The 288,358-nt window shown below is 41.3% G+C and overlaps 1 protein-coding gene across 3 annotated transcripts; it reads left to right on the top strand.

Moving 5' to 3' along the window:
* The first annotated feature begins 3,942 nt into the window (after nt 1-3,942).
* BCAT1 (branched chain amino acid transaminase 1) lies at nt 3,943-130,701 on the top strand. Of its 3 annotated transcripts, none has more exons than XM_053557157.1 (11): nt 3,943-4,060; nt 55,375-55,449; nt 61,416-61,616; nt 71,771-71,881; nt 75,159-75,278; nt 92,335-92,498; nt 98,475-98,617; nt 104,481-104,566; nt 107,527-107,667; nt 115,653-115,727; nt 123,995-130,701. In XM_053557157.1, the coding sequence occupies exons 1-11, from the start codon at nt 4,055-4,057 to the stop codon at nt 124,034-124,036; spliced, it is 1,164 nt and encodes a 387-aa protein (XP_053413132.1). In that variant the 5' UTR covers nt 3,943-4,054; the 3' UTR covers nt 124,037-130,701. The 3 variants fall into 3 exon arrangements, with proteins under 3 accessions (XP_053413132.1, XP_053413131.1, XP_053413133.1); XM_053557156.1 differs by lacking the exon at nt 3,943-4,060 and adding an exon at nt 54,217-54,364; XM_053557158.1 differs by lacking the exon at nt 3,943-4,060 and adding an exon at nt 55,038-55,283.
* Nucleotides 130,702-288,358: the final 157,657 nt, after the last annotated feature.

A 288,358-nucleotide genomic window follows, 5' to 3' on the forward strand; every position in this document is an offset into this window, starting at 1 on the left:
GACAGGGTCTCACTATGTCACCCTGGGTAGAGTGACAGCCAGCAACCTCTAACTCTTGGGCTTAAGTGATTCTCTTGCCTCAGCCTCCCAAGTAGCTGGGTGTCCCGACCCGCGGGACAGCAACGGGGACGCAGGAACCACCTAAAGGAGAAAAACAAACAAGGGGCGCGAGAAAGGGAGACAAGACAGTTTTCTGATCAAGTCTCCAACTTTATTGAAAAAACTTGTGCCTTATAAGCATTACGGGGAAGGCGGGTGGGTCTTGTTGGGAGGTTCAGAGGAGTTGTTAACTGGGGATTGGCTAGAGTAAGTAAGATGGGGCATAAGGTGATTGGTTGGCTAGTTGTCAGGTAAAGTTACCGGGAAAAGGTAAAACTGTTTTTTACTTGAAGAGGAAGTAAGGCCGAGCTGTACCTTATATGGCTTCCGACAGCTGGGACTACAGGTGCCCACCACAACACTGGGCTAGTTTTTTGTTGCAGCTGTCATTGTTTAGCAGGCCCGGGCTGGGTTTGAACCCGCCAGCCTTGGTATATGTGGCTGGCACCATAACAACTGTGCTACAGGCACCGAGCCACTTTGTATGTTGTTAAGGTTCATCCGTGTTGTGACGTGTATCAGCATTTCAGTTTTTTGTATTGGTGAATAATATTCCATTGTATAAATTATACCACATTTTCTTTATCCTTACATCAACTGATGGATGTTTTGCTATCTGATTTAAGGTTGATTTTCTGTTTCCCACGCTAGAGCCTAAGCTGTATTTTTGTTATTGTTTTTGTTTTTTAACATTCTGTTACCAGCATTTTACCCAGTGCTTGGACTATACAAATAATATGTCAAAACAATAAATTCAATCATTCATTCGCTTAACCAACAGTTGTTAAGCACTGACACATTTGTATTTATCAAATCTCCAAGGTAGTGTAACCTTGGGACCAGCCCATACTGGGCCATTTTTTTGCAAACAACTGCAAACTCATGCAGCCTGGGCATGCATGATAAAAAAAGCTTTGGCCTCCGACAACACCTGAATACAACCATTCCTCCCCTCAGAACAGAGAAGACCAGGACAGATTCTTTAAGAAGCAAGGGATCCACTGGCCCAGCAGATAAGAGGCTAAAATCTGCCTCAATATTCCTGACCGAAAATGGTCACATTTTGTTGTCAAGAACACAAAGGGGTTTCGGTCTTGGGTCCAGTAGCTCATTGCACAAATACCCAATTATTGAGACGATGACGATTGCCAAGAAAGAAAGGAACAGGAGAAGCTGCCAGAAGTCCCTCACCTGAGTAAGACAGAGACTTTCACAGGAGGGGCCCCTGCACTGGGGGCGGGTTGTGGTTGTTGGAGATGGTGAGTCATTAAGAAGTCTGCCCAGGGCTTTCAGAATCTCGGCTCCTTCATCTTGCAGAAAATCCACCATTTCTGGGAAATATTTCAAAAGATCAAGTAGTTAGTTAGGGGAGAGGGGGTTAGATATAATTTGAAACTCTCCAATCAGATTCTGCCAAATCAACATTCCATAATTCTTTCCCTTGCCCTCTGAGCGCATAATCTCACCCCACACCCTAAATCAGAGAGACAGATTGGAGCTCAGCTCTTTTCTCTGTCTCGTCCTGCAATAAAGCCTGTGTTTCTGTCTTCTCAAAGCTGGTGCCATGGTACTGGCTTCTGGGAGCCCATTGCTCTTTAACAGTAGGGTATAGGAGATAAACATGACAAAGGATCTGTCCTCCAGAATGTCAGAATCCAATGAAGTGACATCTGTGAACAAAATAATTTTTCTTTTTTGAAACAAAGTCTCATTCTGTTGCCCTGGCTAGAGTGAGTGCAGTGGGATCAGCCTAGCTCACAGCAACCTCAAACTCTTGAGCTCAAGGGATCCTTCTGCCTCACTACAGGCAACAGCCACAAAGCCAGGCTATTTTTTCTATTTTTCTTTTTTTTTTTTTTGTAGAGACAGAGTCTCACTTTATGGCCCTCGGTAGAGTGCCGTGGCCTCACACAGCTCACAGCAACCTCCAACTCCTGGGCTTAAGCGATTCTCTTGCCTCAGCCTCCCGAGTAGCTGGGACCACAGGCGCCTGCCACAACGCCCAGCTATTTTTTGGTTGCAGTTTGGCCGGGGCTGGGTTTGAACCCGCCACCCTCGGTATATGGGGCCAGCGCCCTACCGACTGAGCCACAGGCGCCGCCCTATTTTTTCTATTTTTAATAGAGAGGAGGTCTCACTCTAGCTCAGGCTGGCCTCCAACTCCTGAGCTCAAGGGATCCTCCCACCTCAGCCTCCCAGAGTGCTAGGATTACAGGCATTAGCCACCGAGGCTGGCATCAAACAAATAATTAAAATAAAGAAAATCAATTTTAATAAGGGATATGGACAAAGTGCAGTGCATAGACGAAGGGCACAATTCCCTGTGAGGAATCAGTGGCAACTTCACTGATTGTGAAGTAAAAACTTCAGTTGAGATTCACAAAAATCAGAGTTTGCTGAATTGACAGAGAGGGTCATTAAGAAGCACATTTGAGGGCGGCTCCTGTGGCTCAGTTGGTAAGGCGCCGGCCCCATATACTGAGGGTGGCGGGTTCAAACCCCGCCCTGGCTGAACTGCAACCAAAAAATAGCTGGGCGTTGTGGCGGGCGCCTGTAGTCCCAGCTACTCGGGAGGCTGAGGCAAGAGAATCGCTTAAGCCCAGGAGTTGGAGGTTGCTGTGAGCTCTGTGATGCCACGGCACTCTACCGAGGGCCATAAAGTGAGACTCTGTCTCTACAAAAAAAAAAAAAAGAAGAAGCACATTTGAGCAAAGGCTTTGGGGCCTGACCTGGCAGCAGGACTCATGGAAAGTAGCAGCCTGGAGCTTTTGTGAAGAGGTGGGGAGGGAACTGACAGGGGACCAATGGAGCTGGCAGGAAACTTCAAATCAGAAAATATTCTGGCTCAGAGGCTGTAGCTCAGCAGCTAGGGTGCCAGCCACATATGCAGAGCTGGTGGGTTTGAATACGGCCTGGGCCTGCCAAACAGCAATGACAACTGCAACCAAAAAATAGCAGGGTGTTGTGGCAGGCGCCTGTAGTCTCAGCTGCTTGGGAGCCTGAGGCAAAAGAATGGCTTAAGCTCAAGAGTGAGAGGGTGCTGTGAGCTGTGACGCTACAGCACTCTACCGAGGGCAACAAAGTAAAACGCTGTCTCAAAAAAAAAAAAAAAAAGAAAAGAAAGAAAAGAAAAGAAAAGAAAATATTTTATACGCTCAAGTCTAAGGATGAATCCCACCCCACCCCCTCCCCCGGGACATAGGAAATTGCAAAATTGGTTGTATTTGAGGGTGAACTGGCCCAAGGTAGGAAGGGATGGGAGAAAAAGATGGGCAAACTTTGAACAACCAGCCACATGTATTTACTATTCACAGAACACATTTAACAGGCTCTGCTGAAGGCGACGGGGATCCGTTGTTTAATTTTGAGCAGGGTTATGCCGGGGTCCTATCAGCAAAGTTACTTTGGCGACAGAGGGTAGGGAGGCGGGCAGGAGCCAGGAGGCCCGCAGGAGCCAGGAGGCCCGCAGGCAGTGGGCAGGGAGGCCGGCAGGAGCCAGGAGGCCCGCAGGAGCCAGGAGGCCCGCAGGCGGTGGGCAGGGAAAGGCAATCCAGTCTGATCTATGATCTGTTTCTTTCCACCTCCTCGACGCCCTACATAAATGCAAGACGGTCTCCGCGTAACTCGGACGCAGGTTTGGGGTCCCTGGCTCGCAGCTCCGGCTCTCCGCAGGAGGGAACGGTGAGAGCAGCCGGGCTAGGTCTGGATTGTGGCGCAGGGAGAGACTAGGTCTGGGGGCGGGTAGGGGAAGCTCGGCGGCCTCGGAGCCTTCCTGCTGATGCAATCCGCCCAGACCCCGCATCCCCGCGGTCCCGCCCGCCACGTGGCCGCCCTCGCCGGAGCCCAGCCGCTGCCCTTGTCCAGCCGCCGCCCGCCCCGTGCCCCGCGCCGCGGGGCCGTCACCCCGGGATTCGCCCTCGGCTCGGCGCCAGCGTCCCTCACGAGCGACAGAGCAATGAAGGTAACTGCTTATGATTTTGTCTCTATTTTACAAAAACGTGTGTACAACTCGAGCCTGCAATTGCTCAGAGCAAAGCACGGTTGGCAGGAAGGGACGGAAGGTTTGTGTTTCTTGGCGATCGTTCGAGACACCTTGTCAACCTCACCGGGTCGGGACCTTCCGTTCGGGTCAGACTCGCGTTGAAGCTCCGCTCACGGGATGCGCCTCCTCGGGCTTTTGTTTCTGGGCCTTTGAGAACCGAGAGATAAGGCCGCTCGCAGCCCCCTGCCCCGCGTGCTTTGAAGTTGGGAAAGGAAGAGGAGGCTTTTCTCAATTTCTAAGATGTACTGCGAGGGAGGGGTGGTGGAGAGGAGGTCTGGGGGTGTCCGGGGCTGTGAACCCGGGGTTTCCGGGAGGGCGTGAGTGAGGCTGGACGCAGCGGCTGGACAGCGACCCGCGAAACTCTCACTTCGCTGGTTAGAGAAGGCGGCTGCGCTTACTTTGTTTCTTGTGGAATTTAAAGCTTTGGGGACTACAAATCGTATATGCCTAAGGGAATTGGCTTATTAAACCTCATCTTAATAAAGCTCGTGCTCTGATGCTAATCAAGGATAATTGGCCGAGCTGCCTGTTAACTTCTGGAGTTTGCAGGTGCAGAGACGTCTGCGCCCTGCCATGTTTTGCTTTCCTGGTCTCGCACAGTGAAAAACTGCTGTGACATTAAAACGCGAAGAGCAGCTTTTTCCAAGGGAAGTGAAGGATGAGCAGGTGGTCCTGCCACCTAACATCCTGGAATTAAAGAGTCCCATGATGCAATCAGAACTTTGGGGAGAAATGAAGCCAGCTTCAGAGTTCCGCAGGCGGGCGGTGGAGGGGGGTTCCCAACTGCCTTTATTCACAGCCCAGCCCCGACCACAGTTTCACTTCGTACAAATGATGTGTTGGGAGGCGCCTGCGGCGCTAGGAGTAGGGCGCCGGCCCCGTGTACCAGAGGTGGCGGGTTCAAACCCGGCCCCCGCCAAACACTGCAAAAAAAGAAAAGAAAAAAAAAAGATGTATAAATGGCGTCTTCTTCATCAAGTGAAAATTTCCACCACACGTAAGCAGTAAGTGAGTGGAAACCATGCGTTTTGTGTTAAGAGACGGTGCGAACGCACACAGGGAAACATTTAGCAACCTTTCTCCTATTGCTGATGTTGTTCTTGGCGTGCCCATGCCTGCTTAATTTTAGATGAAAAATCCACTTTGGCTGAGTATAGCATTAGTGAGTAAAGGGAGAAAATTATGAGAATAAGCAGCCTTGCTTTTGTAGCTCTTCCCCCGTCCGTGTGGAGTTGTGGTTGACTTTGAATTTTTGTAGGTTAGTGGGTGTTTTTACATGAGTCCACCAGCCACCCCCGTCCCTTTTACAGGGGATTTTTACAATGTGCAAAGCTAGATGTGTTTCAGTGGTCTTACTTCTGGTTTTGGTGTTTTCCAAGATGAAGAAATGATTGTATTCTAGGCATGAGCTCAGGAGTACAGGACTTTCCTTTATGTTCTTTTTAGTATTTCAAAAATCTTTCTGCTTCTATATATGTATTGCTGTCATAATCTTTATTTAAAAAAAAAATATCATTTGCACATGGCATCATGATTGCCTTTATCCTCAGCAAATTCTCCAGACTTGAGGCTGGGCTTGGAGCTTGTATTTTAAGATGAACACATACACAGTGAATAAGAAACAGCATATACTGTTGTGTGTTTGCAAATAGTAAATGCATATTATGCCTTAATGAATTAAGGTGGAAATTTAAAAGAGGCACATATCTGAAAGGGATGGAGGCCAGTGAACTCCACCTCGTGGGTGGTGGAGTGTGGTTAAGAGAAAGAAGGGTAGAGGGCTGTCTGTTTGTGTATGTGGGAGGCGGGGACCAGATGCCTGTCCTGAGAAAGGGTTTGCATTCCAGACACAGAGTGTGGCCTCCCAGCCTAGGCTCAGAGTGAGACCTGAATTTAGCCTAACAAAAGGGTGCTAGTGAGAAAAAAAGGGAAAAGGGGGAGGGGACAAGAATTTAATTTAGATCAACATTTCACTTGGTGAGTTTCAATAGTGAGTAAATTCATTTGAGTTTAGAACTACAGGGAGAAAGTAACTTTTCTGTTCTTATGTCTCTTGCTCGTCAGATCATTAGAACCTGGGTAGGTCTAAATATTTGAATGTGTTTAAAAACTTGCTATAAAAGGAAGTCGAAAACAATCATTTGATTATAACAGATTTATGCTAAGAATTAAAAACCAAGTTATGGTTTCCTTCAGTAACTGTGCAACTCCCAGTGAAAAGATAAGTGGGTCAGAGCAGTGTGAGCTCCGTGAGGTCTACAAAATTTATCAGCAGCCCAAAAAGATGTTGCTTTGGGACGTCAGTTGTCCCCACGCTCAATCTGGGGAGCAGTTGTTCAAAGGCATTTTGTTCCTGACTTGCTCCCTCATCCATTATCTTGCTGTCCTGTCATTTGTGATACAAAGAACAATATACAGCCAATCAATAGTTCATATTATTTTAATGTAAATTCTTTGTAAACAACTTAGGAACCATCTCTTTTGATGTTGAAGTAAAATGAGGGACGTGAACAGCCAGAAAGCTGATAATAGGGCTATTAACCTGAGAGGGCTGGGTTTAGGAGCAAATTATTGCTGTGCATAAATGAAAGATTGTTTCTAAACTGTGGCCATCCTGAGTGTTTGGATTGGTTATCTCTTTGGGGATTTCCATGGCTCACTTCCTTGAGTGCACCTCTTAATTGGTATAGGAAGTTGGAGAAGAACTTTCTCTATTGCCTTTCAGTGTTGGTAACCACAGTTACTTTAAATAACCCCAGGGAAACTGGTAGAATTGGTTCCCTGCCCAGGAAGTGACCACCAGAGGAGGGAACGGGCTCAGACTCACCTGGTGGTGGCCGTCAACCCTCTGGACACCGAAGGGTGGGTCGGTGGGAGGGGGGAGATCAGCCTGGGCGACATGAACCACTGAGCACTCCAGGGATGGCAGTCTTGCTTCCCTGTGTGGACACCTCGACTGGGCAGAGAAGAGACCCCCTTGGCCGGTCTTGGAAGAGCCAAACACTGGGAGGAAGTGGCACCTGCACTGGGAGAGTCTGAGGCAAGGTAGGACCCGTCAGGAGGTCCTGCTCAGGAAGAAGGGGAGCGCAATCAACTCCCAGCGCCTACTGAGTACCACTCGGGCAATTCCAGTGGGAAACTGAGGTTGGAAAATAGGTTGGAATTGTGGGCCTGTGAATGCTTGGAGACTGATGGAGACGGATAACAATTAGTGGGGCTCCAGCCCCCCTCCCTTTCACAGGGCAAATGGATTGTGTGTCTGCCCCCTGTCCATATCCCGTTTTTTTCCCCATCTGTGAGCCTGTTTTTAACCCATCTGTGACGTGTTTGTGGTTTGTCTGAGGGGAGGAAATGGGAAACACACAGGGGAAGCCCACCCTGTTTGGGAAGTGTGCTGAAGCATTTTAAGGAAGGTTTACTGGAGACTGTGGCGTCACTATGTCTCCTGGGAGACCGAGAGGGGAGACCGAGAACTTAGTGTGAGCAGGATGACTCAAATGCCTTGCTGTTCAGATGATTGTGGATTCCTTTGAGATAAAACTGGTTTTAAACCTGTTATTAAAGTTCAAATGTCCAAAGATTATAAATCTACCATCTCTGTAATATTTCTAAATCTGCTAGATTCGACTATGAGCTTATGTTCTTGATTTTGAGCCTCTAAATTCTGAGGTCTAGAGAAGCAGCTATGGGGAGGCCTAAGGGACATGTTCCCCATACTTAGGCCAGCAGCTACCGTCTAGCCCACATGGCCCCTATGTCCCTGCTCGAACTTTATCTCCTGGCTATTCTGAGAGAAACTGAATGTTCTAGTTGCCTGCTTTCTGTCTTGAACTATGCACCTGGTAAGATGAATTAAGGACATAGGTCTTGTCTTTTGCAGCCATCTTTGATGCAGCAGTGGCCATGTGACTTAGGGGGACAATGAAAAGACATCAGAAATGATGCCTATGTTGTGGTTTCAGAAGATTTTTCAGTAACTTAAAATCAAGCTTGAAGTCATATAATATTCTGTAAAATGTCTGTCATTTGTAAAACATAATAATTTGGTTGTTTAGATTGTTTGGGAAACTGAGTCTTTGTCAGAGAATAAAGTTTTTGCTTTTTAAACCTTCTAATTACCAGTTTAGCCAAAAGTATAATTAACTTCTTATTTATTTATTTGTTTTTGAGATGGAGTCTCACTATGTTGCCCTTGGTAGAGTGCTGTGGCATCACGGCTCACGGCAACCTCATACTCTTGGGCTTAAGTGATTCTCTTGCCTCAGTCTCCCAAGTAGCTGGGACTACAGGCACCCGCCACAATGCCTATTTTTTTGTTGCAGTTTGCCGGGGCAGGTTTGAACCTGCCACCCTTGGTATATTGGGTGGTCGCCCTACTCACTGAGCCACAGGTGCCACCCTAATTAACTTCTTAGTAAACTGTGATCCTGTTTTGTGAAAAGTGGTTTTTTGAGAGTAAGAAAAATTAGACAGAAAGGAAAATGGCATTGTAGAAGAAAGGATCTTATACAACGTGTGGTAAATTTTGTCCTGAAATAGAATAACTGGTTATTTAGAAAATGAAACAGAGGGCAAACCAGAAGGTTTAGGATGTTTGTAAATTGTGCAGGTTGAAGAAGGCTCATAAAAGGAAATTTGTGGAGGAATTTGCATGTGATCAGTTGGCTATGTATAGCCTTTAGAGTCTTTTGGTTTGTGATCCTATTTGAACAAATGTCTTAAGCCTTTGATATTTGACAAACCTTCCAAAATCAAAACTCTAAATTTGGTCTTTTTGAAATATTAAGACCTCTGAAAGTCTGAGAAAGACATATTAGGCTTATGTGGTATGTTGAAACTGTATAGGAAATATTGTTAAGTGTGAAATGGTGGTTAATTTTCTGTGGATTATGTTTATATATGTGTGCTCTAATATTATAAAATATTAGTCTGTCTTAGTTTATGTTGTCAGTAATAATGTTAATTCATCTCAGAGAGTGTTTTTGCAACTGGCTAAGTCCAAAGTTTGTCCTTTAAGGAAAGTAGTAGAAAAAGCTGGCAAGTTCTCTCAAATTCAAATTTCTGATGACTTAGGAAATTAAATACCATCAGACTAAGAAGCAGACTTCCAGGACTTTCATTAGAAAGCTAACATGGCCATGAGTATTGCTAACCTAACTTCGAATAAAACAGAAATCAGTTACATTGAACCTAGCAGATTTGTTATGGCTTTTTGTTTAAAACAGTGGTTCTCAACCTTCCTAATGCCATGACCCTTTAATATAGTTCCTCATATTGTGGTGACCCCCAACCATAAAATTATTTTCGTTGCTACTTCATAACTGTAATTTTGCTACTGTTGTGAATCGTAATATAAATATCTGATATGCAGGATGATGTTAGGCGACCCCTGTGAAAGGGTCATTCAACCCCCAAAGGGGTCATGACCCACCGGTTGAGAACCACTGGTTTAAAACATTGGTGATTCTTCCTGTGCTCTGTTTCCTAGTAGTCAAGAAAACCATTTTCTACCATTTAAGTTATTGGTAGCTTTCAGCAATGTGTGTACTTATGAGCAAAATTTGAAATATTTTTCTCTCTCCTTGTTTCTCTGAAATTTGAAAGCCAATTGTAAGTATTCTTAATTTCTGCTAATACAGTTATTTGCATAAGTTCAACAAGAATCTCTTTTGTTCTGTAGGACACAATGAAAGACACTGGTTATTTTACCAAGGCTTTGACTGGAATAGCATTTTCAGAGATGTCCAGATGGCATTAAGGAATAAGGTTAACTTTACAAGGCCAATAAAAAAGCCCTTTGGAAAGACTGGCCGGATACCTCATCAGTAACATTTTCTGAGCTGTGATTTTTGTTTGTTTGTTTAAGATAGAGTCTTACTTTATCGCCCTCAGTAGAGTGCTGTGGCATCACAGCTGACAGCAACCTCCAACTCCTCGGCTTAGGTGATTCTCTTGCCTCAGCCTCCTGAGTAGCAGGGACTACAGGCGCCCACCACAACACCTGGCTATTTTTAAATCGTTGTTGCAGTTTGGCGGAGGCCGGGTTCAAACCCACCACCCTCAGTATATGGGGCCAGTGCCTTACCCACTGAGCTACAGGCGCCGCCCCTTAACTGCGATTTTGATGTCATTCCCCAGCTCAAAATTCATGACTTCCCCTCTGTCTCCTGAATTTCTTGCATGAGACCTTTTTCTAGTATATTCCCCTACAATTCTTCTATATATTTGCATTCCTCTTGTCATATTGGAGAATTTATGCTTCTTCCAAATGAATTCTTACATTTGTGTTTATTGTTTCAGCTGCCTCCACCCTTTCTACGTTCTGCACTGCACTACTCACCCCACAGCTCACTCCCCAGGCACTTTCTGAGCACAGTGACTGTGTTTCTACAGTGGAATGAAATGTGGGTGGAATAGCACACAGGGTTATGTTTTGAAGTCAGGAAATAAAATACTGATTGATGCTCTAATTCCTCTGCACTTACCATTTCCTCTACTCTGGCATGAACCTTGCACCATCCTTGGTACTTTACAGATGTTAGTTGAGTTAGATCAAGTGCCTATTTTTAGACTTCCTTTTTTTTTTTGAGACAGAGTTTCACTATGTCGTCCTCAATAGAGTGCTGTGCGTCATAGTTCACAGCTCACAGCAACCTCCAACTCTTGGGCTTAAGCAATTCTCTTGCCTCAGCCTTCCGAGGAGCTGGGACTACAGGTGCCTGCCACAACATTTGGCTATTTTTTTTTTTTTTTTTTTTGCAGTTTGGGTTTAAACTGTGTTTAAACCCGACACCTCCAGTATATGGGGCCAGTGCCCTACTCCTTTGAGCCACAGGCACTGCCCTGGCTATTTTTTTTTTTTTTTTTTGGTTGTAGTTGTTATTGCTGTTTGGCAGGCCTGGGCTGGGTTCGAACCCTCCAGCTCCGGTATATGTGGCTGGCACCCTAGCTGCTGAGCTACAAGTGCCGAGGCCTATTTTTAGACTACTAAGATCCAGATTAATTGTGTCTGTTACATACTTCTCTGTTTTTTTGTTTTTTTGAGACAGAGTCTCAAGCTGTCACCCTGGGTAGAGTGCTCGGACGTCACAGCTCACAGCAACCTCAAACTCTTAGGCTTAAGCGATTCTCTTGCCTCAGCGTCCCAAGTAGCTGGGATTACAGGCATCCGCCACGGTGCCTGGCTATTTTTTTGTTGCAGTTGTCATTGTTGTTTTAGCAGGCCAGGGCTGGGTTCAAACCTGCTAGCCTCGGTGTAGGTGGCTGGTGCCCTGCCCACTGAGCTATGGGTGCCACCACATCTTTGGTTTTGAATAATACACTATATCTTTCTACATCTGGATTTCTTTAGAGTCAGTTTTAATTGAATCTCCAAAGACAGAGGATTATAAGAACGAAGAAAACTGTATTCACATATCTTCACGCCTGTTACCGAATTTATGGCTTTTATTTTCTGACTTTTTACAGTATGTTGATAGCAAAGCTGTATGTAGATTGTAAATAGGTTGTTAGAAAATTCATACACAAAGATGCTACGTAATGAGATAAACAGAACACCTCAAAAATCATAATGAACAAACCCAGCAATGCCCGTCTGTTCAATCACTGCTGTTTTCAGATTTAGGTAGCATCTAAATCTGAATTGAGTTAGAATATAGAAGAAAGTCATGTGTCTGGGAATGTTAACCAGTTCTGATACTGTTAACATGTTTTTCTTTGTTGCAAACAATGCAGTTTTTAAGCAAACCAATGAATGCATCCACAGGCAAGCACATCCAACAAAAGAGGCACTTAGATGTAGTGTTCAATGAATCCTAGAATTTGGAAAGAAAAAAATCTGTTAGGTCATTTGGGGCCTTTACTTCTTCCAAAGAAGGATTGTTCTTTTGAGTTTGTTTTTGTAGCTTTCAGTTCAATTCTACTTAACTACCTCAAGAAACAGGACTTCTCAAATGCCTTGTGCACAATTCTGCCACCTGCTATTTTCACTTACAAACGTCGACTGATAAATAACTTACTTCCCTTTTCTTTTGGTTATACACAGCAACCCTTCTTGCTTGCTGTGCTGATAGTTTGCTGTGAGACTTTACCCTTATTGGCTTACAGTATCATATATTATACATGCTTTCATTACCTGGTTATAACATATGATGTTACTACCTAAACTGGCATTTTAAAAATTCACTAACACTTAAGCAAATATTTTATTAGTGATGTCTTTAGTTCAGTCAATGTATAGATAGAGGGTGTCAATAGGATTTGTGCTCCTTTTGGGGGGGGGCGGTTATGCCCCTTAATAACTGAATGTTTATGTGTCTCATTAATGTATTTACTTGTTTCTGTCACCTTCCCTTCTCCTGACCAGTGTTGTTAGAACATTATGTACCATAGCACACCAATCTATCACTTGATGTTAAAGAACAGCATTTCAAATCTTGAAAGAAAGGATCATTTGCAACCCCAGGAAATTAACTGTGGTGTAGGATAGATTTACTGATTCAACATCATTGTTAATAATTAGTTTAGTTGGGTTTACTTGCACACATGTGAAATGAGGGATGAACAAGAGTCTTTCTTGCAGCATTGTTTGTAATAGCAAAGATCAGAAGCCACCTACCTAAGTCATCACCCAGGTGTAAAAAGAATGAGATGAGAAGTGTGTGTGGCCAGGGCTGGGTGGCTCACACCTGTGATCCTACACTGTGGGAGGCTGAGGCGTGTGGGTTGCCTGAGCTCAAGAGTTCAAGACTAGCTTAAGCAAGAGCAGGTTCCCATTTCTACTAAAAAAACTCTGAAGAATGAGCTGGGCATCTTCAAAGGCGCCTGTAGTCCCAGCTACTCAGGAATCTGAGGCATGAGGATCCCTTGAGCCCAAGAATTTGAGGTTGCTTCGAGCTATGACACATCTAAGCCACTCAACCCTAGGGCGACAAAGTGAGACTCTGTTTATTTATTTATTTATTTATTTTTTGTGAAGACAGAGTCTCACTTTATGGCCCTCGGTAGAGTGCCGTAGCCTCACCCAGCTCACAGCAACCTCCAACTCCTGGGCTTAAGCGATTCTCTTGCCTCAGCCTCCCAAGTAGCTGGGACTACAGGCGCCCGCCACAACACCCGGCTAAGAGACTCTGTTTAAACAAACAAACAAACAAGTTATGTCTAAAAAGTTAAAAAAAATAAAAAAATAAAATAAAAGAGTGTGGGCCAGGCGTAGTGGCTCATGCCTATAATCCTAGCACTCTGGGAAGTTGAAGTGGGAGGATCCCTTCAGCTCAGGAGTTCAAGACCAGCCTGGGCAACATTGAGACCCTTTCTCTACTAAAAATACAAAAATTATTCGAGTGTTGTGGGTACCCTTAGTCCCAGCTACTCGGGAGGCTGAGGCAGGAGGATCACTTGAACCCAGGAGTTTGAAGTTGTTGTGAGCTAGGCTGATGTGTGGCACTCTAGCTTGGAGAAACACAGTGAGACTCTGTCTCGGGAAAAAAAAAATAAGAAAAGAGGGAGAGAAAAGAAGAGAGGATGTAAGGGAAAGAACCAATAAGCCCTTTGGATACAAGCAAGGGTAAAGTCACCATGAGCCTTTTCACTGTATACATTGATACACTGTTTGATTTTTGACCTGTATGAGTTTATTATGATCAGAGTTGAGATTTTTTTTTTTTTTTAATTTGGCCGGGGCTGGGTTTGAACCCGCCACCTCCGGCATATGGGACCAGCGCCCTACCCGCTGAGCCACAGGCGCCGCCAGAGTTGAGATTTTAAACAAAATACTTTGTAGTGACATTAACCTGACCCTAGAGCCATTATCAAAAACCCCTGAAATACAGATAACCCAGCAAAGTTTAGTTAAGACCAGGGATGTATTTCTTGATGATATTTCCAAACCGTTGTATTTAAATATACCTAATTGAAAAGTATGTATTAAGAGAGTAAGTTGAATGTAATGTGTACACCCAACTTCACAGTGACAATTATATTGAGAATATATAATCTGTCGTTTATATAGTACAATCTGTCATATATATAGTATGATAATGATCAGCAAAAAGTCATTGATCTAAGTTTTATTTAATTAAACATGTATGTAGCTCCTACTAAGGCCGTCAGCCTTTGTGCTAGGTGATAGGAGAACAGAAAGAACCCAAGCATTGGGTGGCGCCTGTGGCTCAGTCAGTAAGGCGCCGGCCCCATATACCGAGGGTGGCGGGTTCAAACCCGGCCCCGGCCAAACTGCAACCAAAAAATAGCCGGGCGTTGTGGCGGGCGCCTGTAGTCCCAGCTGCTCGGGAGGCTGAGGCAGGAGAATCGCCTAAGCCTAGGAGTTGGAGGTTGCTGTGAGCTGTGTGAGGCCACGGCACTCTACCCGAGGGCCATAAAGTGAGACTCTGTCTCTACAAAAAAAAAAAAAAAGAACCCAAGCATTATTTTTACTCTTGAGAAACGAGTGTATTCCAGGAAAAAGACACATGGAAAGCAAATACAATAAAGTACACTTATTTGTGCACACACACGGGAGAAGTGTGCACAGGCCAGAGAGGGGCACGGAAAAGCCGAGTCGGAGCAATCAGGATGGGCTTTATGGGGAGATGAGGGTTGAGCAGAGCCATGAAAGATGGCCAGATGAACAAGGAGGCCCAGCTCCAGACTCCTGGACCCAGACTACATCACTCATCATCACGCCAGAGAAGACAGAGAATTTGCAGATGTGATGAAGTTGTGGATCTTGAGATGGGGAGACTGCCCTTGATGATCCGAATGGGCCCAATGCAATCACTGGGGTCTTTCTGAGAGGGCAGCTGGAGATCAGATCAGATCAGAATCAGAGGAGATGGGACAGTGGAGGCAGGTGTGTGTGTGTGAGAGCGAAACAGAGACTGACACTGCTTGCTCTGAAGATGAAGGTGCCTTGAGCCAAGGAATGCAGGCGCCTTTAGAAGCTGGAGCAGCAGCAGGCGGTGCCTGTGGCTCAGTCGGTAAGGCGCCGGCCCCATATACCGAGGGTGGCGGGTTCAAACGCAGCCCCGGCCAAACTGCAACCAAAAAAATAGCCGGGCGTTGTGGCGGGCGCCTGTGGTCCCAGCTGCTCGGGAGGCTGAGGCAGGAGAATCGCTTAAGCCCAGGAGTTGGAGGTTGCTGTGAGCTGTGTGAGGCCACGGCACTCTGCCAAGGGCCATCAAGTGGGACTCTGTCTCTACAAAAAAAAAAAAAAAAAAAAGATAGAAGCTGGAGCAGGCAAGGAAACAGATTCTCACTTCCAGATCCTCCAGAAGGAATGGAGACCTGCAGATACATTGATGTAGAACTTCTGACCAAGAACTGTATGATCATAAATCTCTGTGATATTTTATTACAAGAACCATGTAAACAAAAACAGATTTTGGTACCTAGAAGTGAGATGCTGCTGTAATAAATACCTAAAAAATACGGAACTGGCTTTGGAATTGAGCAGCGGGCAGTGTGGATGAAACACATTTTTTGGTTTAGTTTTGTTTTTGAGACAGAGTCTCCATGCCTGGATAGAGTGCTGTGGCATCATAGTTTACAGCAACCTCAAACCCCTGGGCTCGAGAGATCCTCTTGTCTCAGTCTCCCAACTAACTGGGACTACAGGCACTATTCTCTCTTCCCAGCATCCCAGCAATAGCTTCCTGAACTCACACCATAAGAAACTTACCTTTTACCACAACACCCGGCTGGTTTTTCTATTTTTATTAGAGATGGGGGTCTCACTCTTGGCTCAGGCTGGTCTTGAACTTGTGAGCTCGAGCAATCCACCTCGGCCTCCCAAAGTGCTAGGATTACAGGCGTGAGGCTCTGCGCCTGGCCTTGTGTGAAAGACTTTTGAGGAATGTGAGAGGAAAAGCCTAGTTTGCCTTAAAGAGGCTATTGGTAGAAATAGACCCTCCTGGTGAGAACTCAGAAGGAAGTGAGGAGTGTGGTAGAGCAAATATTTATCGTTATAGAGAGTATCTAAATCAGCATCGGAGGTTGGGAGGAGTGTGGGATTCACAGCCCTGCCCTGGTGAGGGCTGAGAAGGAAATGAGGAGCATGTTCGGGGAAACTGGAGGGAGAAGAAGCCTTGTTATGTGGTGGGACAAACTTAGTGGAATTGTGTCTTACAATTATGAATTGAATATTTAGCTAAGATTTCCAAGTACAGTGTCAGAGGTGCAGCTGGTCTCTGTATATAGTAAGGTGCCAGAGGAAAGAGAGAAATTGCGGGAGGAACTGTTAAGCATACGGGAACCAGTAGTTGATGATCTGAGAAATTCTCAAACTACCCAGATTGTAAAAGATGCTAAAATTAAACCATTCGCTGTCAGGAAAGTGTGCTGACAAGGGTAAGTTTCTTATGGCGTGAGTTTAGGAAGCTGTTGCTGGGCTGCTGGGAGGAGACGGTGGTGCCTTGAACTAGTGTGTGGCGCTGGGGGTTGGGAAAATGTTATAGAAGAAGGGGTTGATTTCAATGGGGCTTTGTACCAGGTTCCTTGATCCTGCAAATGGAAGCTTGTGGCTCCACCCTTGCAGAGCTCTCTTTCCTGCCCTCCTGAGCTTTCTGATCATCTCTCAGACTCTCTCTGTAATGCTCTGCCTTCTCCACTTGGGAACAAATCATCTTCTACCTGCTCTGGAGTCCTCTCTGGACTAGACCGGATGGGGTGTGGTCCTTCCCACCCCACTCTGTCAGTGCCTCTTCTTGGTTTTGGTCCATGGATCCATCACTGCCACCCATTTCACCTTGGCACAGACCAGAGGTGGGGTCATCGTGTCCTCCAGTCACTGGGGAGCATGCAGGTGTTAGTCCAGCAGTGACCTGACAAACGAGAGTTAGAGACAGAGAGGAAGAGAATGGTGCTGTGGAGCCAAAAAGTGACCCAAAGTCTACAGAGAAGGCAGAAATATCTTTTTTTTTTTTTTTTTGTAGAGACAGAGTCTCACTTTATGGCCCTCGGTAGAGTGCCGTGGCCTCACACAGCTCACAGCAACCTCCAACTCCTGGGCTTAAGCGATTCTCTTGCCTCAGCCTCCTGAGTAGCTGGGACTACAGGCGCCCACCACAACGCCCGGCTATTTTTTGGTTGCAGTTTGGCCGGGGCCGGGTTTGAACCCGCCACCCTCGGTATATGGGGCTGGCGCCCTACTCACTGAGCCACAGGCGCCGCCCCGAAGGCAGAAATATCTTGATCAAGGGATCCTAAAACTGGAAGAAGCAGAACAGCCCGTGCCAAAGGTGAACAAAAGTGAGCCGTGGCTAAAAAGGATTACAGGCTTGACCCATTGTGCCTGGCCTGCCCCGGTTTTCTTATTTATGAAAATGGTAGTAATCATAGCACCCACTTCTCGTGAATGGGGCAAGGATTAAATAAAATAACAAATGTGAAACATTTATAGCAGTGCCTGGTCCCCAGTAAGTAATATTAGGCAACCTTAGTACAATCTACTCTCACACAGTCACGCATAAAATAATTTCCTTGCAGTCAGTGACACAATATGAAGAAAATAAAACTGAGTGATGTGATAGTGAGAGTTGAGGGTAAGCTGGTACTAATTTATACTGGCTGGTCAGGGACAGCTTCACAGAGAAGGTGAGCTTTGAGCTGACACCTGAGTACAGTGAAAAACCCTTCGGGGGCTCTGGAGGTAAGGGTGTCCCATGCCTGTGGAGCAGGAAGCAGGACTTCCCCAGTGTGATGCGAGAGGGCAGCTTCATAAAGGTTCTTAAAGCGCAGGCAGAGTGTGGATTTTATTTTACCTGCAGTGCAATGCTCCTGGAGGGTTGTGAGTAGCAGATGGAATTGCATTTTTAAAAGTTGACTGGTGAGTTCAAGTAGCACTGTAATTACATTCCTTTCTTACGCAACACTTTGTTTTCCCTGTAGTTAATTACTGCATTATTTTCTTTCATTTGCTCACTTTACTCTGTACCTATCATGAATCCTTCCCAACTCTCCAGTAGTCTCTGAATGTAAAAATTTTGCATAGGTCAAATGTATCTGTTACCTTCCCCCCGCCTCACCAGGCCAGCTTCACAGCTGTCTAAAATTTCTCCTGTGTGTCTTTTACCTTCTCTTTGGGCTAGGTCCTCAGTCTGTCTTTCTTTCTCTTTCTCTCTCTCTTTCTTTCTTTTTTTTAGACAGTCTCACTTTGTCACCCTCAGTAGAGTGCTGTGACATTACAGGTCACAGCAACTTCAAATTCTTAGGCTCAAGAGATCCTCTTGCCTCAGCCTCCTAAGTAGCTGGGACTGACTACAGGCACCTGCCAAAGTCCTGGCTCATTTTCCTATTTTTAGTAGAGACAGGGTCTCGCTCTTGCTCAGGCTGGTCTTGAACTCCTAAGCTCAAGCGATCCTCCTGTCTCAGCCTCTCAGAGCATGAGCCACTGGGCTTGGCCTAGGTCCTGGTTTTCTGATTCTCTGTCTTCCTCTTTCTTAGTTTACTTCCTACATAGTTTTCAGATGAAGAGTGCATGAGAGGTTAATGTTTTGATTCCTTGCATGCCTGAAAATATTTTCCTTTCTACTATCACACTAGGTTAATATTTGATTGTGAATAACATCATAGGTTAGAAATGATTTTTTTGGCCGGGGCTGGGTTTGAACCTGCCTCCTCCAGCATATGGGGCCAGCGCCCTACTCCTTTGAGCCACAGGCACCGCCTGGTTAGAAATGATTTTTCATCACATATTTAAAAGAATTGCCTTACTGGGGGTGCTGACTCCTTTCTTGGACTCAGCTCTCTCACACCCGAGTGGAATAAAGGCCGTGTTACCCATGCAGAACCTGGACTCCCAATTCCTTTTGTTCACAGAGTAATTTCTCATTTTTGGTCCTTAACCTCTCATTTTGGTGCCGAGAACTGGGATGGGGAGAAGCCTCCTTGGGGGGCTGAGATACACCCCGTGGGACTCAACTAAACAAACTCTTATTCTGATGTGACTAAGGGAAACTGGGGGACTCCTCCAACCCCCGTCCCAAATTCATCTGTTTAATGATGAGGTGAGCATTTGTCCAGAACCCATTTCTGAACTTTTTAAACTTCTCTTCCCTTTCCCCACTCCAACTCCTCTCTCCTTTCCCTCCATTTCTGGGCCTCTCAAGCATTCGCATATGGCCCCTCTGAGGTTTTTAACTTCTCTTCCGTTTCCCTGTTTCCCTACTCCAGGCCGAATAAACCCCAGTGGTCTGTGCCTCCTAATTCTGTGCCTCCTAAATCGCGGCTGGTCACAGACTAACCCCAGTGAAGTCAGACTCGCCCATCCAGTGCCTTGTGTGTGAGGACGCCCTCCCATGGGCCTGGATCACTCTTTTTCCAGTTCATCCTCCTTGATTGATCCTTTAATTTTTTTTTTTTTTTTTTTTTTGTGGTTTCTGGCCAGGGCTGGGTTTGAACCTGCCACCTTCGGCATATGGGACCGGTGCCCTACTCCTTGAGCCACAGGCGCCGCCCGATCCTTTAATTTTTTAATTGTTTTTTCTTCTAGTATCCATTTTTTTTTTTGTAGAGACAGAGTTTCACTTTATTGCCCTCGGTAGGGTGCCGTGGCGTCACACAGCTCACAGCAACCTCCTATTCCTGGGCTTAGGCGATTCTCCTGCCTCAGCTTCCCAAGTAGCTGGGACTACAGGTGCCGCCACAACGCCCGGCTATATTTTCCTTGCAGTTTGGCCGGGGCTGGGCTTGAACCTGCCACCCTCGGTATATGGGGCCGGCACTCTGCTCACTGAGCCACAGGCGCCGCCCCTAGTATCCATTTTTTTTTTGAAACTTTTTTAATCATTGTTTCAGTTTAATTTGAGGATACAAAGAACTGGTATCCAATTATTTGAAAACGCTAATGTTTTCTTCCAGCTTTCTCTTGAATTTGAGAATTTTAGCCCTCATGTTCTAATTTACAAGAGCTTGTAAAATTCTCTGATTAACTCATTTGTTTATGTTTGTATTTTAGAGATGGAATCTTACTGTGTCACCTGGGCTAGACTGCAGTGACATGAACATAGTTCACTACATCCTCAGATTCTGGGGCTCAAGTGATCCTCCTGCCTCAGCCTTCTGAGTAGCTTGGACTATAGACACGCACCCACCATGCCTGGCTGACTTTTAAATTTTTTGTAGAGACAGGGTCTCATTATGTTGCCCAGGCTAGTCTCAAACTCTTGGCCTGAAAAGGATACTCCTGTTTTGGCCTCCCAAAGTGCTGGGATTATGAGCCACCAGGTCCAATCTGATTAATCCCCTTTAAAAAGAGTATCATGTTCTGGGCGGTACCTGTGGCTCAGTGGGTAGGCGCCTGCCCCATATATTGAGGGTGGTGGGTTCGAACCCACCCCGGCCAAACTGCAACAGAAAAATAGCCGGGCGTTCTGGCAGGCGCCTGTAGTCCCAGCTACTCCGGAGGCTGAGGCAAGAGAATCGCTTAAGCCCAGGAGTTGGAGGTTGCTGTGAGCTGTGATGCTACGGCACTCTACCAAGGGCGATATAGTGAAACTCTGTCTCTAAAAAAAAAAACAAAAACGAGTGTCATGTTCTTTTTCATGGATGAAATATCTTCCCTGTATTTCTAATTAAAAAAAAAAGAAAGAAAAGAAAAGTAGTTAGTCCCAGCTACTGGGGAAGCTGAGGCATGAAAATTGCTTAAGCCCAAGAGTTTGAAGTTGCTGTGAGCTGTGAAGCCATAAGTGTGACAAAGCAAAGCGAGACTTTGTCTCAAAAAAAAAGTTTCCGCTCCTTGCATTGCCCTGCCTTTTTTGTCTCTCTTTTTTTTGGGGGGGGAGGAGGTGGGGGTGAAAGTGAAGTCTTAGTTTTTCTTGATCCCCTAACATTTGGGGATCTATCTTGTGACCCGTGGCTATCTATTTACCATTTAAGAATGAGGCATTAAGAAACCTGTGGGAAGCTCTGTGCACTGTTTGTTGCTTTTCTGTTTGTTTCAGTTACACAAACAGTAACACCTGGGCGTGACTTGGCCAATTCCTGAATGTTATTGTCTCCAGGTCTTTTCTCAGGGTGTAATGCAGTTTCTCCAAGATGAATCCTGCAATCTCCTGCAATCTTAGTATTTCCTGTCAAAGTTCTGCAAACCCAGCAGGAGTGGGGGAATTTGAGGTCTCACTATTTGGTCTGTAGATTTCACTTAATCCCCTCTGAAAACAGGATTTAGATCTCCCAAGCCTGGGTCTTTTGCAGTTTGTTTCTGCAGTGAATAAACCTTCCATTTCCTGCTGGAAAAAGTAGTCACTGGGTTGCGCTTGGTATGTGTGGAAACAGGGTGTTAAATGGGACTGTGGTCTCCATTGAGGCTCCACATTCCAATTAGACGTGTTTGACACATCTAATAAAAAAATTCTTTTTTTGAGACAGAGTCTCACTCTGTCATTCTGGGTAGAGTTTAGTGGTGTCAGCCTAGTTTACAGCGATTTCAAACTCCCCAGGCCCAAGTGATCCTCCTGCTTCCCAGGTAGCTGGGACTGTAAGTGTGTGCCACAACACCTGCCAGTTTTTTCTATTTTTAGTAGAGACGTGGTCTCACTCTTCTTGCTCAGGTTGGTCTTGAACTCCTGAGCTCAAGGGATCCCCCGTTCCTTGACCTCCCAGAGTGCTGGGATTACAGGCATGAGCCCCGGAGCCTGGCCTAAACAACTTTTTTTTTTGGTAGAGACAGAGTCTCACTTTACAGCCCTGGGTAGAGTGCCGTGGCTCACACAGCTCACAACAACCTCCAACTCCTGGGCTTAAGCAATTCTCTTGCCTCAGCCTCCCGAGTAGCTGGGACTACAGATGCCCGCCACAACGCCCGGCTATTTTTTGGTTGCAGTTTGGCCGGGGCTGGGTTTGAACCCACCACCCTCGGTATATGGGGCCAGCGCCTTACCGACTGAGCCACAGGCGCCACCCCCTAAACAACTTTTTAAAGGATGATTAAACTGATTCTGCAGGCTTTACCTTACCACTCACCTCTAATTTATATTTAAGAGAAGGCTAAAGATTGAGCAGAAGGGAAGAAGGGATTATTTGGAAATGTAGGAGTGAGGGGGAAAACTTGCCTCCTCCCCCCCCCCCCGCAAAATTGCTGAAAGATCAATTTATAATCCAGGCAGATTAATAAGAGGAATGTTACTTCCAGATACCATGCACATGGGGAGAATCACAAGAGTAGTTACCCCATATTTCAAAGATGGTCAGATGCCTTTATACCTGCCTTTTAAGAGGGAGCAGGGAGGATGTGGAGTACAGGGGCTATAAGCAGGTGCTAGGGAAGGTGACTATATGGGGAAACAGATTGACTTGTTAATTAACCTGAGAGATAGAGGTCGTGTTTGAAATGATTTGGGCCAGGTCTGCTCATGTTCTCCGTCTTCTTTTCTGAAATATTTTGAGATTACTAGCAGGGAAAAAGGAAGTCCCTTGCCCCCTCTGCTCTTTTGATCAGTTCAGTCTGGTTTTATGTAGAGAGAAAACCCTTTCTAAAGACTTTCTGATCTCTAATGTCCATGAATTCAAAGTATTCTTTATACTGTTACCTCCCAAACAGGTTCATCTGCCCACTGCCCAGAAGGACACCCAACCCCAGAGACAGCAGGATTTACAGCCTTTATTCCACATAGCACTAAGCAGGGAGACAGAAGGCATGTCTCAAATCTGCCTCTCCAAGAACTGGAGAGACAGGGTTTTTAAAGACAGTTTGTTGAGCATAGGATTAGGCAACCAGGGTCTGCTAAATGGCTGGTTTCAAGGGGGAGCCCTCAGTCCTTTGGTTTGGCCTGCTGTCCAGGTGGGTCAGTTACTGGAATGTAGGACCTTGGGTCGGAGGTTCAAGACCAATTGGGTCAGTTCCGTGGACTGGGTGGGTCAGTTTCTGGAATGCAGGACCTGGAAGGTAACTCAAAAACTGTTCCGTGGTAAAGAAGAAACAAATGAGCAGCTGATGGCTGGTTATTCTCATTATTTCGGCTAAGCCTGCTCCTTTGCAGAGTTCCAGAGGCCCTGACTCTAGCTGTTGCCTCGCACCCCTTCATCAATTGGTAAGGGTGGTTTCAATACCGAGTAGTCATATTTTGTGATGAAATTTCCTTAGCTCTTGGGCGGCACCTGTGGCTCAGCGGGTAGGGCGCCGGTCCCATATGCTGGAGGTGGCAGGTTCAAACCCAGCCCCAGCCAAAAAGAAATTTCCTTAGCTCCTTCAGAAAGTAATTATTGGCCAAGCAGGGAGGGTTGATATTTCTGGGACCTTCTTTACCTTCGAGTAGGGAAGGAAGTGACTGTCCATTCCCCCAACACAATACTCATCAGAACCTATGTGAGAAGGCTGCTTTGCCTAAAGAGTGTCTGGAGCTTGGGAACACCTGTCCTGTGCTCTCTGGTGTATGCTTCTCCCTGGGACAGTCAGGGCTGGGGGGGTGCTGCCTGTGATGGGAGCCAAGAGAGGAGTCTGTAGTGGGTATAGTTTGCGATTCCAGAGTTGAGTGGGGCAAACATGCTACGAATGACGACTCTGAGAGAAAAAAAAAGTTTTATTAGAAACACCTGGAAAAGACCCATAGAACCAGTCTGATCATCTCCAGAGGGGGAAGGTGGATTTTAAGAAGAAAGTTTGTAGGATGGCATTGAGAGAAAAATAAACGTATTACTAGTTGTCCTCTGCCAAGTTAATGTCATTCAAGAAATGGTTATACAGGCTCAGTGCCTGTAGCATAGTGGTTAGGGCGCTGGCCACATATACCAATGCTCAGGTGGGTTCGAACCTGGCCCAGGCCAGCTAAACAACAATGACAACTGCAACAAAAAAATAGCCGGGCATTGTGGTGGGCGCCCGTAGTCCCAGCTACTTGGGAGGCTGAGGCAAGAGAATCGCTTAAGTCCAAGAGTTTGAGGTTGCTGTGAGCTGTGATGCTACAGCACTCTACCGAGGGTGACATGGTGAGACTCTATTTTTTTGAGACAAAAAATGGTTATACCAATTTTTCATCAAAAGTCCCCTGTCTTCAGCCTAACCTTTCATAGTCCCTGGTGCCTCTATTCTGAGCCTCTCCGAGAGTGCTAAAAAAATTGGCTTTTCAGCTCGCCGCCTGTGGCTCAAGTGGCGAAGGCACCAGCCACATACACCTGAGCTGGCAGATTCAAATCCATCCCAGGCCCACCAAACAACAATGACAGCTGCAACCAAAAAATAGCTGGGTATTGTGGCAGGTGCCTGTGGTCCCAGCTACTTGGGAGGTGGAGGCAGGAGAATCGCTTGAGCCCAGGAGTTGGAGATTGCTGTGAGCTGTGATGCCACAGCACTCTACCCAGGGTGACAGCTTGAGACTCTGTGTCCAAAAAAAAATAGGCTTCTCGTTAATATCTTCTTTGGGCAATACGGTTTGAGTTCCTTTTAGCCTAGAGAGTTAGTTGCGTCTCCACCGTTAGCCTTCCACCTTCCAAAATGGGAGGGCGCCACTTACTGTTACTGTCTTATCTCTGTCAACTAAAGAAAAATGTCAAGCTTTTAAAGAATTAAAGCTGCTTAGATTCAGAAGCCTTACTAAGGGCCACAGATGGAGGCTTCCAGCCCTGGAGCTGTCCTGTAGAGAGGCTCTGGGAGACGGCTGCGCCTCGGGGCTTCAGCCCACAGCTTACATACAGGGACAGGGGGACGTGCCAGATCACATCAGATTTGCTCCCAACCCACCTTAAAGCAGCATCACATTAAGGGTTGAGTGATGAGCACAGGTGGTTATAGATGAGAGAACCATAATCACCAACCCTGTCAGATGTTATCTTGTGTGTAGGAGACGGCAAGGCCTGGGCGGACTTATCTTTTAAGGACTATAATGACTCAGGCAGGAGATGTAGGGGAGAGGCAGGGGGCGCGTGCTCAGCCTGTTTTGTCTTCAAAGCATCTTTAAAGAGCTGCGGGTTGTTGCCACAGAGTCAGGCCTCTGTGACATTACGGTGGCCAGCAGAGATGAGCTTCTTAAGTTTGTTACTTTGTTCCACATCTCCCGTTCTCCTTTTCTTACGGATTTGGTTTTAAAAATAATCTTGCTTCAGAAAGTTCCTTAAACGATGCAGAGAAAGGTGCATGCGGTTAGCACACCTTTAGTTGGAGTCACTGGCAGACTTCTGAGGATAAACAGTAACATTCTTAGTTTTCCCCCCATTGTCTATCTAGATCACCTTGAATTCTCTTCTTTCTCATTACTGGATTTCCGGTCATTTCATTATCATAAAAGAGATGAAATTTAACTTCAAGGAAATGACTGTTTTTTTTTTTTGTTTGTTTGTTTGTTTCGGCCGGGGCTGGGTTTGAACCTGCCACCTCCAGCATACGTGGCCGGTGCCCTACCCCTTTGAGCCACAGATGCCTCCGGAAATGACTGTTATTAAAAGTAAAATTTTTTATTAGGGAGAGATGATTGTAACTTACAGTAGAAAGGGGGTTTCAAGATTGTGTGGGTTTTGATTATTCTAGCCCTTATTTAACAGACGGGTGAGACGTTTTACAATTTTTCCAAAACTATTTATTTAGTAATTTCCAAGTCTACTGAATTAGGAAGGGTTCACCAGAGAAACAGAACCAATAGGACATATATGGAGAGGGAGAGAGTGCTTGAGAGAGCATGCAAGGGCTAGTTATTTTGAAGAATTGGCTTGTGATTATTGGAACTGGGAATTCTGAAGTCCATAGGGCAAATTGGCTGAAAATACTGCTAAGAGTTGATACTGTAGTTCTGGGTCTGATATTTGCAGGTAGGCCAAAGCAGTGTTGTTTCTTTTGTTGTTGTTTTGTGTTTTTTTGTTGTTTTGAGTCTCACTTTGTCGCCCTCAGTAGAGTACTATGGCGTCATAGCTCACAGCAACCTCAAACTCTTGGGCTTGAGCAATCCTCTTGCCTCGCCTCCAGAGTAGCTGGGACTACAAATGTGTACTACCATATCTGGCTAGTTTTTCTATTTTTAGTAGTAGCGGGATCTTGCTCTTGGTCACGCTGGCCTTGAGCACCTGAGCTCAAGCAATCTACCCACCTTGGCCTCTCAGATTACGGGTATGAGTCACTGCACTGGTCCAGGCCAAGCAGTGTTTTTATATTGTAATCTTGAAACCACATTTCCCTTTCTTCTGGAAGCCTCAGTCTTTTTTTTTTTTTTTTGGGCCGGGGCTGGGTTTGAACCCGCCACTTCTGGCATATGGGACCGGCGCCCTACTCCTTGAGCCACAGGCGCCGCCCAGCCTCAGTCTTTTTTTTACCTCTTAAGACTGGATTGGATGAGGCCCACCCACAATGCAGAAGGTGATCTGTTTTGCTCACAATATACTGATTTAAATGGTAATCACGTCTAAAAAATACTTTGACAGCAACATCTAGTCTTGGGTTTGACTAAGCAATTGGGCATTGTTGCCTAACCAAGTTGATACATGAAATTAATCATCACCTCTACTGCAGAAATGAAAGAATATTTTAGAAAACATCCGTAGGTCTTTATCTGGGTTCATCAGTGTTTAAACTTTCTATACACTTTGTCTTTCTAGTGCTAAATCATATGAAAACCAGTGGTGGTGTGATGATACTTCTCATCCAAATATTTAATAGAAAAAGAGCAGGACGTCTGGCTTCCAACCAGGAACCTTCCTATGATCAGCAACCAAAGAGAGAATTAAATATGGGTGATGTTGAGAAAGGCGAGAAGATTTTTGTTCACAAGCGTGCCCAGTACCACACTGTGCAAAAAGGGAGACAAGCACCAGACTGGGCCAAATCTCCATGGTCTCTTTGGGGGGAAGACAAGTCACCACTGTGCTTCTCTTACACAGACGCCAATAAGAACAAGGGCATCAGCTGGGGAGAGGATACAATGATGGAGTATTTGGAGAATCCCAAGAAGTACATCCCTGAAATATTGCTGATTCTTTTTATTTTCCAGACTTAAGAAAATTTTTTCTTTTGAGTTATTTGTACCTTGCAGCAATTGGATAAAGTATATTTTTGTGAGCACAATTGGAATATTTACTTTTCTTTCTTTTTTTTTTGTAGAGACAGAGTCTCACTGTACCGCCCTCGGGTAGAGTGCCATGGCGTCACACGGCTCACAGCAACCTCTAACTCTTGGGCTTACGCGATTCTCTTGCCTCAGCCTCCCGAGCAGCTGGGACTACAGGCGCCCGCCACAATGCCTGGCTATTTTTTTGTTGCGGTTTGGCCGGGGCTGGGTTTGAACCCACCACCCTCGGCATATGGGGCCGGCGCCCTACTCACTGAGCCACAGGTGCTGCCCGATATTTACCCTTTCTTTATACCTGAATTCTCCAGAATTTGGAAACGATTCATTAGCATTCTTATTTTATGGCCATATAATAATTTGTTTTATTTCTGTAAGAACTGGCTTTCCTTGTATCAGGACACATTGGAAACAGTAGTTATTTTGCGAAGTCTTTGACTGGGATGTCATATTTCCAAATGTGACCAGGCCACTTCGAGGGATTGGGATTGACCCTAACTAGACTTGGGAAAAACTGGCTTGGGACTTGTCTATGTGGTTCCCTTACAACGTATTTGACCTTGCAAGTAAAGAATGTCACTTTCTCACAGGCCCAGGAACTTGAAGATATTCCTCAGATGAGAAGAATTCACTTACTTCACACTGTTACAGACACAGTCGGATGGCAAACCTTTGGGTTGGCTCACCATCCTTGAGAGGCTTTCAAAAACAGAATTTGAGATTCCTTATGAAAAAGTTTCAACAAAGCCAATTGAAAAAGAGCCTATGTCACCACTTACTGCACTTTACACCAATAATGATCCAAAGACTAAACTTACTTTGCAAACAAACTAGTCTTCCCATGATTATCTTTGGTGAAAACGGGGATGATAGTAGTGAGGGAAAAATTATATTTCAGAAGAAAACTCTGAAATTACTACAGTCTTAGCCAGGGTCATTTTTTAAAATAATTTTTATTAGTTACCTACAATTTGAACTGCATCTTGAATTCTTTCCTGGCTACAAGTCTTTAAGCTAGCATTTTCAAATTTTTCTTCCATTTTTCTGAAATTGAAACTTCTTTTTTCTTTTTTTTCTGAAATCCTGCATTCTGAAGGTAGGCAACCTCATAAAAGAGAGAAATCACGACAGCAACTTAATCTGCAAACAACCCTCATTCCTGTTGAAGTATAGACTCAGAAAGTTCCCTTGAACACCTAATTTGAACCATAATCCAAAAATCTATCAGATTATCACTGTCATCTGAAGATGCTATAAACTAGAAAAGCTAGTTTATAGACAACTCAAGATATTAACTTTTATTCTTCTGTTTCCTTAGAAATGCTTTATATTAAATACCTGATTGTTTAAATCAGGGGTCCTCAAACCTTTAAAATAGGGGGCCAGTTCACTGTCCCTCAGACCATTGGAGGGCTGGACTATAGTTAAAAAAAAAAACTATAAACAAATTCCTATGCACCCTGCACATATCTTATTTTGAAGTGAAAAAACAAAATGGGAAAAAATACAATCACACTGCCTCTTGTGACCCGTGGGCTGCAGTTTGAGGACCCCTCTACAGAGGCCTCACTTTGGTGGAAGTCCATCTGTAATAGCACTGCCTAAAATGAGACACAACTGTTAACTGGCCTGGCCTAGTGTCAGGACTGAGAAATTAGTTCAATTCTTATACAATAATCTACCAGCCCAGGTGCTTGACTGTGAAACTTCTTGGAGAAGTTTCAGATTATGGAATTTTGGGGTTCCTGCCCTCCTGTGTCTGGCCCTCCATTATCCCCTGAGTCATAGAAATTAGAATTCTCGGCGGCGCCTGTGGCTCAGTGAGTAGGGCGCCGGCCCCATATGCCGAGGGTGGTGGGTTCAAACCCAGCCCCGGCCAAATTGCAACAACAAAAAAAATAGCCGGGCGTTGTGGCGGGCGCCTGTAGTCCCAGCTGCTCGGGAGGCTGAGGCAAGAGAATCACATAAGCCCAAGAGTTAGAGGTTGCTGTGACACCACGGCACTCTACCTGAGGGCGGTACAGTGAGACTCTGTCTCTACAAAAAAAAAAGAAAAGAGGGCGGCGCCTGTGGCTCAAGGACTAGGGCGCGGGTCCCATATGCCGGAGGTGGCGGGTTCAAACCCAGCCCCGGCCAAAAAAAGAAAAGAAACTAGAATTCTCTTCCTCAAGGTGGATCATACTATAAAAACCAGGACTCCTTTTCCCCAAAGCCAGTCATAAGACTTAAAAATATTACTCTAACTGTCCCCCACCACACACATACCTTTCTGTGTAAAAATTGGCAATAAAGAAATTACCTGATTTACCTTGTTTGACTATAGGTCATAAGACCCCCATTTCAGAGAGGGTCCTACCCCACACCCAGAAAGAAGGAACTCATGCTTAGAGAGCCAAGAGTAATCTAGACAAAGAGGTCTTGCTCTCTTTCCCGGCTTCCTCTGTTAGCATTAGATTATACCCTTTTTGTCTAATCATATTTCTACATGGCTGCCCATACTTTGTTGAACCTAAGCATAAAAGTGACGATTTTTTCTGTATCTTTGAGATATCGTTCTGAAGGCTCCTGTGTCACATAAAACTGTGACCAAATAAATTTGCACCCCTTTTCTCCTATTAACCTGCCTTATATCAGTGCTTTTCAGCAAAACTTCAGAAGACAATGAAGAAGTTTTCCCATTAGCTCAGCAAGGGACACATCAGAAATCAGTTAATGATCACATTTTCTTTTTTTGGAGACAGAGACTTACTATGTTGCCCTGGGTAGAGTGCTGTTGGTTCACAGCTCACAGCAACCTCGAACTCTTGGGCTTAAGCGATTCTCTTGCCTCAGCCTCCCATGTAGCTAGGACTACAGGTGCCCACCACAACACCCGGCTATTTTTTGGTTGCAATTGGCATTGTTGTTTAGCAGGCCCAGTCTGGGTTCAAACCCACCAACCTCGATGTATGTGGCCGGCGCCATAACCACTATGCTACAGGCACTGAGCCATGATCGCATTTTCTTGAACACATGTCATGCTCAACAGGAAAAACATTTTTTTTTTGTAGAGACAGAGTCTCACTTTATGGCCCTCCGTAGAGTGCTGTGGCCTCACAGCTCACAGCAACCTCCAACTCCTAGGCTTAAGCGATTCTATTGCCTCAGCCTCCCGAGTAGCTGGGGAAAAACATCTTGATTAACTTTTTGCAAAGAGTTCTGTATTCCAGTATACCTTTTTATTCCTTTGGTGAATATATTATGTTCAGTGTCATTCATTGACTAATGATTTTCCCATTTTTCACATTTATCATGTACTTAATAGAATTAGTTTATTTTTGTGGTTGTCTCTTGTAGATTCTACTGTAAATAGGCATGTCATAAACATTAATAAAACTGAAATTATCTCTGCCTTGGGTAGGCTTTTCTTTTTGCAGTTAATTTCCACGGAGTAGATTGACCTGAACTCATAAAAGTGGAGCGTCTACTTACATACTGGTATAAAGCAGAATGTTCTCCGAAGCAATCCTGGATATAATATCTGGATTTTACAAACCAGCTTCATTTCATTAGGGTTAATTTACCCTTCTTAGAAGTTATATGATTCTGCTTCTGTAAAATTGAAACGCTTAATTGTTTCCAAACATTAATTGAAAAAACTAATCATAATTATCTAGGATCTTCAGGTGTCTGTTTTTTTTCTCCCTCTGTCCATCTGTCACTCCTTTTTAAGATACTCTGAGGTGACCTAGATGCTTGCTATGCTGGGGAGTTGGGATGGGTGCTGGGATGAGGCGTTTCTCTGTGTAGAGAGGCTATTGGGAAATGCAAATGAGGAGGAGGAGTAGGGAGAGAAGGGGGCTCAGAAGGTGAGATGCTCTCAGACTAAGCTCAGAAGTTTGCTCTTTGTCTTCAAGCACCATGTGTGTTTAAAAAGTTGAGTGTGGGGGTGGTGCCTGTGGCTCAAAGGAGTAGGGTGCTGGCCCCATATACCAGAGGTGGCGGGTTCAAACCCAACCCCGGCCAAAAACTGCAAAAAAAGAAAAAAAAAAAAAGTTGAGTGTGTACACCCCAGAATATGTAAGAGTCCACTGGGTACCAGAAGAACTTACTATATATACTTATTTTTCCTCTAACATGTGGGGGCAAAAATTGTACTTACACTTCACTCCCTTGGATTGGCATGTGCTCAGTCTGTGTCACACTGCCACACTGTCACAAACTTTGAGCAGTGTCCTTCCTGAAGGGAGAGGACGCCATGGCCACTGCCCCCAGGGGTTGTCCGTAGAGCCCTGGGCATTCGTTCTCTGCCTACAGTTTGTGATTTGTGGTGGTTTATGTGATCCTGGTTAAGGAGATTTACAGATTATGTCATCTGGTGTTAATTGCAAAGGGGACAAATGGCTATAAAAGATTACTCGAAAACAAAAGAAACACAAATAAAAATAAAGGGATGAAACCACAATAAAGAAAATCTTAGTAATATAAAAACAAGGAAACATTCATGTTCTTCATAACAGAGCTATTAATAATATTTTTCCGATTCTTCTTCTTCTTCTTCTTATTTTTTTTGTAGAGATAGAGTTTCTACTTTATGGCCCTAGGTAGAGTGCCATGGCATCACACAGCTCAGAGCAACCTCCAACTCCTGGGCCTAAGCGATTCTCTTGCCTCAGCCTCCCCAGTAGCTGGGACTACAGGTGCCCACCACAACGCCCGGCTATTTTTTTGTTGCAGTTCAGCCGGGGCCGGGTTTGAACCCGCCACCCTTGGTATATGGGGCCGGCGCCCTACCGACTGAACCACAGGTGCTGCCCTCGATTCTTATTATAAATCCTCCACTAACCATATTATGGCATAAAATGACAATGATTTAATCAGAATTGACAAGAAGTATGCCACAAAATTTTGATTCCATCCAGAAGACTGTTTAAAAATGGGATTTAGGGCGGCGCCTGTGGCTCAGTCCATAGGGCGCCAGCCCCATATACCGAGGGTGGCGGGTTCAAACCCGGCCCCGGCCAAACCGCAACCAAAAAAAAAAAAAAATAGCCAGGCGTTGTGGCGGGCGCCTGTAGTCCCAGCTACTCGGGAGGCTGAGGCAAGAGAATCGCTTAAGCCCAGGAGTTGGAGGTTGCTGTGAGCTGTGTGAGGCCACGGCACTCTACCGAGGGCCAGAAAGTGAGACTCTGTCTCTACAAAAAAAAAAAATAAATAAAAATGGGATTTAGGGTGGCGCCTATGGCTCAAGGGAGTAGGCTGCCAGCCCCATATGCCAGAGGTGGCGGGTTCAAACCTAGCCCCGGCCAAAAACTGCAAAAACAAACAAACAAACAAAAATGGGATTTATATCTACTTTTATTAATGATCACTTGACCCTGTGTATATTAGGCCTTTGGCCACAGATGGTACAAGAAAACAACTATAGGTAAAAAGGTATTTAAAATGGCTAAGTATTTCATGTTTATCTCATCTTTTTTATCCCATCTTTTTTATCCCATGCATGATTTATTAGGTTATTGTCATAAATAACTAAGTGAGCATGTATCAGGCCTGTATGCTGTTTTCGGTAACATTGCTATCTAGGGTGGTGCCTGTGGGTCAGTGGTAGGGTGCTGGCCCCATATACCAAGGGTGGGAGGTTCGAACCCGGCCCAGCCAAACTGCAGCAAAAAATAGCCGGGCATTGTGGTGGGCTCCTACAGTCCCAGCTACTCAGGAGGCTGAGGCAAGAGAATGGCCTAAGCCCAGGAGTTGGGGGTTGCTATGAGCTGTGACGCCATGGCACTCTACCGAGGGCAATAAAGTGAGACTCTGTCTCTGAAAAAAAAAAAAAGAAAACAAACATTGCTATCTAATCAACCACCCCCAGAACTCTGTGGCTTAAAGCAATTTACTACTATCTCTCATGGTTTCTAGATTGTCTGAGCTTAGCTGGGTAGTTTCTGCCTGGGATCTGTCATGTAGTTGCAATTAGTTCCTTGGGCTGCGATCACCTGGGCTGGATACTTCAGATGGCTCCCTCCCATTGCTGGTAGGTCATCTGGGGCTACTGGCTGGTGCCTCTCCATGTGATCGCGGCTTCTTGGTGATTGGATTCCAAGTGGAGTCCCAAGAGCTTTCCAAGAGGAAGTAAGCAGAAGCTGCCAGGCCAGTTAAAATGTATGTTTGGAATTAGCATAACGTTGCTTCTGTACTTCCCCATGTTCTGCTGGTCAAAACAGTCACAGGGCCCACCGGGATTCAGAAGACTGGGGAAAATCAGCTCTACTTGGTGATGGAGTTGAGTACAGATCAAATGCAATGGATGATAATGTTGTGGAAAGTACAGTTTGCCCCATATGCTCAAAAAAAAAGTTTTCAAAAAAAATTTTTGTAGAAATTGGGTTTCACTATGTTGCTCAGGTTCCCAAAGTGCTAGAATTATAGGCATGGGCTATCACTCCCGGCCTCAATATTTTTAAAATCATAAAAATTAAAGATCACGGGCGGCGCCTGTGGATCAGTGAGCAAGGCGCCGGCCCCATATGCCGAGGGTGGCAGGTTCAAACCCAGCCCCGGCCAAACTGCAACAAAAAAATAGCCGGGCGTTGTGGCGGGCGCCTGTAGTCCCAGCTACTTGGGAGGCTGAGGCAAGAGAATCGCCTAAGCCCAGGAGTTGGAGGTTGCTGTGAGCTGTGTGACGTCATGGCACTCTACCCAAGGCAATAAAGTGAGACTCCGTCTCTACAAAAAAAAAAAAAAAAAAATTAAAGATCACCACTACAGGGAGTTGGGAGTGATCAATGGCAGATTTATTATTATTTTTAGGGTGACAAGTTTAGAAGAAGCTTTTCAGAGCAAATGCTGATGATAGCGTGGATGATGTATTAGGAGAGAAGGTGAAAGATTAGGAATGGAGCCAGAGGGACCACTGGGGGGCTTGTGCCAAGTGGCCAGGAGAGGGAAGAGGATGGAGAAGAGGGACAGCGTAAAGTCAGTAGTCTCCAGGGGACTTGGTAACTTACTGGAATGGGGTGAGAAAGGGAAGGGAAGTATCTAGAGACTCACTCACTTTTGAGATGGATTTTTTTTTTTGAGACAGAGCCTCAAGCTGTCGCCCTGGGTAGGGTGCAGTGGCATCACAGCTCACAGCAACCACCAACTCCTGGGCTCAAGCAATTCTCCTGCCTCCCCCTCCCAAAGCTGGGATATAGGAGCCGCCCGGCTATTTTTTGATTGTAGTTGTCATTACTGTTTGGCAGGCCCAGGCTGGATTCGAACCCACCAGCTCTGGTGTATGTGGCTGGCGCCTTAGCCGCTTGAGCTACAGGCACCCAGCCAAGATGGATCTTTTGTAGGCTGTAAGTAAATTTTGTTAAGGACCTGTTCCCATATAAAGTCCTGATGGAAAGTTGTCATGAAAGTCACACATTTCATAAACCGATTCATTTTATCGGTTAAAAAAATGAACTTTTCAGGGCAGCGCCTGTGGCTCAGAGGAGTAGGGCCCTGGCCCCATATGCTGGAGGTGGCGGGTTCAAACTCAGCCCCAGCCAAAAACTGCAAAAAAAAAAACGATCTTTTTAAAGTCGGATATATGAAAGATGTCATGATCAAGACATTTCAAAGACATTGGTTCCTGTTGTGGGTTGAATTGTGTGTCCCTTCCCACAAAAGTGAGTCCTAGTGCCTGTGAATGCAATTTTATTTGGAAATAGGGTCTTTGCGATGAAATCAAGTTAGAATGAGGCCACGCTGGATTAGGGTGGGTGCCTGATCCCGTCTAACTGGTGTCCTTAATGAGGGAAACAGACAAAGGTAAAGGAAGGGAGAATACTGCCAGGCAAGAGAGGAGAGGCTGGGGAGCTGTAGCTGCAAGCCAAGGGGCATTTGGGTTACCAGGAGTGACCAGAGGCCGGCAGGATCCTCCCCCCAAGTTCCTTCCTCCTTCTTTCTTTTTTTTTTGAGACAAAGTCTTACTCCTTTGCCTCCCGACTAGAGTGGTGTGACATCCTAGGTCCCAGACACCTCAAACTCCTGGGCTCAAGCAATCCTCTTACCTCACCCTCCCAGTAGCTGGAACTATAGGCACCTGTATGCCTATTTTTAGAGACTGGCTCTCACTCTTGCTCAGGCTGATCTTGAACTTCTGAGCTTAAGCAGTGCACCTGCCTCAGCCTCCCAGAGTGCTAGGAGTACAGGTGTGAGCCGCTGCGCCCGGCCTCCCCTACAAGTTTCAAAGGAAAAATGGTTCCGGTGCTTACCGAGCCTCTGATACTATGAGACAATCAATTTCTCTCTGTGTTTCTTAAAAAAAAAGACTTAATTTTAAAATTTATTATTATTGTTATTAAGTCCCCTTATCTTCTAATTTCCTTGTGGTTTTATGCCACCCGGTTTGTGGTACTCTGTTAGGGCGGTCCTAGGAGACCGACATGGTAACTACACACAGAGATCACAGAATTGCTCATTACTTGGCTGGAGGGGACTTGGCATTAAATAAGCCCAAGAGAGAATTCCTTTGTCTAACTCTTGGGCTGAAGCGAATCTCTTGCCTCAGCCTTCCATGTAGCTAGGACTACAGGTGCCCGCCACAACACCCGGCTATTTTTTGGTTGCAATTGGCATTGTTGTTTAGCAGGCCCAGGCCGGGTTCAAACCCACCAACCTCGGTGTATGTGGCCGGCGCCATAACCACTATGCTACAGGCACTGAGCCATGATCGCATTTTCTTGAACATATGTCACGCTCAACAGGAAAAACATTTTGATTAACTTTTTGCAAAGAGTTCTGTATTCCAGTATACCTTTTTATTCCTTTGGTGAATATATTATGTTCAGTGTCATTCATTGACCAGTGATTTTCCCATTTTTCACATTTATCATGTACTTAATAGAATTAGTTTATTTTTGTGGTTGTCTCTTGTAGATTCTACTGTAAATAAGGCATGTCATAAACATTAATAAAACTGAAATTATCTCTGCCTTGGGTAGGCTTTTCTTTTTGCAGTTAATTTCCACGGAGTAGATTAACCTGAACTCATAAAAGCGGAGCGTCTACTTACATACTGGTATAAAGCAGAATGTTCTCCGAAGCAATCCTGGATATAATATCTGGATTTTACAAACCAGCTTCATTTCATTAGGGTTAATTTATCCTTCTTAGAAGTTATATGATTCTGCTTCTGTAAAATTGAAACGCTTAATTGTTTCCAAACATTAAATGAAAAAACTAATCATAATTATCTAGGATCTTCAGGTGTCTGTTTTTTTTCTCCCTCTGTCCATCTGTCACTCCTTTTTAAGATACTCTGAGGTGACCTAGATGCTTGCTATGCTGGGGGGTTGGGGTGGGTGCTGGGATGAGGCGTTTCTCTGTGTAGAGAGGCTATTGGGAAATGCAAATGAGGAGGAGGAGTAGGGAGAGAAGGGGGCTCAGGAGGTGAGATGCTCTCAGACTAAGCTCAGGAGTTTGCTCTTTGTCTTCAAGCACCATGTGTGTATAAAAAGTTGAGTGTGGGGGTGGTGCCTGTGGCTCAAAGGAGTAGGGCGCTAGCCCCATATACCAGAGGTGGCAGGTTCAAACCCAACCCCGGCCAAAAACTGCAAAAAAAAAATAAAAAATAATTTAGTGTGTACACTCCAGAATATGTAAGAGTCCACTGGGTACCAGAAGAACTTACTATATATACTTATTTTTCCTCTAACATGTGGAGAAAAAATTGTACTTACACTCCCTTGGATTGGCATGTGCTCAGTCTGTGTCACACTGCCACACTGTCACAAACTTTGAGCAGTGTCCTTCCTGAAGGGAGAGGACGCCATGGCCACTGCCCCCAGGGGTTGTCCGTAGAGCCCTGGGCATTTGTTCTCTGCCTACAGTTTGTGATTTGTGGTGGTTTATGTGATCCTGGTTAAGGAGATTTACAGATTATGTCATCTGGTGTTAATTGCAAAGGGGACAAATGGCTATAAAATGTTTCTCGAAAACAAGAAACACAAATAAAAATAAAGGGATAAAACCACAATAAAGAAAATATTAGTAGAGGTGGAGCAAGATGGTGGCCAAGTAATAGCTTCCTTGCATCTGGGAACCGTCGCCCCTGTGAGGATCCAGGGAGTCAGCGAGAGACTTCTGGACCCCAAGAGGAGGACTAAAACAGTGGAAAAATGGCAAGTGGTCGCGTGTGTTCAATCCCTCTAAACCTGCCCGCAACTGTAAGTTCAGTAGCAGCGAGACTGCAAACCAGAAAGGCCTTACCTGTGAACTGTTTTGGTGTCTTTGGACTTGGCACTCAGTTGAGCTGCCTTGGGGAGAGCCTGAGCGGGCATGCGGAGAACTTTGGCCATTGTCTGGGGCCCCAGTCAGCCGCTGAGCCAGATGGAGCTAATAGTGTTTGGCTGTGGGTCACAGGGAGCCATTGTGAGTGATCTGCCCTAGCAAGCTCCGCCCTCAGGGTCCCAGAGGTAGAATCGGGTGGGAGCTGGTAACCCAGTGACCAAGTAGCCTAAGGGTGGGGTCTGAGCCTCCTTGCAGCCCTAACCCTCAGGGGCAGAGTGAGACCGGTTTTGGCACACTGGGTAAGTGGATAGAAACTTCAGCAGTGATTCCAGCGACAAGCACTTTCCTGGGAAAGCTTCTGCTCAGCAAGTTTACAAGTTCACAGTGCCTTTTAAGTGGGCTTAAGAGAGAATTAGGGTGTCTACCTGCTGGGGTTTGAGAAATCAGCAGCCTCCAGTCGTATCAGAACTGTGATTAACATCTCATACCCCAGAAGACCATGTGTTGCCAAGACAATATTCAATAACATACACATACTGCTTTGTTTTTGGTTGTGTGTTTTTTTTTTTTTTTTTTTTTTTTGGTTCGGTTGTTTTTTTTGTTTATTTTGATGTTGTTGATGTTGTTTTCTTTTTAATTTCAACCTTTTCCATACAGATCCTTTTTCTTTCTCAATTTTTCTAGTTTAATTATAATTTCCCATTGCTGCCTTTTTCAATAACTAGAACTTCATTTTTGCTAGTGTTTCTACCGCTATTATTTGGTTTTGCACCCAATTTCATCCCGTAAAGTTTTCTGTTTGCTTGTTTTGGTTTGATTTATAGCATTTTTGTCTTTCCTCTCTACTTGGTGGAGGTGGGGTACTGTGTCTGATCAGGTTAGCGAAGAGCTGCGGACCTCAAGGGAACCACCCAACTGGGCACCCCCAGAAGGTGGGGTGTTTTAAGGTTGTGTCAAAGTACCCTACTGTACACCTGTATTGCTCTGTCTCCCTCTTTCTGTGCCTCTCTTCTTTTTGTCAATATTCCTTTTACCCACCCCCTCTCCTTTCTCTATTTTTCTTTTTTTTTTCTTATCACTCGGTCCTCCTTTCTTTCATCCCTTTTTTGCTCTTCAACCTTCTCATCCTTCTGGACCTGTAACCCTTAGTCCACAGGCACAAGAACTTAAAGAGCAAGAGGAAGTGAAAGGAAAATTAGGGCAAGGAAACAGATAAAAGAAATCACTCATGGGGAAGAATCAGCAGAAAACTCCAGGCAACATGAAGAACCAGTCCAGAACAACCCCACCAAGGGACCATGAGGTAGCTACTGCAGAGGATTCCACCTATAAAGAAATGTTAGGAATGACAGAAAGGGAATTTAGAATACACATATTGAAAACAATGAAAGAAATGATGGAAACAATGAAGGAAACTGCTAATAAAGTGGAAAATAACCAAAAGGAAATCCAAAAACAGAATCAAATCAGAGATGAACGATATGAAGAATATAAAAAGGATATAGCAGAGCTGAAAGAAATGAAACAGTCAATTGGGAACTTAAAGATGCAATGGAAAGTATGAGCAACAGGTTAGAGCATGCAGAAGAAAGAATTTCAGAGGTAGAAGACAGAGTTCTTGAGATAACTCAGATAATAAAAGAGGCAGAAAAGAAGAGAGAGAAAGCAGAACGTTCACTGTCAGAATTATGGGACTTTATGAAGCTTTCCAACATACAAGTTATAGGAATTCCAGAAGGGGAAGAAGAATGCCCCAGAGGAATGGAAGCCATACTAGAGAATATTATAAAAGAAAATTTCCCAAATATCACCAAAGATTCTGACACACTGCTTTCAGAGGGATATCAGAACCCAGGTCGCCTCAACTCTAACCGAGCTTCTCCAAGACACATTGTGATGAACCTGTCCAAAGTCAAGACAAAAGAAAAGATTCTTCAAGCTGCCAGGAGTAAACACCAGTTGACCTACAGGGGCAAATCCATCAGAGTGACCGCAGACTTCTGTAATGAAACTTTCCAAGCAAGAAGACAATGGTCATCTACCTTTAATCTACTTAAACAGAACAATTTCCAGCCCAGAATTCTGTACCCTGCTAAGCTAAGCTTAAAAATTGACGGAGAAATCAAATCATTTACGGATATACAAACATTGAGGAAATTCGCCACAACAAGACCAGCTCTACAGGAAATACTTCAACCTGTTCTGCACACTGACCACCACAATGGATCAGCAGCAAAGTAAGAACTCAGAAATTAAAGGACAGAACCTAACCTCCACACTGATGCAAAAGATAAAACTAAACAATGGACTCTCACAAAATAAGACGAATAGAATACTACCACACTTATCAATTATCTCCATAAATGTTAATGGCTTGAATTCCCCACTGAAGAGACATAGATTGGCTGACTGGATTAAAAAACACAAGCTTTCCATTTGCTGTCTGCAAGAAACACAGGATTAACGAGGAATATAAAAGTAAAATCTCTAGTAACCTTCAAAAGACAAATTAAAGCTCCGAGTCAAGGGTCGGAAGACAATTTTTCAGGCAAATGGAATTCAGAAGAAAAGAGGAGTTGCAATCTTATTTTCAGATACATGCGGATTTAAAGCAACTAAAGTCAAAAAAGACAAAGATGATCACTTTATATTGGTCAAGGGAAAAATACAACAAGAAGACATTTCAATTCTAAATATTTATGCACCCAATTTAAATGCTCCCAGGTTCTTGAAACAGACCTTACTCAGTCTGACCAATATGATATCTGATAATACCGTAATAACAGGGGACTTTAACCCTCCTCTTATAGAGCTGGACAGATCCTCTAAACAGAAATTAAACAAAGATATAAGAGATTTAAATGAGACCCTACAATAACTGTGCTTGATAGACGCATATAGAACACTCCATCCCCAAAATAAAGAGTATACATTCTTTTCATAACCCCATGGAACATTCTCCAAAATTGTTCATATCCTGGGACACAAAACAAATATCAACAGAATCAAAAGAATTGAAATTTTACCTTGTATCTTCTCAGACCATAAGGCACTAAAGATGGAACTCAATTCTACCAAAAACACTCGACCCCACCCAAAGGCATGGAAATTAAACAATCTTCTGTTGAATAACAGATGGGTGAAGGAAGAAATAAAACAGGAAATCATTAACTTCCTTGAGCATAACAACAATGAAGACACAAGCTACCAAAACCTGTGGGATACTGCAAAAGCAGTTTTGAGAGGAAAATTCATCGCTTTAGATGCCTACATTTGAAAAACAGAAAGAGAGCGCATCAACAATCTCACAAGAGATCTTATGGAATTGGAAAAAGAAGAACAATCTAAGCCTAAACTCAGTAGAAGAAAAGAAATATCCAAAATCAAATCAGAGATCAATGAAATTGAAAACAAAAGAATCATTCAGAAAACTAATGAAACAAGGAGTTGGTTTTTTGAAAAAATAAATAAAATAGATAAACCATTGGCCAGACTAACGAGGAATAGAAAAGTGAAATCTCTAGTAACCTCAATCAGAAATGATAAAGGGGAAATAACAACTGATCCCACAGAGATACAAGAGATCATCTCTGAATACTACCAGAAACCCTATGCCCAGAAATTTTACAATGTGAAGGAAATGGATCAATATTTGGAATCACACCCTCTCCCTAGACTCAGCCAGGAAGAAATAGAGCTCCTGAACAGACCAATTTCAAGCACTGAGATCAAAGAAACAATAAAAAATCTTCCAACCAAAAAATGCCCTGGGCCAGATGGCTTCACTCCAGAATTCTATCAAACCTTCAAGGAAGAGCTTATTCCTGTACTGCAGAAATTATTCCAAAAAATTGAGGAAGAAGGAATCTTCCCCAACACATTCTATGAAGCAAACATCACCCTGTTACCAAAACCAGGAAAAGACCCAAACAAAAAGGAGAATTTCACACCAATGCAGCATTTCAGACCAATCTCACTCATGAATATAGGTGGAAAAATTCTCAACAAAATCCTAGCCAATAGATTACAGCTTATCATCAAAAAAGTCATTCACCATGATCAAGTAGGCTTCATCACAGGGATGCGAGGCTGTTTTAACATACGCAAGTCCATAAACGTTATCCACCATATTAACAGAGGCAAAAATAAAGATCACATGATCCTCTCAATAGATGCAGAAAAGAATTTGATAAAATCCAGCATCCTTTTCTAATTAGAACACTGAAGAGTATAGGCATAGGTGGCACATTTCTAAAACTGATTGAAGCTATCTATGACAAACCCACAGTTAGTATTTTACTGAATGGAGTAAAACTGAAAGCTTTCCCTCTTAGAACTGGAACCAGACAAGGTTGTCCTCTGTCACCTTTACTATTCAACATGGTGCTGGAAGTTCTAGCCAATACAATTAGGCAAGACAAGGAAATAAAGGGAATCCAAATGGGAGCAGAGGAGGTCAAACTCTCCCTCTTTGCTGATGACATGATCTTATACTTAGAGAACCCCAAAGACTCAACCACAAGACTCTTAGAAGTCATCAAAAAATACAGTAATGTTTCAGGATATAAAATCAATGTCCACAAGTCAGTAGCCTTTGTGTACACCAATAACAGTCAAGATGAGAAGCTAATTAAGGACAAAACTCCCTTCACCACAGTGTCAAAGAAAATGAAATACCTAGGAATATACCTAACGAAGGAGGTGAAGGACCTCTATAAAGAAAACTATGAAATCCTCAGAAAGGAAATAGCAGAGGATATTAACAAATGGAAGAACATACCATGCTCATGGATGGGAAGAATCAACATTGTTAAAATGTCTATACTTCCCAAAGCAATCTACCTATTCAATGCCATTCCTATCAAAATACCAACATCGTACTTTCAAGATTTGGAAAAAATGATTCTGCGTTTGGTATGGAACCGGAAAAAACTCCGTATAGCTAAGGCAGTTCTTAGTAATAAAAATAAAGCTGGGGGCAGCAGCATACCAGATTTTAGTCTGTACTACAAAGCCATAGTGCTCAAGACAGCATGGTACTGGCACAAAAACAGAGACATAGACACTTGGAATCGAATTGAAAACCAAGAAATGAAACTAACATTTTACAACCACCTAATCTTTGATAAACCAAACAAGAACATACCTTGGGGGAAAGACTCCCTATTCAATAAATGGTGTTGGGAGAACTGGATGTCTACATGTAAAAGACTGAAACTGGACCCACACCTTTCCCCACTCACAAAAATTGATTCAAGATGGATAAAGGACTTAAATTTAAGGCATGAAACAATAAAAATCCTCAAAGAAAGCATAGGCAAAACACTGGAAGATATTGGCCTGGGGAAAGACTTCATGAAGAAGACTGCCATGGCAATTGCAACAACAACAAAAATAAACAAATGGGACTTCATTAAACTGAAAATCTTTTGTACAGCTAAGGAGACAATAACCAAAGCAAAGAGACAACCTACACAATGGGAAAGGATATTTGCATATTTTCAATCAGACAAAAGCTTGATAACTAGGATCTATAGAGAACTCAAATTAATCCACATGAAAAAAGCCAACAATCCCATATATCAATGGGCAAGAGACATGAATAGAACTTTCTCTAAAGACGACAGACGAATGGCTAACAAACACATGAAAAAATGTTCATCAACTCTATATATTAGAGAAATGCAAATCAAAACTACCCTGAGATATCATGTAACCCCAGTGAGAATGGCCCACATCACAAAATCTCAAAACTGCAGATGCTGACGTGGACGTGGAGAGAAGGGAACACTTTTACACTGCTGGTGGGACTGCAAACTAGTACAACCTTTCTGGAAGGAAGTATGGAGAAACCTCAAAGCACTCAAGCTAGACCTCCCATTTGATCCTGCAATCCCATTACTGGGCATCTACCCAGAAGGAAAAAAATCCTTTTATCATCAGGACACTTGTACTAGACTGTTTATTGCAGCTCAATTTACAATCGCCAAAATGTGGAAACAGCCTAAATGCCCACCAACCCAGGAATGGATTAACAAGCTGTGGTATATCTATACCATGGAATACTATTCAGCCATTAAAAAAAATGGAGACTTAACATCCTTCGTATTAACCTGGATGGAAGTGGAAGACATTATTCTTAGTAAAGCATCACAAGAATGCAGAAGCATGAATCCTATGTACTCAATTTTGATATGAGGACAAATAATGACAATTAAGGTTATGGGGGGGAAGCAGAATGAGGGACGGAGGGACGGGGATGGGGCCTTTGTGTGTGTCACACTTTATAGGGGCAAGACATGATTGCAAGAGGGACTTTATCTAACAATTGCAATCAGTGTAACCTGGTTTATTGTACCCTCAATGAATCCCCAACATTAAAAAATAAAAATAAAATATTAGTAATATAAAAACAAGAAAACATTCATGTTCTTCATAACAGTGCTAATAATAATATTTTTCCGATTCTTATTATATATCCTCCACTAACCATATTATGGCATAAAAATGGCAATGATTTAATCAGAATTGACAAGATGTATGTCACAAAATTTTGATTCCATCCAGAAGACTGTTTAAAAATGGGATTTAGGGTGGTACCTGTGGCTCAAGGGAGTAGGGCGCCAGCCCCATATGCCAGAGGTGGAGGTTTCAAACCCAGCCCTGGCCAAAAACTGCAAGAAGAAACAAACAAAGAAAAATGGGATTTATATCTACTTTTATTATTGATCACTTGGCCCTGTGTATATTAGGCCTTTGGCCACAGATGGTATAAGAAAACAACTATAGGTAAAAAGGTATTTAAAATGGCTAAGTATTTCATGTTTATCTCATCTTTTTTATCCCATGCATGATTTATTAGGTTATTGTCATAAATAACTAAGTGAGCATATATCAGGCCTGTATGCTGTTTTCGGTAACATTGCTATGTAGGGTGGTGCCTGTGGGTCAGTGGGTAGGGTGCCGGCCCCATATACTGAGGGTGGCAGGTTCGAACCCGGCCCAGAGAAACTGCAACAAAAAATAGCCGGGCATTGTGGTGGGCTCCTACAGTCCCAGCTACTCAGGAGGCTGAGGCAAGAGAATGGCCTAAGCCCAGGAGTTGGAGGTTGCTATGAGCTGTGACACCATGGCACTCTACTGAGGGTAATAAAGTGAGACTGTGTCTCTAAAAAACAAAACAAAACAAAACAAACATTGCTATCTAATCAACCACCCCCAGTTTCTAGATTGTCTGGGCTTAGCTGGGTAGTTTCTGCCTGGGATCTGTCATGTAGTTGCAATTAGTTGCTTGGGCTGCAGTCACCTGGGCCGGATACTTCAGATGGCTCCCTCCCATTGCTGGTAGGTCATCTGGGGCTACTGATTGGTGCCTCTCCATTTGATCTGGGCTTCTTGGTGATTGGATTCCAAGTGGAGTCGCAAGAGCTTTCCAAGAGGAAGTAAGCAGAAGCTGCCTGGTACTTCCCCATGTTCTGCTGGTCAAAACAGTCACAGGGCCCACCGGGATTTAGAAGACTGGGGAAAATCAGCTCTACTTGGTGATGGAGTTGAGTACAGATCAAATGCGATGGATTATAATGTTGTGGCCGTCTTTGGAAAGTACAGTTTGCCCCATATGCTCAAAAAAAGTTTTCAAAAAATTTTTTTGTAGAAATTGGGTTTCACTATGTTGCTCAGGTTCCCAAAGTGCTAGAATTATAGGCATGGGCTATCACACCTGGCCTCAATATTTTTAAAATCATAAAAATTAAAGATCACCACTACAGGGAGTTGGGAGTGATCAGTGGCAGATTTATTATTTTTAGGGTGACAAGTTTCGAAGAAGCTTTTCAGAGCAAATGCTAATGATAGCGTGGATGATGTATTAGGAGAGAAGGTGAAAGATTAGGAATGGAGCCAGAGGGACCACCGGGGGAGCTTGTGCCAAGTGGTCAGGAGAGGGAAGAGGATGGAGAAGAGGGACAGCATAAAGTCAGTAGTCTCCAGGGGACTTGGTAACTTTCTGGAATGGGGTGAGAAAGGGAAGGGAAGTATCTAGAGACTCACTCACTTTTGAGGTGTAATTTTTTTTTTTTTTTGAGACAGAGCCTTGAGCTGTCGCCCTGGGTAGAGTGCAGTGGCATCACAGCTCATAGCAACCTCCAACTCCTGGGCTTAAGTGATTCTCTTGCCTCAGTCTCCCAAGTAGCTGGGACTATAGGAGCCGCCTGGCTGTTTTTTGGTTGCAGCCCTCATTGTTGTTTGGCGGGCCCCGGGTGGATTGGAACCCACCAGCTCTGGTGTATGTGGCCGGCGCCTTAGCCGCTGGAGCTACAGGCGCCCAGCCAAGATGGATCTTTTGTAGGCTGTAAGTAAATTTTGTTAAGGACCTGTTCCCATATAAAGTCCTGATGGAAAGTTATCATGAACGTCACGCATTTCATAAACCAATTCATTTTATCGGTTAAAAAAATGAACTTTTCAAAGTCGGATATATGAAAGATGTCATGATCAAGACATTTCAAAGTTGGTTCCTGTTGTGGGTTGAATTGTGTGTCCCTTCCCACAAAAGTGAGTCCTAGTGCCTGTGAATGCAATTTTATTTGGAAATAGGGTCTTTGCGATGAAATCAAGTTAGAATGAGGCCACGCTGGATTAGGGTAGGTGCCTGATCCCGTCTAACTGGTGTCCTTAATGAGGGAAACGGACAAAGGTAAAGGAAGGGAGAATACTGCCAGGCAAGAGAGGAGAGGCTGGGGAGCTGTAGCTGCAAGCCAAGGGGCACTTGGGTTACCAGGAGTGACCAGAGGCCGGCAGGATCCTCCCCCCCAAGTTCCTTCCTTCCTTCTTTCTTTTTTTTTTGAGACAAAGTCTTACTCCTTTGCCTCCCGACTAGAGTGGTGTGACATCCTAGGTCCCAGACACCTCCAACTCCTGGGCTCAAGCAATCCTCTTACCTCACCCTCCCAGTAGCTGGGACTACAGGCACCTGTATGCCTATTTTTAGAGACTGGCTCTCACTCTTGCTCAGGCTGATCTTGAACTTCTGAGCTGAAGTACTGCACCTGCCTCAGCCTCCCAGAGTGCTAGGATTACAGGTGTGAGCCGCTGCGCCCGGCCTCCCCTACAAGTTTCAAAGGAAAAATGGTTCCGGTGCATACTGAGCCTCTGATACTATGAGACAACCAATTTCTCTTAAAAAAAAAAAAAAAAAAGTGATTTCAGGGCGGCGCCTGTGGCTCAGTCGGTAAGGCGCCGGCCCCATATACTGAGGGTTGCAGGTTCAAACCCGGCCCCGGCTTAACTGCAACCAAAAAATAGCCGGGCGTTGTGGCGGGCGCCTGTAGTCCCAGCTACTCGGGAGGCCGAGGCAAGAGAATCGCTTAAGCCCAGGAGTTGGAGGTTGCTGTGAGCTGTGTGATGCCATGGCACTCTACCGAGGGCCATAAAGTGAGACTCTGTCTCTATAAAAAAAAAAAAAGAGTAAAAACGAGTCACTGGTGAGACTAAAAAAAAAAAAAAAAAAAAATGATTTCATTTTAAAATTTATTATTATTGTTATTAAGTCCCCTTATCTTCTAATTTCCTTGTGGTTTTATGCCACCTGGTTTGTGGTACTCTGTTAGGGCGGTCCTAGGAGACAGACACGGTAACTACACACAGAGATCACAGAATTGCTCATTTTACTTGGCTGGAGGGGACTTGGCATTAAATAAGCCCAAGAGAGAATTCCTTGTCAAGAGTTCTCTATGACTGGCCTTTCCTGAGACATGAGGCTGGGGAGGGAGTGGAGGTTAGGGCAGGTGGGAACTCTACCTCATCCACCTGTGTCTTCCCAGTGCCAAGGAGGAAGTGTGTACTATGGACATAAAGAATAGCTGTGCAGGGCGGTGCCTGTGGCTCAAGGAGTAGGGCGCCGGTCCCATATGTCAGAGGTGGCGGGTTCAAACCCAGCCCCGGCCAAAAACCACACACACACAAAAAAAAGAATAGCTGTGCAGTTTGTCTTCTGAACCAAATAGAACCTAATCTTTTAAAACTTAAAAAATAAAAAACCTCTAGAAATACTAGATGTATTGTTTTCTCTCATATAAATTACATTATTTTAATCATCAGTGTATCCTAATGAAAGGCTACATAGGAATAATAACAATTGAGTTTTTTAAATAAAAAAACGAAAACATAATGATAGCTAATATTTATTGAATTCTAAGTGCCAAGTACTCCTTTATACATGTATTCATCTTGAGTTTCATCACTGCCTTATTACTTGTGTGGGAATGAGGGCAAACTCCGTTCATTGTAGAAAGTTTACTGTAAAATCAGTTCACAATAAGGAAAATTAATAAGAGAAAGAGATGTATTAACCGTGAGCATGGGTAGAATCACTGAGTGATTACTCAGCATCCCAGTGGGCACCAGAAATTTATATACTTTCATTTTAGAGCTGTGAGGGGGAATGAGAAATATAGGTAATTCTGCTTAGGGGCACTACGTGATTGCTAGGGAGGATGAGTAAATATTTGGGAGAATGGATGGGGAAACAGATTGATTTTGCAAATTAACTTGAGAGACATATATTATGCAGTAGAACCTCTGTAAGTTGACCGCTGAAGGGACTCTAACAAACTGGTCAGCATAAGGAACTAGGCTTACTGTACTGATACATACATGTGGTGCATGTACAATCTATGAAAATTAGGTCAACTTAAGGAGCTGGTCAATGTAGGGAGGTGGCCAACTGTGGAGGTTCTACCGTATTTAAAATGATTTGGGCCAGGTCTGGTTGCATTCTTGATCTCCTCTCCTGTAATATATTGAAACAACAAGGAAGGGAAGAGTTTTTTTTTTTTTTTTGCAGTTTTCGGCCAGGGCCAGGTTTGAACCCACCACCACTGGTATATGGGGCTGGCGCCCTACTCCTTTGAGCCACAGGCGCCGCCCCTTCTTTTTTTTTTTTAATGGGTCTGTTTTTTGTTTTTGGTTTTTTTTTTTATGAAGAAAGAGTTTAGAAAACACCTTCCAGGGTTTAGTGGATCTCAAAGGGTCTATAATTAAAAATTCTATTTATACCAAGGGGTCATATATTTTGGGGTGAAATTTCCTAAGCTCTTCACTTACTCTGAAAAGTTATAGTAAAAGTTTTAGGTTTTCTGACTGGCTTTGAGAGAAAGGGGTTCTGGTTTCTGTGACCTACCTTGGAAAAGAGGGATTCTAGAGTCTGTGGCTACTTTTGGGGGATCATGAGACTGAAAGACAGGAGGACAGGAAAAGTCAGAGAAAAACTTTTGCTTCTAAGACCTTCAATTTGGGGTACTGTTGTTACCAGAATCTCTGTGTCAGGTCTTTGGTGGTGGAAAATTGAAGAATGAATTCATGGACTGCCACGAGAAAGCAAAAGAACAGGTTTTATTGATAGAGAAAGAGGAGAGGAAGATAAATGCTCCAGCACAGTGGATGGGGGTTCTGAGTGGGTAGCACATTTGTGGTTTTTGTCAGGGGTTTATGTGTAGCTTTTCATACCCTGCAGGCAGGGGGTTTTGGGGAGAATGGAATATATGTCTAAAATGTGTCATAGCTCTTGGTACTAGGGCTGCCAGCAGAAGTTAACGTTAAAACTGCCCCAGTGTAGGGAAGCAGTCCCGCTGGGAGCATTCTGCCACTCACCAGCAGTCACAGCCTAGATGGAACATTGATCAAACCAGTTTAAGAGCCTGGTTGGGCCCAGAAGATGAGGTCTGTGTTTGGCCCTAAGTGAAGGGGACTTGCATCACTGTTTCCTGAGTCCCAACACTGTCTGCATGCCAGTGACTCATCATGTGTCTAGGTGTAATCCAGACCTCTGCTCTGAGCTTCAGGCAGGCATATTTAACACAGCCAGTCTTAAAGACACCTCAAAACTCATGCTTTCAACTAGACTTCTGCTTGTCTCCTCACACCACACCATCTTTCAGTATAACATTTCTCTTAGTTGTTAACTGAAGAAAAGGACAAGGTTCATAAATTTGGAAAGGAAAACTTTATTTTCTCATGAAGGGCTGCAGCCTGGAGGTGGCCATTTGGGCAGGCTGGAAAGCAGAGCCCTGGCCAGAAGCCAGGACAAGTGTTTCTAGTGAGAGAGGACAATGAGAACAGGAATTTATGCTTAATGGGGTGGTCAAATATACAAATTTAACAAGCTGTCGGAGGGGTCGTGAAAATTTATGAAAGGAGAAACGTGTGTGCTCAACGGAGCTTTATGCCCCTTTATGAGGTCCATGTTCAAAAAATGGTGGGTCTCTGATGCCAGAAAGGTGAAGCAAAGACAGAAAACTCTCCAAGCACATGTTCCATAAAGTGGCTAAAATTGGGGCAGCACCTGTGGCTCAAGGAGTAGGGCGCTGGCCCCATATACCGGAAGTGGCAGGTTTAAACCCAGCCCCAGCCAAAAACTACAAAACAAAACAAAACAAAACAAAACTGGTTAAAATCACTTCATGGTTGATGGTCCCCTGTAAGAAAGAATGCTGGTTAGTTGTAGGCCTGAGATTGTTAACAGGGAGGAGTAGATTACCAGTTTGGTTTCTGTTTAGCTTTCAAGGTGTGCCTGACCTCCCACCCCATCGTGGCTGGGAACTCAGTTTTAGGGTTTCTCTGTGGACTCTTTGGCCAAGACGGGTTCTCTGCAGTCGTTGGGGGGTGGGATGGGGAGACTTAGGTGGGGTTTTATTTTAGTTCACATAGTGAGTATCACCTGCTATATGAGCAGGTCGGAACCCAAGGTGCCCTCCTGGTGTTCTTCTCATCTAGTCCTTCCTCATCTCAGTTCTGTCTAGATGGCTGACCTCTGGCTTTTTAACTCCCTCTCTTTCACCAACCACCAGCCAAATTCAATTTAATAGGATCATTTCAGATGTGTGTCAGTATTTGCTTCTACAAAACTCCATTCTGTACTCCCAGATATTCTGGAGGCAGAGGCAGGAGGGTGGCTTGAGCCCAGGAGTTTGGGGCTGCAGTGAGCTATAAATGTGCCTATGAATAGCCACAGCACTGTAGCCAGGAATGCACAGAGACCCCATCTAAAAACAGAAAACAAAAAACCCATTCCTCTAGCCAGCTCCTCCTCCAATCTTCAAACTGTAGCCAATGCCCTTCAATCCTGTCACACCTCATCTTTAACCTTTCCGTGATTTTTTCTTGCCCGTGGGTTGAACTAAATTAAAAACTGCTAAAGACAGAGCTTCTTAATGTGGCAAGTAAATAGAGTGACTAATATGGCTGGCTTATTCCAGTTGTTGCTTATGAATAGTACTTGAATGAAGAAATCATATTTTCCCACTGCAGGGAAAATTATACTTCAGTTGGAAACCATGCATTGTTGAGAGCAAACCTTTAAGGTTATCTGATTCTCATTCCTTGTGCCTTTTCATTGTGTCTCCTTGGTTTCATTGCTTTTGAGTTATTTTATAGAAAACTGGTAGAAATGCAAAATAATTATGCAATGTAGACATGCAAATGAATTCTGAGGGTCAGGGTTCATTCAATTAACCCCTCTCCACTGTAGAAGCCCATTCATTTGCATATTCATTTCAACATTTCTGACTTATAAATGTGCCTGTTCTTTGAACCAATGTAAATATCTGCCTGGTAACTTCATTAAATGAGTGAAATAAACTCTATTATTTAGTTCATACCTTTATGACAGTCAAGACTTTTACTTTACATTGTTTTGGAGTCATAAGGCACTTACTACTGGGCTGCTGGAGCTCTCTTCCCTTCTGTCTGTCCAGTCCCTCTGCCTCTCTTTAGGTCCTTTGTAAGCATCGTGTTCCTTCCCACTTCAGAGACGGTCCTTTGACAAGAAACCACTTTCTTTCTTTCTTTTTTTTCCTTTTTGTTTTGATACAGAGTCTCTGTCACCTAGGCTAGAGTGCAACCTCAAACTCCTGAGCTCAAGGGATCTTCCTGCCTAGGCCTCCCAGAGTGCTAGGATTACAGGCTGAGCCACTGCACCTGGCCTTGGAACTCACTTTCATCTCAGATGCTCTTCATCCCTCCTTCCTTCACTAAATTTTTTTAATCCTCCAGATCTCTGCTCAAGGATCATTTGCTGAAAAGCCTTTCCAGGCTTTTCTAAGTGGGTTACAGTCTATTATTAGAGGCTCTCAGAGCACAGGCAGCACTTGTTACAGTTTTACATTTTGTTGATGGGATTAGTTAACACTCTGAGTAACATAATTAACACTTTTCTGTCTGGCTGGGGGCAATGCATGATAACAGCATAGGGGTATGCTCAAAACATCCCCAGGTCTCTAGCCCAGGGCTTGGCACCTGTAGTATTGGGAAAGAGGAAAATTTCCCTTTTGCCGTAGGAAGGTTTGCTGAAAAATCAGCTCCCTTAAAGCAGATTAATAAGAGAAAAGCTATACAAATTTTATTGTTACTGTGCCCACAGGGAGAATGACAGAATGATTGCCCAGTATCCCAATAAGACTCAAATACTTAGAGATCTTCATGGGGGGGGAGGGACGTGTGAAGGAGAGATGGGAAATACAGGTAATTCTGTTGAAAGGCAATAAATGGCTACTAGGTGGATGGGAATGGATACTTGGAGAATGAATGGATGGGGAGGCAGACAGATTGACGTGTAAGTGATTTTCCTTGGAAGTTAAATTTACCCGAGAGATAGGGATTATTTTGAAGATGGATTGGGTCAGGTCTGGTGGCATTCTTGATCCCCTTTCCTGCAACAGCTAATGTGGTAACAGGGAGGGGAAGGAAAGAAGACTATTCTTGTTGGCCCTCTAGCCTTAATGGAGATAAGAGGAATGCATCTTCCACTGCCTGTTGATCTCTGACAGCCTTAAGTCCAAATTGTTCTTTATACCAAGACGTTCTATCTCGGGCTGAAACTGCCTGCACCTGTTCAGTAGACACACAATTTATATTTTAAGACAGATTTTTGACTGCAATTGCTTAGGAGAAAGGTGGACTAAAAGATGACTGGGAGTCATCAGCCCAGAGGTGCAGCCCTGAAAAGGCACAGGAAACAAAGCCATTGGGTTAAATAAGATGATGGCTATTGGGGACCTTGTGAAGGCGGGGAATTGGACTGAAGGCAAGTGACAGTCACCTGAAGGGGGGAAGTAGAAACAATAGAGATGGCACTGCCACTAAGTTTTGCACAGTGAGGGAGAAGATGGGTGGCACCATGGTTAATTCTTTAACAACACAATTGTATTAGGTATGCTTTTTTGACTGACTGAAAAGCAAGGATTTACAGGTAGCACTGAAAATAGCAAGAACATGGGCATTGTGTAGTGCTTACCTTCGAAACCACAGGCCTTGAAGGAATGTGTGCTGTAGATGTTTATGCCAGTCTTTTGAATGCAAACAAGTTATTTGTAACTCTTCCTGAGGCTTTTTTTTTTTTCTTTTGAGAGTGCCTCGACTTTACCCTAGCTCACAGCAAACTTAATCTCCTGGGCTTCCTGCCTCAGCCTCAGGGTAGCTTGGAGTACTTGTAATGGCCACAGCCCCTGCTAATTTTTCTATTTTCTAGAAACAGGGTCTTGCTCTTGTTCAGGCTGGTCTCTTAACTCCGGAGCTCAAGGGATACTCCTGCCTTGGCCTCCCAGAGTGCTAGGACTACAGGTAATGCCACAGTATGGGACCTAGGCTTTCTTATTCTTAAGCCTTGATCTTGGGTGGCAAACTGGAGCTCTAGGGTTTACTTAGCCTGTACTTAATTTTTTTAAATTTTGGTTTACATTTCCTTAACAAGAGACTTCCAGCTTTCAGGAATACTCATCACTTTATGGCAGTAACATAACCTGCCTGGGTTGTGTGGCCTTAGGACCTTGGGACCCCACCCCAGCCTAAAAGTTTTCTATGCTTTGTGCAGTGGGAGGGAGGGAAGGAGAAATAAAGGTTGTTTTCTGAGCTGATAAGATTAGAGCTACAGTGTGTGATCTGTGAACTTGTTATGAAATCAATTCTAAAACCAGGCGGGATTTAGCCGCTTTCACCCAGAATAAATAGCCCTTGCTCACTTTCCAAGGTCAAGCCAGCCCCGTTTACCACTTTCTAGTCATTTAAAAACCAGGAAGGCTCATAATTTAGGCTGACATTGCCCGGGAGAGCACAGCAGAGAAGACATTAGCTGTTGCAATCTTTCTTTTCCTTTTTAAAACCAGTAGTATTTGCACCTCACTTTCTCATTCCTCATTCTAAATATCGTTATTACGTGCCTACATCAAAAAACTGTCAAAAAAGCGTGATCGGCCCCTCTCAATGGTCTGGTTAGCCTGTAAAGAATCATGCTGAGATCTTTGGGCAGAAACAGCTCTTAGGGGATGTGGAGCCTGGCAGCCCCTTAACCAGAGTTAACCATGAGGTGAAATCAGGTGGCGCAAGGAAATCTTAAAAAAAAAAAAAAAAAAAAAGGATTTACATTCTTTCTCTTCCCCAGTTTGCACCTGGGGGTCGGCGGCTGACAGGAGCGGACGCAAATATGTCAACCCCCTGCCAGCAAACTCTCCAGGCAGAAACTGCCTTTTGTCATTTTGATGTGGAGTCAGTGGGAAAGCTGCCGTGCTGCGATTTCCCCAAGGTTTCCTTCTCCAGGCCAGAGGACCGCGTGGCCGCTCGCCCAGCGTTTACCTGTTTAGTTAATAAGATGCTGGCTAAGCGTCCGCCCTCGGAAAGGCGCTCGCGCGCGGGGCGCACCGCACGAGACCGGGTAGCGGGGACCACGAGTTTGGTTTTTGCTACTGCAGCCTGACGGGGACCCGACTCCTTGGAAGCTCCTCCCCCAGGGATGCTGGGGGAGCTGCGCCGTTCCCTGCGTCTGGCCCTGGCGCGCGGCCCGGGGTCGTGGCACCCAGCGCCGCGCAGAGGGTGTGTCGGGGCTTGGCCGCGCCGCCCGTCTTCGCGTCCACTCGCGCGCACGGTGCCGCCAACGCAGCCCTCAGCAGCCACGCGCGCCTGCAGCCTGCCCATGGCCTGTCCACCCCGCGCCACGGCGGCCCCGGCGCTCCAGGTACCGCGCACACAAGCTTCTGCGGGAGGGGGGAAGATCGGAATCCCCGGCGGGGCGCATTGCTGCGGCTGCCCGCCCCATCCTCCTCCTCCTCCTCCGCCTCCACCCAGGCGTCCCCTTTTCTCCATCCCTGCCGGAGGATGGAGTCCCCGCCTGCGAACGCTCTTCTGCGAGGTTCCCGCCGGGCAGGTCTAAAACCCCGATGGGTGACCCGCGTCGGGTACCGCAGCGGGTACGTGTGGAGGGCCACGCAGGTCGCCTTGGGGAGGAGGCGGAGCGGAGTCTCTGTGCTGCCGGAACCCATGGCCACATCCTGCGAGCCTTCGCCACCCCAAAAGACTCGGGCCGCGGCCTCCTGCCTCTACGGATCCCTTTCTCCTCCTCCTAGTTATTTAGCAGATTAGGTTTTTTTTTTTTTAGGTCTGCTCGTTTTCCCAATTAGTCCCGCTTTCCGAGTCTTTATCTTTTAAATTCTTCCTTTTGATACCTCGAGGTTTTTTTATCCTTGAGGTGTGGCATCCGAGGACCCTGCCCGGGGAGGAAATGGTTTACCCGGGTCCCAATCCCTTCTGCAGGCGAGCTATTGTGCGCCGGTGATTGACAAGACCACGAGGCCCAGCGCGCCCCGGAGATTTTTTTTTTTTTATAAATGGCTTAAAACCCTCGTCTAGACTATTTTCTGGGGGCCTAAGGGAGACAATGGCTTCTTGTTCCTTGCTGGTTAACCCTGGCTCTGTAGGGCTGACCTGGAATTTCACCAGTCTTCCCTAAGCCGGCGGGGGAGGACAAACCAGCGGCCACCTCGGCGGGTGGGGATGGAGCGCGGCATCGCGGGCACTCCGGCCGAGGCGCGGGCAGCGCCGGGCTGCTGGCGGGTCGGATCCTCCCTTTGGGTTTAGTTTGAGTGCCGGCGGTCATGGTGAGCGTCGTGGTCCGTCGCATTGATTACCCCAGGCCCCCCGTGACCCACCTGGATTTACTTGTTGACGGTTTTTTAATTCTTTTTTAAGGACTGCGGTAACGGATGCTCTGCAGAATGTGCCGGAGGAGGAGGCGGCTCCAAAGAGGTGGTGGAGACGTTCAAGGTGAGTGCTTTGCCAGAGGTTGTCGGAGTACATCTGTTTCTTGTTGAGGTATGGGGACCTTTTCACTGTGTATGTTATATGGTACGTGGCGTGTGCTGCCATGAATTTTAAAATCCCACTTTTAGGGGGGTAAAAAGCCATTTGGGAGGCGACAGTATATTCATCACATCAGAAATTACCTAGCAGGTTACTTATTTCCTGAGTCCTAAAATTTTTCTTGGAAAACACTAAGTGAAAATTAACCTACGTGTTTTATTTGATTGTATAATAAGAATAATCTTTCACTCTACTTGTGGAAAAAATTAAACTGAATATGATTTTTCTCTAAGCAGCAGGTCATGCTTAAATAAAAGTGCTTCTTATTTTCTTTTCTGTTTGAATTATGGGATTTTGTATTCAACAGTCTCATGTTTCGTGGGAATAGTGAGGAGTAAATGAGATAGGAATCTCGTGGAAGTGCTTTGAAAATCATAAAAATGCAAGTGCATGATGTATTATTATTGTTGCTATAAATCACTGTCACCTCCCCAACAATGGAGGTTTGTGCTTCTCCTTAGACCTAGTTCTGCTGTTCTGCCTGCTTCAGTCACTGTCATTTGCCTGTCACAGCACAGAGTGTTCTAATGATCTCACATCCTGGCAGAGGTCAGACAGGGAGTGAAACTTGACTCATCAATTTCATAGGCACTCAGCTCTTACACAGTGTGCCAGGGATGGTGCTAGGCATGGGAAATCCAAAGATAAATTCAAGATATGCTCTTTGCTCACAAGGATTTTTTTTCAAATGAAAATAGAATAAGCAATTTCTTTACTAAAGTGATTTCTGATCCTTTAAAGATAATACCTGCTACAGCCCCATAGCAGATCTATGCTGTTAATCCACAAAGATTAAGCTCTAATACATTTGAGGATGTACATCCTGAGATATGGGTTCTTTTTTTTTTTTATTGTTGGGGATTCATTGAGGGTACAATAAGCCAGGTTACACTGATTGCAATTGTTAGGTAAAGTCCCTCTTGCAATCATGTCTTGCCCCCATAGGTGTGACACACACCAAGGCCCCATGAGATATGGGTTCTTAAAAGAGTGAAGTAAAAGGTTGAGGTGGCTCAGGTCTCTAATCCTAGCACTTTGGGGAGGCTGAGGTAGGAGGATTGCTGGAGGTCAGGAGTTTGAGACCAGCCTGAGCAACATAGCAAGACCCTATCTCTAAAAAAAAAAAAAAAAATTAGCTGAGTACACAACTGTCATCCCAGCCATTTGGGAGGCTGAGGCAAGATGATTGCTTGAGCCTATGTGTTGGAGGTTGCAGTGAGCTATGATGACACCACTGCACCCTAACCTGGGTGACAGATCAAGACCTGTCTCAAAAAAAAAAAAAAAAAAGACACACCCACTTGATCATCTCTAAGACCCATACAGTATTTACTTCCTCAAAGAGAATAGATAAATAAAAATTTTCCTGAAAGACCTTATGCTTTGATAGGTAGAATTATTTGCAAAGTAAAAAATTAATTCTTTATTAAATAATCTTTCTATTTAGATTTCTAAATTTACGTTTTAGTTAAAGGGAGATTGTATATTGACACTCTGTGTATGAGAACGTGATGAGGCAAATGTAAAATGATTTGATAATTCGGGGGAGGAAAATGGTGGCTTTTATAGACCACTTTTGTTTTTGACATTTATTCTTTATTTTTAATGGATACATAATATTTTTACATATTTCTCAGGTATATGTAATACATAAGTGCCAGCATAAACTGTGTAATGATCAAGTTTGGGCATTTGGGTATTTATTTGGGTGTTTATCATTTCTTAGTGTTGGGAACATTTCAAGTCCTTATAGCTACTTTGAAATATAGAATACCTTGTTTCTAATTAGAACTTTAGTTAGAACTTAATCTTCTATCTAACTATATGTTGTACCCATTAGTCAATCTTTCTTTATCCATACACCCTTCCCAGCCTCTCCTACTTATCATTCTATCCTCTACCTCCCCCAAATCAACTTTTTTAACTCCCACATAAGAGTGAGAACATGAGATATTTGTCTGTGCCTGGCTTACTTCACTTAACATAATGACCTCTACTTCTATGCATGTTGCTGCAAATGACATGATTTCATTCTCTTTTTATGGCTGAATAGTATGTCCATATAATATATGAAGCATTTTCTTTTTCCCTTTGTCCATTCTTTGATGAACAGTTAGGTTGATTCCATACCTTTGCTGTTAAGAGTAGTGCTGCAGTAAACATGGCAATGCAGTTCTCTCTTTTATATACTGATTTCTTTTCCTTTGAACAAATACCCAGTAGTGAGATTGCTGGATCATGGGATAGTTCTATTTTTAGTTTCTTTTTTGTTTTTTGAGAAATCTCCATTGTATCTTCCATAATGGCCATGCAAATTTACATTCCCACTAACGTATGTGAGAGTTCCCTTTTCTCTCCATCCTCAACCAGGATCTCTCATTTTTTGTCTTTTCAATGTAAGCCTGTTGTTTTCAACATAGGTTCTTTTGACTCACTGTGGCTACTACAGTGCTCAGATGTTCTCAACCAAATTGCGTTTCCCTACCATAGACTTCCTTGTTTCAGAACAAATTATTACCCAACCAGAAACCAGAAATTTTGCATTAGGAAGTTGTTGTTCGCATTGTTTTTGTCAGTATTTATTGTTATTTCACAATCAGTCATTGTGACGTTCCAAATTTTTCCACAAGCATATGATATGAAACATTATCAGAGAATGTGGAGTGTTGGAAAGAGATTAATTATGCAGGAGAGGGCGGCGCCTGTGGCTCAAAGGAGTAGGGCACTGGCCCCATATACCGGAGACGGTGGGTTCAAAGTCAGCCCTGGCCAAAAAAAAAATTATGGAGGAGAAAGTATCATTTTACAAATACTGTTATTTTTATCCACCTTTGGAAAGGAAATCCTGAAAAAATTATTTTTAAAGACTACCGATAAACATGTAATAAACAATTGTAGTCTGTTTTGTTTTGTGGCTCCCCCAGAGCTGCATTTTGTATCTACTAAAAAACAGTCATACACCTTCAGTTGATACTGTTCATTTACTTTGAATTCCATCCAACTGTATCCCCTAGTTATTTTGGTGTTCTTAAGTTGTTAAAAGCAGTGTGTTTAGTTTTCAGAGTTGCAGAACTTTTTTCTTTCTTTTTTTTTATTTTTGTAGAGACAGAGTCTCACTTTATGGCCCTCGGTAGAGTGCTGTGGCCTCACACAGCTCACAGCAACCTCCAACTCCTGGGCTTAAGCGATTCTCTTGCCTCAGCCTCCCGAGTAGCTGGGGCTACAGGGCGCCCGCCACAACGCCCGGCTATTTTTTGGTTGCAGTTTGGCCGGGGCCGGGTTTGAACTCGCCACCCTCGGTATATGGGGCTGGCGCCTTACCGACTGAGCCACAGGCGCCGCCCTGCAGCACTTTTTTCAAATAAAGGAGAGTTCTTGATGAAATTCTGAAGCCTTTCATTCAATCTTGCACTAGGAAAAACTGGATGTAGAGCATTCCTTAGGTGCGAATCAGAAAGTTAGAAGGTTATTGTTCATATCATTAAGAAATCACTTGTCTTACAAAGGAATGTAGTGGTTTACTAAAGTAGAACTCATACCTGGTGATTTAATCATTTATATTTAATTTTCTGAATTTCATTGGTATTATGAAATTATATTTACAGAAGAGTAAGTAGGTCATTGTGGGTGGTTCTAGAGAGGGTTCAGAAAACTGAAATCCATACATACTGAGCCGCAATCCTTCTTTTCACCTACTCTGATATTTCTGTATGTCTTGTGTCTTACTAACCCCCTCTTTTTACCAAGAAACCTTTACTAGTAGTTTGAGTAGAAGAAAATTCACATAAAATTTATCTTACGATAATGATGTGGCTCCAGATTTTTCTTAGCTCAGCATCCTCCCCATCCACTAAAAAAAGCTAACCAGAGCAAAATCACAAGTGCTTCATTGTGCAAGAATACTGTGAAACTATTCATGTAATAAAAAGTTGGTGCTAGAATTTCACTCCCTTTAAAACCATGCCATCTTCTGTGAATGAGTCTGTCATTCATTATGGGACATAACTGAAACAAGCTTGACATTTTCAGTATTTAAGAAACCCTTTACTGTGCAGGCTTTGGAGATAACTGTAAATGCTCCAGCCAGAGTTCTTGTCTAAACAGTCTAGAGCAGGGGCTGGCAAGCTTTGTAAAAGGGCCAGATAATAAATACTTTAGGTTTTAGGGCCATCAGGTTTCTGTCTCAACTAGTGGACTATACCACCACCTGAGGGAAAAGAACGGTGTCTCAGAGTTCCAGGCTTCATCCGCAGGTGAAGTTTGCCTGACCCTCACCTGGTCTAGAAGATAATGGGAGAGAACAGGATTCAGAGATCAGAACAATTTAGGTGGAATATTTCCTTTTAAATATATGTGTGACCCTTAGTAAAGGGTTTTAAGTTAATTTATTTACTTGGATTAAATGGTAGTGGTAGAAGAAACTCAATTTTCTATTGAAACCTGGCATTTTACCAGCATTACAAAGTAGCATTAGTAGATTAGCACAAACATTACACGAGTATCTTGTCCTTATTCCCTCCTGTTCATTGTGATGGGAGCTTTCTGGTTGTTTTAGAACGGTTTTTAGCCTGAATATGATTCTAAAAATAAACTGCTTATCATTCGTAATATGTCAAGTGACTAAGGCAGCTGTGAGGCAGTGAATTAAATAGAAGTAATTAGATCATTTAAAAAATGATGATAAAGGCAGGTGACATGGGTCATGCCTGTAATCCTAGCACTATGGGAGGCTGAGGCAGGGGGATCCCTTGATCCCAGGAGTTCAAGACCAGCCTGGACAACATAACAAGACCCTGACAATACAAAAAAACAAAAATAATAATTAGTCAGGCCTGGTGGCACCTGCCTTCCGGTAGTCTCAGCTACTTGGGAGGCTGAAGCAGGAGGATCGCTTGAGCCCAGGAGTTGGAGGTTACGGTGAGCTATGATTGTGCCATTATATTCCAGCCTGTAAGTGAGACCCTGTCTCATTAAAAGAGAAAGTTAAGAGTTGATGACATAAAGTGAAGTTCTGTGTTTAATTTGGGGGAAATGAATATTTCTATGTATTAGAAGAAGTAGAACTTAACATTCCTTAAACCTGCTAACAGGTTGAACTTGTCCCTGGTTTTTCATCTGATCAGAAAAACCTGTCCTTTCCCTGTGTTCTCTGTCAGCATCCTACAGCTGTCATAATATAAAACAGTGGCGCTTGTATTGTGCCTGACCAATTTGTTGCTTGCGTTTTTGGCCATTTGTAATAGGCAAACTGGGTATGCAGAGTTGTTTTCTGTTACTTCTGTAATTTATTTTTCTTTGAATAAGAGGTCCTTTGTTCACGATTTTCTCAACACAGAAGGGAGGTTTCATACGTTAGTGTTTGTTCTCTGCTTTTATCTTTTCAAAGAAAACATTTGCTTCACTCTGTTATTTCTATAGTGCGTGCAGAGGATTTTGAAGGCTTGTGCTGAGAACTCTTTGAGGAAAATGGAGCATAGCTATGGTCAACCGGAAGTTCGTTTCTTAGCAACATTAATAAATCCTTATGTGTGGTGCTGTTTTCATTACGGGAAACACCCCTTCTTTCCCAAGGGCTCCACACGAATCCTGTCATGAGAATGAAGAAGGGATGTATTCTTTTTCTGCATCATTTTACCTTATCTACAATTTTGTCTTTGTTTCTAAATAGCACTGAAATTCGGTTCTGATAATCTATCAGGCAGGGTTCATTAGCTGCGTTTTGAGTGCTGGCAGGATTTTGGGGGGCTCACCTAGTGTTAAATTTCTGTGTTAGTTTCCAACATTTAAAAGTCAAGTGATTTCACTTTTTGCCCTCCGTGTCATCTAGTCAGTGGGCATTTGCTGACTCCTCCTTAATGTTTCTTCCCCAGGCTAAAGATCTAATAATCACACCAGCCACCATTTTAAAGGAAAAACCAGACCCCGATACTTTGGTGTTCGGAACTGTGTTCACGGATCACATGTTGATGGTGGAGTGGTCCTCGGAGTTCGGGTGGGAGAAACCACATATCAAGCCTTTCCAGAACCTGTCCTTGCACCCTGGCTCATCATCTTTGCACTATGCAGTGGAGGTAAGTTCATGGGAATTCCTGGTACTGGCATGCTTGTATTTCACTGTGGGTACTCAGGAGCTCCCAACCTAAAATAGCTTTGGGTCTGTATGAGCTTTATCCTATTTACTATAGGAAGTTGAAAATGTCTCTTAGAATTTTTTTTTTTTGAGACAGAGTTTCACTATGTCGCCCTCGGTAGAGTGCGGTGGCCTCACAGCTCATAGCAATCTCAAACTTCTGGGCTTCAGTGATTCTCTTGCCTCAGCCTCCCAAGTAGCTGGGATTATAGGTGTCGGCCACAACGTCCGCTATTTTTTTTGGTTGCAGTTGTCGTTGTTTAGCAGGCCCAGGTCGGGCCTCTGTGTATGTGGCCAGCGCCCTACCCACTGAACTATCGGCGCTGAGCCAACAACCATCATTTCTAAAATTATCTTTCATCCTATTTCTGGGGGTTGACAGAGGCCAGTCTCCACTGTTACATTGGCCAGTTTCTTTTAATAAACCAGTTAATATTATACATTTCTCCTGCTGGTTCTTTTCTAGTTAAATCCTGACGGATAGACCAATGGATTTTTTTTTTTTTTTTTGTAGAGACAGAGTCTCACTGTACCGCCGTCGGGTAGAGTGCCGTGGCATCACACGGCTCACAGCAACCTCTAACTCTTGGGCTTAAGCGATTCTCCTGCCTCAGCCTCCCGAGCAGCTGGGACTACAGGCGCCCGCCACAACGCCTGGCTATTTTTTGGTTGCAGTTTGGCCGGGGCTGGGTTTGAACCCGCCACCCTCGGCATATGGGGCTGGCGCCCTACTCACTGAGCCACAGGCGCCGCCCAGACCAATGGATTTTTTAAAAACATATATAGAATATGGAAACTTCATTGAGTATGGTTTCAAATTCCACAGTGCCTTTAAAGAACTACGACTTGTTGGCTCGGCGCCTGTAGTTCAGTGGCTAGGGCGCCGGCCACATACACCAGAGCTGGCAGGTTCAAATCCAGCCCGGGCCTGCCAAAGAACAATGACAACTATAACCAAAAAATAGCCAGGCGTTGTGGCGGGCACCTGTAGTCCCAGCTACTTGGGAGGTGAGGCAAGAGAATCGCTTAAGCCCAAGAGTTGGAGGTTGCTGTGAGCTGTGATGCTACGGCACTCTACCCAGAGTGACAAAGTGAGACTCTGTCTCAAAAAACAAAAAAAAAATTACCACTTGTTCAGCTGGGACTATAGGTGCCCTCCACAATTCCGGGCTATTTTTAGAGATGAGGTCTCATGCTAGCTCTCGCTGGTCTCCAACTCATGAGCTCAGGTGATCTGCCCACCTCACCCTCCCAGAGTGCTAGGATTACAGGAGGGAGCCACCACCGCGCCCAGCCCATTTTACCAAATTTTTAGAACCACCATGCATGAATAAGTGTTTCTTTCATTCCTCAACTTTGTTAACTCTTACTATCATCAGATTTAAAAAATTTTACCCACTGTAGTGTAATGGTATTGTAACGTTATTTTCCACCTGAATACCTTTCTTGTATGTTCATTGGTCAGTTGGATATGTTCTCATTTGAAGTGCCTCTGCGTTCTAGTCTTTTATTCACTTGTCTATTTGTGCTGTATGTCTGTTATGCGTGCACACACACACGGTGACAAAAAATATACACACATTTTAAGCAATCTTGTTGGAAGCAAAACCAATCATTCCCCAAAATATACAAATTGCAGGTAAAGTGGATATGCTTCACATGTCTAGGTATGCTGGACCAGCGTAGTTGACCCAATTCAACTTCAAGAAGTAATGATCAGGCAGATAACATCCCTTAAAACGTGTATACGTTTCTTTTTTTTTTTTTTTGAGACAGAGCCTTAAGCTGTCGCCCTGGGTAGAGTGCTGTGGCGTCACAACTCACAGCAACCTCCAACTCTTTGGCTTAAGCAATTCTCTTGCCTCAGCCTCCTAAGTAGCTGGGACTACAGGCACTTACCACAGCGCCCGGCTGTTTTTTGGTTGCAGCCGTTGTTGTTTGGCGGGCCTGGGCTGTATTCGAACCTGCCATATACCTTCAGATGATTATTTAGTTATTTAGTTATTTATTATTTATTTATTTATTTATTTTTTTTTTTGTAAAGACAGAGTCTCATTTTATGGCCCTCGATAGAGTGCCATGGCCTCACACAGCTCACAGCAACCTCCAACTCCTGGGCTTAAGCGATTCTCTTGCCTCAGACTCCCGAGTAGCTGGGACTACAGGCGCCCGCCACAACGCCCGGCTATTTTTTGGTTGCAGTTCAGCCGGGGCCGGGTTTGATCCCGCCACCCTCGGTATATGGGGCCAGCGCCTTACCGACTGAGCCACAGGCGCCGCCCTTAGTTATTTATTTATTGAGACAGAGTCTCACTCTGTTGCCTAGGCTAGAGCGTTGTGGCATCAGCCTAGCAGCCTCGAACTCCTGGCCTCAGGTGGTCTTCCTTCTGAGTAACTGGGACCACGGGCATCCACAGGAACTCCTGGATAATTTTTGCATTTTTAGTAGAGACAGAGTCTCACTCTTGCTCAGGCTGGTCTCCACCTCCTGAGCTCAAAGGCTCCCCTGCCTCAGCCTCCCAGAGTGCTGGGATTATAGTGGCCCTGACTTATTATTCTTTCTTTCCCATTCTTTCTTTTAGCATTTCTTGTAGGACAGGTCTGGTGTTGATGAAATCCTATAGGTTTTGTTTGTCTGGGAGCGTCTTTATTTCTCTTTCATGTCTGAAGTATATTTTTGCAGGGCGTAGTATTCTAGATGAAGGCTTTTTTCCTTCAGCATTTTGAGTATGTCATGCTGTTACTCTCCTGGCCTGTAATCTTTCCACTGAGAAGGCTGCTGCAGACATACTGGAGCTCTTTTTTTGGTTATTTTTTCTGTTTTCTTCGTTTGGGACTTTATCTGGGACCTTTGGGAGCTTATTAAAGGCCTCGAGGTAGCCTTGTTTGGGTTAAATCTGCTTGGTGTTCTATGACCTTGTTTTTTTTTTTTTTTAGACAGAGTCTTACTGTGTGCCTTGGGCCGAGTGCCCCTGCATCACAGCTCACAGCAACGTCCAACTCCTAGGCTTAAGCGATTCTCTTGCCTCAGCTTCCCAAGTAGCCAAGACTACAGGTGCCTACCACAATGCCCAGCTATTTTTTTTTTTGGTTGTAGTTGTCAGTGTTGTTTGGCAGGCCTGGCCTGGATTCGAACCCGCCAGCTCTGGTGTATGTGGCTGGCGCCTTAGCCGCTTAAGCTACAGGTGCCGAGCCTCAAACTCTTGGACTCAAGCAACCCTCTTGCCTCAGCCTCCGGAGTAGCTGGGACTGCAGAAGATGCCTAACAACTAGCTAGTTTTTCTATTTTTAGTAGAGACTGCGTTTTGCTCTTGCTCAGGCTGGTCTCAAATTCCTGAGCTCAGGAAGTTCACCCGCCCCAGCCTCCCAGAGTGCTAAGATTACAGGTGTCTATGATCTTCTTGTACCTGAATATTTATCATTCTCTAGGTTCGGAAAGTTCTGTGATTATGTCTTTGAGTAAACTTTCCTTCTACCCTCGTCTCTCTCTCTACCTTTTCTTTAAGGCCAGTAACTCTAGATCTTGTAGGTGGCTTCATTCTTATTTATTCTCTTTTCTCTCTCTTCTGTGTATTTTCAAATAGCCTGACTTCAAGCTCACTAATTTTTTCTTCTGCTTGGTCGATTATGATACATTTTTCAATTTGTCAATTAAATTTTTTGTTTTTTTGAATGCTGAAACAGCAGAAATTGATTTTTTCATGGTTCTGGAGGCTGGAAGTCCAAGACCAAGGTGTTATTTGTTTGGTTTTTTTCTCAGGCCTCTTTTTTTTTTTTTTTTTTTGTAGAGACAGAGTTTCACTTTATGGCTCTTGGTAGAGTGCCATGGCATCATACAGCTCACAGCAACCTCCAACTCCTGGGCTTAAGCGATTCTCTTGCCTCAGCCTCCCGAGTAGCTGGGACTACAGGCGCCCGCCACAATGCCCGTCTATTTTTGGTGGCAGTTCAGCCGGGGCTGGGTTTGAACCCACCACCCTCAGTATATGGGGCCGGCGCCTTACCAACTGAGCCACAGGCACCGCCCATCAGGCCTCTTCTTGACTTGCACAGGACTGCCTTCCAGCTGTGTTCTCCCATGCTCTTTTTTTTGGAGACAGAGTTTCACTATGTTGCTCTTGGTAGAGTGCTGTAGCATCACAGCTCACAGCAACTTCAAACTCTTGGGGCTTAAGCGATTCTCTTGTGTCAGCCTCCCAAGTAACTGAGTCTACAGGCACCTGCCACAATACCTGGCTATTTTTCTGTTGCAGTTGTCATTGTTGTTTAGCTGGCCTGGACTAGGTTCAAACCCACCAGCCTTGGTGTATGTAGCTGGCGCTCTAACCACTGTGCTATGGCTGCCGAGCCTGTCAATTAAATTCTTAAGCTCTAGAATTTCTGCTTGATTGTTTTATTATTTCAATTTCTTTTTTAAGCTTCTCTGATAGGCTTCTGAATTCCTTCTTGTTTCTTCAGGACAGCTATTTTGAATTCTTTGTCATCTCCTCTTTGGGCTTGGTCACTAATGCCTTATTTAGTTTGATGAGGTTATATCTTCCTGGGTGGTCTTGGTGCTTGTGGATGATTGTTGATGTCTGAGCATTGAAGAGGAATTAGGTATTTTAATCTTTGCAGTCTGGGTTTGTCTGACTCTGCCCTTCCTGAGATGGCTTTCCAGATATGCGAATGGAGTGAGTGTTTTGTTCTGAGTTTCTGGTCACTGAAGTTGTATCAGCCCTGGGAGTGCCCCAAGCCCAGTAGTGCTGTGACTTTTACAGACTCCTGGTGGTACCCTTTGTGGACTGGGTAAGATATAAGAGAATTCTCTGGATTACTGGGCAAAGTCTCTATCTCTCTTCCCTCCTTCTTTGTGCTGGGAAGCTGGAGTTGGGAGAGGAGTGACATGGGCATTCTTTGTGGCCACCAACACCAGATCACACCTGAAGCCAGCCCAGTGTCACCCAAAGCCAGTGGTGACTGTTGCCTGGCTGCCTCTGATGTTCATTCAAAGCCCAAGGGCTCTTGAGTTAGCAGGTGGTGAATCTTGCCAGGACTGGGTTCTTTAAAGGCAGAATGTTTCCTTCTGGCCCCGGGTGGGTCCAGAAATAACTTCTAGGAACTAAGACCCAGAGTCAGGGACCTCAGGAGTCTGCATGGTACTTTATTTTTTACTGTAGCTGAGCTGGTACCAAGTTGCAAAAGAAGTCCTGAGCTCTTCGTGGTTTTTTGATTTGAGACTCTCACTTTGTCACCCTGGGTTGAGTACCATGGTGTCATAGCTCACAACAACCTCAAACTCCTGAGGTCAAGAGATTCTCTTCCCTTAGCCTCTGAGTAGTTGAGACTACAAGAACCTGTCACAATGCCTGACTAGTTTTTCTATTTTTAGTAGAGAGGAGGTCTCACTCTTGCTCAGGCTGGTCTCAAACTTTGAGTGCTAGGATTACAGGCATGAGACACTGCACTCTGCCTGAGCTTTTTCTCTTTTTTTTTTCCCCAAGTGGAAGAAGGCTCTCCCTGAGCCTGAGTTGTTTGAAATTGGGAGAGGGGTGACCTGGGCACTGGTCTGGCCACAGCTGTAGGTGTCTCACTGGGTCACATGGACTCCATGCCAGCCCAGTGGCAGGTATTGCCCGAGGGGCCAGGCTGTTCTTTTCACCCCCATTGGTGAACTACCTGGAACTTGGGGTTCAGGGTGGAGCATTTCTCCCTGGCCAGGCTGATCAAAAGGCTCCTCCTCCCTGAGCACTGGCAGAATTCTGCCCTGTGCTGTGTTCCCTTGTGCCAGGGTGGCCCTGAGTTCCAATGCCAAGTTCCACAATCACTTCACTCTCCCTCCCGGAGGCATATAGATTCTCTCTCCACCTGTGGCACTGGCCAGGTACTGCTGGGGAGAGGGGAGGGTGACGGGGGGAGGGGAGGGTGACGTAGGCTGTGCACAACTCTTTCCTGCCCTCTTCAGTGCCTCCTTCCTTGATTTAAAAATGTTAAAATCAGTAGCCTGGCGTTGTGGCGGGCGCCTGTAGTCCCAGCTACTTGGGAGGCTGAGGCAAGAGAATCGCTTAAGCCCAGGAGCTGGAGGTTGCTGTGAGCTGTGTGAGGCCACGGCACTCTACCGAGGGCCATAAAGTGAGACTCTGTCTCTACAAAAACAAACAAAAAAAAATGTTAAAATCAGTTATTGTGATCACTCACCTAACTTTTGGTTCTACTGAAGGTGCTTGCTGCTTGCCTGTGTGGACAGTTGTTGAATTAGGTGTTCATGCAAAGGGCGGGCCCTGGAGGTTTCTATTCGCCCCCAACACCGTTTAAAAAGACAATTCTTTCCTCTGTCAGGTACACAGGAGTGGGCCTCTGGATCTCCATTTTTTTCCATCCTTTTACTTGTCTATCTGCACAAATGCCCCACTGTCTGACTCTCTGTCTTTGGTGTCTGCTGGGACAAGGTCTTCTGCTTTCTTCTCCAGAGTGCTGTGGACGTTCTTGGTCATTTCGCCCACCCCTCCTACTATTTTTAGATCAGTGTATTGAGTCAGTGAGCTTTTGTCATTCATTTTATTGAAAGAAAGTAAAATGAGCTAATGTGATTTTTTTCCATTTGGATTACATTGAGTGTCTAAATCAATTTGGGGAAAATCAACGTCTTTATAACATTAAGGCTTTTAGTCCATGACCACGAGATTGCTTTCCACATTCCGTCCCCCTCCCCCACTTCGGCACCATTAAGATTTGTTAAGATTTTAATAACCTGGTGAAGTTTTATATTTTCCTTACGGGTCTTTCACTTCTCTTTTTAGATTTCTTTCCCACTTCAGTGTTCTATTTTTTAATTCTATTGCAAGTAGTGTTTACATTTCCTTTTTCTGTTACTTAGGAAGATAATTTTGCCTCTGGCCACCTTGCCTAAGAAAAGGCTTTCAAAAGACTTTCACATTTTCTGGGGTTTCTATGTATTCAGTCATCTGTGTTTCATGATCTGTGGCAGTTTTATTATTTCTTCTCCAAATTTATGTGTATGTATTTTATTATTCTTGTCTTATACTGGTTGTACAATAGTTAGTGAAAGTGGTTGCGGTAGGCTGCTTGTAATGTTCCCAGTCTGAAAAGGAAAGCGTTTACTATTCAGTTAAATGTCTGCTGCTCCCTTATTGTAGTTATTATGGAGTTCTTTTTTTTTTTTTCTTGGTTATGTAGGAAACTTTTTAAAACCATAAATGAATATTCAGTTTTACCAGATGCATCTACTATGTCTAATGAGATGATCATGAAGTTTTTTTCACATAGGCTGTTAATATAATGAATCATGTTAATTGATTTTTTTTGAAACAGAGTCTCACTTTCTTGCTCCCTGTAGAATGCTTTGGTGTCATAACTCAGAGTAACCTCAAACTCTTGGGCTCAAGTGATCCCCTTGTCTTAGCCTCTCTAGTAGCTGGGGCGACAGGCGTCCACCACAATGCCTGGCTGTTTTTTAGAGACAGGGTCTCGCCTTTGGTCAGGCTGGTCTCGAACTCATGAGCTCAGGCAATCCACTCACCTTGGTCTCCCAGAGTGCTGGGATTACAGATGTCAGCCCCTGCACCCAGCCCATTAATTGATTCCTTAATGTTAAACCAACCTCCATTCCTGGGATAAATCCAACTTAGTCATGTTGTGTTATCCATCCTTTTCTCTCTGTTTTGATCAATGAGATTGTCATAATCTTTACATATATTTGAAACCACATCATTCATTAAGTGCATACAATTTTATTCTTAAAAAGTTTTAATTCACATATAGTTATATACTTTTATGGGGTACAACGTGTTTTGCTTCAGGTATTCGTTGTAGAATGATTGTCAAGGTAATTAACATACCCATCATCTCACATACTCATCTTTTTTTTTCTTTGTGATGAGAACATTTGGAATTTACTTAGCAATTTTAAAATATATATTATCGTTAACTGTAGTCAACATGCTGTGCCACAGGTCTCAAAAACTTATTCCTTCTGTCCAGTGGAAACTTTGCACCCTTTGATGGACATCTGATCCCCTCACCCAGCCCCTGGCAACCACTATTGTCCTCTCTACTTCCGTGAGTTTGACTTTTTCAGATTGTGCATACAAGTGAGATCGTGCAGTGTCTGTCTTCCTATGGCTGGCTTGTTCCACTTAGCATAAGGTCCACCACGTTCTTCTATGTTGCAAATAACAGGAGTTCCTTGTTTTTCAAGGCTGAAAAATACTCTATTATGCATGAATCTTACATTTTTCTTTCTTTCTTTTTTTTTTTTTGAAACAGTCTCACTGTGTCACCCTCGGTAGAGTGCTGTGGCGTCACAGCTCACAGCAACCTCAAACTCGTGGGCTTAAGTGATTCTCATGGCCCAGCCTCCCGACTGGCTAGGACTGCAGGCACCCATCACTGACATTTTCTTTATTCATCTGTTGATAGACACTTAGGTTGCTTCCATACTTGGCTATTGTGAATTGTGCTACAGTGAAGACCAGAGTGCAGCTATCTCTTAGACCTATGATTTCAGTTCCTTTGGAGATACATATATAGAGAGAAATCTCTCTCTCTATATATCCAGAAGTGGGATTGTGGGGCTATGTGGCAGTTCTAGTCTTAGTTTGTTGAAGAACCCCAAAAAGTTTTCCATAAAGGCTGTACTAATTTACATTGCCACCTACAGTGAGTGTATAAGGGTTCCTTTTTCTCCATGTCCTTGCCAATACTTATCTTTCATCTTTTTTTTTTTTAAATAGCTATTCTGTGTGTACCATTTTTTTTTTGCAGTTTTTGGCCAGGGCTGGGTTTGAACCTGCCACCTCCGGCATATGGGGTCAGTGCCCTACTCCTTTGAGCCATAGGCACCGCCCATCTGTGTGTACAATTTTAAAACTGTAAAATAAATTGAACTTTAGGAAGTTACCTTTTTTATCATCAGTAATGGTTCTTGGCTTAATGTCTATTTTGTTTTATATTTAGCAACATGACTTCACCAGCTTTAATTTTGAAAGTATTTATATGATACATCTTTTTCTATATCTTTTTGTTTCAGTGTTGTCAGCTGAGCCCAATCCAACCAGCTTATCGTTTAACTGAAGCTTTAGTCCTGTTTCAATTAGTAAATTAATAATATATTTGCACTTAATGCCACACCTAATTGTGTACTTTTTAATTGTAATACATGATTTACATTTCTTTTTTTCTCATGCAAACTTTTAGGGTACAAATTTTTAAAGTCTCTGCTTTTCACTATCCCTCAGATCAGCAGATGGTCTAATTTCCATTCTTTTTCTCTTGCTCCATTGTTGATTTAGTAATGGATTTGTTTCCAAAATGTGGATATTTTTCTAGTTATATTTTTGGTGTTGTTTTCTGGCTTATCTTAGGGTTGGGAAATGTGTGAACTCTGCAGCTGGTGTGTGTGGGGTTCTGTATGTCAGTTAGGTATGTTTGTTATTCCTGTTTAAATCTTCCCTATCTTTAGCCTGTTGGTTCTACCGATTACTTGGAGAACCCATATTAACATTTTCCACAATGATTATTGATTTTCTATTTTTCTCTTGTTTTTATCAGTATGTATTTCAAAAATACTTTCAAATCCCTCCTCCGTGGTCGGTCTGGGGTGGTACTTTGTTCAAGGAAGCTGACTTGCCCTAACATTCGTGTGGTCTTGAGATGCCTGGTTTCTATGATAAAAGGGGCTGAATCAGCACTGGTGACATCTAGAGTATTCATTATCCAAGTTCGAATGAGGCAGATTAAATGAAGGAATGCAGGGGTACTCTTTGGGGGTGGGGGTGTCAGGGTGCCATGGGTCTTTGGCTTCCATCTCCATTGTCTAGGCAGTTGCATGCGTGGAGATATTTTCTTTCCATCTCCTTTAAATAGCACCTAGATGTTACTTAGCAGTGTGGCTACTGCTAAGCCACAGTTAAGTCTGGTGGACTTCTTTATCCTCCAATCAGTCGATTGTCAAGTGTTGGCCCTTCAGGTTTCATGATCTTAAGTTGAAGTCATTGTTAACACGTTTACACGATAAAATAGATAAGTGCCTAGGGGGAGGTCACGTCTCTTGAAGGGGATGTTTTCATTTTAAGATTTATTTTTCTTTATCTTCAGTTATTTGAAGGAATGAAGGCATTTCGAGGAGTAGATAATAAAATCCGACTGTTTCGTCCAAACCTCAACATGGATAGAATGTACCGATCTGCTTGGAGGACCACTCTGCCGGTATGTGAATGGAGGAGTTTCTTTCAAAGTAACGGTTCACTCTGTTAACCACCAAACATCCTTTCTGGATATTTAGATCAATATTCAGTATAAACCGTATGAACACTGAAGTTATTCCTGATCCACTTTAATTAGGAAGGTAAAAATACTAGGAAATAACCAACTGGCAATTCCACGTTTCTTTTTTTTTTGGCCGAGGCTGGCTTTGAACCCACCACCTCTGGCATATGGGCCAGCGCCCTACTCCTTTGAGCCACAGGTGCTGCCCAATTCCACGTTTCTTTTAAATGATGAGTCTTGTGTGAGGGGGGAGAATTAATGTGTATGTGAGGGACAAGAAGGATGGAAAATGTATCTCACACTACCATAAAATTGAATGACCTTACAAGATTATGATATTGAAAATGAAAAGTACAGTTTATAGTGCAGGCATTTGGGGGATATTTTGCCTACTTGTTTAAACACTAGCAAGTAGCTGGGGGAGATGGCTCAGGCCTATAATCCTAGCACTCTGGGAGGCCAAGGTGGGTGGATTGCTTGAGCTCACAAGTTTGAGACCAGCCTGAGCAAGAGCGAGACCCTGTCTCTGCTAACAATAGAAAAATTGAGGCGAGAGGATCTCATGAGCCCAAATGTTAGAGGTTGCTATGATGATGCCATGGCACTCTACCCAGGGCGACAGCTTGAGACTGTCTTAAAAAACAAATAGGGCAGTGCCTGTAGCTCAGTGGGTGCTGGCAACATACACTGAGGCTGGTGGGTTGGGTCTGCTAAACAAAGACAACAGCAATAAAAAAAATAGCCAGGCATTGTGGCAGTTGCCTGTAGTCCTAGCCGTTTGGGAGGCTGAGGCAAGAGGATAGATTAAGCTCAAGAGTCTGAAGTTGCTGTGAGCTGTGATGCTACAGCACTCTACCGAGGGCAACATAGTGATACTCTGCTCAAAAAAATAAATAAAATAAATAATTGGGGCAACACCTATGGCTCAAGGAGTAGGGCGCTGGCCCCATATGCCAAGGGTGGTGGGTTTAAACCCCCCCGGCCAAAAAAAAAAAAAAAAGAAAACCAAAACTGAAAAAATAAAAAGAAATGATTTAGTTATTTTGATAGTTGATTTCACCTTTTGAAATGAAAAAAGTATAGCAAAATGGTTTCTTATAGCCATTGGCTCTTGGCTATCATGTTGTTTGGCCTGCAGGAGCATTCATTATAAGGTGTGTTAGAGTTCCACCCCGTGGTTCACATCTAGAGAGAAGGTGGTGTGGATTGCTCTTACCCCAGGAGATATGACTGGGTTGCTGTTCTAGACTTCGAGGAGTCCGTGCCTTCTTTTACATATTCTGTAGACCTAACCTGTAGGAACTTAGCCCAAGCTGTGCATTGAAGAAGCCCAGGGATGGCTGAATCCAAGTTAACCACTCTTTTTTAGCTATGTTCTTCTTTCTGTGCTCTTCGTAACACAGGCTTCATCCACCTACTTTATAGGCAGTCCTGTGGTAGTAGAGGAATTAAGGTAAAGTCTTTGGAATAGGTTCAAGTTTCACCTTTCTACCCAGTGCAGATAAATCACTGGGAAAACCTTTAAAATGGGACCAGAAGGAACGGGAAATAGTATTTTCTTAGACATCAACTCTGCTATAACTTGTGTTGTGTGGTTTCACGTTCCTTATCTGCTTAGTCATAGTAGTGAGCCATTGTCAAGATGGTATTTATTGTGCAATTTAGTAGTGCCCTTGGACAGAGAAGAAAATTCCAGTCCAGAGAGATTAAGTGACTTGCCTGACATCACACAGGGTAAAGAGAAAGGGCATGAAATTAGGTCCAGGTTTTTGGATTTCTTCTCAGGTTCTCTGTTCACTGAATTCGGTCTCTGGATAGCAGTACCAGAGACCCAAGCAGGCCATAGTGGGTTCACATGTGATCGACAGTGCCAATTTCTAGAACATTGTGCTGTGATTGCAGTTATGGGTTAGAATTTAAATAGGCAAATCCTAATGTCATAAACTCTATTTCTATTGCTTGTTTTCAGACTTATTTCTACCTTGGATAACCAACCACACTTCTTTTTTATTTTTAATGTGTGGCTTTCTTTTTTTTTTGAGATAGTCTCACTCTGTTGCCCTGTCGCCATAGCTCACAGCAACCTCAAACTCGTGGGGTCAAGATATCCTCTTGCCTCAGCCTCCTGAGTAGCTGGGACTACAGGCGCCTGCCACAATGCCCTGGCTAGTTTTTCTATTTTTAGTGGAGATGGGATCTCATTTGTGCTCAGGCTGGTCGCCAACTCCTGAGCTCAAGGAATCCTCCTGCCTTGGCTTCCCAGGGTGCTAGGATTACAGGCATGAGCTACCGTGCACCACCAGCCCATCACATTTCTAAAAGTATGTTTCTCTGGCTTGAAAGTGAGGAGAGACTATTTAAATTAATTTTACAAATTATTACTGATCTAGTATATGAAAAACGTTTTCCTGAGAAATAAACTGCTCTTTGCTTTTGGCCATTTTCCTATGGAGTTTTTTGCCTCTTTCTTACTGACTTTTTTTTTTTTTTTTTGACATCTTAACATATACTGGCTACAATATTTTGTAGGTTATTTGCTACCAATAACTTCACCCAGTTTGTTGCTTTTTACATCTTTTGAAAAAAGAACAGACAACCTCGGGCGGTGCCTGTGGCTCAAGGAGTAGGGCGCCAGCCCCATACGCCAGAGGTGGCGGGTTCAAACCCGGCCCTAGCCAAAAACTGCAAAAAAAAAAGACGACCTTAAGTTTAAAAAAAAAATTCTCTTTTTTGTCTTTATGATTTTTGTTTTACATCTCTTATTTAAGAATCTTTTTCCACCTTAAGGTCACAGAGATATTTTGTATTTTTTTTCTCTAGAAGTCTTGATATTTTGTCTCATTCTAGGTACAGAATCCAGTTGTAATTGATTTGGGACTGTGGTAAGAGATAGGGCTCTAATATCTTTCCTGTATGGGTAGTTCATCATTGTACCACAAGTTTTTGGGAACAAAAATCACAGTAAAAAATTGTTTTGTTTGGCTTTGTTAATTAAAAAAAATTTAATCGCTATATCATTATACCTATTTATAAGGCACTTAGGATGTTTATATGTGTATAATGTGTAATGAGCCTATCCATCACCTCAAACATTTATCATTTCTATGTGTTCGGGTCATTACCACTTTTTTAACAGTAAAAGCTTCAGTAAAAAGCATTTGTTATTGCTACATTGGGAGAAAATTCAGTTATTTATTATACTTTTTTATTCTTTCAGGTATTTGACAAGGAGGAGCTTTTGGAGTGTATTCAGCAGCTTGTGACACTGGATGGAGAGTGGGTCCCGTACTCAACATCTGCCAGCCTGTATATCCGCCCCACGTTCATCGGAACTGAGGTGCTCACTCATGCCCTATTGGGGGGTACTTGGGTGGGCATGTTATCATCATTTATTCTTGTTTAAACTTTTAGTAGTAGTTTGAAATAGCACCCCAGTAACATCATGAATGATTTCTTTCTCCTGATTATCAAAACTAAGGGTAGCAAACATTTCCTGTGAAGGGCTACATAGTATTTTTGGCCTTGTGGGCCATGTAGTTACTGTCACCGTTACCCAACTCTGCCATTGTGGTACTGAGGTAGCCATAGATGGTACGTAAATGATAAATGCAGTGCCATTCGTCTTCCCTGGATCAAGACTATTGTTTTCTAAATTGACAAGCACAACAGCCTCCCCCCACCATTGTGGCAGAGCTCTTCTGAGTCAGAAGAGGTAATGGCTTTGAAATTTGGGGGAGGGAGAAGTGCTGCTTTTAATTTTCATTTTCCTGAAGTCTTGAGATGACTTGGCAAGGTGTTGGGAGCCAAAGAACCTTCCCACAGAGAAAAATGCTGAAAGTAAAGTTCACAAGATAAGTTAGGGAAGGAACTCTGAGAGCTGGAATGGCAGGCCCAGACACCATGGCCTTACTATCTCCTGGCAGGGCAGTTTCTTGGTGGGTGCCCTGGTATGTGAAGGAATGGCTTTGGGCATGCCCGCAGGGGCCAAGGCCACCTGAGTGCCTGCGTGTGTCATATGAATACTCTATTGCTTGTCTCTTGTATCTACTAGGCAGTGAGAGTGAGGATTAATGGATGGGAGGAGATGGAAGGTGGGGGTGGGGGGCATGTACATCTTTAGGAGTACTGTTAGTGGGATTGAGCTTTCTTGCTATCACCTAGCCATTCTGTTCTCTACTGAGTAATTGTGAGATTACCAGGTCTTCTATTAGATTGTATGAATGCAAAAAGTAGGAAAATACTAGGTATATAGGACCACAGAATAAATACCTTAGAGTTTTATTGGCCTTTCTGATGCCTTTTGAAAGACCCATTTAGGATCTAGGTAATGAATTTCATGAATTGCTTTCTCTGGTAAGTTTTAAAGAACTGGGAGAGTTTTAAGTCATCTACTTCCTTAAGATTTTTGGCATTTAAATATTATCGAATCTTTTAATCTTACTTTTTAACTTCATGATGGAAAGAAGCAATATATATATATATAATATATATATATATATTTTTTTTTTTTCCCCACCATACACTGGTTTTATAGACCATTTGACACATTTTCATCACACTGGTTAACATAGCCTTCCTGGCATTTTCTTAGTTATTGGGTTAAGACATTTACATTCTACATTTACTAAGTTTCACATACACCCTTGTAAGATGGACCGCAGGTGTAATCCCACTAATCACCCTCCCTCCGCCCACCTCCCCCCTCCCTCCCCTCCCTTTCCCCCTTCCCCCTATTCTTGGGTTATAACTGGGTTATAGCTTTCATGTGAAAGCCATAAATTACTTTCATAGGAGGGCTGAGTACATTGGATACTTTTTCTTCCATTCTTGAAAAGAAGCAATATTTAAGAAATTCATTCTCACTCCAAGTCCATTCTTCTTATTTTAAAATTTTGTTTGTTTTATTAATTAATTAATTAATAGACAGTCTCTGTCACCCTGAGTAGAGTGCCTTGACATCATAGCTCACAGCGACCTCAAACTCTTAGGTTCAAAAGTTCCTCTTGCCTCAGCTTCCCTAGTAGCTGGGACTATAGCCTTAGGCACAATGCCCAAGCTAATTTTTCTATTTTTAGTAGAGATGGGGGTCTCACGCTTGCTCCTGCTGGTCTTGAACTCCTGAACTCAAACTATCCACCTGCCTTGGCCTCCAAGAGTGCTGGGATTACAGGGGTGGGCTACCATACCTGGTGGAAAATTGACCGTTGTTGCATTTGGCAACTTGCAAGGAACTTGGTGATCTTGATAAGTGTATTTCATTGGGGTGATGGTGTTGAAATTTTGGGGCTGCAGGAGAGAACAAGAGGAGAGGAAGTTATGGTGAGTTTGTACAAATCCTGTGAGGAATTCTCTTGTACAGTAGAGCAGAACAATAGATGCCTACCCAAAGTAGGATGAGGTAAGGGCGTGTGTGTTTTGCATGGGAGATAGTATTGCATGTTTCTAAGCTTAAAGATTTCTTGGACTTGTGAGGGTGACTGTAGGTGGGCAGGGACGTGTGACTAAACGGAGGAACAGCCAACGCTTCTGTCCGGCTTGTAGTTCCACACACACCCTGTGTTACTGACACCACAGCATCTGTGTGCTCTTCACTACCTGACTCAGTGTTACCACTTCACCTTCTCAGCTGCCGTTGGACTTGCCTCTTGCTGGGTGCTTCTTCATTATAGATGTTACAGATGTCAGCAGCCTGCCTTGGTCTTGGTTGTCTTTCTGTTCCAGGCCTAGCATGATGCTTGGCCCAGTCAGTAGAACCAAACCAGATAGAATCACAAGGTCACTCCTGGTCCATTGAAAACCATCCCATAGCATTTTCCTGTCACCCACAGAAGCCACCAGCAAACTTTCTGTAATAGTCCTATAGTAAATACTTTTGGCTTTGTGAGCCATACAGCTGCTCAGCGCAGCCTTTGTCGTACAGACAATGCGTAAGTGAAAGAGCATGTTTCAATAAATCGGAGAAAACAGCAGGCTAAAGTTCACTCGCTCCAGCTCGGGAATCATTTCAGGAAGGGAAATGAGGCATGGCTACTCTAGGGGTGACCCATTCTAGCTCCTCCTAAGTACTTTCCATCAAGTATTCTTGACCATTTGTATAATAATCTATGCTGCAAGTTTTGTTTAGGATTGATTTCACATTTACTGAATTTACCTGTGTTTCCCAGATCCCTGGTGCAATACTTCTTGGTTTTTCCCTCAAATTCTCATTCTGCCCACTCCCACCCATGAATGTTGACTATAGTTCTGTGGTCATGTGTACAGTCATCTTCCGTGCTCTGTGTGTTGGTACATACGGAATTATTTACCACTATTACCATTACTGATTTATTTATTTATGTATTTATTTATTGGCAGAGTCTCTGTCACCCTGAGTAGAGAGCTCTGACATCATAGCTCACAGCAACCTCAAATTCTTGGGCTCAAAAGATCCTCTTGCGTCAGCCTCCCTAGTAGCTGGGACTGCAGACTTCAGCCTCAATGTCCAGCTAATTTTTCTTTTTTTTTTTTTTTTTTTTTGTAGAGACAGAGTCTCACTTTATGGCCCTCGGTAGAGTGCCGTGGCCTCACACAGCTCACAGCAACCTCCAACTCCTGGGCTTAAGCAATTCTCCTGCCTCAGCCTCCCGAGTAGCTGGGACTACAGGCGCCCGCCACAACGCCCAGCTATTTTTTTGTTGCAGTTTGGCCAGGGCCGGGTTTGAACCCGCCACCCTCGGTATATGGGGCCGGCGCCTTACCGACTGAGCCACAGGTGCCGCCCCAGCTAATTTTTCTATTTTTAGTAGAGATGGGGGTCTCACTCTTGCTCAGGCTGGTCTTGAACTTCTGAGCTCAGACTAACCACTTGCCTTGGCCTCCTTGCTGTGAAAATAGTAACAATTGCTATTTGTTAAGTGTGAAAAAGATCAGGCCAGGGCTTTTCATATATTACCTAATTTAATCCTTACATTAATGCTCTGAGTAGTCATTACCACTCCCTTCACTATAAAGATGTTAAACTAAATGTTCTTTTAGTCTTTTCCACTTTGTCTTTTGTTTCCTCTTAACTGTTCTTTTTACCTTTTTTTTGTTTTTTAAACCATCTCATTATGTCACCCTGGGTAGAGTACAGTGATGTCATCATAGCTCACTGCAACCTCAAATTCCTGGCTCAGCCTCCTGAGTAGCTGGAACTACAGTTGGGTGCCACGTTGCCCACCTAATTTTTCTATTTTTTATAGAGACAGGGCCTCACTTTTGCCCAGGCTGGTCTCAAGCTCCTGAGCTCAAGGGATCTTCTTGCCTCAGCTTCCCAGAGTGCTAGGATAACAGGCATGAGCCAGCATTCCTGGCCTTCTTAAATGTTCTTTTAAAATTTTTTTTTGTGTGTGTGACAGAGCCCCAAACTGTCGCCCTGGGTAGAGTGCTGTAGCATCACAGCTCACAGCAATTAAGCGATTCTTTTGCCTCAGCCTCTCAAGCAGCTGGGACTACAGGCACCCACCACAACGCACAGCTATTTTTTGGTTGTAGTTGTCATTGTTGTTCGGTAGACCTGGACTCGATTTGAACCTGCCAGCTCTGGTGTATGTGGCTGGATCCTTAGCTGCTTCAGCTATAGGCACCTGAGTCTCTTTTAAATTTTAACATCATTCTTATTTAAAAACTAAAAAGAATTAATCGCTCAGCAGTCTTTTTGCCAAGTGTTTAAATTATGTTATCTTTCTCTTTGAACAGGGCTAAGAAGCAAGCTTAGATTTACCCTTAAGTGTCTTACAGCAAGTCTCAGAAAATTCTGGATTTCAGCTTCCCCAGTGATAAATTTTCAGTGTCTACATGTGAAGTACCTATTAGGCCAGAGCAGTGTTTTTCAACCTTTTTTACCTCATGGCACACTTGAACCTATAGTTCAACTTCAGCAGCACTCTTAAATTATGTTGATCAAAAGAAAAGAGGAAAAACAGAATATACTTCCTGTGCTTTGATCTTCTTTCAAAACTATTTTAATTAATGATCTTTAAAAATTTTTGTGGAATACCTAAGCTCCTCTGGCACACCCGTGAGCCACAGCACGCTGGTTGAAACTCACTAATCCAGAGGCTAACACGGAAAGGTGTCAGCATAACACATTGAGATTAGCATCAGATTTTTTTTTTTTTTTTATTAAATCATAGCTGTGTACATTGATATGATCATGGGGCATCATTCACTAGCTTTACAGACCGTTTACCAAGTTTCACATATACCCTTGTAAGATGCACCGCTGGTGTAATCCCACCAATCCCCTTCCCTCTACCCACCTCCACTCTCCCTCCCCTCCCTTTCCTCCTTCCCCCTATTCTTAGGTTGTAGCTGAGTTATAGCTTTCATGTGAAAACCCTAAATTAGTTTCATAGTAGGGCTGAGTACATTGGGTACTTTTTCTTCCATTCTTGAGATACTTTACTAAGAAGAATATGTTCCAGCTCCATCCATGTAAACATGAAAGAGGTAAAGTGTCTCCATCTTCCTTTAAGGCTGCATAATATTCCATGGTGTACATGAACCACAATTTATTAATCCATTCATGGATCGATGAGCACTTGGGCTTCTTCCATGACTTAGCAATTATGGATTAAGCTGCAATAAACATTCTGGTATAAATATCTTTGTTATGATGTGATTTTTGGTCTTCTGGGTATATGCCCAGTGGAGGGATTACAGGATTGAATGGCAGATCTATTTTTAGATCTCTGAGTGTTCTCCATATATCTTTCCAAAAGGAATGTATTAATTTGCATTCCCACCAGCAGTGTAGAAGTGTTCCCTTTTCTTCACATCCGCACCAAAATCTCTGGTCTTGGGATTTTGTGATATAGGCTAGTCTCACTGGAGTTAGATGGTATCTCAAAGTAGTTTTGATTTGCATTTCTCTGATGATTAAAGATGATGAGCATTTTTTCATATGTCTGAAGGCCGCGTGCCTGTCTTCTTCAGAGAAGTTTCTCTTCAAATCCCTTGCCCAGCCTGCGATGGGATCCCTTGTTCTATTCTTGCTAATGCGTTTGAGTTCTCTGTGGATTCTGGTTATTAAACCTTTGTCAGAGACATAACCTGCAAATATCTTCTCCCATTCTGAGGGCTGTTTGCTTGCTTTACTTACTGTGTTCTTGGCTGTGCAGAAGCTTTTTAGTTTGATCAAGTCCCAGTAGTGTATTTTTGAAGCTGCTTCAATTGCCCAGAGGGGCCTCCTCATAAAATACTCGCCCAGCCCGATTTCTTCAAGGGTTTTCCCTGCACTTTCCTCTAGTACTTTTATAGTTTCATGTCTTAAGTTTAAATCTTTGATCCAGTGAGAGTCTATCTTAGATAATGGTGAAAGGTGTGGGTCTACTTTCAGTCTTCTACAGGTTGCCAGCCAGTTCACCCAGCACCATTTGTTAAATAGGGAATCTTTTCCCCACTGAGTGTTTTTAATTGGCTTGTCAAAGATTAAATAACGGTAAGCAGCTGGATTCATCTCTTGGTTCTCTATTCTGTTCCAGACATCTACTTCTCTGTTTTTGTGCCAATACCATGCTGTTTTGATCACTATTGATTTGTAGTACAGTCTGAGGTCTGGTAGCGTAATTCCTCCTGCTTTGTTTTTATTTCTGAGTAATGTCTTGGCTATCTGAGGTTTTTTCTCCTTCCATATAAAACGAAGTATTGTTTTTTCCAGATCTTTAAAGTATGACAGTGGAGCTTTAATAGGGATTGCATTGAAATTATATATTGCTTTGGGTAGTATAGACATTTTAACAATATTGATTCTTCCCAGCCATGAGCATGGTATGTTTTTCCATTTGTTAATATTTTCAGCTATTTCTTTTCTTAGAGTTTCATAGTTCTCTTTATAGAGATCTTTCATGTCCTTTGTTAGATAAATTCCCAAATATTTCATCTTCTTTGGCACTACTGTGAATGGGATAGAGTCCTTAACTGTTTTTTCAACGTGACTGTTGTTGGTATATATAAAGGTTACCGATTTATGAATGTTGATTATGTAACCTGAGACGCTGCTGTATTCCTTTATCACTTCTAAAAGTTTTGTAGTAGAGTCCCTAGTGTTTTCCAGATATACAATCATATCATCCGTGAAGAGCGAAAGTTTGATCTCTTCTGACCCTATATGGATACCCTTGATCGCCTTTTCTTCCCTAATTGCAGTGGCTAAAACTTCCATTACAATGTTAAAAAGCAATGGAAACAATGGGGCAGCCTTGTCTGGTTACTGATCTGAGTGGAAATGATTCCAATTTAACTCCATTCAATATGATATTGGCTGTGGGTTTGCTGTAGATGGTCTTTATCAGTTTGAGAAATGTTCCTTCTATACCAATTTTCTTAAGTGTTCTGATCATGAAGCGATGCTGGATATTATCAAAAGCTTTTTCTGCATCGATTGAGAGAATCATATGGTCTTTGTTTTTTAATTTGTTTATGTGCTGGATTACATTTATAGATTTACGTATATTGAACCAGCCTTGAGATCCTGGGATAAAACCGACTTGGTCATGATGTATAATTTGTTTGATGTGTTGCTGGATTCTGTTAGGATCTTGTTGAATATTTTTGCATCTATATTCATTAGTGATATCGGTCTATAATTTTCTTTTCTTGTTGGGTCTTTTCCTGGTTTGGGGATCAGGGTGATGTTTGCTTCATAGAACGTGTTGGGTAGTCTTCCTTCTTTTTGTACCTTTTGGAACAGGTTGAGTAATATAGGTACTAATTCCTCTTTAAAGGTTTGGTAGAGTTCAGACGTGAAACCATCTGGTCCCGAGCTTTTCTTTTTAGGGAGGTTTTCTATGGTTGATGCTATTTCCGAACTTGATATGGGCCTGTTCAACATTTCCACTTGATTCTGGCTAAGTCTTGGAAGGTGACGTGCTTCCAAGTATTGGTCAATTTCCTTCAGATTTTCATATTTCTGAGAATAAAGTTTCTTGTAATATTCATTAAGGATTTTTTTGATTTCTGAGGAGTCTGTTGTTATTTCGTCTTTGTTGTTTCTGATTGATGACATTAGAGATTTTACTCTTTTTTTCCTGATTAAGTTGGCCAAAGGTTTATCTATTTTATTGATCTTTTCGAAAAACCAGCTTTTTGATTTATTGAACTGTTATATTATTCTTTTGTTTTCAATTTCATTTAATTCTGCTCTAATTTTGGTTATTTCTTTTCTTCTACTGGGTTTGGGTTTGGAACGTTCTTCCTTTTCCAGCTGCTTGAGATGTCCCATTAAGTTGTTAACTTCCTCTCTTTCCGTTCTCTTGAGGAAGGCTTGCAGTGCAATAAATTTCCCTCTTAGAACTGCCTTTGCGGTGTCCCAGAGGTTCTGGTAGTTCGTGTCTTCATTGTTGATTTGTTCCAAAAAATTGGCAATTTCTTTCTTAATCTCATCTCTGACCCAGCTATCATTCAGCATAAGGTTATTTAACTTCCATGTCTTTGTATGAGTATGCAGATTCCTATTGTTACTCAGCTCAAGTTTTATTCCATGGTGGTCCGAGAAGATGCATGGAATAATTTCTATTCCTTTAAATTTACTGAGGTTAGACTTGTGACCTAAGATGTGATCGATTTTGGAGTAAGTTCCATGGGTTGATGAGAAGTATGTGTATTCAGTTTTGTTGGGATGAAATGTTCGGTAGATGTCTGCTAAATCCAAATGTTGGATGGTTAGGTTTAAATCTAAGGTTTCTTTGCTCAGCTTCTTGTTGGAGGATCGATCCAACACTGTCAAAGGAGTGTTGAAATCTCCGACTATTATGGAGCTGGAGGAAATCAAGTTGCTCATGTCTGTTAGAGTTTCTCTTATAAATTGAGGTGCATTCTGGTTGGGTGCATAGATATTAATAATTGAGATCTCATCATATTGAGTATTACCCTTAACAAATATGAAGTGACCATTTTTATCCTTCCTTACTTTTGTTGGTTTAAAGCCTATTGTATCTGCAAATAAAATTGCAACACCTGCTTTTTTCTGATTACCATTTGCCTGAAATATGGACGACCATCCTTTCACCCTGAGTCTGTATTTGTGTTTTAAGTTAAGATGTGACTCTTGTATGCAACAAATATCTGGCCTGAGTTTTTGTATCCAATCTGCTAACCTATGCCTCTTTAGAGGACAGTTTAAGCCGTTCACATTAATGGAGAATATTGATAAGTCTGGTGAAGTTTTCGGTATCGAGTTTTTCAAAAGTCCAGTGGGCATTTTTAATCCTTTCGCCAGTGTGGAAATTGGAGTTTGATCCGAAGTGTCTGAGTGAGTTTACTTTTGTGGTATAGGATTGGGTTGGTCATTATGGAGGATAGGTCTGAGAATATCCTGAAGAGCTGGGTTGGTTATGGCAAATTTCTTCAACATATGAATGTTATTAAAGTATTTAATTTCTCCATCATAAATGAAACTCAGTTTAGCTGGATACAAGATCTGGGGTTGAAAGTTATTTTGCTTTAGGAGATTAAAAGTCGGTGACCACCCTCTTCTGGCTTGAAAAGTTTTAGCAGAGAGATCTGCAGTCATTCTAATATTCTTCCCTTTGAAGGTAATGGTTTTCTTTCTCCTGGCAGCTTTGGGGATTTTTTCCTTCATATTAACTTTAGTGAATTTAATTATGATATGCCTGGGGATGTCTTATTGGGGTTGAGTCGTGCGGGGGTTCTGAAGCTGTCTGCTTTCTGAATTTCAGAATCTCTAGGCATGTCTGGAAAATTCTCTTTCATAATTTCATGCAGAAGGGCCTCTGTGCCCAGCAAGGCCACTTCATCTGTTTCTGGAACTCCTATGATTCGGATATTCGCCTTCTTCGAAGTATCCGAGAGCACTCTGAGAGAATGATCCGTTTTTGCTCTCCCTTTCTCTTCCTCTTTGAGAGTTTGGGAGCGTTCAAAGGCTTTATCTTCGATGTCAGAAATCCTTTCTTCTGTTTGCTCCATTCTGTTGCTGAGGGATTCTACTGTATTTTTCATATCTTTGAGGGCTGCAAATTCTTGCTTCAGTGTGTCTAAGTCTTTGGTGGTTTTGTCTTTAAATTCGTTAAATTCTTGAGACAACTTTTGAATTTCTCCTCGAATTCCTAATTCCACTTTATTAATCTTGTCTGCAATCCAAATTCTGCATTCTATTTCTGACATCTCAGCCAGTTGTTTATGAATGGGATCTTCAATTGCATCTGCCATATCTTTCCTTGGGGGGGGTTGATCTATTCTGGTTATTCATGTTACCAGAGTTTTTCCGCTGGTTCCGCAGTATGGTTGTTTTACTCCCTCTGATTTTTTCCCCTGGGGCTTTGTTGAGGACCCGTACAGTGTTGTGGCCTGAGAAACTGGGGCCCTGTCTGGTGTGGTGGGGCTAAGTGGTTCTCTCTTGTTTTCAGCTGGTTTCTGTTCCACCGTAGTGGAACAGATACTTTCGATTGAAGTCTCAGCTGTGGAGAAATATCAGCAATTAAGTCACCCTGCCCCCCACCGGCAAACAATTGGAAAAGTAAAATCAAACCTTCCTACCACCGTGCACCCAGGGCACCACCTGATTTGTCCTCAGGCGATTGGTTCAGTTCAAAAAGTCCAAATCAGTTGTCTCAGTCTGCACCTGTCTTGGGTGGGAGAGTTTAAGAGGTCTCTGGGAACTGGATCACAGGGGTCTGGTGACTACTCTGGTGTGGCTTGCTCCAGTGCTGCGTGGAGTCAGGAGAAGCCACCCAGCCAATAAATCAGTCTGGGAAGGTTGCTGCCTCCTTCCCCACCTTGCACCGCTTCACATCCAGTCACTGATAGCCCTGCAGTTGGCTTACCCATTTGCCTGTAGTGAATCGGTACTCTAGGAGTTTGTACCTGCCTGAATCTCAAGGAAGTCTGCCAGGCTGCTGCACTCTGCCTCTCTCCAGCAGGAGGAGGTGAGGCCTGACAAGCTCGGGCGCTTAATGAAGGTTGAGGGGTTTTCACTCAGGTCCAGTCTTGCCCCTGATTAATGTTACTGATAGACCAGAACAGAACAGAACGACTCTGCGGTTACCCTGCAGAAGAGAAGCTGAATTGAGCTCCAAATCAGCTTGTCTTTGCTCTTGTATTGTCTATAGGCTGACGATCCCCTGAGGGCCAGGTGCGTCTTAGGGTTAGTAAAGGGGACCTCTGGGTCAGCCCCGCCCTGGGAGTTTCCCTGGTTTGCAAGTTGGAGTTGCTTCAGGCAAACTCGGAGTCTCTGGTTGCCCAGGGAGACAGGGGGTGTGGCTTCAGAACATTAGGTAGTGAGCCCTATTGCTAGCAAAAGAGGGCTGCTGCTTTATAGCTCAGGCAACGGCTGCTCCGGTGTAGCTCCCCTCTGGCCAACCGTCCTCTCTCCGCTCCCGCACCCCAGAGTCCGCACCGACTGGCTGCAGCCCAGCACCGTCTATACCCTTCGACCAATTGCCCAAGAGTCCAGACCCCTGGGGGACAGGCCTCCAGACCTTGGAGGGAGAGCAGAGGGGAGCACGAGGAGCGCTGGGAGCCTGGAGTTGCAGGCAGAGAACACACACAGCTTTACACAGTTTTATGCCTGGCCGTATTGTCACCAAAAGATGGCTGTCGCACTGTGCCTCAGGGAACTGCCACTCCCGTGCGGTCCCCTCTCCGCTGACTGGGACTGGCCTCCAGACCCCAGTGTGAGCGAAGGGTAGCGCTGGGAGCTCAGAATTCCAGGTAGAGACTATATACAGTTTATACAGTTTTATGCCTGGCAGGAGGATGCCGTGGCACCCTAGTAGGGGAGGTAGGTCCAGTTTTTAGAGGGTCTCTCCTGTGGAGTGTAGTGGGAGGACCTTTGAACTCTGACCGGTTGTTTGTGGGGCACTCTGAGCCGTTCTCATGGGGGAGGGGACTCCCCTCCGCTTGGTGATGGATTTTGTACCTTTTGTTTGTATCCTTGTGGTCGCAGCTCGCCTCAGCGGGGTTGACGTGCGTTCTACGACCTTCTCTCTTAGTGCAGCTCAAATCCACCAGGTTACTTGCTGAATTTTTGTCCTTTAACTCTCCTTCTGGATGGGAGCCTCTGTGGAAAGCTGGCTTCAGTCAGCCATCTTGTCTCCTCCCCTGCCTGTTCTCCAGATTTTTTTTTTTTTTTGTCAGAATAAGTCAAATATGGTAGAGAACCATCTGGTTGATTTTATAGCCCTTTCCTGTAGATGGTATCTTATTAAGATGGACAGTTGTTGTATCCCAAGTTAGTAAACTGGTATAAACTATATAGGATGCTCTGTGTGGAGGACAGAGATGATCTTTCACTTGGCATTTTCAGGATAGCAAGAGATAGACAGGTAAGTAGATGTAACAAAAAAAAGTGTGATAGTTTTTTTGTTTGTTTGTTTTGAGACAGAGTGTCAAGCTGTTGCCCTCAGTAGACTGCTGTGGCATCATAGCTCACAGCAACCTCAAACTCAGCAGTTCTCCTGCCTGAGCCTCTCAAGTAGCTGGAACTACAGGCGCCCCCCTCAACACCTTGCAGTTGTCATTGTTGTTTAGCAGGCCAGCCAGCCTTGGTGTATGTGGTTGGTGCCCTACTCACTGAGCTACGGCACTGAGCCAAAAGTGTGATAATTTTAAACTTGAAATGCATATAGGATGCTATAGTAGCTTGCAGCATAAGTACCCAACCTGATCCAGAGAGCTCGTTCCCTGAAGTGACATTTTAGTAACATTTTAGTTGAGGACCAAGGGGTGATATTCCTTAGGAGAAAGGGCGTAATGTCTGAGTGGGCTCAGGAGCTTCATAACTGAATTCTGTAGACTGGGCAGCTTCAACAACAGGTGTTTATTTTCTTCATTGTTCTGGTGGCTGGAGGTCCAAGATCGAGACACTTGTGGAGCTGGTTTCTGGTAAGGCCACTTTTCCCAGCCCGTAGACAGTTACTTGCTTGCTGTGTCCTCACTGGGCCTCTGTTTGGGCAGAGTCTGGGCCTCTGTTTGGGCAGAGCTTTTCTTCTCATAAGGTTGGCAGTCCTCCTGGACGATGCCCCACATGACTTCATTTAACTTTAATTACCTGAAGGGTTCAGCGTGGTTGAGGATAGGGCAAGGGGTGCATAGAATGTGAGGTCTGCAGGTCAATGTTGGAAGGCAGCACAGGCTGGTGCCACTTAGAAACACTCTTCAGCTTACGAGATCACAGGTACTTTGTTAATCTTCTTTAAAGGTTTAGTATGGTATAAAATGACTCTGGATTAAGAGAAGAAAGAGCTCAATAACTATGAAACTATGCAAATTGTTTGCTTTGGAGCCTCAGTTTCTCCCCCTTAAAAACAGGAATTCTTACTCTTTCTGGATTGTTCTCTTATATGAGGTAATGATTATGAAATATCTTCAAAGCTCAAAAAGCAATGTATAATATTGAAGGTTATTATTATTATTATTTTGAAGGTTATTATCTTTTAAATCTTTCCTCAAACCATCCACAGTGGTTTTCCCTATACAAATGCCATATGAATTTGGCATTCCTCCCTTTGGGACCCTTACCACATTCAAGGCCCTATGTGGACGGCTGGATCTCTCCCTTCCTGAACTCCATTATTCTCTACAATTTTCCCTTTAAAAAATTTAAATCTTCTTTAAGAACCATCAGGATATATATATATATATATATATATATATATATTTTAAACTCAGACTCCTCTTTGAATTAAAAAAAAAAATTAGGCTGCCTTTTGAAAATATGTTCTCCTGTCGTTCCCCATGATTTTATTTCTCCTGTCTCAAATTCGCCTTGCCTAGGCAACATTATTCACAAGCCTTCACATGCCACTGTGCTTCTCTGCCTTCTAGGCTAAAACATACAGGAAGAGTTCTTTTCTCAGCTCACTGAGCTCTTCCCTGCCATCATGCTAATAACCTTTGAAATCCTGCCTTTAGATAAGTAATCTCCAGCTGACCCAGAAAGAAGTGGGCTTTTCTCTGTGAATGTGTCTTTATTTTCCATCACACCCAAGTGTCTTGTCCTTCTGGACAGAGCGTGCATGTTGAGTACCCTTATACATATATGTATTTGTCATTTGTGAGGAATAGCCTATGAGGTAAGAAGTCTTTTTTCCTTTCTTCCTCCCCCACAGTCCCCCGGGGCAGGGTCTGTTCCCCAGTCTGGAGTGCAACGGCCTCATTGTAGCTCGCTGCAGCCTGGAACTCCTAAAGTCAAGTCATCTTCCTGGCCTTAGCCACCCGAGTAGTTAGGACAATAGGCATGTGCCACTTAACCTGGATAATTTTTCTATTTTTTTGTGGAGATGGGTTCTTGCAATGTTGCTCAGGCTGTTCAGTGATCCTCCTGCCTCAGTCTCCCATAGTGCTGAGATTATAGGTAAGAGCCACCATGTCTGGCCCATATTTTCTCTTTAGTAGCCTGACCTTGTCATCCTAGAATTTTGTTAAGTCATTTGATTAATACTGTGTAATAAAGCACTCTTCACAGCAACATAGAATTTAATTGCTTTGCAGGATAGACGGGGAGAATTAAAACAAAGGAACTAATAATGGTTCTTGAAGATAGAAACAGACCCCTTCCTCAAGCTTCCTTCCTCATATCTAGAGTAACATTTTATTCTCAGTCTGGAAGCAGTGTGTGATCATTTTCAGTAAAGCCCACAGTGTTTTTCATGAAAGGACAATTGGCATAAATAATTTTTTAATTTGAGGATGAAGATGACCAGGCTGTGATTAACACTGGTACTGGTAAAACATGAGTTGATTGATTAAATTTCAGAAACGAAAATGTTAGTACACATAAACACATTTTGTCTGAGCAAATTCTAGTCTGTAATTTACCTGTTTGCTAACAATAAAAATATTGCTTATAGGTTTATTGATTTTTTGTTGTTGTTGTTGTTCTAGAAATAGATTTAGAGTATACAATCATTCATTCCCTGTTTCCCATCTGTGCCCTTTATACTGCCACCTAGTGGAATAAATGCATGTTTACTTGTCAATTAAAATCAGGAAAAGGAAGAGAACAAGGTGAAGTTTATCTCAGGAAAAAATTTCCATGATGAGTTTTTGTTACTCCTTTTGGTAACATGAAGGTTGCATAAAATACATGAGTTCTGAGTGGAAAAAGTCCCAGGCATTCACGTGATAGCTGATAAAATGCTGTTCACTTGTCCACAAATAAGCAATTCTGCTTATAAACTTAGAAGCTAGGTAAATCATTGAGACTATGCTGCCATATTATAGCTCTAAATTATATTAAGGCCTTCTCTTAAGTCCTTATTATGGGGGGTTCATAAAAAACTCTAAAATGCTAAGCTTCAAAGCATTCATGAAAAAGACATCATTGTACTTTCTTAACTGATAGGTAAGTAAAATAGATAAAATAGTCAATAGTTTTATCAAAACTAAAAGAAAAGCAGATGAGTACATGCATAAATAACTATGCTTACATTTTCCCTCCTAAACCAGGAAACCAAAAAAGAGCAAAGGAAGCTTTGTGCTCTTGATCCTTTATTGGTGGCCAGTCCTCCTTTTAATCTTAAGACCCTGTTAAAGAACAGACACAAGAAACCACAACCTGTTGTGGCTGCCTGATGAATTTCTCCCATGTGGCCATCCATCATCAGCTACTCTGTGGCCAGCCAAGCCCTTTGATACTCATATTCTGTGGAATGCTGATAGATTCAGCTTCCTGTTTTCTTTTCTTCCTTCTTTTTTTGAGACACAGTGTCGCTCTGTCACTTTGGGGAGAGGACCCTGGTGTCATAGCTCACACTCAAACTCCTGGGCTCACTTGCCTCAGCCTCCTGTGTAGCCGGGACTGCAGATGCCCACCGTGATGCCCGGCTAGTTTTCCTACTTTTAGTAGAGACAGGGTCTTGCTCTTACTCAGGCTGGTCTCGAACTCCTAAGTTCTAGCAGTCCATCCGTCTTGGCCTCCTAGGTGTGAGCCACCAGGCCTGGCCAGTTTCCCATTTTCTGAGGACAGCATGCCTTTCAGATAGCGTCAGTGTACACATGTGCAAACACTTTTTTTATGCTCGTGAATATTTTACCTACTACCTGAGTTTTGATGATGTGAGTGTTAAATAGTGGGCGAGGGACTTTGAGAAGGGGGAGGTATAATTGAAGTTCAGACAAAAAAATCCCTAAATTCACTTTTATTCAGTTTCAACAAACATTATAAAGCCATAAAATCAGCCAGAATTGAGTCTCCTATGGTTTTAATCTCATGCTTTGTGTGATGGACCCCCACCCCCGTCCAGGCAGACCAGGCTCCAGTGAAGATTAGACAAAAGTGGTTTGTTTATATCTTAAGACTCTTAACCTAATAGTCCTGCCTTGCTTCTTATTTCCTGAGGTCTGGAATTGCAGAGGATAACCTAGTGACCTTTTTTGCCTTTGTAATACATAACCCTCAAAACTTTTTGAGTCTCTCAATTTTCTTTCTTAATCATCAGTGGCCCCTAATTCCTTATCAACTGCTTTTGTGCTGGAGGAGTTTGTACAATTTTGCAATGTTGGATCCTTACTTTCTAGTGTTTGTGGGAAAGGCTGCCTTCTATCTTTGCGTTTGTGAGTGCTTTGTCCCCTACCCTTTGGACGGTATTTATCCTGTCTGATGTTTTTCCCTCTAGTGAAGGCACAGTCTTGCTACCTGCTGTGGGCAGGTGTGGGAGAGGCACACTCCCCTGTGTCCACCGCCTGCTGGAACCTACTGTAGCTTGAAGCAGTCACTTGGCTGTGAAAAAAAGGGCAAATTAGTGAATTCAATACAGTCGAACCTCCATAGTAGACCACTTCCTCAAGTTGACCTAATTTTCATAGACTAGTTAAGCACCACATGTACGTGTCAGTTCAGTAGGCCTAGTTCCTTATATTGACCTGTTTGTTACAGACCCTTGGGTGGTCAACTTACGGAGGTTCTACTGTATTATATTTCATCCCCATGTCTAAAGCCGCGTCTGGGTTCTCCATTCTCAACAATTCTCAATCCATGCAACCTTGAAAGGTGTTAGACAGCTAGTTACTAAAAATAGGCTTCTCATCTAAAATCCTCCTAATAGAAAAAAATGGGCAAAAATTTGCTTTCCCTCTAAAGTCATAACTCAGAAAGCTGCGTAAAGCAAAATGAAAATTAAGTGCTCCATTCTCAGTATTTTCTTCTTAGAACACATCAGGCTTTGTGTAACTCAACTGTGGAAGTCATAGCTCCTGTCATTCATCAGATCTCTGCTGGACCTTAAAGATTGGTGTCTCCCTACTTGGGAAGCTGAGGCAAGAGAATCGCTTAAGCCCAGGAGTTGGAGGTTGCTGTGAGCTGTGTGATGCCACGGCACTCTACCTAGGGCCATAAAGTGAGACTCTGTCTCTACAAAAAAAAAAAGATTGGTGTCTTCATTGGAAGTAACTGCTGTGCCTCTACTTGATTGCAGCCTTCTCTCGGAGTCAAGAAGCCTAGCAAAGCCCTGCTCTTTGTAATCATGAGCCCAGTGGGTCCTTACTTTTCAAGTGGAACCTTTAAACCAGTGTCCCTGTGGGCCAATCCGAAGTATGTTAGAGCCTGGAAAGGTGGAACTGGAGACTGCAAAATGGGAGGGTAAGTGATTCTGTGTTTATGTCTAAAAGAAAGAGCCCTTTGGGACTATTTTGTTATTACTGTTTTACTTAGATACAAAAGTAGTAATATTCACACTTTAATGCTCCTTTTGTTTCATGTTTAGTTGTTGGTGTTTTAAATGTGCTAGTTGTTTGAAGGATAGCTTTTGGCCCTTCATAAGAGAGAAAGATTAGATTAAAGTAAGGGACTAAATTAGGAATCACACCAGTGCTTTGAATGAACTGGCCCTGGGCATTGGTCTTCTGGCTGCGGGGTGAGGGTTGACATTAAAGACCATCTGGTCCTGGGACTCAGGCTCCCGTTGGCTCCAGGGAGTCCTGTCTGGGGAAGGTGCCCGCTTCATTGAAGTGCTGTCTTCATTGCCACAGATTGTAGCCACACCTGCTGCCAACTGGCCGAGGGACAGCCCTACTTTGGCTCTGTCAGGCTGGTCTCGTAGGCCATATGTAGCTGGCAAGAAATTAAAGAGCATTTGAAAAGTGTTGGACAATTGCAGGGGTGGATTTGGCCATGAACTGGGAAGGAAGGCCCCTATGGGTGAAGAAGAATAACTAGATCAAGCATCATATAGGCTTTTCCTTTGTCTCAAGCAGTGCTGTGTGCATCCAGGGGTGGCTCAGCGACAATCTTGTGGGCCCTTGTGCAACATGTAGATGGTGGGAGGAGTCAAAGGTCGTGCTGCTAGGATAGTAGAGAGACAGTGACAGCTGCCTTTGACCCTTCTGTAGTTGTATATTTCCTCCTGTCAACCTCCCCAAAAGAAGTAAAGAATAGTAACTGGGTGCAGTGGCACATGATGAATGTAGTCCCAGCTACTAAAGAGGCTGGGGCAGGAGGATCTCTTCAGCCCAGGAGTTCAAGTACAGCCTGAGCAATATAGCAACCCCATCTCTTATTAAAAAAAAAAAAAAAAAAAGTCATAAAATTTATTCTTGTTGGTAACTTTAGCAACTGTGTTTTCTCAGAGTATAGACATCCTAATGGGTCCATTAAATTAGGAAGTCTGTTTTCCTCCTGGCTTAGAGCATTCAATTCCTTTGTCCTCAGCTAGTGAGGTTGAAAACTCCTTTTGTTTACTCTCTTCTTTTCTTTTCTTGTTCACACTTCTTCACTCAGCTTCTGCATATGGGCCACAGCATACCATGTACACTACTTTGTTAAAACTTCTCTTAGGGTGCACATTACAATAAATTTACAAATATGAGAAGCCATAAGGAAAGTTTCCCCCTTTTCAATCTTGCTCTCTAGCTCCCCCTACCTGTCTAGGGAAACGATAACATGAGGATGCAGAAATTGCAAGGAAATCTTTATTACCTCATATCTGGGCAGGTTGTAATTTATTATGTAAACAATGGTAGGATGCAGTGTCACAGGATTCATAATACATGATCACTCTAGGTCAGTTAAAAATGAATGCTTTCACCAGCCTGAGCCAGACTGAAAGTCTGTACTAAAAATAGCAAACGTGGGGCGGCGCCTGTGGCTCAAAGGGGTAGGGCGCCGGGCCCATATGCTGGAGGTGGCAGGTTCAAACCCAGCCCTGGCCAAAAACTACAAAAAAAAAAAAAAAATAGCAAACGTAGCTGGGTCCAGGAGTTTGAGGTTACCATGAACTATGACACCATAACACTCAACCAGGGCGACAGAGTGAAACTCTGGCTCAAAAAAAAAAAAAAACATTCTCTCTGTATAACACAGAGCAAACCTTAGTAAACTATAGACTTGAGTGCCATAATTATACAAGATGATGATAATGTGAGACACTGGGATGGGAGTCAAGGGCTATAGCATGAGGATGCTCTATACTTTTTGCTCAATTTTTCTGTGAATATAAAGGCACTTTAAAAGTAAAGAATGATAATTTAAAAAATTCTTTGATTCATTAGGTGCAGGTGGACCGTGCATTGGTAGTTGACTAGAAATCTCTCAGGTGAGGAACAGACTGGAAAAGAGAACATTGGAGTCCATAAATTCAAATAAAGATTGCAAGAGGGAAGGCATAACCCCAAAGGTGGACATTTAGCCCACACTGCTGTTGTTTCTGAGAAGTTCTAAAACTTGTCTACTCCTATGCTCCCAACCTGGAGAAGTACAAGGAGAATCAATGATTCCATATTTGGTGTCATTCTATTTAGTTGGCAAACTCATGGGGAGTCAGCTTTAGACTTGTGGAAAAAATTTTTTTTGAGACAGAGCCTCAAGCTGTCACCCTGGGTAGAGTGCTGTGGCATCACAGCTCACAGCAACCTCCAACTCCTGGGCCCAAGAGAGTCTCCTGCCTCCGCCTCCCAAGTAGCCGGGACTACAGGCGCCAGTCACAACGCCTGGCTATTTTTTTTTGCAGTTGTCATCATTGTTTGACTTGCCTAGGCTGGGTTTGAACCCGCCATCCTCCGTGTATGTGGCTGGCACCATAACTGCTGTGCTACGTGTGCTGAGCCATCAATTGGTATTCTTAAATAACTTGATTCTCATCAGCTCAAGAACTTTCTACCATGGCCAGGTGTGGTGGCTTACACCTGTAATCCTAGCACTCTGGAAGGCCAAGGTGGGTGGATTGCCTGAGCTCAGGAGTTCTAGACCAGCCTGAGCAAGAGCGAGACTCCATCTATACTAAAAATAGAAAAACTAACCAGGCGTCTTGACAGTTGCCTATAGTCTCGGCTACCCAGGAAGGTGAGGCAGGAGGATTGCTTGAGCCCAGGAGTTCGAGGTTGCTGTGAGCAAGGCTGACACACTACACAAGGTGACAGAGACTGTCTCAAAAAAAAAAAAGAAAAAGAAAAAAAGAGCTTTCTGCCATTTCAGTGAATTTGGAGAAGGGAGAGAAGCTTTAAAAATCTAAGATTATTCCACGACTTTAAAGCCAGTTGAGATAACATTATTTCTAAATAACAGAGATAATTTTTATTTCTGAATATATGTGAGAAAAGTAATACAACTGTACACAGCTGAAGGAGAGTTCTAGCATAATGGGCCTCACCGTGGATACAAATTGAGATTACCCGATAGCATTACCAAACCGAAACCTGGCTGCCACCTCTGGAGACTGCTGTATTTGATCTGGGCCATAGACTAAGCATCAGGATCCTATTTTTTTCAAACATGCAACCAAACCAGGGAAGCACTGAGCTTAAGAGTGCAGGCTGTGGAGTTAGAAAGACCTGGCTTAGGACCATGGTTTCATAATGTTGGATGCACATCATTATGCATCTGTCTGACCTGATGCAGTGTCCAGTAGGAGGAGGGGACCACGATGTCAGCCTTGGACTTTGGGCGATAACGATGTGTCAGTGCAGGTTCTGCTGTGGGGCTTTGATAAGCTGGGGAGGCTGTGCATGTGCAGGGGAAACAGGTGTGAGGGAAATCTCTTGCATCCTCCTCTCAATTTTGCTAAGAACCTAAAACTGCTCTTAAAAAAAAATCCGTCAAACAAACCTAATTACCTTGGGCCTGTTACTTAACTGTTCTAAGTATCAATTTCCTCAGTTATAAAATCAAGGCAATAATACCTACTTTACTTATGCAGGTTAAAGGGCATAATGTAAAGTGCTTAGGACAACGCTTGGCGTATGTACAAAGCTCTCATCAAATGCACTGTTAAAACCTAGTGGTTAGGCGTGGCGCCTGTGGCTTAAGCGGCTAAGGCGCCAGCCACATACACCTGAGCTGGCAGGTTCGAATCCAGCCTGGGCCTCCCAAACAACAACGGCTGCAACCAAAAAATAGCCGGGCGTTGTGGTGGACACAGGAGAATCGCTTGAGCCCATGAGTTGGAGGTTGCTGGGAGCTGTGACGTCACAGCACTCTACCCTGGGTGATAGCTTGAGGCTCTGTCTCCAAAAAAAAAACCCTAGTGGCTAAAAGTTTGGGCTTGGAAGGCAGTGATATCTGGGAATCATGTGTATTTACTCTTTTTTTTTTGGAAGTGGAGTCTCATTCCATTGCCCAAGCCAGAGTGCGTATCAGTCTAGCTCACAGCATCCTCAAACTCCTGGGTGCAACAGGCATGCACCACCACGCCCCTCTAATTTTTCTATTTTTAGTAGAGATAGGGTCTCACTTTACTCAGGCTGGTCCTGAACTCCTGAACTCAAGCAGTTCACCCACCTTGGCCTCCCAGAGGGCTAGGATTACAGGCCTGAGCCACTGCGCTGGGCCTGGAATCACATGTATTTACTATCTGTGCAATATTATACACTTGAATCCTCTCTCCCTCCAAGTCTTCAAAAGTATCGTACCTTGGAGTTGATGTAAGATGATTCAATGAAATGATGTGCTTGAGCACTTAGTACCCTTTCTAGCAGATACAAGTTAAATATCCCTTATATGAAATACCTGGGGCCAGAATGTTTTGGGTTTCAGATCTTGGGGGAATATTTCCAGTTGAACATCCCTGAAATGCTTCAGTGAGCATTTAGAGCCACACGTTGGCGTTAATAAGTTTCAGATTGCAAAGCATTTTGAATTTTGATTCTCAGACTAGGGATTCTCCCCCTATAATAATGTCTTAAGCAGCAGTTGATATCATGAAGGTTTCTCACTTTCTCATTTCATCTTCTGGACTCTATCTTAAAAGAAATTTGGATTTCCCATAATAGAATTTATTCTTTTGGAGGGAGGTAGTTAGTGTCCCTATTCTCCCAGCTATTGATTCCATTTAAAACGATTTTGAGGGCGGCGCCTGTGGCTCAGTGAGTAGGGCGCCGCCCCATATGCCGAGGGTGGCGGGTTCAAACCCAGCCCCGGCCAAACTGCAACAAAAAATAGCCGGGCGTTATGGCGGGTGCCTGTAGTCCCAGCTGCTTGGGAGGCTGAGGCAAGAGAATCGCGTAAGCCCAAGATTTAGAGGTTGCTGTGAGCCCTGTGACGCCACGGCACTCTATCCGAGGGCGGTACAGTGAGACTCTGTCTCTACAAAAAAAAAGAAAAACGATTTTGAAATTTTTCTGTGTAAGCAGTTTTTCCACCTTTTCAGTGTTTTTTTTTTTTCTCCTTTTTTCTCCAACAACATGTATTTCTCTTCTGAATTCTGGCAGCACGTGGGAGGGAACCCACTGATTCCTGGGATATCAGTTATCCGATGGACATTACGGATACAGTTTGCTGTGAGAGATTTTTGAGAAAATTGATTTGGTGGAATAAAGACTGTCTGTAGCCTATAATAATATAGAAATCAACAGTTAAACACCATTGAAAGAGTTGAGGTCTTTACTTCTCTTTCCTTGCCCAGGTGCTTCCTGGCACTGAAGAACCATGGTTTTGATTCAGGCATACTCTCCATAATCATCCCATATAAGTTTAAATAAAAGATAAATTAAAAATATTAATAGGCTAAATTGTAATTCCAGGAAGATGGTACTGTGTTCCTTTCATTGTAGATAATCAAGGATGGATAGCACAGGCTGAGAAAAATGAAATTTTGAAATTTTTTTGTCCAACATAAGGATTTTTAACATTTATCCTACCTTTGGGAGGAATTTAGGCATTGGTCATCAGGTGTTCCCTGGGTATACCAGAAGGCCTTAGGTAAGGGCACAGACGTGGTGCTCTTCCACTTAAATTGCTGTAACTTTTCAGAGGTTACTTCTCTCAGCATCAGTTTCTCATTTGAACACTGGAAATAGTGCCCACCTGACACTGTTGGTGTGAGGTTAAAATGAAATAATTAATGTGAAATTGTTGGTGTATGGAAAGCTATTTAATAACTTTCATGGATAGCTGTTCTCGCTACCCTGGCTACCCGCGTCCTCACATTCGCAGTTTTCCAGTTAGGATTGCAGGGGTCCCCCTGTTCTCTGCAGTTAAATTACTTAGTTACTTTACTGTGACTCAGCTAGAGAGCCGTGTGTGTATTTCAAGAACAGAATAGGTCGACTACATCTACATGTGGTGAATGAAAGACTTGAGGCTGCGAAGTGTGTTCCTTATCAGTGTCTTTCCCCTTTCTTAAAGGAATTATGGAGCGTCTCTTTTTGCCCAGTGTGAAGGGATGGAGCACGGCTGTCAGCAGGTGCTGTGGCTCTACGGCAAGGACAACCAGCTAACTGAAATCGGAACTATGAATCTTTTTCTTTACTGGATAAATGAAGATGGAGGTAATCACTCAGATTTTCGACTCTGTGCCATTTCTAAGTCATTTCAGCGGGACTGGAAAGATAAGAATTAGAAACTTAGAACCAGGGAAGAGTAAGCAGCACAGTTCTGAAGGTGAAGGACAACTGTGCTAAGTAGAAGTGCGTTTCATTTGCTAAGTAGATTGTGAATTTCACTTTCAAGAAGTTGTAAGGTTTTGGTTTTTGTCTCTGAACGTACCAACTATTGAGATGTCAAATTGGGAGTGTTAAGTCTTCATAATGGGAAGATTTGCTGCCTTATCTCTTCTGCAGTTCCTTAAGGTTTTTCCCGTTTGAACACCTTGCGTGGAGAGATAGGTGTCAGAGCAGTTCCCGGGTCGTTCACCATAAACTGTGTGTAAAATTCTGTAGTATAAAGGCAGTCTGCTGATGCGACTGATGAGGAACTTAGTGTCCTTTGGTGCTGTCATTCTTTTAGCAGTTGTTTCCCCTTCTCTATATTTTGATGCTGTATCAGAGGCCCTTCAGGTTTATCCTGGAAATAAATTTTATTGAAGAACATCATTTTTAAAGATATGTGATTGAATCTTGAGATTGCATCTAGATTCTGGTTCATTTGAGACTATTGCTCTATGCCCATTATAGACATACCGTACTAGTAGGCATATCCTAAATTCTTAGTACCTTGCTTTGCATTTCTTTTGTTTGTTAATTGGCAGATTCGGTGAAGTGTTGGCAGTGTGTCTGGTATTGAATTAAATATGTTCCATTAGAATTTTGATAATCATGCCCAATTTAGAAATGCATTTTTAGGCATATTTATATGTTCTTAGGTTGTTCTTTTTATGGTAGTGAGTACGGGGACTAGAAATATAAAATGATGTTTTCAAATACTTGTGAAGTCTCAGTTTTAGTTTGGAAAAAAATTTTTTTAAAATTATTTTTTATTAAATCCTAACTTTGTACATTGATGCATTTATGGGGTTCAGGGTACTGCTTTGATATACAATGTGAAATGCTTACATCGAACTAAGTAACACATCCATCACAATTATACTCATTTCTTAATAGTTTTGAGATGTACCCTGGCATCATGCACGTTAGGTGAGGTCAGAGACCCTGCTTCCTCCCATATCCCCCCTCCCTCCCCTCTCTCTCCTCTTCCCTTCTACTTTCTGGACTGTAGTTATGTTTTGCCATGCGTATGAGTGTGTAGGTGGTTATACATTGATTTCATAGTATTGAGTACATCAGATACTTTTTTTCCCATTCTTGAGATACTTTACTAAGAAGAATATGTTCCAGCTCCATCCAGGCAAACATAAAAGATGTGAAGTCTCCGTCTTTTTTATGGCCACGTAGTATTCCCTGGTGTACATATACCACAATTTGTTAATCCATTCATGGGTCAATGGGCATTTTTTTTTTTTTTTTTCTTAAGGCAGAGTCTCACTTTTTCACCCTGGGTAGAGTGTCCTGGTGTCATAGCTCACAGCAACCTCAAACTCTTGTGCTCAAGACATCCTCTTGGCTCAGCCTTCTCAGTAGCTGGGACTATAGGTGCCCACCACAATGCCCAGCTATTTTTAGAGATGAGATCTGGCTCTGGCTCAGGCTGGTCTCCGTCCCCTCAGGCTCAGGTGATCCTCCCCCCCTCGGCCTCCCAGAGTGCTAGGATTACAGGCATAAATTGAATTTTTTTTTTTTTTTTTTTTGAGACAGAGTCTCACTATGTCACCCTTGTAGAGTGCCGTAGCGTCATCGCTCGCAGCAACCTCAAACTCTTGGGCTTAAGCCATTCTCTTGCCTCCGCCTCCCAAGAATCTGGGGCTATAGGCGCCTGCCACAACACCCAGTTATTTTTTGGTTATAGTTGTCATTGTTTGGCCAGCCTGATCTGGGTTTGAAACTGCCAGCTCCGGTGTATGTGGCCGGTGCCCTACCCACTGAGCTATAGGTGCCGCCATAAATTGAATTTCTTAACGTGAACATTTTATTTTAAAGCAGCTACAGCTGCCTCTGCTGTTCTAATGTCATTTGGCTACAAAATGAGGAAAATGGTGATTCAGAGCTATGTGCCTGTGTGTTAGTTGCGGAGACTAACAAGAGGAGCCTTGTATTCCAGTCAAGGGTAGAATCAACAGGAGGTGTGGTCAGTGTGCCTGGTCCTGAGCTTGGCCATTGGTAATCCTTGGCGTTTGAAAAGCCAGATGCAGATCCTGCTCATTCTTACTTAGCAATGTTTGAAAATAAAATTTATACTGGAATATTTGTGATTTCTAAGTTACTATGTATGGCATTAAAAAAAGCCATGCTAGGCAGGTGATAGCTGGTATTGAACTTTGCACTTGGAAGATAACGAAATTGATTAAACTCTCTCATCTGCTCTTTTCTACCTCTACTCCCAAACTCCCACCAAAACCCCCACACAACCCCAAACAAAAAACAATTACATCATTTAGAAGTAGTACCATCATTATTTTAGATGGGAGATGTTAAGATTTAAGCACAGACTGAGTCAGAACTACATGATTTAACTAGAAATGCCAGAAACTGTGTTGGTTAAAAAATTGTCCCTTGTCCAAAAACAGTAATCACAGAATATTTCCACCATGGCTTTTAAAAGGTCAAAATAGAAATGAATGAATTTGTCTTCTGCCTCTTGCAAAAGACCTTAAGAGTTACTATTCAGATTATGGTTGCCTAAGATAACTTCAGCTTGAATGTGCTCTTTCAACTAACACATCAAATAAAATTTTAAATAAGGAGAGAGGAAATGGAATAAATGTTTGAATAGTGTCATGAAGGAAGTAAATAGAATGTCAGAAATAACCGTTAGGCCAAAAAGAAAGCAACCTTGAAGCAACTCTGTAATAACTTCAATTTATACTGTGTGGCTTTAGGAAAATACAAAGGATGAGCTGAAAATCAGCAGAGTATTTATCTTTTACTAACTTTACTAATCAGAGGCACAGGCAGACTTTTTTCGGTCATCACCTGCCGTCTTTCCCTGAGCACCCACGGGCACTGCTCCTGTGGGACAGGTGGCTGGCCCAGGACCGTAGATCAAGCAGTGTGGGTTCAGAGCACAGTCTCTGTGTGGGACACTTGGCCTGTAATTCATGGAATTTTGATTCTAGAAACATACCCATTGTGGTCGGTTCCCTTCTTCACTTTGTTGTGGAGTCATTTAATACGTATACTTGCTATTCCCTATTTGAACAAAGAATTGTATGGTGTCCTGGACACTGGCGTTGCTCTGAAAAAATAGGACCCAGTCCTTGCAGTTGTGTTCACAGTGAGTTTGGGAGAAGGACCCTGGCTGTGAGTGTCAATGTTGCTCAGTCTACCCGGGCCCTGCTGGCCTTCTTGGACACATCAGGCATTTACACTGACTCCTCTTGGAGTAGTCTTCCTCAGACGTCTGCAGGTCTTACTCTTTCACATCCTCCAAGTCTTTGCTCCCAAATCCCATTCTCAGTATGGCTTGCCTTGAGCCCTTAATGAAATGGTAATCTTCTTCCTCCATTCCCCCCCAGCCTTGTTCATCCTTCTTTTTTCCCTCTTCCATAGTCTACATACCAAGTAGAACCTTCATAGTTGGCCACCTCCTTAGGTTGACCTAATTTTTGTAGAGTAGACATGCACCACATGTACTCAATGGAAGTTCTTTATGTTGACCACCTCCGTATATTGACCAGTTTGTTATAGTCCCTTGGGTGGTCAACTTACCCAGCGTCTACTATAATTAACGCAGTCATTGTATCTGCTTATTATTATAAAAGCTAAGCAGGGTGTTCTATCAATTTCATTCACTGATCTATTTATAGAGCTTACAACAGTAAACAGCAGTCAATAGTTTTTTGTTTGTTTGCTTGTTTTTTGAGATAGACTGTTACTTTGTCACCCTTGGTAGAGTGCCATGAACTCATAGCTCACAGGAACCTCAAACTCTTGGGCTCAAGTAATTCTTTTGCCTAAGCCTTCAGAGTAGCTGGGACTACAGGCGCCCACCACAGCACCCGGCTATTTTTAGAGATGGGGTCTTGCTCTTGCTCAGGCTGGTCTTGAACTCCTGAGCTCAAGTAATGTGTTTGATAGGTGTTTGTTTGAATAAATGAATAATTGTGCTGATGGTGTTGAGGGCACTTATGCAAACCTACATTCCTGGTTTCCATTAGCGCTTGTCTTTGGGAAACCACAGATGAATCCTGATGTTATTGCTTCTAAATTCCTCATCTCCTAAAAATGATTTCTCTGTCAAAAACAAGCTGCATTTGTAGGGTCTGTTTTCATCATGTTGGGCAATCTGGAGTTAGTTCTGGCGCTTCTAAGCATGTTTGTGGTTGCAGAGGAAAATGAATATTTCTCACCCAAATGTTGTCATGTCATCATCTCTGTCTGGCAACCAGAGAAGCAGATGTTCTGTTCCTTGACCTCAGGCTAGTGGTTACAGTTCTGGGTGTTAAATATATTTCACAAAGCAGCATTTGCTCATGAAGAGCTGCTGTTTTCATTTAACTTTATGTAGTCTTAGAGCTTAGCAAGCCTTCTGAAAGGTCCAATTTTAGGGCCCTGGAATTGTGTGCTTTGTGTGTGAGCATCCACACGCACGCACGCGCACACACACACGCACACACACATGCATAGAGCCATACATTTATGTATCTAGTTAGCTATTGCAAAACACATGTTTATTTTGAGATCATCAACACTTCAAAACATGACAAAAAGTAGCCCTAAGAACATTGCCAAGAACAAATTTTCTTTCCAGAAAGCAATTTTCAACAGACGATTTTCAGAAACTGAATTCCAAAGGAAAAAAAAATGCTGCTGTATCCTAGCAAAGAGGATTAATTCATTTATTTTTTTATTCAAACACATTTATTACAAACCACTCTGGGGCAGGCATGATGCAGAGTGAGTTTTGAGGATTGAGGATACAGGGATAAGTGTGGGGTTTTGGTCTTTCAGACAGACCGTGGTTATCGGGTACACCTCATGTAACCATAGGGAAGTGGGTAAGCCTATAGCTGTTATGGGCTGAGGGAAAGGGTGGTAGCCTCCGTGTCAGGACTCAACAGGATTCAGACTCCTGTGTGCCAGAGGTGGAGGGAAAGGAGATGTTGAGTACCACAGAGTGTGTAAGGAGAGCTTCGGTGGCCGCTGACCCCACATGGTGCCTGGGGACCGACCATTGTGCCAAGCTTGTGGTGGGGAGGGCCCCTGCAGTCATCTCCATGTAGACCAGTTCTCAGCATTGCAGTTTTGTTCTTTTTGGATTTTTAAAAAAAATTTATTAGGCATATACGTGCTTGAGTTTACCCTGAGCCCCTTACATTGGCATCTCAGAGGTGAAGCCAGCCTCTCTATCTACCGTGCTAACCCCCTGCCAGGTCTGCAAATCACTGAGGGCAGCGTGGAAGGAGCCTGTGGGGGCACACATGCTTCCTGCGGGGTAGGTTCCTCCTTGCTATTCTCAGAAGTTTTGATAATGACCTGTGTTCCTGAGTACTATGCTGTCTGTATTTAATCACAGACCAGCTTTTACCTGCTAAGGTAAATTTTCACTTCAATATGTTTCTCTTAAGATGATTTTATGACTCTTACTGTTAGTGAAACTCTCATTATTTTACTGGTTAAAGGTAAACTGGAGATAATGATTATTAGTAGATGAGTAGCTTTCTTTCTTTTTTCTAATTTTTTAAAGGAAGGGGCTACCTGAAGTCTGAATTGATGTGGGGAATTGAACCATGGAGAGCAGCGACCTTGGGTTTGTTACTAGCAAAGTTGGGAGAAATGATTTTGAAAAAGACTGTTAATAGAAGGCATGCTTGGTATATGTAGTTAAGGTCTAAAAATACTCCCAATTTCTCATCGACAGAAGAAGAACTGGCAACTCCTCCGCTAGATGGCATCATCCTCCCGGGAGTGACACGGCAGTGCATCCTGGACCTGGCATATGACTGGGTGGGTACTCTTGACGTCAGCAACTCTTATCAGCCAGAAATAAAAAGTAATCAAAATGAGCCCAGCTTAGTGTTGAAATAACATCCTGTGGGGTTCCAGCCAATGTTATCTAATCTTTAAATCCAAACGAGTGAAAAGAACTCTTCTAGAAGGACTGTCTTGGCAAGACTATCAAATAAGTATTGTTTATAGGGAGGGCAGAAAGAAACCAGTTTAGCAAGAAATCTTAAGGAAGAAGTACTCTAATACCAGTCTCCATCTACCGGGTATCTCCTCCCAATCTAGTTCATGCTTTGCTTTCATCCAGCCGGTCCCTAACTTTTCAAGTCTACAGTGTATAGTTTCCAAAAGGCAATGATACATACGTCTTCCTTTCCTGTATTTATGCCAGCGTAACCATGCTTGCCATAGAAATTAAAGAATTTCACTGACATATAAATGTTTACTCACGTAATAGGATTGGTTTGGCCGTCTTCTTTTTCCCTCCACCCCTGTTCCCTGGCCTCTGAAATTTATAGACACGCTTATTATAAAATCAGAACACTCAAACACACATAAAGTTACTTTCAGTAGTCTTTCAAATTCATGTGATACAGGCAAGCATATTAAAATATTTGGTGTTAGAAATAACATAATATATTGAAGATGAATATTGAATGAGTTGGTTGTCTGGCAAAAGTTCTTGGATAGAACTTTTGACTCATCTATTAAAATGGTCTCCAAAGAACATGAAAAGGCTTGGAGGATACCATGGTCAGTCAGTACTAATAGGACAAATGTTTAGAAACACACATCGTCTTGGAGAGTACCAGCACAGTTTCTCTGGAAAAGGCTTTGAAAATAGAGGAAATGTGCTATAAATAATTCTACAAAGCCCTGAAGTAGACAAGACCCGACTGCCACATGCTGGCTGGCACATTGGGCATGACATTTACAAACTGTTGGTACAATTTCAAACAGCTTGCCCTGTCCTAAATATGTTTTCAGTTGGAAAGATATATTTTCGAAGCTCAGTAATTTTTGTTTTATTAAAGCAAAAAAAAAAAAATCAACCAAGTACAGAAGGTTCGATGACAAGGTGCAAGTGGAATTGCTTTCTCTGACTAATGATTTGCTAGCATGAAAAATAGGTTATTATTGGAGGAAGTTTTTGCTAGACTCCTTAGCTATAATTCAGTTTAAAAGCTATTTCAAAACGGGAGACATAAAATGCCAAGAGGCCTGTGGGGGGTTACCCTTACTTGCCAGACCTGGGAAATTGTCCAAAGATAAGTAAGGGTGAACAGAGTTAAAAACAATTCTGTTTATTTACAAGAGAAGGATGGGGCTTTTTTGGTTTTTGTTTCTTTTCTTCTTCCTTTTCTAAGACTCAGAACTCAGCTTGTTTTTAATTAACTTGGCTGATCTGGGGGAATTTATTTATTTACTTTTGAACAACATAATTGCAATTACAGACCGAGAGAAACTGAAACTTAAAAGAGCCATATTTCTATTGCAGACACGTTTTCCTATTCTTAAAAATCTGTTTACAGCATAATGTATTCTTCTATTAATAATATTTTGAAAAGTGTCAAGGGCTTTTTTTTTTTTTTTTGAGACAGGGTCTTGCTCCATTGTCCCACCTGGGCTAAAGTGCAGTGGCCTCATCACAGCTGTCTGCAAACCCAAACTCCTTGGCTTGAGTGATCCTCTTGCCTTGGCTTCCCTGGTAGTTGGCACTATAGGCCCATACCACCATCCCTGGCTAATTTTCCTATTTTTTTAGAGGTGGAGTCTCACTCTTACTCAGGTTGGTCTTGTACTCCTGGCCTTAAATGATTTTCCTGCCTCAGCCTCCCAGAATGCTAGGATTACAGGTGTGAGCCACCACATCAGGCTGTCAAAGTCTTTTGATTTCCATTTTCTATCGACTGTGAGTTTGCAGATTAAAAGAAAATACTCTTTGCTTACTATGATTTGTTGCTTTTAATTCAAATAACCACACTTTGATAGACTTTGAACTTTAACCGCTAAAGTAAAAAGATGTGATGCAAACAGGGTAAAGAAAGAGTATTAAACAGGAGCTTTAAAAAAGAGGATTTTTTTTTTCCATTTCCCATCCTTGAGCAAAGAAGGTACTGAAATAATTCAGCAGAAGTAGTGGAGGGTATCCACCAATTCCCCAGTGAAATGCAACTGAATGTGATGCTGAAGGAGAAGGAAGCAGATCGTCACTGTAAAGTCAATCATCGGTGAATTTAAGAAGAAAAGAAAAAAAATATATATAATACACACATATAAAATGGAATTGCTCAGATAAACTCCAAATAGGCATTCCATTTTTAGAAATAATGAGTGTTTCAGATATTTGAACTCAATCTCCGTTTTTAATTCCATAAAAGACACAGTAGAAAGAGGGCCGGATTCAGAGCCACTCGTATCAAAGCAGGGTTCAAATCCATTTTCTGTCATTAGCCCCGTGGCCTCAACTACATTGAACCTTAGTTTCCTCATCTGTACAATGAGGAATTACCTACCTCTGGAACTATAGAACTTGGCATAATGATGGCTGCTTGATAAATGGTAGCTATGGTTATTGTATAATACAGTTATTCCCCTTTGTGATAAAATAGAGTTTCAGACGCTGTAAACGTGGAACATGTATCAGGTAGCATTTGGGATGATAGTTTGTGGGACTTTTCTTCATCACAACAAGTAAGAGGCAAAAAATGTGGGCATGTGTTAAAATACACATGTATCTTGTGATTTTTATAATCTCATAATCTCATTTGTAAATGCCGTGACCGTCAACTTGTGTTTACCCAGTAAAATAGGGAGCTGTTTCTAGCTTCCTCTCAAAGGATGATGATGACATTATCTGAGCTTAATTGAATATAAAGTAGAAAGATTAAGTATTACAGTTGTTTTGCACGCATGCCTTTTCCTTTAAAATACATTTTTTAAAAAAATATCCCCCTCAGGGTGAATTTAAGGTGTCAGAGAGATACCTCACCATGGACGACTTGACAACTGCCCTGGAGGAGAACAGAGTGAGGGAGATGTTTGGCTCTGGCACAGCCTGCGTCGTCTGCCCAGTTTCTGATATACTGCACAAGGGGGAGGTAAGACAAATATTTCTTCCTGCCATTTCCAAACATTTGCCTATAATTTCATTAGTTTTTAAAAAATGTGTGAATGAAATTCTTGTTGGATCCAGGATGAAAGGGTTTTTGTTTGTTTTTATGACTCGACATTATTTTAACTAGAACAATTGGCTAGATGAAGCCGTATTCACGCACCTGTTACCACCATTTTGATAGTGATTTTGTGTAAGCTCACAGAAGGGAGGGAGCCGCTGGTGTCCTGGGACAGGTGTCGCATCTGCCTCACCTCTCCAGACTTCCATTCTAGTCTCTTCCTAATGACAAGCTCATTAAGGAAGGCTCTACAGGGAGTAGAAATTTTAGTTTCTCGTCCCTGAACATACTTCCAAGCTCATGGATTAGGATGGCAGGTAGTTATAGAAAATGCATTTGAATGGTCAATGCCTACGTTTATTACTATTTCTGTTTTTATTATTAATAAGTAGACCACTTCATGAGAAGTTTTCATTTGGCAAATTTGGTGCATTTACTAAACTCTGACAAAAGGATTCAAGGATTTGGTGGGAATAGGTGTTCTCTTAGTAATTGAGTTCGATCTTTATGTGTGCCGCACTTTTATTATTAGTATATTTTTTTGTCAATTTTGTTGCTTTCCTCTCAATAGCAAAGCTCCAATACTTACCACTAACATCAGCCTCTAACTTTAGAACTTAAAGGCATTATAATACAAATTGGGCATTATAATACAAATTGCCTTAAATTACATATTACAGTCAATACCTGAGCCACAGTGGCTAGGGGTGCCAACTTCCTATGCAGTGCGAAAATCTACATATAATTTTTGACTCTGTAAAATTTTTTTTTTTTTTTTATTGTTGGGGATTCATTGAGGGTACAATAAGCCAGGTTACACTGATTGCAATTGTTAGGTAAAGTCCCTCTTGCAATCATGTCTTGCCCCCATAAAGTGTGACACACAACAAGGCCCCACCCAACTCCCTCCTTCCCTCTTTCTGTTCCCCACCCATAACCATAATTGTCATTAATTGTCCTCATATCAAAATTGAGTACATAGGGTTCATGCTTCTCCATTCTTGTGATGCTTTACTAAGAATAATGTCTTCCACGTCCATCCAGGTTAATACGAAGGATGTAAAGTCTCCATTTTTTTTAATGGCTGAATAGTATTCCATGGTATACATATACCACAGCTTGTTAATCCATTCCTGGGTTGGTGGGCATTTAGGCTGTTTCCACATTTTGGCGATTGTAAATTGAGCTGGAATAAACAGTCTAGTACAAGTGTCCTTATGATAAAAGGATTTTTTTCCTTCTGGGTAGATGCCCAGTAACGGGATTGCAGGATCAAATGGGAGGTCTAGCTTGAGTGCTTTGAGGTTTCTCCATACTTCCTTCCAGAAAGGTTGTACTAGTTTGCAGTCCCACCAGCAGTGTAAAAGTGTTCCCTTCTCTCCACATCCATGCCAGAATCTGCAGTTTTGAGATTTTGTGATGTGGGCCATTCTCACTGGGGTTAGATGAAATCTCAGGGTTGTTTTGATTTGCATTTCTCTAATATATAGAGATGATGAACATTTTTTCATGTGTTTGTTAGCCATTTTCGTCTGTCATCTTTGGAGAAAGTTCTATTCATGTCTCTTGCCCATTGATATAAGGGATTGTTGGCTTTTTTCATGTGGATTAATTTGAGTTCTCTATAGATCCTAGTTATCAAGCTTTTCTCTGATTGAAAATATGCAAATACAGTGTAACCTGGCTTATTGTACCCTCAATGAATCCCCAACAATAAAAAAAAAAAAAGAAAATATGCAAATACCCTTTCCCATTGTGTAGGTTGTCTCTTTGCTTTGGTTATTGTCTCCTTAGCTATACAAAAGCTTTTCAGTTTAATGAAGTCCCATTTGTTTATTTTTGTTGTTGCAATTGCCATGGCAGTCTTCTTCATGAAGTCTTTCCCCAGACCCCAATATCTTCCAGTGTTTTTCCTATGCTTTCTTGGAGGATTTTTATTGTTTCATGCCTTAAATTTAAGTCCTTTATCCATCTTGAATCAATTTTTGTGAGTGGGGAAAGGTGTGGGTCCAGTTTCAGTCTTTTACATGTAGACATCCAGTTCTCCCAACACCATTTATTGAATACGGAGTCTTTCCCCCAAGGTATGTTCTTGTTTGGTTTATCAAAGATTAGGTGGTTGTAAAATGTTAGTTTCATTTCTTGGTTTTCAATTCGATTCCAAGTGTCTATGTCTCTGTTTTTGTGCCAGTACCATGTTGTCTTGAGCACTATGGCTAGGTAGTACAGACTAAAATCTGGTATGCTGATGCCCCCAGCTTTATTTTTGTTACAGAGAACTGCCTTAGCTATACGGGGTTTTTTCCGGTTCCATACAAAACGCAGAATCATTTTTTCCAAATCTTGAAAGTACGATGTTGGTATTTTGATAGGAATGGCATTGAATAGGTAGATTCCTTTGGGAAGTATAGACATTTTAACAATGTTGATTCTTCCCATCCATGAGCATGGTATGTTCTTCCATTTGTTAATATCCTCTGCTATTTCCTTTCTGAGGATTTCATAGTTTTCTTTATAGAGGTCCTTCACCTCCTTCGTTAGGTATATTCCTAGGTATTTCATTTTCTTTGAAACTATGGTGAAGGGAGTTGTGTCCTTAATTAGCTTCTCATCTTGACTGTTATTGGTGTACACAAAGGCTACTGACTTGTGGACATTGATTTTCTATCCTGAAACATCACTGTATTTTTTGATGACTTCTAGGAGTCTTGTGGTTGAGTCTTTTGGGTTTTCTAAGTATAAGATCATGTCGTCAGCAAAGAGGGAGAGTTTGACCTCCTCTGCTCCCATTTGGATTCCCTTTATTTCCTTGTCTTGCCTAATTGTATTGGCTAGAACTTCCAGCACCATGTTGAATAGTAAAGGTGACAGAGGACAACCTTGTCTGGTTCCAGTTCTAAGAGGAAAAGCTTTCAGTTTTACTCCATTCAGTAAAATATTGGCTGTGGGTTTGTCATAGATAGCTTCAATCAGTTTCAGAAATGTGCCACCTATGCCTATACTCTTCAGATTTCTAATTAGAAAAGGATGCTGGATTTTATCAAATGCTTTTTCTGCATCTATTGAGAGGATCATGTGATCTTTATTTTTGCCTCTGTTAATATGGTGGATAATGTTTATAGACTTGCGTATGTTAAACCAGCCTTGCATCCCTGGGATGAAGCCTACTTGATCATGATGAATGACTTTTTTGATGATGAGCTGTAATCTATTGGCTAGGATTTTGTTGAGAATTTTTGTGTCTATATTCATGAGTGAGATTGGTCTGAAATTCTCCTTTTTGTTTGGGTCTTTTCCTGGTTTTGGTATCAGGGTGATGTTTGCTTCATAGAATGTGTTGGGGAAGATTCCTTCTTCCTCAATTTTTTGGAATAATTTCTGCAGTACAGGAATAAGCTCTTCCTTGAAGGTTTGATAGAATTCTGGAGTGAAGCCATCTGGCCCAGGGCATTTTTGGTTGGAAGCTTTTTTATTGTTTCTTTGATCTCAGTGCTTGAAATTGGTCTGTTCAGGAGCTCTATTTCTTCCTGGCTGAGTCTAGGGAGAGGGTGTGATTCCAAATATTGATCCATTTATATCACATTGTCAAATTTCTGGGCATAGAGTTTCTGGTAGTATTCAGAGATGATCTCTTGTATCTCTGTGGGATCAGTTGTTATTTCCCCTTTATCATTTCTGATTGAGCTTACTAGAGATTTTGCTTTTCTATTCCTCGTTAGTCTGGCCAATGGTTTATCTATTTTATTTATTATTTCAAAAAACCAACTCCTTGTTTCATTAATTTTCTGAATGATTCTTTTGTTTTCAATTTCATTGATCTCTGATTTGATTTTGGATATTTCTTTTCTTCTACTGAGTTTAGGCTTAGATTGTTCTTCTTTTTCCAATTCCATAAGATCTCTTGTGAGATTGTTGATGTGCTCTCTTTCTGTTTTTCGAATGTAGGCATCTAAAGCAATGAATTTTCCTCTCAAAACTGCTTTTGCAGTATCCCACAGGTTTTGGTAGCTTGTGTATTCATTGTTGTTATGCTCAAGGAAGTTAATGATTTCCTGTTTTATTTCTTCCTTCACCCATCTGTTATTCAACAGAAGATTGTTTAGTTTCCATGCCTTTGGGTGGGGTCGAGCATTTTAGTTAGAGTTGAGTTCCACCTTTAGTGCCTTATGGTCTGAGAAGATACAAGGTAAAATTTCAATTCTTTTGATTCTGTTGATATTTGTTTTGTGTCCCAGGATATGATCAATTTTGGAGAATGTTCCATGGGGTGATGAGAAGAATGTATATTCTTTATCTTTGGGATGGAGTGTTCTATATGCGTCTATCAAGCACAGTTGTTCTAGGCTCTCATTTAAATCTCTTATATCCTTGTTTAATTTCTGTTTAGAGGATCTGTCCAGCTCTGTAAGAGGAGTGTTAAGGTCCCCTGTTATTATGGTATTATCAGATATCATATTGCTCAGACTGAGTAAGGTCTGTTTCAAGAATCTGGGAGCATTTAAATTGGGTGCATAGATATTTAGAATTGAAATGTCTTCTTGTTGTATTTTTCCCTTGACCAATATAAAGTGACCATCTTTGTCTTTTTTGACTTTAGTTGCTTTAAATCCACATGTATCTGAAAATAAGATTGCAACTCCTCTTTTCTTCTGAATGCCATTTGCCTGAAAAATTGTCTTCCGACCCTTGACTCAGAGCTTTAATTTGTCTTTTGAAGCCAGGTGTGTTTCTTGCAGACAGCAAATGGATGGCTTGTGTTTTTTAATCCAGTCAACCAATCTATGTCTCTTCAGTGGGGAATTCAAGCCATTAACATTTATTGAGATAATTGATAAGTGTGGTAGTATTCTATTCATCTTATTTTGTGCGAGTCCATTGCTTAGTTTTATCTTTTGCATCAGTGTGGAGGTTAGGTTCTGTCCTTTAATTTCTGAGTTCTTACTTTGCTGCTGATCCATTGTGGTGGTCAGTGTGCAGAACAGGTTGAAGTATTTCTTGTAGAGTTGGTCTTGTTGTGGCGAATTTCCTCAATGTTTGTATATCCGTAAGTGATTTGATTTCTCCGTCAGTTTTGAAGCTTAGGTTAGCAGGGTACAGAATTCTGGGCTGGAAATTGTTCTGTTTAAGTAGATTAAAGGTAGATGACCATTGTCTTCTTGCTCGGAAAGTTTCATTAGAGAAGTCTGCGGTCACTCTGATGGATTTGCCCCTGTAGGTCAACTGGCGCTTACTCCTGGCAGCTTGAAGAATCTTTTCTTTTGTCTTGACTTTGGACAGGTTCATCACAATGTGTCTTGGAGAAGCTCAGTTAGAGTTGAGGCGACCTGGGGTCCGATAGCCCTCTGAAAGCAGTGTGTCAGAATCTTTGGTGATATTTGGGAAATTTTCTTTTATAATATTCTCTAGTATGGCTTCCATTCCTCTGGGGCATTCTTCTTCCCCTTCTGGAATTCCTATAACTCGTATGTTGGAACGCTTCATAAAGTCCCATAATTCTGACAGTGAACGTTCTGCTTTCGCTCTCTTCTTTTCTGCCTCTTTTACTATCTGAGTTATCTGAAAAACTTTGTCTTCTACCTCTGAAATTCTTTCTTCTGCATGGTCTAACCTGTTGCTGATACTTTCCATTGCATCTTTAAGTTCCCTGATTGACTGTTTCATTTCCTTCAGCTCTGCTATATCCTTTTTATATTCTTCATATCGTTCATCTCTTATTTGATTCTGTTTTTGAATTTCCTTTTGGTTAATTTCCACTTTATTAGCAGTTTCCTTCATTGTTTCCATCATTTCTTTCATTGTTTTCAACATGTGTATTCTAAATTCCCTTTCTGTCATTCCTATCATTTCTGTATAGGTGGAATCCTTTGCAGTAGGTACCTCATGGTCCCTTGGTGGGGTTGTTCTGGACTGGTTCTTTATGTTGCCTACAGTTTTCTGCTGATTCTTCCTCATGGGTGATTTCTTTTATCTGTTTCCTTGCCCTAATTTTCCTTTCACTTCCTCTTGCTCTTTAAATTCTCGTGCCTGTGGAAGTTGCGGGCGGGTTTAGACGGATTGAACACACGCGACCACTTGCTGGTTTTCCACTGTTTTAGTCCTCCTCTTGGGGTCCAGAAGTCTCTCGCTGACTCCCTGTATCCACTCAGGGGTGATGATTGGCAGATCCCACCAGCCAGAGATGCCTGGAGTCCTATCTCCGCAGACTCACGGTGCCCAGATGGAAGGAAGCTGTTACTCAGCTGCCATCTTGCTCCTTTTTTTTTTTTTTTTTTTGAGACAGAATCTCACTTAATGGCCCTCGATAGAGTGCCATGGTGTCACAGCTCACAGCAACCTCCAGCTCTTGGGCTTAAGTGATTCTCTTGCCTCAACCTCCCAAGTAGCTGGGACTACAGGCACTCACTGTAACACCCGGCTATTTTTTGGTTGCAGTTTGGCTGGGGCCGGGTTCAAACCCACCACTCTTGGTATATGGGGCCAGCGCCCTACTCACTGAGGCACAGGCACCACCCTCTGTAAAATCTTAACTGCTAATAGCTTACTGTTGACCAAAAGCCTTACCAATAACATAGTCAATTAACATGTATTTTGCATGTTATGTGTATTAATACTATGAATGTAATAAGCTATTAAGAAAATCATAGAGAAGAGAAAATATATTTACTTTTTGTTAAGTGGAAGTGGATTTTTATTTCCATTGTTCCTCATGTTGAGCAGCCTGAGGAAGAAGAGGAGGGGTTGGTCTTGCCATTTTAGGGGTGACAGCTGGAAGAAAAATCCATGTATAAGAGGACCAGTTCAAGTCCATGTTGTTCAGTGTCAACTGTAAATACAAATTCTACTGGTTTTATTATGTTTTATATTACGTTCTTTTTCCTCAGCTGATCTAACTTTATTGGTATCTCCCTTCATTGGTTGAGGTTGAAGGGATGGCTTTTCACAAAATTCCATCTACAGATGGATTGTTTCATAGATTATTCTGTTTGATATCTTTACTTCCACTGATTATAAAGCCACTGTTTTGTATTTTATTATGGTAGCATCAAGGTCATGTTACTGATCCACTTTATGAACTGAAGTTGTCATTAGGTCAGTTTTTTTTTAAGCCCAATTATTATTTTACCTCTAGAAATAAGAAGCTGATAAAATTTAACATATTTTAAATGGTCTTGCAAAATCATTTAGAGTCAAAGGTACATCTAATTATCTTTTATACTAAAGGGCAGGCATATTAGGAAAAATATTTGAGAGAGTAGGCTGTCTACTAAAATCAAACTATCCAAAGCCTTCAAGCCAGCAAGTCATGAATAGTCATGATTCTGATACAGATTAGGGGCATGAAATCTCTTTTGGGCATGAATTTTAATCATGCTATCCAATATGGTGGAGTTTGTGGCCCCTGAGGTTCAGCTTGGACCAGAGGCAAGTGTGGAAGCCTATTTTGTGAAGGAATAGACTTGCTTTAATTTATGCTTCCAAAATGACTTGCATTAATTCAAGTTCTTACTCCTTGCCAGAGGGTTAGAAGTAGAGGGCCATCATTCATTCTTATGGAGTCTTAGAGTCTTGGAAGAGGTCCTGCTATTTTAAGTTTACCTGCTATTTTAGGTAACCCCTCCTCTCATTGGTTCCATAGCTCAGCCTGGAGACTGACACGTAGAGCAGTTGTGCCCTAAAATGATTTGGAATGTAGTGAACAACCTTATCATTGGCTAGTTTGTTTTCATTCAAAGTCAGGATAAGAAGAGTCTTTGGCATAAGGAGCTAGCATGCATAGTCAGTAGGTTATATTGCTATTCCTTACTTCATTTCAATGGAATTGCCTTAATATAGTAAACAAGCAGTGTCTTACCTGTTACCACTATATGTGTGAATACCCTCAAATTATCCCGTTTCCCTTTCTTTTATAGTCAATACACATTCCAACCATGGAGAATGGTCCTAAGCTCGCAAGTCGTATCTTGAGCAAATTGACTGATATTCAGGTAAGAGCTTCTTTCTTTTTAAAAAGTCACCTTATTTCACTGGGAGCTCACAACAAAATCATATTTTAATGGAGAGAAGTGAGTAAATACAACAATTTGAGATCAGTAAGTTAAATTTAAAGAAAATATCCCCAATGTATGTGTGGGTATGAGCAAATCAGAAGTGGGTAGAAGGTAAATGATTTAAAAAAAAAAAAAGAAAGAAAATACTGTCAGGAGCTCCCAAGTTACTTAACATTTAAATAATGTAGATAAATTTTGAACTATAATATACCCTTATTTAAAAAAAGAAAAGAAGTAGGAGAAACCATAGGAAGGAAATTACATGAGCTATGCTTCCAACACAGATATGACCACTGTTAATTTTTGATGTCCTAAACTTTAATGTTCGGTAACTACTTATATACTTTTAGATATTTTTACCTGACAGTGGGGCCATGTTATTCATATGCATAACTTTGTTACCATCTTTTTTCATTTAATAAACTGTTTGCTTTTTCATATCAATAAATAGTTTTCTCAAACCATTTATAAAGTTTAATTGAATTCCATTATATCGATGTACTATTGTTCAGTTGTATTATTGAACAATTTCTTTATTGGCAATTTTTTCGCTATTATGAACAAAACATCCTTGATTATATTCCCTTAGAATACATCTGTGTGATAGTACTTACTGGGGACACCTTTTTTTTTGGACACTTACTTTTTCATACTGCTAATTTTATTTTACTTTTTTTTTTTTTTTTTGAGAGTAAGAGTCTCACTTGTTGCCTTGGGCAGAGTGCCCTAAGCTAACAACAACCTCAAACTCTTGGGCTCAAGCAATCCTCCTGACTCGGCCTCCCAAGTAGCTGGGACTATATAGGCTCCCACCAGGATGCCCAGCTAGTTTTTCTATTTGTAGTAGAAACAGGGCCTCACTCTTTTTTATGCTGGTCTCAAACTCCTGAGCTGAAGTAATCCACCCTCCTTGGCCTCTCAGAGTGCTAGGATTATAGGCGTGAACCCCATGCCTGGCCTATTTTACCTATTTTTTCCTGAGCAGCAACCTACGCTAATATCTCATCAGGCAATTAAGCAGGCCCATCAACTACCAGATAACACTAGGCCACCTAGAGAAAAGAATGTTCTGTAATTTGCAAACATTTTGCAAGTTGTTGGAGGATTTTGTTGAGCTGAGATACCATCATTGCCAGTTAGTGAAAATATCCAACTAAGGTGGACTGAAACTCACACAGGAAAGTAAAATAAAGTTTGATTGTTTGGATGATGTCACATGATACTGAATCAAATGACTGAGTGAAATTTTAAGTTGGTCAGGAAAGCAGAGGGCCTCTAGAGAGCAGTTGAGGGCCTTGGGTAGTGAGGAAAAGTGGTATTTGTCAAAACACTAACTCAGCAATGTTTGTGTGCAAAATTCATAGAAATAAACGAAGAGTATATTGTAGGCTTTGGATCAATGAGCTGCCATACTTACACTCTCCAATCAAGGCTTTCTGTAAGAATTTTTTGTAAAGGAAATAAAGGAATATCTTAATATTGGAAGAAATAAAATATACTCAGTTGTTTTTTAATTTTGTACACAGAAACAATTAGAAGTTATTTGAGGTAATACAAATTTCTGCATGGACTTTTAAGAGGGCAAGTGTGATCACAGTTAAAAGAAAGATCACTTTGGAAAGATTTTCAACAAATTATACAGAGTTTTCTTGGGTAGATTATATATTTCACAGCAGTTGATGCACAAAATGAGATTTCAGAGTTACCTCCAAGAGAGAAGTGAAACTGATTTGGTTGTAAAGAATTAACAGAAAAGGAAAAGGTCACCAGGCTGAGAGGAAAATCCAGCTCTATAAAATCGGGAGTAGAAAGATCTGAGTGGGGGGGTTCAATAGACATGATCGTGAAACATTGGCTGTGGAAGGGACCACACCAGGAGGCAAAAGAAGAAATACAACTCATCAAAATTGAGATGATGATGACAAAATGCGTGTATTAGAAAGTCTGAATAAGATGTTCTCAGAAAGAACGTTTTTAAAAGTAAGAGTGTGAAAGCCAAGATAAAGTGACTAAAATAAATGGTTTTGATCAATTCATTCAACACATGTTTGTATTGTGTGCAAACAGTACGGGCTGGCTATTCACTGTGCTGGTGATTAATAGTGAAAAGGGGAACAAAATTATCAAGGTGAAGCACACTGATATAGAAGGACCAAGCAAATATTCAGTGTAACTGCGAGACCCTGTGGAGAAGCCGAGAAAGGAAAGTACATGTGAAACAGAGTATGAGGAAAAAATACAGCTTTTCCCTGTGACTTCATTTATTATCTGTACCACTTAGTAAACCTGGCTTACTTTACTGTACCAGATAGTAAAGGATAATGGTAGTTACCACTGCAAAACTAATGATGTATTCAGAACTCCATACTGGATCAACAAAGGAATGTAATTACAGGACGTGTGAGGAAATAATGGCCGTGCTGAACCGCAGACCAGAAGCCCCAAATCAGATACGAATTGTTAAGTAACAAAGACCATCTATTCCCAGTTTTCAGAGCACATCTCAATTACTTTGTGCCTACGAACTTGGAACCTGAAGTCTCAAAATCATTCTCTTACACAATGGCAAATGGGTGCTGTCTGCCAAGCTAAGAGGTTGTCTGTCTGTTTCTTTCCAAGAAAAATAATGAACAGTCATTATTGAGGAAGAAAAGCATAGAATTGCATCATGTTGTACATTGGATTTCCTTTGGTGTTACATGGAAACTGGATGTTTCCTACCAAATGTTTCTGGTAAATTAAGAGAGGAGCAGCCACCACCAGAAAACCCATCAAGATTCTTGCCAGTATGGCCCCGGGGGAGAATTCCTGCTTAACCACAGACTTGACTTTCCTTCTAACTTCTGTGTGTGAGTAACCATCTCTGAGGCTGAGTGTGCTTCCTATTTAGCTAATTATCCACATAGCTCCCTCTGGGTCTTAGATTGCGTCTAAATACCTCCTGGTAGGGAAACATTTCAAACAAAAGTTTCTTCTTTCTTTTTTTAAGCAACAAAGCAGACCACATCTGTGTTTATATTTAACCACACTTGAACTTGGTGAAGTGTTGTCTGTGTTTTTTTTTTCTGTTTCCTGTTACTCTTCTACTGTTCCCATTACCTTCATACGCACCTTGCTCCCACCATCTGAGGTCCTCTCTCCCCTCCCAGGCTGTTCTGTTGTCCAAGGCCTCTTGTCTCTGCCCTCCTTCCACAGTTTGCTCACCTGGGAAGGCCTTGGTTATCTTTTATGGCTCAGATCCTTTAGGATCCTTTTAAATTTCTCCTGAAATAACCCTCTCCTCTGGTCCAAATACACATTCATCTACTTAAATACAGCTTCTTCCTCTGGTTTCCTAGTGCCAGGGATTATCCCAGAAGGCCACTAACTTACACTGTAATTAGTCACACACTAGTCTTCCCCTGAGGACTGTTTGGATGTCAGAATTGTTTATTCTCTTTTTATGCCCCCAGTGTTCTGCGCAGGGCCTAAGCCATGGTACATATGCAGTTGTGTGTTTCTTGAATGAGTAAAGGAATGCAAAGGAACGACCAGGCAAATACTACAGATTAAAAAAAGTATTGCTGTTGTATATCAACACATTCTGAGAAGAGATAGGAGGTCTTGCGTGATGTCAAGTTATTTTTCAGAAAACCTGATTTAAATCTTTTTTTTCCAAATGAGATATGCATTGAGACCGTTGTCTGCATCAGATAAAAGCTAGAGCCTGGGTCTTCGGTATCAGGGGAGCCTGTGTGAGTAACTAGCATTATTGCTATTTAGCTTCACTGAAGTGGGAAGTAGTGATTGCAAAGACTCAGGAGTAGGCAGGGTAAGCAGTGTCAGAAAAGAAAAGCCTGAATGAAACAGGAGCAGTTATCTGCATTATTCCTGGGTCACCAGGTAGGATTAAAAAGTCTGCTTTTATATTAGTGGCTACAGCTTTGTAAACATGAAGGACCATCAGTGATTGCTGCATTTTTTTCTTATTTTCGGTGGAGCAGCAAGATGACTTTTAGTTGTATCAAAATTAAAAGTCCAAAGTCCCCCCCCCCTTCCCTCCCTGTGTCCTGAGCTGTCCTCTGTCCACATACAGACTTTGTCTCTAGATTGCCCTGGTGTGACTCAGTCCTTTGATTAGCTTGCCAGCCCCTTTTGTTTCCAGCACAGGATTACAAAGCTCTGCATGGCCTTTAAATGGTGTTTAGAACAAGATTGACAAATTGCCACCCAGGGGGCGGCACTGACTGTATTTTTATTGGAGTTGTAGAAAGCGGGTACACGACTCACGGGTTATCCTTCTGTTTTGCTGAGAATTTTCTGCTGAATGTAAAAGGCATTTAGCAAAACCACATGAAATTGTTTGCCATATGTACCCCGAATGTGAAGTAATGAACTGGTCATGAGTTGTGTTTTGGTTTAGTGTTCTAAGTGGAATTTGCAAAAGATTAAAATCCTGCACATCATACTGATAGTCTTTCACGTGGGCTCTAAAACACCATTGCTCAGCCTCCACGTGATTTGTCACGTTGCTTTAGCACCATCTCTGATTCCAGTGAACAAGGCAGAGTAAGTATGACTTATGGAGGGCCTAATAGGTGTTGTCCCTGTGGGTCTGCTGCTGTCACTCCGTAATGACACTGACAGTAGTACATATAATGACATCCAGCCCATGCAGACACATCACATTTTCTCTTTGCCCTCCTTCTATGGACACCTATTCTTTTTTTTTTTTTTTTTTTTTTTTTTGCAGTTTCTGGCCGGGGCTGGGTTTGAACCCGCTGCCTCCAGCTTATGGGGCCAGTGCCCTACTCCTTTGAGCCACAGGTGCTGCCCTTTTTTTTTTTTTGAGACAGAGTTTCACTATGTCGATCTCAGTAGAGTGCTGTGGTGTCACAGTGCACAGCAACTTCCAACTCTTGGGCTTAAGCAATTCTCTTGCCTCAGCCTCCCAAGTAGCTGGGACTACAGGCACCCACCACAACTCCTAGCTATTTTTTTTGTTGTAATTGTCATTATTGTTCAACAGGCCTGGTCTAGGTTTGAACCTACCAGCCTCGATGTATATGTTTGGTGCCCTAACCGCTGAGCTATGGGTGCCGAGCCTGGACACCTACTCCTGAAGAAAGAATATAATTTCTATCTCTGCTAAAATCTGCCATCTCTAGTTAGAATTAGTTTCCCTGGAAAAATGAAATTGAATTATCCACCAGCCAAATGAAAAAATTGATTGCTCCATGAAATGCACAGGTCTAGATGTTATGAATTACTTGTAACATCACATTTCTTGGGTACATTTCAGAAGGCTATGATTTTACATAAAAGCATAAATTACACATGGAGGGGGTAAAACGTAAGACACAGTATGTAGGTTTGTAGGGTGATGATATATGGCCTATGACTGTCACTGTAACCAAAATTGATGTTCCATCATTTATAAAAGTAAAACAACTAATTGAAAGCAAATTTACTTTATCCGCTGACATTCAAGATGAAGTGGTAGTAGTCATGAATCACAATTCTGTTGATCTGCTAAAATGTCAATATACTAACACTCAGTTGTTATTAATGGCCAAAGTATCTGATATATTAATGGGAATCCAAGTAAGGGAAATAAAATACATGTTTGGTTTGTACTGTAAGTCATATTGATACACATATAAAGCAGGTAGAATTTGAAGATGTTACATCCGGCGTTCATCGTGGTGCAACCGAGTTGGCAGCAAAAGGCTACACTCCATAGGCAACTCTTTCTGGTGTGGATTAAGCAAGTCTCTTGACAGCCACTGGGCTTCCATCATTATCCCTTTCTTGCAAAGCACCAGGTGGTAGATAGACCCATTCCTGGCTCTGAGCATTTTTACCATTTAGACTCTCCTCTCAGCACACGTACAGTGTGACATATACAAGAAATGAACATCAGAGGCAGGAGAAACACCTTGTGATGAAGAGCCTCCCTAACCTCATGTAAAACGAGAGCCTTACTAACTTTATGTGTAAACGAGAAGCTTGGATTAAAATTTGTTGCTCTTCATACTTGATTTTTTTTTAGCAGGACTTTCTTCAAAAGAAATCTTTCCTGGCATCCCAGGATATGAAATGAGTAAAAGTGGGATTATTCTGAAGTAAAGAACTAGAATCCAGAGCCCTCCTTATTTGGGTCATCCCTGCATCTTAGATGGTCACAAAAGTTCTTTCAAATTGAAATTCTAATGTTTCGTATTAATTCAAACTAAAGTTATATCAGGGCTAAAAGAAAGCCAGGTCTTGGCGAAAATGGACGTAGTCTGATTCTGATAAACACAGGGTGACAAATTTAATGGTTCAATAAACTAGGTTGGGGAGGTCTGATACAAGTCAGTCTCTGCACACATGGCTCTGTGAACAGGTGGAGGGCAGTCCAGAGTCAAAAAGGTGGAATTGAATGTGAGAGGAACCTGGGCTGGTATCTGGGCTCTTGCATTTGCAAACGGCGACCTCAAGGATCACTTGAGTTCAGGAGTTCGAGACCAGCCTGAGCAAGAGTGAGACCCTCATCTCTACAGAAAATAGAAAAATTAGCTGGGCCTTGTAGATGCCTGTATTGCTCAGCTGCTTGAGAGGCTGAAATAGAAGGATCACTTGAGCCCAGGAGTCTGAGGTTGCTATAAGTTACAATGATGCCACAGCACTCCATCTAGGGTAGACAGTCTACTTAGTGAGACAGTCTCAAAAAAAAAAAAAGATTGACTTACCGATTGAATTGATAAATACAGAGTTAAGTTTCTGTATAAAATATCTTTGTTTCTTTTGATTCCATTTTAAATATTAAAATACAAGTTTGCTTTTAAAGCAAATTATTTGTTAATATAAATAATCACATTCTGGTTATGATCCAGTTTCATAACCTTTGAAGGAATGAGAAAAATTGGGATGCTTACCTAGCACAGACAACTTTGATTTAGAGAACAGTCTCTTTTAAGATCCACGGGGCTTGTCAATTTACTATTTTGTTCATGAACATAAAATGCTGTTTTTTTAATTTTTTTCTTTTTTTTTATTATTAAATCATAGCTGTGTACATTAATGTGATCATGGGGCACCATACACTGGTTTTATAGACCGTTTGACACATTTTCATCACACTGGTTAACATAGCCTTCCTGGCATTTTCTTAGTTATTGTGCTAAGACATTTATAGTCTACATTTAGTAAGTTTCACTTGTACCCTGGTAAGATGTACCGTCACCTATGGTGCATTTTTTTTTTTTTTTTTTTAGAGACAGAGTCTCACTTTACCGCCCTCGGTAGGGTGCCGTGACGTCACAGGACTCACAGCAACCTCCAGCTCTTGGGCTTTCGCGTTTCTCCTGCCTCAGCCTCCTGAGCAGCTGGGACTACAGGCACCCGGCACAACCCCGGCTATTTTTTGGTTGCCGTTTGGCCCAGGCTGGGTTTGAACCCACCACCCTCGGTATATGGGGCTGGTGCCCTACTCACTGAGCCACAGGCACCACCCCACCTTTTTTTTGAGACAGAATCTCATTTTGTCACCCTTGGTAGAGTGCCATGGTGTCATAGCTCATCGCAACCTCAAACTCTTGGGCTTGAACAATCCTGTGGCCTCCGCCTCCTGAGTAGCTGGGACTACAGGCTCTCACCACAAGGCCTGGCTATTATTTATTTATTTATTGCAGATGTGGTCTTGCTCTTGCGCAGGCTGGTCTTGACCTCCTGAGCTCAAGCAATCTACCTGTCTCGCCTTCCCAGTGTTAGGATTACGGTGTAAAATGCTCGTTATTGCACCTCAGCATCACTTGAACTGCTTGCTGAAACGCAGAGACCCATCCCCAGAGTCTCCCATTCAGTCTGAGGTGGGGCCTGAGAACGTCCATTTCTAGTTTGTTACCAGGCGATGCCAATACCAGTGGTCTGGGAATACACTGTGAGCATCACTTCTTTAGAGTAAAAGTAACAATAACAATTTAACTCAGTCACTTCATTTGGAGAACAGAAGCAAAACAGAGAAATGATAACGCAAAAGCATGTACCCAAGAGGCCCTACGCCTGCTATGAACTTGAGCTCAGCCATCCTCATAAAATCCATGATCCTTTTCAGGTATTTTTTTTAATGTCCCAAACAAAAACCTTTTATATAACCTTGGTGGTATTATTAAGTTTGTTTATAAGCTGTTCCTGCATTGTTCGCTTTTACACTGAAACCTGTTTTCTTGCTTTTGTTTTAGTATGGAAGAGAAGAAAGTGACTGGACAATCGTATTATCCTGAATGAAACATACAGGACTCTGACTGTCTGCTGTTGGGGTGGATTCTTGCTTTTGAATTTGTGGTAGATATTTTTAGGCTGCCTGTTAGAAGCTGTGCACAGTGTAGTTTGTGTTATTAGTGTGTTGCAAGCGTGATTGTTTTCCTCCTGCCAGAGAAGATGACGTGCAATCATCGAATAGTGTTTGAAAACTCAGAAGTAGCCGCTTCCCATCACCCTTCCCAGGCAAATGTTCTCGTAAGCCGTAGAACATGGAATTTTCCTCTGGGATTCAGTGCCTCCCCTAGACTTCACTCCCACGTTAAAGTGTTTGTTTATTCTTTGGTAAAAGTTATGGTCTGCTACTCAACCAAAAGTGATTGTGTGTGTGTGCTTGAAAGCTGATTTGAGTAAATTTCACAAGTAATGTTTCCCACGACAAGGGGAAACAAGTTTGGTTGTTGTTGTTTTTTAAAGACTCTGAAAAACTGGATTTCCTCCCATTACAGTGTTTCACAGGCCTCCCAGGTCCATCCTAAGATGAATATCTCCCCTCTTGCTGATGTCACACGTTCTACTTCGAGCTCACCTGGGGCATCAGTGACACCTGAGCACATTTCTACCAGTTGCCCTTTCACACGATATCGTGATGCTGTTAGTCAGGCTGCTACAAGACTGAGGGTCTTGTGCCTTATAGATCTTATAGACCCCCAAGGCCAGGCACATAGTAGGTGTTCAGTAAGTGTTTTGTATAATGAATGATGCACGTTCAGCTTCTATAGAAGGGCACTTCCTTTGTTTCTACAGTAAGAAACCTCTTTCTTTGAACTTATGATTGATTCTGATATAGTGTATGTTTACCTCATACGGGTCTTTATTTTCCATGGGCTACTAAGTAATTAGAGATACTATAGGCATAGTTATTTGGAGAAATCATTTCTTACTGAAGGCTGTCTTGGAAGTGAAGATAAAGCTCTACAGAGAGGTCATGATGTCATCACAACCAAATGGAAATGACCGATGTTGTATGTTATGGGTTAGATGCAAAATAAATCATCTTTTTTAGGGGGAGGGATAAAAAAGCAAAGAGGATATATGCTCTGGTTCTTTACTTTTTTTGTACGTGCCCTTTTCTGTTGAATGGAAAGCAGTTAAAGGTGATATTTTCCTCATTTGAGAGATATGAGTTACAATGGTATTCTTCTTGGTTTATCTGGGGGAAAGTCAAATCTTGATAGAAAACATTTAGCCTTAGAAGGTCAGCTCTCGGACATTGTATTTTGGTTTGCCTTGGTTCTAATAACTTTCATCTTGCTGATCATATTTTATTCTCTTTTCAAAGCAATGGTGAACAGAACATTTCTAAAAGTTTGATGCATTGGAAAAATTTCCTCAAGGCATTTAGCAACACATAGCAAATGGGCTTTGATTCTTTTTCAAAACTTTCAGCCATAGGATCTTTTATAGACAGAAATAGCAAAGTGAAAATTAGAAAAGTATGCGATGAAAAGGAAGGGTAAAAAAATATCTTTTAGGGGGCTTTTAATTGGTGATCTAAAATTTTGGGAGAGTGTTCTTTCTAAGTCCTAGGAGCTTTTGACTTTCTCCTCTACACATTCACCAAGTAGTATTCTAAGGATATACTTTTGCCTTGCCTAAATTCTTTGACTTCATCCTTTTTTTTTTTTTTTAGACAGAGCCTCATTCTGTCACTCTGGGCAGAGTGTCACCATAACTCACAGCAACCTCAGACTCTTGGGTTTGAGCAGTTCTCTTGCCTCAGCATCTCAAGTAGCCAGGACTATAGGCGTGTGCCACCCTGCTCTGCTAGTTTTCTTATGTTTAGTACAGATGGGGTCTCGCTCTGGCTCAGGCTGGTCTCGCACTCCTGAGCTCAGGTGATCTCCCCACCTGGGCCTCCCAGAGTGCCAGGATTATAGGCGTGAGCCACCGCACCCAGCCTGACCTCATCCTTAATATCGTAGTCTAGAAAAAACTTGTGGGTAATTTTAGTTGTCAGGTAGCACATAATATAACTAGACTTTGATTCCTATGAAATAGAAATTATTTATTTGCCATAATATATTTTATACTGCCCATCTCTAAATTTAGTGTGGCAAGACATGTCCATTGTGAAAGTTGGAAAACATCATATTGTATGGTTTCTATTATAAAATTTTAAGAGCATTTTAAGCCCTTTCTACCAGACCCGGTGACAGCTAAGGGTATACATTTTTTTTAAAACTGGAGGTCTCCTAATACAGAGAACACAGTCTGCCATTCTCACTTAAGTAATAAGACAGGAAATTGACCTTGACACTGTCTTGTTAAATAGATTTAAAAGGAACATCTGCACATCTTGTTTCCTTGTTCTCTGTTTGTTTAATTGCAATGGATTAATACAGCAAGAGTGCCACATTATAACCAGGCAATTATCCTTTCTTCAGGACTTAGTTATCCTCACGCTAATTGATCATTTAAGGCATAAGATAGTGTAGCATTAAGAACATGTGAAGCTAATCTGCTCAAAAAGATCAACAAATTAATATTGTTGCTGATATTTGCATAATTGGCTGCAATTATTTAGTGTTTAATTGGGTTGATCAAATGAGATTCAGCAATTCACATGTGCATGAATATAAACAGAACTGGTGGCACTTAAAATGATAATGATGAACTTATTCTGGTCGTTCTCATCCACATTTTCAGTTTTTACATTTCAGACCAAGTTTGTCAGCTTGTTTCCAAAGCACCATCAGTAGAGACCAAGATTTTAAAATGAAGTGTTAAGATACAAACAAAACCTGAGCATTGCCTAAAAGAGATTTGCTATTAGGACTTTTCTTTGTTACAGTCATTTATTAAGGATGCAACTCCTACCAAGAGACGAGTCAGTTTCAGGGACCATGTTTTCTAGTTCAAGGATGAATACATTCAGAACACCTGCTTTAGCCTTTGCTCCCAGGCACACAAAGGAAAAACAAAAGGGAAAGAAGTGACTGAAAAACCTTGTTAGGGAATCAAGTTTGTTTTTTTTTTTCCTACTCAGTAAACAGTATCCTCTATTTTTTCAAAAGATTTCTGTAAGAGGAGAAGCAAAAAAGATCAGAGGTAAGCAGCAGTAAGAAAGCCCAGAATAGCGTCAACTCTACGCTGATCCATGATGGCAGCAGTCCTGCAGATGGAGGCGTGCATCACACATTCTGTTAGTTTTGTTGCTCCATAAAATTGTACCTCGATGTATAGTCTTGCTTGCCTCAACTCCAGGCACCTCGGGCACTTGAAGGTATTAGTGAGTGTATTTTAGCAGTCAAAAGGATTTTAGGAGTACATTGTTAAGCTTCAGTTTCAGTTCTGCTTTTGGGTAATTGTGCTATGAAAACAGCTGTCAAAGTAAAAAACTAACTTACACTTACTTTTCCTCAGTCCCCCGCGGTGCTCAAATGCTATATTCTGTTTCATTTTTTTTTTCAGTTGTATTTTCTTATTTATCCTTATGATTGGAAAGAATTTATTTTGAGCAGAAAGCAATATTCACTTTCAATGATCGATAGTTTTCTAGAACATTTAGAGCAATACATATTCATCACTAAGGGTTAGAGAAACCCCTTATTTCATGTCCTGATTTTAAATATGATTGGAGATTATTCTTACTTGCAATGTGGATTTTGTCTTACATCGATATGCAAAAACTTTAGGTAAAAGTAGTAATGCTAGCAAGTACTTTTATTGGGCATTTTATGTCAGCTGTCTCTTTGTGTTACCATGAGAAGAATTTGTGCTGCTGTTTTTCAGATATCCTCCCCCAAAGGAAGCAAAGGGTGCCACCCTTTCAGTAAGCATCTCCTATTGACAGAGGGGGGTTATATTAGTAGTTAACTTGATAGATGTTGACTGAGCATCTACAAAGGTGCGTTTAGTCCAAACAGCAATAGGAAATTTGTTTTAGAAAGCAAATGGCATGTAGACATTACCCTCATGGGGGTTCATTGTCTATTTCCTGAACTGATTGTAGCCACAATAGCAGTCTGTTAGAAAATGAAGAGGGGAAAGCCAGAGCAAACTTCTGTTGTCAAGAAATCACATGAACATTTCATCTCATTTTTATTTTTTTTCCTTTAAAATTTACATTAATATGAGGGTACATATGATCATTTCGTTTTTAAAGGAAATTTATCCTTCTTTAATTCCTTTCTTTCCCCCAGTGCAAAACTTAGGAGAGTTAGCACTCAGGGTTGTTCAGCTCCTGCCTGTGTGGTGGGGATCACTGCCTTCTGGTTTACCACCAACTCCGTGTGTTTGTTGACTGCCTATCTTTTGATGTAAAACTAACACCAGAGATTACAGAGTCCTCGCTGATTTTCTCAAGTTCAAAGCCAGATTACATTGAAATAAATGATCCCGGAGTGAATTTTTCTAGAAAATATATTATGATTCACACTGTTTATTTTATTTTTTATTCTTTTTTGTTTTATTGTTGGGGATTCATTGAGGGTACAATAAATCAGGTTACACTGATTGCATTTGTTAGGCAAAGTCCCTCTTGCAATTGTGTCTTGCCCCCAAAAGGTGTGGCACACACCAAGCCCCCCCCCCGAAAAGTATTATTGTAATCTTCAGCAAAATTTCCTCATGGCTTTAGATGACTCATAGAAGATTCACACTGTTTAAACTGCTCACTTGAAAGGTGATATAGATCCAGCTACTCAAAAATCATATAACCATGATGTTTTCATAGTTTCAGGTTTTAAATAAGAAAGGCCATTTAAAAATATTATGAGGACATTAATTTTTGCCATTGCCAAAAAGCCTTCTTAAAAATGCAAAGAAAGGTAGTGATTTATTTTTCATCTTCAGGATACCATAATAAAAGACTTGTCAGATATTTAATTTGGGAAGGTTGATGATGAAACTTATCAACAGAGTTTTATATTTGTGGGTAAATTATTCCCTGGGGTCACGTATATGTAAACTTAGTGCTTTAATAAATGATGAAGGTATGGAGTTCAGTCTTGGCCTTTGAAGTGCTCTTTAAATTACACTCAATACAAGTATTGAAGTTTTAAGTCATCTTATTCAGGTAGAAAGTGTATTTTTCATACCACAATAAACTCAGAACTTACCAAGACCTAGAACTTGAGTTTCACAATGTCCAGTGTATGTGATCCACTTTGGGGGTGGTAAGAATTGTTGTAAGCTGTGGTGTAGGAATGAATTAAAATAGTTTCACTGACATTTCTCTACACATTGACTGTCACAGTGGGTAGATCTCTTACTGCTCACGATTGAATTATGGAGAAAAATGTAAAGAAATGAAAGAAAATGAAAAAATAGCAAAGGAAGAGCAAGCGGAGGTAGAAAAAGAAAGAAATGATAGAGGGGAGAAAAATTAAACTTCTGTGTTGTCCAAAGGAGATTTTTTCTTAACCGCCAGGCACTGGGATTTTCAGCTTTCAATGTAGGTGCCGAATACAAATAGTGCCCTTAGAAAGTGATTAAATAAACAAGCCATTCATCATTTTATTAGAATTAGGCCACAGGGTTGAGGTTCTAATCGAAGGCTTGCGTCACATGGAAAACATTTTAGATTGCTACCGATTTGGATGAGACTTTATGTTATATGTGCAGTTGCTTGGTCAGTGAGATCTGTTGTGCCATTTCTTCAACAGAAATGGCATTTTATTCTAAGACTTAGGAAGCTCCTTGAGGCCAAATAAAAGAATGAGTGACAAGGAGTAGATTGTGACTTTTTTCCTTAGCAGTACTATTTGCCACCATCCCCCAGTCCTTGCAGAGGCTTGATTTGGAAGTTGGTGGAGTATTAGGTTTTAACCAAAATGTGCGACAGCATAGTTGCAGGTTTCACGTGACTATTACAATCATTCTCAGGGTTAAGAAAGAAATGCAAATATCTGTCTCAGTTTGTACTTTACTGATAAGTTTTTGAAGAGTATAGGAATTCTCTCAAGAGTCTGGCTATCTGTAGGTTAGGAATCAGGTCTTAACAGGAAGCTCACTAATCTGTTAGGCATCTATAAATTCTGCAGATGTTTTCCTGGTGACTTAAAAATGAATGATCCCACATTACACACCCAGTTAGCTAACACTTAAGAGCTGGAGCCTGACTCACTGTTTCTTGTTTCTAAGAATTTGGGCCTCCTTGATATGGTGGCTGATGGAAAATATTTTGGGGAAGTGGTTTTTCAATTAGAGCCTATGGGAAGGACCTGATAAATTTACCGGTGAAATTTTCGGAACCTATTCTCTCATACCTGAATCTGATAGCAGTTACTGTTGTACGATCACTCTGGCCTTTCCAAATCTCAAATGTCTCTAGTTGTGCAGTGACTTAATTTGCAAATGAAACTTTGCTTTCATGAAAGATTATTTAAAGGTTATGTTAAAAAGATTTTAGCTCACTAGAAGTATCATAGCAGAAATGTGGAAACTACAGTAGGAAAAGGAAACTACCTCATTCTTTGAAGGTTTTGTAGAAGCACAATGAAACATTCTACTGGCTTTGTCGCATAAGAGCCATCTGGTATGAAAAACTATTATGTTTGTATGTGAGAAGGACCTGGAATAATTGTATTTTGCTGGCAATAGACACAGTCTTTATTATTTTCAGGTTCCTTATCAAATCTGTAATTATCCACAGTTTCTGTCATCAATAAAACAACTGAAAAGAATCCTGTTTGTGTGGTTTTGTGAAATCTGTATTGTTGGATGCTTGAAATAACAACACTTAATGAGTATTTTACGGTGTCCCAAGGTGTCTGGTCAGGGGTGTAAGTGGAGTGTAGTAATTTCTAAGCCAAACTGACATTGACAAAGAATTGAGCACGCTTCAAAGACTAAACCATAAACCCTGGGTAGCATCTAAATGGGGTTTATTTTCAAGCATTTGATTAAGGAATAAAATGAGCATTTAAAAATTGTCCTTTCCACTGGTTACGAATTTATCTTTAGTAAAATTTGGCCTTGTCTTTTTGAATTTTGTAAAGAATGACGTGAATACATAACCTCTTCTTATCCACTGTCATAATGGATTGGACTCACTGATACAACCACACACCCGTGTATGTGGTTCACAAGCTTTCAAATAAAAGGAACTTTATAAAATAAAAGGCATCAGTCAAAACTTAGAGAACATCAATGATGGGCTGCTTTTAGCCAAACCAGGCCTTGTATAAATAAACTGCCCTTAAAAGCACCAGGAGAGAATAAAGCCAAGAGGCGATCTATCTGAGGGTCACATTTTGCATTCTTTTTTTTTATATTTGGTCCACATGATTGCAAGCAGAGGAAAATCTCATTTTTACTTCAAAGGGTCAGAGTATTCAGAGACCCTCTTCTCCAGCCCTGTCAACCTGTGAAAAGATTGGCCTTTTTATCAAGATCTCCCAAGAAGTTATGTGCAGTTTGGAAGGTCCAGGCGAAGGTTAATAGTCAAGTTCTCTTACTGTGTCAGTGCTCAACTCCCACAAGCGTGACAAAGAGAGAGCTGTCATTCCTGAGGGTGATGACATGTATTTACTGGAGCTTATGTGATTTATCAGTTGAGACAGCGGTCTCCTTCAGGATAGAAAAGTGTCTTTTCTACATCGAGCTAATGAAAAGCATAAAAGAATAAAAGGGGCAGGATTTTAAATTTTCTAGTTATTTTCCTGCTAAGCTGATTCAGTGTGAACTTCAGCATATTTTTCAAATCAGGAATCTGCTTCCACATAATGTGATGCATCTTCTGTGCCTTACCCTATGATAATTTATTTTTAACTGAAATGTGCCCAACTTTGTGTGTAATGGTGACAACTTGCAGGATTGCATTCCTGTAACCAAACTATCCTGGCCCAGATGCAGGCTCTTCTGTCTTTGCAGAGTAATCCCTGGGCTTATTCTCTAGCTATATCTGTAGACAACAGGGATAGTGTTAAGAAAAACCCATGGCCATTGTCTACAGCAGTCCTTGTCACTAAGCCAAAATGGATTTTTGAAAATTTTATAATATGAAAAAGAAGTTGAAAGATTCATGCGATGTGTTTGTAATGCAAATGCAATCAATATACCAATTTTGAAAGCTGATCTGATCACATATAAAAGGCTATTAAAACTGCATTTGTTTTAAAAAGTTGTATAATCTAGTAAACATTTCTTCTCATCAAAGATTCATTCATCATAATAATAAATGAAGGTGGGTCCATACTTTAATCTCTGGCTTCTTCTAAGCCATGGCAGGATGTCACAAAACAGCTTTCTTAACATGCAGGGGGCCTAATAATTAAAAGAACAGTTAAGAGCCTTCAGCTGACCTTGTGATCTTGAATAAGTTTCTTAAATTGGTGATAAAAAGGAAGATCATAATAGTACCTATCTCATTGGATGTAAGGATTAGCGAGAATATTTATAAAGAACTTGCTACAACAGTTCATGTGTTAAATGTGAGCTGATGGGATTTTATTAAATGAATGAACCCCCAAACAAGGAGGGGATAATGCCTCAAAAAGTTATTTGTGAAGAAGCTGTGATGATTCTGTACCTAGTGAAGGTGGTGAAAGTTTCTAGGCTCAAAGCACAAATACTTGCTCCAGGGCAAGTAGCAAAATCTATCTTCCCCAAACTGTTCCGGGTGAGTCAGAAATGTGTGATCTACTCAAACTTTAGGTAAAAACCAGGGCTAGATTAAGCAATGATTAATAAAATAATTGGGAGATATTTGTAGGTTTTAGAAATGGGACAAGTTCCACTTGTCATGTGAATACAACTGTGATGACTAATTTCATGCATCAGTTTGACTAGGCTGGTGCCTAAATGTTGCTGTGAAGTTATCTTTCAGATGTGATTAATATTTAAATTAGTTAACTTTGAGAAAAGCAGATCACCCTTCATAATGTAGGCGGCATCATCCTGTGAGTTGAAGATCTTAAGAACAAAGATTTTCCAAAGAGAAAATTCAGCCTTAAAACTGCAACAGTGAAATTTTGCCTGAATTTCTAACCTGTCTGGTTTGGCTTGTAGATTTCAGACTCAAGACTGCAGTATCAGGGTGGGCACGGTGGCTCACACCTGTATACACCGGTACACTTTGGAAGGCCAAGGCATGTGGATCACCTGAGCTCAGGAATTGGAGACCAGCCTGAGCCAAGAGCAAGACCTTGTCTCTACTAAAGATAGAAAAACTAGCTGGGCATTGTGGCTAGCACATGTAGTCCCAGCTACTCAGGCAGCTGAGGCAAGAAGATTGCCTGAGCCCTAGAGTTTGAGGGAGATTGCTGTGAGCTAGGGCAACAGAATTACACTCTGGCTCAAAATGAATGAATGAATGAATGCAATTATCAACTCTTACCTGAACTTCCAACCCGTTGGCTTGCCCTACAGATTTTGGACTTGTCAGCCTCCACAATCACAAGGCATTTGAATTCCTTATAATAAATAATGATAAATCAATCTCTGTGTATGTGTATACGCACTCAGAGGTGCCAGAAAACGTATACACATTTTAAGGAAGGAATAGTTTCAATAGAAAGCTATTAAAATGATAATACTCACTCTAAACGGTAATGTTTGTCATCTTGTGTATTGTGTACACGGTAATGTTTGTCATCTTGTGTATTGTGTACACGGTAATGTTTGTCATCTTGTGTATTGTGTACACGGTAATGTTTGTCATCTTGTGTATTGTGTAGTCACGCATCTCTTGTACGTAGTCATTGCACATGTCAAGTGACTTGAGTATTACAATTTTGATAACAGTTTTTCTTTTTTTTTTTTTGTTGCTTGTCTATATGCCTGGTATGTTTTTTTTTTTATATTTATTTATTTTTATTAAACCATAGCTGTGTACATTAGTATGATCGTGGGGCACCATACACTTGGTTCATAGATTGTTTGACACATTTTCATCACACTAGTTAACATAGTTTTTGTAGCATTTTCTTAGTTGTTTTGCTAAGACCTTTACATTCCACATTTACTAGGATTCACATATACCCTTGTAAGATGCACCACAGGTGTAATCCCATTAATCCCCCTCCTTCCCCCTCCCTCCCAGTTTTTCTTTCCTAAAAAGTGCATACATTTTGGGGGGCACCCTCCGTATACGCATATTTGTATCTATATGTCCGTAGATAGATACAGCTCCCATTTGTTTTCTTTCTCTACAGATCCCCGACTATCCCTACTTACGCTTTCCTCTTGCAAGGAAGAAAATCATGTCCTGTATTATTTTCTTTTGACTCAGTTGTCTAATAGAAGGTATGTCGAGCAGTTGGTAAAATGTTCTTCAACCCCATCCTACTGGTGCTCCCACTACCAGGCTGGAGTTAGGAAGCATCTTCGAAGTCATTTGGACTTTCATTCTTTTGTTCCACGTGTATTAATGTTATATTTTGCAAGATGGTTTTTATAAACTCCTGAATAAAGAGAACAACTTGGTCTGCTTCTGCAATAAGTTTGGACAAGGCAATCGAAAAAACAGTAAGCACCTCTCCAGTTTGGTTGTTCTATGGAAGGAGAAGGTAAGCTCATATTTTTTGAGGGAAAGGAAGAGAATTTGGGATGGGAGGGTTGCTTTTATTATAATCACAAGGTGAATGTTTACATTTTCTGCAAGAGTATTTCCCCTCAGTTTAATGCAAACTTTCTTTGATAGCTACAGCAATATTGATAGCTCCTCCTGGTATTGTGGAACAGTTGTTCTTGTTGATTGCTGATTTAAATGGCTAGGATTCTTAGTCTAGTGTATGAAGGCTGCAGATAATTTTGTTTTTGTATTTCCTTTCCATTCACATTCATTCCATTTCCTCATAGTCATCCAGGTGACTATTAGAACTTGTAGTTATTTATGTCAACGTGTGCCTCTCTCACTAGTTTAATAATTCTTGAAAGGATTACATCGAACACATTTTCTTATCTTCCCAGAACAAAGTTCTTTAATCATATATAAGTATGCATTAAGCACTGAGCCTAGTGCCAAGCATCTAATAGGCACCAAGTATTTGGCAGCCCTACATCTTTTTTTTCTCTAAGCACCACTGAGCTCCAAGGATTGAAGATTTCTGGTTTGCAGGCTCAAACTCACTCAATTCACGAATGGATTGGAGATAGGCCTGATCGTGCATTAACAGCTGAGGTTCAGGGCATGAAATTGGCTTTGCAACCCTAATCCCAGCATCTGGTGTCTCTGGGTGAGCCTGTGGATTTCTCTGAGCTAGAGCTTTCTGCCTAACCCTTAAGCTGCGTGTCCATCCATCCTGATGGGCTGGATTTTTGCCCTGGTGTAGTTCTTATCTACAATAGGCACCAGCCTCAAGCCTGGATGTTATCTCTTTAGATATTGAACAGTGGCAATCTAGAATGGCATCTTTTGAAAAAAATCATTACCTCTTGCTCACCTATGGTTATTGCTGAACCCCATCAACCAATCTGTTGCTCATAGAGACTGAAAATGTCTTTCACTGGACCTGAGTTTGCCATAACCTGTTAGACACGGTGATTTGGCTGATCCTACCTCCTGCAGGCTTGCCTGACTCCGGTCTGCACTGCTTTGTCTACAAGCTTACTCATGAAGCCTCAACTTGCAAGAGCTCCCCCTTGGCCCCAAGAGTCAACCATTTTGCTCTGAAAATCATTTATTCCATTTAATTAAATCCTTTTGTTTTTAGAGATTGCAACCTAAAATTTGCACCCGCTAGACAAGCTTTGAAGTTATCTAAAACTTTGCTACTCAAAGTATTGTTATACCAGACCAGCAGCCTCAGCGAGCTTGGGGTGCTTTTTAGACATGCAGAATCTCAGGCCCTCCACAGAGCCACTGAATCAGAATCTACATCTTAATGAGACGATTCATCTGCATATTTTTGTTTTTTGAAACGGTGTCTACTGTGTTGTCCAGGCTGGAGTGCAGTGGCTATTCACAGGCGCAATCATAGCACACTATAGCCTCAAACTCCTGGATTCAAGTGATCCTCCTACCTCAGCCTCCTCAATAGCTGTGACTACAGGCCAGTACATTTAAATACAAAAGCACTGGTCTAAAAACTCCTCAGTATTATATTGAATGGTGGGGGAAGGGCTGAGACACTACAGTGAGGTTACAAACAAGATTCATTTTTGAAAAGCAGAATTAATTTTATAAATAAAGAAATCAGTTCTGAAGTCAAAGTGACTTTCAATTGCCACACTCAAGGTAGCCTTGGCTTTGCTCAGAACCCAACATGAGAAGGTTTGATTATGAAATGTTTTCCCTACTTTATTAATTCCTTCTGAATTTTCTCCTGCAACTGCCTTGCCATCTCAGGGTCACGTGACCGAAGTATCATGGTGGTCTACCAAAATTACCACACAGGAAAGAACAGGAGACTCTTAATTACTAAATTCCTACACACTATTTATTCTTTCTATTTAGAGCCTTTGTAGAGCCTCTGGGCATATATTCAAAATGAAAAAGATAAACAAGATTCCCAGCCAGGTTGCAGCTGTTCTTTAGTTCCTGGGAATACTAACCTAGATAAGTGCTTTCTTTTATCTTAAAGTTAAGTTCTCTGCCAAGGACAGTTGGTTGGCTGCTCACCGGCAGCACTTGGGGTACCACAGGTGCAGTGCTGGGTGGGTCCCGGTGATCCCGGCGAGTTACCTGGTTCCAGGTACAAGCACAGTAGGTCTCCTAAAACCTGAAATTGGAGTGCTGAGAGTCAAGCCGGTTGGACCTAGCTCTTATCAGAATCATAGCTCCATTGCAGACCAGAAGTCATTCTTCCACGGGGCTGGACTGCATCTACAGCAACACAGACGTGAAGAAGTGTTTCCTTTTTAACTATCACAAGAGCAAGAAATGTACTGGCCCTTCCAGGAAAGCATTCTAATATCTAAAGTGTTAACATTTTTTTCCTCTTAAGTCTAAATTCATTTTGATATCCAACAAAAACTAATGAAAATCTAATTTTCCCTACCTACATCACCTCTTTCCACCAATACTCCTTGCTTTTCTAGGTGACACTGCAACTTTCCTCTTTATGTCCGTCTCTTTCTTTTTTCACTGTTGTGCCTGTTCTTTTAAGCCTTGCAAAGCTCTCAGCTTCTCTCACCCTTCAGACTATGGACCCGAACAAGGCACTTTATTTATTTATTTTTGACGCAGAGTCTCACTTTGTCACCCTTGGTAGAGTGCTGTAGTGTCACAGCTCACAGCAACCTCAAACTCCCGGGTTCAAGTGATTCTCTTGCTTCAGCCTCCCAAGTAGCTGGGACTATGGCACCCACCACAATGCCTGGCTAGTTTTTTTAATTTTAGTAGAGACACGGTCTCCCTCTGGCTCAGGCTGGTCTCCAACTCTTGAACTCAAGCAATCCACCCGTGTTGGCCTCCCGGAGTGCTGGGATTATAGGCGTGAGCCAACACACCTGGCCTGAAGCGCTTCAGTAAAGTTCTGCTCACTAGAGGGAACTCGGTCCTCTTGAGGACATTCATTCCTTTTACACTTCCAGATGAGAAGCTCATTCTACCACGTGGCATTACTTCTCCTGTGTGATCAACTGCAGTGACTTCTCCAGCGTCTTTTGCTTTCCATTCACAGTGGTTGTCTCTATTGCTCCTAATCGCCATTTAAGAGACTTTCTCCAACTTGCCAGTAAATTTCATTTTGAGGTTCCTTTTGTCATAAAAATGAAATTTGGTGTAACCAGTGACTAAGCAAAAAGGAAACTTAAGGAGGCTACGTTCTAATGCTGAATGTAACTCCAGACTAGAGTTGGGAAGGAGTATGAATTTGCCTCTCTGTCCCTCCCCACTGCCCCTGCCAGCTCCATTAATTGGCTACATGACTTTGAGCATGTCAACTACAGGCACTCCCCAGGTTAGGAACAAGATAGGTCTGTAGATTTGTTCTTAAGTGGAATTTATTTATAAGTTAGAGCAGGTACATTTACCTGACAATTAAGTTTGCGAACTTACCCTAGAAAAAGTGTTACGTATGTATGCAATTGTTGAACATCACTAGGGTCACCTTTGAAGTACGCACCAACACCAGCACCTAGTCCACCCTTCAAAGAAATTTTGGAACTCTTTTTCTGGAATGGTCATCAAAGCTGTCATTGTATTACCCTTGATGTACTGAATGTCATCAAAATGTCTTTCCTTTCAACATTTCCTTTATCTTTGGGTAAAGAAAAGAGTCACTGGATGCCAGATCAGCTGAGTAGGGAGGGTGTTCCAATAGTTAGTTGTTTACTGGTTAAAAACTCCCTCACGGACAGTACTGTGTGAGCTGGTGCATTGTTGTGATGCAAGAGCCACTCTTTCTTTTTATTTTATTTATTTATTTATTTATTTTTTGTAGAGACAGAGTCTTACTTTATCGCCCTCGGTAGAGTGCTGTGGCATCACACAGCTCACAGCAACCTCCAACTCCTGGGCTTAGGCGATTCTCTTGCCTCAGCCTCCAGAGTAGCTGGGGCTACAGGTGCCTGCAACAACGCCTAGCTATTTTTTTGTTGCAATTTGGCTGGGGCTGGGTTTGAACCCACCACCCTTGGTATATGGGCTGGTGCCCTACTCACTGAGCCACAGGCACCGCCCAAGCCACATCTTTCTTATGCAAAGATTTTCAGTTAAGATTTTCCTAATTGGGGGCCAGGTGCAGTGGCTCATGCCTGTAATTCTAGCACTCTGATAGGCCAAAGTAGGTGGATCCCTTAAGTTCAAGAGTTTGAGACCAGCCTGAGCAAGAGCAAGACCTTCTCTCTACTACAAATAGAAAAACTAGCTGAGTGTCTTGGTGGTTTTCTGTAGTCCCACCTACTTGGGAGGCTGAGGCAGGAAAATCACTTGAAACCAAGAGTTTGAGGTATGATGATACTAAGGCACTCTAGTTAGGGGGACACAGTAAGACTCTATCTTAAGGAAAAAAAAAAGATTTTCTTAACTATTTCTCTATGGTGTTTACTTGGTTTTATTCTTTTCATAGTTAGCCAATAATTTTGATGCACAACTCAACCAACTTTTGCAATGTTTTCATCAGTTCTGCTTGTTACTGCCTGTCCTGATCCCTCTTCATCAGTGATGCTTTCTCTCCACTCAGAAGACTGTTTAATCCATTAGTACACGGCCGTTTTCTTTATGGCATTCTCCCCATAATTGCACTAACATGTCCCTGAGTTCACTTCCACTCTTGTCAAGTTTAACCAGAAATTTAATGTTTATTCGTTGCCCTAATTCAAGCTCTGACATTCTGGATACAGCACACAAATACACCCAACTATAATGAACACCATTCAGCAAGACACTGCTACACATCAACTAAGAGACCCTGATTCTCCAAGGTATGAAATCTTACTGTGTTGTTTGTATAGTGAAAGGTGGCAAGTTTGCAAACTTAATTGTCAGACCTGTAATAGTCTCCACTCCTAAGTGCAAGTTGTATATCAGTCAGATGTTTGTAACTTGAAGACTGCCTACAGTGTAGAAAGAAGGACCCCTAAATTCCTTTCTTATTCTAAATGTCCTTAGAGAAATCTGTCATTAATGGAGGTAGACTGTCTTTTCCATCCCTCCTTCCCTTCAAGGTTTTCCCACTTTAAAGAGCTCAGTGCTTAAAATTTACTCTTAGGAATCTAAGCTAATAATCTACTTTTAAAAAACAGACTATTTAGAAATATATACAACATCCAAAAGACCGTAAAGACCAATGCCTTCATCATCCATCCACCCACCTTACAACGTTAACAAATAACATGTTACCCTTAAAGATTTATCTTCTGTATATTCTCTCATCCATTGCATCCACCCTCTACCTCCAGGCGATAACCTCTCCCCAGGAGAGTTACCGAGTCTTTAACGCACACTTGAGGCATTGTATTACCCTTGCAAGAGATACTGTATTCAAGCCTCATCTCTAATACTAAAATAAATAGGTTATATATACTTTTAGTAGAATTTTTTTTTTCTTTTTTAATTTTTCTTTTTTGTTTTTTTTTTTTATTGTTGGGGATTCATTGAGGGTACAATGAGCCAGTTACACTGATTGCAATTGTTAGGTAAAGTCCCTCTTGCAATCATGTCTTGCCCCCATAAAGTGTGACACACACTAAGGCCCCACCCTCCTCCCTCCATCCCTCTTTCTGCTTCCCCCCCCCATAAACTTAATTGTCATTAATTGTCCTCATATCAAGATTGAGTACATAGGATTCATGCTTCTCCATTTTTGTGATGCTTTACTAAGAATAATGTCTTCCACTTCCATCCAGGTTAATACGAAGGATGTGAAGTCTCCATTTTTTTTAATAGCTGAATAGTATTCCATGGTATACATATACCACAGCTTGTTAATCCATTCCTGGGTTGGTGGGCATTTAGGCTGTTTCCACATTTTGGCAATGGTAAATTGAGCTGCCATAAATAGTCTAGTACAAGTATCCTTATGATAAAAGGATTTTTTTCCTTCTGGGTAGATGCCCAGTAATGGGATTGCAGGATCGAATGGGAGGTCTAGGTTGAGTGCTTTGAGGTTTCTCCATACTTCCTTCCAGAAAGGTTGTACTAGTTTGCAGTCCCACCAGCAGTGTAAAAGTGTTCCCTTCTCTCCACATCCACGCCAGCATCTGCAGTTTTGAGATTTTGTGATGTGGGCCATTCTCACTGGGGTTAGATGATATCTCAGGGTTGTTTTGATTTGCATTTCTCTAATATATAGAGATGATGAACATTTTTTCATGTGTTTGTTAGCCATTCGTCTGTCGTCTTTAGAGAAAGTTCTATTCATGTCTCTTGCCCATTGATATAAGGGATTGTTGGCTTTTTTCATGTGGATTAATTTGAGTTCTCTATAGATCGTGGTTATCAAGCTTTTGTCTGATTGAAAATATGCAAATATCCTTTCCCATTGTGTAGGTTGTCTCTTTGCTTTGGTTATTGTGTCCTTAGCTGTACAGAAGCTTTTCAGTTTAATGAAGTCCCATTTGTTTATTTTTGTTGTTGTTGCAATTGCCATGGCAGTCTTCTTCATGAAGTCTTCCCCCAGGCCAATATCTTCCAGTGTTTTTCCTATGCTTTCTTTGAGGATTTTTATTGTTTCATGCCTTAAATTTAAGGCCTTTATCCATCTTGAATCAATTTTTGTGAGTGGGGAAAGGTGTGGGTCCAGTTTCAGTCTTTTACATGTAGACATCCAGTTCTCCCAACACCATTTATTGAATAGGGAGTCTTTCCCCCAAGGTAAGTTCTTGTTTGGTTTATCAAAGATTAGGTGGTTGTAAGATGTTAGTTTCATTTCTTGGTGTTCAATTCGATTCCAAGTGTCTATGTCTCTGTTTTTGTGCCAGTACCATGCTGTTTTGACCACTATGGCTTTGTAGTACAGACTAAAATCTGGTATGCTGATGCCCCCAGCTTTATTTTTGTTACTAAGAACTGCCTTAGCTATACGGGGTTTTTTCCGGTTCCATACAAAACGCAGGATCATTTTTTCCAAATCTTGAAAGTACGATGTAGGTACTTTGATAGGAATGGCATTGAATAGGTAGATAGCTTTGGGAAGTATAGACATTTTAACAATGTTGATTCTTCCCATCCATGAGCATGGTATGTTCTTCCATTTGTTAATATCCTCTGCTATTTCCTTTCTGCGGATTTCATAGTTTTCTTTATAGAGGTCCTTCACCTCCTTCGTTAGGTATATTCCTAGGTATTTCATTTTCTTTGAAACTATGGTGAAGGAAGTTGTGTCCTTAATTAGCTTCTCATCTTGACTGTTATTGGTGTACACAAAGGCTACTGACTTGTGGACATTGATTTTATATCCTGAAACATTACTGTATTTTTTGATGACTTCTAGGAGTCTTGTGGTTGAGTCTTTGGGGTTCTCTAAGTATAAGATCATGTCGTCAGCAAAGAGGCAGAGTTTGACCTCCTCTGCTCCCATTTGGATTCCCTTTATTTCCTTCTCTTCCCTAATTGTATTGGCTAGAACTTCCAGCACTATGTTGAATAGTAAAGGTGACAGAGGACAACCTTGTCTGGTTCCAGTTCTAAGAGGAAAAGCTTTCAGTTTTACTCCATTCAGTAAAATATTGGCTGTGGGTTTGTCATAGATAGCTTCAATCAGTTTTAGAAATGTGCCACCTATGCCTATACTCTTCAGAGTTCTAATTAGAAAAGGATGCTGGATTTTATCAAATGCTTTTTCTGCATCTATTGAGAGGATCATGTGATCTTTATTTTTGCCTCTGTTAATATGGTGGATAACGTTTATAGACTTGGGTATGTTAAACCAGCCTTGCATCCCTGGGATGAAGCCTACTTGATCATGATGAATGACTTTTTTGATGATAAGCTGTAATCTATTGGCTAGGATTTTGTTGAGAATTTTTGCGTCTATGTTCATGAGTGAGATTGGTCTGAAATTCTCCTTTTTGTTTGGGTCTTTTCCTGGTTTTGGTATCAGGGTGATGTTTGCTTCATAGAATGTGTTGGGGAAGATTCCTTCTTCCTCAGTTTTTTGGAATAATTTCTGCAGTACAGGAATAAGCTCTTCCTTGAAGGTTTGATAGAATTCTGGAGTGAAGCCATCTGGACCAGGGCATTTTTTAGTTGGAAGCTTTTTTATTGTTTCTTTGATCTCAGTGCTTGAAATTGGTCTGTTCAGGAGGTCTATTTCATCCTGGCTAAGTCTAGGGATAGGGTGTGATTCCAAATATTGATCCATTTCCTTCACATTGTCAAATTTCTGGGCATAGAGTTTCTGGTAGTATTCAGAGATGATCTCTTGTATCTCTGTGGGATCAGTTGTTATTTCCCCTTTATCGTTTCTGATTTAGGTTATTAGAGATTTTACTTTTCTATTTCTAGTTAGTCTGGCTAATGGTTTATCTATTTTATTTATTTTTTCAAAAAACCAACTCCTTGTTTCATTAATTTTCTGAATGATTCTTTTGTTTTCAATTTCATTGATCTCTGATTTGATTTTGGATATTTCTTTTCTTCTACTGAGTTTAGGCTTAGATTGTTCTTCTTTTTCCAATTCCATAAGATCTCTTGTGAGATTGTTGATGTGCTCTCTTTCTGTTTTTCGAATGTAGGCATCTAAAGCGATGAATTTTCCTCTCAAAACTGCTTTTGCAGTATCCCACAGGTTTTGGTAGCTTGTGTCTTCATTGTTGTTATGCTCAAGGAAGTTAATGATTTCCTGTTTTATTTCTTCCTTCACCCATCTGTTATTCCACAGAAGATTGTTTAATTTCCATGCCTTTGGGTGGGCTTGAGCATTTTTGTTAGAGTTGAGTTCCACCTTTAGTGCCTTATGGTCTGAAAAGATACAAGGTAAAATTTCAATTCTTTTGATTCTGTTGATATTTGTTTTGTGTCCCAGGATATGATCAATTTTGGAGAATGTTCCATGGGGTGATGAGAAGAATGTATATTCTTTATCTTTGGGGTGGAGTGTTCTATATGCATCTATCAAGCATAGTTGTTCTAGGGTCTCATTTAAATCTCTTACATCTTTGTTTAATTTCTGTTTAGAGGATCTGTCCAGCTCTGTAAGAGGTGTGTTAAAGTCCCCTGTTATGATGGTATTATCAGATATCATATTGCTCAGACTGAGTAAGTTGTGCTTCAAGAATCTGGGAGCATTTAAATTGGGTGCATAAATATTTAGAATTGAAATGTCTTCTTGTTGTAGTTTTCCCTTGACCAATATAAAGTGACCATCTTTGTCTTTTTTGACTTTAGTTGCTTTAAATCCACATGTATCTGAAAATAAGATTGCAACTCCTCTTTTCTTCTGAATTCCGTTTGCCTGAAAAATTGTCTTCCAACCCTTGACTCGGAGCTTTAATTTGTCTTTTGAGGCCAGGTGTGTTTCTTGCAGACAGCAAATGGATGGCTTGTGTTTTTTAATCCAGTCAGCCAATCTATGTCTCTTCAGTGGGGAATTCAAGCCATTAACATTTATTGAGATAATTGATAAGTGTGGTAGTATTCTATTCGTCTTACTTGGTGAGAGTCCATTGCTTAGTTTTATCTTTTGCATCAGTGTGGAGGTTAGGTTTTGTCCTTTGATTTCTGAGTTCTTACTTTGCTGCTGATCCATTGTGGTGGTCAGTGTGCAGAACAGGTTGAAGTATTTCCTGTAGAGCTGGTCTTGTTGTGGCGAATTTCCTCAATGTTTGTATATCCGTAAATGATTTGATTTCTCCGTCAATTTTGAAGCTTAGCTTAGCAGGGTACAGAATTCTGGGCTGAAAATTGTTCTGTTTAAGTAGATTAAAGGTAGATGACCATTGTCTTCTTGCTTGGAAAGTTTCATTAGAGAAGTCTGCGGTAACTCTGATGGATTTGCCCCTGTAGGTCAATTGGCGCTTACTCCTGGCAGCTTGCAGAATCTTTTCTTTTGTCTTGACATTGGACAGGTTCATCACAATGTGTCTTGGAGAAGCTCATTTAGAGTTGAGGCGACCTGGGGTCCGATATCCCTCTGAAAGCAGTGTGTCAGACTCTTTGGTGATGTTTGGGAAATTTTCTTTTATAATATTCTCTAGTATGGCTTCCATTCCTCTGGGGCATTCTTCTTCCCCTTCTGGAATTCCTATAACTCGTATGTTGGAACACTTCATAAAGTCCCATAATTCTGACAGTGAACATTCTGCTTTCTCTCTCTTCTTTTCTGCCTCTTTTACTGTCTGAGTTATCTCAAGAACTTTGTCTTCTACCTCTGAAATTCTTTCTTCTGCATGGTCTAACCTGTTGCTGATACTTTCCATTGTATCTTTAAGTTCCCTAATTGACTGTTTCAGTTCCTTCAGGTCTGCTATATCCTTTTTATATTCTTCATATCATTCATCTCTTATTTGATTCTGTTTTTGGATTTCCTTTTGGTTATTTTCCACTTTATTAGCAATTTCCTTCATTGTTTCCATCATTTCTTTCATTGTTTTCAACATGTGTATTCTAAATTCCCTTTCTGTCATTCATAACATTTCTATACTGGTGGAATCATCTGCAGTAGCTACCTCATGGTCCCTTGGTGGGGTTGTTCTAGACTGGTTCTTCACATTGCCTGGAGTTTTCTGCTGATTCTTCCTCATGAGTGATTTCTTTTATCTGTTTCCTTGCCCTAATTTTCCTTTCACTTCCTCTTGCTCTTTAAGTTCTTGTGCCTATGGAAGTTGTGAGCGGGTTTAGACGGATTGAACACACGCGACCACTTGCCGGTTTTCCACTGTTTTAGTCCTCCTCTTGGGGTCCAGAAGTCTCTCGCTGACTCCCTGTATCTTCATAGGAGTGATGATAGGCAGTTCCCACCAGCCAGAGATGCCTGGAGTCCTATCTCCCCAGACTCACGGTGCCCAGATGCAAGGAAGCTGTTACTCGGCTGCCATGTTGCTCCGCCTCTCGACTCTCACGGGCTGCCGTGGTGACAACAGCTGCGGCTCCCCCGTTCTTCGGCTCCCCAGTTCTTCGCCGCCTTTGCCTCCAGCAGCCCCGCGTCCCGGCCCTTTTAGTAGAATTTTTGGCAAATGGAAAAGTTGTTGGGATCAGAGTCTTTCCCAGTGGTAATAGTTGGCTTTGAGACTCATAATAGACTCATGAAATAAACTTTATGTTTCATCCCATCTACGTCAACCAAATGGATTTTCCATTTTGCTGGTACTTTATTTACATAGGCAGGACTCTAACAATAGGCTCTAATTCTGACTTTTCTACTTTGTATCTGCTTAACCTCCTTGTTAAGCTTTCTCTTTGGAAATTGAATATGGAAGAACGTGAGAACAGTAATGATATCCTGTTTCCCCGAAAAATAAGACAGTGTCTTACTGTAAGGTGTGCTCCCAAAGATGCGCTAGGTTTTATTTTCAGGGGACGTCTTATCTTTCCTGTAAGTAGGTCTTATTTTCGGAGGATGTCTTATTTTCGGGGAAACAGGGTATGTACAGCAGAGAGACAAAGATGAAGAAACATCACACGTCATGTTAACCTTAGCTGACAGTCACCCCTAACGATACCCAGAGTTACCAAGCTGGATCTCTGCCCACCATGTTTCCTCGCTTGCCTTTTCCTTGCTAACCACCTACTACCAGCCATACTGGCCAACTTCCAGGTTCTCAAATATCCTCGAATCCATCTCCCTCCAAGGCCTTTTGCACATGGTGCTCCTTCTGTTTAAATGATCCCAGCCTTTCCCTCTCACCTCTAGTCAAGTCTCCTTTATCCCCCAGAGAGTTCTTCATGAACACTTCATTCCAGGTGGCCCCTTAGCCCCATTATTCTCATCTCAATTTTCTCCAAAGCATATATGACAATTCCGCTTGTTTTATTTGTTTATTTACCATCACCTCCATAAAAATGTATGTACCATATGGACAGACACCTTTTATGTCTTATTGCTTACCATAATCTTTAGCTATAGCAGGGCTTTAATATGTATTTTTTGAGAGAAAAGAAAGTAAGGGGGGAAGGAAGGAAGAAAAAGAAAGTAAAAGAAAAGCAAGCAAGCTGGCTGTCTGTATTTATCAGTCTTTTGCCATTTTTTTCACTAATCCGTAAAAACATAACGTGACCATGGTTCCAAGTTTTTGCCACAGTGATTTCTATTGTATGATAAAATGGAAATTTCTTCGTTAGATTATTGTTTTGAAAGAGACTCTTGCACTTTTCAAGTCTTTGAAAGAGATTTCTTCTAGCACCTCACTAGCAGTCAACCCTCTTTGGAGGGCTGTGATAGGTTTTTACAAAAACATTTTACTGTGAGATACTTACAGACTTACATGCCATTGTAAGAAATAACACACAGGGATGTTAACTATCCTTCACTAGTTCCCTTCATGGTACTATCTTGCGTTACTGTAGCACAGTGTCCCAACCTGGAAAACTAGTACTGTTTTGAACAAAGTGAGGCTCCTACCCTCACCCTACAATTCCAATTCTTTATTTGCTCTATATCTCTTCCATGAAAGGACTTGAGGTCATTTATAAAAAGGACAAATATAATACCACTATTTAAAAATTAATGACAAAGAAAAAATCAAGGTAAAAAGCAGGTAAGAAAATGTTAACTCTTGGGGCTAATTCAAAGTTTATAACCTGGTTCTCTGCAAAGGCAAGGGATTCTAATTAATTTACAGGTGGAAATATGCCAACTCTCCTTCAGAAGGAGAAAAAGACTCTTTTACTTCCTAAAACAATAAAAAATTCTCATGAGGGGCAACTAAGTATACTTTTTTACCACCTTCTTTGAGTTTCGGTGAATGTGACAAGCAGAGAACCCCGGTGCTAACTCGTGTCTGCCTCCCACATGACATGAGACGTGGGGCCACTCATGTAGAGTTGAAGCACTCAGTGCTAAATTCTCAAACTTTACCGAACTATATTCTATTACTAAACTCCCATCACAGGGAATAGACAGTGAATAGAACTATGTACAAATATTCTCATTCTCCTCCCTTTGGATTCCTTATAAGATTGCGATTTCCTGCCCCCTTGAATTTAAGGGTTGGCCATGACTTGCCTTGGACAATAAAACATGAGTGGAGATGGCATTTGTCACTTCCAAGTGGAAGCATTTAATTACTGGTGCTCAACTGCAAATGTCCTTCTCTCTACTTCATTGGTGATAGAATCATGAATTACAGCAAGCCTCTGTCATCCCCAGTCCCTGAGTGACTAAATTAGGCAGAGACCACCTGCTGATTTATGTTGGACATGTTGCATGAATGAAAACATGCAAAATGACAAAACCATGGCTGAAATCATTGAGATTTGAGGGTCGCTCACTATCATAGGTTAACAAGCCCAACTTGGTTGACATATAAAAAAACAAACAAAAAAAATCCCTAAAAATATATTTATTTGGTTATTCCATCAAGTCAAGTTCTATTTCTTGAGGCTTAGTACGCCCATTCCCTCCTCCTGATGTGTATGGAAAAGGCCTTTCACGGTGTATATACATGGCTCTCCCCACCAAATTAGCTGAAAGTAGTACTTGCTCCTTGATTGCTCTCAAAAATGATCCACCCATGACATTCAACATGCTCACAACTCTAGTAACGCACAGAAATTTTGGAAGCAACTCACAACTAGCCCAATACCAACCAGTGAACTAGTTGAAGGGGAATAGCAGATAGTTAAAACCCAAATCCGAAGGTACCCAGTGGTGGGTGCTCAGTGGGAGGGGAGGAAGTGGGCAGTGTTGGCCTTCCATGCTCCTGGACTAATTCTGGCACATCATCCTTACAGCACTGCGCATCCTTTGGTGGTAAAAGGAAGGGGGGGAAGGTACTCAGACATAGCATTTTAAATTATCTGTTAATTGGATGAAATGGCAATTAAAGCGCCTAAAGGCCATATGCATATTCATAGATTGTCTTCAAAGGGTACAGTTACCAAAGCCAATGAAAAAGATTAGGAGTTAATATTGGATTGTGATTTGGGGCAGAGGAGGCTGAGGCACGTTCAGATTATCTTCCCTCAATAGCTGTAAGATTAATTCACCTCTGTGGTTATAGAGGATGGTGTGTGGCAGGACGCTCTGCCCGGAAGCACACCGCATGTTTGTCAAAATAACAAGTTCCACAGTGGGTAGTCATGGGCAATTTTCCTGTTTGCTCTGGGCGTACAATACTCCTGAGGGGCAAGATGAATTTTTTACCCAATATTAAAAAGTTAGACAGTATTTTCCATGATATTTTCACGTCTAATATTATTTCCATCAGAAACAATTATTTCTGCTTGTGGTAAAAATTAAATACAATATTCTCTTTGTGACTGTCTGCAGCAACATGAAAACAATTTTATTTTTAAAGCAGTAGCAAATCTTTTTTTTTTTTTTTTGTCTAAGGCTTCCAAGAAGAGTATGGAAAAGAGATTTGGGGACACCATGTTGAAATTCTTTCTCTGCCTTGAAGAATATGTTGACATTTCAGATTTAATGTTCCAGTGACAATGCAGGAAGCATTAGGTTCAAATTCCACAGGGCCTAGGGTAGATGAGAATTACAGACACTTCCTCCGTCTGTCCTGATTCTGCTCGGCTGCTGAGGCCGGGGCAGGGAAGATGTGGAAGGAAGCAAAGCCGTACACATCCCCAGGGCACCCTCTAAGTGCCTGAGTTTTTGTCACTATTTCCCTGCCACGTCAGATGACACAAGACAACTGGCAAAATATAAATACTCGGTGACCGAAGTCAGGAGATTTCCAAGATGAAAAAACATTTTCACCTTGTTAGTTTCATTTTTGTTAGTTGGGTCAATCTGAAAGAGCCATTGATTTTAATTTTTTTAAATTAATAGACTTTCTTTTTTAGAGCTGTTTTAGGTTTACATAAAAATTGAGCAGAAGGTATAGAGAGTCTGCATCCACTTTTCTTTCATCCAACCCCTCCAGAGTCCCTAATTACTGACATATTGCCAAACTGTTGTACATGAGTTATAATTGATAAACTGACGTTCATACGTCATTATTAACCAAAGTCCATTAGTGACTTAGTTTACATTAGGGTTCAATTTTTGTGTGGTATTAGTTCCTAGGTTTTTACAAAGGTATAATGTCATGTATCCACCATTATAATTTGACATGAAATAATTTCCCCACCCTAAAAATCCTCCATTAGGGACATTGAATTTTACAGTTTTTCAGAAGTATGTTCCTAACCTCATTTTGGGGGGGACACAGTCTAGGTCCACAAGGCTGTGTCACATATTCTGAGTTGCTCTGAAATAACAAGAAATATGTGCCATGGCAGTGGCTGTTCAACAAACTGGCCTCGCAGAGGGCTTGTTCTGCCACTGCCAAGTCATTTAGCCTCTTTTCATCTGTAAAGTGGGTACACAAATATTACTTAATGCATGAGCTATTAAATGAAATGACACAGGCAAGGGACTTAGAATAGTGCGAGGGCGCATAGCAGGGATTCAATACATGTCAGCTGTAATTACTTTATAAAAAAAAATATAGGAACAGAATTAAGCACACACATACCCACAGAAGTAAAAGAGAAGCTGGGAAAATCTGAATAAGAAGGGTTGTTGCAACAATGTCCATATTCTGGTTATGAAACTTTGCTATCATTTTTGCAAAGTGTAACCATGGAGGGAAACTGGGTAAAGTTTCCCAGGATCTCTCTGTATTATTTCTTGCAATTGCATGTGAATCTACATTATTGCAATAAAAATGTCAATTACAATTAAAGCAGCAGTGCAGGCCAGATGAGGGAGGAACTAACTGCCTGAGCTTTAGAAGGGCGTTAGCAATGAGTAGTGGCAATTTGGAATCAACCATCACACTCTGGATAGGACCCAAAACTGCCTGTCAAGTTCTTTGGGAAAAGTTGAAGAAACTTGTATAGGGAATGAAAATTAACTGTTCTTGGGGAACTTTCTTCCTCCTACTGTTGGGAATGGTCCAGCAGTTAAAATTATAAAAGGGGGAAAAATTTCTAGAAGAGAGACTTGACAACCCAAGGGAAGGGTTATTTTGCCCAAGATCTAAGTCTTCAGATAGAGCAAACAAAATGTCTCTCTCTAAGAAGGTCATCAGCCCTACAGGACACATTCTCAACAAGGAATTAATTAATTATACATTATACACATGGCTTTCTCCTCAAATGAACAATCCAGACATAAAATGGAGCAAGAGGCTCTACTGAGGATTTGGATTCCTTGAATTAAATGCTATGGATGTATTTCCAGGAAGAAAAAAAAGAATGGGTAATTATTGCTCAGTACAATAGGTGCTTTAGATAGCATTCTATTGATTTACTTCAGCAGAGGCGTTTTAAATTTTTATTATTATTTTTTTTTATTTCAGGTTATTGTGAGGGTACAAACAACCAGGTCACAATTTTTGAATGTGTTAGGTAGGGTCCCTCTTGTAGTTTAGCAGAGATATTTAATGTCCCTGATTGTAAAATACTTTGTTCCCTAAACAGCTGCATCTTAGAATTTCCTTACTGTTCAACTTTCTAGTTTTTGCAAGTGATGAGTGCATTTCCAAGTAGGAAAGTATGGGGGAATGCCTTTTTACCTACTGAAAATACTTGGATTGCTTAGAAGTCTTATGCAAAGAATTGTTGTATCTCCACTTCAAAGAATTGTAATAACATAGGTTTTTTCCCCCTTTTGGTCTAAAGAGCTTTTGTCAGCTGGGCTCCTCTCCCCTTGATCGTTTCTGACAGAAATGTTACCAGCATGAACATGCTTGGGGTATTCCCAGATCTGTTATATTAAGCCAAACTTTTAAAGGTATTTTGAATTCAAATATGTTGAGAATAAGCTCTTGTAGGGAATTTTTATTGAGTATAAATAATACCTGCATTTCTATTTCTATTTCCAAAGTTATAAAGTTTGTTTTTAAATGTATGCGTCATAGATCAGGAATTTATGACATGTCCTATTTGCACCTCGCCACTGCAGTAGCTCTGAATGTTTGTGGAGTATTTCTGAGTATTTCTGATAGATTAAATTGAACAGTTACATCCCATATGTAGTCTGTAAGTAACCAAGGCCACTGAATTTAGTTTTTCTTCTGATTCATACTGTTTCTTTCAGTAACTTTACCCATATATTCTGGATTATGTCTCATTTTTTCTCAATAAAAATACTGTCTCATAACTTAGTTTTCTTTTTTTTTTTTCTGAAAAGAGAGAGACATTACTTAGCTAATGATTTAGCCATCACAATTTCCTCATTTGCAAAAAGAAAAAAAATGCCAGGTGGAGGCGAGTGATGGGATTTGTTAACAAATAATCTCTGAGTCACCTTCAGATTTCACATTGAATGAATCGATTCATTGTTAGTCCAAAAACTGCCCAGCAGAATGGTGGCATCTAATATCTATTTTTAAAACGACAATTTCTGTCCTTTCAACTACTCTTCTCAACTCGAAATGTCCCATTTGGTTTAGCTTGCCCAAGATGTAAATTTTCCCTGGCACAAAATTAAAGCTATTTTGGTAAATGTTAGCTACTTTTCCTTGAAACCCACTGAAGCTCCAAGGCAGTTATTTTCAGATAAATAAAATTATCATTTTGCCTGCGAGTAAGCAGACATGAAATATTACTCTGAAAGATGAAAGAGGTGGAACTCACAACGACATTAAGTAAAAAGCATTTGTGATAAATTCCCGAACAATATTAATGGCATGAGTTATGCCCACCCAAAATATGGCTCTTTGAGGTAAATCTCCCGTCTTCAAAAGTTGAAAGTAAGGAAGATAACTCTATCATTTTTTCATAGATCTGGTTACATAGGGCTTCTGTTTGAGTGCCTTCTCTAAACACACACACACAACCCCTTCTTACCCCGTTTCCCCGAAAATAAGACAGTGTCTTATTTTAAGGTGTGCTCCCAAAGATGTGCTAGGTCTTATTTTCAGGGGACGTCTTATCTTTCCTGTAAGTAGGCCTTATTTTCGGAGGAAAATAAGAGGTCTTATTTTCGGGGAAACAGGGTAGTAATTACTTAGAAACTAAATACCTGGATTAAAATGTATTACAAGAGAGATAGCGTGAGTTTAGTACAGTATCATTTGTACTTTTAAAACCATGGACCTGTGGCTCATGGAGAAGGGCACTGGCCTCATGTACTGGAGGTGGTGGGTTCAAACCCTGCACCTGCCAAAAACTGCAACAACAAAAAATATAAACCCTTTTATGGGTTTAGTTGAACTGCCTGCCTCATTTAACCTTTGTTTTTGTTTTTTTTTTACAACTATTTGACAGTCATACGTTAGCATCATTAGGTGGCATTTTTTCCCCTGCATGAAGTATCACTTTTACTAGATTAGTTTGAGCTGGGATGTAATCTCCTAAAAGTGGAGGTCTGTGTTTATCTACAGTAGTTTTATCTCACAGCCTAATACTTTGGACTTTTAAAAAGTAAAGCATTATTTCGTTCTTCTTCAAGAGAAAAATCTGTCCTCAGACAAAATCAGTCCTGTCGTAGAGAAACCTGCCTTCTTTAATGTGAAAAAGAGGAGGAACACTGGTATTTTCATGCAGTCTAGTTTCTGTACCTTCTTCCATAGAGTTGAAATTTATATTTTATTCTGCAGCCTTTCCGAGCAACCCCTGTTATTTTCAATTTTATAATGTCTTGTCCTAATTGTAGCTTTTCTAAAATAATCGAATTTTTGTTGCATCAGTAGCTGGGACGTACATTCCCAGATAATTCGTCCTCTTTAAGTCTTACTTGTTTTCACCAAACATCTAAAACTTGTCTTGCATCCAGTGAGGAGAGAGGTCCTCATCGATTTTGCCTGCCAAGGTCAATCCTGGTTATCCTTCACAGCAGACTTCACATGGCTTTTCTTTTTTTGAGGTGGACAAAATTGCTCCTTCCCCTCAAAACACGTGTAGGCCTCACCTTCCTATTTTAAATTAGCTTTGAGGTCTGGGTTTGCCTTGTTTCTACTCAAGACAAAGAACCATTGTTCCTGCTGTGTTTTCATGCCTTTTAATCAGTGACTGACTCCACGGCCTTTATTTTTTTTTTTTTCCTTTTGGAGACAGTCTTGCTCTGTGGCCTGGGCTGGAGTGCTGTGGCGCCATCCCAGCTCACAGCAGTCTCAAACTCCCAGCCTCAAGCTATCCTTCTGCCTCTGCCTCCCAAGTAGCTGGGACTACAGATGCCCGCCATTGCTGGCTGATTTTCCTATTTTTAGTAGCTGTAGGTCTCTCTCGTGCTTAGGCTGGTCTGTAACTCCTGGGCTCAAGGGATTCTCCATCCTCGGCCTCTGAGTGCTGGAATTCCAGGCGTGAACCACCCCACTGGCCCTTTTTTCTGTCTTCAAAGTTCTGGTCCTTGAAGAAAAATCAGTATTTTAAGACGAAGAGTCTGTCATTGATCCTCCTTTGCCTTCTTCTCAAAAACCCACTTGTATTTTCCGGTGCAGCCTGGCCAGCAAGTACGGAAGTTTCCATGAGGGAGCTGGCGTTCCCTGGTTGGGCCCATCAGCTTCCTGAGCAGCGGCACCTGCTGAAATCAGAGCCATGGTCTGCACTGGACCGAGCGGCTTCTTTTCAGGGAGGGAGAGTAGGGGCTGGTCCCAGCAGCTGCAGGGCATCTCCTGTCCTGCCTCCGAGAAGTAAACACAACCCAACCCACAACCTGAACTAACCTGAGCAGAAGGAAATGGATTTGGAAAAGGTCAGGATGCCAGGCTTTTTGTTGGGTAAGTTCCCCTGGGGTCCACCCCGAGGCCCCCTTTTCATCCATTTGGGATGCTCTGTGGCAGGGCATTTTGTTTGACTTTGTTTGGAGGGACCATCTGCGGTGGAATTCATGGGTCCAGGGGAGCTAGGGAGACTGGTTTGAACTGGGAGCTCATTTGTGATTCCAAAGAAGAACCAGTGACCAGACCTCCATTTGGGAAGGGTTTACCTTCCAGCCCTCAGGGCATTGGGAAAGTGTTTGTGAGTAGGCCACGGTTTGTGGGAGGCGTTTACCTTCCTGCCCTGTAAACAGTCTGAGGGGCCATTTGGGGCGGCATTTGTCCTCTTTGGGTTCCCATTCATTTGATCGGTCCTGGCATTTTATGTTGAGAATTCTCTGTAGTGTCTGTGTGTGTGTTGTTTGTGGGTTCTGTTGTAACATAGAAAAGTTCCATCTAAAGGTCTCCTGGGAGGAATTTTGTCTGAATGGTCAACTTAGAGTGGTGGACCTTTGTCTAAGAAGAAGGGCTTTATTGTAATTCAGTATATGGGATGGAGGGTGAAGAAAAGTGGCTGTTCAATGAAACCTCAAAGTGGGGCTTGACCTTGGAGACTATCAAGTGGCTCAAGGTCCAAAGTAAAATCTACTGGAACTTTGTGTGGACGTGTGTGAGTGCACCTGTTCAGAAGTGGTTTGTGTGTGTTTATGTCTGCATGATTAGTCTTTGGTCATCCAAAAGGTATTGTTAGTAAAGAAAAAAATAATATTTCATATTGTCCAAAACCAAAAAAAGTTCTGGGCCTTGATAGGTCTCTGAGAATCTTTGTTGTTTACCGAGCAGAAATTGTGCCCTTTCCTCAAGAATGTTATGAATTTCTGGGGCAGCACCTGTGGCTCAGTGAGTAGGGTGCCGGCCCCATATACAGAGGGTGGCGGGTTCAAACCCAGCCCCGGCCAAACTGCAACAAAAAATAGCCGGGCGTTGTGGCGGGCGCCTGTAGTCCCAGCTGCTCGGGAGGCTGAGGCAAGAGAATCGCGTAAGTCCAAGAGTTAGAGGTTGCTGTGAGCCGTGTGACGCCACGGCACTCTACCCAAGGGCGGTACAGTGAGACTCTGTCTCTACAAAAAAAAAAAAAAAAGAATGTTATGAATTTCTATAGGGAAAAATCAAGTATTGTCTTAATGTATTAAGAATGGGTACGTTAATCTAGAAAAGCTTTCTACATTATATGGATCTAAAGTTACAGTGTAGGAATTTCTGAACAGATAACTTCCCAGAGATTTTTGACTTCCTTAGTAACGTTAGAAAACTTGGTGAGTATATATTTCCTATATTTATCAATATTAAATTTACCTGGCTTGGTACCCATAGCACAGTGTTTATGGCACCAGCCACATATACCGAGGGTTGTTCAGTATTGAACAAGCTCATAAATATATAAACTCTATCCTCGAACAATCTTAACTTTGCTTAATTTTTCTGAATGAGTAATTAAAACATAAAGGAGTTTTAGGTATATTTCAACTCAATCTCAGCATTGATTAATTTCTAGAGACAGATAAATAGGACTCATTTGACTGTTGTTAAGGAAAAATTAGTGATTCCTCTTTGGTTATCAAGAAATGTTACTTGTTTTCATTGCTCTGTAATAGGCACTGCCCCAATTGATGCAGAAATAAGTAAGGATTCATTTAAAATTGAAATGTTGGCCAAGCACAGTGGCTCATACTTACCATCTCAGCACGTTGGAAGCCAAGGCAGAAGGATCATTTCAGCCCAGGAGTTTGAGATCAGCCTGGGTGACATAGTGAGACCCCCATCTCTACAAAAAATAAGAAAGGTTAGTCAGGCATGGTGACATGTGACTATTGTCCCAGCTACTCTGGAGGCTGAGATAGGAGGATCACTTGAGTCCAAGTGTTTGAAGCTGCAGTGAGCTATGATCATGATTATGCCTCTGTGTTCTAGCCTGGCTGATGGAGAAAGACCCTGTCCCAGAAAACAATAATAATAATAAAATTAAAATGTGTCATATATATGATTTTACTGATAAGAGTCAATATTTGATTATTTTTGAACCAAATATCAACTTGCATGACATCACTACGTTTGTAGAAAAAGGAGAACAAAGCAAATTCTAAAACCATGATTTGATGAGGCTTAAACCTTTGAGATGGAGCCAAGAACAACTTGACCAAAGCAAATGCCACCAACCAACTTCCTTGAGCAAGTGACGATTAAATGCAAAGTTGTAGGATTTCTCAAGTTAGACTGAAGGATGCTGCCATTTTTCTTTTTCTAAGAAGTTAGACGTTTACAGATGAACATGAGCAATAGTCTCTGTTGCTCACAGGTAAGAATTCTATCCTCTGACTCCTTCTCTCAGTAGCTGATTTTCTAGGTGTGTTCTGAGAACTCTTTTATTGTCTCATCATACAGCATTTAAGACATTTTAAAGTTGCTATTAAATCTTTTTAATTAGATGTAATGATTTGAGATGTGTAGTAGAACATTATAATTTTTGTTGATAGCTTTAGTGTCCAGACTTCATGTGCAACATTTTTCTAGAAGTGTCTTCTAGTTTTGAAAAACGTACTGAAAAAAGTTTAGAGAGAAATAGATCTTAGAAATGTTTTATGTAGACACTTTGTACAGTTAGATTCCTAAGTGTATGTGAAATTGTTTTTAATACTGACATGGTTTGTTTTACCTACTCTTATGATTTCATTATTTATGTCTACATGCTAAAATATCTACACAGAATTTGGCATTTCCTAAGAGGACTTAATTGCCAACTACCTCCCTAAGTAGAAATTTATCTTGTCTTTGTGAATTCCTGGATGTCTTGCTAAAATGTACTTAGTACTATGTATAAGTACAGCAGTCGTCTTCCAAATGGGATCAAATGTCAATTTAATCCTGACTCATTTGACTTTAGCATATGAACCCAGGGACAGGTAAGATCCAAACTTACTTTAAAAATCTTATGGAAGCCGGTTGTGGTGGCGTTCTCCTGTGGTCCCAGCCATTCAGGAGGCTGAAGTGGGAGGCTATAGTGTGTTATGATTGCACCTGTGAATAGCCGCTACACTTCAGCTTGGGCAGCATAGTGAATGAGACTGTGAGACCTGTCTCCACTATTCTGCCATAAAAACAGATGGTGAGGCTTGGCGCCTGCAGCACAGTGGTTACAATGCCAGCCACATGCACCGAACATGGTGAGTTCGAGCCTGGCCTGGGCCAGCTGAACAATAATGATAACTGCAACAAGAAAATAGCTGGGCGTTGTGGTAGGCGCCTGTGGTCCCAGCTACTTGGGAGGCTGAGGCAAGAGAATTGCTTAAGCCTAGGAGTTTGAGGTTGCTGTGAGCTGTGATGCCACCGTACCCTACTGTGACATAGTGAGACTCTGTCTCAAAAAACAAAACAAAACAAACAAACAACCAAAAAAACCGATGGTGACTTTACATTGTTTGTATTAGCCTGGATGGAGCTGAAACATATTCTTCTTAGTAAAGTATCACACGAATGGAAAAGCAAGTATCCAATGTACTTAACACCAATATGAAGCCAGTGGATGATCTAATTCATGTCCACAGAGGAGAAAAACTCATTTCAATTCAAGCTTGGGGGGACGGGAATGCATGAGGGGAGAGGGGGAGGGGTGGGATGCTTCCACTGAATGGCTACAATGTAGTGGTGTATGGCATATCTTTTGGGTATGGACACAACTACAAGAAGGACTCTACCGGGCGGCACCTGTGGCTCAACGGAGTAGGGCGCTGGCCCCATATGCTGGAGGTGGTGGGTTCAAACCCAGCCCCAGCCAAAAACTGCAAAAAAAAAAAAAAAGAAAGACTCTACCTAACAAACTCAAATATTGTGACCTGGTTGTTTATACCCTCACATTAACCTGAAATTAAAACAAACAAATGAACAAACAAAAACTTATAGAATAACAATGTCTCGCCTATTTCCAAAAATGACTGTTTAGTGTGTATTTGTGAAATGTGGGAGTGGGTAGGGAGGAGAGGAATTCAAGTGGCCCCAGGTAATATTGCTATAACATTTCTCAAAATGGGCTTTCTCTTAGCCCAAGGAGAATAGAATAATGTAGTGCAAGTCAGCAGAAGAAATTACTATTTGCCTATATGGGCTTGGAGAGAAATCAGGTCATCTTCATGGTAATCAGATAGTATGAAACTTAATACAATATTTCTTGCTCTCCAGTTACATTCTTGCCAGATTTTCGTGGTAGGCAAAGTGCAAATTTTCTATGGTGGCAACATGCAGGACTCTTTTTTATGTTTTTTGTTTGTTTTTTTTAATTGTTAAATCATAGCTGTGTACATTAGTGCAATCAAGGGGTACAATGTGCTGGTTTCATATACAATCTGAAATATTCTCATCAAACTGTTCAATGTAGCCTTCATGGCATTTCCTTAGTTATTTTATGTAGACATTTGTATTCAGCATTTAGTAAGTTTTGCCTGTACCCATTCTAAGATGCACCGTAGGTGTGGCCCCACCCATTACCCTCCCTCCACCCTAACCTCCCCCCTCTCTTCCCCTCCCTTAGCCCTTTCCCCATATTCTTGTGCATAGTTGGGTTATAGCCTTCATATGAAAGCTATAAATTAGTTTCCTAGTAGGGCTGAGTATATTGGATACTTTTTCTTCCATTCTTCAGATACTTTGCTAAGAAGAATATGTTCCAGCTCCATCCATGTAAACATGAAAGAGGTAAAGTCTCCATCTTTCTTTAAGGCTGCATAATATTCCATGGTATACATGTACCACAATTTGCTAGTCCATTCGTGGGTCGATGGGCACTTGGGTTTCTTCTATGACTTAGCAATTATGAATTGGGCTGCAATAAACATTCTGGTACAGATGTCTTTGTTATATTGTGATTTTTGGTCTTCCGGGTATATAACTAGAAAAGGAATAATAGGATCGAATGGCAGGTCTATTTTTAGATCTCTAAGTATTCTCCAAACATTCTTCCAGAAGGAACGTATTAGTGTGCATTTCCACCAGCAGTGTAGAAGTGTGCCCTTTTCTCCACATCCACGCCAACATCTCTGGTTTTGGGATTTTGTTATGTGGGCTACTCTTACTGGGGTTAGGTAATATCTCAAAGTAGTTTTGATTTGCATTTCTCTGATGATTAAGAATGATGAGATTTTTTTCATGTGTTTGTAGATCGTGCGTCTGTCTTCTTTAGAGAAGTTTCTCTTCAAGTCCCTTGCCCACCCTGAGATGGGATCACGTGTTCTTTTCTTGCTAAAGCCTTTGAGTTCTCTGTGGATTCTGGTTATTAAACCTTTATCGGAGGTGTAACCTGCAAATATTTTCTCCCATTCTGAGGGCTGTCTGCTTGCTTTACTTACTATGTTCTTGGCTGTGCAAAAGATTTTTACATTGATCAGGTCCCAGTAATGTATTTTTGATACTGCTTCAATTGCCTGGGGAGTCCTCCTCATAAAATATTCACCCAGGCTGATTCCTTCAAGAGTTTTCCCTGCACTTTCTTCAAGTATTTTTATAGTTTAATGTTGTAAGTTTAAATCCTTAATCCAGTGAGAGTCTATCTTAGTTAATGGTGAAAGGCATGGGTCCAGTTTCAGTCTTTTACAGATCGCCAGCCAGTTCACCTAGCACCATTTGTTAATTAGGGAAATCTTTTCCCCACTGAAAGTTTTTAATTGGCTTGTCAAAGATCAAATAACGGTAAGTAGCTGGATTCATCTCTTGGTTCTCTATTCTGTTCCAGACATCTACTTCTCTGCTTTTGTGCCAATACCATACTGTTTTGATCACTATGGATTTATAGTACAGTCTAAGGTCTGGTAGCGTGATTTCTTCTGCTTTGTTTTTATTTCTGAGTAATGTTTTGGCTATTCAAGGTTTTTTCTGATTCCATATAAAATGAAGTATTATTTTTTCAAGATCTTTAAAATATGACAATGGAGCTTTAATAGGAATTGATTAAAATTATATATTGCTTTGGGTAGTATAGACATTTTAACAATGTTGGTTTTTCCCAGCCATGAGCATGGTATGTTTTTCCGTTTGTTAACATCTTCAGCTATTTCTTTTCTTAAAGTTTCATAGTTCTCTTTGTAGAGATCTTTCACGTCCTTTGTTAGGTATACTCCCAAATATTTAATCTTTTTTTCCACTACTGTGAAAGGAATAGAGTCCTTGACTGTTTTTTCAGCTCGGCTATTGGTATATAAAAAGGCTACAGATTTATGGGTGTTGATTTTGTAGCCTGAGACATTGCTATATTCCTTGATCACTTCTAAAAGTTTTGTAGTAGAATCCCTAGTGTTTTCCAGATATACAATCATGTCATCTGCGAAGAGTGAAAGTTTGATCTCTTCTGACCCTATGTGGATACCCTTGATCGCCTTTTCTTCCCTAATTGCAATGGCTAAAACTTCCATTACAATGTTAAAGAGCAATGGAGACAATGGGCAACCTTGCCTGGTTCCTGATCTAAGTGGAAATGATTTCACTTAACTTCATTCAATATGATATTGGCTGTGGGTTTGCTGTAGATGGCCTCTATTAGTTTAAGAAATGTCCCTTCTATACCAATTTTCTTAAGTGTTCTGATCATGAGGGGATGCTGGATATTATCAAAAGCTTTTTCTGCATCAATTGAGAGAATCATATGGTCTTTATTTTTTAGTTTATGTGCTGAATTACATTCATAGATTTACGTATATTGAACCAGCCTTGAGAGCCCGGGATAAATCCCACTTGGTCATGGTGTATAATTTTTTTGATGTGTTGTTGGATTCTGTTTGTTAGGATCTTATTGAGTATTTTAGCATCAATATTCATTAGTGATATTGGTCTATAATTTTGTTTTCTTGTTGGGTCTTTTCCTGGTTTAGGGATCAAGGTGATGTGTGCTTCATAGAATGTGTTGGGTAGTATTCCTTCTTTTTCTATATTTTGGAAAAGGTTTAGTAATATAGGTACTAGTTCTTCTTTAAAGGTTTGGTAGAATTCTGATGGAAAGCCATCTGGTGTCCTGGGCTTTTCTTTTTAGAGAAATTTGTATAGTCGATGCTATTTCAGAACTCTTCAACATTTCCACTGTGTTCTGGCTAAGTCTTGGTAGGTGGCGTACTTCCAAGTATTGGTCGATTTCTTTCCGATTTTCATATTTCTGAGAGTAAAATTTCTTGTAATATTCGTTAAGGATTTTTTGAATTTCTGAGGGGTCTGTTGTTATTTCATCGTTACCATTTCTGATTGATGAAATTAGAGATTTTACTTTTTTTCCTGGTTCGGTTGGCCAAAGGTTTATCTATTTTACTGATCTTTTCAAAAACAACTTTTGGATTTATTGATCTGTTGTATAATTCTTTTGTTTTCAATTTCATTTAAGGCTGCTCTGATTTTAGGTATTTCTTTTCTTTTGCTGCATTTGTGGTTGAAATGTTCTTCCATCTCCAGTTGCTTGAGATGTCCCATTAAGTTATTAACTTCCTCTCTTTCCGTTTTCTTGAGGAAGGCTTGCAGTGCTATAAATTTCCCTCTTAGGACTGCCTTTGCAGTATCCCAGAGGTTCTGATAACTCATGTCTTCATTGTTCTTTTGTTCCAAAAATTTGGTGATTTCCTTTTTAATCTCATCTGTAACCCATGTATCCTTCAGCATAAGGTTGTTTAGCTTCCATGTTTTTGTTTGGGTATGCAGATTCCTGCTGTTATTGAGTTCACTTTTATTCCATGATGGTCTGAGAAGATGCAAGGAATAATTTCTATTTTTTTTAATTTGCTGAGGTTAGATTTGTGGCCTAGGATATGGTTGATTTTGGAGTATGTTCCGTGGGCTGATGAGAAGAATGTGTATTCAGTTTTGTTGGGATGAAATGTTCTGTAGATGTCTGTTAAGTCCAGATACATATGGACTTAACAGACATCTACAGAACATTTCTGGACTTAACTGGACTTAGGTTAGGTTTAAATCTAAGATTTCTTTGCTTAGCTTCTTTTTGGAGGATCTATCCAGCACTGCTAAAGGGGTGTTAAAATCTCCAGCTACTATGGAACTGGAGGAAATCAAGTTGCTCATGTCTGTTAGAGTTTGGGTGCATAAATATTAATAATTGAAATCTCATCATATTGAGTATTACCTTTAACAAATATGAAGTGTCCATCCTTATCCTTCCTTATTTCGGTTGGTTTAAAGCCTATTGGGTCTGCGAATAGGATTGCAACGCCTGCCTTTTTCTGCTTTCCATTTGCCTAGAGTATAGATGACCATCCCTTCACCTTGAGTCTATATTTGTCTTTTAATGTAAGATGAGATTCATGTATGCAGCAGATATCTGGCTTGAGTTTTTGTATCCAGTCAGCCAACCTGTGCCTCTTTAGAGGACAATTTAAACCATTCACATTAATTGAGAATATTGATAAGCCTTATGAGAGTCCAGTGGACATTTTTAATCCTTTTGTGACTGTGGAAGTTGGAATTTGATCAAAATTTTGTGGGTGGGTTTACTTTTGTGGGGGAGGATTACACTGGTCTTTATGGAGGATAGGTCTAAGAATGTCCTGGAGAGCTGGTTTAGTTGTGGCAAATTTCTTCAACATGTGAATGTCATTAAAGTATGTAATTTCTCCATCATAAATGAAACTCAGTTTAGTTGGGTACTGGATCCTGGGTTGAAAGTTATTTTGTTTTAGGAGATTAAAAGTCGATGACCATCCTCTTCTAGCTTGAAAGGTTTCAGCAGAGAGATCTGCCGTTATTCTAACATTCTTCCCTTTGTAGGTAATGGTTTTCTTTCATCTGGCTGCTTTCAGAATTTTCCCTTTCATATTAACTTTAGTGAAATTGATTATGATGTGTCTGGGGGATGTCTTATTCAGGTTGAGTCCTGCTGGAGTTCTGAAACTGGTATCTGAATTTCAGAATCTCTTGGCATGTCTGGAAAGTTCTCCTTCACAATCTCATGGAGAAGAGACTCTGTGCCTTGTGAAGCCACTTCATCACTTTTGGGGATCCCTATAAGATGAATATTGGTTTTCTTCAAATTATCCCAGAGCTCTCTGAGAGAGTGATCTGTTTTTGCCCTCCATTTTTCTTCATCTTTGAGAGTTTGGGAGCTTTCAAAAGCTTTGTCTTCAATGTCAGAAATCCTTTCTTCTGCTTGCTTCATTCTGTTACTGAGGGATTCTATTGTGTTTCTCAGATCTTTGAGGGCTGCAACTTCTTGTCTCAATGTGTCAAAATCTTTGGTCATTTGGTCTTTGAATTCGTTGAATTCTTGAGACATCTTTTGGGTTACTGCTTGGAATTCTATTCGATCTTATTTGCTATCCAGATTCTGAATTCGATTTCTGACATCTCATCTATTTGTTTGTTCATGGGATCTTGTGCTGTGTCTGCCCCATTGTTCCTTGGGGGAGTTGATCTACTCTGATTATTCATATTGCCAGAGTTTTTCCGTTGATTTCGCCTCATGATTGTTTTTCACTGTTGCCTCTGGCCATCCTCAGAGTTGGGGAGGTGTCTCTCCAAGATTAGACCCCAGCAGGATCACTCTATTGTTGCTGGATCTTTGTAGGGAGTGACCCTGTGTAGATCCTCTGGGGCTACGCCAGCCAGGGAGTTCTGGTTGTGGGAGCAGCTCCAGAGTGTGACACACCCGGACCCAGCAACAGGGCAGGGGGTGGTGCACATGGTTCTGGGGGTGCCTGGCACCTAGTGACTTTGGCACAGTGGGCCCAAGGCTCCAGCAGTCTCTGGCCAGGAGAAGGGCTCCGGTGCAGAGGCAGGGAGGGCTCCAGAGGGCACACAGCTACCAGAGTCCCTGTTCAGACAAGCGGCCTGGTGAGGAAGCAGGGAGGGTGCAGTAGGGAGGACATGGGTTGCCTGGCTCCCGGAGTTCCTGATCAGGGTGTGTGGGTCACGGGGATCTTGGCGCTGCTCATACAGAAGTCTGAGCAGGTGCGGATTGTGGGTCACAGCACAGCTCTTATGGAAATCTGGTCAGGTGCCGGTCTTGGGTCGTGGGTCGTGGCCAGAAATGAAGCCCTTTTCACACCCTCTCTGGAAGCCCCTGAGGAAGGTGCCCAGAGATGTGGGTTGAGGAATTTCCAACATGCAGGACTCTTAATGGCCTGACAAGTCCAGGGGCAGGAGAGAGCATGGTGGTAGGTGTGTTGGCATAGTGTTAGCAACTCGATATCATCTCTGTCCCCTATTTATCTCTTACGGGAGAAAACTCTGGAAACACAATTCTCTAAATCTCCTTCCAGTATGTTTGTGAGTTGGATTCTGCAGGAGGATAGACATTTACGTGATGCTTTTAAAGGTGCAGAAAGGGAGAGCTGTTACTTTCCGGTAGCAGCTGAGATCACCCATGGTGACTTCCTTTGGCTTCTGGGTCCTTCTGGGAGTTGCTCACCATGATACCTGTCTTGGGGGCTACTCATCACCGGTGGACACGTTCCTGTATCCCTGACCTTCCTCGTGTCCTGAACACTGCAGTCCTGACCTGTTCTCTCTCAGTCCTTCCAGGACTACTGTGAGCTTCTAACAGGCTGTGCCAGATGGATATCTTTCTGTTGGAAACAATGTAGAGTGACTTCTGTTTTCTTAGCTAAATCCTAATTTATATCAGCAGATAGATTAATTTTTATATCCACATTCTTTCCCACATCATGTGGCTACTTGTTCTGTTTGAATTCAAAGAAGCTGTGGGTCTTGATGAGCGAATCTATTCCAAGATACTTTATAAGATTCAGTGGTTGAAACAGGAACAGACGAAGCTGCCATAAATTTTACTTTGTGTCTGCAGACACAAACTGGGCACCTTCTACTCTGACATTTTACAACAGATTCTGAGGCTCTAATTTATACGTCAATTGTTATATATGCCTTAGCAGAGAAATAAGAAATTATCTGCATGGCAATCCATTCAAATTTTAAGGAAGGTAAATAATTACCCTGAATTGTTCCATTTCAGTTTTGCAAGTACTCAATTTGATAAATGGCACCTGTCCTGATTTCTGTCTGTTAATAAAGAAGAAGCCTCCAAAATGATGCACATGGGTTTTCCAGAAAGCAGCTGCTAAGGAGAATTTAGGAATAAAAGTACTTTATGAAGTGTAAGGCCTAGGAAAGGGATGGAAACTAGACAGGAGTACTACATAATCTGACAAAGCCTCAGCTGTCTCACTGGTGCTTTGGAGTTAAGGTTTCCCATGGCAGGGGGCTTGCACGGGGCCAGAATGATCAAACCCTAATAACCCAGATCTGCTCAGTCATTTTCTGGAGGTTGTCCAGGGAGAGGATGACTTAGGCTCAAAATCCGAGAGTGATCCTGAAGGTGTGGAGCTGGAGGCTGTTGGCTAAATGTGTTCTTTGTAGCTGAATGGCAAATTCTTTTTTTTTTTTAATTATTATTATTTTTTTATTTTCTCTATACATGTACATGTGTTTATTTGGTTTCCACTTTTTTTTTATTCGATCATAGCTGTGTACAATAATGCAATCATGAGGTACAATGTGCTGGTTCCATATACAGTCTGAAATATTTTCACTGAACTGGTTAACATAGCCTTCATGGCATTTTCTTAATTATTGTGTTCAAAATTATACTCTACACTCTATACTTATACTCTACACTCTATACTTATACTCTACACTTAGTAAACTTCACCTGCACCCTTCCAAGATGCACCATAGGTGCAGACCCACCAATTATCCTCCCTCCACCGTTCCTCCCCCTCCCTTCCCCTCTTCCCCATATTCTTGTACTGAGATTGGGTTATAGCCTTCGTATGAAAGCTATAAATTAGTTTCATAATTTATACATTGGATGAGGACTGAGTACGTTGGATGGAGATCCAAGCGGCATTCCCTTGTGGCTGCCTCTGTTCTCAAAAGCATTTTAAGCCTTCAACCAGCTAGTGGCCTTTTCCTCTTTATTCCTGTATTTTATTTTAATTTACTTATAGGTCCTTAAGGATATGGGGTGCAGCAATCCGGAACTAAATGATAAGATTTCCAGCCAGAACATTCTCTGTCATCCAATCGTGACCCATGTTAATTGAGAACATCAACAGTTGCTCCAATTTAACACAATGAAGACAAGTCTCTCTTTACCATCTAGAATCAGGATACTACTATTTATTCCTTTTCAGGAAGAAGCTGCAGAATCATCTTTGATTTCCCACTGTCTGCAACAGGAAGCATTTACTGAGGGAGGACTCTCCTTTAGGATTTTTTTGGGGAGTACTTGTATATTTACCTTATTTACTGATCACCCCATTTTATAGATGAAGAAACTGAAACAATGAAACCTTGAACTATATCCCAGTTTTTACAGCCTGTGAAGCAGAGTTGCTCAGATCCAAATTCAGACGTTCTGATTTGGGCCCTGTGAGTTTGTGGAGAGCTTTTTGTGTGCCTAGTAGCAATTTAACTCTCGTAATTCTCAAAACAATCTAACAAGGCAATTACTAGTATTTGCCTCCTTTTTTTTTTATTTTATTTTTTTGTAGAGACAGAGTCTCACTCCACTGTCCTCAGGTAGAGTGCCGTGGCGTCACACGGCTCACAGCAACCTCTAACACTTGGGCTTACGCGATTCTCTTGCCTCAGCCTCCCAAGCAGCTGGGACTACAGGTGCCCGCCACAACGCCTGGCTATTTTTTTGTTGCAGTTTGGCCGGGGCTGGGTTTGAACCCGCCACCCTCGGCATATGGGGCCGGCACCCTACTCACTGAGCCACAGGTGCCGCCCCAAGTATTTGCCTCCTTTTATAGAGGAAAGAAGAAGGGCTAAATCAGGCATCCTTCAAACTGCGGCCCACGGGCCACATGAAGCGGTGTGAATTGTATTTGTTCCCGTTTTGTTTTTTGACTTCAAAATAAGATATGTGCAGTGTGCATAGCTTTTTTTTTTAAACTATAGTCCAGTCCTCCAACGGTCTGAGGGACAGTGAATTGGCCCCCTGTTTAAAAGGTTTGAGGACGCCTGGGCTAAATGATTAAACAATTTAGTCAAGGTCAAATAGCCACAAGTAGGTGGAAGGGCATGATTTCAAGCTTAGGAATCTACCTCCAGAGCCTGTGCTTTCAGGACTGCGAGAGTCACAGTGACTGCTGTGTAGTGGAGAGGAAATGCCAGGCTGTTGTCTTTGGATGCACTTGTATTTTTTTTTTTTTTATTTTTGTCAAATTCTCAGGCCAAGCTTTCTTTCTTTTTTTTTCTTTTGAGACAGTTTCATCATGTCACCCTCAGTAGAGTGCCAGGGCATCACAGCTCATAGCAAACTCAAACTCTTGGGCTCAAGCCATCCTCTTGCCTCAGCCTCCCAAGTAGCTGGGATTACAGGCGCCCACCACAACGCCTGGCTATTTTGGGGTTGTAGTTGTCATTGCTGTTTAGCAGGCCTGGGCTGGGTTCAAACCCACCAAACCGTGCGTATGTGGCCAGTGCTCTAACCGCTGAGCTATGGGCACCAAGCCAGGCCAAGCTTTCTTAACCGTATAATTTTAACCATCTCCATTGCTTCCAGTATTCTGTTAAGGCTACGCAGAGGAACAAATCCATCTTTTTTTTTTTTAAATCAGCCACATCAAGCTCACACATGGCTTTTCCTTGTTAAATAACTGAAGAGGCACATTATCTATAGAATGTGTTCAGCCTCCTTATTTTAAAGCTTGTACTGAGAAGATTTATTAGCACTTCCCAAACCTCATTGTGCATCACAATCTCTAGCTGGGCATTTCAGTAATAAACATTCCCACATCTGACATCGGAGCTACAGAATCAGAATCTTTGGGGTTTGGGACCCAGATGCCTACATTTTTATCAAGCATCCTCCGGTCAACACTGATCTTTAAACTGTGGGCTGAGGAGACCCAGGTGTCAGCAGAGGAAAGGTGTGTTAGAAGGTCTCCATACTTTGAGCAGAGCAACTTTAGTTTTTGCTTGTTTATACATTGGAGTTCCACTAGATTTCATTTGACAATAGTTCCATCGCTTTTATTTCTTACACTGCTACCATTCTCTCACTATTCCCCTCAACTCTGCGTATTTTCTTATTTAATTTCTCAGCAGCATCACAAAATTCCAAATGCTTTTTTTTTTTCTGGCTTTCCCAGATACTTCCCACTGAGAAAATAATTTTTGTATTTCATCTCTTCCTGATTGTCATAGGCAACTGGAATTGAGCTGGAAATAACCCCAATTTGACATTCCATTCTTTAATTCTCTCTCAGCACTGAAATAAATTGCATGTATATAATTACAAAATGGGAACACTGGAAAAAACTCCTGAGTTTTGGACGAACTTGTTTATGTTTGTCATTTATGTGAATATGTTTTGGGAGAAAAAAAGTGTGCTTCATTTTTTTTTTTTTTTTAATTGTTGAGGATTCATCGAGGGTATAAGAAACCAAGTTACACTGATTGCATTTGTTAGGTAAAGTTCCTCTTACGATTGTGTCTTGCCCCCAGAAGAGTGCTTAATTTTTTTTAACATCATATTCAAAATCTGAGTCAGGTATTTTGAAGCAACTATCGCTATGCTAAAATGATGGTTTCTAATGTTTTATGGAACTATCCGGTTTTATTTTTCTGTGTTGAATGATCAGAGACTATACTGCTAGTACTCCATGTTGTTAGTCTAGGGAATTTACTAGGGAGTGTCCAGGGAATGAGAGTGGACAATTCTAAACACACATTTCTAGTGGCATAATACCTAGAGGTAGAATTCAAAGCACTCACCTAATATCACATCCACCTAGAAAGCACAGAAGGTTTCAGAATTTTGGCCTGGTGAAAAGAATATGAACACCGAGGGTGGCGGGTTCAAGCCCGGCCCCGGCCAAACTGCAACCAAAAAATGGCCGGGCGTTGTGGCGGGCACCTGTAGTCCCAGCTACTCGGGAGGCTGAGGCAAGAGAACCGCTTGAGCCTAGGAGTTGGAGGTTGCTGTGAGCTGTGTGAGGCCATGGCACTCTACCGAGGGCCATAAAGTAAAACTCTGTCTCTACAAAAAAAAAAAAAAAAAGAAAAGAATATGAACATATAATAAAAGGTATACTATTTTAAAACTGTACTTTGATATATATTTATGTCATTTTCATATCTGATAGTGTGTCTCCAAGAAAATTGCAAGTACCCTGAAGTGTTTTAAATTCTCAATTGGCTCTCGGCGCAAATAGCTCAGCAGCTAGGGTGCCAGTCACATGCACTGGAGCTGGCAAGTTCGAATCCAGCCTGGGCCTGCCAAACAACAATGACAACTACAACCAAAAAAAAAAAATAGCTGGGTGTTTTGGCGGGCACCTGTAGTCTCAGCTACTTGGGAGGCTGAGGCAAGAGAGTCGCTTAAACCCATGAGTTGGAGGTTGCTGTGAGCTGTGACGCCACAGCACTCTTCTGAGGGTGACATAGTGAGACTCTGTCTCAAAACAAACAAAAAAAATTCTCAATTGGGGCAAAAATTGCTACATTTCTCATTTTCTGTGCACAAAATGCTGTATCTTTTACTCACTCTCTGTAAGGTTCTGTGCAAAGTAAGTATGTGGATCGTCTCAAACCATCTTCAATATGACCACATGATGTAGCTATCATTTCTTATCCCATTGTACAGATAAGGAAGGTAAGGCCTAAAGATGTTAGGAAATTCTCATAAGGCTATACTTCTACCCTGTTTTCCCGAAAATAGGACATCCTCCGAAAATAAGACCTACTTACAGGAAAGATAAGACGTCCCCTGAAAATAAGACCTAGCGCATCTTTGGGAGCACACCTTAAAATAAGACACTGTCTTATTTTCAGGGAAACAGGATAGGAAGCGGAAGAAGTTGGATATAAACCTCAACCATCTAATTTTGGAAGACAAGTCCTTCCATGATGCCATTTTTCCCAGTCCTTGAAATGATTGCAGATGTCAGCTCACCAATCATTAGCCAAATCTCTCTGATCCTCTGTCTTTTCCTATTTTTTTTTATTTCAAGGTTCAGAAGGTGGCACGGTCTGGTAGGGTAGGCACTGCCTCTGTCGGTGGCAGGTTTGTGAACCTGGCAGATCCAGGAATCATTTCAACCCTCTGAACTAATGGGCATATCAACCTTACAGTGTTGTTGTGAAGATCTAAATGAAGTGATATGGTGGCTGTGTTCTGGCGGTTCCGAGTCAGTGGGCGTCCAGCCCACGTTCGCTTGTCTGCCTGCTTTCCTCTTTTTATCTTTGCTGTTAGCTTTGCAAATCAAATAGAGAGACACAGAAACCCTAAGAGGCTTCAGATTCTGTGTTTATCAAGTGCCCATGACTGAAGGTGTTCAAGGAAAGAAAAGATGACTCTTCGATTGAGTGATGTGGCTGGAATTCAAGCCATTCAGGTGACTGGCTTAACTAACCCTTAATTCATCTTAACTCTCCAATTCTATGATTCCACAGCAAATCACTAATCAGAATGTATTCTTTAATTTTTAATTTTTATTTGTTTATTTACTTATTTATTTTTGTAGTTTTTTGCTGGGGCTAGGTTTGAACCCGCCACCTCCGGCATATGGGGCTGGCACTCTACTCCTTTGAGCCACAGGACCACCATAATTTTTATTTTTTATTTATTTATTTTTGCAAAGTGTATGGTTACTTTATTCATTTTTCTTTTTGAAAAGTAAATTTATTTCAGGTTAATGTGAGGCTCTAAACATCCAGGTCAAAATGTTTGATTTTGTTAGGTAGAGTCTCTCTTGTGGTTAGGTCCCCCACACAAAAGGTGTGCCAGACACCCCCACCCTGTGCCTATTCAGTGCGACCGTCCCTCCTCCTGGTGGCCCCTCCGCCCTGATTTGAAATGAGTTTTCTCCCATGTGGACGTGCGTCAGATCGTCTACTGGCTTCCTATTAGCATTGAGTACATTGGGTGCTTGCTTTTCCCTTCTTGTGATACTTTACTAAAAAGAATGTGTTTCACCTCCATCCAGGATGTTAAAAGATGTGAAGTCACCATCTTTTTTTTTATGGCTGAATAGTATTCTCTGGTGAGTGTGCACCACACTTTGTTAACCGACGGGCATTTAGGTTGTTTCCATGTCTTGGTGATTGTAAATTGAGCTGTGATAAAGAATCTTGTGCAAATGTCCTTACGATAAAATGATTTTTGTTCTTTTATTTTTGAAATATTTAATTACAAATGAATTTCCTTTCTCTCTCTCTCCTGTCTCTTACAGTGTCAAAAATTAAAATGGGAAGTAGAACGACCCCACCAGAGTCACACAAAGGTTGTAGTAAATATAACAATAGCATGTTCATTTAGCAGCCCCGTGTAAAGTTGATGCTAATAAAGTAGAATGGAAATTACAGGTTTTTAATCTCTATTTTGACCTGGCTTCTTCCCAGACTGTGATTCGTGACTCATCCAAAGAAAGTTTCTTTTTCAAGAAATTGACTTATGTTTATTTGACTACTTTCTTTATCACTGGACATGTCAATTTTGTATTAGATTTGACTTTCACTGCTTTACTGGGTAAAGACTAAAATCTCAAGTGTTTTAATCCAGGAAAAGTTTCTCCCTTTTTCACACAAAGTGTAAAGTGTATGTTCCTGATCAGAAGTGGCCTTTCATGCAGTCAGTCATTCCACAGATGGACCCAGGTTCCTTTCAACCAGTAGTTTTGCCATTATCTAGGGCTTTGGGTTTTTATACCATGGCCAAGAGAACAAGGAGGATCACAGGAGAGGTATTTATGGAGTAGAGCTTGAAGCGGTTGTATCACTTCTGCCCACATTCCATCACCCAGAACACAGTCTCACAATCATTTCTATTAGCGGAAGAGTCTGGGAAGTGTAGCCTGATGGTGTGTGTAGGAGGCAGGGGAAACAGATTTTGCCGAATACCAGCAGTCTCTGTTATAGGTTGTTTCCAATTTACTGCTATTATAAACAAGTCTGAGATGAGAACACCACTTTATTTTAATCTATGTTCACATCCTTAAACTTTTCATTAGAATACATTACTTAAAGCAGAAATTTTAGGTCAAAGACTTACTTTAAGTGACTTTAAGTAACTTTAAGTAAGTCACTTACTTTAATGTTTTAGCATTTTGATATGGTCAAATGCCATGGCCGTTTGGTACTGCCCTTCTGAAAAGCTGAATCAATGTTTTTCTTCCACCAACATTATATAATAGTGACCATTTCTCCATATTTTTTTTTTTTTTTTACCAACAAGTATGTTCTTTCAGAATTCAAATCAATTAGATGAGCATTAGTTTCTTCACTTGTAAAGTAACTGTAACCCAACCCTGGGTGTCAGAGTCCCACTGAGTTGGTGTCATTATCAAGCCACATAGCCATGAATGTGATTTACGGATTGCAATCTATATAATTATTCTAGTTATTATTTGGGGAAAGAAGTTCAGATACACCTTGAATCACATATATTTAAAATCCTTAAAAAAAATTCAGCACCTTTGTTTTAGTACCAAATTCTAAAAGTTAGAAAAAGGAGCTGCTATTTTCCCAATAGTAAGAAATCATCAAACACATCCCAGAATGAACATGGCCTGAGAAAACTCTTCTTTATGGATTTCCTCTTCTCCAGAAATGTTAAAGGGATGGGCACAGGTTGTCAATCAGTGAGAACTCTGAGCGATGCTGCCAGCCAAAAGCTGCTTCTATTTCCAGTTGCCCCAGGGTCTCCTGGCCAGAGGAGGGAATGGGTTTAATGGGAAACAAGTCTGTTGGGCATTTCCCTACCACCTCTCTCTCCCTCCCTTCTTCGAGAGCAGTCATGATGTGCCCCAGCATCCCAGGAGTCCAGCAGCCACACCTCTGTATGACTGTTAGTCAGAGTCATCCGTTGGAAACATACAAATAGCATTGCTAGAAAATAAATAAGAATAAGCACAAATCGCATTTTAGTGTTGTAAGGAAGACGAGGTTATCTGCATGTCCTAAAAGAGATATTCAAAGCTGGACCCCTCAGTAGAACAGAAATGAACTATTAGAAGATAATGGCATTTGTTGAATGCGTGATTGTATAGAGATCGTGGTGGTAGCACACACATGAGGGAACAGGTTGAAGGGTGGGAGAGGGTGGGGCTCGGGGTTTGGGTGTCAGAAGAAATAAGGGCTGACCCATTCACTAAGGAAAAGTGAACTTAGCAGGGAGAGTCTTAAGAGATGGACATTTCAAGAATACTTACCTAGTATGCATTAGGGAGAGAAAATTAACAAATTTTAGCCTGTGTTTATAACAACTAAAATGACATGAATGACAGATCTTCCCATCTTCCACATAAACGATGATATAGCACTGCCAACAGACTGACTTCACCAAGAGTCAAGGGATTACATTTTGAATATGTGGATAATTAATGTTTGGAATAGATTTGGAAATTAATTGATTTTTAATTAATACTCTAACTCTCACATCCTGTGATAGGCACAATCATGCCCCTCTCCTCAAAGATGTCTGTGTCCTAATCGCTAGAACCTGTGAATGTAATCATGGACAAAGGGACTTTGCAGATATCATTAAGGTTAAAGACTTTGAGGTGGGGAGATTATCCTGGATAGGCTGTGTGAGTGGGCCCAACCTAATCACAGGAGTCCTTAAAGGCAGGGAATCTCCCCAACCTGGGGTCAGAATCAAAGTGAGCTATGACTTTGAATGAATACTCTGAGATAGGCAATATGACTGGCTTTGAAAATGAAGGGAGAGAGTTCTGAGCCCTAGGAAAGTCTGACAACGGCGGGAAACAGATTCTCCCCTAGGAAGGAATGCTGTCCTGCTGACACCTTGATTTTAGCCCAGTGAGACCCGTCATAGGCTTCTCCCCTACAAAACACAAAGATCATAAATTTGTGTTAGGTTCTGATACTTTGTTCCAGCAGCAATAGGAAATGAATACAAACTCTCTCTGTAAAAGTCCTACCTTGACTTGAGAACGACTCTCCCCTTATTTACCATACAGTTGTTTTGTTCTTGAACAATAGATGGTGCTAGGCATCTGTGTTTCTAGTGTTGTCAACTGGTTCCTCTAATTTAAAATAATTAGGACCATGTGACAACAGGTGAAACAGTTATTCACCGAAGTCTACAGGTCCCATTGTGACAGATTCAGAAAACCTGCATCATAGTACTGATGAAAGACAAGACATGGAAAATGTGTTGCTATAATGGAAAAGTATTCACTTACTAAAAACCCAAAGAACTGTTGAAACCGATTTTCTGTTTGAATTGCTTACATCTCTTAAAAATATTAAGCTGTGAACTACAACTCCCCTTCAAACACACTGAGCCCCTGGAGCCAGGCAGTGTATGAAAGTGAATTGGAGATTAGAGACGACTGGGAAAGCTGTCTTCAAGAGAAGCAAGGCTGGCTGCATTTGTTTTTTCATCTGTAGTACGTGCAACACTCTAGAAACAGCAACAAGAGACGGTGGGCATGCGTTTCCTTGCAAATTATTCACTATGTATTTTCTTATTAGTGTCAGCTTTCAACAAATGCAACGTTATTTATATTTAGCTCCTCATGGGCAACTTTATAGCAGTTTGACTATTTTCTTTGATAGCGTGAAGTATGTGTTTATTTTAAAATATTTGATTGTTACAACCTTTGAAAGAATGATCTGTGCTGTGATAGTATTATTTTCAACCACCACTGTATATTCAGTTATCTCCATTTAACTTAATAAACTCTTGGGTGTGATGGCTAGTGTTGTAGAATGTAGTATTTTGATGCTAAAACAAGCTTTTCATGGTAAAAAAAAAATAGGTGGCGAATTTGGGGTATCCAGAAAGTGATGATGTATTTGGAAAGATTTAGGAGCGCTCAATGATCTCAATATCAGGAACAATTGCTACTTTCATTTATTTCCTTTTTTAAACCATACATTTAAATCTACTCACTTTTCTGAATAAAAGGGAACACAGCCCTGACGGTGAGTATCTTTCAGCTGAGAGCGAAGTCAGGCAACACATATCCACGCAGAAAAATCACCAACTTACGGGAACTGAATGCTGAAGGCTTTGAAATTCTGAGACCATAGCCTGGAAACATAGATAATGACAGAAATTTCAAGGGGACAGCACATCATGTCAAGGAGACATCTTTCTGTGCAGGTAAATACTTTTTAATCTCCTTCAAGCTCAATTCAAGACTTTATGTGAAAGCTTCCTCTCACTCAAGGGTGGGTTCCAGGAAGACTTTCTTCCCACTTAGGTAAAAAGAAAGGACCAGGGGAAAGAGGCTACATTTGCACGGTGACCACCCTATGTCACTGTTCATCCTGAGTACTGCTGTTTTCTACTCTTGAATTAGGAAAATTAAAGGCGCATTTAAAGAGGAAGACTAAATCATGTGACTGAAAAGAAGGATAAGCCAGTCACGTGCATGAAGAAACATATTCTTTGAAAGTTAAAATTAATTTCTAAAATTTACTTAAGGAAAGCAGAAGCCAGAGCTATGAACTCCAATTGAGAAACCAGGCAACAGTTTTAATTTTCAGCAGTGTCATGACAGGTGAGAGCATTTTATTGCAAATCCAATGTCACAGGCAAAATGTTCCCACAACCAAATATCACGAATGCATAGAAATGATTCATATTGTATTTATCCACTTCATAGGAAGAGGGTGAGAGGGTGAAGAGTTGTGTGTGACAGGAAATGAGAATGGAATAGGGTGAGTGGGTGCAGAGAGAAGAGGGTGTTTGGGTGAGGCTGGTGGCGGAGGGATTATAGGAAATCAGTTTTGTCTAAAGCTGACTTCAGTGACCACCAGAGGGACTCCAAAGTTCACTCATTGATGCTACACTGCAGGCCAGAACTGTTTCAGAAGATTTGTTGGTGGTATCTGAGTACATTATAGTTACAATATAGATAAAATACAGCAATCGATTTTAGCCATCAATTCTGAGAAAGAAACTCGGTTGTTTAAAATTGAGAACTTTAAAAGATCAACTGTAGGGGTAAAACAGCCTGTAATAATGGTTAGGAGAGATTTCTTACATAGCCAGATTTAGCTGAGTTCCCTGCTGATTGAAGACACTGTCAGGCAGCCGATGTTTTCTCCAGGTTTTCAGTATCACCTTTCTGCCAGAAGGTGTTGCTCTAATATAGCTGGGTTTGTAGGCCAAAGTAGTGTGGTGTGAACTGTGGTCAGACTGGGTAAAACTGTAAACTGTGTAAGTATATAGATTCCAGGCACAAAGATGTCCATTATGCAGGGAAAAGAGGGCTTTACTGTAGTACACGTCCCCGCTATAAATAGTTCAGCAAAATGTAAACACGAAATATTTCCCTAGTGATATTTGCAGCCATATAAACAGTAGCCCTACTTTTCTTTTCATTAACTCTCATTTCTTAATAAAGGGACTTCTGTAGGGTAAAATTGGGGTAAAATAGAATGATCTGTAACTTTTTTATAACGGGGTGTAGTGTACAAGGAATAAAAACTGGAATTTAAAACCAGCAGTGCTTTTTTTTTTCTTTTTTACAAACACAGCCTTGCTTTAATGTATAAAATCCCATATGTTACAGAAACAAGCACAGTCAGTGTATTAAGGAAAACTAACAAAGGATCGAAGAAACCGGAATACATTCCCCTTTGTAAAAAAAGTTAGAATTTCTCCTGATTTTGGTAAATGAAATTTAAACTGAGTAGTTCTTTTAAAAATATCACATGGTCATTTAAAATTTTAAGCCGATTATTAAAAAGAGTATCTTTTCACTGAATTAAAATGTAATTTTACTCAGACTTAATCCAGAATATATTAATTTTACTTTTAAAATTCAGACCATGACAACTAATTTTTTTTCTTATGAAGACATTTACATCATAGGAAGGAAAATTAAACATTTTCAAAGTGAAATTTGTGAGTTAACTCAGCAAAAGTAAACAAAGAATAAATGGAGACAGTGATATCAACCTCTCTTCTTCAGTTTGCCTTTTTTTTCTTTTTTTTTTACTAAATTGGTAAAAATGGATCAATGGAATTTGAGAATGTCTTTTCCATGTAGTTTTGCCTAAATTACACTTCACTCTCACTTGTACTGAACATTTGGTCCAGGCATAATTTTTTTTGAGACAGTCTCACTCTGTCACCCTGGGTAGAGGGCTGTTGACATCAGCCTCACCCGTAACAATGTCAAATTCCTGAGTTAAAGTGATCCTTCTCCCTCACCCTCCCAAGTAGCTGAGACTACATGTGCCCACCATGATGCCTGGTTAATTTTTATATTTTTAGTAGAAAGCGGGTCTTGATCTTGCTGAGGCTAGTCTTGGACTCCTGAACTCAAGGGCTTCTTCCAGAGTGCTAGGGTTACAGGTGTGAGCCACCATGCCCGGCCACCAAGCATGATTTTGACCAGAACATTTTCTTTGACACCTAGGAGGAGCACCTACCTGTTTTGCACTAAGAGCACTGTATCTATTTCACCACTGCCCTTAATCTATCATAAGCAGGGCTATGTCTTATTTGCCTAATGCCTGGCACCACACCTACAAGATAGATATTGACTAAGTGTATGACTGAACTAACACAGAGCAAATTAAGACTAGACAATCCAAAAATGGGTCAATTAGTTCCTTGGAAGTTTGGGGTTTCTTCACTTTCAGTTGTAACAATCTCTAGGGAGATTTGTAGAACACTGAGAATCTTGCTCCTTAAAACAAAGCAAAATAAATTCTGTAGGGTTAGAGTAGATTAATGAAGCCTGTACCTAGCAGTGTTTGAATACTGTGCTGGGAATCAGCTGCAGAAGAGTTGAGCGGGAGTGTGTCAAGGGTTTGGAATCTCCTTGCTGATTTCTTCTTCAGGGGGCAGGGAAAGAGGAGAAACTTTCTGAGAGTTCCATGGAAGAACTTTAGAAGAGTATAAAATACATTCTGAGAATAAATGTATTTGATTTTATCTTAAATAGGCAAGTGACTGGAGATAGGAGGAAATACTTGTAAAAACCCCATAAAATTGCTCTAGCAGGTTTTAATTGTAGAATTGAAAAAACAGAGAAAGTAAGACTTCATTACAATATTTTTTTCAAATCTGTGCCAGAGATGTAATTTATTTTATTGTTTTAAATATTTTACTTTCTCTGTTTTTCATTTATCTAAGGGACATTGGCTTTTTCCTCTGTTCTGTGTGAGCACCCTTGTATCTGTCATCACCTCTGATGAGAATGGAGATTCTTGGTTAATCCAGATAAAGTTCTGGTCCAATTACTAAGTCACAGAGCATTTTAATTAATTAATTAGTTAATTTTGAGACAGGGTTTCATTCTGTTGCCTAGCTAGAATATAGTGGCATCATCATAGCTCACTGCAGCATCAGACTCCTGGAGCATCAGACTCCTGGACTCAAGTGATCTGCCTCAGCCTTGTTAGTAGCTGGGACTACAGGCACGTGCCACCAAGACTGGATAATTTAAAAAATATTTTGTAGGGATGGGGTCTCACTATGTTGCCCAGGCTGGTCTCAAACTGTTGGCCTCAAGTTATCCTCCCACCTGAGCCTCCCAAAGTGCAGATGCTAGGATGGCAGGCATGAGACCCTGTTCTTGGATACAAAGCATTTTATTTATTTATTTACTTTTGAGGCAGAGTCTCGCCTGGTTGCCCTCAGTAGAGTGCTGTGGCATCGTAGGTCACTGCAACCTCAAACTCTTGGGCTCAAATGATCCTCTTGCCTCCACCTCCTGAGCAGCTGGGATTCCGGGTGCCTGCCACAATGCCCAGCTACTTTTAGAGATAGGGTCTTGTTCTTGCTCAGGCTGGTCTCAAACTTGTGAGCTGAAGCAATCCCCCTGCCTTGACCTCCCAGAGTGCTAGGATTACAGGCATGAGCCACCACATCTGACCTCACAAAACTTTTTAAAAGGAAATATTTGTGTGTATGTCATAAGCACCCATTTTCTGTTTTATATGAACAAGTTAAAAGTTACTGTCTAATCTCATGACAGCTTTCCAAAAAGAAACTCAATAACAGATTTGATTCTGTTTGGAAAGAAGTAAATTGCTTATTTTAAGGTTATTTCCTGACTATTTCTAAGTAAATTGTAGTAAACCAATAACCTGTCAAGCAAGCAATATTTCTTCAGTGTGAAGGTTGGATCACTAAGCTGAGGCAGCAACCAGCAGAGCTTCCTTTCCAGAGATGAGAGGTGCTTATAAATAGCCATGTCTATTTAATACTCAGGGAAATGGCATTTTCCACTCCTTATTTTTATTTATTGAAGGAAGAACATTTTTAGTAAGAAAAATTGAGATGTGAGCTGCAGAGATTTTATATACTAATGAGTTGAAGTGAAAAGCAGAGGAGTCTGCGTTAACTTTGTTTTAGGTGGGCGTGGTCTATTCATCCAACAACGCCTCTAAGAGTGTCTTAGGTGGGCTGTGGTCTATTCATCCAACAATGCCTCTAAGAGTGTCTTAGGTGGGCTGTGGTCTATTCATCCAACAACGCCTCTAAGAGTGTCTTAGGTGGGCGTGGTCTATTCATCCAACACCTCCAAGAGTGTCTTAGGTGGGCATGGTCTATTCATCCAACAAGACCTCTAAGAGTGTCTTAGGTGGGCGTGGTCTATTCATCCAACAATGCCTCCAAGAGTGTCTTAGGTGGGCGTGGTCTATTCATCCAACAATGCCTCCAAGAGTGTCTTAGGTGGGCGTGGTCTATTCATCCAACAATGCCTCTAAGAGTGTCTTAGGTGGGCATGGTCTATTTATCCAACAACGCCTCCAAGAGTGTCTGAGGTGGGCGTGGTCTATTTATCCAACAATGCCTCCAAGAGTGTCTTAGGTGGGCATGGTCTATTCATCCAACAACGCCTCTAAGAGTGTCTTAGGTGGGCATGGTCTATTTATCCAACAACACCTCCAAGAGTGTCTGAGGTGGGCGTGGTCTATTTATCCAACAACGCCTCCAAGAGTGTCTTAGGTGGGCGTGGTCTATTCATCCAACAACACCTCTCGAGTGTCTTCCGTGTGCCAGGCACTGTTCCAGGTACAGTCGGTCTTGGTATCCCCAGGGGATTAAGGACCTCCCTCAGATACCAGAGTCCTCAGATGCTCAAGCCCCTTACACAGGGTGGCCATAAGTTTGTGTGCAATTTAAAATAGCTGTCTATTTTAAAACAGCTGTCAATTTAAAAAGTTGTCTTTATGAGGTAATGCAGTATTTCCCTATAACCTGCACACACCCTCCCATTTACTTTTTTTTTTTTTTTTTACTTTTTTTATTTATTTAAGACAGAGTCTCATTCTGCCACCCAGGCTGGAGTGCACTGGCATAGTCATAGCTCACAGCAACCTCAAATTCCTAGGCTCAAGCGATCCTCCTGCCTCAGCCCCCTAAGTAGCTGGGACTACAGGCCTGGCCCACCACCTTCAGCTAATTTTTCTTTCTTTCTTTTTTTTTTTTTTTTTTGTGGTTTTTGGTCGGGGCTGGGTTTGAACCTGCCACCTCCGGCATATGGGACCGGCGCCCTACTCCTTGAGTCACAGGTGCCGCCCAATTTTTCTATTTTGAGTAGAGATGGGCTCTTCCCCTTACTCAGTCTGGCTTCCAACTCCTTATCTCCTGCCTTAGCCTCCAAGCATGCTAGGGTTATAGTGAGCACTGTGCCCGTTCTCCCATTTACTTTAAATTATCTCTGTTACTTATAGAACCTAATATGATGTAATGCTATGTAAATAGTTGTTATCTGGTATTGATTAGAAAATAATGGCAAGAAAAAAATGTCTGTACATGTTCAGTATAGTTGCAATTTTTTCCCTCAAATATCTTCCATACACGATGGGTTGAATCCATGGATGTAAACCCCTGGATACAGAGGACGGTGTCTGAGATACACGGATGAACCAAATGATGAAGATTCCTGCCCTTGTGGAGCTTGTATTCCAGCAAAGATGCCACAGGACCAGCACTATGTAGCTAAGGACTTTTGATTTAACTGTCAGCAGGATCAGAGCCATAATCTGGCTCATGCTTGAAAAGAAGCCTTCTGGCTGCTGCACTGAGCATAGACTGCGCCAGCAGACAGAACTAGGAGGCTGTCGAGCAATCCAGACGAGCCATGATGGTAGTTTGGGCTAGAGTGGTGGATGTGAAGATGGTAAGAAATGCTCAGATTCTGGATACATCCAGAATGTGGAGGGTTTGGCTTTAATAGAGGACTGAGACTGGATGATTCATCTCTGATAACTGGCAGGAAGGTAGCCTACGTCACTGAGGCGGGACTAGAATTTAAAGAAAGTGCTTTTGGAGTCAGAACTCAGGCTTTATCCACTTTGCCAAGCCAGAGGAAGAAAAAAGTAGAGCTAGTCATGGCATTGGACCACCCACTACGATGCTTTACACACTCGCCGTAATCTGTGAAACACGGGGAAGCCTCATGTCTTGGAGAGCAGAGGCATGGAAGATGTCTTCTTATCCTATGTTGGGTGTGTGCTTTATCCTTTATAAAGTGAGACTGGAATTACAGTATACATGAAGGCACTTCGAGCTATACTGAACTGTACAAAACACACCCTACTATTACCAGAATATTCAAGAGTATTAACCGCCCCGAGTCCTTTGTACTGCAGATAATACCTCTCCCCTAGTCCATGGCACGGCTCTCTTCTTACCATTCCTGTCTGAGCTCAGGGAGGTCTTCTCTGAGCACCCTGAAGGAGCCCCCAGCCCCACTCTGACACAGTCATTCTTTAACCCACCACCCTGTGTTATTACCGTCTTAGCAGCATGGGTATTTGAAATAATCTTATATACTTACTTGCCTGTCTATACACTGATGATCTGTTTTCTCCTGCTGAAAAGTAGACGCGGAGCAGGGCAGGGACTTTGAAATGACTTCATCATTTTCTTCCCGTAGTCTAGGACAGCGCCTTGTGCGTAATGGGTCCTCACTAAATACCGATGGAGTGAAGGACTGACTGTCATTATTACCCTAAGTAGAGATAAGATTCCAGAATAGGGCGGCGCCTGTGGCTCAGTCGGTAAGGCGCCGGCCCCATATACCGAGGGTGACGGGTTCAAACCCGGCCCGGGCTGAACTGCAACCGAAAAATAGCCGGGCGTTGTGGCGGGAGCCTGTAGTCCCAGCTACTCGGGAGGCTGAGGCAAGAGAATCGCCTAAGCCCAGGAGTTGGAGGTTGCTGTGAGCTGTGTGAGGCCACGGCACTCTACCCAGGGCCATAAAGTGAAACTCTGTCTCTACAAAAAAAAAAAAAAAAAGATTCCAGAATAAAATGTCAGTTTAAAGAAAGTGACGAAGAATTGGTAACATGTTGAAATTTCATCATTTAACCCTGCACAGCACTAGTGAACGACTCCAATTCACTGTGAACTTCCAAAATAGTTTGCTAACAATTTTTCTCTTCTGAGATTTCCCTCCAGGAGAAAAATTTTATTTGATGTGCTTAACAACTGAATTAATTCATTACCATGACAAACACGAGAGACTTGTAGCAAATTGCATGTCTTAAGAAACATTCAATAAATATTAAGTAAAGAAAGGAGACTTGTCTCTTATTTTAATAGAGTTAGTGTCTTCCTTCTTAGAGAATGTTAATGCTCTTTTCTTCTTGGGCTTGATTACAGTAGAGAAATGCTATGATTTAAAAGGATGTCTGAGAAGGGAGATGTCCTCAGAGTCTGGGCTCAAGACAGTCAGCTGTTCTCTCTTCTGGAAGGGCTTTCAAGAGATGGTCTTTGCCCCTCCTTGGTCCTCACCTTCATCAGAGTTCATTGTGATTCTGTATGATTTCTGCCATTTCACGTGAACTGAGCTCTCCAAAATGGAAGAATTATGTGCAGTGGTCATTAGGCCTTTGCTTCTCGGGGTCCAGTGACTTCCAGTGAGGTTAGAAGGCTTCACACATGGGAATTTATCACAGAAAAATTAACACACAGCTTTTGCTAATGGGTAGATAGGCAGGCAAAGTGATTAGTGACCTGCTATGTTTAATGATAGAAGACTATGAAGTGATGAAATAGATTTATGGAAGGACGTAGGGTAGCTTCACAACATTTTTCTGCTTTTTATGTGAATAGATGTGACTTGTGGTTATTTTTTGCAGCAGAAGATAAAATTCTTCTTATTCCAAATACTTTAGCAATCTTGCTTGCCTGGCTTTCCCCCATCCCTCCCCCCCCCCTTCCTCCCTTTCTTCCCTCTTCCCTTTCATCCTATTCTTTCTCAAATGCTATCTTTTGGCATAATAAGGCCTTTCAGAGAGATTATAGTCAATTTTTCTTAGAATGTGCCAAAAAAGTAGAATAAATCTGAAGTAATAGAAAGTTTATCTTTCCTACATTTCTGTTAGAGATTTCCATCATCTGTTTGCCTCCCTGTGTGAGTGTTCAGAGTCCCGCGTGGAGCTGCAGAGATAAGAGCTGTGGGTTCTGACTCTGCTCATGCTGACGGTTCCTCAAACAGCCACATGAATGGAAATTTATCATTGTCCTTTTCTCCCCTACACTGGGGCATCAGAGTCTAAAAAATAGGAATTCTTATTGAATGCTCTTAATTGACTGTGAAGATATTTCCAAGGCCGTGTGGATCTTTTTGTAAGCAATGAAAACCAAGTTCATTTGCTCATGAAGTTCTAAAACACCACTGCCTCATCATTTACCATTCATATTTCTAGCCCCACCTATATCCTACCTACACCAGCCCTTATCTTCCTGATTATAACTATTTACCTGCCTTCTTTACTAGACTATGAGTTCTTAAGAGTAAGTCATCTTAGTTCCTTTGAATTCTCTGGGTTTACACAGTGTGGACCACATGATAAGAGAGTAAATATTTTGAAAATGAAGGAATCAATGAATGAGTTACATTAGAATATACTTCTTATTGAATTCTGTGTTAAGTTTACACCACACGATCTGTCACTGCGCTCAGGACTTGTGTGCCCTCTCTGCTTTTTCTGCGGATTGGCCTGGAAAACTCTGAACTGCCTTTTATCAGATGGTGATATGTGAAAGGTAAAAACTTCAGACCAATTTACATCAAGTAGGCTTGCAAGAAACTTTAAAGCATGACCACCAACAAGCAGTGAAAAATTCCAGAAACAAAATTAAAATTACATTTACATTACCATTTTCAAACTGCTTTCACTTACAAAGTATTGATATTTGGGTGCCTATTAATCTGAATGACATACAGTAGAACCTTCATTGTTAACCACCTCCCTACACGGACCACCTCCTTAAGTGGATCTCATTTTCATAGACCAGACATGCATCACACGTTCTCAATGGAAATTCCTTATGTTGGCCATTTCCATATGCTGACCAGTTTGTTACAGTCCCTTGGTGGTCAATTTACAGAATTGCTACTGTATTTCTGCATACATGTTAAGATTCTGACCTCTTCTTCATTTTAAAGAAGGAGAAGTACAGTTAAAACTATATATATAATTCTTTCTGCACCAATCAGTTGAAGTTGATACCAACTTACATATGGTGTCTGGTGATGGAGTCCCCAAATCAGGACAGGTGTGATTCAGCAGAGTTCACCGTGTCACCATTTCCATTCCATCCTCCAGGTTGGAAAAGAATCACTCCTTGAACACTTTGTGAAATCAAGGCATACTAGAAGAAATCGATGGATGATGTGCTTTTTCTTGTCATCAAATGGCATTTTTTGGAGTTCAGACCTTTTGTCTTATAAGAAGGGGGGACAAAAACAACCTAGCATTAACTTACAACAGACTCACAGAGCACACAAAGTTATGCTCCTAAACTGGTCCATTAGTTTGTTGCCTGACCTCAGCAACAGGGGGTCGATCTGATTTCACCACTCAGACCTCCACTTTCGGAAGATACAGGGGTGGACACATTGCTGGCCATATAAGGAATAAACTTAACGTTAAATTTTTAAAAGAGAATATATTGTAAACTGTTACTTCCTCATTGCTTTTGATAGAGGGCTTTGTTTATTTGCCACCCCTCTCCAAACAAAACAAAATCTAAGCCAGTGAGGATGAGGATGGAAGTCTTATATAAGCAGTACAGCTTCTCTTGGATCAAAGCAACCTAGATCTTCATGCCAAAGTCAGTACTTACGTCGGTCTTGTAAAACTTAGAGAAGGCTGTAATTTATTCAATGTGGATTTTAAGATTAATTGAAGGATGATGCATCAGTCAATCTGGCCTCCTGGAGAATAGCTTCATAGGTATAAATTAAAATTCTAACACATGGCTCAAAGTTTAAAGTTACAGTTAAATAGGAGAAATAACTTTAAGAGATCTATTGAACAACTTGGTGACTGTAGTTAATAATACATTGTATTCTTGAAAAATGCTAAGGGAGTGGATGTAAAGTGTTCTCACTATACAAATGATAACAACATGAAGTAATGCATATATTATTAATTAGCTAGATTTAGTCATTCCACAATTTATATATATACTTTAAAACATCATGTTGTACACAGTAAACACATATAATTTTATCTGACAATTTTTTTGGAAAAAAGCTAAAAATCAGTCATTACTTTCTTTTCCTTCACCACCTTTCTTCATTTTCACCTTGAAATAGTAGCAATGGTGTATAAAAACTGGGTATAAACCCTTCTTTCTCAAGGACAAATGATCAGTAATATGCATCCAAATATATATATTTATCTAATTTGGGTACAATGCGTAATTTTTATCTTTAGGAAGAAGCTTGCTTGTGATCATGGTTTTACTGCAGTAGCTTCTGAAATCCTGCAGAGTACAGTGGCAACCTATTCTTCTGTGTATGTGCAGTTTATTTTATCAGGTGTTTGAGGTCAAAACGATCCTCTGAAAGAAAGTTAATTTTGTATTAACGTGACTCATATACTCACAGTTATCCAGGTTGCTGAACCAGACTTCCGTTTTCTTTTGCCTAAGAAGTAGGGCAGACTCTCTCCTGCTAATATGATTCTCTTAGTAAGTGTAGCAACTAAGTGACCTATATGCTTAGACCTTCTCCAAGCCCCACCTGCTGGAATTTAGTTTTGTAGAACTTGGCCGTGGCATTCAGTTATAGTCAACTCCTGGTTGGTCATGTGAGTGGGGAATATTGATTATTAAGAATTATTATTATTTTTTTCCCTCAAGAGCCTTAATCAGAAGAACAGATTGGTGCTTAGAAGCATAGGCCAAATTAGTAACTGCAAGAGAGAAAATGTGGTATCTTTTTATTCTCAGCACGTGAAAATTGTGCTTTCAAGTCTATCACGTATCTGTGGGCAGTTGGGTGTCTTTAAACAGACAACCGGATTTCTTTGGTCTCATGTAAAGTGCTGTCAAACAGAGTTCAGGTCTATTCTTTCAATAAAATGGCTCCCCTACCCCACAAAGCAAAGCCTGAGACAAGGACTTGGGAGGTGAGAGTAGAGTGGGATGGGAATGAGGGAAATCCCACGAGGTGTGTGTTACTGAGCTGCTTATTGTTGTGGGCCAACAGCGCTCAACCTTCTGAAGAATCACGGATATTGCTTCTGAGGATGCTCCTGAGAATGGGGCTGCAGCACTCATGCCTCTCCCCAAGGGCATTACTCCTCTGCACTTCTGGGTTTTCCCTCTAGGCAGCCTGAGCAAGCTCCTGAGGCTTTGGGAAAGAGCTTGAGAGGGAAAAGTTGAGAGAAGATTGTAGGAGCACAGACTGCAAAGCTGCTGGCTTACACGAGAACTGTCCTTCATTGTTGTGGGTAAACTTGGAGGTGAGTTGCCAGGAGATACCACGGAAGACCAAAACATGTACTTCATCCCTTATGTAGACTTTCTCAGCCATATGTGAATACATTTTAATGTATTTTTCTTTTTTTTTTTTTTTTTTTTGGTTTTTAAGACAGAGTCTCCCTCTGCCCCTCTGGATAGAGTTCTGTGGCATCATCATAGCTCACAACAACCTCAAACTCTTAGGCTCAGGAGATCCTCTTGCCTCAGCCTCCCAAGTAGGTGGGACGACAGGTGCCTGCCCCGATTCCTGGCTAGTTTTTCCATTTTTAGTAGAGACTGGGTCTTGCTCTTGCTCAGGCTTGTCTCAAACTCCCAAGTTCATGCAATCTACCCAGAGTGCTAGGATTACAGAGGTGAGCCACCAGACCTGGCTTAGTATATTTTTCTTAATGAACATTTTGGTAAAATGGATGCTCCAGAAAGCAAGTTTATCCTGTGGTGTTGAGTAGTCTTGGTCTACCCATTTAGAAGTGGAGAAATAAATTTGGATTTGGAAATCATAGTGGGAGATATGCAACTTGCCTAGGAGCTGCCCAGCTATGGGGGGAATAGGCAGTGCTCCGAAGTGCCAGGAGAAGAGGAGGGAGATTCAAACATGTGTTTCATCTGTTCCTTTAAGCCTTCCCTTAGCTTCTCTGGGTTATTTTAACCTCCCTCTTTTAGCTCCTACAATAGAGCCTGGAGTATATTTGCTTTTATTGCTGAGAACCCCTCAGTGCTCGTGATATGACATAACTCATGAGAACATCCAAAGACTGACCTAGGCTCCCCCATTCTCAGACCAGGCATTTCATGCTAACTAAGGTTACCCCAGAGAAACAAACACTGGCTGAAAGATAAAAGACATGTCCGGATGAAGGTCGGTCTGTTTGATTAAATAGTGAGTTACATAGATAACAATTTGCCTCTGTCTGCGGAGCTATCTCAAGAATAAACAGCCCAGTGAAGGCTTCTGAAGAAAGCATTTGGGTTTGCTCTTTATCACATAAGGGCCAAGGAGAAAACATTTGTTGAGTACTTGCTGTAAGGTTGGCCTTAGCAGAAGGCATTTCTACCAAGTTGATTCTTGTTATTCACAATAGTTATGTTTATAAAGTTGTTGTGAACCTGGAATTAGCAAATGCTAAATGGTTGCTCCTAGGGGAGGTAGAGGATTAGGTTCCTGCAAGCCTTTGGTCACAGCATTGTTGTTATGACCCACACATACCCTGGTTTTTTGTGTGTTACTGTTTCAAGAGACCTTATTATTATATACTGTTGATTCCTTATATTGATCTCTTGGCCAGTAACACGCCAACTCATGCTTGAATGAAGTTTATCTAACACAAGTATTTTTTTCTGTAAGGCATATCACAGCCTCCTTGTGCTTAAGAACATGAGATAGCACTTTAGCACTGTTTATGGAGACATTATAAACAGTTAAATTACCAAAAGCCCCACAGAAATGCAAAAAAAAAAACCCCAAAACAAAAACAGCCTGAGTGGTAGTAAGTAGACCATTAAAGGACACTTGTTTACAAGATTAGAGCTAAAACAAGAGGCAGAATGTCACCCCACTCAACCTCAGTTTTGAACTTGTACGTCAGGTGACTCAATTCTTTGCTATTCTGTGCACGTCTACAAATAATCATAAAGGCCTCACAAGTATTAATTTGGGGGTTGCAAATAAATTTTAGCAACTAAGAAAATTTGCAAATCTTCGAAGGGAGCAAATCAGCTTTACATAACTCCTTTAATCTTCACAAAAATGTTGAGCAATAAAACTACTACTATGGGGACAACAGGAATGTTGTCTTTATTGTGGTTTTCTTTTTTTCAGTTTAACTGTAAATAATTCAAAATGTATCTAAGACAAGGTCTCTTTTAAAAGCACAGACACAATATCATTATCACACCTAAGGTAATTAGCAGTTTCTTAATATAAAGAAGGTCACTGTATGGCGTTCTCCAACATTCTCATGTCACTTTTTTACATTTGGTCTGTTTGCGTGAAGAGTGACGTGCTTGTTGCACTGAGATGGCGCGTCTCTCATTCTATTTTTTTTTTTTTTGCAGTTTTGGCCAGGGACGGGTTTGAACCCACCACCTCCAGTATATGGGGCCGGCGCCCTACTCCTTGAGCCACAGGTGCCGCCCCTCTTCATTCTCTTTTCATCCACACATTCTACTTCTCTCCCCCAACCTCCTTGCAATGTAGTCACTGAAAAACAATCATTATTTTTTCTGGGTTGCTGTTTTCTCCCCAGTATCCCCAAAACTCTTTTTTTTTCTTTTTCTTTTTCTTTTTTTATTATTGTTAAATCATAGCTGTGTACATTAGTGCAATCAAGGGGTACAATGTGCTGGTTTCATATACAATCTGAAATATTCTCATCAAACTGTTCAACATAGCCTTTGTGGCATTTTCTTAGTTATTGTATATAGACATTTGTATTCAGCATTTAGTAAGTTTTGCCTGTACCCATTCTAAGATACACTGTAGGTGAGGCCCCATCCATTACCCTTTCTCCACCCCAACCTCCCCCCTCCCTACCCCTCCCTTGGCCCTTTTCCCATATTCTTGTGCTATAGTTGGGTTATAGCCTTCATATGAAAGCTATAATTTAGCTTCATAGTAGGACTGAGTACACTGGATACTTTTTCTTCCATTCTTTTTTTTTTTTTTTTTGAAGTTTTTTTTGGCTGGGGTTGGGTTTGAACCCGCCACCTCCAGCATATGGGACCAGCGTCCTAACCCTTTGAGCTACAGGCGCCGCCCCTTCCATTCTTGAGATACTTTGCTAAGAAGAATGTTCCAGCTCCATCCATGTAAACATGAAAGAGGTAAAGTCTCCATCTTTCTGTAAGGCTGTATAATATTCCATGGTGTACATATACCACAATTTATTAATCCATTCGTGGGTTGATGGGCACGTGGGTTTCTTCCATGACTTAGCAATTATGAATTGGGCTGTTCTAAAACTTCTCAAATTTTAGAAACTGTGAAAGAGCTTCTTCACATAGGTAACATCCATACTTGTTTTCCTGCTTGTTACCTGCTTTCACCTTTCCATTCTATCCCTACTGTTTCTTCATTAAATTTCTTTTAATCTGATGATAGTTTTTACGTTATTTTATTGTATGTATTATTGTAAGCCATCTCAAGGAAATTTTCTTTGCATGTGCAAGCATATTGCTACGGATATACATTTATAGAAACTTGAGTCCACTTGGCTCTAATACCTTGTTTTTTCTACTCTGCTCATTGTCTGGGCTTTATTTTCCCAGCAACTTCATCTAGTAAATGGGTCTGCTAATGATGTTTTCTCTTAGAATTATATTCCGAAGAAAGAAGACGATGTATCATTATGATGCACATAATTAAATAACAAACGTTTGCTGAGTAAGAGACTAAATGAATGATTAAATGGGAATGCCTTCTAAACCATAACAATGCTCTATAAATGTTGCTTAAAATTATCAATGATTGGATAAAACAGTCTGAATAGAGAAAAAAAGAATTCTTTCTCAGGCTAAGATTTTTATGGCTCACTTGTAAAACTAACTTCATGAAAGAAGTGGGTTACTTAAGACTTGTGGTTATTTCCTTTCTCCTTCTATCTCTCTCTGGACATTTTCCTGTCCACTCATACTGCCAGGAGACCATGAGTAGAGGAAAGCACTGTAAGGTCAGTTTGCCCTTGCATTCATGGCAGTTGAAGATCTGGAAGGGATTTTTGTCAGGGAAAAGATATAAATGTATTGAGATGGTTGTTGCTCTCTTTGAATTTCAATTATTTATCTTTCTTTGGTTCTTCATACTAAAAGGTAAAACTCATGAGGGTATGAGTTTGTTTTTGATGTTTTTGAGACATATTCTCATTTTGTCACTCTTGGTAGAGTGCTGTGGCATCATAGCTCACAGCAACCTCAAACTCTTGGGCTCAAGTGATTCTCTTGCCTTAGCCTCCCAAGTAGCTGGGACTACAGGCGCCCACCACAACGCCTTGCTATTTTGTAGAGACGAGGTCTTGCTCTGGCTCAGGTTGGTCTCAAACCTGTGAGCTCAGGCAATCTATCTGCCTTGGCTTCCCAGAGTGCTAAGATTCTAAGCGTGAGCCATTGCGCCCAGCTGAGGGCATGAGTTTTTGTCACTTTGTTTACTGGTCTATTTCCTTACCTAAAGTAGAGCCTGACTAGTCGGAGCTCAACAAAGATTAGTTGAATGAATTCCCTGGTATCACTGATAGTCGATCATCATTAGATCTGGTTCATGAACGCAGTAAACAGACTAGCCATAGTGCTGGGGGCCACCTCCTTTTTCTGAGAGAAACTGTTATACCCACAGTTTGCTCTGCTAGGAAAGGTACCTTGAGCTTTTCCTTAAGCAGGGGTGGCCATATATTATACTCTAAATCTCCTTTATCTTCTATTTAGAGAGACCAAGGATAGGAACTGGAACCAAATTAGTCAAATCCACAGCATGGCCAGTGACACAAGAGATGGCTGGTGCAAAAACATTGGCTAAAGAAGATTAACAGTGAGCAGACCGAAGATTAACAGTGAGCAGACCACAAAGGGCTAAAAGAAAACTAAAGCTGCGAGGAAACTCAAGTTATGTGAACGGAGAAGCCACGAGACGGGAAGGAAAGGCTTTTGGTCAAAGGTGAAGGATTTGGGTTGGTAATGATAAGAGCAGGTGAACCAAAGTCACAGAAGGGCTGAGTGACTTATGGCAAGACTTTGATGAACTTCTGTCATGTTTTCTAGAAACAGAGTCTGACATGGAGATTTGCATGCAGGAGAGTCAGTGGGGACAGGTCTCTGGAAAATCAGCTGGAAAGGGGAAAGGGAAGCAGAATTCTGCAGAAGGAGAGACTGAATGATGGGAAGGCGCCCCATTGATTTCATGGGAGTTCCTGAGTTGGGACAGCTCATCCAATGTGTGCCTAAATGTGTCGAGGCGTAGACACTAGTCCTTGCCTGTAAGCTGCTTCCTAAGAAGGTATATAACTTAGGGCAAAGGTGGCTCAGGTTGGCCTAGAACAGCTTTTGGAGATGATCTTGATTATTAGTGGTCACTCACAGTGGAAGGGAGGGGAGATGAGAACCTCAGTCCTGACAGGGAAGTCTGTTGAAGCATTGAACGCTGGCATTCATAATATGAAGTGACCACTTGACTCAATTCCTAGCACTGTCTTATCTCACGATCTTCTCATTTTAAAATTATGCCTTCATCTCTGTGAAGCCCAGATGTATGGCAGTTCTGGGGTCCACCCAAAGATTCAGTTTTTATATATATATTTACTTTGCATGACCTATTGTCTTAAGCATGACCTTTGGAACTAGAAAGGCCCAGATGTGACATCTGCCCCTTCTGGCTTTGTAGTCATGTCACCCTGGGCAAGTCCCTAACTCATTCAGAATCTCTGTTTTTCATTTCTAAAATTGAGATAGCAATACTTTTATATATATATTTTATATATATATTTACAGTTTTTATATATATATTTACTCATATACTATAATAACCTTGTCTCCCATTTCTTAAGGTTGCTTGAGTCTTTTACCTAATATGAGAAGAGAATCCATTCCATTGAGCATTAGGAATAACATGAACATTTCAGGATGAATGCTGGCTGGAAGAATACGTTTAATACAATCAGCTTTAATATTAATAGATTCACTAACTTTAAATCAATATCGAACCCTTCTATTTATGAATGAATTTGCTGAAATCTATGAATCCCGTACCTACATAATGGTTATTGATTTTTTTCTTTATGAGAATTTTGGTGTGGAACAGCCATGAGGGCAAGGTTTGGATTAATTTTTGTGAGTAAAAGAGATAAATTCTAAAGGTATTGCCAAAGCCCTGAAGATACACAGTCTGAAGTGATAAAATAATTTTAGAGTAAATATGTTTTGCATGACCTATTGTCTTAAGCATGACCTTTGGAACTAGAAAGGCCCAGATGTGACATCTGCCCCTTCTGGCTTTGTAGTCATGTCACCCTGGGCAAGTCCCTAACTCATTCAGAATCTCTGTTTTTCATTTCTAAAATTGAGATAGCAATACTTTACCCAAAGGGTTGTTGTGAGAACTAAGTGAACTAAGTGAAATCATGTAAGTCTCCCATGGTAGTGCTCAGCATCCAGTAGCTGGTCTGCACAGTAGCCATCCTTTGATGTTACAGCTTGTCCTACGAACTGTCTGGACTCCCGACTGGTCTTGCCATAGAATGTGATAAATGCTCATGATGTGGTTCTTCCTTCTTCTTCAGTTAGTTTTCATGGGTCTTGGAGCTGCTCTGGGAATATACAAGATAGAAAAAAATCCCAGAAAATAAATAGACTCCTCAACTTAGCCAGAGCCCTCCCAATAAATTCTCATGCGCCCTGAGTATTTTCTTGCCTAGAGAAGTCTCTTACAAGTGGATCAGATGGAGGGCGTTTGCCAGTGGCTCGGCTCTATGAGGATCTGGTTAATGTAGCACCACTCCTGGCACGTGGTAGGTGCTCAAGGCCTGGTGGGTTTCCTTTCCTTCCTTTGGTCCAGGTGCATCTCTTGAATTCTTCAGAGTGCCAGGAAGATTCCTTGATATTTTACGAAACTCACGGAGAGTCTCTCAAGACACTGCATCAGCGATGGAGAGAAAATTCATAAATCGTCAGTTTCGGCTTCTACTTTCCTTGCTAAGCCCTTCAGGTGCTAAATTATCACAATGTCACCGTCAGAGCTGGCTCTCTAGGAGGGTGAACTTCTGTCCCAGTTTTAGCTCCAGGGAATAATATTTCTGGTTTTAGGTCAGTCCTGTAACAAAAACTGTAAACCCCCTTAGCAGAACGTGGTGGCAAGTGCCAGTGCTTTGGGGGCCATTAGAATGGCCTGCATTTGAGTCTGTAGTCTCCAGGCACAAAAAATAATCCTGAATTAGATGTGTTTTTATAACCTAGGGAAGTCCTTTAAAAAATGTTGGAACACATAGTGTCCCAAATCGGTTCCGTAATTAAGGTATGCAGAGCTTCGGCTTCAAAGATCCCTTACGTCTGTTTTAAGGGCTGCTGTTAGTGAGCAGATAATTGTATATAGTAGCTGCAGGGCCATTAGAGGAGCTTAATCTATACAGAAAGCTTTGGATATTAGGTGCTGCTGGGACATCGCTTCCATGGTAATGTCTCATCTGCAGCTATTACCCCAAATGTGCACTTTTCCCCCATTATGTTTTATTTTTTAAAGCTGGAGAGTTTGCATTTGGGTACAGTTTTGTAAGAGGATGAATAGGTACCCAAAAGATACTTTGATAGCTATGAAAGGTAAAAACATAATGAGAAAACTAATAAAGATCTCACAGATACAATTCTCATGACCTATTAAACTTGTCTGTGGGGTAGAGAAGGAGCAGCAAGACGGCCCCAGTGAGGGAACATGATATTTTGTTTAACGTCAACCATGTGCCAGGTGCCGTTTTAGGCACTTTTATCTTATCCTGATCAGGTCAGGATAGTAGGCAGTTCATTCAAAAATAAGTCTGGGAGTTTCGCTGTATCCCCTACCGGTTTTGTTGGAAAAAGAGATTAAACACAAAAACATGACTAGGAGAAAAATACTGACTGTCCTTCTGGAGAGTCAGCCTCTAGTCCGTATCGATTAAAGATCGTTCTCTCTGTTTTGTAACATATATGCTCTTGTTAAGTAATAATTCTCAAGCAAATGAAGAGTAAAACCAAATCACCTCAAGATGTGAGAGGGTTAATGAGTGAAAAGAATCCAAATTCCTTGTTCAGCCACTAACTGTGGTAAAGGGATTATTATTGTTATTGTTTTAGCGTCTACTCAGGCTCAAGTCCACCCCTCCACCACCCACACGCACACTTTTAACTTTTATCGTCTAATCGCTTGGACAACGGACCACATACAAAGACTCAGTTAAAAAACCTCCTCCCCGCCTGTTGGAATATTTATAAAGCCTTTGCTTTTTTTAACACACTGCGAGAAGGGCTTAATAAAACAAGGGGCGTCATAATTCATTGTTTTAAGATTATTGATTCAATAAATTAACAATCATTTCCAGGGAGGGTAGGAACCCTGGTGCCAGGAAAGTTTATTTATTCGTACTTTAACTAGCATTGATTAGAGTATTCAAATTGCCCCAGTACTCTGTAATCACTCTTTAGAGGTGCAGTGCTCTCCACGGCACGGGAGACAGTCAAATAAACATTCAACCAGAAGTGACAGGGGCTCCTTTAAAAACAAGAAACGCTTTTTTCATGTGGATTAATTTGAGTTCTCTATAGATCCTAGTTATCAAGCTTTTGTCTGATTGAAAATATGCAAATATCCTTTCCCATTGTGTAGGTTGTCTCTTTGCTTTGGTTATTGTCTCCTTAGCTGTACAGAAGCTTTTTAGTTTAATGAAGTCCCATTTGTTTATTTTTGTTGTTGTTGCAATTGCCATGGCAGTCTTCTTCATGAAGTCTTTCCCCAGGCCAATATCTTCCAGTGTTTTTCCTATGCTTTCTTGGAGGGTTTTTATTGTTTCATGCCTTTTATCATAAGGACACTTGTACTAGACTGTTTATTGCAGCTCAGTTTACAATCGCCAAAACGTGGAAACAGCCTAAATGCCCACCAACCCAGGAATGGATTAACAAGCTGTGGTATATGTATACCATGGAATACTATTCAGCCATTAAAAAAAATGGAGACTTTACATCCTTCGTATTAACCTGGATGGACGTGGAAGATATTATTCTTAGTAAAGCATCACAAGAATGGAGAAGCATGAATCCTATGTACTCAATTTTGATATGAGGACAATTAATGACAATTATGGTTATGGGGGGGGAACAGAAAGAGGGAAGGAGGGAGGTGGGTGGGGCCTTGGTGTGTGTCACACTTTATGGGGGCAAGACATGATTGCAAGAGGGACTTTACCTAACAATTGCAATCAGTGTAACCTGGCTTATTGTACCCTCAATGTATCCCCAACAATAAAAAAAAAAAAAAAGAAAAAAGAAAAAAAAAAAAAAAAAAAAAAGAACTTGGAAACTAAAAAAAAAAAAAAAACAAGAAACGCTAGACTTTTTTTTTTTTTTCTTCAAACGGGAAGGAACAGTTCAGATAGTACTTTCCATATATGCTGTATGCATTTTGGACCCTGCTCCCTGGTATTGTGCAAGGACAAAGTTTAAGAGGCGATTGCGATTGTTAGCAAGCAGGTAGACATGGTGATATTTGTATTCCATACCTCAAACAAAGAGATCTTTTTGCTGCGGTTGTTTGGTTTTAAAGTATCATTATATACTGCATTTAAGAATGAGGTGAATATTTCTTCTCCCCCATGGTTCCTTCCAGTGCTTTTGTTCTTTACTGAACCTTCCAAGTGATGTGGGGAGGGCCTTGTAAAACTGTTCATAACTTGAACAGACAGGGACTGTTTCTTATTCCACAGACACAGGGCAGATTAGTTGGAAGTAACTCCTGAAGGGATAAGAGCAGGGAACGCTGCAGACCTGCACTCGGCTTTCTGCTGTCCTCAGGTTCAGTCCTTCCTGTGCCACAAACTAATAACACAGGGCCATCTTTTCCTTTCGTATGCTGACCCACCCTGTTTCCCTTTTCTCTTTAACATCTGGATAAATATGTCTGATGTTTGAGCTGTTCAGGCTGTATTTTCCAACATGATTTCTTTTCTTTTCCACCGACAAGAAATCTCCGTGCTGAAATATGCTTTAGAGCCAGGCATTTGTGGTGATTAATAAAATGAAATGAAAAGCAAAATACAATAAACCTCTTAGTAACCAAAGGCTTATGATTTACATAGCCTTTAAACGATTGTTGGTGTTAAATTGTTTCTCAGAATGCAACTCAGGAATTTGAAGTTGTCAGATTAACTGCTGTATTTATTGGTCTGTTTGATTAGGTGAGCATAGTTTATATTCCCTCTTGGAGACCTAAATAGCAACCATTTCCTACCAAAACAGCGCGGAGAACAAAGGCCCCATTCACAGGGCAGTGGGCATTGCTCTATAGGCCTTTGTATCTGAAACAACGTGGTTACTAAGCACCTCTAAAAGGAAAAAGATGCAACTAATTTTTTAAACGTACACGTAACAGGCAGAAAAAGAATCTCATTGCATACCAAACAAATATATTCCATGAAAAATAAAAGGAGTGGGTTTTTTGTTTGTACTGCTGGCCTTCTTTCCAAGGCTATCATTAAAAAAAAAACATGACAGTGGTCACTTTTGAAGGACAATAGAGAGCAAGAATTGGCAGGAGTCATAGGTTCTCGTCTTTTTATTAACAACTTGCAAATACTCTCAGGATTGATTAACATTTTTTTTTTTTTTTTGTCAATGATCATCTTTTTTGAGACCCTACCCTAGGCCAGGTTCTGTCCTGGGGATTGGGACATAGAAGCCACAAAGCCTTGTCCTTAGTCCCATAGCCTGGACGATGTCAGGACATTGATGATTTCAGTGACAAAGATGGAGTGCAGAGTAGGGACGGCTGGCTGAAGAGGGTGACCCCCAAGCAGAGTCCTAAAGGCAAGGGCGGGGGCAGGAATTTTCAGTAGAGAGATTATTACATGGGGAAAGATTGGGAAATGTTAGAGTCTGTCCATGAAGCTTCAAGGGCCCCTGCAGCTGAATCATGAAGTAGAGGTTAGGACTGAAGGAAGATTGGAGGGCAGGGGGTGGGACAGCTGGATCCTTGGGGCCCCTCCTGTGCCACGTTAAGTGGTTTGGACTTGATCCTATAGGAGACGAGCAGCCTTTGAAGGGTTTTAAGAGGCAGGGAGGCAGATCAAGCTGGCAGGTGTCTGCAATTCCGGCTCCTCCAAAGTGGCTGGCTGGTCAGCTGTGTGCTTAGGGTCCCCATCGCATCTCATCGCCCTGGTCATGCACATTTTCTTGCTCTGCCTTTGCTCACTTCATTGTCTTTGCTGTTCACATTCATCAGATAGCTACTCGGTATCTCATTTTTCTTGGAAAGCTAATGTATCATTTGTTGAGAAGACATTGGTTACTCACCAAGACACATACCCCCTATATTACTGAAAGATTTTCAAAAGGATAATGCGTGTTCCCTCGGAGTCTTTAGAGTCAGGAGAGTAGGAGCCTTACCAGTTTCAAGGAAACTCAAAAGCATTACCTGGGGGCAATGAAGATAATGAAAAATTATGCAACGATTTTTTTTTTTTTTTTTTTAACTAGTTAAACACACACGAGATGGCCTCTCTCCCATCAGCTGCTACTTTCTGGTGGTTGTTTTCTCTTTAAAATGCAGCAAGAGGATGGGGAAGCAAATGCTTTTACAGTTCTATGTATATGGGAAAGACACATTTACTTTACATATCTGGGATGTCATTCACAAGTCAAACAGTGGACTTTTGATTCCAAACTGATCACTTCACCTGGTCTAGTGGAGTGGCTAGACATCTGAGTACATTTGCCAAGCCTCTAAGTTTTTTAACCCTCCCTTATAAAGGGGAGACCTCTATAAGGGAAACTGGAATATTAATTGAGTCTGGACTCAAGTTCCCTTTCTCCCAGTTGTTTTCATTACTTCTATGAGGAGAAGAATCATGCCGGGTTTGTAAATTTCAGTGGATCTGTTTTGGGGCCCAGGAATCTGTTTTTGCCAAGCACTCCAGGTATTCCTGATCTTCAGGGAACTTTGGGAAACATTGAGTGAAACAGCTTTCTTCAACTCACCATATATTCTTAAGCTTTAAATGGAGTACTATAATATAGAGCTTACTGAGCATCAAAATAATGAGGAAATAGTTGGAGTTACACGTTCTGTAATTTTGCAAGCCACTTTAGTAGAAGGAATGATGGCAATATAAAAGCAACAGTGCCAATTTTTTTTTTTATTGGGTTTCCAGATCATTTTACTAAGGTAAGTAGTGCCAATTAGGTTGGGGTAAAAAAAATGTGGATCAGGCTATAATATTTTCCTTTCATTACAAAGCAAAGTAAATTTGTTATTGGTGCTTTAGTTAAGAAAAATAAATCCTTTGCTTTTTTCTGAAGACACTGTACTGTCTGTTTTTGATAATAAAAGTCACTGTTTAGGTCTATCGTGCCTGCTATTTAATCTTCCTCACTGGCACCGTCTCTCCATATAAGCCATTAAAAAATGAAATGCATTTAAGTCACAAAAACATGCTTTCCAGCCATTGTTTGTTTGTTTTTGAGACAGAGTCTCTTTCACCCTGGGTAGAGTGCCATGGTCATCATAGATCACCGCAACCTCCAAGTCCTGGGCTCAAGCGATCATCCTGCCTCAATTTTTCTAAGTAGAGACAAGGTCTCTCACTCTTGCTCAGCCTGGTCTTGACCTCCTGAGCTCTAGAAATCTACCCACCGCACCCTCCCAGAGCTAGAATTACAGGTGTGAGCCATTGTGCCTGCCAGCCATATTTTTTTAAACTGTTTTTGTAGCAGCTGAACATTTTTTCCAGGATCTCAACATAGAACAAGTTAGCAGAGGCTAGGAACTGCGGGAAAGATCATCTACAAAGTCTTCCCAGCTCTGACCAGACCCATCTCAGCACCTTCCCAATTCACCAGCCTCACTGTGGTAGAAGAGGAGAATTCAAGGCATTAGGGCACCCAGGGCTTGATGCTATGTGACAGACAATGTTTTGGTGAGTCCTAGAACCCCTCCACAGCATGGGTAAGGCAAAGTTTGGAAACTTTTGCTCAAAGATGATAGCCCTGATTCATTCAGTCAACATAGTGCCTACCACATGTTTGATAGCAATGAAAGGCTTATTATAGGTATTTTCATAGTTATGCTATTGTAGAATTTTTCAGGGTTTCTATTCTTTTGCAAAGAATGATTATGATTTTAATAAACCCCAGAGGATCTGTAGACAGAAATGGAAGAGCATGTTTTTGCTCAACTGATAAAGCGTGCATGCACTTTCAGAATAATGTCCCACTAGTAACAATGATGTCCTAACTTGGTGTGCGGGCAGCCTCTGGTATGCAGGAAGATGGGCTGCAATTAGAAGGCATGACTGTTGCTATTTAACTTGCATGGCACAGTGCGGTCTGCAGGTGGGCACTCAACAAAAGCTGCCAGTCCTAGCATTCAGAGATGCGGTTGTGATCAGTCATCATACTATTAAATTATTCATCTCATATTAAGTGACCACAATTTCAACATTGGCTTCTCTTGACAGATGTACAATTCATATAGACGACTGGAACTATATTTGGTGCGTGCTGTGATTTCATTTGCCATGCCACTCATAGTGGAAAAAATATGCCACACTTTTTTAAGCAAACAGGCTTCTTTTCACAGTGGACAGAGAATACTGTTAAACAGAGGAAACACAATATCCCTTTTCATAGCAAGAGATCAAATGTCTGCAGAAGAGTTTAATTTATACTCCTCCGTGTGCCAGAGTCGAGTCTGAGACATAGCAGCATTTCAGTACGTTCAATCAGGGCACAGTTTCCACCCTGGATGACTTCATCCCTTTAAAAATAGAATAAATGGAATTCCACATTATACTATGGGTAGGGATTATAGGAAATTAAAAGACATATAGTGCTCGACACACTACCTAATTGTGACATTGAGCTGGGAACCTAACACTTGTGTAGCAAGTTCTTCTTGGGTGTTATTTGTTAAAAAGATTTTGCTCCAGCTTTCCAGGAGAGTGGAAGAGAAGTGCTGCAGATTGGACCAGGAAGTAAATTTTACACCACCTTTGCTCAAAGTTTTCCCTTTTGAAAACATATGTAACCATTGTTAGATCAGAGGAGTGAGTTGCGTTTATGTAGCTTTCTTTGGTTTATTTATTTTTGTATTTTATTTTATTTTATTACTTATTTTTCTTATTTGAGATAAAGTCTCACTCTGTTGCCCAGGCTAGAGTGCCGTGGCATCAGCCTAGCTCACAGAAACCTCAAACTCCTGGATTCAAGTGATCCTCCTGCCTTAGCCTCTTGAGTAGCTAGGACTATTGGCACCTGCCATAACACCCAGCTAAGTTTTCTATTTTAGTAGAGATGGGATATCACTTTGCTCAGGCCAGTCTCAGACACCTGAGCTCCCATCAGGATCCTCCCATCTCAGCCTCCCAAAATGCTGGGATTATAGGCATGAGCCACCATGCCTGGACTCTCACTGGGTTTAGTTCTTTAGTTTTGATGTGTTGGCGACGGAGACTATCCTAAAATAGAGCCGCCTAGAGATTATGCCCATTTCAAATTTGGACTGAGAGGTTGGGAGGAACCTTGTTGAGTTAAAGGAAGACCCTGAATTTAAAATATGATAGTATTCTCTGTGATTGCCCTAAAATATAAGCATCTGATGTGGATAGAGATTTCACTATAAAAACTAGAGTTTGTTGGTTGGTTTATTTAGAAATTAGAAGAGGCAAAGCTATGATGATCCAAAGTAAAGGGGAGGTAGATGGTTCTCCAGAGGAACTTTTCTTCACAGTTTACTTTCTGGCTGACTTGCTCTTATCGATATGGTTTGGAATATGAAGTAATGAGATGTGTTTTTTTAACAAATGAATATAAACACCAGAACCTTTTGCAAAGGGTATATTATGCATCAGCCTTCTGTTGATGAATGATGAAAATACAAGATTTTCATTCTGTTGTGCTCTCTTTACAATCATGTTTGCGGCATTAAATGGTTGCGATGTTGAGATTTGCTTACCTTTTAAGAAGAGCCCAGTGAGCAGGCCTTCCCTTTGGGAAGATTACTGCAGGAGAAATGGGAGCTCTGAGAGAGAGTGAGTGCAAATCCATTGCAGGTGAGCCAGCACAATTTAATCCCATAATATATATTATAATATATCCCTAGGAATTCATGTTTGCTTTGAATCTGCCTGTGCGATAGGCTGTAGGGAGATAGAAACGGCTTACAGCGGTTTCCAGTGCCTAGAGCTGAGTGTGTGCTACATTCCTGTTCACACATAATCAGCAAAGAACGGGGAGGAAAGCTGCTCAAAAGAGTTCTCCGGAGAGAGATGTATAGTGGGAGTTTTAAAATCATGACATCCAGATAAGATTTCAGCATGGCTTCAAAGCTTGTTCAAAAAAAAAGGACCTACATTGCCAGTATTTGGAAATCCTAATCAGTTGCTAAAACAGAGCAAACTCAGTTCTCTTTTGTCAACTGAGTAAACACATTCTTCATCACCATCATGTGGCAAGAAGCAGGAAGGACTTGCTTTTGTGATTCAAGAGTGCTTGATGAGTATTCTGTGCATATTTGTGGGCACAGTCCTATCTCTCAGAGAACAACCCAAACCAAATACTTCTGGTAATCTTCAGGCTTTTCAAAGCCCAGTACTGGGTTCAGGCATGTTAATCAGAGCCTTTCTGTGAGGGCAGAACCAGATCAATAGCCACACTTGCTCTTCTGGGGCGCCTGCTTATGGAAGGAGTTCAGAATATCGGAGAAACGAGCATTACACAAACAGATGGGGAAACTAAAGCAATGAAAAGCTCTTGACCTGGCCAAAGTCAATAAGACCGGTCAATAGCAGAGCGGGAGCAGAGAACTCGCCCCCTGTTATGCTATCACTTACAGAATCAGATGCCTTTGAGTTGGTGAAAAGGGTGAGGAGGGTGGGTCTTGAGGTCATAGAGTCTAATGTGCTCCACCACGGAGAACAGAGGCCTCCCATTAACCCAAATTACAGTTATTCTTACTCCCTGTGAATGTTTCAAGTAGGAAAAATGAGACTTGGTCTTGTTAGTGGCTCTACTGCTCTTAAAAATGGGAAGCGAGATGAGAATTGGTTGGTGATGGAAACTGTATTAGTCAGAGTTCCCCAGAGAAGCAGAACCAATAGGATGCACATATACAAATAGAGAGATTTATTTTAAGAAGTTGGCTCACACTGTTGTGGAGGGTTGGCAAAATCTGCAGATCGTCAGGCTGGAGACTCGGGGAAGAACCCAAGCTGTGGTTTAAGTACAAAGGCATTCTGTTGGTTGAATGGTCCTCTTCTTCAAGAGAGGTCAGTTTTTTTCTATTAAGGCTCTCAGCTGATTGGACCAGGCCTCCTCACACAATGGAGGATCATCTGCTCTACTTAAAGTCTACTGATTTAGATGTTAATGTCCTGTAAAAAAAAATACTTTCACAGAAACATCTAGAATAATGTTTGACCCAATACCAGGGTGCTGTTGTCCAGTAAAATTGACATATGAAATTAACCATCACAGAAATTGAACAGGATGAGTACTGAGAGGGGAGGCTCGTTATCAGGTCCTGATTAGTTATTCCTTCTGATAAGGTTGGCAAGGGTTTAAGCACTTTTTCAGTGTTATAGAGAAAAAGACAAAATTTGGAGATCATTCCTTCCACAAATCCCACATGTAGGTAAGTGAGGGTATCTCTGAATGTATGTTCTATCGCTATGTTATTTTTACCTTTCTGCCACAGTCCCCATCCTGTTGGGTGGGAATGTGGATAATTACCTGTTGATGTGCTTTTCTCTTCCTCCTTTACATGTACATTCAGGCAGTCTCTGAGTTACAAATACCTGACTTACATACTCTTAGCACTTATGAATGGAGGTGATTATAGGTATTAGGCAATGTACCTGTTACAACTTACATACACATTCAACTTAAGAACTAACCTACAGAACTTATCTCGTTTGTAACCCAAGGACTGTATATGTACACATGTAGAAATGCATGGAGATATGGACTTGACTTCTACTGTGATAATAATGATCAATCAATGGATATTTTTGAGTGCCTACTCTGTGCTCGGCCCTATGCTAGTCTCCGGGAATATAATAGTGAATATGATGTTCATGACTTATCCTGTACACAAATTGGAGTTTATATTCTGATGAAGAGACACAAATACCAAAGATAAATAGCTGGGCATGGTGGCTCACATCTGAAATCCCAGCACTCTGGGAGGCTGAGGTGGGTGGATTGCTTGAGCCCAGGAGTTCTAGACTAGCCTGAACAAGACCTTGTCTCCACCGGGCATTGTGGTGGGCACCTATAATCCCAGCTACTCATGAGGCTGAGGCAAGAGGATCACGTCAGCCCAGGAGTTTGAGGTTGCTGTAAGCTTATAAGGCCATGGCACTATCCGGGGCAACAGAGTGAGCCTCTGTCTCCCAAAATAAAAAAAAGTAAACAGACAAGTAAAATAGTTGCAGTTAGTATAAGTAATATAAAGTTAAGGAATGGAAGCTTAAGATAGAAAATAAAGAGACCTACTTTAAATAGAGAAGTAGGGAAGGAAATCTCCAAAAAGTTGATATTTAGCCTGAAGCCCAGAGGATGAGCACATTCCAGGCATAAAAACAGTCATCTGAAGCATCTGCAGGAAGAAGACTTGGTACATTAAAAAAAAAAAAAAAACAACAACCTGGAAAACCAACTGAGATGTTAGAGTGGTTGGTGCAGGCTGAGCCAGCCCAGGGGTAGTATGAGTTGAGACTGGGAAGGTGAATAGGACCTCACAGAGCCTGGTAAGAGCTTACAGACTGTGATAAGGGAAGACATAGGAAGACAGTGAATCAGTGGAGTGACATCAAACAAAATTTATATCCCATGAAGGACGTGGATACCAAAGGTAAACAGGCCGGGCATGGTGGCTCACACCTGTAATCCTAGTGCTCTGGGAGGCCGAGGTGGGTGGATTGCTTGAGCTCAGGAGTTGGAGGGGCAGTATAAATGAAATCATCTTTAATATGATGATTATTGCTGATGTGTTGAGCATGGTTTGATAAGGGGTGGGGATGGAAGAGGTGAGAGAAATTGAACTGAAATTAGTCCATGCAATGAGATGAAGGTGAACTAGACCAGGATGGAGGCAGAAGGAATGTAGAAAAATAAACAACCTGATTAAGGTATATTTGGAGATAGATTTGAGAAGACTTGCTTCTATATGTGAATATGGATCGTGAGGGAGCCAAAAGGCATGAAATAAAAGCCCCAGATGGCACTTGCATCTCTCACTGGAGCACTGAAGGGGTTGGTGGTGCCTTTTACTGAGGAGATGAGGAGTATGGCGGAGAAACAGGTTGGAGGAGGAAATCAAGAATTCCACTTTGGATTCGGTAGGTTCGAAACGTCTGTTGTAAGGTATCATATGCGCAATGCCATGTGTGACTATGGAGCTCAGAAGCAAGTTCTAGATTGGAGAGAAACATTGTGCAACAAGTCATCAGAATTATAATGGTATTTAAGCCCATGGAAATGATTGGTGTAGGGGTAGGCTATTTAGAGAAGGTAAGAGGTTTCCTGTTTCAGCCCTGACTTTGACTTAGGATGAGTCATAGGAGAAGGAACCAGAAAAAGAGAATTGGAAAGAACAGCCAATGAAGTTAAAGGAAAATCAAACCCGTGTCTCACATGCTGAGAAGAGAGATGATTTCAAGATGGAGGCAGGGTTTACCCATAATAAATATGGCTGCAAGATTGCATATATTGAAGAAAGAGAACTGTCCATGGATTTGGGAATAATGAAGGTCACTGGTGATGTTTCCAAGTAGTTATGCCCCTCCCTTGAAACTGCTTGGAACAGAAATTGGATTGCAGAAAATTAAAGTATCCATGGGAGGTGAGGAAGGGGACAGCAAAGTGCATACATCATTCCTCTGGGAGATGAAGGTATGAAGGAGAGCAGGAAAATGGGGTAATTGTAGAAAAGAGATGTTCTTTCATTTGTAATGGTAGATACCAAGCATGTATGTTTTCTGATAACGTCAAGCTCCAATGCATTAGAAAGTACATCTGAAGGAAGCCACTCTCCAGAGAAGGCAGAATAAGAGCACACCTGGGTAGATCAGATGGCAGTTTGTAATAGGACTCACGTGGGAAAAACCTATAACAAACATTCCAGCATCCTTTTCCCTTTCCTCTGTTTTCTTTTCTTTTCTTTTTTTGAGACAGAGTCTCATTATGTCACCCTCAGTGGAGTGCTATGGTGTCAGTGTCGCAGGGCCGCTGACCAGCAGGGACGAGGACACCAACGGAAGGATCAAGGGCACTTTATTGTAGAAATGATACAGCTCGGAAAAAAGCAAGCTCTCCTCTTCCTTCCTCTTCTTTCTCCTGAAATGGAATCTGTACTGCCAGGGTTTGAGGCAGGAAGGTCCACACGGGATTCGGACAGACCCGTGGGGCGCCCTGCAGGCAGCTTGTGGAGGACAGGTGAGCAAGCGCCGCAGCGTCCCCCCGTGGAAAGCCTTAAGTAGTGGCCAGAACAACAGTGGCTCTGAATCACGCCTAATGACCATTACTTAAGAAAGCACGGACACCTGCCTGACTAATCATCCTTACTCAAAATAATCTGGCTCCTCGTGGCCCTCAGGCGAGAAAGCCTAATTGTCTCATCTTCCCTACAGAGTCTGAAACCCTCCTGGAGGGACGCCTCTGCACTGAGTCTCACCGGCTGAGGAGGGGGCCCCCGGGCTTAGGGAAGGGGCTCCGTTATAGGTTGCCTAATGTAGTACAAGCAGTTAGCGCGTCATCTGTTTCTGGGGAGCAGCTATCTCTACAGGTTAGGTTTTTCCCATCCCTCCGCCATTTTAGCCCAGCGGCCGTCGTCGTCTTACAGGTCTCCACACTATGGCATCATAGCTCACAGCAACCTCAAGCTCCTGGGCTCAAGTGATCCTTTTTCCTCAGCCTCCTGAGTAGCTGGGACAACAGGTGCCTATCACTACACTCGACTATTTTTAGAGACAGAGGTCCTGTTCTTGCTTATGCTGGTCTCAAACTCCTGAGCTCAAGCAATCCATTCACCTCAGCCTCCCAGAGTGCTAGGATTACAGGCATGAGCCACCGTGCCGGGTCCTTCTTTTCCTTTTCTAACTCAAAGCCATTCTAAAGAGACAGGTTACATCACAGTGTAACCTTTCAGGAAGGAGAGATCATTATTGAGAAACTAATTCCAGCTATAGTATTTCTTAGAAAGAAAGTATAAACATCTGTTTAATGTCCCGAGGCTTCCCTTCTAAACCTGGAATGTCCAGTTGATTTGCCACAGAGCCATGGGTGGCAAAATCAAAACAAAACAAACCTTTCTCCATCCTCTATAAAAAGCAGTCACTATAGTTTGTAGCTTTCAGGACCTCAGCCTCTCATGATTTCCTGTGCTGATTTTAAAATAACTCTACATTAGATAAAATGTCACTCTCTAAACTCATAAGCAATGTCATTTTCTTCGTTTGTTTAAAGCTGAATTTGAGTCCTCATTTGAACAAAAGACAGAGACGTACTCTCAGTCACTCCAGAACCTCCTTTACTGACCCTGGGTTTGTTGCTAAGATCTGCAGGGGCTGTGTAGTGCTAAGCAGCAGCGATGGTGCTGGTGTTTGCTCTGCTTCTTTGTAATTTCTCTCTGTGGTTGTCTACTGAGATGCCCTCGTTGTCACCTGATCTCCTGTCATTAGTCCACATAGATTACTGCTATCAATTCTTTTCCCCTGATAGTTCTTGGCCTTTCTGGGCCATGTGTGAGATTCTCTTGGATAACCGGGAAACATTACACTGATATCTTCCAACTCTGGGCTGTAGCAAACTCGGGGAGGCCGTTTCAGAAACAAATGCCCTGGACACCTGCACAGGCCTTTTCTGCTCTGGGGTCTTGGGCTACAGGAAAGCAGAGGCCAATTTCCTTTGGTTCTCACCTCTCAGAATTTCTACCCTATGCCTCCTAAGAGTCGGCCCGTGGTCAGGGAGGTGTGTAAACCAGGGAACCCTTTCTTCCCGCGATCTGCCAGTGCAAGCCCTGTTCGGATTCCTCTCTTTCTGGAATCAAAGAGTATTTATTTAGTTTGAGCACTGGGTAGCCTGGTACTTCATCTTCCAAATGTGTGTTTTATGTTCTAACCTAAACTTTGTAACTTTCTAAACACAACTTTATTGAGATATAACTCTGCTATGCAGCTCACCCATTTTCAGGGTACAATTCAAAAAATTTTAGTATGTTTATAGAGTTAACACAACCATCAACACAATTTCTTAAACTTTCAAAACTGTTCAAAGCCAAGGGTTTGATTATTATTTTTTTCTTTGTATTACCTTTGCAGAGGCATCAGAAAGGTGGGGGAAGGACATGCATGTGGGGAAACCCTGACTGTATGGTATATAAATATTCACCTGCTATAATGTGCCATTCCCAGCGGCCCCCAACCAGACCTTGACCTTGTGGTGTTCTTCATTGTGGTCGAAATACCTGCGTAACGTGGATCTGAACTGCTGCATAAAGGCATGGTTTGGCTTGTTTGCGGAGATCTTCATCTTTCTTTAGTTTTCCTCATTTTTTCTTGGTTAAATTTATGGACTTGCTTTTACACGATTCATCTAATTTCAGAGAATAAAGCTGCCTTGTGGAGCTTCATTAGCTAGTTATTCTACCTGCATATTTGTTTAGTGTTAGTCTCAATTTCATGTCACGTGGAATTTGGTCCCAATTCAAATTTTGTTTTCTTTCTTTTTCCGAGACAGGGTCTCTCTCTGACTAGAGTGCTGTGGCATCATCATAGCTCACTGTAGCCCCGAAGTCCTGGGTTCAAATGATCCTTCCTGCCTCAGCTACAGGCACATGCAACCATGCCCAGCCAAATTTTACATTTTTTTGGTAGAGACGAGGTTTCATCCAGACTCCAAATTTAACCTTTAATCTGCATTTTCTTGTACATCCAAGTGTGCCATCATATTGGAAGAGCCATTTGGCTTAGGGTATGTTTCACCTCTGTGGCCAGGATTTGTGATGGTCCCATTGGGTCATGACATGCCCCATAAGGCTGCGACGGTAGTGGCCATGGCCTTTTGTTGAGGGCTTGTGAAGTGTTGGGCACAGTCAAGTTCATAATGTGCAGTAGCTCACTCACTTTGAGATTTCAGGAGCCCAACTCACCACAAGCTTGTGGAAGATCTGCCTAAAAACGCAGTGTGCTGCTGTTTAGCTTAATAATTTCATGCTGTGGCTCAGTCCTGACAAGTCACACAAGGAAATCTTAGCCCTTCCTCTGGAATTTGTTAATTTTCATAGATCTGAGCAAATCTGAATATGGATCAATACTATCTAGATTTTTTTAAATTTTAGATTAATGTGAAGGTACAAACCACTAGGTTTGGCATTGTTCAGTGCTGGCATTTGTTCAGTAGAGTCCCTCTTGTAGTTGTATCCTGCACCCAAAAGGTGTGTCATACACCCACACTGTGTCCATTAAGTGGGAGCACCCAATCCCCCCTTTCTCGTGACTCCTCCCCCCAATTTGAATTGAATTGGGTTTTTCTCTTATGTGGACATGTATTACATTGTCTACTGGCTTCATATAAGTATTGAGTACATCAGATGTTTGCTTTTCCATTCTTATGATACTTTATTAAAAATAATTGTGTTTTAACTCCATCCAGGTTAATACAAAAAAGCTAAAGTCTCCATCTTTTTATGGCTGAAATAGTATTTCAGGGTATACCTACACCACAGCTTGTTAATCCATTCCTGGGTTGATGGGCATTTAGGTTAGGTTGTTTCTACATCTTGGCGATTGTAAATTGAGCTGCGATAAACAATCTAGTGTGAATGTCTTTATGATAAAAAGAGCAAACAATCTCATATATCCCCGGGCATGAGACATGAATAGAATCTTCCCTGAGGAAGACAGATGAATGGCTAACACATGAAAAAATGCTCATTGTTCCTAATCATCAGACAAATGCAAATCAAACCACCCAAGATATCACCTAACCCCATTGAGAATGGCCCACATCACAAAGTCTCAAAGCTGCAGATGCTGATGCAGTTGTGGAGAGAAGGGAACACTTTTACACAATTGGTGGGATTGCAAACCAATACAACCTCTTTGGAAAGAAATGTGGAGAATCCTCAAAGAACTCAGATTAGACCTTCTATTTGATCCTACAATCCCATTACTGGGCATCTACCCAGAAGAAAAACAGATCTAGGTTTCTTGATGATATAAAACCAGAGAACCCACATCTTGTTCACCTGGCTTCACCTTACTCCCTCCTGCCCAATGTGTGGCCAAAGGGCAAAAAGAAGTAAATAAAATGAAAGAAAGAAAGGGGTTTTGGCATTTCTCTTTCTCATTTTGCTTGAGAAAAGGAAATGGAGGAAGAAGTGAAAAGAAATATTAGAAAAACTGTCAGCTCAGTGATTAGCATTTTCTTGGATCCTAAGAACCTCCTGGCCATATTCAATGTTTTGTTTTTGTTTGTTTTTCTTTTGTCAGAGGTGAAGGCCAAAGTTGCAGGTAAAATATTTTATTCTTTGTTTTGCCAATATTTATTCCTTATGCCTGTTGTGCCTCTCTGCCATCTCTCAGGGTAGAAATTCCCTTATGAGCTACGTGATTAGAAATGCAATGAGGACTATTAAATGCATTTGAATACGGCAGTAGCACTGCCCTGCAGCCCATCTCAGGAGACCATCCGAAAGTATGATGTGTGCGCACACGGATGAATCCTGCTGATCACAGTCCTTTCACTTAGTGCCCGATTTCATTCTTCCTTTCTCCGTGAACGTCTTTAGTTTAGGCTTAGCCTCTTAGCCCCCAGCAACCTGACTTCTAGACTTCTGCTAATGTCCAGAAGCCAGCACGGAGGTGAAAACGGAAAGGGTGAGGGCAGAAGAATGGATGAGACTAAAATTAGGAACAGAATTAGAAACGAAGGGAGAGCTGAGGTTTGCAGTTCTTCTTTCCTGTGGTCTTTCTGGAGACAGGCCTCCCACACACACAACTGTTCCAGCACAGAGGTTCTGGGGCTGAGTGTTCAACTTTCACCACCCAAAATAATTGTCAGAGTACCTGCGGTTATCTGAAGATTATGCATGATGTTTGGCAACCTTCTACTACGGGCAGCCAGGATTCCATTCTTTTTACAAATCTCATGCATTAGAAAAATCCAGATATGAAGTTGCAAATGTCTCAAGAGTAAAAATTCAATAGCAACAATAGCTAACATTTTATTTTTTTAAAACAGAGTCTCACTCTGTTGCCCTGGGTAGTGTGCCATGGCATCATCATAGCTCACAGCAACCCCAAAGTCTTGGGCTCAAAAGATCCTCTCGCCTCAGTTTTTCTCTTTCTAATAGAGATGGAATCTCACTCTTGCTCAGGCTGGTCTTGAACTCCTGGGCTCACACGATCCACCTGTCTCAGCCTCCCAGAGTGTTAGGATTACAGGTGTGAGCCACCACGCCCGGCAGCTGACATTTATTGAGAGTCTACCATACTTATGCAGTGACCTGTGGACTCTACTGTTATCTGATTTTACCTTCACTAGGTGAGGACGGCTGTATTGCCAGCTCCATTTCACAGCTAAGAAGCTAAGGCTTCCAGAGATACCGTGTTGTGCCTGAGGTCACAGCATCTTTTTTTTTTAGAGACAGAGTTTCACTTTGTCGCCCTTGATAGAGTGCCGTGGTGCCACAGCTCACAGCAACCTCCAGCTTTTGGGCTTAGGCGATTCTCTTGCCTCAGCCTCCCAAGTAGCTGGGACTACAGGTGCCCGCCACAATGCCCAGCTATTTTTTGTTGCAGTTTGACTGGGGCTGAGTTTGAACCCGCCACCCTCAGTATATGGGGCCTGCACCCTACTCACTGAGCCACAAGCCCCATCCCACACCATCTCTTGGAGGTAGAGGCTCTGGTGTCTGCACTCTTTACTGAAGTTTCCTTTCTGCCTGCTCTTCTCATTTGGAAGCCTTTTTTTGTTTTATTTAAAAAAGGATTATTCCTCTCCATCAGAAAAAAACCTTACAGAATGATCAGTGTAAACTCCTAGAATGGACTGTTTTGTGAAGTTCCCACTTGATTTTCCATTGACCAGACATTTGAGTGGCACGTGAAGTCTGAAGTCTTCTGTCAGGGGACCCGGGGAGCCTACTGTTCCCCTCCGCCTGCCAATCCCTCAGAGCCCAGCGTGGTCCCCTGGAGCCCGTGGGCACCTCAGGCAGCCTTGCTGAGGTCCAAGTGCTCTCTCCTGCCTGTATTTGACCCTCTCATGAGATGTTAACACAAACATCATGCAGTCCAGAATAGCTTAAGGAAAAGCAGAGAGAGGGAAGGAGGGAGGGGAGCGGGGCCTTGGTGTCTGCCACACCTTCTGGGGGCAAGACATGATTGCAAGAGGGACTTTACCTAACAAATGCAATCAGTGTAACTTGGCTTATTGTACCCTCAATGAATCTCCAACAATTAAAAAAAAAAATCACTTTTTCTTTTTTTCCCCAAAAGTCCCAGACTTTGGTGGCCTTTGGACAGCTGAACAACTGAATTATGTGTCTCCAAAGATATAAACCTATGGGTGAAAGGGTGGGCACCTGCACACACAGACTTTGCTTTATGAAAGTCATCTCTTATGAGTGCCAACTGTTTGCTGGCCAAGAGAAACAGACATGAGGCGGTATCTAGGACAGATATGTAAAACTGAGCTGAGTACAACAGAAACATATATACATGTCTGTTGAAAAACTGCTCAGACCACCTAAAAGTTATATTTTTCCTATGTATTAAAGTATGACGTACATGTTTAGAAAGTACGTAGAGCACGAATGAACAAGCTTAGCACATTTTTGCGAGGTGAACACATCACTGTAACTGGTACCCAGATTAAAAAAGAAAACATCACCAGGGCCCCAGGGAGCTCTGTTGTTCCCTTCTGTAAGCCACTGCCTCACTCCAAGTAATCACTCTCTTGACGGCTTACCCATAGATTAGTTTTGTCCATTCTTGAACTCCATATACATAGAAGCATACACTCTGTTCTTTCTTTGTGTACCTGCTTTCTTTGACGACGTTATGTCTGTGGATTTGCATATAGCAATAATCGATTCATTCTCTTTTATAGTATTTCATTTCATAAATACACCTCATCTTGTTTATGTCATGTGCTTTTAGTAGACTCTTGGTAGCTTCTGATTTGAAGTTATTCTGAAGAGGGCTGCTATAAGTACCTGGTTTTCTTTTTTTAAGTGAAAATGTGTTTCTATTTGTGTCAGGATAGCTGTAAATATTAAAAACAGATTTCTTACCTGTCTTATACTATCTTACGGCTGACATATACCCATGCATTTTTGGCTCTGTTATTAAAGCAATACAGTTGTATTCTTTTCTCTCTAATCTTGCCTCTTCTGAACTTGGTTTTTCCTCCTCTTGAATTTGACTTTCTTCCTAAAACAAAACTGACCTCAGACACTGGGAAAATCTAAAATGCATAGCTCCAAGCTCATCATCTGAGGATGTAATAATGAGTGTGTTGTTGTAAATTACTTTTCATCATGGTCCATGCTGCTTTCAAAGGTCAGGCCTTTATCCCTTGTATGTTCCATGGGAGTCCATGGTGCATGTGACCAAAAGTAGAATTGTTTCCAACAAAATTCAATAAAATATCTGGTCTTCTCACAGAAGTATTTTATTTTATTTTTTTCTTAAGGTAAAAGAATCAACATTTGATTCCCTGATCTAGCTCGTGAACCATTTTTGTATGCAAAGGAGTGCTGACACTAGCAAGTTTTATAGTACTGATTACTATGGAAACATTTATCTATAAATATAAAATCCTTTAAAGCTTAGCCTTTTATCTTTATAGAAAAAGGCCTGTTTATGTCACTTCTAAGATTCCAGCTTTAATGTAGACATGAGCTATTCTAATGCCAAACAAGATAACCTCAGCATTGGAGCCGTGTGAGCTTTGAAAAGCGGAATTTGTGCTAAAACTATTATTTTTTGATAAAATATTAACAATGAAATAAAAATATTTAAGGAAGCTCACTTAAGCCTGAAGTTCTGGCTTGTTGAAGTCCTTTTATTGAATTTAATGTTGTGAATATGTCTCACGTATTTTCCCCTTTAATGCATGGTTTTCCCCCATTCCCTGTGCGTGGATGTATGTGGCTTGTGCGCATGTGTGGAAGGTGTGATGATGGCCCAAGGGGAAGGGATTGGTTCATTAACCCTTTCCTTTGGCACATTATGGATTCTTCTTCTTAATGTCCATGTAAAATCAGATATGATGATGTAATATCTTTGTATTATTACCCCTTCTTTTCTTTTTTCTCTTTTGCTAAAACACATGACTTTATTTTTTAGATTTTTTTTTATTTTATTGATATATATTAGGTATGGATATTTTCAGACACATGTGATTTTCAAACACACGTACTCTGATACGTTCCTATAATCAAATCAGGGTAACTGGAGTATTCATTACCTTAAATATTTACCTTTTATTTAGAAACCTTCAGATTATTCTCTTTCAGCTATTTTTAAAAGTACAATTGGTTAATGTTAACTGTAATCACCCTGCTGATCTTTTTAACACAGATCTTAAATAACTAGAGGTTTATAAGAGGAAAATATGGCAAAATAAAAGGGGAGCTGTTGCCAGTTGGCAGAGCATTTGACGCTTTCCTGCTTCTCAGTGGTGATGGGCAGAGGAATTTTCATTAAACACATGGGTCTCTTCCAGGCATATCTTCACCTGAATAAGCTAACGTTTGTCCTCACATCATTTTCATTCAAATCGGAAATTTCAGGAGTAACACGTGATGCCCAAAGAGAATATCCCCACCTCCACACAACTACCAACATTTACCACTATTATTCTACAGATGTCTCCATACCTCAACTATATTTCTAATCCAACAATTTCAAGTTCCGCCAAACTAAGGATAGTCCTCTCAGTTAAAACTGTCTGAGATTCTTCTAAATCTCCACTCCCTACCAGCAACCTTTTCTTAAGAAGTTATAATACAAAAAATATATATAATGGCAAAGCTCTAGAACAGTGCCTTGTCAATGCAGCTTCATAGAACCCCAGAAATGACAGCAATAAAGACAAGTCGAGGAGGGAGATGCCTCAGTCCAGGAGGAAGGCGTGTTCTGCAATCTCGTGTGCATACCAGTTGTCAGGGACGAGTTGAAGTGCTACGTGACAAACTCCAGAGGACCCGCTTCCCGTCATTGCTTTAAGGATGGGAAGACAACATCAAAAAGAAGTGCGGCTGTCACAATAGACCAAATTAACTTTTTAATTGCCAAATCCCTGCTTATGTGTCTTGGTGGGATATAAATAGGGGTTAAAAAAAATCTTTGAGATACTATCCATTTAGGCATTTGAGATATTGTTAGGATCAACTTCAGTTGGCAAATAAATCTTCAGTATAAAGGGAAGAAAGCCCTGTTGACAGAATATGGTGGAAACATACAATTGTAGAATCACAGAATTGAATGGGGGCCAGAGACATATCTATTCTGACCACCCAGGTCGTAGCCCCAAGTTTATAGATGCAGAGAGAAAGAAGAGATTTAATAGAAGTTAAACCGTAAAGGACCACAAAGTCAAATCTCTTTTCAGCATACTTCTTTGATCTGCTATTTTCTTTTTCCTTTGAGGACCAGGAAAAGGGATTCAACTATGGAACACATGTCTAACGCTGCAGACAGCAGCAGCACATATAATATATGTATCGCTCTTCTGTGGCCTGGACAAGGCTGAGTCTGGGTGATATTGACACAGAAATGTTCACTGGCACACTCCCACCTTCACTGTCTCTTTTCACTTTTCTCTCTGCACTCCTCACCAACCTCCTTTTTCCTCCCGCATGCCAAGATGAACTTCACCCCTAAGCTTAATCCAGCCCTGATGTCTTCACCAATAACATAGATATAATCATTTTACACAATTCACAATGTTGAGAAGATGCCAAGAAATAATGTCAATGATGTTTTCGATCCCATGTCCAGCATGTATGAAGGCCACAGTTAAGGATAGCTTTCATCATTTCTGCTAATTGCTAAAGATATAACCTGTCCAAGGATATTTGGAACATAAAATGGGACTCGAAGATGGGAAGAGCAATTAACAGATGAGACTGATATTTGCAAGCAGAGAGCTGCCTATTCCAAAATTATTTTTTTCACATTTACCAAATCCCAACATTATGCTTAGGGGCTAGGAATAGAGGATTTTTAAAAACTCATTTTTCTTAGCCTCATGGAATGAACAGTGCCTAGTGGAGGAAACTAACCATGCACAACAACTGCACAGATGTCTGTATAACTGTAATGAAAAATACAGGCAGATAGGAATATGTGTAATATGGGGATCTACTTTCAAAAGAGAGGGTCAGGGGAGCCTGTCTGACAAGTGACATTGAACTTGAGGTAGGTAAGGAAGAGGTGAGATAGGAGACTGGTCTTGGGTAAAGTAGGAAGAGTTGTAAAGAGAAGAAACTGGCCTGTGTGAAAGACTATCTTTGCTTTTTCCCTACCCAGCCCCCATGGTCCATTGGTTCCACTGCCAGGAACTCAGGTTTCAGGTGGAGAGGGGAGGCCACACTGCGCTGACTTCTCGGTTGAGTTGCTGGGGACGGGGGCACTTCCTTCACTCCCCACAGAGAAGGTGGCAGCTCCTCTCTTCATTCTTTGCTTAAAAGGCACTGCACAAAAGCCTGTCTTCTCTTACTCAGCATCTGCCTCCCCTAGTGAAACCGTCCGGCCTCTGATGCCAAGATTCAGCCTGAACACACCTTTCAGTCACAAACAAGGAGAAACTTCAAGGTTTGCTAAACCTGACACAAACCTGACTTTATTGTTATTTTTAACTCAACTATGAACTGAACTTAAACTCTTTCTTAATAAAGAACTGGGGACGTGTTCAAGTCAGACATAGCTTGTATGGTATTTTTTTTCTTTTTCTTGGTAAAAAACAAATAAACCAAAACTGAATCAGCACATTTGAAATATTTACAACTTGAACCTCAACAATTATTTCATTTAGTTGGAGCATCTCTCTTGAAGAAAAATATTAATTTTAGGGGTAATTGAAAGATTTTTATGTTTTGATTCATTGCAATCAGAATTAAACTAGTAGACATTGGGGAAATTACAAAATTGGTTTTCCCTTTTTTGAAGAAATTTTTAGCAAGGAGCATGAACTTCTAATTGTCAGCCTAGGAATTTTACCTTTCCCCCCTGCAATTTTTAAGAACCTCTAATCCCTGCAAGAACAGGAAAATTAAGATTTATGTGAAAGTTAAAAAGTAAAAATGGGGCAGCGTCTGTGGCTCAGTGAGCAGTGTGCCGGCCCCATATACCGAGGGTGGCGGGTTCAAACCCAGCCCCGGCCAAACTGCAACAAAAAAATAGCCGGGCGTTGTGGCGGGCGCCTGTAGTCCCAGCTACTCGGGAGGCTGAGGCAGGAGAATTGCCTAAGCCCAGGAGTTGGAGGTTGCTGTGAGCTGTGTGACGCCACGGCACTCTATCGAGGGCAATAAAGTGAAACTCTGTCTCAAAAAAATAAATAAATAAATAAAAATGAAAGGTTTGATGCTTTCTTGGTGCTCCTCCTTGCTTTCCCGTCATAATTGTGTTTTATTTTTGTTCTGGTAAAGGAAAAAGAAATTTGGCAGTGTTCTATGTCTAGTCAAAAGTCACATTCTTTTAAGTGAGGAGACATGGAGAAACCAGATGAGATGAGGCAGTGTCATGATAGGCAAAAAAAAAAAAAAAAATAGGTTTTTGTTTCTTTTTTTTTTTTTTTTATTGTTTGGGATTTATTAAGGGCACAAAGAATTAGGTTACATTGATTGCATCTGTTAGGTAAATCCCTCTTTTAATTGTGTCCCATGTGTCATACACCATGACCCCCACCCCCTCCTGCCTCCCATCTCCCCTGCTCCATCATCCCCCTGCCCACTACCTTGAATTGATTTGAGTTTTCCTCTTATGTGGGCATATATTAGATCATCTTCTGCCTTCATATTAGAATGGAGTACATTGGATTCTTGCTTCTCCATTCCTGTGATGCTTTACTAAGAAGAATGTGTTCCAACTCAACCCAGGTTAATACAAAAGAGGTAAAGTCTCCATCTTTTTAAATGGCTGAATAGTATTCCATGGTATACATACACCACCGCTTGTTAATCCATTCCTGGGTTGGTGAGCATTAAAGTTGTTATTTTAAAAGGTTTTTTTGACTGAAGACAGAAGAGTCCACTTGAGAAAGCCCTTTTTGCTCTAGACACCACAGTGGGTTTTGTCTTTGCCAATAACAGCTAGTCCTACAGAGCCAGTGATTTCCCCTTCATGTTTTGTGGCTGGTGATACATTTCATAACTTGACTTTGGGTTCTAGACTCTGATTCTTGCGTCATTGCTCACCATTTCCCCTTCATTTGAGTTCCAGTTGAATGGAGCCATACTGTTCAACAATAACCTTTCCATTAGTAATGCTGATAAGGAAGGTTTCCAGGTCAGCTTCTAGTGACTTGAGCTAATCTTTGACTGGAATTTAAGCAGAATTCTGTATAGGATTCATTGCAGAAAATTTGAATTCAATTGCAAGCAACCCATTGAATTACATAGCCTTTCAACCTTCACCCTTCCCCCGCTCTGCCCACAGAAAGGTCTATTTGGGCAAGGAAAGTAACATTTTTGAGTCCATTACATTCTGAACAATTTTTATGTTTTACGATTTAATCCTCATAATAAAGTAGTGACATAGGTTTTATTATCCCAATTTTCAGATAAGGGAATTCAACCTGTTTTGGGTGCAGTGACTCTTTTCCATATCACACGGCTAGCAGGGAGCAGAGCAAAGATTTGGTGTGTTTTTCTGACTCTGCAGTTCATTTTTCAGAATGTTACTTATGCCAACAACTCTAGTACAAAACAAAGAACATAGAAAGTCTTTTTTTCTAAAGCTTGCCGCCATCACAATTGGTTCGCCATCACAATTGGTTCCCCGTCTCTGAGGAGTTCGACCAGGCAGTTTCATAGCACTTTGCATTCAGTTGGCCAAGAATGCTGGTGAGGTTGGAAATAGATTTCCTCTGTCATCTCCTGCAGTAGAAATTACCAGAACTGGCAAGAACTAGTTCCAAAAAAGTGTCTTCCTTACTCTTTTACTGCATTATGCTTTTTTTTTTGCACCATGTGAATTTACTATTTATTTATTTATTTTTTATCTTTTTTTTTTTATTAAATCATAGCTGTGTACATTGATATGATCATGGGGCATCATTCACTAGCTTCATAGACCATTTGACATACTTTCATCACACTGGTTAATATAGCCTTCCTGGCATTCTCTCAGTTACTGTGCCAAGACACTTACATTCCACCTTTACCAAGTTTCACATATACCCTTGTAAGACGTACCGCTGCTGTAATCCCACCAATTCCCTTCCCTCTACCCACTTCCCCCCTCCCTCCCATCCCTTCCCCCCTTCCCCCTATTCTTAGGTTGTAACTGGGTTATAGCTTTCATGTGAAAACCCTAAATTAGTTTCATACTAGGGCTGAGTACATTGGGTACTTTTTCTTCCATTCTTGAGATACTTTACTAAGAAGAATATGTTCCAGCTCCATCCATGTTAACAAGAAAGAGGTAAAGTCTCCATCTTTCTTTAAGGCTGCATAGTATTCCGTGGTGTACATATACCACAGTTTATTAATCCATGCGTGGATTGATGGACACTTGGGCTTTTTCCATGACTTAGCAATTATGAATTGGGCTGCAATAAACATTCTGGTACAAATATCTTTGTTATGGTGTGATTTTTGGTCTTCTGGGTATATGCCCAGTGGAGGGATTACAGGATTGAATGGCAGATCTATTTTTAGATCTCTAAGTGTTCTCCATATCTCTTTCCAAAAGGAATGTATTAATTTGCATTCCCACCAGCAGTGCAAAAGTGTTCCCTTTTCTCCACATCTGCGCCAACATCTCTGGTCTTGGGATTTTGTGATATAAGCTAGTCTCACTGGAGTTAGATGATATCTCAAAGTAGTTTTGATTTGCATTTCTCTGATGATTAAAGATGATGAGCATTTTTTCATATGTCTGAAGGCCGCGCGCCTGTCTTCTTCAGAGAAGTTTCTCTTCAAATCCCTTGTGATGGGATCCCTTGTTCTTTTTTTTTTTTTTTTTTTTTCTGGTTGCAGTTCAGCCGGGGCCAGGTTTGAACCCACCACCCTTGGTATATGGGACTGGCGCCTTACTGACTGAGCCACAGGCGCCACCTGGGATCCCTTGTTCTATTCTTGCTAATGCGTTTGAGTTCTCTGTGGATTCTGGTTATTAAACCTTTGTCGGAGACATAACCTGCAAATATCATTCTGAGGGCTGTTTGCTTGCTTTACTTACTGTGTTCTTGGCTGTGCAGAAGCTTTTTAGTTTGATCAAGTCCCAGTAGTGTATTTTTGAAGCTGCTTCAATTGCATGGGGGGGTCCTCCTCATAAAATACTCGCCCAGACCGATTTCTTCAAGGGTTTTCCCTGCACTCTCTTCTAGTATTTTTATAGTTTCATGTCTTAAGTTTAAATCTTTAATCCAGTGAGAGTCTATCTTAGATAATGGTGAAAGGTGTGGATCCAGTTTCAGTCTTCTGCAGGTTGCCAGCCAGTTCACCCAGCACCATTTGTTAAATAGGGAATCTTTTCCCCACTGAATGTTTTTAATTGGCTTGTCAAAGATTAAATAACGGTGAGTAGCTGGATTCATCTCTTGGTTCTCTATTCTGTTCCAGACATCTACTTCTCTGTTTTTGTGCCAATACCATGCTGTTTTGATCACTATCGATTTGTAGTATAGTCTGAGGTCTGGTAGCGTAATTCCTCCTGCTTTGTTTTTTTTGTTGTTGTTTGTTTTTTTTTTTGTAGAGACAGAGTCTCACTTTATGGCCCTTGGTAGAGTGCCGTGGCCTCACACAGCTCACAGCAACCTCCAACTCCTGGGATTAAGCGATTCTCTTGCCTCAGCCTCCCGAGTAGCTGGGACTACAGACGCCCACCACAACGCCCAGCTATTTTTTGGTTGCAGTTCAGCCGGGGCTGGGTTTGAACCCGCCACCCTCGGTATATGGGGCCGGTGCCTTACCGACTGAGCCACAGGCACCGCCCCCTCCTGCTTTGTTTTTATTTCTGAGTAATGTCTTGGCTATTCGAGTTTTTTTCTGATTCCATATAAAATGAAGTATTTTTTTTTCAAGATCTTTAAAGTATGACAGTGGAGCTTTAATAGGGATTGCATTGAAATTATATATTGCTTTGGGTAGTATGGACATTTTAACAATGTTGATTCTTCCCAGCCATGAGCATGGTATGTTTTTCCATTTGTTAATATTTTCAGCTATTTCTTTTCTTAGAGTTTCATAGTTCTCTTTATAGAGATCTTTCACATCCTTTGTTAGATAAATTCCCAAATATTTCATCTTCTTTGGCACTACTGTGAATGGGATGGAGTCCTTAACTATTTTTTCAACTTGACTATTGTATATATAAAGGTTACCGATTTATGAATGTTGATTTTGTAACCTGAGACGCTGCTGTATTCCTTGATCACTTCTAAGAGTTTTGTAGAAGAGTCCCTAATGTTTTCCAGATATACTATCATATCATCTGCGAAGAGCAAAAGTTTGATCTCTTCTGACCCTATATGGATACCCTTGATCACCTTTTCTTCCCTAATTGCGGTGGCTAAAACTTCCATTACGATGTTAAAAAGCAATGGAGACAATGGGCAGCCTTGTCTGGTTCCTGATCTTAGTGGAAATGATTCCAATTTAACTCCATTCAATATGATACTGGCTGTGGGTTTGCTGTAGATGGTCTCTATCAGTTTAAGAAATGTCCCTTCTATGCCAATTTTCTTAAGTGTTCTGATCATGAAGGGATGCTGGATATTATCAAAAGCTTTTTCTGCATCGATTGAGAGAATCATATGGTCTTTGTTTTTTAATTTGTTTATGTGCTGGATTACATTTATAGATTTACATATATTGAACCAGCCTTGAGACCCTGGGATAAAACCGACTTGGTCATGATGTATAATTTGTTTGATATGTTGCTGGATTCTGTTTGTTGGGATCTTGTTGAATATTTTTGCATCTATATTCATTAGTGATATCGGTCTATAATTTTCTTTTCCTGGTTTGGGGATCAGGGTGATGTTTGCTTCATAGAACGTGTTGGGTAGTCTTCCTTCTTTTTCTACCTTTTGGAACAGGTTGAGTAATATAGGTACTAATTCCTCTTTAAAAGTTTGGTGGATTTCTGACGTGAAACCATCTGGTCCTGGGCTTTTCTTTTTAGGGAGGTTTTGTATGGTTGATGCTATTTCCGAACTTGATATGGGCCTGTTCAACATTTCCACTTGATTCTGGCTAAGTCTTGGAAGGTGACGTGCCTCCAAGTATGGGTCAATTTCCTTCAGATTTTCATATTTCTGAGAATAAAGTTTCTTGTAATATTCATTAAGGATTTTTTTGATTTCTGAGGAGTCTGTTGTTATTTCGTCTTTGTTGTTTCTGATTGATGACATTAGAGATTTTACTCTTTTTTTCCTGATTAGGTTGGCCAAAGGTTTATCTATTTTATTGACCTTTTTGAAAAACCAGCTTTTTGATTTATTGATGTGTTGTATAATTCTTTTGTTTTCAATTTCATTTAATTCTGCTCTAATTTTGGTTATTTCTTTTCTTCTACTGGGTTTGGGGTTGGAATATTCTTCCTTTTCCAGTTGCTTGCGATGTCCCATTAGGTTGTTAACTTCCTCTCTTTTCATTCTCTTGAGGAAGGCTTGCAGTGCTATAAATTTCCCTCTTAGAATTGCCTTTGCGGTGTCCCAGAGGTTCTGGTAGTTCGTGTCTTCATTGTTGTTTTGTTCCAAAAAATTGGCGATTTCTTTCTTAATCTCATCTCTAACCCAGCTATCATTCAGCATAAGGTTATTTAACTTCCATGTTTTTGTATGAGTATGCAGATTCCTGTTGTTACTCAGCTCAAGTTTTATTCCATCTTCTCGATGGTCCGAGAAGATGCATGGAATAATTTCTATTCCTTTAAATTTACTGAGGTTAGACTTGTGACCTAAGATGTGATAGATTTTGGAGTAAGTTTCGTGGGCTGATGAGAAGTATGTGTATTCAGTTTTGTTGGGGTGAAATGTTCTGTAGATGTCTGCTAAATCCAATTGTTGGATGGTTAGGTTTAAATCTAAGATTTCTTTGCTCAGCTTCTTGTTGGAGGATTTATCCAACACTGCCAAAGGAGTGTTGAAATCTCCGACTATTATGGAGCTGGAGGAAATCAAGTTGCTCATGTCTGTTAGAGTTTCTGTTATAAATTGAGGTGCATTCTGGTTGGGTGCATAGATATTAATAATTGAAATCTCATCATATTGAGTATTACCCTTAACAAATATGAAGTGACCATTCTTGTCCTTCCTTACTTTTGTTGGTTTAAAGCCCATTGTATCTGCAAATAAAATTGCAACACCTGCTATTCTCTGATTACCATTTGCCTGAAATATGGATGACCATCCTTTCACCCTGAGTCTGTATTTGTCTTTTAAGTTAAGATGTGACTCTTGTATGCAAAAAATATCTGGCCTGAGTTTTTGTATCCAGTCAGCTAACCTATGCCTATTTAGAGGACAGTTTAAGCCATTCACATTAATGGAGAATATTGATAAGTCTGGTGAAGTTTTGGGTATCGAGTTTTTCAAAAGTCCAGTGGGCATTTTTAATCCTTTCACCAGTGTGGAAATTGGAGTTTGATCTGAAGTTTCTGAGTGAGTTTACTTTTGTGATGTAGGATTGGATTGGTCATTATGGAGGATAGGTCTGAGAATATCCTGAAGAGCTGGTTTGGTTATGGCAAATTTCTTCAACATATGAATGTCATTAAAGTATTTAATTTCTCCATCATAAATGAAACTCAGTTTAGCTGGATACAAGATCTGGGGTTGAAAGTTATTTTGCTTTAGGAGATTAAAAGTTGGTGACCACCCTCTTCTGGCTTGAAAAGTTTCAGCAGAGAGATCTGCAGTCATTCTAATATTCTTCCCTTTGAAGGTAATGGTTTTCATTCTCCTGGCAGCTTTGAGGATTTTTTCCTTCATATTAACTTTAGTGAAGTTAATTATTATATGCCTGGGGGATGTCTTATTGGGGTTGAGTTGTGCTGGGGTTCTGAAACTGTCTGCTATCTGAATTTCAGAATCTCTAGGCATGTCTGGAAAATTCTCTTTCATAATTTCATGCAGAAGGGCCTCTGTGCCCAGTGAGGCCACTTCATCTGTTCTGGAACTCCAATGATTCGGATATTTGCCTTCTTCGAATTATCCCAGAGCTCTCTGAGAGAATGATCCGTTTTTGCTCTCCATTTCTCTTCCTCTTTGAGAGTTTGGGAGCATTCAAAGGCTTTACCTTCAATGTCAGAAATCCTTTCTTCTGCTTGCTCCATTCTGTTGCTGAGGGATTCTACTGTATTTTTCATATCTTTGAGTGCTGCAAATTCTTGCTTCAGTGTATCTAAGTCTTTGGTGGTTTTTTCTTTAAATTCTTGAGACAACTTTTGAATTTCTCCTTGAATTCCTGATTCCACTTTGTTAATCTTGTCTGCAATCCAAATTCTGAATTCGATTTCTGACATCTCAGCCAGTTGTTTATGAATGAGATCTTCAATTACATCTGCCATATCTTTCCTTGGGGGGGTTGATCTATTCTGGTTATTCATGTTACCAGAGTTTTTCCACTGATTCCACCCCATGGTTGTTTTACTCCCTTTGATTTTTTCCCCTGGGGCTTTGTCGAGGGCCTGTACAGTGTTGTGGCCTGAGAAACAGGGGCCCTGTCTGGTGTGGTGGGGCTAAGTGGTTCTGTCTTGTTTTCAGCTGGTTTCTGTTTGACCCTAGTGAAACAGATACTCTGGATTGAAGTCTCAGCTGTGGAGAAATATCAGCAATTAAGTCACCCCACCTCCCACTGGCAAACAATTGGAAAAGAAAAATCAAACCTTCCTACCACCATGCACCCAGGGCACCACCTGATTTGTCCTCAGGTGATTGGTTCAGTTCAAAAGGTCCAAATCAATTGTCTCAGTCTGCACCTGTCTTGGGTGAGAGAGTTTATGAGGTCTTTGGGAACTGGATCATAGGGGTCTGGTGACTACTCTGGTGTGGCTTGCTCCAGTGCTGCGTGGAGGAGCCACCCAGCCAATAGATCAGTCTGGGAAGGTTGATGCCTTCTTCCCCATCTTGCACCGCTGTCAAACCCAGTCACTGATAGCCCTGCAGTTGGCTTACCCAGTTCCCTGTAGTGAACTGGTACTCCAGGAGTTTGCACCTGCCTGAATCATAAGGAAGTCTACCAGGCCGCTGCGCTCTGCCTCTCTCCAGCAGGAGGAGGTGGGGCCTGCCAACCTCAGGTGCTTAATGAAGGTTGGGGGGTTTTCACTCAGGTCCAGTCTCGCCCCTGATTAATGTTACTGACAGAACAGAACAGAACAACTTTGCAGTTCCCCTGCAGAAGAGAAGCTTAATTGAGTTCCAAATCAGCTTGTCTTTGCTCTTGTATTGTCTATAGGCTGATGATCCCGAGGGCCAGGTGCGTCTTAGGTTCAGTAAAGCGGACCTCTGGGTCAGCCCCGCCTTGGGAGTTTCACCGGTTTGCAAGTTGGAGTTGCCTCAGGCAAATCCTATACTCACAGTCTCTGGTTGCCCAGGGAGACAGGGGGTGTGGCTTTGGAATATTCGGTAGAGAGCCGTATTGCTAGCAAAAGAGGGCTGCTGTTTTATGCCTCAGGCAACCGTTGCTCTGGTGCAGCTCCCTTCCGGCCAACCGTCCTCACTCTGCTCTCGTGCCCCAGAGTCCGCACCGACCAGCTGCAGCCCAGCACTGTCCACACCCCTCGAGCAATCACCCAAGAGGCTAGACTCCTGGGGGACAGGCCTCCAGACCCTGGAGCGAGAGCAGAGGGGAGCGTGTGGAGCACTGGGAGCCTGGGGTTGTGGGCAGAGAACACACACAGTCTTACATAGTCTTACACAGTCTTATGCCTGGCCGTATTGTCACCAAAAGATGGCTGTTGCACTGTGCCCTAGGGAACCGCTGCACTGGTGTGGTCTCCTCTCCGCCGACCATCCTGTCCTCACTCCTGTGCCCCGGAGCTGGCGCTGACCAGCTGCAGTCAAGGCCCCCCGTCCACACCCCTTGAGAAATCACCCAAGACTCTGAACTCCCGGGGGACTGGCCTCCAGACCCCAGTGTGAGTGGAGAGGAGTGCTGGGAGCTCAAAATTCCAGGTAGAGACTATATACAGTTTATACAATTTTATGCCTGGCAGGAGGACATTGTGGCACCCTAGTAGGGGAGGTAGGTCCAGTTTTTAGAGGGTCTCTCCCGTGGAGTGTAGTGGGAGGACCTTTGAACTCTGCCCAATTGTTTGTGGGGCACTCTGAGCCGTTCTCATGGGGGAGGGGATTCCCGTCCACTTGGTGATGGATTTTGTACCTTTTGTTTGTATCCTTGTGGTCACAGCTCACCTCAGCAGGGTTGATGTGTGTTCTTCAACCTTCTCTCTTAGTGCAGCTCAAATCCACCAGGTTACTTGCTGAATTTTTGTCCTTTAACTCTCCTACTGGACGGGAGCCTCTGTGGAAAGCTGGCTTCAGTTAGCCATCTTGTCCTCCAATCCCAAATTTACTATTTAGTAAGAAGAAATGTTAGCCTAGGGATGAAGAGAAATACTGCTTCCCTGAGAAGTCAAGGCTGATGAAAACAATGGAACAAGCACAATGCTGCTCTTCAGGAACCTCTTTTACTGCATTATGAACTCTTGAACCTGTGTTAATGACTCAGGGGCAGATACTTGGATTGGGATACCAGTATTCTGGGGCAAGAAACTCCATGGTTTCTACCCCTTTGGTCCCAGGCTTCTCAGAAATATGCCATCTGCTATTGTCAGACCTGATGAATCATCCTTCAGTTCTCCCTCTCTCCATCTTTATATTTCCCTCCATCTTTTAAATGACAGCCATACTCTCTATGTCTCCTTGGGCCTTATTAATGTGGTGAGCTTTCATTAGGTAATAACTGTAATGTCTTTGAACATCTTAGGGGTAACAAAGCACTAAGTAAATGCAATGTTTTATATAAATATTGTTAGTTCTCTAGGGAAGTCAACAATTAAATGGAAAACTCTAGTACTGATACAATAATCTCAAGAATCTTTGCTCTTCTGTATGAATGAATAAAAAATTTGTTTAGACTGCTGGCATAAATTTTGCAAACTTAGAAAGAAGTAAAAGAAATTTACTACCTGCATTCCTGGTCTTTGTGTTTGTAAATCCAAAGTCACAACAATTGGAATGTCCAGTTCCCAGTCTCAGTAATGTTTGCGATAAAACTTTCTTTAGAGACTTTGAAGCTACTACTTGCTGGAGATGAGCATACTGGGAAGATGAGGTGGTATTTCTGCTATTATAAAACTGGGACTTTTCCATTAAACCATCTTAAAGGATTGTCCTGCATATGTTAGTCTGAAGTGGTTATAATAGCTTTCATTTAAATAATTTACATGGAGATTTGGAACGGTAGCTCTGTGGCAGCCAGGAGGGTGGGCCATCCCCTACCCACACACATACATATTAGTCCCACTGGAACATCGACAAGGTGGAGGTGGGGCCCCTTAACTCAATAAAATGTACACAATGCTATATAAGTAATAGCGTTGCCTTTCATTGGATGGATCTGGCAATATCAAATGAGAACCCATGCTATTACTTTCATATTCCCATTAGAAACTAGCCAGAAAACTCATTAAGAAATTAGAAAGATTTTAATTTTTAAAGGCCAAATACAATCCTGAACTCTCATTTACACTCTCTGTCACTTCCCGTTCGACAACCTTCTGAAGTTCAGAGACATATACATGGTCACGAGATGAGAAAATACAAAAGATAGTGCCTTACATGCATCACATAGTAAAAGTTTGTCGAGTTAAATTAAATTGAATTAAACAGTGACCAAACTAATCCAGATTAAGACATTCCATCCTTTAGCAGTTTCATTTTTGTTGTTGATTTTGGACTCACTTCAGAGACAAAGAACAAAGTATCCTTTCAGGAACTTACTTTTGAAAGTCCATTTTGGTTTCTTTTAAATCAAATGTGGAGCCTAGGGGAGTCTGAAACAATGCTTCCATTGCCCTCTGCTCAACAAATGACTAATCACCTGATGAGAAATTTATCAAAACACCAAGAAAATTCCCCTCTCCTTATCACGCCTCTTCTTTCCACATCTTTCTCCCTCTCTGTAATATGTCATTTCTAGTCTTTTATGGAAAAACCTTTTTTCTTTTGAGATAATTTGGGTGCTTTTGTCTCTAATCTTAAGTAAAAGAAACAGCAGATAATGTTTTTCGGGAAATTATAGAGATGAAAATATAGTAGCCAACATCACTGAAATAGGTGCTGGTGAAGGGTCAGAAATGAGGCCACTAGCCTCAGTTTCCCCATCTGTAAAATGAAAAAGTTACACGAAGGTCTGTGTGAGCCTTAGCCTTCTCTGAGATTAATTCAAGATTGTGAAACTCTACAAAGCTGACGTTCAAAGTCCTCCCCCGGGAAAAGAATCCACAGGAAATGCCACTGGGTATCCATGGTCACTGTACTCCTTAGAAGGGAATTTGATGGGGTATTGTTTATTATTAAGAAGACTGTGGGACTTGAGAGATCTTAGGTCATATCTGCACACACAGTTTTTTGTTTTGTTTTTCTAATTGCAGAACAGAGTTTTTTTTTGGTTAGGATGAATTTTTGTATTGCTGTTGGTCTACACTATAATAGCAAATCTGTGATTTGGCTGAAATGTTCACTTTTCAACTGATTAGGTGACATTATATGGACATAACCTTCGATCTGGCTAATTTAGATTTGCTTTCTGCAAACAACAGAACTTTTTAGTTTATTCTTCCAACATTGCCATGTAAAAAGCTTAGGCTGCAGGAGTCGGACTGTACCTTACAGATGTATGTGTACCAATCTCATCATTGTCTACTTGAAGAAACAGTCAAGAAAGAGAAATAAAACTTAAGCTTTTCCCACACCTATTTTATACTTGATTTTGTAAGTGATTCTGGCAATGCCTTAGGTTTATATGGCTATAATAGTGGGAAATTGGCCCGTAGTACAGTGGTTATGGCAGCAGCCACATACACCGAGGCTGGCGGGTTGGAACCCAGCCTGGGCCAGCTAAACAATGACAACTACAACAAAAAATAGCTTGGCATTGCAGCGGGCACCTCTGGTCCCAGCTAGTGGGGAGACTGAGGCAAGAGAATCACTTAAGCCCAAGAGTTTGAGGTTGCTGTGAGCTGTGAGGCCACAGCACTCTACCCACGGCAACACAGTGAGACTCTGTCTCAAAAAAAAAAAAAAAAGTGGGAAATGTTTAAATACTCAAAACTGTCATATTAAAAAAAAAAATCCTTGCTTTGAAAAAATTAAAGTCAGCAATGTAGCCTGGTTCTTTGTACCCTCAATGATTCCCCAACAATAATTGGGGAATACATTCCTTTTCTGAATGTATTTATGTTTGTTCGTTCTTTATGAGATTTTTGTTACTAGTCCTTATTTTAAACATTGTTATTTTTTATTTTATTTTTATTGTTAAATCATAGCTGTGTACATTAGTGCAATCACCTGTACCCATTCTAAGATGCACCATAGATGTGGCCCCACTCATTACCCTCCCTCCACCAAAACCTCCCCCCTCCCTTCCCCTTCCTTGGCCCTTTCCCCATAGTCTTGTGCTATAGTTGGGTTATAGTCTTCATGTGAAAGCTATAATTTAGCTTCATAGTAGGGCTGAGTACATTGGATACTTTTTCTTCCATTCCTGAGATACTTTGCTAAGAAGAATATGTTCCAGCTCCATCCATGTAAACATGAAAGAGGTAAAGTCTCCATCTTTCTTTAAGGCTGCATAATATTCCATGGTATACATGTAGCACAATTTGCTAGTCCATTCGTGGGTCGATGGGCACTTGGGCTTCTTCCATGACTTAGCTATTATGAATTGGGCTGCAATAAACATTCTGGTACAGATGTCTTTGTTATATTGTGACTTTTGGTCTTCTGGATATAAACCGAGTAAAGGAATTATAGGATCGAATGGCAGATCTATTTTTAGGTCTCTAAGTATTCTCCAAATATCCTTCCAGAAGGAACATGTTACTGTGCATTCCCACCAGCAGTGTAGAAGTGTTCCCTTTCCTCCACATCCACGCCAACATTTCTGGTTTTGGGATTTTGTTATGTGGGCTACTCTTACTGGGGTTAGGTGATATCTCAAAAAAGTTTTGATTTGCATTTCTCTGATGATTAAGGATGATGAGCTTTTTTTCATGTGTTTGTAGATTTTTGTGTCGGTCTTCTTTAGAGAAGTTTCTCTTTAAGTCCCTTGCCCACCCTGAGATGGGGTCATGTGTTCTTTTCTTGCTAATAAATTTGAGTTCTCTGTGGATTCTGGTTATTAGACCTTTATTGGAGGTATAACCTGCAAATATTTTCTCCCATTCTGAGGGCTGTCTGCTTGCTTTACTCACTATGTTCTTGGCTGTGCAGAAGCTCTTTAGTTTGATCAGGTCCCAGTAGTGTATTTTTGATACTGCTTCAATTGCCTGGGGAGTCCTCCTCATAAAATATTCACCCAGGCCGATTTCTGCAAGAGTTTTCCCTGCACTTTCTTCAAGTATTTTTATAGTTTCATGTCTTAAGTTTCAATCTTTTATCCAGTGAGAGTCTATCTTAGTTAATGGTGAAAGGTGTGGGTACAGTTTCAATCTTCTACAGGTTGCCAGCCAGTTTACCCAGCACCATTTGTTAAATAGGTAATCTTTTCCCCACTGAATGTTTTTAATTGGCTTGTCAAAGATCAAATAACGCTAGGTAGCTGGATCCATCTTTTGGTTCTCTATTCTGTTCCAGACATCTACTTCTCTGCTTTTGTGCCAGTACCATGCTGTTTGATCACTATGGATTTATAGTACAGTCTCAGGTCTGGTAGCGTGATTCCTCCTGCTTTGTTTTTATTGCTCAGTAATGTTTTGGCTATTCGAGGTTTTTTTCTGATTCCATATAAAACTAAGTATTATTTTTTCAAGATCTTTAAAGTATGACAATGGAGCTTTAATAGGAATTGCATTAAAATTATATATTGCTTTGGGCAGTATGGACATTTTAACAATGTTGATTCTTCCAGCCATGAGCATGGCATGTTTTTCCATCTGTTAACATCTTTGGCTATTTCTTTTCTTAGAGTTTCATAGTTCTCTTTGTAGAGATCTTTCACGTCGTTTGTTAGGTATACTCCCAAATATTTCATCTTCTTTGGCACTACTGTGAAAGGAATAGAGTCCTTGACTGTTTGTTCAGCTTGGTTACTGTTGGTATATATAAAGGCTACAGATTTATTGGTTTTGATTTTTTAGCCTGAGACATTGCTATATTCCTTGATCACTTCTAAAAGTTTTGTAGTAGAATCCCTAGTGTTTTCCAGATATATGATCATATCATCTGCGAAGAGTGAAAGTTTGATCTCTTCTGACCCTATGTGGATACCCTTGATCGCCTATTCTTCCCTAATTGCAATGGCTAGAACTTTCATTACAATGTTAAAGAGCAATGGAGACAATGGGCCATTGCTTGGTTCAGACAACCTTGCCTGGTTCCTGATCTAAGTGGAAATGATTTCAATTTCACTCCATTCAATATGATATTGGCTGTGGGTTTGCTGTAGATGGCCTCTATTAGTTTAAGAAATGTCCCTCCTATACCAATTTTCTTAAGTGCTCTGATCATGAAGGGATGCTAGATATTATCGAAAGCTTTTTCTGCATCAATTGAAAGAATCATATGGTCTTTATTTTTAAGTTTGTTTATGTGTTGAATTACATTTATAGATTTATGTATATTGAACCAGCTTTGAGACCCTGGGATAAATCCGACTTGGTCATGGTGTATAATTTTTTTGATGTGTTGTTGGATTCTGTTTGTTAGGATCTTATTGAGTATTTTAGCATCTATAGTCATTAGTGATATTGGTCTATAATTTTCTTTTCTTGTTGGGTCTTTCCCTGGTTTGGGGATCAAGGTGATGTTTGCTTCGTAGAATGTGCTGTGTAATATTCCTTCTTTTTCTATATTTTGGAAGAGGTTAGATTGAAAATATGCAAATATCCTTTCCCATTGTGTAGGTTGTCTCTTTCCTTTGGTTATTGTCTCCTTAGCTGTACAGAAGCTTTTCAGTTTAATGAAGTCTCATTTGTTTATTTTTGTTGTTGTTGCAATTGCCATGGCAGTCTTCTTCATGAAGTCTTTCCCCAGGCCAATATCTTCCAGTGTTGTTCCTATGCTTTCTTGGAGGATTTTTATTGTTTCATGCCTTAAATTTAAGTCCTTTATCCATCTTGAATCAATTTTTGTGAGTGGGGAAAGGTGTGGGTCCAGTTTCAGTCTTTTACATGTAGACATCCAGTTCTCCCAACACCATTTATTGAATAGGGAGTCTTTCCCTCAAGGTATGTTCTTGTTTGGTTTATCAAAGATTAGGTGGTTGTAAAATGTTAGTTTCATTTTTTGGTTTTCAATTCGATTCCAAATGTCTATGTCTCTGTTTTTGTGCCAGTACCATGCTGTCTTGAGCACTATGGCTTTGTAGTACAGACTAAAATCTGGTATGCTGATGCCCCCAGCTTTATTTTTGTTACAGAGTACTGCCTTAGCTATACGGGGTTTTTTCCGGTTCCATACAAAATGCAGAATCATTTTTTCCAAATCTTCAAAGTACGATGTTGGTATTTTGATAGGAATGGCATTGAATAGGTAGATTGCTTTGGGAAGTATAGACATTTTAACAATGTTGATTCTTCCCATCCATGAGCATGGTATGTTCTTCCATTTGTTAATATCCTCTGCTATTTCCTTTCTGAGGATTTCATAGTTTTCTTTATAGAGGTCCTTCACCTCCTTCGTTAGGTATACTCCTAGGTATTTCATTTTCTTTGAAACTATAGTGAAGGGAGTTGTGTCCTTAATTAGCTTCTCATCTTGACTGTTATTGGTGTACACAAAGGCTACTGACTTGTGGACATTGATTTTAGATCCTGAAACATTACTGTATTTTTTGATGACTTCTAGGAGTCTTGTGGTTGAGTCTTTGGGGTTCTCTAAGTATAAGATCATGTTGTCAGCAAAGAGGGAGAGTTTGACCTCCTCTGCTCCCATTTGGATTCCCTTTATTTCCTTGTCTTGCCTAATTGTATTGGCTAGAACTTCCAGCACTACGTTGAATAGTAAAGGTGACAGAGGACAACCTTGTCTGGTTCCAGTTCTAAGAGGAAAAGCTTTCAGTTTTACTCCATTCAGTAAAATATTGGCTGTGGGTTTGTCATAGATAGCTTCAATCAGTTTTAGAAATGTGCCACCTATGCCTATACTCTTCAGAGTTCTAATTAGAAAAGGATGCTGGATTTTATCAAATGCTTTTTCTGCATCTATTGAGAGGATCATGTGATCTTTATTTTTGCCTCTGTTAATATGGTGGATAACGTTTATAGACTTGCATATGTTAAACCAGCCTTGCATCCCTGGGATGAAGCCTACTTGATCATGATGAATGACTTTTTTGATGATAAGCTGTAATCTATTGGCTAGGATTTTGTTGAGAATTTTTGCATCTATATTCATGAGTGAGATTGGTCTGAAATTCTCCTTTTTGTTTGGGTCTTTTCCTGGTTTTGGTATCAGGGTGATGTTTGCTTCATAGAATGTGTTGGGGAAGATTCCTTCTTCCTCAATTTTTTGGAATAATTTCTTCAGTACAGGAATAAGCTCTTCCTTGAAGGTTTGATAGAATTCTGGAGTGAAGCCATCTGGACCAGGGCATTTTTTGGTTGGAAGATTTTTTATTGTTTCTGTGATCTCAGTGCTTGAAATTGGTCTGTTCAGGAGGTCTATTTCTTCCAGGCTGAGTCTAGGGAGAGGGTGTGATTCCAAATATTGATCCATTTCTTTCACATTGTCAAATTTCTGGGCATAGAGTTTCTGGTAGTATTCAGAGATGATCTCTTGTATCTCTGTGGGATCAGTTGTTATTTCCCCTTTATCGTTTCTGATGGAGGTTACTAGAGATTTTACATTTCTATTCTTCGTTAGTTGGCCAATGGTTTATCTATTTTATTTATTTTTTCAAAAAACCAACTCCTTGTTTCATTAATTTTCTGAATGATTCTTTTGTTTTCAATTTCATTGATCTCTGATTTGATTTTGGATATTTCTTTTCTTCTACTGAGTTTAGGCTTCGATTGTTCTTCTTTTTCCAATTCCATAAGATCTCTTGTGAGATTGTTGATGTGCTCTTTCTGTTTTTCGAATGTAGGCATCTAAAGCGATGAATTTTCCTCTCAAAACTGCTTTTGCAGTATCCCACAGGTTTTGGTAGCTTGTGTCTTCATTGTTGTTATGCTCAAGGAAGTTAATGATTTCCTGTTTTATTTCTTCCTGTACCCATCTGTTATTCAACAGAAGATTGTTTAATTTCCATGCCTTTGGGTGGGGTCGAGCATTTTTGTTAGAGTTGAGTTCCACCTTTAGTGCCTTATGGTCTGAGAAGATACAAGGTAAAATTTCAATTCTTTTGATTCTGTTGATATTATTTTGTGTCCCAAGATATGATCAATTTTCGATGATGTTCCATAGGGTGATGAGAGGAATGTATATTCTTTAATCTTTGAGATGGAGTGTTCTATATGCATCTATCAAGCACAGTTGTTCTAGGCTCTGATTTAAATCTCTTATATCCTTGCTTAATTTCTGTTTAGAGGATCTGTCCAGCTCTGTAAGAGGAGTGTTAAGGTCCCCTGTTATTATGGTATTATCAGATATCATATTGCTCAGACTGAGTAAGGTCTGTTTCAAGAATCTGGGAGCATTTAAATTGGGTGCATAGATATTTAGAATTGAAATGTCTTCTTGTTGTATTTTTCCCTTGACCAATATAAAGTGACCATCTTTGTCTTTTTTGACTTTAGTTGCTTTAAATCCACATGTATCTGAAAATAAGATTGCAACTCCTCTTTTCTTCTGAATTCCATTTGCCTGAAAAATTGTCTTCCAACCCTTGACTCGGAGCTTTAATTTGTCTTTTGAAGCCAGGTGTGTTTCTCGCAGACAGCAAATGGATGGCTTGTGTTTTTGAATCCAGTCAACCAATCTATGTCTCTTCAGTGGGGAATTCAAGCCATTAACATTTATTGAGATAATTGATAAGTGTGGTAGTATTCTATTCGTCTTATTTGGTGAGAGTCCATTGCTTAGTTTTATCTTTTGCATCAGTGTGGAGGTTAGGTTCTGTCCTTTGATTTCTGAGTTCTTACTTTGCTGCTGATCCATTGTGGTGGTCAGTGTGCAGAACAGGTTGAAGTATTTCCTGTAGAGCTGGTCTTGTTGTGGCGAATTTCCTCAATGTTTGTATATCCGTAAATGATTTGATTTCTCCGTCAATTTTGAAGCTTAGCTTAGCAGGGTACAGAATTCTGGCCTGAAAATTGTTCTGTTTAAGTAGATTAAAGGTAGATGATCATTGTCTTCTTGCTTGGAAAGTTTCATTAGAGAAGTCTGCTGTCACTCTGATGGATTTGCCCCTGTAGGTCAACTGGCGCTTACTCCTGGCAGCTTGCAGAATCTTTTCTTTTGTCTTGATTTTGGACAGGTTCATCACAATGTGACTTGGAGAAGCTCGGTTAGAGTTGAGGCGACCTGGGGTCCGATATCCCTCTGAAAGCAGTGTGTCAGAATCTTTGGTGATATTTGGGAAATTTTCTTTTATAATATTCTCTAGTATGGCTTCCATTCCTCTGGGGCATTCTTCTTCCCCTTCTGGAATTCCTATAACTCGTATGTTGGAACGCTTCATAAAGTCCCATAATTCTGACAGTGAACGTTCTGCTTTCTCTCTCTTCTTTTCTGCCTCTTTTACTATCTGAGTTATCTCAAAAACTTTGTCTTCTACCTCTGAAATTCTTTCTTCTGCATGGTCTAACCTGTTGCTGATACTTTCCATTGCGTCTTTAAGTTCCCTGATTGACTGTTTCATTTCCTTCAGCTCTGCTATATCCTTTTTATATTCTTCATATCGTTCATCTCTTATTTGATTCTGTTTTTGAATTTCCTTTTGGTTAATTTCCACTTTATTAGCAGTTTCCTTCATTGTTTCCATCATTTCTTTCATTGTTTTCAACATGTGTATTCTGAATTCCCTTTCTGTCATTCCTATCATTTTTGTATAGGTGGAATCCTCTGCAGTAGCTACCTCATGGTCCCTTGGCGGGGTTGTTCTGGACTGGTTCTTCATGTTGCCTGGAGTTTTCTGCTGATTCTTCCTCATGGGTGATTTCTTTTATCTGTTTCCTAGCCCTAATTTTCCTTTCACTTCCTCTTGCTCTTTAAGTTCTCGTGCCTGTGGACTAAGGGTTACAGGACCAGAAGGGTGAGAAGGTTGAAGAACAAGAAAGGGATGAAAGAAAGGAGGACCGAGTGATAAGAAAAAAAAAAGAAAAATAGAGAAAGGAGAGGGGGTGGGTAAAAGGAATATTGACAAAAAGAAGAGCGGCACAGAAAGAGGGAGACAGAGCAATATAGGTGTACAGTAGGGTACTTTGATACAACCTTAAAAAAAAAAAACACCTTCTGGGGGTGCCCAGTTGGGTGGTTCCCTTGAGGTCAGCAGCTCTTTGACACAGTATCCCACCTCTACCAAGTAGAGAGGAAAGACAAAAATGCTATAAATCAAACCAAAACAAGCAAACAGAAAACTTTACGGGATAAAATTGGCTGGAAAAACCAAATAATAGCGGTAGAAGCACTAACAAAAATGAAGTTCTAATTATTGGAATAGGCAGCAATGGGAAATTATAATTAAACTAGAAAAATTGAGAAAGAAAAAGGATCTGTATGGAAAAGGTTGAACTTAAAAAACAAAACAACAATCAACAACATCAAAATAAACAAAAAAAACAACCAAATCAAAAAAAAAAAAGAGAAAAACACAACCAAAAACAGAGCAGTATTTATATGTTATTGAATATTGTCTGGGCAACACGTGGTCTTCTGGGGTATGAGATGTTAATTACAGTTCTGATACGACTGGAGGCTGCTAGTTTCTCAAACCCCAGCAGGTAGACACCCTAAATCTCTCTTCAGCCCACTTAAAAGGCACTTTGAACTTGTTCACTTGCTGAGCAGAAGCTTTCCCAGGGGAAGTGCTTGTCGCTGGAATCACTGCTGAAGTGGCTATCCACTTAGCCTGTGTGCCAAAACTGGTCTCCCTTTTCCCCCGAGCGTTAGGGCTGCAAGGCGGCTCAGACCCCGCCCTTAGGGTACTTGGTCGCTGGCTTACCAGCTCCCACCCAATTCTAGCTCTGCGACCCTGAGGGCGGAGCTTTCCGGGGCAGATTGCTCACAATGGCTGCCTGTGACCCAGAGCCAAACACTATTAGCTCTGTCTGGCTCAGTGGCTCAGACTGGGGCCCCAGACAACGGCCAAAGTTCTCCGCACTCCCGCTCAGGCTCTCCCCAAGGCAGTTCAGCTGAGAGCCAAGTCCAAAGACACCAAAACAGTTCACAGGTAAGGCCTTTCTGGTTTGCAGTCTCGCTGCTACTGAACTTACAGTTGTGGGCGGGTTTAGACGGATTGAATACACGCGACCACTTGCCGGTTTTCCACTGTTTTAGTCCTCCTCTTGGGGTCCAGAAGTCTCTCGCTGACTCCCTGTATCCTCTCAGGGGTGATGATAGGCAGATCCCACCAGCCAGAGATGCCTGGAGTCCTATCTCCCCAGACTCACGGTGCCCAGATGCGGTGATTTCCTTCTTAGTCTCATCTATAATCCATGTAGCCTTCAGCATAAGGTTGTTTAGCTTCCATGTTTTTGTATGGGTATGCAGGTTCCTGTTGTTATTTAGTTCAACTTTTATTCCATGATGGTCTGAGAAGATTCAAGGAATAATTTCTATTTTTTAAAATTTGCTGAGGTTAGATTTGTGGCCTAGGATATGGTCGATTTTACAGTATGTTCCGTGGGCTGATGAGAACAATGTGTTCAGTTTTTTGGGGATGAAATGTTCTGTAGATGTCTGTTAAGTCCAGATGTTGAATGGTTGAGTTTAAATCTAAAATTTCTTTGATTAGCTTCTTTTTGGAGGATCTATCCAGGACTGCTAAAGGGGTGTTAAAATCTCCAACTACTATGAAGTGGAGGAAATTGAGTTGCTCATGTCTGTTAGAGTTTCTCTTATAAATTGGGGTGCGTTGTTGTGTGCATAAATATTAATAATTGAGATTTCATCAAATTGAGTGTTACCTTTAAGAAATATGAAGTGTCCATCCTTATCCTTAATTATTTTCATTGGTTTAAAGCCTATTGTGTCTGCGAAGAGGATTGTAGTGCCTGCTTTTTTCTGCTTTCCATTTGCCTGGAATATAGATGACCATCCCTTCACCTTGAATCTACATCTGTCTTTTAATGTAAGATGTGATTCTTGGGTGCGGCAGATATCTGGCTTGAGTTTTTGTATCTAGTCCGCCAACCTGTGCCTCTTTAGAGGACAATTTAAACCATTCACATTACTTGAGAGTATTGATAAGCCTTTTGAGAGACCGGTGGACATTTTTAATTCTTTTGCGACTGTGGAAGTTGGAATTTGATCAAAAATTTTTGGGGTGGGTTTTCTTTTGTGGTGGAGAATTACACTGGTCTTTATGGAGGATAGGTCTGAGAATGTCCTGGAGAGCTCGTTTAGTTGTGGTAAATTTCTTCAACATGTGAATGTCGTTGAAGTGTTTAATTTCTCCATCATAAATGAAGCTCAGTTTAACTGGGTACAGGATCCTGGGTTGGAAGTTATTTTGTTTTAGGAGATTAAAAGTTGATGACCATCCTCCTCTAGCTTGAAAGGTTTCAGCAGAGAGATCTGCAGTTATTCTGATATTCTTCCCCTTGTAGGTAATGGTTTTCTTTCATCTGGCTGCTTTCAGAATTTTCTCCTTCATACTAACTTTAGTGAAATTGATTATGATGTGTCTGGGGGATGTCTTATTTGGGTTGAATCGTGCTGGAGTTCTGAAACTGTCTGCTATCTGAATTTCGGAATCTCTTGGCATGTCTGGAAGGTTCTCCTTCATAATCTCATGGAGAAGAGACTCTGTGCCTTGTGAAGCCACTTCGTCATTTTCGGGGATCCCTATAAGATGAATATTGGTTTTCTTGAAATTATCCGAGAGCTCTCTGAGAGAGTGGTCTGTTTTTGCTCTCCATTTCTCTTCTTCTTTGAGGGTTTGGGAGCCTTCAAAAGCTTTGTCTTCAATGTCAGAAATCTTTTCTTCTGCTTGCTCCATTCTGTTACTGAGGGATTCTACTGTGTTTCTCAGATCTTTGAGGGATGCAACTTCTAGTCTCAATGTGTCGAAATCTTTGGTCATTTGGTCTTTGAATCCATTGAATTCTTGAAATAACTTTTGGAATTCTAATTTGATCTTATTTGCTATCCAGATACTGAATTCAATTTCTGACATCTCAGCTATTTGTTTGTGCATGGGATCTTGTGCTGCTTCTGCCCCATTGATCCTTGGGGAGTTGATCTACTCTGATTATTCATATTGCCAGAGTTTTTCTGTTGATTTCACTTCGTGATTGTTTTTCACCGTTGCCTCTAGCTGTCCTCAGAGTTGGGGAGGTGTCTCTCCAAGATTAGACCCCAGCGGGATCACTCTATTGTTGCTGGACCTTTGTAGGGAGTGACCCTGTGTAGTTCCTCTGGGGCTGCTGTAGCTAGGGAGTTCTGGTTGTGGAAGCAGCTCTGGTTTGTGACACACCCAGATCCAGCAACAGGGCTGGGGGTGGTGCGCACGGTTCTGGGAGTGTCAGGCACCCAGTGACTTTGGCACAGACAGCGCCAGGCTCCAGCAGTCTCTGGCCAGGAGAGGAGCTCTGTGCAGAGGCAGGGAGGGCTCCAAAGGGCACGCAGCTACCAGAGTCCCTGTCCAGATGAACGGGCTATTGTGGAAGCTGGGAGGACACAGGAGGGAGGACGCAGGGTTGCGTGGCTCCTGCACTTCATGGTCAGGGAATGCGGAGGCCCGGTGGGTGTGGGTCACTGGTTGGGGGTCGCTGCACAGCTCTTATGGAGGTCTGGGTGGCACTAAGCCCAGGAGTTTGAGGTTGCTATGAGCTGTGACGTCACGGCACTCTACCAGGGCAAAAGCCCAAGGCTCCAGTGTGCCAAAACCGTCTCACTCTGCCCCTAAGGATTAAGGCTGTAAGGCAGCTCAGTCCCCGCCTTTAGGCTGCTCAGTCAGTAGGTTACTTTGACCCACCCAATCCTTGCTCTGAGACCCTGAGGGCGGAGCTTGCCAGGGCAATTCTTTCACAATGGCTTCCTGCGCCCAGCTCAGTGGCTCAGTCTGGGCCCCAGACAATGCCCAAAGTTCTCCACACTCCTGCTCAAGCTCTCCCCAAGGCAGTTCAACTGAGTGCCAAGTCCAAGAACACCGAAACAGTTCATAGGTAAGGCCTTTCCGGTTTGCAGTCTCACTGCTGCTTGTACTTACGGTTGCCGGCATGATTAGGTCGATCAAACACATGCAACCACTTGCCAATTTTCCACTGTTTTTGTCCTCCTCTTGGGGTCCAGAAGTCCCTTGCTGGCTCCCTGTATCCTCAAAGGGATGATTATAGGCAGATCCCACTGGCCAGAGATGCCGGGAGTCTTGTCTCCCCAGACTCGCTGTTGCCAGTTGCAGGGAAGCTGCAAAAAATGTTCATCATCCCTATCTATTAGAGAAATGCAAATCAAAACTACCCTGAGATACCATCTAACCCCAGCAAGAATGGCCCACATCACAAAATCTTCAAACTGCAGATGCTGGCGTGAATGTGGAGAGAAAGGAACACTTTTACACTGCTGGTGGGACTGCAAACTAGTACAACCCTTTTGGAAGGAAGTATGGAGAAATCTCAAAGCACTCAAGCTAGACCTCCCATTTGATCCTGCAATCCCATTACTGGGCATCTACCCAGAAGGAAAAAAATCCTTTTATCATAAGGACACCTGTACTAGACTGTTTATTGCAGCTCAATTTACAATCACCAAAATGTGGAAACAGCCTGAATGCCCACCAACCCAGGAATGGATTAACAAGCTGTGGTATATGTATACCATGGAATACTATTCAGCCATTAAAAAAAATGGAGACTTTACATCCTTCGTATTAACCTGGATGGACATGGAAGACATTATTCTTAGTAAAGCATCACAAGAATGGAGAAGCATGAATACTATGTACTCAATTTTGTTATGAGGAGAATTAATGACAATTAAGGTCACGGTGGGGGTGGGGGAAGGGGAGAGCAGAGAGAGAAAGAAGGAGGGAGGGGCGGGGGAAGGAAGAGCAAAGAGAGGGAAGGAGGGAGGGGGTGGGGCCTTGGTGTGTGCCACACCTTTTGGGGACAAGACAGGATTGCAAGAGGGACTCTCCCTAACAAATGCAATCAGTGTAACCTGGCTTATTGTACCCTCAATGAATCCCCAACAATTAAAAAAAAAAAACACAAAAAAACAGGTATTATGAAGCCTGCCCTTCATCTCCTAAGCTCGTCAGACAGGTTTTATCGACATACCTGTTTTCTACCTATGTGATTTCCCTCCTTTTATGCAGGTTGTGTCTCTGTAGCTCTTGTCTGAAAGGGCACACATCCAGGACGAATCTTGGTATTATGTTTTCCCATGTGGAGGACTCGATGCTGACATAGAGGTTGGAAAGGAAGTCTCCTGGTCTGGGGAAGTGTTTGCAATAACTAGAGAAGCATTGGGCAGCTTTTTTGGACCTACTTTCTGATATTTAGCTGCAACCATCTTCCAAATGCTTCCTCATCAGTAGACAATAAAGAGGAGAAATATTTATTGCCTGGTACATTATACAGTTTGGCCAAAATATTCACCACCAGTTGGTATGAGTTTCCCTCTCAAGGCCCTTTAATAGGCTTGCAAGGCCTCCATTCTTCCTCTTCCCATAGAGCTGCATTTCTGTCAGCATCCCATTCACATCTGTAAAACTCTCAAGCAGTGTAATTAGTCTGAAATTTTACTCTACTTGGAAACTAACAAGTTGGTGTGCTACAGTTTCATATGTGCTGGTAGAAGACACAAGACTACCGGATCAAAGACAAAGAACAATTTATTATCCACAGCAATAGAAATAGTGTCAACATTTTTGTTCAGCTCCTTGAGCTCTTCTCATACATATAGGGTGATGTGAAGGATGCCAGATTATGGTTGCAAACAAGTGGGTTGTGTTACAGGAGAGGAATTCTGAGCTTAGGGCATTCAAATATTATATAATGATTAGTAAGTATATTTGCTCTTTGATCCAGAGGGAGACACTATTTCCAGCTTCCAAAACCATAGGCAAATTTGCTTCTAGGTCTGGAGAGAGATACTGCCTCTATATTCAAAAGCTGTTTGTGATACAAATGTCCTTGAAAAGGTGGTCTAGAACAAAAGTCAACAATTATCTTTCAAGGTGTGCTGAAATATAATAGGCCTGTGAAGAATTATTTCCCTATACTTGGAGTTTCAGGCAGCCCTTTTTCATGATTTTAAGGCCCAATTGAAAACAATAACGCAGGAAAACTAGCTTAGAAAACATTAATGAGAATTTTGGTTTCTTTTTTGAGGTTGTATGGTACATTTCAGTGACCTATACATTTAGCAGTTTATCAAATATTATATTGAAATTACAGGTTAAGAAAATATATACTGGGCGGCGCCTGTGGCTCAGTCGGTAGGGCGCCAGCCCCATATACCGAGGGTGGCGGATTCAAACCCGGCCCCGGCCAAACTGCAACCAAAAAAAATAGCCGGGCGTTGTGGCGGGCGCCTGTAGTCCCAGCTACTCGGGAGGCTGAGGCAGGAGAATCGCTTAAGCCCAGGAGTTGGAGGTTGCTGTGAGCTGTGTGAGGCCACGGCACTCTACCGAGGGCCATAAAGTGAGACTCTGCCTCTACAAAAAAAAAAAAAAAAAAGAAAATATATACTGATGTTTCTCCTGAAAGTTCTCATATGATAATTCTTCTGAACTTTCATTCTTCCTAATAAGGAAGATACGACTATAGTATTTTAGTGAATGGGCCTGGACTCAACTCATTTCACCGTGTTTCTTAGATTGTAAATAGTCATTGAACTATATGATAAAAGGGGAATCAATTGATGTTTTGCCTTGGAACTAGTGAATTGGGTCTGCAGGGCAGTGTTGTCAATCTGACAGTTTTATTTTTCTACATAGAAACATGATAGGACCTTATCTTACTAATCAAAAGAAACAATACCTTTTCCCTCCTCCTAAGACCTCAAATATATATACACACAGTTCCATTCAGATGTGTTTTCCCAACAGTGAAAAAATTTGGACAAGATTTAGATAATGGCTGAAAGGAAAGCAATCATTTGTTGCTGAATAGGCACATTTCATGTTCACTAGAGTTACATTGATTATGGAGAATTCTTCATTGCTAGGGTAAACTGTGTTAGTCTTACAATACTAAGTGGCTTTGGGCCTCTCTTCTTCTGGCACCCCTAGTTACTGGGTTAATTTGAGCAAAGTTTTATTTTTTTTTTTTTGTTAGATTTCTCTTTATTTGTTTGTAAGAATGGTTGTCATGTTTATTTTTTATTTTTTTTAAATTAAATCATAGCTGTGTACAACAATGCAATCATGAGGTACAATGTGCTGATTTTTGAGCAAAGTTTTTAACCCCTGAGCTTTAGTTTTTTACTCTATAAAAAAACGGGCTAAAAAATCCACTTCTGAGCAAACTTATGAGAACTACTGGGATAAAATTAAAGTGTCTAAAAAAAAAACTCATACAATATACAGTACACAATTAGGCCTCTGTAAAGTCTGTCTCCTGCTTTCCTATGTGGTTCGATTACATCTTGATAGAAAATCCTTATTCTTCATGGTCATGTTTTCATTGGTGTACAGATTCCTCACTAATCCAGGAGCCAAAATTAATCCTCCCTAAAGGACCTTGCCTTCTCATACCAAAGGACAAACTTCCCTGTCCCCTTATTTAATATTCTGTTGTTGACTGTGACTCCCAGGATTGCATCCATGTTAAATAATGAGGGACTCACCATATAAACACCAGACAAGACCCGGGCTGCGATTCCCTGTGAGAGCTCCTGACAGAGGGGTAGTGTGTTAAAAAGCGAAAGAACAGATTTGCAAAGCCTAAAATCCTTAGAATCTCAGCTTCAAATCCTGGCAGGATTGAATTAGCTTTTTTTTTTTCTTTCTCTGGAGTAGTTAAACTTAGTTTCATGTGTTTTGTCTGAGGACTGCGTGTGGGAGTGGGAATCTATATCATTCAGATGGAAGCTTTCATCTGTTTCAAGCCTGTATGTATATTAAAACAGCCATGAAATTTTATATGTGCTCAAAGCCTAAAAATATCAGCAGAGACCTTAAGAGAATCAGACAGTGGGTTGAAGAGAGATTTAATATTCACTATTTTTCCTTTCTACGTTTTTATATTATTTTTATAAAAAGTTGGGTTAACAGGAGCTTGAAAAATGTACTTTGAAAACAGCAATTGTCCAGTTCATGTATTCTATTAAGATGACAATTGCAAACACTTTAAAATAAAACAAAATCATAACTTTATTTCTCAACAGCAGGGTTTGGGGGCCCAAGTTGTTTAAATGAGACTCTCAAATTTCATTTTTAGTTTGCTTTAAAAAAGCAGCTCTGGTAGTATTGCCAACATCATCTTGAGGTCCCTTAGTTAAAACATCCAGGGAACAAGAGGAGATGTCGAGGATGTCACAGAGGGACAAGTGGATGGGGCGTATCCTGAAAATGGGTGTGCTTGGGGCTTACATTGAGGTCCTAGTTCTAGTTCTAAGGATTTTGTATCACTGCTTCTTTAATAATTCATCAAGTTCAGCATGCCTTGTTGGCTAAAGAGGGACGTGTCTGTTAACCTTTGAAAGCAATAAAGGTTATTTTATGAAGTAGAGCTGAGCATGACTATAACAGAACAGGGATCTTGAATGCTGAGGAGTTACTTTTTTCCCCATCCAAGACATTCTGGAGGCACCTGTAGTTTACTCTTGGGTTTCCAGGCCAAAGCCCCGATGACCAAGGAACTGTAAATGCATCATTGAACTCAAACACAGCTTCACTCCATGTCCCTGAGAACAATGTGCTGTGTCTGTTTCCCAGGCCATGGCTCCCTATTTTCCCCCTACCCACCCTTGCACTTGAAAGTTAGAGATAGAGCCTATATGTGAGTGCCTATTTTTGGTAAATGCCATGGTTTTTCACATCACTGAGTGAATATGAAAATTTCTCTCTAAATATTTGAATCACTTCATTTATAGGCAAAGATACTTTCTCAAAATGAACATTGCAAAGCCAACCAATTTGACTACACATCTGGGTTTGAACCCAAGAGAAGCAGAAACACCATAGTTAATAATACTAATTTGTATTGCTATTCTTAGCGAGTGGTCTCATCTTCAGGAAACCACAAAGATGTCCTCTGGGAAGTCTCAGTTTTAGGAATGGGGCTGAGCAGAGCTATTGGGTCTTTAGGAGGGAGGCTGAGGCAGGGAGGTCAACAATTGTATAGAACACAACATGAAATTGTGATAAAAGGCTTTCAGTAAACTTTTTTCCCCTTCATATATCACTTTTCAGAGCAGTGACTTGGAATTATAACAATTTGGAAAGAATGAATGCAGTGTGACATCATGCATAATAAGTCACTGAATTTAGGAATTAGGAAAAACCAAAACTTAGTCCTGCATATGCTGTTATTTAATTTTGTATTTGGGGGGCAAGCTACACCTCAATATGGTGTCCAATCCTACTTTATAAAATAAGAAATCGGTTTAGATCAGAATTCCCAAAATGTGTACTTAAGACATGTGAAATTGCCCGCAAAGGTAGAATTAATTATGCGATAAAATAAATTGGGAAATGTTAAATACTGTGCCCTCTAAAAGCACATTGAACAGTGAAGGCTGTGAAAGGCTCTGCAGTTAACCTTTATTTATTTTCTAAAAACTTCTTTTCTAGTGATGCATCTTAGTATCTCTTAAGCATAAAGTATTACAAATATCTCTTGAAAACTCTAGGTTTAATGACCTCTAAAACCATTTCCAGTTACTATTCAATTATACTAGTTCCTCTGTTTTTATTATGTGTTGTATTTTCTCAACAAGAGAGGTTTTCTTTGTTGATTTTTGGTAATTTCTCAGATAAAGAATAACGAAAGATGCCCAAAGATTCATGAGAATGAGTCACTGGTCCCTTTGCCTCACTTAAGGTGCTTTCCAGTATTAAAGTTTATGATTCTAATTTGAGATCAGGGACAAAAACTCTTATAAGAAAAATTAATTGTACTTTTTACCTTCTAGATAATCTTATGTTGCTTTAATAGTCTACTAGCCTGCAAAAAATGGTTGTTCCCCCCCCCCGAAATTCTCATTTTAACACAATAATAGTTTTCTCTGTAAGCAACAGAAATATTTTCCAGCCTCATGGCTAGTACTTCTAATGTTTCTGAAAAATCATATTTCTCTTCATGTAATACCTTTAAGTAAATTTTAAGCTATGGGTTGGTACAAGTTTACACAGGCATTAAAATTTCTGATGATTTCTTAGGACATTATGTCAGAGTATACAGGCTGTATACTATTTTAGAACTATTTTAAATTGCACATGAACTTTATGGTCAGCCGGTATGTGCTGTTGATTTTATTTATCGTTAAAATGCATTCTAGAAAGTTGCCTTCTATGTCTTTCATCAGATCAATGAAAAGGAAAATGTACAGGACTGCATCTTTCATTTCAAGTTCATTTACAAAGCAAGTAATTTTTATTTAAAACATAGCAGCCTTATTACTGACAATGTATTTCTTTTCTCAAAGTTATTAAAAATGTATTTTGATTAAAAAAAAAAGCTTCTAGGAGTTCCAACATCAAAAAATAAATATTAGCGTTTTATGCACCAAAAACAGTACTAAAAATTTCCCCAATTACTCTGTAATTGGCTACTCTTTCTCCGGAGTTAGATATTGAGGATGGTAAAATACTCCCAGTACCCACAAGGTGGCATGGCCTTCTTGTTTAATTCAGTTTCACTTATTATTTCTGCTTTATCTGCTACTATATTTTAGAATCTACTCTTTTATTAAAGTTTTGAATTTCACTTTATGGTTTCATTTTTCCTCACTTGTAGCCAGTGGAGAGGGCTGGAATTTCAAGAGGGAGAGAGCGATTTTTCACAGAGATATTCAAGTAGAACTCTTGAGCCTTTTCTATTGTTTTAGTCCTCTTTGGAGCTGAATTTAATTTATTTGACTTTGTTTGAAACCTAGTGATTATCACAATGCTTGATTAATAGCAGTCACTCCATAAATATTTTCCATGGTATTTCACGAATTGTCCTATTGAAAAAAATATTCAAATACTCAGCACTGTACGGTGGGAACAATTTTTGAATACTTTATATCGTTCTACTTGCTAATGAAAAATCTCCGCCTCCACTGTTTAGGAAGTACTGTTATTTTATGGTGTTATAAAAATATGTCATGGGTTAAGGCAACATCTCTGTCCTTTCTCAATTGTAAGAAAGGCATGATTGTAATCTGGTTGTTTGTACCCTCACATTAACCTGAACTAAAAATCAAAAAGAAAGGCATGCTTAATTCAGGTCAGCCCTTTTCTTTTTCCGTTGGTAAAAATCGATAGATCCTTTCTCTAGAATGTAGGTAGAAGAGGATGAGTAGGATGTGGATAAGTGAATAAGTGTATAATCGCAACGGCATAATAGCCACTCACCCAGTCAGTCATTCACAACAACAAATATTTATTGAATGTTTACTGTGTGTTGGGTATTAGAGATGGTAAACAGTGGATAAAATAGCCAAACATCTTACACCGGAGCAGACAGGCAATGATCTACATAAATACATCGGATGAGTGAAGTACACGGTATGCTCAATAATGACAGTGCTCAGGAGAAAAGGTAAAGCAGAGGAAAAAGACACTTGGGCTAATAGGAGGGAGAAGGCTTCTGGAAGAATGTACATTTTGCAAAAGGACTGGGAAAAGTGCAGAGATGAATCGTGTGCAAAAAAAAAGAAATGAATTGTGTGGTTGTCTGGGGGAAGAATATTCCAGGCAGCAGAGACAGAGGTACAAGGGCCCAAGTGGGAGTGGGTCACTATTTGTCTTAGTTTCGTCAAGCTCTTGTAACACAGTACCATGTAAAAGCAACGTTGGACACAACAGAACTTTATTTCTCACAGGCCTTCAGGGTATCAAGTCCAAGAGCAAGGCAGACTCTGTGTCTGGTGAGGGCCCTCTTTCTGGGTCATAGATGACACCTTCTCACTGTGTCCTCACATGGTGGAAGGGACAAGGCTGTCTCTGGGGGTCTCTTCCATAAGGTCACCAATCTTGTTGGTGAGGTCCTACCCTTATGACCCAAGAGCTCAAGGGCTCCACCTCTGCCTTAGGGCTTAGAATTTTAACTATGATTTTGGGTGGGAAAGAAATATTCAGACCACAGCGCCAATTTTGCGAGTCCTACCACAGAGTCTTACATAAAATGAGATAGGAACAAAGGAAACCGAGGGACTCCTGGGGGGAGCGGAAAAGGATCTTGCTGAGGAAGAGAAGTTTATTTCAGACCAAGTGAGGACAAAGGCTCTCCTCTTGGAGAGAACAGGGTAAGCAAAGCCATAGAGTTATGAAAGCCAAGGTTATGCGGGGAGCAAGAAGAAAGTGAGGCTGTGAACAGAACTATAGACAATAGCCTTGTCTCAACAGCTCTACCTTATATCCACCTGGGAGGAAAAGTGGTGATTTTTATCAGACTAATTTTGAGTCAAAAAAAAAGCTCAGGGTTTTAATTGAGGGAAATTACAAAATAAAGTGAAAAGACAATATATATGCAGGGTAACTAACTTTTACAGTTTGGATCTGTTTTCCTTTTCAAAAAAAAAATGTATGTATGTTCCTTCTCAATGGGATTATGAAATTTTGACTTGGGGATGCATGAGAGGACAGACGGTAAAAGCTTTGAGCCTCCTGTATTTTCTAGATACCAGCCCCGCTTTTGAGATAAGGCCCCCAGGATGCAGTGTCTCCCTCGGAATGCAGTAAATTTTAGATATCTGAGATCTCTACCATGGATAGCATTAAGTCTCTTTTATGAGAGGTTTCACCAGAGGGAGAGCTCAAGTGATTCTATCTGATGGCTTTTTCTAAGATTTAAACCTTTAGGAGGGGTCAGATAAGGGGATGGGAAAATCTCCCTTGATTGTTTTGGAGTCCACAGACTCCAGCACTTTAAATGTGAACTACTAAGCTTCTAAATGAATGTGTACACCTGCTGGTGCAGTAAAGTAGCTTCAGGTTTTTTTTTGTTTTCTTTTTTAAGGCAATATGGTGCATTTAAATTTCAGACTACAACTTCAGGTGCGCAAGCTACCACTTATTTTTCTAAAATTCAACTTAATGTCTATTTTCAGATTTCATGGCACTCGCATGACAGAAAGGCTCATTTCAGGACTTTTAGCAGCACCCTTCCTGGGAGCTGTGGGGTTTGAGGGGTGTCGTGAAGGCCAAGGCAGCGAGAGGGGGTGGGATCTGCTCCACACTGACTGTCACAGAGAAACTGTCAACCGTCTGTCCAGAGGGCCCCTGCAGGCCCATGGCTCCCTTGCTAGGAGTGACACGGTGGAGAACAGGAACTTGCTGCAGCTTTTCTGGCACACTGGTTGCCAGGGACAACATCTCTGGCTCTTGGACACCAGGCATATAAAAATCAGAGGGCGTTTTCTGATCCCACGTAGCCTTGCTGAGCCCAGGGCTGGAGAGTGGATTCTTTGCCTTAATGACGGAAGGCAGGAGAGAAGCACCAAGAAGAGGGAAAACATTATTATTGTACAAATATCATCCGACACGCCTCACATATAGACTGTGTTCATATATATGAGGCCTGGCAATTAAGTTCACAAACTCATTCTAGAAAAGGAACTACCTACCTGCTTACTGAATATCACCCTAGTTGCCTTTGAAGCACTCCCGTTGGGAAGCTCTGCACCAAGGCCACTGCCTAGTCCACCCTTCAAAGCAATTTTGGAACTCTTTCTGTGGAATGGCCATCAGAGCTGTTGTCCTATGGTACGCAAAACACTCAACAACTGTGAACACCCCTCAGAAAGATACCACCACACGTCAACAAAAACCCAGCTATGAGACCCTGAGATATCAGGCTTATAAACCCTTCCTGACTTGTTCACTCAGTGCTGCCAGCATAAGTGCATGGCGGCAAGTTCTCAAACTTAATTGTCAGACCTCGTATGACAATAGCGCTGATGGTCATTCCATAAAAAGAATGGATTTTTTTTTTTTTTTGAGGCAAGTTCTCACTATGTCACCGTCGGTAGAGTGCTGTGATATCACAGCTCACAGCAACCTCGAACTCTTGGGCTTAAGTGATCCTCTTGCCTCAGCCTCCCAAGTAGCTGGGACTACAGACACCTGCCACAACGCCTGGCTATTTTTAGAGATGGGATCTCGCTTTTGCTCAGGCTGGTCTCAAATCCATGAGCTCAGGCAATCCACCTGCCTCGGTCTCCCAGAGTGGTAGGATTACAGGCGTGAGCCACTGTGCCTGGCTCTTTTCTTTTTTCTTTTCTTTTCCTTTCATTTATTTATTTTGAGACAGAGTCTCACTACATCACCCTCAGTGCAGTGTCATGGCATCACAGCTCACAGCAACCTCCAACTCTTGGGCTTAAGTGATTCTCTTGCCTCAGCCTCCCAAGTAAATGGGACTACAGATGCCCGCCACAACCCCTACCTATTTTTCTGTTGTGGTTGTCATGGTTGTTTAGCTGGTCCGGGCCGGGTTCGAACCCGCCAGCCTCAGTGTATGTGGCTGATGCCATAACACTATGCTACAGGTGCCAAACCAAAAGAATGGATTTTTTAGTCATTCCCAAATTGCTTTGAAGGGTGGAATAGGGGCTGGCATCAGTGCACAGCTTCCCCAGGGGAGCACCTTGAAGGTGACTGTAGTGAGTTTCAGCAATGAGGTTTGTAGCACTTTTTCTAGAATGAGTTTGCAAACTTAATTGTCAGACCTCTTACATGTATGTTCTTCTATTGTGTTCACAGGTATGTGCATGTTTTCTGTGGGAAGACAAGGTTACTGATTACGGTTGGGCAATGTTAGGCAACTCTTTCAGCATCTTAGAGTGTTTGTTTCTTAATATACAGGGAATGTCCAAGTTCGTGTGCAATTTTAATTTGCACACTGTTTTAAATTACACATGAACTTGATGGGCACCCTGTATAAAGGTGGATGCTAAGTGTGCAAGGACTATCTGAAAGATTGTTATGAGGATTACATGAGCTAACTGTATGATGAGAGCACGGCTGACCATTATGCACGTGTACCCACACCTACAGCACTAAGAACACATTTCTGTTTTTAGTTCAAATGCTGTTTTAAATTTCAAAAGATCTGTGTTTTCAAAGCAAAATTATTAGACTTATTAGACAGAATATTAGTTCATATCCTCCCCAGGAAGAGCAGGCCATCTCACAATTGTTCTAGTCTAGAGCTTCCTCTTTGCCTCAAGCCCTCAGGCTTGTTGGCCACTCTGCCTGTTTCCTTTTTACCACAGTGGCAGCCTCACAGGGCACGAATGGTCCATATTTCTGAGAATGTTGTGGCATGGTCAGGGCTAACATAGGGGAAGAGGTGTGGAGGTTTCTGCACCAACTTAGGTGGAGTAGAGAAGGATCCAGGGGTTGCATTCGCCTTGGGACTCAGCACAGCACTGAGTTCCAAGCCAGTTTCTGGAGCTGTTTCTCAAATGACAGGACAGTGGGAGGCAAGGCCCTGGACATATGAGTGGATGGCTTCAGCCATAGAGGGCTGGCATCCCAGGCACGGGGTTGCTACTCCGCTTCCTGGGTTTCCCCCTGTCTACGCTGCACCCATCCTCCAGCAGGTCTTTGCACACATACCTCAGATGACCCATCCTTCAGCGGGTCTTTGCACACACACATCAGCTGATCCATCCTCCAGCGGGTCTTTGCACATGCACATCAGCTGACCCATCTTCCAGCGGGTCTTTGCACACGCACATCAGCTGACCCATCTTCCAGCAGGTCTTTGCATGCACACATTGGCTGACTCTTGTGGCCTGAGACACATGGTTGAGTGTTTCCAGATAGCACTACCCCCCATAATTAGGAACATGGAGCATCTCAATTCTAGTCCTTCCCTTTTATTGCCAACCTACTTAGTTATTTTTTTCCCTTACCCCATTTTTCTGAGAAAGATAGGCATCAGGGATTTTTTTTTTTTTTTAACATAGAAAACTACTATCATTCATTGAGCACCTGCTGTGGACTTAGCACTGGGCTGAGAACTTTACATTCAATTATATCTTCACTACAAACCTGTGGTAAGAATTCCTTATGTTACTCACAGAGGAAGAGACTGAAGCTTAGCAGTGTTAAGTGGTGCGCCCCTAGGACACGTGGGTAGGTGGCAAAAGTGAGATTGAGACCCAGGAAGTCTGACTCTAGAGCTCATGCTTTAAACCAGTGGTTTTCAACCAGTGTGCTGTGGTGTGCCCTGAGAGGATCTTAGGCGTGCTACGAAAATTTTTAAAGATCATGAATTAAATTATATTTGAAAGAAGTTCAAAGCACAGTAAGTAAATTCTTTTCTTTGTACCCTTTTTAAAAATCAACATAATTTAAGTGTGCCATGGAAGTTTAACTATAGGCCAAGTGGGTGATGAGATAAAAAATGGTTGAAAACACTGCTTTAAACACTACAGTATATGGATAAGGAAACTGAGGCAGAGATAGATTCCAGGAACTCATTCAAAGTTCCAAAGTGAAGATCTAATCACGAAAAGTATTTTCTTCCCTGGTGTTCAATCCAGTATTCTACCCTACTGTGTTTGGTCAAGTCCAAATGCAAAGTGAACAGGAAAGAATCAGCTTCCCTGATTCTGTGCCCAATCGCAGCCCATTCAGTGTCCCAGCTCCGGTTTCTCAGTGGTGAAGTGGAGTGTGCTGCAATCTTGTCCCAATCATGTACCCCTTCTCTTATTTCTACTTACTGCCCTACAGAGGTGGATCCGGCTTCCCTAGAACCTAAAACTCAAGTATTTCTGAGAAACCACTTTGAGAAATATATAATTATGGATACAGAATTAGATTTATTTACTTAGAGAAATGAAATCATATCCAATGACAAACGTCAGAAAGCTAACAAGTACCACGAACATTCCAAACTTTACAGAAATAATATTTGTCTTGATGAACTGCCTGATAGCTTCTATAATACCATTCCTCCCTGTAGTTTTTTCCCTGCATAATTTTGGATGCCTTTTCCTATAAAAAATGCCTGCCCTAATCAACCCTAGGACTGATTCTTATGGAATTGATAATTGAGATGCAGAAGACATCAGCTACTTTGCCCATAGACATCCTTGATTTGGGGAGGGTTCTTATAGGTTTTTGCCCTACAAATGCAGGAATTCTGATAAATTCCATTTCATGAAATTTATATCAACCAAGAAAAATATGTAGGTCATTTCTCGTTGTCTGTATAGCATTATCAATTTCTGACAGGAGAGAACTTCTGTTAAGGCTAAGTATTAAGGAGAACACAATTCTCTACTAATAAAATTAGACATCACAGAAGAATTATTCACAGACTAACTTCTAGTTCTATTCATTTCAAGCCATCTCTGCCCTTAACTACTCACATCTTTTCACGGTGGGCTGTGTTCATATCACAGTAGAACCTCTGACACTGTACCCTCATGGCGCAACACCAGAAGACTCAACACCCTGGGAAGGAATTGAAACTCCATACTATGCTGAGATGGCTAGCAGTATCCCCACTCCACGTGAATGTGGCTTTGAACCACATCAATATATCCTGCTGAGCCAAAAAAATGTGTATCCTCAACCCAACATCCCCTTAGCCAGATTGGAGAAACACCTATGTTCACACCAACATCATCTGAATGGAGGAAAATGAAACAGAAAGTTGGAGTAAAGAGAGATAGCTAATGGAACCAGAATATTTTTGCTTAATATCTTATTTTTTCAAAATTAAAAAGAAAAAAACTCACGGCCATGTACACACAGCTCTAGAGCCTCTCCCAGAATTTTGGGTGGAAGCTGTGTGAGTAAGGAACACTGAGGCTTACATTTCATGAGCCATGTTGGGCGAAGAAAGGCTTTCCATCCATTGTAATGTGGTCTTTTTCTGCATAGGAAAAGGATATGAATATACTTCTCTTTTGGACATATTTAAGGATCATTTGTCTCCAACTTCTTTGTAACAAAAACTTGACTTCTCAAGATTTATTTGTACTTAGTCTATCAAGAGCTACAGAGTTATATTTATCATAGATAATAGCTTCATAAGAACTCAATCATGGCAAAACCTTTAGTACTTCAGATCAATTTCTCTGACCCTCTCTTTCAAGGATAGCAATAGAAGAATTGGAGGTTGGTTAGAAAATGACCACAGTTACAATTGAAATACAGTTAAATTATGACATAAAAACATGATAAGTGACAGGGGGGCACCAACCTAACTTGTTAATAGTAAAAAAATATTGTTTAACCAGTTGTTTTACTTTTTTACATAAACAACTGGTTTAATTTTGGATTATTAAAATTGGATAAACCCACAGGTTTTCTTAAATGTAAGATGAACTGAATCCTACCTCCTCCTAAATTGTAAATCTACAGGAACAGAAACCCTGTTTCTTAGCTTACTCTTGTATCCCTATAATCCCCAGAGTATTAGCAAACGTGGTGGCTAACATGTAAGTATGTGCCTAATAAAAAAATCAAAAGGTATCAATTACTCAACTTGAATTATTTTCTATGGTACATACTAATACAAAGTTCCTATCGCTGTTATAATAAATTATCAAAACCTCGTGGCTTAAATAATATAAATTGATCATCTTACAATCCTGAGAGTCAGAAGTTTAAAATGGGTCTTATGAGGCTAAAATTAAGGTGTTTGCTTGGAGGCTCCAAGGAGGAATCCATTTCCTTGAGCATTCCAGCTCCCAGAGGCCTCCTGCTTTCCATGGCTTGTGGCCCCTTCCTGTGTCTTCAGAGCCCATCTCTCCACCCTCAGGTTCCCTTGTCTCATCTCCTTTTGTCTGACTTCTGATAGGGAGATGGGACAAGGGAATAATCCTGCCTCCCTCTCGTGAGGACCCTTGTTATTACACTGGGCCCACCTGAATAATTCAGAATAATCTCCCATGTCAAAAACCCTTAACCTAATCCCATCTTCAAAGTCTCTTCTGCTTCATAAAGTGAGATGTTCACCGGTTCTGGGGCTGAGGAGGTAGATATCTCTGGGGGGAGATATTCTATCTACCACACAAACCAAGAAATCACTCCTGGGATATTTCTTTTTTGAGACAATTACAGGAACTGTAGAGTTTAGACCTTTTGACTTCCAGGCTAGTGTTTCTCCACTGCAACAATACTTTTACTAAAGTAGAAGTTTTTCAAATGCATTTTAATATATGGAAAGATTTACTGGACATAAAGACCACAGAGAGTTGTATATTCATATTGAGAAGTAGTGTAGATGTTGGGGAAATCAGCTTTCTTTATTTTAGCTGTTTATAATCTGGATTACTGGACATAACATAGATATTTGACTCTCCCCAGCCCTCCCCTCTCAGTTCTGGGATACACTCCATACGTCTCTCTTCTCCTAATTTCACTTTTTCTAGAGACTTTGAACATGTCAGGAAAAGTAAGAGCAAGGACTTACTTTCACTTTTCTCTGTTGCCTCTCTTTTCTCTCTGAGTTACGTGAAACTAACTTGGCTCAAGTGACAAGATATGTGTTCAATGATGCTTCTCAGAGTGCTGACAACAACTTAATTATGGAGGGTATATGATAATAACTAAAAATATTTTCAGAAGAATATGGGTGGCAGATTGCCTCAACATAAATTAATAAGCAGCAGAATTCCTGACAGATCCTAGGTGCTCAATAAATATTTGTGGAGCTCATTACACATTTATAGACAATCAGTGTAGTATGAGGATTACTTCATTTTCATGGAGCATTTCACTTCCATAAATATATGGACTGGGATGTAACCGTGACTCTAAAGGTACAAATTCTACAATTAAAGGACAAAAAGACAGAAACAAGAAGCAAGAGGTCCCCAGATGTCATGATCAGCCTGTGGACGAGAGGCATGAGAAACCTTTTTGAAACTTGGTGTCTACCATTGCACATTGAAACGTCCCAGGACCAGTTTTTAGGGCTGACTCAACAAAGTGCCACCAGTGAATCATCCGACCACTTCCTGGGTTTTCCCCCTGAAGCTTTCACACCCTGGGTCTGCTTGCACCCCACCCTGCCAGGGGATGATCTCAACAGGGCTCATTCACTAATGCCTTGACAGATACTCGCTGAAGTCATGTCCCTGTGGAAAGCAGCATCCCAACTCTGGAGGCAGAGGGAAGAGGGTTGAAACGATGACAATTAGTTGGGAATTTCCTCCTACGTGTCATCTGTAAGAACCATCTGACCTCCCAGGCAAGACTGTCTGTGGGGCGAGAAAGGGTGGTGCATGCCTTACAGGAAGCTCGAAAATGACTTCAGGGCATTACATGGGGGATTAGCAAAAGGGTGAAGTGCACCGCTGGAATCTTGTTTCTGATTTTTAGAGTAGAAAGAAAACTGGGCTAGAGTTGGGGGGGACAAGAGGTTCCTGCGGAAGGGTGGGCTTGGCTCTGCGGCCTGAAGGGGAAAGGCTCCCTAAGCCTTCCTTGTGCATTCACATGTATTTACTGAGCATTTGCTTTGGGGCAGGCCGCTGCCCCGCCCTTCTTCCTCCTCCTCCTCCCTTCTGCCAGCTTTCTTTTTTGTTGTTCCCAGTTTGAATATTTTTTTATACTCAGAGCTGTATAAACTTCTCTTCATCACCAGATTCTTTGATCTATGAACAATAGCAGCGCTTTGACTAGCAGAATAGGAATATCTGTTTCCTAATTTCACTTTTTCTAGAGACTTTGAACATGTCAGGAAAATTTAAAGTGTTCCCAGGGTTTGACCACACGCCGACCTCCTTTTGGTTTTCTTATTTCCTTTTCGTAGTGTTTTTATTTTTTACCCAATTTGGTCACACTCTTTTGAGGCTAATTATATACTGGCCTTGCAATCTTCACAAGATTTGCACATGACAAGTTCTGATTTGCTTGTTAGTCAGTGAAGGCAATCTTCAAAATGAAGCTTCATAAATAACCAAAAGGAAGATTTTATACTTAACAGTAAAGCTAATTTATACTTACAAGGATTTTTCCATGATGCATTATACAGTGTTAGGCATAATATTTTAATCTCCTACACTTTAACACACATTTCAGCCATCTTGACTTTGATTGACCTATGGCGTCTGGATGCTTCATAATATATTGTGGAACGTATAACACTACACCATATTCTGGGCTGGGGCATGTTAGTATGCAATTTCATAAGACACTCTCTCTCACTTTCTTACACATACAGACACACATATGCACACATGTGCATGCACACGCATGCTTGCACACATACACACATGAAAATGCTTATATTCAATGGCACCCAAACTTAAATGATATTTCTTCCTCTTCTGTTACCCATTAGCTTTTTCTGTTAGCTGAACAGAAGCAACTCTCTTTATTTCTAAGAGATTCTGAGGCTATGTTTATGTAGATAGCAATGCGTGCCAACAACCTAAATATAGAATAATTTTTCTTAGGGTTCTCTCAGCACTCATCATAAAATACCATCAGTGATATGACCAAAAAATAACCTATCAGTGTTGTGATAAACAAGATGAAAAGAGATCTGGGTTCTAGAAATAGTTTGACTACTAATTAGCCTTGTGACTTTCGGGAAATCATTTCACCTTTCTGAACCTCTTACGACTATTACCTTTCCTACTGACTTTGTAGGTTAGGAAGACAAAATAGGGTAATGTTTCTGAAGGCAGCTTGAACAAGTTAATCTTTTGCACAGACAACTTTTAAAGTCAAGTACATTTAAGTTTGCAGAGTTGATGTAGAATGAAAAATATTTCTCTGTGCCTTAAGAACATCTGTTTTGAAACTGTTTTGAAAAATGGGGATTGATTAACTTTTCAGACAACCATATTTACCAAAAGAAACTGTATGAGCCACATGATCTTAGACCCTAGAAAATCCTACTATGCTTACACTTCAAGATTAAATTCAAGCCCCTTCTTCAAAATTCAAGCCCCTTCTGCGATGCTCAAATTCTGCACCTTTGTACCTAAGTACACTTCACAAAATACAACTTCCGACAGCTGTTAAGTATAGTTATCCTTCTAAATCCAGGTGGACAGAGACTTTGCTTTTCCTATGATTTCTTACATTCCCAACCAATTAAGAGATTAAAAGGATGTACTGGTTTTCAAATGTGTTATTCACTGACTGGCAGTGTGTTGGCACTGTGTTTTGACTGCTCTGACAGGAGTATATTTATAGGGAAGAATTCCACCTACATTCTTTTGTTCAGCTCATTACAATTGATTTGTTACTGGTGTAAACTCAGGGTTATTATAATAATTAGTGCAGTCATTAATGTAACGAAATAGTGTTTCCCAGCTATAGTAACAAGCAAGTGCAAGCCTGGTTTCCCTCCGCTGCTAAGTGGCCTCCTCCCAACATTCTGAGACTGAGGAGATTGTTGATGCTCCATGTGAAGCTGAGGTTCCTCTACTTTTATTCTTTTTTGGTTTCTCGGTTGAATGTTTTTCAGGTTGCAATTACACCTAGTTTGTATAATGCAGTGCCAATGAAGTGACAAACGCCATCACATAAGTCAAAGGCAGGATTTGAAGAGTGCAGGTGCATGGGAGATTGCACGCCATGTGGTGTTTGACTGGGGGACTCATTATGTCTTATGGGAAGAGAGCAGCCCTTGAAGGCCTCCAACCACAGAAGCACATTTGCAAGCTCACTGCCAAGCCACACAGATGTGGAGGGAATGTTTAAAATCATCTAATAGAGACATGTTCAAGACCACCTGAGCCACCTCTGCAGCTTCTGCTCCTGGTTCGTTAGAGCCACAGGCTCATACACCTGCCAAGAAGTGTGAACACCCCTCTAGGTCTTTGTAAAATGTATCTGTGTGTTAACTTTTGATAGCTTTTACAAAACATGCAATTACTGTTCAGAGTCCGTTCCTTTCAGCTGCTTTCTACTCCAGGGAAGTAAGGTGTAAACATTTCTCAGTGGGCTCAAATTCCAAATACCACTTGGATCCTGGCCTTGGGGTCTTTTTTAAATTATCTATGTGTGTATTTCAGGCATAGTCAAGCTGAGAGGTTTAGGTTCAAGGGGCAGGTAATCTGGAAAAAACTGCCCATTTGTGTTAAAAAATTCACCTTTGTAATAAATTGGGGAGTGGCGATTTGAAGTAAACAATAATAAATCCTTCAATTGTAGTGGTTCTGATGTGGCAATCTGCTCTGACATTCATATCTAGCAATATCAATTGCTGTTTTATGTATAAAAGTCATGAATAAGGACATTTGTGGGGGAGTTGGAATGATTTGTTGAGTTGCAAGCTCATTAACACTTGGCTTTTGAAATGGAAGAAAATGGTGTTGAAGTGGTTGCAGCAGTCTTTGGGGTAAAGAGAATGACAAGGCTTAACGCAAACTTTCTCCCATTGCCTGAGGCCTGAGACCCCATCACCCTTTCCAGGACAATCTCCTGAGAAGGAGGCAGGGGTGACTCTGAGCCAGGGGACTCTGGGGTCTCATAGCTTCAGAGGATTTGGAGTAGCAAATCAATTTTTTCTCATGTAGTCATCTTCTTCAGAAAAACTGAGCAGGAACAATGGCCACTCTTTTACATGGATTTATTTTGGTCTGTGGTTAAATAATTCTCTATCAGCTTCCCTTAGCACTGGCGTCGTTTAGTACCACCCATCCGTTTCAGGAACCCTTCCCCCACTTCACCCACTGAGTCTGTTTCTTTGCCCTTTTCTCAGAAGTTCCCACGTGGGCCCTTCTTTTCCGCAGGAGCTGCCCTGGGGTGGCACCTGAATTATATTTCCACTCAGGCCAGAGGGTGTGAAGTTCTTTCTTAAGGTCGTGACCTTCCCCTTTCTCCTCTGCCCCTCCTTCTAGGAAGTCCAGGCTTGCAGCATCCTGGGGGGGTAGTTTCTCACAAACCACGCTGTGAGAGCCAGTAAAGAATACAGAAGACCTGGCCCTGGCAAGGCTTCCGTGTAACTTGGTCCCCACACGCACCCCTGGACTCTTCCCCAATGTCAATGAATCACTCACTTCTGCTTTCCCGACTCCCCCATGCTCTATCTCTTCAGTATCCGGACTTCTCAGTCTGGGGCTTTGCCAGAGCCTTAGCAGGACCCGAACTATTTCTCTAGGTACGCTTTACAGTAACTATTAACAAAATTGTTTTTAATAGCCAAATGTATAGAAGCCAAATGCAAGAGAGCTACTGTATGATTCCATTTGTATGAGATTTAAGATCGGGCAAAACTAAGCTATGTCGACAAAGGTTAGGTTTCCTATAAGGGTGAGGATTTTTTTTAAAAAGAGCCACTTTGTGGGTGATAGAAGTGTTTTCTATGTTGACTGGGCTGCTGGTTATGCTGGTAAATACACAGGGTGTTCATGAAGTTCGTGTCCAATCTAGAATTTAAAACTATTTTAAGTTGAACACGAACTTTATAGATAGCTTTATTTGTCAAAACTTATTTAACTGAATACTTACTGAGTTTTATCTCAGTAAAAATGTAAGCTACGTCGTAGGGGGAAAGAAGAACAATGACAGTACCAACTACATATAATAAACAATAACAAAGAGAAAATGTACATAGAGAATTGACTTCAGGCAATATAGTAGAACCTCTGTAAGTTGCCACCCAAGGGACTGTAACAAACTGGTTGATATATAGAGATGGTCAACACAAGGAACTAGACCTACTGTACTGATATGCACATGTGGTGCATGTTGGTCTAAGAATATTAGGTCAAGTTAAGGAGGTGGCCAGTGTAGAGAGGTGGTCAACCATGGTAGCTCTGTTATGCTTTACTAGAGGTGTTTCCTTCCTTCTTTCCTTCCTTCTTTCTTTCCTTCTCAAATGTCTATCAGTTTACATCCATGTGCTGCTATGTCAGCACATTTAATTGAAGAAGTGGATTTGTATAGAATTTAATAAGGGGGCAATTTGCAAAGGTCTGGGCTGGGTTAGGGACATTAACAAGGTGTAGTGCAAACCCTGGGGCTCAGTAGCAGTGGGGAGCCATTGCCAGTCCTAGGCCCGAGAGAGAGGAATAGTTGGAAGGGTTACTACGACCCCGAGAGGGAAGCTATGTGGAAAAGGCCTACTGAGAAGACCCATGGCCTTAAAGAGGGACATGGCCAATTTCTGGCAACTTGGCTCATGTCTGGCTGGATCTTATTCTCTTCTCCCCTCCCAGTCTCCAGTAGGAGCCGCCCTGGGCCTACCCAGCTGGAAGTCAAATACAGCTTCCCAAGGTGAAGAGCTAGGAGAGGGGTGAAAAGTGGTTGCCGGGGACATGCTGAGGACATGCCACCCTACAGTTGTTGGAGTGCACCTGGTGCTACAGATGTGACAAAGGCAGAACCCTGCTGCTGAAGAGTCTTGCATCCTTGGTAGGGGCAACAGAAAACAAACTGGAGGGTCACCATATGTGGGCAAGGAGAAGTCTAAACCAGACAGAAAACTGAGATGGGGCGAGGATGAACTTGGGAGAACGCAAAGCACAGCCACAGTTGTTCCATAGAGGATGCAGATGGAAGAGAGTGCATTAGAGAGGATGCAACAGCCTGTGGAAAGGCCAGGCAGTAAGAGGCTGATTACACGTTGCCAAAACTGGACCCCAGAATGGAAAGGACAAGACACTAGGGATGAAGCTGGAAAGGAGGATGAGGGCTGGGCCCTGGGCAGACATGCTAGGGAGCTTTACTCTATAGACAACAAATGTCTCTGAGATATTTTCAGTAGGCAGGAGACACGGCCCAGGATCGCTTACAAAGATATCATGATGAGCAGTACTTGTGCTGAGTTGAGGTGAGGTAAGATTGGGGCCCAGAGAGGAGCTAAGAGTCTAACAGTGAAACAGAGCACTGGCTGGGCACAGTGGCTCAAACCTGTGATCCTAGCACTCATGGCAGCTGGGGCAGGAAGATGGCTTGAAGCTAAGAGTTTGAGACCAGCCTGAGCAAGAGCAAGACCTTGTCTCTACAAAAAATGGAAAAATCAGCTGGGCGTTGTAGGGGGCACCTGTAGTCCCAGCTACTCAGGAGGCTGAGGTAGGAGGATCGCGTAAACCGAAGAGTTTGAAGATACACACTGAGCTATGATGATACCACTGTATGCTAGGTTGAGTAACAGTGAGACCTTATCTCAAAAATAAAACAAGCAATGGGGTGCAAAGGGAGGAACAAACAGAACTCTGCTGTCTAAGGCTCAAGTCCTAGCACACCCGTCTGGCTTCTCTTCCTGCCTCCCATTTAAGCTGCTCCTATTTCTGACTCATGTTAGGAAAGAACTTGACTCCCGTCAACACACTCTTCTAAACTAACTTCTCTTTGAGCTTCGCTCCATTATGTCTCCTGCTTTAAGTCTGGGATAAATACTCCCCTCCAGGCTCCCAACGGACTCAGTCAACACCTCTGTTCTAACATTTATTGGATTACAGTGAAATAACCTGTTTGTTTCTCTATCTCGCTCTCAGAAGAGTTAGGTTCTCAGAGGTTGGGATCCCATCCACCTTTGTATCTGCAAATCCTGGCCAATATTAGATTTTCAATATGTATTCAGTGAATTGATTTGGCCTGAGGTTCTGACCTTCTCCTTGTCGAAGCTCTCAGCTTTTGGAAGGATAGAGCTGGAGAGAGAAGGAACATTATCCTGACTGGTCGGATTCACTGAATCGACAATTAAGTTTACAAGGGGAATAGCATAATCACATCACCAGTACCTCTGAATTCCCACCCAGATGTCTGGGTTCCCTAAAATTCCCTTATTCCAGAGGTAGCTTCTTATATGTATTAATTGCCAGTTTAATTAGCTGTATTAATTACCAGTTAATTTCTTATATATCTAGTAATAGTCATTTTATGTATGAACACAGGAAATACTAAAAAATATATACTCATGTGGCTCTTTCCAGCTTAGTGGTGGGCTTCTCCTATTTTGTTTTTGAGACAGGGTCCCACTCTGTCACCCAGGCTAGCATGCAGTGGCATCATCCAAGCTCAGTGGATCCTCAAACTCCTGGGTGTAAGCGATTCTCCTGCCTCAGCCTCCTGGGTAGCTGGGACTATGAGGGCCGCAAGACTGGGGGCAAGGGAAAGCCCCACCCCAAAATCAGAAGTAGGAGTGGGAGGCCCGCTGCCAGTGCTGCATATATGCAGTCTGTGTGGGGGGAGGTGGCTAGAAATACTGTGCCCAAGGCTGAACATGGGGAACTTCTCCCAAAGCCCAGAGTATTCCTGAGGAAGAAGAGATTTTAAACATAAAAAAAAAAAAAATTTTTTTTTGCAGAAGAAATATGATAAAAGGAAGAAGAATGCCCAAATCAGCTGTCTTTTGGAGGAGCAGTTCCAGCAGGGCAAGCTTCTTGCGTGGATGGCATGGAGACCAGGCCAGTGTGGCCAGCAGATGGCTAGGTGCCAGAGGGCAAGAGCTTGGCAAGTTCTATGTGAGGAAAACCAAGCCCAGAAAGACAAATAATTCCCCCTCCCTCCAGTCAGCTCATGTAATCAAGGCATTTATTACACACACACACGCACACACACACTACTGAGATCAGGTAAAGTCTCCAGCAAAGCCTGAAGTGTGGGGGGTTCAAATCTGCCACATGTGCTGTTCTATCCTAAGCATCTTTAAGCATATAGGAAAGAATCCAAATAACAGGACAATGCTGCTGGCTCGGCTCTCCCAAGGGGGACACAGTGGTAGAAGGATGTGTCACAAGGAGACGAGCTAGGAGGGTGAAGGGAAATCATAATAGTTGCAATTTGTAGAGCACGTATTCTGGGGGCCAGAGGCCAGATAGGTTATCTTTACTGCCCATGATAATTGGGCAAGGTAGATGTCATTTTTGTCCCCGATTTATAGAAAGCTTCCCTGCGGTTCCAATCAGTTCTCTGATTTACCAAACACTTACTGGGTCCCTACCAGTTATCAGGCACCATGCTGGTTTATGACCTTTTCCAAAGTCCCTGAGCAGAATTGGATGCTGAGTCCTCATCCATCTGGGTCTTTTCTCTGATCTTTTCACTACACAGTTTTCTTTTCCAGCCAGTTCAGTTGTAGCTGTGGAGCAACATTTGACTTGAATCCATCACATAGGCATGATGGTGACTTTGGGGGACACTGTGTGGCTGCAGTGCCTTCAGACTGACAGGGTTCAGGCGGTATCTCACTGAAGCTCCCAGCACTGTAACCACACCTGTTGAAGCTGCACTCAGTCTGCGCCGGTCTTGAGCATAGATCTCTGTATTCGTGGGCAAAATGCATCTACAGGAGCTTCCAGTGGAGAGATTTTATTCCACACACTTTGTTATGTTGTTAGTGGGAATTTAAGATGTCATGAGTTTTGATAGAATGATTTATAAAATTCATGTTAGTTATTTCTGTGACAAATAGAGGCTCAACAGATACCTGAATAGACTTTGCTCTTCTTCATCCTATGGTAAACCCAACTCTCCCCTTCACAGCTCCCTGGGGCCTACTTCAGGGCAATTAATAAGAAAAATGCCATCCCTTTTCACACCTTCCAGATATTTTTACTTGAATGGGACTTCCGTGGCTGGTGGCCACCAGCTTTGACATCACTTCAGACTATTTTCAAATATCGTTGAGGGAGGTGTGGCCACAGGGTGACAGTTCCCACAATTGGAGGCTTCGTAGCTTATGTGGCTAGGCCAGGTACAAGCCATACTCCAAATAACATTCAAAAACCAAGCTCCCTGACAGCAGAGCACGGGTTTGATGGCATCAAAGATAGATCCTTCTTCACTTACGGTTCTTCATTCTCCCTCTGTACCTTTCCCACCATCAAGGGTATCTTTCTATGAACCAAGTAAAGTCTTTCTTGATGTCATCGCTGGCAAATTCAATTAATTTATTTGTGTTTATTTAGAAAGTACTGGGAGATTAATGGTAAAAATAAAACTTAAAATTTATTGAGTTCCAAATATTTAACAAATGATAATTCCAACTATCATTTATCATTTGTTAAATATTTGGTAGAACTTGTCCTTTAATAATTGTTTTAACATGTTAAGGAGTGTTAAATTTTATCTGATGTTGTTTACTTACATCTATTAAGATTAACATATAATTTTTCTCTTTACAATGTTAGCATTATAAGTTATTTTAATAGGTTATATTATTTTGAATGTTGAAGCATTCACTATTTTTGTTTTTGTATGTTGTTGGATTTGATTTGCAAATATTTTATGAAATCATGATCCTAACTATAATTGACCTGCTATTTATTTTGTATTGCTCTTATTTTGTTATCAAAATTATATTACATGTATAAATAATTATTTTCTGTTTTTCTATAGTACTTTCATATAAAGATTATGTTTCAAAAAAAAATTTATTGAGTTCCTATCAAGTCTTTTTGAATTCTTACTATGCACCAGATAGCATGCTAAGCAATTTACCTACATCGTCTCATTTAATTCTTAATGCAGCCTTTCATTCATTCTACAATCATTTAATAAGTCTTTAGAGTCTGCTATTCATGAAAAACTATGCTAGGCACTAGAAATGCAATGTTGAATAAGACAGGTCTGACTGAGTTTCAAATCTAGCCAAGGAAACAGAAAACAAACAATAAAGTAAAGATCACTTCAGGTAGCAGTAAGTGGCATAAAGAAGACAAATTAGGATAGTGCAACAAAGATGAACATTATACAGAGAAATCAGGGAAGGCTTCTTTGGGGCTGTGATAGGACAAACGTGATAGCAAAAAGTCAGACATACCAATACGAAGAAGAAAAACAATCTAAACAGAGGGGGGGAACATGAGTGTAAAGAGGTCTAGAATTGTAAATAAATTAAGAGAAACAGGAAGAAGCCAATATGGCTGAACCATAGTTGGCAAGGGGATAATATTAGATTAGTGGGTGAGATTATAGGTGGGTGTCAGTCCCCATAGGGCCTTGTAGGTAATAGAAGGGGTTGGATTATATTCTGTTGACCACAACAGAAGAACGGTATGGTCTGATACATTATTTTAAAAGATCACCACAGAGAATGAATTACAGGCATCCAAGATTATAAACAGAGAGACAAATTATAGGATTATTAAACAGTCTGGAGAAAGATCATGGTGGCTTAGACTAGAGTGGTAAAAGTGGAAATAAATCTATATTCAGGACAGAAACAGAAGTTTCAGAGGTGGAGCTGTTAGATATTAGGATGAACATGGGTGAGGGTGATGAGAAAAAAATAAAGGGTGACTCATAGTTTGAGCAGTTAGATTGTGCCATAATTGACAGGGTAATGAATAGGGAAAGAGTGGGGGGTTTCATGGTATTTTTGGTGGGGATTGGGTTGAGACAAATCTAGAGCTTTCTTTGACATGCATTTTAGGTATCTAATAAAGATGCCAAGTTGGAAGGATGAGTCTAACACCCAGGAAAGTAGTCAGGAATGGATATCCTCCTATACATTTGGGGGTTCTTAGCCTTTTAATTTATAAGGGTATTTAAAGTCTTGGAACTGAATGAGATATCCTAGCAACAAGGCAGAGAAAGAAGAAAAGAGAGTTCAGGCCTGAGATCTAAGTTACCTTACGATTTAAAGGTTAGGTAGAGAGAGATGGCCTGGCAGAGAAAATTATTAATAAAAGGGAGAGACCAGTAAAGTAGGTTAGAAAATTTGGAGAGGGTGGAGTTTAAGGAAGCCAAGAAATGGCAATGTTTTAAGAAGGAAAACGTGACTTCTTCTGTCAGTTGTTGCCAGGGGTTGAACAAGGTAACAATGGAGAGTGACCATGGAATGGCCTGGAAGCCAAGGAAACCAAGCTTAATGAGAGAGCTGTAAGAAGCAAGGAGAGTGGAACTGGATGAGAAATCAAGGCTTAGAGAGACAGAATAACCTGCTCAGGGTTTCAAACTCATTCAAGATTTGAACCCAGGGAGTTTAACTTCAAAGCTAGACTCAGAAACTTCTATCTGTGCTGGGGAGAAAGATAAAGGAGATACCAAGTCCCCTCTACCCCCTCTTTTATGAGTAACCAGGGCTCAGTGGCATCAGCAAGCGGATGAGCTATGGCTGTTCTCTGATCCAGAGAAGGGCTGGGAAACTCTGACCAGAGAGGCAGTGCGGGGCAGAGTGTGCCAGGAAAGGCAATATGGTAAGAGATATTTTGAGAGAGCATCTTTCAAATTAGATAGTTTAATTATTTACATATGTATAGCTCTTTACATTTCATAAAGCATTATATTATACATTCTCTCATTTGATTTCCACAGCAACCCAGTAAGTTAGAAATAGTTCGAACATGTCAAGAAGACACATACCTGCATGGCAGTTTGTGAGGAAGGCAGGGCAAGGATTCCAGCTACAAGTGAATCCTTTGAGAGATTAAATCACTTTTGTTTGGCTTTTCAGCCAGCAGAGCTAGTTTGACTTCTGTCTTCATTTAAATGCTGGAACCCCCTGCATTTAAAACCCCCCGTCATACCATGCACTCATGTACCCAACCACCTCTCCATCCACCCATCTATCAGAACTACCTGAGCACCCGGCTTTGGCCTTTGCATAATAACTTAGTCATTCAATCATCGTTCTTATCATTGAGATACTTTTGTGTGTTAAGATAAAAAAGTCGCAAGAGTCTATATGAGGGCAGCATTTGCTAGGATAAACATGCAGATGCAATTGTGACTTACAGTGCCAGAGTCAATGCATTCTGAGGTTTGCCAGTTGGAAGAAGCGTTCTAGGATCTAAAGATTAGGAATTGGTCAATTTGCTCCGACGGAGGTAAAATGACTTCACAGAAGTGTTGCCAGATTGGGTTGATAGATTCTAAAGCACAGGTGTAGGAGAAAGGACAGGGGAGGGTTTTAAGAGCCATAGGACTAATTTTCCAGGCAGCAAGAGTGACGTGAATGAGCACATGAGGGTAGAACAATGTTGGTGTGTGCTTGTGCAACTGCAGTTAAGTTAGCACAGCTGAGCACAGGCTGGAGCTAGAGGGTGGGTAAAGTGATAAATAAGATTATCTAGGGCCAGGCAAGGTAATCCTAGTACTTTGGAGGCTAAGGCAGGAGGATTGTTTGAGGCCAGGAGTTTGAGTTTGCATTGAACTCTGATGACACTACTGCACTCCATGGGCAAGAGACCAAGATCTTGTCTCCATGGGTAAAAGAAAATATTACAGAAGTATTAGGAATAGCTACATTATTACACTTTAGAATTATTACATTGAAACTTCAGACAAGCCCAATGAGATATATACTATTATTACTCTCATTTTACATATGTGGGAACTGAAGTATTGACAATATAAGTAATTCACTGTAGATCACAAAACTGTAGGTGGCCAAATGGGATTTGAACCCAGGCAAACTGCCTACAGTAAGGACCTACAGTGCAATTCTAAAAAGCATGGGCTTTTATCTACAGGAAATGAAGATCTGGGGAAACGTCATATGCTATCACTTCCGTACAATCTCATGGCTCTTTGGATAGAATTCAGAATTTGGATTAGAATTTCCATCTATGAGCTTGGATGGAAAAAAATTTACATCTCTATTTATACAAATATCCAACTGTATTATAGCATTTCCTTAAGATATACACTTAGGTAATAAATGTTAGTAGGCGGCACAAATACTGTGACTGAGATATTTTCAGATCAGATCAGATTTGGTTTAGGTATCTTGAAATAGCATTTATAACCATTGCTACTAAAAAGTATAATAGTTACTAGACCTGCTAGATCTTACTACTAAATGCATTAATTAAGACATATATATGCCATAAAATTGTTTTTAGAATTTTGATAATTTTCTAATCATTCTTACAAGTGATCCATAGGCTTCCATAGATCACCAAAACTACCAAGGTACACACGTGTACAATAGGGTGGCAACCCTGATATTGTTCACATTCTCGTGTGATATAAAAATCCCCTTGGTTCCACTACTCAGAGGCGACCATGTAGAATTAATGTTTCCATTGACATTGGGGAGTTCACTATCTCATAAATGAATACTTTTTTAAAGTTCAAAGTTAAAAAGTTTTTTTTACGTGGCGGGTTATAACAGCACAGTTCAACTTTCTCTTCTCTTCTCCCTTTAAAAAAATATCATTCCCCTTGAGCTGCATTCCTTTAAAAAAATGTGAACAATTTCTGTCTGGTTTCTTTGCAATCGGTTTTCCTGAACACCAAGACATCTTTCTGACTCTTCTCTGGATTCCCGCCCCTCACTCTTACAAATCTCCAAAAGACAGGGGTAATCTTCTCACAAGTTTCCTGTACCTGACACATCAGCTTCTAGTCCTTCCCTGAAATTTGTAATGAAGTCACGGTTCCCCTTACTGCTTCCTCAAACATCTGAAAGATGAAACTATTAGCGAGCCGAGAATTGACCAGATGCATGCCTTTAGCAGAATGAAACTCTCAGCAGCTGGCCTGGCCCCCATCGCTCCTGGATCCAGTATCTGTGTCCATGCTATTGGCTGGGTTCAGAAAACATGCCTCTCCTCTCTCTGGCCATTTAGTCTAAAGCTTTCCTTCACTACCACCTCCATTCTGTTTCTCCCTCCTTCCAGCAGCATCACCCGAAGGGCCACCGTATTTCTACACTTTGCTCCATGAATTTTCATACAGGTGAACGTCTTCCTGACACATTAGCTCTATTTCTTTTGAGAAAGTTGATCTTTCTTCTAGTTGGCAATCACCTCCTTCTTCCCATCAAGTCATAGTGACTTCTGTTTTCCTTGGCTGCCACTGTACATTTGCTGCAAGGAAAGGATTTACGGTTCCTGGGGACTATCAGTGCTGCCTTGGGTGTAACCCCAGAGGGAGAAGGACTGCTACCAGCATCCCTCAAAGGGACCTTGGCAACAAAACCCCACTTCCCATCGCCTTGCCACAGCTGTGAATGCCATTGTCAGGCACTTTATATCGAACTTTTAAAAAGTGTTTCAAGACCGAAAACTCTTGTGGGAGCTGGTACAGGCACTCCTGTTTTTATACTTTGCCTTTGTTCCATGATGTCTAAGATATATAAGTTCATTTTTTAAAAAAGAAACTAGTTTTACTCCAAATGCCAAAAAAAAAACAGCACTCTTAGCTATATTCTGACTCTGGAGAACTAGAATATTGTATAGAAGGAATACTACTTTCTTTTCCCCAGATGTTTTGTTTCTATTTTTAGGTCTAAGATCAAATCTTTCAGGAAAAAGTAAGAAAAATAAAGGGTGAAAAAGCAAAGTGCCCAGTTATGAGTCCCCACTTTTTTCACAGTATTAATAGTATTCCATAGTATTTTTGAAGTCATAGTTACAGAGAACAATGAACCATGTTCATTTATAACATGGTTTTCTTTCATTTATGCTTTTTTTTTTTTTTTGAGATTGGGATAAAACCAATACAACTTTTAGAAGTTAGAGGCCCAAAGCAGCTTATGGTTGATAATGCCCAGATGGCCAAGGTGGTAGAGGGTGGAAGACAGCAATGCTTACTGTCTGTCACTACTGGGTAAAATTTTGTGAGAGTGTTTTGGAAAGACAGGAGGAAGTGGAAGCCCCGTAATGATCATAGAATGAATGTTGAATAAGCTATTTACTGATTTAGGGATCTCAGGCATTTTCTTGCAAACAAGAAGCATGAACATTCAAAGGATGAGAACTGGCAGGTCCTGGAACTAGATGGCAGAGGCAACAGCTCCCAAGACCAGTCTTCTGCTCAGCTTCTCGCCTTGAAGAGATTGCTGGGCTTGACCATGTTGACCACCCTACTCTTCACCCTCGCTTCCCCGACACCACTGCTTTTCCTCCACCGCTGCTTTTCCATCTAACAGTTCCCTCCAAATGTCAAGTCATCGTTCCTTCAACTATGTGCTCTGTTCACATATCCAAGTTTGCACTTGAGATCTCTTCTCCTTTCAAGGGACTTTCTCCTTGAGCAAACTTGTCCACCACCATTACTTCAGTTCCCAAGGGAGAAGGTGAGTGTGAACAGCTGTGTCAAATACAGCAGAAGGATTCACTCAACATGGCAATCGCCCACAAAGTTTGGCAGAAACAGTGTTATTTATGGCTAAGTGTCAGTAAAGCGGTGGGTCAGGAGGTGCAGAGATTAAGGAGAAAGAGGGTAGGGATGGGAACATGGGCTACTTTTAATTCAGAAAAAATTGCAAGACTATGGCAGTCAATTGAAAGAGAGTTTTGGTTTTATTTTTAGGGTGGGAGATATTTAAGCATGTTGATTAGCTGAACAGAGAGGCAGATTATAAGGGAAGCTGAAGATGAGAGGGTGGGAGGATCAGTGGAGTGAAATCCCAGGGGAGTTACAGGAAGCCAGGACCAAAGGGACAGGTAGAGAGGTGGCCTTCAACAGCAGGGGCGCCTCATCCTGTGGAAGAGGAGAAAGGAGGTAAGGAAGTGAATGCAGGTATTTTAATATGTGTATGTGTGTGTGGGGGGGGATGACCCACAGTTGGAACAATTTATACTAGATGTTTTCATCTTATTTGTAAGTAATGAGGCAAAATATTCTGCTGAAAGTGAGAACTCTCACGAGTATCAGCCCCCATATTTGAAATGGAAAGGACTGATTCGACTTGAAGAGACCCTAACTAAGAACCTGAGAATTCCCACAGGGCACTGAAGAACCAGTTGAAGCTGGGGAGAATACATTTGCAATGGTTTGAAACAGCATGGTGATCCCCCTGCCCCTAGTGGTGCTTATTTGACTTGGTAGAGGAGAAAATAAATTTCAAATTATTGATCTGGCATTTTCCTGAGAATTTGGTGCATGGAAAATGCACGAGAAAAGACAGAAATTTAAATACTCTCACACCTGAGAAGTAAAAACACCTGAGGACTTGGGAAGCTCTTACACACAATACATCCATTTAAGTACCTACTTTACCGTTTGATAACTTTTTTTTTTTTTTTTTTTTGCAGTTTTTGGCCGGGGCTGGGTTTGAACCCGTCACCTCCGGCATATGGGGCTGGCGCCCTACTCCTTGAGCCACAGGTGCCACCCACATTTGATAACTTTTACCACATGTTTACACTCATATAACTTTCATCACCATCAAGGCACAGAACAATTCTATCACTACAAAAAAGTTTTTTTTTAACATTTATCCACCTGGTCTTTACTGATAGCATTCTTCTTTTCTTTGTATAGGTAGGTTTCCAGGTGATATTATTTTTCTTCCCTTAAAATACTATGTTTAACATTTCTTGTAGTGCAGGTCTTTGATGACAAATTATCTCAAGTCTTGCTTTTCTGATAAAGAAATGTTTTTATATTGCCTTCATTTTTAGAAGAATATTTTTACTGCATGTAGATTTTTAATGGAGAAGTCTTTTTTGTTATTGTTTTCAACAACTTTAGAGATGTTATTTCATTGTCACCTGGTTTGCAAAGTTCTGCCAAGAAATCCAGGGTCAAATCTTATCTTTGTTCATTTATTTGGAATCTTGTTAGGTTGGAAAACACAACTAGAGTGTATACTTCTTTAGCTGTTTAAAAGATTTTCTCCTTATTTCAGGATTTCAGCAATTTGATTTTGATGTGTCTTGGTATACTATTTTGTGTACTTATACTGCCTGGGTCTTTGTAAACTTTCCAGATCTATAAGTTTATAGTGTGCACCATACTGGAAAACTTTTCAACTATTTTTTTCTTCAAATATTTTACTGCCCACCACTCCCAGACAGACAGACAGACAGACACACACACACACACACGCCCTCTAAGATTCTGATTGCAAGTATGTTAGATCACATCCTGCAAGTAATTGAGACTCTGTTCATTTTTTTAGTCTTTTTTCTTTTCTTTTTCATTTTGAATAATTATGTAGCTATGTCTTCAAGTTTATTGATATCTTATTCTGTAGTATCTAATTTGCTATTTAGTATCTCCAGCAAACTTTTTGTTTCAGATACTGTGTTTTTCATCTCTAGAAGTTTTACTTGACTTTTTGATTTCATCCCTTTCTACATTTATGTTTTTCTTTAAATACTTTAACATATAATAACTATTAAAATGTCCTTACTTGCTAATGTAATCATGCTGTCCAGTTCTGGAAATGTTTCTATGGACTGGTATTTTCCTGCCTATTGATCACATTTTTCTGGGGTTTTTTGTTTTTTGTTTTTCATAAGGCTAGTAGTTTTTTATGGAGTGGTAGCTTGGGTTTTACATGGTTGAGTTTTGGGATTTTGTTTCTTCTGTTAAAGAGTGTTGGACTTTGTTCTGTCAGGCAGGTACGTTTTTAAGTTTTTTTTCTGATCAACTCCATCCTTTCCAGGTTTAATCTTTGTCCACGTTTTTAGAGTTGCCTGCTCTCTAGAGCTAGAACACTGCTACTACTAAGTGATAGCCTTCTGAAGTCTCTAAAAAGTCCTGGGTTTCAATCCAGTTTGAACACCGAGGATTTTTCATCTATAGGCCCTGTTTTTTGTTTTGTTTTGTTTTTTTCCTCCCAGTCTCATGAAGATTCATTCTAAATGTCCATGTTGCATATCATCAATAGCTTCAAAGAGAACTGCTGAGGATTTCTGGAATTATTTCTCTGAGTCCTCTTTTCTACTCTCTGATTTTCTGTTTCACAGACATCAGTGCCTCAGCCTTCACAAACTCAAGTGTTTACCTTCTCATTCCAGCAAGACCCCCCATACTCTGTTTGGGTTTATCCTGAGTACTTGTTCAGAAAGTACCTCCAGGCAGAAAGCCACAGGCATCTCTGGGCTCATCTTGTTCATTTCCCTTCTTTCAGGGATCACTGTCCTGCCTGCCTCCTGTCTAGCATCTGAAAACAGTTCTTTCAGGGATTGTGTCCACAGTTGCTCATGATGAGAATAGCAAGAGTGACCATGACCAGCAAAGGAAGTCTCACGACTTGATATTATTATCATGTGGAAAGAGCTATTTGGACACAACTCTTTAAACATGAAAACCTCTTGGAGGTGGGATACAATTTTAAGAGGGATTTTACCTAACAAATGCAATCAGGGTAACCTGGTTCTCTGTACCCTCAATGAATCCTCAACAATCAATCAATATGATAAAAAATCAAATCATCAACCTGGCTTATTGTACCGTCAATGAATCCCCAACAATAAAAAAAAAAAAATAAAATCATCAGAATTACAGATTGTTGTCATTAGATAGCAACAAGAAGAAACAGGTATTTTTTCCCACCTTGGACCTCCTCCTATCATAACCTTTTACCACCAGTGAGTCATGCTAATGGCTTGAAAATAAGGTCAGGATCAGAGATAGTATGAAAATATGAGCTGGATTTAAGCAGCATCTGGTGACAAATTACATTTAGCCAAAAGTTAGTTATTTGGCAGTTTCTGTTCATTTAAGAAAGGGTCATCAAGTTTCTTTAAGCATTCTTAAAATTGAGTTATAATTTATGTACCATAAAACTCACCTTTTTAGTGTGCAATGAAGTGGATTTTAGTATATTGACAAAGCATGTGCACCCACAACCCTTCTCTAATTGCTGAAGATTTTTATCACCCCCAAAAGAAACACCAAACCCTCCTCTCCCCTTCCCCTCCAAGCCTTTAGAACCACCAATTTACTTTCTGTCTCTTTTGATGTGCCTATTCTTGATTTTTCAGATAAATAGCATCATACAATCTGTGGCCTTTTTGTGTCTGGTTTATTTCATTTATAGCATGACGTTTTAAAAGTTCATCCATGTTGTAACGCGTATCCGTACTTCGTCCCTTTTTATAGCTGAAAAGCATTTCCTTGTACAGCTACACCACATTTTGTTTATCCATTCATCAGTTGATAGACATTTGGGTTGTTGCCACTTTTCAAATTATGTATTCTGCTGCCATGAGCCAGGCATAGTGGTGTGTGCCTTTAGTCCTAGCTACCCAGGAGGCTGAGGTGGGAGGATCCCTTGGGCCCAAGAGTTCCAGACCATCCTGGCGATAATAGAACGACCTCATCTAAAAGAGCAAAATGAAACAATGAATAATACTACTCTGAGCATTCTTGTGCAACTTTCTGTGTGGACATGTTTTCATTTCTCTTAGGTAAGTACTGAAGAGCGAAATTGTTGAGTTATATGATAACTATGTTTAACTTTTTGAGAGACTGCCAAACTGTTTTTGAAAATGGCTACATCATTTTACATTCCTTCCAGCAATGTATGAGAGTTCCAGTTTTTCAGTATCTTTGCCAACATTTGTCATTCTCTGTCTTTCTGGTTATAGCCAGTCTAGCGGGTGTGAAGTAGTATCTCACTGAGGTTTTGATTTGCATTTCATCAGCAACTAATGATGTTGTGAACTTTACATTTCTTTGGAAAAATGTCCATCAAAATCCTCTGTTCCTTTTTAAGTTGGATTATTTGGGATTATTATTAATATTGCTATTATTATTCCTATTGAGTTGAAGAGTACTTAATGTTTCTGGATGCTACTTCCGTATCAGAAGTATAATTTGTAAATATTTTCTCCCATTCTGTGGGTTGTCTGTTCACTCTCTTTATAGTGTCCTCTAAAGCATAAAAGTTTTAATTTTAAAGCCTAATTTATTTTTTATTCTTTTGTTACATGTATTTTTAGTGTTATGTCCAAGAAACCATTGCCTAATCCAAGTTCATGAAGCTTTTTGCCTATGTTTTCTTCTCAAAATTTTGTATGTTTAGCTCTTATATTTTGGTCTTTGGTCCATTTTGGGTTCATGTGTATGTATGGTGTGAGGTATCCTCAAGTCATTTTGATTGATCTGTGTTGCTACAGACATTTCAAGCAGTCTTCATTTTAACTACTCATGAAGTTATGAATGTTACGTTACGTTACTTTCAGTTAACACATTAATTTGTCTAATTATCAAATATCATTCTCTCTTTTTGAAAATACAAAGGGCAGACAACTGTGTATTTTTAAAGCTTTCTCTTTCTGCATTTTTCCTTTGGGGGAATATGCTAAATAGTAAGTCTGACCTTGATATGTTTCTTTTTTTTTTTTTTATTGTTGGGGATTCATTGAGGGTACAATAAGCCAGGTTACACTGATTGCAATTGTTAGGTAAAGTCCCTCTTGCAATCATGTCTTGCCCCCATAAAGTGTGACACACACCAAGGCCCCACCCCCCTCCCTCCGTCCCTCTTTCTGCTTCCCCCCAATAACTTTAATTGTCATTAATTAAATAGCTCTGTTAGTCTTCTATTGTGAGACAGATGTGATAATATTTTAAGAACCTAGTTCTAGAAGACTGTTACACACATTTTTTTCAGGATATAAAGGTTATTTGTATACCTAGAAGAGCTGAATAATTGACGTGGAAACCCTAAACCTCCTTTAATCAGGGTAGATGTTAAAAATGAAGAGGGTCATGGAGTGTCTGCTTTAGGCAGTACTTGGAGATTTAAAAAACAAATTATTTTAAATTTAAATTTACTGCTTGGTGGCACCCATAGCTCAGTGGGTAGGGTGCCGGCTACATACACCGAGGCTAGCAGGTTCGAACCCGGCCCAGGCCAGCTAAAACAATGACAACTGTAACAACAACAATAACAAAAAACCAGCCGGACACTGTGGTGGGCACCTGTAGTCCCAGCTACTTAGGAGGCTGAGGCAAGAGAATTGCTTAAGGCCAAGAGAGTTTGAGGTTGCTATGAGCTATGACGCCATAGCTCTGTACCCAGGGCAACAGTTTGAGACTCTGTCTCAAAAAAAAGTAAATAAATAAAATAAATACAAAAATAAATTTACTGCTTTACCCTAGCTACATTGAAATGGCTTTGTGAAAATATCTTCCTTTAGCATTGAGACCTTCTCTAAATGCTTTTTATGAAGAGCTTTTTTTTTTCCCTCCATTGCACTTTTATTTGAATGTAATATTTGGGACAATTCTCCAAAACGGCCGATAATTCCCAATTTAATCTGAGGTCATAATAAAACAAGCACAAAACAGTGTTGGGGATTTCAGTTTCTCAGCCTTATTATCATCAAGGCTCTCTGCCTCCCATCATCACTATTTACAGAGCATTTACAGCATACTAGGCACAATGGAACATACGGAAAACATTGACCCTGCTCTTGAGGAGCTTACATTCTAACAGAAAAAAAATACACCTTTTTATAAATGGCATTTTAGTTTGGCATTTTCTGCAAAGTACTGAGGAAATAGTCTAAAGAGTGAGCTTTGGGTATAATTTTGCCCCATTATTTTAAATAACTATTATATTCCATCAAATAGATGGACATATCATTCTCTATTAATTATTTTCTTTTTGTTTTAAAATTCATCCTTTACATGGGTTCTAAATTAATTTATACTATCCTGTATGAGTGACTAACAGGTAGGAGTAGCCTGGTTTGACCCGAGCTGTGAAAATGTGTTATTCTTTCTCTCTTGGACAATTTGCGATGACCTTTGTCATAAGTAACTATTATAAACTCAAGGTATATTCAGCTCTGTTGAAAAAGCCATTTGTAAAATTTGTTATGTCTCTAAATGTAAGTTTCTATATGGTTTGAACTACATGACAAAATTCTATTTAAAATGGGCCTTTTAGCCTAAAAGAATAAAAAATGATTTATGTACTTGGCAAGTGGACACAGAGGTATTGTTTATCTGGACAAGGCAGGGACCAGTGGATGTAAACTAATGATTTTTTTGAAACTCCTACCAACATACCTTTCAGTGTTCTCACATACTTTCTGGCAGGCTCTCCTGTGGTATTGACCTTCACCCACCTTTGGTCCACAGTGCAAATCGTAGGTGCTGGGACAGAATGTCATGTGAAACTATTCCTACAGAAAAGAGGCAATGCAACTGCCTAACACAAAGGAAGGAAAAAGTAAAGAAATGCTTAAGCTCTCAGCTTCAAATATGCAGGACATTTGCTCGTTTGCTATGTCAATATTAAAAGGATTTCTTGTTACGGGATATTAGCTGAGGTTGAGAGGCCTTAAAATGCCCAGGTAAGGTATTAAAAACAGTTAAGATTTAAGAATCATCGAGAGTTCTTTCCCCTAGTTTTCAAGGCATATGCTAATCAGTAAGAATCAGGTAGTTCCTCTCACGGAGTACCATTCCATAGTTAAGTAAAAGGTAATATTTCCTTTGAAGTGTTTGATCACTGCTTGTTACAGGGGAACTGACAAGGAAGGGCATTCATTATTATTTTTTTTTTTTATCATAGAGATGCTTGATTTAATGGTTCATAAGGGTAACATTTATTTTAAACTATTGTATTGACTATGATATTTCCTTTGGAGTGTACTTTCATTCACCCTTGGTATATTACCCATTATTTTATTTAATTGCTCAGCTTATTTAACTCCAATGCTCTCATTCACGCAATAAATTTGCTCAGTATGAAGTAATCGAGTAGTACCCAGTGCCAGACACTGAGACTCATGTTACTCCCTCAGAGAGAGACCCTTGGTTTATTTTTGGGCTTAATAAGCAAATTGGGTATATGTACAATGGGCCACTGTATTCAGAACATAGACCTTCTTGAGGCATGGACTCTACTGCCTTTGTCTTTGTATGTCCTCAATTTCATTTTTGCCGAGTTGAATTGAATAGGATCCTAAAGTATTAGACTTGGAAATGTATGTCAGAGATCATCTAGTCCAGCGTCTAGTCTAAAAGGTTCATTGAGGTGCCCAGAGATTGCCCAAGGTAAGATGATGAGGCAGATTTCTGGGAGTTCCCAACTTAGATTTCAGTTAGTGCAGCCTCCTTTGTATTAATGGGGCTTCTATGTAAGATGTTTTTTTAAAAATGTGTCTGCTGCTAAAAACAATTGGAAAATCATTGATACTTTGATTGTTTCATTTTACAAATTTTTATCATGTTACAAATGAGACAAATAATTTTGGGGCAAACTCTTATCACTTAACACATTATTTAATCTTTCAAACAACAGAGTTCAGATCATGTCCTTTGCCCTTAATTCATTTTTTTTTTTTTTTGGTTGTCATTTTAAAAAAAAGAGAGAGAGTGTGACAGCCTAAAAATAATTTTCCCAAGAAATGATGAAGCCATAAAGTACAAAAGCCTTTGAAGATTTCTAGCAAGCTATGTCAGTGTCTGTAATGTGAAACTGCTTGAGGTCTCTTCAATGCCGCGTGCTCTCACACTGTGAATGAATTCATTAAAACAATGCTGAATTTGTCTGGGGCAGAAAATAAGGAAAGTCATTTTTAAATGACTAAGGACTGAGGATAAGATTCTCTTAATTTTCTTGGTCTAATGGAGAACACATACATATGCTTCTCAGCTCATCACTGTCATTAAAAATAAGTTAACATGAAAGAGGTAAAGTCTCCATCTTTCTTCAAGGCTGCATAATATTCCATGGTGTACACACACCACAATCCATTCGTGGATCAATGGGCTTTTTCCATGACTTAGCAATTATGAATTGGGCTGCAGTAAACATTCTGGTACAAATATCTTTGTTATGTTGTGATTTTTGGTCTTTACCTCTTTCATGTTTACATGGATGGAGCTGGAACATATTCTTCTTGGTAAAGTATCTCAAGAATGGAAGGAAAAGTACCCAATGTACTCAGCCCTACTATGAAACTAATTTTGGGCTCTCACATGAAAGCTATAACCCAGTTACAACCTAACAATAGGGGGAAGTGGGAAAGGGAGGGGAGGGAGGGGGGTGGTGGGTAGAGGGAGAGGGATCGGTGGGATCATACCTGTGGTGCATCTTATAGGGGTATTTGCGAAACTTGGTAAATGTAGAATGTAAATGTTTTGGCACAGTAACTGAGATAATGCCAGGAAGACTATGTTAACCATTGTGATGAAAATGTGTCAAATGGTCTATGAAGCGAGTGTATGATGCCCCATGATCATATCAACGTATACAGTTATGATTTAATAAAAAAATAAATAAATAAAAATAAGTTAAAACTAAGAACACACATAATCAAATCAAGGCTTGTCAATTAAAAAATCAGCCCAAGCAAGATGTTTTGGAGATTGCTGAGTCTGTCAGCTCCCATCAAAGGCGAAAGGAGATCCAGAGAGCAAAGCACCAGTAACGTTGAGATCTTTGTGATAAAGTCAAGAAAGTTGCCTCCTGTGGGTGACTTGGTGTTGGTATCTGCTGAAGGCACAGATGTCCCAATGGCAAACTGATTCTGTCATATGCTTACCCTGGGGACTCTCGGCTTCAGCCAACAGGACCCATTCAAAAATTTGAGAGCTATAAAATAAAAGATAACACTAGGGTCGTGAGATGTGTGTGTCTTCTCCTGTCTCAGCAGAAGTTGCTAGAAAGTACCCAAATAAACCTTCTTTTCCCTACAACTGAGATTGTAGTGTTTTCTTTTTTTAACTTCAGGGAATGGAAAGCAATTCTCTGATGGACTTTTGTCTTCAATTTTCAAAATGTTTCATACAGCTGAAAAGTTCAAAGACATGATTAAGAATAAACATTATTTACAAATTCTCAGAGGTCTATGAACTTCCTTTTCTTTACCAAACAGTCACATGGACCCTCCACTGCAAAAGTGTCAAGGAAGTAGCCAGGCCGTGAGCGGAAGCCCAGCGAGTCGCAGAGGTAGAGCTCTAAGGAGTTGTTAGGAGGGCTGGGGAGGGATTGGAGCGTGAAGAAGGGGTGCATGGCCAAGGTCAGAGGACTCGAATCAGGAATCGAGAAGAGAAGAGACACAAAGCGTGTGCTAAGATGGGATTAAGTCACACAAGTAGCCGGTAACAGGAGCCAGAGATGAGCTGGTATAGATCCTTCTTTCACTGCCTTTCATCACGGTAGAAATTGTCTGTGCAGTGAAAAAGAAATGACTGCCATGACTGCCCAAGCACGACATTTGTTTCCTGAGTGTCTGACATGTGTGCTGTGCATGTCTTTGTAACAAAGTACGTCTTGTATGTTATAATTCTATTCATATTTATAGTATACATTCCCTCAAGGACAATTCCTTCGGGGTGGCGGAGACATAATCTTTGGATTTCTTATTCAGATTTGTCAGAGTTTTATTTTGTAATGTTTCCTCTGATGATCATTTTGAAAAAAAATAAATTTTTATTTTTGGTCAAAGTAAACTACTTGTATACTTTAGAAAGTCACATAGATTTATAAAATGCTTAAAACCAAGCAAAACAGTATCTACTATACTCTTTTTCACCCTGGCTTTCCACAAAGGCAATCACTGTCAACAAAAGGTTTATCTCCATATTTCCAAATACTGTGCCTGTGTGATATTGGACTTCTGTTATACACACACACACACACACACACACACACACACACGTACACACATGCATGCACACACAAATTTACCTAGAATGGGAATGGGCAGTTTTTTCAATATGAACTATAAAAGGTTCAGGTGCATTCTGCTTAACAATTAGAACACTTTCCTCATTTCTGCAAGAGTCTTCCTGGTGCAAGCAGATCCCAAAATCAGTTTTAGCAGAATATAAAGCTCACAAACCTGGACCTAGGCTCAGTCTCCAGCTTTTCTGGGAGAAATTTTGTATACCACTTGCTAATTTGGATGGTGTTATTGTTATTCCAAGTTCATCTTTCTAATTTGAGTCACATCTGTGACTGCTTAGCTGAACTGGGAGCCTCAGCATTAAGCTCCATCTTCATTTGCTCGGGGGACACATGGTGTGTGTAGGAGCCATCATGCTTTGTTTTTACAAATCAAACTCTTAATTAATTACCGAACATACTGCAATTCACTAATCAAGCTGTATTTTTTGAGACATTTCTGACTGATAAATATCTAGTCATCTGGCTTTGCAATATATCCTCTTGTCCTTGCTTTAGACAAAAATGGTGGGAGTCATCGGAAACATTTCTCTTTATATGTAATTTGTTCATGGTTATGCAGAAGCTTGGAGGAAAATTTCCTGTTGAACTTTATCTGTATTCCTCTGGCCCACAGTGACCGACCAAGTTTTCAAGGCAAAGGAGGTACTTGAATGCAAAAATCATAAATACTTGGGTTCAAATTCTGGCTTTGCCATTTCCAAGTAGGAACTTTAAGTTCCCTACTTGTAAAATTTGTTTTGAAAATGAAATGAGAAAAACCATATAAAGCATCTACTCCTGAGGTTGGCACCTAGCTAGCAGTGAAGTTGCTAATCATTCATTCCCTCATTCCAACAACTATTTACAGAGCACCAGCAATTTCCTAGGCTCTTCCTCATGAAGAAAACAGTGGTGGGTGAGATATACTCAGCACCTCCTCACATGACGCTTACGCTCTGGAGGAAGGAACTCATAATAAACCAGATAGATAAATAAATAAATAAACAATTGCGGAGGAGGCGGAGCAAGATGGCAGCCGAGTAACAGCTTCCTTGCATCTGGGCACAGTGAGTCTGGGGAGATAGGACTCCAGGCATCTCTGGCTGGTGGGAACTGCCTATCATCACTCCTATGAAGATACAGGGAGTCAGCGAGAGACTTCTGGACCCCAAGAGGAGGACTAAAACAGTGGAAAACCGGCAAGTGGTCGCGTGTGTTCAATCCGTCTAACCCGCCCACAACTGTAAGTTCAGTAGCAGCGAGACTGCAAACCAGAAAGGCCTTACCTGTGAACTGTTTTGATGTCCTTGGACTTGGCACTGAGTTGAACTGCCTTGGGGAAGGCCTGAGCGGGAGTGCAGAGAACTTTGGCCGTTGTCTAGGGCCCCAGTCTGAGCCGCTGAGCCAGACGGAACTAATGGTGTTTGGCAGTGGGTCACACGGATCCATTGTCAGTGATCTGCCCCGGCAAGCTCCGCCCTCAGGGTCGCAGAGCTAGAAACGGGTGGGAGCTGGTAACCCAGCAACCAAGTAGCCTAAGGGTGGGGTTTGAGCCGCCTTGCAGCCCTAACCCTCAGGGGCAGAGTGAAACCGGTTTTGACACACTGGGTAAGTGGATAGCCACTTCAGCAGTGATTCCAGCGAGAAAGCTGGGAAAGCTTCTGCTCAGCAAGTTTACAAGTTCAAAGTGCCTTTTAAGTGGGCTGAAGAGAGATTTAGGGTGTCTACCTGCTGGGGTTTGAGAAATCAGCAGCCTCCAGTCGTATCAGAACTGTGACTAACATCTCATACCCTAGAAGACCACGTGTTGCCCAGACAATATTCAATAACATATACAAACTGCTTTGTTTTTGGTTGTGTATTTTTTTTTTTTTCCTGGTTTGGTTGTTTTTTTTGTTTGTTTATTTTGACGTTGCTGATGTTCTTTTGTTTTTTTAATTTCAATCTTTTCCACACAGATCCCTTTTTCTTTCTCAATTTTCCTAGTTTAATTATAATTTCCCATCGCTGCCTTTTTTAATAACTTCAACTTCATTTTTGCTAGTGTTTCTAACGCTATCATTTGGTTTTTCACCCAATTTTATCCCCGTAAAGTTTTCTGTTTGCTTCTTTTGGTTTGATTTATAGCATTTTTGTCTTTCCTCTCTACTTGGTGGAGGTGGGGTACTGTGTCTGATCAGGTTAGCAAAGAGCTGCTGACCTCAAGGGAACCACCCAACTGGGCACCCCCAGAAGGTGGGGTTTTTTAAGGTTGTGTCAAAGTACCCTACTGTACACCTATATTGCCCTGTCTCCCTCTTTCTGTGCCTCTCTTCTTTTTGTCAATATTCCTTATACGCACCCCCTCTCCTTTCTCTATCTTTCTTTTTTTCTTATCACTCAGTCCTCCTTTCTTTCATCCCCTTTTTTTGCTCTTCAACCTTCTCACCCTTCTGGTCCTGTAACCCTTAGTCCACAGGCACAAGAACTTAAAGAACAAGAGGAAGTGAAAGGAAAATTAGGGCAAGGAAACAGACAAAAGAAATCACTCATGAGGAAGAATCAGCAGAAAACTCCAGGCAACATGAAGAACCAGTCTAGAACAACCCCACCAAGGGACCATGAGGTAGCTACTGCAGATGATTCCACCAGTATAGAAATGTTACGAATGACAGAAAGGGAATTTAGAATACACATGTTGAAAACAATGAAAGAAATGATGGAAACAATGAAGGAAATTGCTTATAAAGTGGAAAATAACCAAAAGGAAATCCAAAAACAGAATCAAATAAGAGATGAACGATATGAAGAATATAAAAAGGATATAGCAGACCTGAAGGAACTGAAACAGTCAATTAGGGAACTTAAAGATACAATGGAAAGTATCAGCAACAGGTTAGACCATGCAAAAGAAAGAATTTCAGAGGTAGAAGACAAAGTTCTTGAGATAACTCAGACAGTAAAAGAGGCAGAAAAGAAGAGAGAGAAAGCAGAACGTTCACTGTCAGAATTATGGGACTTTATGAAGCGTTCCAACATACGAGTTATAGGAATTCCAGAAGGGGAAGAAGAACGCCCCAGAGGAATGGAAGCCATACTAGAGAATATTATAAAAGAAAATTTCCCAAACATCACCAAAGAGTCTGACACACTGCTTTCAGAGGGATATCGGACCCCAGGTCGCCTCAACTCTAACCGAGCTTCTCCAAGACACATTGTGATGAACCTGTCCAAAGTCAAGACAAAAGAAAAGATTCTGCAAGCTGCCAGGAGTAAGCGCCAGTTGACCTACAGGGGCAAATCCATCAGAGTTACCGCAGACTTCTCTAATGAAACTTTCCAAGCAAGAAGACAATGGGCATCTACATTTAATCTACTTAAACAGAACAATTTTCAGCCCAGAATTCTGTACCCTGCTAAGCTAAGCTTCAAAATTGACGGAGAAATCAAATCATTTACGGATATACAAACATTGAGGAAATTCGCCACAACAAGACCAGCTCTACAGGAAATACTTCAACCTGTTCTGCACACTGACCACCACAATGGATCAGCAGCAAAGTAAGAACTCAGAAATCAAAGGACAGAACCTAACCTCCACACTGATGCAAAAGATAAAACTAAGCAATGGACTCTCACCAAATAAGACGAATAGAATACTACCACACTTATCAATTATCTCAATAAATGTTAATGGCTTGAATTCCCCACTGAAGAGACATAGATTGGCTGACTGGATTAAAAAACACAAGCCATCCATTTGCTGTCTGCAAGAAACACACCTGGCTTCAAAAGACAAATTAAAGCTCCGAGTCAAGGGTTGGAAGATAATTTCTCAGGCAAATGGAATTCAGAAGAAAAGAGGAGTTGCAATCTTATTTTCAGATACATGTGGATTTAAAGCAACTAATCAAAAAAGACAAAGATGGTCACTTTATATTGGTCAAGGGAAAAATACAACAAGAAGACATTTCAATTCTAAATATTTATGCACCCAATTTAAATGCTCCCAGATTCTTGAAGCAGACCTTACTCAGTCTGAGCAATATGATATCTGATAATACCATCATAACAGGGGACTTTAACACACCTCTTACAGAGCTGGACAGATCCTCTAAACAGAAATTAAACAAAGATGTAAGAGATTTAAATGAGACCCTAGAACAACTATGCTTGATAGACGCATATAGAACACTCCACCCTAAACATAAAGAATATACATTCTTCTCATCACCCCATGGAACATTCTCCAAAATTGATCATATCCTGGGACACAAAACAAATATCAACAGAATCAAAAGAATTGAAATTTTACCTTGTATCTTTTCAGACCATAAGGCACTAAACGTGGAACTCAACTCTAACAAAAATGCTCAAGCCCACCCGAAGGCATGGAAATTAAACAACCTTCTGTTGAATAACAGATGGGTGAAGGAAGAAATAAAACAGGAAATCATTAACTTCCTTGAGCATAACAACAATGAAGACACAAGCTACCAAAACCTGTGGGATACTGCAAAAGCAGTTTTGAGAGGAAAATTCATCGCTTTAGATGCCTACATTAGAAAAACAGAAAGAGAGCACATCAACAATCTCACAAGAGATCTTATGGAATTGGAAAAAGAAGAACAGTGTAAGCCTAAACTCAGTAGAAGAAAAGAAATATCCAAAATCAAATCAGAGATCAATGAAATTGAAAACAAAAGAATCATTCAGAAAATTAATGAAACAAGGAGTTGGTTTTTTGAAAAAATAAATAAAATAGACAAACCATTGGCCAGACTAACTAGAAATAGAAAAGTAAAATCTCTAATAACCTCAATCAGAAACGATAAAGGGGAAATAACAACTGATCCCACAGAGATACAAGAGATCATCTCTGAATACTACCAGAAACTCTATGCCCAGAAATTTGACAATGTGAAGGACATGGATCAATATTTGGAATCACACCCTCTCCCTAGACTTAGCCAGGATGAAATAGACCTCCTGAACAGACCAATTTCAAGCACTGAGATCAAAGAAACAATAAAAAAGCTTCCAACTAAAAAATGCCCTGGTCCAGATGGCTTCACTCCAGAATTCTATCAAACCTTCAAGGAAGAGCATATTCCTGTACTGCAGAAATTATTCCAAAAAACTGAGGAAGAAGGAATCTTCCCCAACACATTCTATGAAGCAAACATCACCCTGATACCAAAACCAGGAAAAGACCCAAACAAAAAGGAGAATTTCAGACCAATCTCACTCATGAACATAGACGCAAAAACTCTCAACAAAATCCTAGCCAATAGATTACAGCTTATCATCAAAAAAGTCATTCATCGTGATCAAGTAGGCTTCATCCCAGGGATGCAAGGCTGGTTTAACATACGCAAGTCTATAAACGTTATCCACCATATTAACAGAGGCAAAAATAAGGATCACATGATCCTCTCAATTGATGCAGAAAAAGCATTTGATAAAATCCAGCATCCTTTTCTAATTAGAACTCTGAAGAGTATAGGCATAGGTGGCACATTTCTAAAACTGATTGAAGCTATCTATGACAAACCCACAGCCAATATTTTACTGAATGGAGTAAAACTGAAAGCTTTTCCTCTTAGAACTGGAACCAGACAAGGTTGTCCTCTGTCACCTTTACTATTCAACATAGTGCTGGAAGTTCTAGCCAATACAATTAGGCAAGACAAGGAAATAAAGGGAATCCAAATGGGAGCAGAGGAGGTCAAACTCTCCCTCTTTGCTGACGACATGATCTTATACTTAGAGAACCCCAAAGACTCAACCACAAGACTCCTAGAAGTCATCAAAAAATACAGTAATGTTTCAGGATATAAAATCAGTGTCCACAAGTCAGTAGCCTTTGTATACACCAATAACAGTCAAGATGAGAAGCTAATTAAGGACACAACTCCCTTCACCATAGTTTCAAAGAAAATGAAATACCTAGGAATATACCTAACGAAGGAGGTGAAGGACCTCTATAAAGAAAACTATGAAATCCTCAGAAAGGAAATAGCAGAGGATATTAACAAATGGAAGAACATACCATGCTCATGGACGGGAAGAATCAACATTGTTAAAATGTCTATACTTCCCAAAGCAATCTACCTATTCAATGCCATTCCTATCAAAATACCAACATCATACTTTCAAGATTTGGAAAAAATGATTCTGCGTTTTGTATGGAACCGGAAAAAAACCCGTATAGCTAAGGCAGTTCTTAGTAACAAAAATAAAGCTGGGGGCATCAGCATACCAGATTTTAGTCTGTACTACAAAGCCATAGTGCTCAAGACAGCATGGTACTGGCACAGAAACAGAGACATAGACACTTGGAATCGAATTGAACACCAAGAAATGAAACTAACATCTTACAACCACCTAATCTTTGATAAACCAAACAAGAACTTACCTTGGGGGAAAGACTCCCTATTCAATAAATGGTGTTGGGAGAACTGGATGTCTACATGTAAAAGACTGAAACTGGACCCACACCTTTCCCCACTCACAAAAATTGATTCAAGATGGATAAAGGACTTAAATTTAAGGCATGAAACAATAAAAATCCTCAATGAAAGCATAGGAAAAACACTGGAAGATATTGGCCTGGGGAAGACTTCATGAAGAAGACTGCCATGGCAATTGCAACAACAACAAAAATAAACAAATGGGACTTCATTAAACTGAAAAGCTTCTGTACAGCTAAGGAGACAATAACCAAAGCAAAGAGACAACCTACACAATGGGAAAGGATATTTGCATATTTTCAATCAGACAAAAGCTTGATAACCAGGATCTATAGAGAACTCAAATTCATCCACATGAAAAAAGCCAACAATCCCTTATATCAATGGCAAGAGACATGAATAGAACTTTCTCTAAAGATGACAGACGAATGGCTAACAAACATATGAAAAAATGTTCATCATCTCTATATATTAGAGAAATGCAAATCAAAACAACCCTGAGATATCATC

This window comes from Nycticebus coucang, chromosome 12 (genome assembly GCF_027406575.1).
Source record: "Nycticebus coucang isolate mNycCou1 chromosome 12, mNycCou1.pri, whole genome shotgun sequence".
Lineage (NCBI taxonomy): Eukaryota > Metazoa > Chordata > Mammalia > Primates > Lorisidae > Nycticebus > Nycticebus coucang.

Bases quoted from the DNA above. Each gene is read 5' to 3' on its own strand.
- BCAT1 (XM_053557156.1), top strand. From the start codon at position 54,323: ATGGCCTGTCCACCCCGCGCCACGGCGGCCCCGGCGCTCCAG. The intron at 55,450-61,415 runs GTGAGTGCTTTG...TTTCTTCCCCAG, and splicing joins AGGTGGTGGAGACGTTCAAG to GCTAAAGATCTAATAATCAC. The intron at 115,728-123,994 runs GTAAGAGCTTCT...CTTTTGTTTTAG, and splicing joins GCAAATTGACTGATATTCAG to TATGGAAGAGAAGAAAGTGA.